At 40.7% G+C, this 267,798-nt stretch overlaps 2 protein-coding genes, 2 long non-coding RNA genes, 1 other non-coding gene and 1 pseudogene across 5 annotated transcripts; 2 read left to right on the forward strand and 4 right to left on the reverse strand.

Moving 5' to 3' along the window:
- Positions 1-1,629: 1,629 nt before the first annotated feature.
- Positions 1,630-7,566, reverse strand: LOC128568940 (uncharacterized). Its single transcript, XR_008375247.1, has 2 exons — positions 7,397-7,566; positions 1,630-3,787 (listed from the first exon to the last, which is right to left on the reverse strand). It is a non-coding gene; the product is annotated as an uncharacterized LOC128568940 (long non-coding RNA).
- Positions 7,567-15,479: 7,913 nt separating this feature from the next.
- On the reverse strand, positions 15,480-31,920 carry LOC128568939 (uncharacterized). The gene is made up of 3 exons (XR_008375246.1): positions 31,821-31,920; positions 24,136-24,211; positions 15,480-15,614 (listed from the first exon to the last, which is right to left on the reverse strand). It is a non-coding gene; the product is annotated as an uncharacterized LOC128568939 (long non-coding RNA).
- Positions 31,921-44,702: 12,782 nt separating this feature from the next.
- Positions 44,703-77,519, forward strand: G3BP1 (G3BP stress granule assembly factor 1). The gene is made up of 12 exons (XM_053566405.1): positions 44,703-44,855; positions 61,179-61,291; positions 65,079-65,160; positions 66,387-66,560; positions 69,395-69,485; positions 70,484-70,580; positions 71,592-71,793; positions 72,269-72,370; positions 72,929-73,040; positions 73,253-73,381; positions 73,766-73,875; positions 76,044-77,519. Exons 2-12 carry the CDS (start codon positions 61,197-61,199, stop codon positions 76,248-76,250), a joined length of 1,401 nt encoding a protein of 466 aa, XP_053422380.1. The 5' UTR covers positions 44,703-44,855; positions 61,179-61,196; the 3' UTR covers positions 76,251-77,519.
- On the reverse strand, positions 52,270-52,605 carry LOC128568659 (zinc finger protein 593-like; annotated as a pseudogene).
- A 16,913-nt stretch (positions 77,520-94,432) lies between the features above and the next one.
- Positions 94,433-207,553, reverse strand: GLRA1 (glycine receptor alpha 1). Its single transcript, XM_053566213.1, has 12 exons — positions 207,359-207,553; positions 206,915-207,274; positions 202,101-202,196; positions 199,127-199,238; positions 174,237-174,364; positions 168,874-168,941; positions 129,789-130,012; positions 126,871-126,953; positions 125,667-125,804; positions 115,415-115,629; positions 100,783-100,929; positions 94,433-94,855 (listed from the first exon to the last, which is right to left on the reverse strand). The coding sequence occupies exons 1-12, from the start codon at positions 207,501-207,503 to the stop codon at positions 94,565-94,567; spliced, it is 2,007 nt and encodes a 668-aa protein (XP_053422188.1). The 5' UTR covers positions 207,504-207,553; the 3' UTR covers positions 94,433-94,564.
- LOC128569348 (U6 spliceosomal RNA) lies at positions 110,988-111,094 on the forward strand. The gene has a single exon (XR_008375312.1). It is a non-coding gene; the product is annotated as a U6 spliceosomal RNA (small nuclear RNA).
- Positions 207,554-267,798: the final 60,245 nt, after the last annotated feature.

Here is a 267,798-nt window from a genome sequence, read left to right on the forward strand (position 1 = left end):
AGTAGCAAAGTGGAGTAGGACTCAGGCCCTCTGGCTTCTTAGCATTTCCTTTCCCATTTCAGGAGAAACAATCCTAGATGCAAGGTGTCAGCCTTGTCCAATGACTCAAGGATGGGAAAGATTTGCAAATACAGCCTCTGGTACAAAAAAATCCATCCTCAACCAACATCAAACACATATCTTAGGAGAAAGGGGCTACCAAGAAGCCTGACCATGACTCTTCCCAGATGGCTTTGCATCTTAGCGCAAAGGAATATATCAGCAAAGGAGGAGTCAGACACAGAGTCATACAAGGCAGATGCCAGTGGGATGAAGTGATCTTCCCAGGCCTCCTCACAACCCTGCACTGGGACATCTCTCCCACCGTGCCATGGTGCACTGAGCCTGACACATGGAGGCCATCGGAGGTCACTAGGGTTCAGTGTGACGCCGAGTCTCTGGAGACCAGAGATGTGATGCAGAGATGTGGAGTGGAGCAAACCCAGCTCTCCTGCTGTCTATGCCAGGCTGTTCTGAGCAGCAGGCCACGGCTCCTAACTCAAGGTCAGGAGAATCCTTCCTGCTCATCAAAGTCAGTTATATTGTGAAAAATGCCCATTACGCGTTTGTGCAGGGCATGGCTCCATCCAACATCTCTCCTGGGCCAGAGTCTATCATTCTTTCTCTCCTAGATTCTTGAAATTTGGGGGTCAGGCCTGTTGGCTTTTGCCTTATTGTATAGGTTAGAATTAACAAGAAACAGAAACTTTTACCAAAGATATTATGATTTGTTCTCTGTAGGGGGGAGGGGAAAGTGGTGTAGGGACTAAAAATTTGGAAAACAATACACATTTTACCTCCTTTTTGAAAGGTCTCAAGTACAGTATTAGCATATTGAAGGTTCTGAGAATTCCTATGACACACGATTTTGCTTGATTTTGATAGGTCTGGCATTTCCCAACTTTTTTTTGACTTTGGGACCTGTGTTTCACTAATTGCCTTCTGTGCAAAACAGTCTGGCAAGTGATGTCTCAGCCCCTTTGATGGATAAAGGATTCATTAATACACATAGGATAGACGACATGGCTGGAAAATCACCTTCCTGGCTCAGGTAGCCCATCTCTCTGGAAAAGTACTAAATTATCCCAAACCCTGTAAAAATCCATTTTAATAGCCCTAAGAAGCAACTGTGGAACTAATCTGAACCTGCCCAGTCTGGGGTGAGTTCCCAAGGGAGAGCTGGCTGGGAACCATAGCCTGGCACCAGACTTATTGTACCAGGAGCCCTGGCCAGCCAGCAGCCACCCAGTGTGTGTCTGCACTTGTTTTTCCTTCCTTTCCCTGCTCCTTTTAGAACACAGCTGAATGACTCCAGTCTCTCAGTCCTGCTCCCAGCCAGCAGTGGACCCCTCAAAGTATGGCCAACTCCTCTCCCACTGCCTTGATAAACAACCCCCTCCAAGCTGGGAACCACAGCACTGGGCTGTTTTTCTCCCTCGTGCACCCCAGGAAACCTCTCCTCTTTGCCTGGGCTTCCTTCCCAGGGTCTTGGTTGAAACTCATTTTAAACCCATCCTTAGCCCAGTTAGTCACCTGAAGAAAAAGAGACTCACAGAAGGCCCCAGATGAAAGACTCTTTAATCCCGTGTCTCTTTGAGTTTTGTTTTTAGCAGGAAAACTTTATTTTCTATATTTACGTAGAATGTACCAGTTAATAGAACAGATAAATAAGGACATTTTTGGCAGGCTTGTTTATTATAGCAAACCCTGGAAAGAAAACTAACTGTTCATCAGGAAACAGGTTTAATAAAATTATATTGAAATCATACAATGGAATACTATTCAGCCATCTAAAAGCATGAGGCACCTCCCTATAAAAATAGCAAAAGTTCTGAGAAAATTCTTATTTTATGGGGACAATATTTGGTTAACAATTCCATTTTAGGGCAAAGACCAAGATTACTACTTGTTTTGTTAAAATTTACCACCTCCCATTCAAATTTGTCGAATGTTTATTTGGGTCTTAAATATAGAAACCAAGCATCCAGGCTTGTCTAGAACTGAAGAGCTTCCTGAGATATAAGACTTTATGTGCTAAAACTGAGAAAGTCCTGAGCAAAGAGTTGGTCACCCATGCTTAACAGAAGTTAAGTTGGTAACCCATGCTTAACAGAAATCAACATATTGGGTGGTGCCTGTGGCTCAATGGAGTAAGGCATCAGCCCCATATGCCAGAGGTGGCAGGTTCAAACCCAGCCCTGGCCAAAAACTGCAAAAAAAAAAAAAAAAAGTCCCAGAAATCAACATATTATTTTAGAAAGAATAGGTAAATAATTACTAATTTTAGCCCATGTTAACAAGCCAGCATATTCACAAAATTGACATTGAACCAGTATTTATACTTTAAATAAAGGGCCAAAATTATATGGACTAATATATGAAACATGAAACCATCAAAATATAGTGAAAAGTACGGGGGTGGGGGTGGGGGAAGCAAGGTAAAGAACAGTGTGTTAAGTGTGCTCCCATTTTTAAATTTTTTTCTCTCTCTCATTTTTTCTTCCCCCAAAGGTCAGAGCAGGGGAGCAATGGAGATTTATCCACACAATTAAATGAAGTTTGCTATGGTGCATATTGCAAGGGTACATGTCAAATCTATTAAGTATGAGTATAAATGTCTTAACACAATAATTAAGTAAATGAAGTGAAGGCTATATTAACTAGTGTGATGTAAGCATTCCAAATCATGTTTAAAATCAGCACATTATACCCCATAAATGCACTAATGTATACATGATCTATGTGTTTATGACTCAATAAAAAAATTAAAAAAAAAAAGATTTACTATAATATGGCCTACCTTTTATACAATCTTAAAAATAAATCCTTAAATTACTACACTGTTCAACAATGAAAACTCTTTCGTCAAAGATCAGAAAAATGAAACAAAATTCCCTATGTTCAAACTTTTATTTCTGTTTATGAATACACCTAGTATGTGTCTGTTTATATATATAATATTTCTCTCTATTTATATGTGTATACACCTGAAAAAAAGCCCATCAAAATAAATCCTATTTCATTAGCCTACTTATAAATATTACTCTCTCCCTAAAAAATTTAACATTCTGCAGTCATACTGTTTAGACTATATGTATTTTAGACTCTAAAACAAGATAGCTTTTAAACAGTTCCTTAAATTGTTGCACTATTTTACAGCTTAAATTATGTTGTCAACAGTTAACAAAATAAAATAAAATTCCATAAAAATAAACAAATAAATGAAGTCTGCGACTTCTTGTCCATTTGTACGTGTACACCCCATCATAAGAAAATGGCTGTGCTATTTCTCACCAAATGTTGAGGATATGCCTGTGATGGTCTGACTTAAAATACAGACATATGTTTGGCATAAGAAAACTGATCCTCGTCACCCTGGAGAGGACACTTGAAAGAGGTAAAAAGCCATTCCCCAGAGCTCATGCTAGTTAAACAGGAGAGGCCTGCGTGATCACCAATCAGAAGAGGCAACCCAGATGTGTTCAGGTTCACTGGCAGAGGAAAAGCACAGACTGATGTCAGTTGGCCTCCAAAATAAAAGCTCACAAAGTAGATAGTCCAAACAGAAGGCGTGGGTCTGCCGGCTGCTTCCCACATGGGTAAGTATAGTCAGACACTCCTGTGTAAGGATGATAGGTGGTTCCGAGAGAAACAGCTCTTTTGATCTTGTCTTTCATTCACATAGATAATTCCTGAAAGATGCATCTGGAATTGGTAATAAGAACCTCTGAGGAGGAAGACCATGGATCTGAAATGAACAGAATATTTATTTCCTATTATACATTATTTTGAATTGGCAACATTTTCATGTTTATATATATAAACTCCTTTTTTGGAAAAATTTATGAAATATTTCAAGCATATAAAGCAAGTATAGTGATTACAAAATTAACATCTCCTGGCTTTGACAAATTTTGCCCCAGGTGGTTTAGACAACTCTGGTTCTGTCTCTGAAGAAACAACATACAGGGTTCAGCGCCCAAAGCACAGTGGTTACAAGACCAACCATATACACAGAGGCTGGCAGGTTCGAAATCGGGCCAGGCCAGCTAAACAACAATGAACAACTGCAAAAAAAAAAAAAAAAAGCCAGGCATTGTGGCAGGTGCCTGTAGTCCCATCTACCTGGGAGGCTGAGGCAAGAGAATTGCTTGAGCCCAAGAGTTTGAGGTTGCTGTGAGCTGTGATGCTACAGCACTCTACCCAGGGTGACAAAGTGAGTCTGTCTCAAAAAACAAAATAAAACAAAAAACAACATACAAGCCAGGCATGGTGGCTCAGACCTATAATCCTAGCATTCTGTGAGGCTGAGGTGGGTGGATTGCCTGAGCTGGAGTGAGATCGTCTCCACTAAAAATAGAAAAAACAGCTGGGCATTGTGGTAAGCGCCTATAGTCCCAGCTACTTAGGAGGCTATGGCAGGAGGATCGCTTGAGCCCAATAATTTGAGGTTGCTGTGAGCTATGATGCCACAGCACTCAACCCAGGGTGACAAAGTGAAACTCTGTCTCAAAAGAAAATAAAAATTATAAAAAAGGAACAAAATACACACACATATATAATTGAAACCCAGTCCTATTCCTCATTTTCTCTATGAAAGTAACCACCACCCTAAATTTGGGGTTTATCATTCCTGTACATGTTTATACTTTTAACATATAATATGCCCCCAAACAACATAGAGTAGATTTTATTTTTTTATTTTTAATCTTTTTTTTTATTATTGAGGAATCATTGAAGGTATAGAGTAGATTTTAATTCTGCCTGCTACCCTGTTTCCCCAAAAATAAGACAGTGTCTTATTTTAAGGTGTGCTCCCAAAGATGTGCTAGGTCTTATTTTCAGGGGACGCCTTATCTTTCGTGTAAGTAGGTCTTATTTTCAGAGGATGTCTTATTTTCGGGGAAACAGGGTACATTTGACTGATATATAAACATAGTGTAACACATATATATCACTGCTTTTATTTTTCTGGTCTCCTTGGAGAGACATTTAGTTTTTTTGTTTTGTTTTGTATGACTTTTTCTGATTTTTTTTCCCAATAAAAATTTTCTATTAAAAATTTTTCTGACTGGGTGGCGCCTGTGGCTCAAGGAGTAGGGCGCCGGTCCCATATGCCGGAGGTGGCGGGTTCAAACCTACCCCTGGCCAAAAAAAACCAAAAAAAGTAAAAATAAAAAAAATTAAAAAAAAATTTTTTCTGACTTTTTCTGATTTTTTTTCTATTAAAAAACAGTGGATACAAAAATAATCATCAACATTTGCTAAAACCATGAGGTGAAGAGCTGATGGGAAGTTTATACTAGATGGATTAGGCCGACAATATGTGAATCTACCCCTGAATCTCAGCATTATAAGGAGAGAGACGTATGTGCCACCTGATGACATAAGAGGGTGTCGTGGCACCACGTACGAAAGGCTGTCAACAAAAAATCAAAGGTAACTCTGATCAAGCCTAAACCTAACCACCATTTTACAGAAAATTCAGGAAACTGAGGACTGTATTGTAAGACTTTTTTTTGGAGACAGTCTCACTCTGTTGCCCAGTCTAGAGTATAGTGAGTGGTGTCATCATAGCTCACTGCAACCTCAAACAGCTGGGTTCAAGAGATCCTCCTGCCTCAGCCTCCCCCATAGCTGGGACTATGGGCACCTGCCACAATGCCAGGCTAACACTTTATCCCTAATAGAGACAAGATCTTGCTCTTGCTTAGGCTGATCTCTAACTCCTCACCTTAAGCAATCCTTTTGCCTCTGCCTCCTAGAGTTGTGGATTACAGGTGTAAACCACCACACCTGGCCATAAGAGACTCTTGTACAAAAAACCCAAGTTCCTTAGCAAATAATTTGCAAGGAAAAAAAAAAGGTAGGGATGCTACAGACTAAAAGACTTAAAAAACATACCAACCAAATGGAATGGACAGACTTTGTTTTTTTTTTTTTTGTAGAGACAGAGTCTCACTTTATGGCCCTCGGTAGAGTGCCGTGGCCTCACACAGCTCACAGCAACCTCCAACTCCTGGGCTTAAGTGATTCTCTTGCCTCAGCCTCCCGAGCAGCTGGGACTACAGGCGCCCGCCACAACGCCCGGCTATTTTTTGGTTGCAGTTTGGCCGGGGCCGGGTTTGAACCCGCCACCCTCGGTATATGGGGCCGGCGCCTTACCGACTGAGCCACAGGCGCCGCCCGGAATGGACAGACTTTGTTAAACGAAAGGTTAAAAAAAAAAAATTAAAAAGAGGAAATTTGAACACTGTATATTTTCTGATATTAAGAAATTCAAACAAAATTTTAAGTGTCATAAGGTTAGGTTTCAGTTTTTCAAAAAGTCCTTATCTTTTAGAAATATGATGATGAAATAATGTGGTTCCTGGTACGTGGTTCTGTTTCAGAACAATCCAGTGGGGAGCAGGCAGAGGAAGGTGCACAAAACAGGCTGTGAGTTTGGTAATTATTGAAGCTGGGTGATCAGTGTATGGCTTTCATGATACTATTCAGTTGCATTCATATATTTCTGAAAACTTCCATAATAAAACATTTAAATAAAATCCAACTAGTTAATTTTAACAAAGAAGAAAAGAAGTCTTCTGAGGAATGTGCTAGAGGGCTAGAGCCCCACCAATGGCTCCTCCCTTTTCCCTGAAGTCCTTCTATAGAACCCCAGGTGTCCATTGAACACAATTTAAAATCATTGAACTAGCCATGAATTAATAAATTCTTTCTTTCTCTCCTTCTTTCTCTCTTTCTCCTCCTCCTCCTTCTTTTTCTTTTTTTTGAGATAATCTCACTCTGTTGCCCTGGGTAGAGTGTCATGCCATCATAGCTCACAGCAACCTCAAACTCTTGGGCTCAAGCAATCCTCTTGCCTCAGCCTCCTGAGTAGGTGGGACCACAGGCGCCCACCACAACGCCTGGCTGTTTTTTCTATTTTTAGTAGAGACAGGAGTCTCACTCTTACTCAGGCTGGTCTTGAACTCTTGAACTCAGACAATCCACCCACCTTGGCCTCCCAGAGTGCTAGGATTACAGGTGTGAGCCACCTTGCATGGTCAACAATTTTTTTCTGTAAAGGGCAAGATAGTAAACATTCCAGGCTTTGTGGACTATATGGTTTTTGTTGCAACTACCCAACTCCATCATTACAGTGTGGAAGCAGCTACAGGTAGATGAATAGGGCTGTGTTTCAAAAACTTTATTTGCAAAGACAGATGGCAGTTGGATTTGGCACACAGGCTATAGTTTGCCAACCCTTGATCTAATCCAAGCCCTTCCTTTTACAGATGGGAAACCGATATGTAAAGGGTTAAAGTGGCTCAAAATCACACACACACACACACACACACACACGCACACTCACAGGACCTTGTGAAAGCAGCTACTGTAGATGCCAGGACCTGACTTTAGGCCTGTGATATCTTTGGTGTAAAGGGCAGATGAAGGTAAGGGAAACCAAGGCTTCTTTGATCAGTTAGGGTAAGGTGCCACTGTGTAAATCCAGTAAGCCCAATGTAACAGGAACTGTAACAAAAACAAAGGTTATTTAATTCTCTTACAGAAACAAAGAGATGGCCTAGGTCTGGAAATAGATGGCCGAGGTCTCATATTTAGAATCCATTATCTGCAGAGACCCAGGTACCATTTGCAGCCCACAACCTCTTCTCCCCTCTAGGTCACATCATGAACCACACAGTGCTGGAGCTCAGCCCCTGCATTCTTATTGCATGAAGAGGAAGAGGGCTTTCGAATTGTATCAGCTCATATTATTAATGAGCCTCTCTGGAATTCTCTTGCATCTCATTAGTCAGAACATAGTCACATGCCATTGTCAGGGGAAAAGGAACCTGGGAAACATCATCTTTATTTTAGGTTGTAATGTGCCCACCTATAAATTTGGTTACATTACTAAAGAAAAAGGAATAAAAGACTTTTGAAGTTACTTAGATGAATGTGAGCTGGTCATCTCCACCTGATAACACTTCTGGCCTGCAGTACTGAGTGACCATGACGAAGCAGCATGGACAGGTGGAACAAGCATCCCAGCTGTCCTCACTGCTCTACACAAACTCAGTCAAGTTCACCTTCCTGCTGTTTCGCTTTACTGGCTCACAATGAAAGAGCTTTACCCATTCACAGTGAAATACTGGGAGACCTGATACCTCATCTGAGTTCAGTTGTGGGGAATGGGCATCACCTGAGCTCAGAAAGAGACTTCATCAGGTGCTTACAGAAGGGTTGGAAGGGCTGTGGGAAGGGACTGAGGCTGGCTGGGCTTCCAGGAATGACGTTCAGAGCAGTGCAGGTGAACTGGCCACCAGGGGAGCAGCCACGTTGCTGCCATCAGAAAAACAGGATAGTAGGGGGTGGCAGCCGGACCACGAAGTCTGAGCACACTCTGCCACAGTTGTGATCCAAAGGATTGAGAAGCCATAGCCACAGCCACCTCTCTACATGTACAAAGGTACTAGACACAGGGACACTACTGCCAAGTAACCTGAAGTCTCCAGGCTAGGCTGGGACAGCCAAAATCTGCAGAACAGTGGCTCTTCATGATTTTCACCTTCCACCTAGCAGAAGCAAATCTAACTGACGAAACCTAATTTTCGGTGAGAACCTTAGCTACAAGGAAATCAGGTGAATGTAGGGTTTGGCTTTCCCACCTTGCACATGGGAAAGCACACAGGAAAGAGACTGATGCCAGTGAACTGTATGAGCCACTCTGTGGGAGATTAGCCTGAACAAATTAAGGCATGTTCTCAGACATTAGAATCAGTATGCTTGTCAGCTATTAAGTATTTCCCAGCCATATAAACAAGCAAGAAGGGACAAATGCTCTTAGAAGAATTCCAAAGAGTATATTTCAAATAATAGATGTAGATTCTTCCCCTCCTGGGAAGTGGAGTTTACCTCCCCAAGCACCCTTGGCTGCCCTTCTTCGTGACTTGCTTCCTGAGGATACGGCATGAAAGGGGAAAATGTTAACTTTATCTGGAGGAGCCCGGTAAACACAAGCTTCACAATCAGATCAAAGCTAACAATGACAGTGACAGGCTATGTTGATATCGCACCCTGAGTTGACGTGATAAAGACACTTTATCTGTTGTGTTCTTCCCCGACAGCAGTTGAGTAGTGTGAAAATCATCAAACCCAATTAGAGGGACAGTCTAGAAAATACATGCCCAGTATTCTTGAAAACTACCAAAGTCATTAAAAACAAAGAATGATGGATAAAATGTCAAAGATCAGAGGAAATTAAGAAGACCCGATGACTCAGTGTAATGTGGTACACTGGGTTGGATTCTCGAACAAAACGGGACATTCATGGGAAAACTGGTGAACTCTAAACAGCATTCGGAGTTCAGTTGATAACAATGCACCAAGGAGCTTTGGTACCAGGTACCAATTAGATCAGTTTTGACAAATATACCACAGTTTTGTAAGATATTAATATTAGAGGAAGCTGAGGAAACTCTCTGTATTACCCTTGCAATTGACTGTAAATCTAAAATTATTCCAAAATTTAAAGTTAATTTTTATAAAAAGGGGATAAATGTTGCTCTGAGATGGAAATGAAATTTGATGTAAAAATATGTTCATGAACTATTTAGTCAGTGAATGAAATAGGTTATAAAACATCAATATGAATGAAATAGTAGGTTAACCCTGATTATGTGCTTACCGCAAGCTAGACTCTGCTAAATGATTCAATTCTCAGAACACCCTATGATGTAAACGCTATTATCCTCAGCCTAAATATTTTCAATAATTTATAAATATATGAAGCTAGGATTGAACACACACAAGCTCCAGAGCCTGAGGTTTGAGATAGTACTAGATATCACCATTTATGCTTCCTTATACTGTATGTATTTATGTAAACCCCCAAAAGACATACTCCAAACGGAGAGGGTTTTCCTTGTTATATGGAGATTATGAGGAGAGAGGCTGTTATACAAATGAGATTTATTTTTTTACAATTATCCTCTATTGTTATAGTTAGATGTTTCCATTAATAATAACAACAAATGAGAGAATTGCACTTCTTACTTCTAAGCCCCATACAGTTTTAACTCTCTTGAATCCCAAGGCCCCTGACATCTCTGAAGATTTGGTCTGAGGAGAGGCAGAAGCCTGAGGTGGTGGCAAGAGGGTCACTTAGCCTGGAGGGGCAGTTTGAGCTTTTAGAGGCTCTAGGCCGCACTTCCAATCTTGGCAGTGTCCTTCCCCCTCCAGCCCTCCTTGCCATTTCAATGGCTTTTCTGGCCTCTCTAATTACTAGGAGCATAGAGAGAACCACAGCTAATGTTTAGGCAAAGAAGGAGTTGTGTACCCACAACTTTTACCAAATTGGACCTTGGAAGGAATAGTGACTAAGGAAAGCATAGGGCCCAGTCCTTTTACAAAGTGGCAAGATTCAGAGACACGTTCTTAAAAGCATAAAATAGAGAAGCTGCATTGAGTGAGCACCTGCCACGGGTTTTCTATGCACATTGCTCATAAGCTGGGTGCCATCCAGAGTCCCCAGAGAACAGAGCAGCCTGCTAGATTCCCTATATGTGATGACTTCGGGCTCTCTCAGCTCAGTCCAGCTCTCTCCAGTGAAAGCCCACAACTGCCTGGCCTTTTCCAGGTTTCTCGGCTTACACTATCAAAAATCCATCAACTGAGGGTTAGATCAGGTGGTCCTGGTAATTCATAACTCTGCCCCTGAAGAGTGGCTCTTGGAGGGAATTCAGGATATTCCTTGTGGGGTAGAACAAGGAGGGAGGATAAGGATGGGAAACCACCTGGGAAGAGTTACATTTCCACTAGTTAGGACAGACCTCGCCCATCTGAAGAACTGCCAAGCAGCTAAGGGTGGGTTCAACTTCAGAACTTCCCCTGGCAGAGCTGTCCAGAGAAAGAAGCTGAGGTGTGTAGGTGAGCAGCCAGGTCTCCTCCATTTCTGAGATCCTACAATGATGGTTAGAAGAGCCAAGCTGAGCTCCTTCCATGTGCCTGCATCATCTCACTTTGCTCTAAGAAGGTATTCTTCTCACTGCGCAGATGAGAAAAGTAAGCTCCTCGACATTGGAGCTACTTGCCCAAGTTCACACAGCTGGTACACTGTCTGCAAAGCCTGTGTTCTTATCCCAAGACAGCCTGCTTCTGGGTGTCTGGGGATCTATTACTCTCAAAGGATTAAGATCCTAAGCAGTCTATGAGAAACAGACCAATGGGAAATGGCACCCTTATTTCCCGAGGCTTTGATATTTTATTTCAAGACTCTAGTCTGTAGTCATGAGATTTGTCCCTAGGGACATAGAGACTTTCCCTCCCTTGGGAAGCAGATGAGAAAACTTGTCCACTTAAACTATATGGTCACAAACCCTAAAGACATAGGAATCTAAAAGCAGCTCTGATGGACACTCTTAAGAAATTACAGACTTGGGCTTTTTAAGAGACTCTCACTAATTAAAGGAGAATGCCATGGAGAAAGGGTGGTGACCTGAACAACTGTCCATCTCCCACACGGCACAATCCTTGAGGTTTCATTTTTACTTTTCATAGTCTGCCAGGGTTGAAAAGATCTAGATCTGAAGTTTTTCAAACTTCAAGTGATATAACTGTGAAACTTTGGGGTCAAACAAAACTATTTATGGAGTGCCATTATGAAGAATTAGGGGGGTGGCGCCTGTGGCTCAAGGAGTAGGGTGCTGGCCCCATATACCAGAGGTGGTGGGTTCAAACTCAGCCCTGGTCAAAAATGGAAAAAAAAAAAAAAATTAGGTACACGATGATCTTATTATATACAATACTCATGGGAGGTACTACAATATTATAATCTACACTTTCCAGATGAGGAAACAGTTGCAGAAAATAATTGGAAATTTTTCCAAGTTAACAGTTATTGATTTTGGAGGCGGGGGGGGGGAGTTTTATTCAGATCTGCTGAAGTCCAAAATGTGGCTTAATACTGGTGGGCTGCAGGAGGAAGCCCAGTAGATAAAATGATGAGCTGAGCTGTTTTGGTTTGTACTTGGGTGTGTTGGGTTGGAAGAATCCAGCCCATTGGTGGTTCAGCCCAGTGAGGTTCCCACAGGTGCCCTGTGTGGCCCCTGGGGAACCTCACTAACACCAGAACAGTTTAAAAAACAGGGAATAATTCAAATGTCCATCAACAGAGGACTGAATTACAACTTGCGGTATATCTAGATGATGGAATACTTACTACTCAATGATAAAAAGAAATGAACTACTGATACCTACAACATAGATAAATATCAAAAGAATTATGCGGAAATAAAAAATCCAGATGAAAATGAGTACACACTGTGATTGCATTTATATAAAATTCTAGAAAATGCAAACAAAGCAGATCAGTGGTTATCTGGGGATGGGGAGAGGAGACATTACCAAGGGGTGTGAGGAAACTTTTGAGATGATTAATATGGTCACTATCTTGATTGTGGTGATGTTTTCACAAGTGTGTGTGTGTAAATATATGCATTAAAAATTACATATTTAAGTATGTAGTTTACTGAATAAAATTCTACCTCAAAAAACCTGTTAAAAACTAAAACTCAAAAATCAAACAGGTTATCACATTCACCTCAGATGTGAAAGGTCCCCAGTTCAAAATTGGGTGGGAACACACACACCATCAAATTGGCTGGGCATGGTGGCTCACACTTATAATCCTAGCACTTTGGGAGGCCAAGGCAGGAGGATCGCTTGAGGCAAGAATTTAAGATCAACCTAGTCAGCATAACAAGACTTTGTCTCTATAAATATAACAGAAAAATTAGGCAGGTGTGAGTGGCACACACCTATAGTCCCACCTCCTCAGATGGCTGGGGTGGGAAGATGGCTTGAGCTTAGGAGTTTGAGGTTGCAGAGAGCTATGGTGATGCCACTGCACTCTTGCCTGGGGACACAAGACCCTGTCTCAAAAAATGTCACAAGTGGCTTCTCTCCAGTTGTGAGGTTAGTACAGAACAAGCCATGGTCCTGGCCACTATGGCCTGTTAGGCCAAGAAAGACAAAGTTGGTGGAAGCTTTGCGCCATCAAGCACGAAAACAATGGACAGCTGCTGGGAACCCCCCAGGGCTGGCTTCAGGCTGCTGTACTCGAATCCTTGACAGAAATATAAACCTGCTGAAAGGATTACAGCAGAGTGACAAGATAATCTATTCCTCTGGAAAATTAACTCAACCAATACCTATGAGCACCTACCATGAGTGAGGGTCTGTCCTAGTTCATACCTTACAGAGACGAAGTAAGGATGGAATGAGACAAATGCAGGGCATGACCCTTAATAAGCTCCCCCCAAATAGTAGCCACTACTCATCCACCAACTGTTTCCCAGGAGTTTGTTCTGTGTGCAGAGGGAATCGATGCTTGGCCTGATCTGGAGGATGGGAAAGATAAGTGGACAAAAAGCTTTGGCACAACATCGAAGCTTTCAAGACAAATGCTTTTGGGGTCCAAGAGAAGAAATGTATTACTTCCAGCTGTGGCAAGGTTTCCTTTTCTTACATGTGGTATGTAAGAGGGAAAGGATTTTGGACATGGAAAGAGGGCGGGCAGCAGGTGTCATTCACAGCAACATGAACAAAACAGGACACCTTGAGAGCAGACTGGCTGCAGTGAGAAGAGGGAGAGGCTGGGCAGGTAGGCAGGGACCAGGTACTCGAGGAAGCCCTGACTGACATGTAGACACATCTGCAGCTCACGCCCACCCCTGCACAAGTCTGAGCTCTGGTGTGTGATCTCGTTAGCTCCAGGACAGGCAGAAGGGCCGCAGCAGTTGTGGGAGCTTCCCCAACTCCTCTGGAGCCTCCAGGAACAGAACCAACAGAGAATAGTCAAAAGAAATAAACTCCTCTGATCACTTGCTCTAAGAAGCACCAGTGTTTCCTGGGTCAGCCAACCTGATCCAGGTGTCCTGGGGAAAATAAAAATGGAAAAAATCCTCATGTTTGTCCTGCCAGAGCCCACAGAAACTGCCAAACTTCTCTGGGGATGCACAAGTCCAAAAGACAGTGCCATCTGGTGGCTAAGAAGCCCATATACCTTGAGGGTTGGGAAAGAGTCCCTGTGCCCCCAGGGGACCATAAAGGCAGAAATGTCCCTGAGACTTAGATCTTTCATAACAGGACCAAAACTATACTAGCATACCAGTTTAGAGTTGAAATAGTCTTATTTCTGCCTAGTAAGTACCGTGAGGTGCAGGTCTTATGCATTGTGCAGACAAGGAAACTGCCTCTAGGAGAGATTAGGGACTGGTTCAAAGCTATGGCTGGCCAAGTGCTGAGCCAGGTTTTATCCCAGAGTCCAGCAGTGTTGGGTCTCCAGTAAGGGCCCCAAAAATGGTTAAAGCAGTGGTTTTCAACATGTCCCCAAGACCTTTCAGAAGGTACATGAGATAAAAGCAACTTCTGTAAGATGCCTTTTCCTTTCTCCTAGAAATTGCCTGGTGACATTTTCCAGAGTCTAAGTGACATGCAATGACCTCATTTAGTCCAAATGGCAAATGGAGTATGAACTTGGGTATTCCTGTGTTTTAAAAATTCCCATTTTAATTTCTATTAAAATTCTACTCCTATTCCTATTTTAATTTCTAATATAGCATAACCCACACAACTATATGGGTTAGATCTCAAATGCTGTTTGAGATCCTTAATAATTTTTAAGAGTACTTCAGTTTGAGAACTTCTTTGAAGAACTTTTTAAAAATTTTAAGTTACATAAATTAAAACATTCCCTTTGTTTTGACATAATGGAACTCTGTTAAGTACTAATTCTTAACCTGACTGGAACTCTACTTGTCATTTCTACAGATCTTTGACTTATGAAATATATAAAAATAAGTAGAAAACATTTTCTGAGTGATTTCTCACTGGTGAGCACTCCTCTAACTGGTTCATAAGCATTTAATCCCTACAATCACCATTTGCAGTAGATGCTGTTATCACAGTTAATACCTGTAGACACTGAGGGGCTAAGCAGCCCAGCTAGAGATGGGCGGAGTTTGCACTCTGTCCCAGGCAGTCTGACTCCAGACTCTTCCCACTATTCCAACTGTCTTAACATTTTTTTTTTTTTTAGAGACAGAGTCTCACTTTATTGCCCTTGGTAGAGTGCCATGGTGTCACAGCTCACAGCAACCTCCAAGTCCTGGGCTTAGGCAATTCTCTTCCCTTAGCCCCCTGAGTAGCTGGGACTACAGAAGCCCACCAGAACTCCTGGCTATTTTTTTGTTGCAGTTTGGCCGGGGCTGGGTTCGAACCTGCCACCCTTGGTATATAGGGCCAGCGCCCCACCCACTGAGCCACAGGCGCTGCCCATCTGTCTTAACATTTGATATACCTTACATGCAATTTACTTGACAGACAAAACTTCAAAATGAGGAGTCTAAGCAGGTGACATCAAGACCACACAAGATAACATCATCAACAAACAACAAAAGTAGCTTGACTTTATTGCAGGGAAACTAGGAAAGAGCAGGGCAGGTGAGGGTCTTTGCAGAAACGCCATGACTGAACAGGACTGCCAAGTCCCAGGTGGATCTGGAAGCCAGGAGAGGATCAGCCCCCTAGGAGAGAGGAAAAGTTAGCTGGAACAAAGGCGCCATCTGCTGTGAACACGGTGACACTGCAAAGCAGCAAATATGGGGGAGAGAAACCCAGGGTGTGGGAGGACTAGAACCCTAGTGTCCAACCCCACACACTGTTCCCACCAAGTCTGTTGCACCCATTAACCTGGCCAAGCTGATGCCCTCTTCGGGGAACTCACAGGGCTGCTGGGATACCCGGCCAGCAGTACTCCCCGTTCTGTTCCAGTTTATGCTCGGAAGGCAATGGACAAAATCAGGAGCAAACAAATCCTCCAACAATCAGACAATCAAGGTGACATCATAACCAATAAATGCTTTATGTCTGTGCTTCCCAAACCCGGCTCCAAATCCGTCACTGGGCAGCCTCTTAAAACAGACTTTAAAGAAGATGCTGCCTGAGTATACAGGGTAAAGTTCACTTGTTGGGTGATTCTTACCAACTACTCTGCACCTAAGTCTCAAGGAGCCTTTCCATACTACCTATTGTTACTGAAATACACATAGATAAGATTATAAGATATCTAGAATTTCCTTCAAAATTATCTGGTGGGGAAGTTGGGCATCAATGACAATGATGAGAGTCACCTGGTAATTCTTGTCTCTGGGTACTTGAGGATTCATTTTATATCTAAGTGTGAAACTTCCTATTACAAAAAAGCCAAAAAAAAAAAAAAAATACTATGAGTGGCTTGGAGCCTGTAGCTCAAATGGCTAAGGCAACAGCCATATACATCAGAACTGGCGGGTTCAAATCCAGCCCAGGCCTAACAAACAACAATGACAACTACAACCAAAAAACAGCCAGGCATAGTCCTGTAGTCCCTGCTACTTGGGAGGCTGAGGCAAGAAAATCGCTTAAGCCCAGGAGTTGGAGTTTGCTGTGAGCTGTGATGCCACAGCACTGTACCCAGGGCGACAGCTTAAGGCTCTGTCTCAAAAAAAAAAAACAAACAAACTACTATGAGAATTATTCAGCCATAGAAAGGAATAATGTACAGAGACATGCTACATCTTGAATGAATCTTGTAACCATGCTATGTCAAAGAAGCTAGACATAAAAAGGTCACATATTATATATTTCCTTTTATGTGAAATGTCCAAAATAGGCAAATCCACAGTGGCAAAATGCAGACTGGCGGCTTCAGGGGAGTGAGGAAGGAGTAATGGGGAGTGATTGTTTAATGGGTATAGGGTGTTTTTCTGGAAGGATGAAAAGGTTCTGATGCTGGAAAGAGGTGGTAGTCACACAAAGTATGAACACATTAAATACCACTGAATGGTTCACTTTAAAATGGTTAATTGTATGTCATGTGAATTTCACCTCCATTAAAAAAAAAACCTGTCATAGGCTCAGCACCTGTAGCTCAGCAGCTAGGACACCAGCCACATACACCAGAACTGGTAGGTTTGAACCCAGCCCGGGTCTGCCAAACAACAATGAATGACAACTGCAACCAAAAATAACTGGGTGTTGTAGTGGGTGCCTGTAGTCCCAGCTACTTGGGAGGCTGAGGCAAGAGCATTGCTTAAGCCCAAGAGTTTGAGGTTGCTGTGAGCTGTGATGCCACAGCACTGTACTGAGGGAACCACAGTGAGACTCTGTCTCAAAATAAATAAATTAATTTAAAAAAAACTTTTTTTTCCTTAAGACTAGTCAGGTGCAGTAGTGAGAAGGGAAAGAATAGAGAAAAGAGTTCAACCTATAACTGACTGAACAATCAAGTGAGATAACTACCTCTCCAGCCGACACGTGTTAACTATGAGAAAAATACACTTTAAACCACACATGGTTTACAACCAGCGAGTCCTACATTTTTAGTTAGAAGAATTCATGTGCCCAGGCCAACAGTTTCCAATCTAAGGTGTCTACATTGGGGCTCCCCTATGTATACAACCAGCTGGGGAAATGTCCTCTTCCTTCCCTCCATTCATTCTTGGCACAGGGCACTTTTATTGAATGCAATCTTATGTACAGACCCATATGTAACAGGGTCCTTTGAGAGTGGTGGAGGGTCCCAGAGCCTACACATTCACCCTCCCTACAAAACCTACACAATGGAGGAACAATGTAAGTACCCTGTTCCACATCAGGGTGCAAACTGCTAATTTTTTTTTTTTTTAAGACAGAATCTCACTCTGTTGCCCAGGCTAGAATGCCATGGTGTCAGCCTAGCTCACAGCAACCTCAAACTCCTGAGTTCAACCCACCTTGCTGTCTCAGCCTCTGGAGTAGCAAGGACTATGGGCACTTGCCACAACACCCGGAGAATTTTTCTACTTTTAGTAGAGATGGGGATCTCCTGCTCAGGCTAGTTTCGAACTCCTGAGCTCAAGCAATCCTACCTTAGCCTCCCAGAGTGCTAGGACAGGCATGAGCCACCATGCCCAGCCTGAAACTGCGAATGTTGTACTCCCTTAGGGAAAAATCCTTCATATTTAAAAGGATTGCACAGTAACTCCCACAGAGCAGGAAAACAGGGTGAAATTTTAACCTCATTTTGCAGATAGGAGAACCAAATCTAGTGCCCAAAGTCACAGGGTATAGAATGAAGTGAGGGCAGAGAGCTGGAACTGGAACCCAGAATCCTCATCATTCTTCCTGGGCTCATTCTGGAACATGAGTTGTATCCACAGATGGAAACCAGATGCATCTGACATCTTGTGACTTGTATGTGATGTCCCCATACACACAGAATACTGTGTATATGTTACCATGGCTCAGGCAACAAATATACACCTTTAGGAAGGGGGTTGTACTTATAGGGGATTGTCACAATCTGCTCATTGGTTGTAGCTTGCCTGTGCCTGGGGAGCTCTCCGTGGACCCATCTGCAGGGACAATGCCATCAGCAACAGAATTCCAAATCAAAATACCTGATATTCCCGTCCCTGCCACTCACCTGGGGGGTTTTGGTCAAGTCAATTCCCCTCTCCAGACCTCACTTTTCTCAATCACAGGGAGGGCACCAAGCCACATCAGGGATGTGGCAACCATCGTAATTCATGAGTCAAATGCACTACATGGACAGTGACAGCCAGGAGTGCTCTGTGGAGACTGTGCTAGATTGAAGAATAAAGTATGCCCTAGTTCCAGAGTGAGGAGTGCTGGCACGGTGCCACTTACGGCCTCCCTGGATTATATAAAATTGAAGGGAGTATCTAGTTCAGGTACTCTTTTACTTTTGCACCAGTCTGAGCAGAGGGCATACTCAGAAGTTGACAGAGTTTCAAGTAGAAAGAGGGACAGAGTCTGAGTTAACTCTGTTGGTCAGTGCACAGAAGGATGAGGCCAAGGACACAGTATCAAATATGATGAGAAAGTTAGTATCAATGGTACAGCCAGGTGAAGTGGCACACACCAACAGTCCCAGCAACTCAGGAGGCTGAGGCAGAAGGATTGCTTGAGCCTAGGAGTTCAAGCCTGTAGTACACTGTAATTGTGCCTGTGAACAGCTACTACCCTCCAGCCTTGGCAACACAGTGAGACCCCCATCTCTTAAAAAAAAAAAAAGAAAGAAAGAAATGAAAAAAATCCCACCAACAAAGGCACACTACTTAGGGTCTAAACTTGCTAATTATGAAATGCATCCCCCAAATCCTAAAGGGGACAACTTTAAAAAACAAAGGCACCAACAAAGGCACACTACTTAGGGTCTAAACTTGCTAACTATGAAATGCATCCCCTAAATCCTAAAGGGGACCCGGGGAAATATTACACAATGCTCTGTCTACTCGGGGGTGGGGGAGTTGGTGGTGGTGATTTACATTAGACAATAGTGAAATATTCGTGACCACTCTAAAGAAAGAAAGCGAACAGAGGGCTGAAAAGAACCTAGGACACCCTCCTGGCTTTACTCAAGCTCTCAAAGGCCAACATATTACCTCCAATGAAGCAGCAAGTCTGTTCAACAAGTGCTGGGGCCTCACCTACCTGCCCCCTTTGGTCCATCCTGCTGGCCAAGAGGCCAGGCCCTTGCTAATCGGGGCCAAGGTAGGAAACAGTCTTTCCTGTTTTCCTCAGGGTTGCCAGCAGAGTGTCCATGCTGTGCTCAGATTCAATAGAAACCTTCTTGTTGGGGAGATCAATGTCATACTTAACTCCTGCAGGAAGAGGAAACGGGGTGTGGGGAGAGGAAGTAGAGACCCTCCCAGTTACAGTGAGAAAGAGTTCACACTCCCAAATTATTATTCACAACTACCCTTCCCCTTTCCTCTAGACAAGAGATAGGCCAATTTTTTCTCTATAAAGGGCCAAAGAGTAAATGTTTTATCTATTATGTGCCACATATGACAATCTTTAACAAAATGTAAAAAAAAAAATTCTTAGCCACACAACCCATAGGCTGTGGGCTATATTTGGCCCATGGGCTGTAGTTTGCTGATCTCTACTCTATACTGAACTTTAAAAAAATTTTTTTAACTGCTAAAGTAATATAGACACACCATTTTTTTTTTTTAAGTAAACATTTCTGAATTCAACAGAAAGTATAAGGCCTCCTCCTGACCCTACCCTAGAGATCAATGTGAACAATATGGCATCTATCTTGTCTTTCTCTCAGATACACAAACGAAGAAGAATTCCTCCAAATGGGATCAAAGGGTATAAACAGGCCTTGCTAACATCTCACTTTTCAATGTCCTGGCTGTCTTCCCCCCTTAGCATACACAAATTGACTACAATCTCTTTGTAACAGCTAAGCAGTCTTCTGCGGTGTGGATGTACCATACATCCACTTAATTACTCAATTTCCGGTTGAGGGACACCGAGGATGCTTCCAATTTTTCACTATCATCACAATAATGCTATAGTAAACATACTTGAACATACCTTAGAAAACTTGTTAAACTTATTTCCATACCTTGAATTCATAGAATTGAAATTGTGGGTCAACAGATAGATACTTGGCACATTTTCAATGCTAACAGATACTGTAAAACAGTCCTCCTAAATGGTTGTGCCAATTTAAACCAACAAACAGCACATGGGAAGACCTAAAAAGAGTCTTACTATGATAAAAGAATGCAGAGAAGCTGGGTGTGTGGGTCACACCCTAATTTCTGCATTTTGGAAAGCTGAGGTAGGAAGATCGCTTGAGCCTAAGAGTTCTACACCAATCTGGGTAACCCAGCAAGACCCCATCTCTACAAATTTTTTTTAGAAAATTAGCTGGGCGAGCGGTGCCTGTGGCTCAGTGGGTAGGGCGCCAGCCCCATATACTGAGGGTAGAGGGTACCCGACCCCAGCCAAACTGCAACAAAAAAATAGTTGTGGAGGACACCTGTAGTCCCAGCTACTCAGGAGACTCAGGCAAGAGAATCGCCTAAGCCCAGGAGTTGGAGGTTGCTGTGAGCTGTGACGCCACAGCACTCTACCGAGGGCAATAAAGTGAGACTCTCTCTACAAAACAAAAAAAAAAGGTAATTTCCTAAATCAACCTTCCCAAAGCAAAAACCAAATTCACCCTTATTTTGGGCAATGCCTGTGGCTCAGTGAATAGGGCACCGGCCCCATATACCAAGGGTGGCAGGTTCAAACCCGGCCGCAACCAAACTGCAACAAAAAAATAGCCAGGTGTCATGGCAGGCACCTATGGTCTTAGCTATTCGGGAGGCTCAGGCAAGAGAACTGCCTAAACCCAAGAGATGGAGGATGCTGTGAGCTGTAACACCACGGCATTCTACCGAGGGTGACAAAGTGAGACTCTGTCTCTAAAAAAGAAAGAAAGAAACTTAGCTGGACATGAAGGTGTGGGTATCTGTAGTCACAGCTACTTGGTAGGCTGAGGCAACAGGATTGCTTGAGCCCAGGAGTTTGAGGTTGCAGTGAGTCATGATCACTTCAACCTGGGTAACAGAGCAAGACATTGTCTCACTCAAAAAAAAAAAAAAAGCCCTTTCTTTCTTTCTTTCTTTCTTTCAGAAAGCCCTTGACAGGCTCTGGAGTTAACCTCACCAGTGACTAGCTGGGTGTCAATAGGCTGGTCCTGCACATCACAGGCTTCGGCTTCCCTATTTGTATATAAAGGAGCCAGAGTTGGCCAGCCCCTGTGGTCTTTCCAGGTCAAGGACACCATTAGTCTGTGAGTCCTCAGGCCCAGCACGGCTCTTCTAGAGCTAACCAACTCAGAAAACCCTCCAGATCAGTGTGCCCTAAGAGGACCTTATGTGTGCCTCAAAAAATTTAAAGACCATTAATAAAATTATTTTTGTAAGAAGTTCAAAGCATAGTGTTTCTTTACTCTTTTTTTGATCGACATAATTTAAAGTGTACCACAGAAGTTTAACAATAGGTTCAAGTGTGCCATGAGATAAAAAAGGTTGAAAAACACTGTTCCAGACCCTTCTCAAGAGGCCACCCTTGGGGATAGTTGTGAAAGATGGGGAAAAATCTGCCAAAGCTCAGAGGCAGATCCTCCAGCATCAGTCGATGGGCCTTAAAAATCATATGGCACCAGGTTTAGTCATGATCTCTGCATCTGTACATACCGGATGCCTCGGGGAGGAAGAGTAAAATGTGTCCTTGGTGCACTCTGGATTTTTGTTTTTTGGTCAGAAGACTCTCCCTCTTCCTTGGAATAAACTTTTTGATACCACCATAAAGCTGGAAGAACTCTGAGATCAATTGTTGAACACAATGGATTTCAAACAGTATTCTGGGAAGCCCAGGTTCCCAGGCAAGTGTCCTTGAACCATCAAGAAGCAAGTCCGAAAGCCGGGTACAGTGGCTCACACCTGTAATCCCAGCACTCTGGGAGGCCCAGGCGGGTCGACTGCCCAAGCTCAGGAGTTAGAGATCAGCCTGAGCAAGAGTGTGACCCTGTAGGCTCAGAGCTCAAGCAGCCAGGGCGCCAGCCACCTACAACAGAGCTGGCAGGTTCGAATCCAGACCCGGCCCACCAAACAGCAATGACAACTGCAACCAAAAAATAGCCAGGTGTTGTGGCAGGCACCTGTAGTCCCAACTACTTGAGAGGCTGAGGAAAGAGAATTGCTTAAGCCCAAGAGTTTGAGGTTGCTATGAGCTGTGATGCCAGGGCACTCTTACCAGGAGTGACAAACTGAGACTCTGTCTCAAAAAAAAAAAAAAGGCTGGGCATTGTGACAGGTGCCTATAGTCCCAGCTACTAGGGAGGCTAAGGCAAGAGAACTGCTTTGAGCCCAAGAGTTTGAGGTTGCTGTGAGCTATGACACCAGAGCACTCTACCAAAGGTGACAGAGTGAGACTCTGTCTCAAAAGAAAAAAAAAAAAGAAGAGTGTAACCCTGTCTGTAAAAAAAAAAAAAAAATAGCTGGGTGTTGTGATAGGTGCCTGTAGTCCCAGCTACCAGGGAGGCTAAGGCAGGAGAATTGCTTTGAGCCCGAGTTTGAGGTTGCTATGAGCTATGATACCACAGCCCTCTACCAAGGGTGACAAAGTGAGACTCTGTCAAGCAAGTCTGCCTCATTTCATCCAGAGCATGCTTTGTGTTGAGGGGGGCTCCTGTGCAGTTTCATTTTTAATGCATCCACAGCAAAAGCTCATACAGACTGACATTCCGACAAGACAGCTGGGAAACCCAAGCACAAGGGAGAAGAGCTCACAGTCACTCTTGGAATAAACTTTGGCAAGTCAGCAGTCAGTTTCTTCAACTGTTTCAGATTCTTTCAGATTATGATCCCAGTTTATACGGCCAGAAGCCACTGACTTGCTAAGGGACTCTGGGTAAGTCACTTCCCTCTCTGGCACTAGCATCAGCATCTTCTTTCCACAGACGGAAAGTACAGTTCTGAGGACTGCTAATGAGATCACACCCATGTGGAAGCCATTAAAAAACTGGGTGTTGTTATTATCTAGGGTTTTAAAAAAGAAAATCTTAGGAGACTGACTAAGCCCAGCCACTATCAGAACTCTGATCATAACTCAGTCATTACCTCATGCAGTCCCAGGGCCAGATTCCAGCCCTCTTTGAGCGTCGGTTTTCCCAGCAGCGAAATGAGAGGGTAGATGAGAATATTGATTTTCTAAGTATGTCCAAAAGAAATTAATTTTTTTAACACTGTTACCACTTAAAAAAATACTTTAACAGAAAAATGACACTAAAACATGCCATACAGCAAAAGTTGTCACACTGGAGATCACAAACATATTTACTAGTACTGTCCAGGCTCCAGAGCTAGCTGTGGCAGTTCTAGTTAATTCAGCCAAATTCTAGCTCTGCCATTTACTGCCAAGGTGATCCTAGTCATGTTACTTAACCTCTCTGAATTTCAGTTACCTCCTGTTTAAAATGGAGATAGGAAGAAAAAGCTGTCTGAAACGGCTGTGGTGAGGATTATATTATGTGATCCACCTAATCCATTAAGAACATTATTTGGCACATGCTAAGTACTCAATATATTTTATTTTACTGTTACCATCAGCTTAAATTAAAGCCTTTCCAACTATGTCTGCATGCATTTGAACATGACATAAGTGTATCTGTCTCCCCATCCCCCTGCCTATTGCAGGCCACTAGCTCACCTCCCAGCTTGTTGAGGACCCGAGAGACAGCTTCTGCACAACCTTCACAGGTCATATCCACAGAGAACTCGTGCTTCTGAAACAGACAATGGGGTACCATGAGCCAAACCTCCCAGAGTGACCCACACAGTGTGCTAGGATGCAGGCCCACTCTGGCCAGCAGAGAGCAAAGACTGGGCAGGATCACTCATCAGGAACTTCTGAGCCCCAGCCTTTCAAGTGTGAGGTGGAATAACAAAGGATTTCTTTATCTCACAGGTTATATTCAATGAGGTCATCACTATAAATCCTTGTGCAGTGTCTAGTCCAGAAGCACCAGACAGCTAGCTTACAATGTTTTCTTTCCAGTCCTACCTTCAAAACAGTGATTGTTAAGGTATGGGCTTTGTCTCATGACCAACAATGACTCTAACATGGATGGGTCCTCAAACCTTGAGGACTGCTGAATTGGTGGGCCCATTTATGCATCAAAAAATTATTTTTTGGGGGGGCGCCTGTGGTTCAGTGAGTGGGAGCTAGCCTCATATGCTGAGGGTGGCGGGTTCAGGCCCAGCCCCGGCCAAACTGCAACCAAAAAATAGCCGGGCGTTGTGGCGGGCGCCTGTAGTCCCAGTAGCTCGGGAGGCTGAGGCAGGAGAATCGCAGAAGCCCAACAGTTAGAGGTTGCTGTGAGCCGTGTGACATCATGGCACTCTACCTGAGGGCGGTACAGTGAGACTCTGTTTCTACAAAAAAAAAAAAATAATAATAAAAAAATAAATAAATAAAATTATTTTTTGCCTTAGAGTGACCTGACAGCTTGCAAAAACTACAAGTTCTGTCAGCGGGTTTAGACATCTATTATGTCTAGTAAGCATCCCGGATGACTGCTCTCATCCAAGCCCCTCATTTGCAGAGGCAGCACCTGAGTCCGGGGAAGGGAAAGAATTTTCTTGGACTCCCCAATAGGTTGGAGGCTAGGCAGGAAAGGATCCCAGGTTCCTGGACTCTCATGTAGGCTCTGTATCCTATGTTCTCCAGGGTATCTAACAAAGCAAATGTCTAAAGGTAAGTTCCCAGAAGACAGGGTTTTGTTTAGTTCCCAAAACTTGGAACAGTACCTGGCACAGGGTAGGTACTTAACACATTTAGCTGAGTGAATGGATGATGGATATGACTGGTCAAAAACTTCTGGATCCTTTGCTTTTCTATCACACAAGTGCTTAAAGCAATACTCATTTATTCTAAAATCTCAGAAAATGAAAACATTTGGCATCAGGTAGCTCTGGCTTCAGATACCAACTCTGGCACCTGCCATGAGTAAGCTGCTTAACTCTTGTATGCCTTGGTTTTCACATCTGCAAAATGGGGTAGGAATGCCTCACCAGGGAAGTATATGGGATGAACACAGGATTCTAAGTGTAGCAGCCAGCATCCAAGATGGCCTCAATGACCTCTGCTTTGTAGTACATGCATTTATGTCCTTGAGTAGTTCCATTCTAAAATGACTCAGGGTTGGTTCATGTGTCCAATAGAGTATAGCTTGATGTGAAGCTATGTGACTTCCAAAGCTATCATAACATCCTTAAAGACACTGTGGCTTCTGCCTTGCTCTCTTTCTAGGATCACTCATTCTAGAGGAACCTAACTGCCAGGTCATTAAGATACTCAAGCATCTATAAGAAGTCCACATGTTGAGAAATTGAATCCTCTAGCTAGCAATCCTGTGAGTGAGGCATCTTGGAAGTGGGTTCAGTCCCCGTCAAGCCTTCAGATGACTATAATCCAGCCAACATCTTCACGGCAACTTTACAAGAGACTCTGAACCAGAACCACTCAACTAAGATGCTCCCAGATTCCTGACTCGCAGAACCTGTGTGAGTTAACATATGCACATTCGTTGTTTTAAACTACAAAATTTGGGAATATTTACTAAGGAACAATAGCTTTATTTTTCATGGAGCACTTCAAAATGTTTCAAGTCTAGTACATCAATTGAAGTTTGGGTGTAGCAATACATCTTACTGAAAGACCTGAGGCAAAATCTCTGCCCCAAAGGTCTCCAGTTTCCTTATCTATTCCAAAAGAGGTATAGATTACTATTAGCCAACTCAATTTTTCCAACTTTGGTGTGTGTAAGCATCACCTGAGCTTTCCAGGTACCTGCCTCAGCTGGCTCTGTGATCTAGAGCAGGCCCTATGACTCTCTATTTTCAACCTATTGGGGAAAGACAGGGAGGCAAAAATATACACTTGAGAAAAATGGGGGAAGTGGCTTCTCAAACTCTTTCCAAGTCTCTAAAACCCTCTGGGTCTGGATTATCATTGTGCTTTAGAGAGGAAACTGAGACCAAGAGTTTAGCAGTGTGGCTTTCCAGTGTTGGACCTTCATGGCTAGTAGACCACTACTTTTGTTGAGGCCTGATCTGCAAAACCTGCCTTAAAGAAAATGAGCAGTTTTTCTTTTCTTCTAGCTAAACACTTCTGCTTCTTTTTAGCTTGTTTCATGACTTTTCAAAAATAACGATTTCTGAAAAGGATTTGTAGTGGATATTACAAAATCTTGCTAACTTTAAAGTGTGGTCCTCAGACCAACAGTATCAGCATCACCTGAAAGCCCGCCAAATATGCAGAATCCCAGGTCTCACCCTAGACCTCCTGAATCAGAATCCCCACTTTAACAAGAACTCATGTCATTCCTGCACATATTACAGTTTGAAATGATGCTCCAGAACACAGATCTGCAAACTACAGCCTGCTTGCAAATTGATTTTCAAATAAAATTTTGTTGGAACACAGCCAACCTCACTTGTTTATTGTTACACTAGAACAACAGAGTTGAATAGTTGCAAAAGAGACCCTATGCTTCAGGAAGCCTAAAATAGTTACTATCTGGCCCTTTAAGGAAAAGTCAGCTGAGTCCTGCTTTAAGAGAATCAAACAGACCAGATTCATCAACAGTTTTCACCTGTATACTGAGGCAAAGCTTTGAAGATTTCCAAGATACACATAAGAATTAAATCTATTGAATGCTTACTATACGTCAAGTTCTCTTTATGCATTAAGTTAGTCCTTACTCATCCTGGAAAGGGAGCTATTCATCTTATTTTACTCAAAAGGAAAGTGAAGTTGCCACCACTGATCTGCTTACTTTCACGTGGTAAGTACTGAGGATGGGATGTCAACCCAGGCTTTCTTTACCCCCATGAAGTCTTGCTGGTTCTGGAATAGCAAGTGCACTGCCAGCCTCTGTAACTTTAACTTTCTGCAGAAATTCTGAGAGTGGCAGAAGGAGCCAACTGTGTTAAGGAGCACAATTTTTTGCTACCAGAGGACCTAAAGTCAAAAGAGATCTGAAACTTTCTGCTGCTGACTACAGCAAGGTCTTTCACCCCCCCAGAGTACAAAGGCCATAAGTCAGAAAGTGGCTTTTGGGTGGCAAACATTATAATTCAGTGCTCTCCTCTTCCAGCTCTGAATGGCAAAAATAAGTCTGAGGGTGATGGAAAAATCTGCTTAATGGACAGAATTATCTATTTTTTTTTTTATTGAATCATAACCGTATACATTGATATGATCATGGGGCATCATACATTTGCTTCATAGACCATTTGACACATTTTTATCACAATGGTTAACATAGCCTTTCCGGTGTTATCTCAGTTACTGTGCCAAAACATTTACATTCTACATTTACCAAGTTTCGCAAATACCCCTGTAAGATGCACCACAGGTATGATCCCACCGATCCCCCTCCCTCTACGGACCACCCTCCCCCTTCTCACTTCCCCCTATTGTTAGGGGGGGGAAAGCTTTCATGTGAGAGCCCCAAATTAGTTTCATAGTAGGGCTGAGTACATTGGGTACTTTTTCTTCCATTCTTGAGATACTTTACTAAGAAGAATATGTTCCAGCTCCATCCATGTAAACATGAAAGAGGTAAAGTCTCCATCTTTCTTTAAGGCTGCATAATATTCCATGGTGTACATCTACCATATTTTATTAATCCATTCGTGGATCGATGGGCACTTGGGCTTTTTCCATGACTTAGCAATTATGAATTGGGCTGCAATAAACATTCTGGTACAAATATCTTTGTTATGTTGTGATTTTTAGTCTTCTGGGTATATGCCCAGCAGAGGAATTACAGAATTGAATGGCAAATCTATTTTTAGATCTCTGAGTGTTCTCCATTTATCTTTCCAAAAGGAATGTATTAATTTGCATTCCCACCAGCAGTGCAGAAGTGTCCCCTTTTCTCCACATCCACGCCAACATCTCTGGTCTTGAGATTTTGTGATATAGGCTAGTCTCACTGGAGTTAGATGATATCTCAAAGTAGTTTTGATTTGCATTTCTCTGATGATTAAAGATGATGAGCATTTTTTCATATGTCTGAAGGCCGTGCGCCTGTCTTCTTCAGAGAAGTTTCTCTTCAAATCCCTTGCCCAGCCTGCGATGGGATCCCTTGTTTTTTTCTTGCTGATGCGTTTGAGTTCTCTGTGGATTCTGGTTATTAAACCTTTGTCAGAGATATACCCTGCAAATATCTTCTCCCATTCTGAGGGCTGTTTGTTTGCTTTATTTACAGTGTTCTTAGCTGTGCAGAAGCTTTTTAGTTTGATCAAGTCCCAGTAGTGTATTTTTGAAGCTGCTTCAATTGCCTGGGGGGTTCTCCTCATGAAATACTCACCCAGACCAATTTCTTCAAGGGTTTTCCCTGCATTCTCCTCTAGTATTTTTATAGTTTCATGTCTTAAGTTTAAATCTTTAATCCAATGAGAGTCTATCTTCGTTAATGGTGAAAGGTGTGGGTCCAATTTCAGTCTTCTGCAGGTTGCCAGCCAGTTCACCCAGCACCATTTGTTAAATAGGGAATCCTTTCCCCACTGAATGTTTTTAATTGGCTTGTCAAAAATCAAATAGCGGTAAGTAGCTGGATTCATCTCTTGGTTCTCTATTCTGTTCCAGATATCTACTTCTCTGTTTTTGTGCCAATACCATGCTGTTTTGATCACTATCGATTTGTAATAAAGTCTGAGGTCTGGTAGTCTGATTCCTCCTGTTTTGTTTTTATTTCTGAGTAATGACTTGGCTATTCGAGGTTTTTTCTGATTCCATATAAAATGAAGTATTGTTTTTTCAAGATCTTTAAAATATGACAGTGGAGCTTTAATAGGGAGTGCGTTGAAATTATATATTGTTTTGGGTAGTATGGACATTTTGATAATGTTGATTCTTCCCAGCCATGAGCATGGTATGTTTTTCCATTTGTTAACATTGAATTATCTATTTTTTACAGGAAAATCTGAAGACCAGCTCTACTATTAGATGCATGACTTTGGCAGTCCTAGGTCCTCAGGGGTCATAAGAACTTATGAAATGGGGTGACACCCAAAGCTCAGTGAGTAGGGCGCCAACCACATACACCCAGGCCGGTGGGTTTGAGCGCAGCCCCGGCCAGCTAAACATCAACTGCAACAACAAAAAATAGCCAGGGCATTGTGGCAGGCGCCTGTAGTCCCAGACACTTGGGAGGCTGAGGCACGAGAATCGCTTAAGCCCAAGAGTTTGAGGTTACTGTGAGCTGTGACGCCATAGCACTCTACCGAAGGCAACAGCTTGAGACTCTGTCTCAAAAAAACTTACAAAATGGGTCCTTTAAGAAGATTTTAAAAGTCAGGAAGCTGAACAATTCTATTCTTTAATGGAATATCAGAACTAGAAGAGTGACAATGGAGGAGGTCAATCTGCCTAGTCCCCTCTCAAAGAAGGAATTCTTTTTCAAATTCAGGGAAGTCCTTGAACACTCTAATGATTGGGACTTTACAAACATTTGAGAGCCTACTATGCACCAGGCATTAGCACTTTGCATGCATATCCCTGCTTAAGAGATTTTGAAACTGAAGTTTAGAGGTTAGCTTGCTCACTTATGGTAAAAGATTGTAAAGCAGCAGAGTTGGGATTAAACACGTCCTCCAAAACCTCAACTCTTAACCACTGAGGTCCTTGTTAAAATGGAATTGAAACCTGCCTGGCCGTTGTTCTACTCCACTTGTCCTAGGTCTACACAAAAGCTACCATTTCTTGGGGACCAGATTTGTCAGTGGTTATGCTACATATCTTACTAGCATTTTTTATTCCCACTTTACAGGTGATGAAATCAAGGCAGAGAGGTAAAAAATTTGCCTGAGGTCACCCAGTTGGGCAAAAAGGGCACAGATTTTCACAGAGGTTTCTGGAATTCCAAACCCTGTGTTCCTGAGCATTAGTCTGAGAAATCTCTCTGGTAACACACTCTTCTTCCTCTTCCAGTTTTGAGGCAGTTCCCTAATACCCTCCTCCTTCCCGGGGCAGTTCATCTCATACTATTCAAAGTACCTTCTTCATTCGATAATCTGCTCAAAAAAGTGTTTTCTTTGTCACAAACCCCAGAAGTGGTCACAGAGCAATCCTCAAGCTGGCCTTTTGTTTACTGCTACTCTCCCCACAAAAACCTGATAGCCTCCACTCAGGCGATTAATACTATCCTCTTGACATTGCCCCAGGTGGACTTGCTCGACTGGTAGGGCTGACTCCATCAGGTTCCCTGTCCATACTTTGTGTTGTCTGAGGATTTGTCTCATGGCACTTGGCAAGATCCAAGGGGAATGACACCTGAGATGTTTATGGTTCTGCCCAGAAGGCCTCAGGCTCACCTGTCAGCTCTCCAAAGACAGGCTGCTAAAACACAGAGCTTCTGAGGATTACCTCTGGGTACCCACTTGGCCCAGAGCCATCATAAACTAGGAGGAAAATGCTAAACACCACATGACACCAACCAGGATGCAGCAGGATCAGGGTTTCTTCCCAAGCTGGTGTGAATGCTTTTGTCAGGCACTTCCCATGTGGTCAAGCAATGTGAGGCTGGGGAGCTTGACGGTAAGGGGCTTAATCCTGGCTCTACCCAACTTTTAACACAACCTTCAATAAACTACTGGGCTTTCGTTTTGCTTTTTTTTGTTGTTGTTGTTTTTTTAATCTGCCAAAAGCCTTAATACTTTATCTAAAGAATGAGGCCATCAGCAACAACTGAGTGAGTGGCAAGCTAAGACCTATTCCCCAAACTCTGCCAGTGAGCAATGGTGTCTCTGGAGAGTCGCTGAACCTGATTGAGAAAATGACCCTCTCTAAACAATGTCGCCATGAGTTGACCTGAAAAGTAGGCCAAAGTAGGCAGGAGAAGGGAAGAAAAACATGAACCTCTGAAAACTTACCCTGTCCGTGGGGAAATAGCAGGGTCCACCCACTTGCCCAAAGCGACCCCGCTGCCCTCTTTCAGGCTAGCTCGGCGCACAGGGACTAGGCGCCCCAGTTCCAGCAGTTCCAGCTCGCCACCAATTCCTCCATCATCCTGGGCAACTCTGTCCCTTCCCTGGGTCTTAGTTTCCCTGTGTACATAGGGAAGGTTTCGGTCTGTAATTCCTGAAGGCTTTGCAGCTCTGGCGTTCTGAAAGCCAGGCTCCTAGATTAAACTCTTTCCGGATCCGATGTTTGGAGGGTCTCAAAAGTTGGGGGTTGGGTGAGGAGGAATAGGCAGAGGGACAACAGTAGCTCCGGCCGCGGCCTGAGCCCTATAAGAGCAACATCTGGCTAAACGACTGTGCCGGCTCGGAGCAAGACCAGGACCGCAGTTTTGCGCGCAGCAGGGCGGCGCGGCCACTTACCGGCATGTCTGGGACCGAGGAGGCGGTAGCGGCGGTGTTGGCAGCGGTGGCGGCGACTGCTACAACTCTCTCTCTGCGCTGGAGGCGTGCGCCGAGGCGCTTCCGGGAGTGCGCGCTGGAGGCCCCGCCCCCTCCGAACCACAAGGTGCGGCCAAGGCCAGCGCCCCGCCCCTTCCGGCCACGGTGCACGGAGGAGGTGAGACCTAGGCAGCAATCAGCTCCGTGAGCTCGTGGCCTGTTAAACGATAGCTACTCCGTGTGGGGTTTATGTTAGAAAATACAGGCAAGGACACTGCAGTGAACAGGACAGAGTCGGCCCGCCTTAAAGGACAATGTCATTTATTCACTCAGTCAATATCTGTAGAATGCCAGCCATGGACAGGCTCTGTGCTGAGCATCAAGACGCAGTGGTGAAAGAGACATCGCCTCGCAGGCCGTGCAGGAAGCAGGCAGTGACAGTGCAGTGTTAAAGGAGCTGTGTGATGGCAGCGGAGAAAGGGTCCCTGGCTCAAAGTGGAGGGCGGGAGAAGTCCTCAGAGGAGGCTTCTGTAGGAGTTAAGGGGGAAGAGCAAGCCCTCGTCTGATGAAAGAAGATGGACTGTTTGGGAGGGAGATAGGCAAGAAGGAACAGTGTCTCTGGCGCAGGACTCAGCGTGTACTGGAGTGGGGAGACCGAGTGGGCGTAGTTTGGAAGGCAGTGCCCTCAGACAGAGAGAAAGCAGGCACACAGGGATGGAGAAACAGTGCGACCAAGACACCAGCCCCCCAGCCATGAGTGGAAACAGATGGGTACAAGGTTGCTGTAGAACACTTAACAGAGAATTAGGCATGCCAAGACCTGGAACTTCAGACAGACAAATAGATGGACACCCACACTTGAAGCACCTAGGTGGTTATGTGTATTTTCTTCCAGGACCCTGCTACTCGAGGACTCAGTCTATAACAGTAGTTTCAAACATGTACAGAAATGCTTAGAGAGCTTGTTAAAAACTCATATTTCATCTTGATTCAGATTAAGAAAAAAACGCGTATTTCAGGACTGTAGTGTAGGAGGCCTCCCCTTGCATCATGCTCTCAAAAAAATAAAACATTTTTTTTTCACTGCACCATTATTTATGATAGCAAAAGACTGGACATTCCAAATGTCCGTCAAGTGGGACCAGTTAAATATGCCATGGTCTGACCACGAAACATTTTTAAGGCTCCCCTTAGATTTACCTCTTCTTAATTTCAAGATGCATGTTTTAGTCTCCTTCCTCTGGTTTCATGAACCACTGGCTGGGGACAGCTACAGTATTACTACATACGTGGAACCTTTGAGGAAATGTACTGATTATTGATTTATTGTCTCTCCGGTCCAATTCATCCTTTTTACCAGCTTTAAAAATGGATCTATACCCTTGAGATTTTTTTTTTTTCCTTTTGCCTACTGGCAGTATGTTAAGTTTTGGCTGTAAGGCTCTGGAAAGGCATGACCTGAGGAAAAGTTTTCTGGTTCCACCAGCCTCTTGCAGTATGTGTGGCCCAAGCTCAGCTTCTGAGGATGACTTCCCAGCTTCTTCTGTGTATAGGGACAGCATCATCTAGCAGTCAGCAGCTTTTCCCCAGGCCTGAGCCCCGTAGGGTGGTTTATACAGAGTGCCTCCAGTGAGATCCCGCTCTGTGAACAGCTTATCTTCAGCATCCTAGAACAAAGTTTTCCACCCTACGAGGTAGATTCCTAGCAAGTTCCACCAGCATCGCAAAACAGCCATTTCTCTGCTGTTCAGTGCACCACAGCTGAAGACTGCATCTCAGCTTGGGGATCAGGGTGCAGGGTTGTGGGTAGGGCTCTTTCTTGGGCTATCTTGGCCTTTTGGCAGTGATTGTTCCTCATATCTACTCTTTTTTTTTTTTTCTTTCTCTTCCTCCTCCTCCTTTTTTATATCTGCTATTTTTATATTCTTTTGAGTTCTCTTTACTTCTTACTAGTCAATCTCTACAGCCTCTTTATGTAATCTTTATACTTTCCTTGTTCAACTTACAGTGTGATTACTGACTGGACACAGACTGATACAAGGATTGACAACAAGCTGCCTACTGTTGTTTAAAGAGAAGGATAATAGATTTACCCTTGGCCTAAGTTCAAGGAATACAGATGGGAGAGATAATATGTTCAGGCTAGCACCAGTGGCTGGCTAACACAGCTCTGGATTAGGAGGTCTAATATGATAAATGGAAGAGGTATGGATATTAGAGCCTGTCTTAGTGTGCTCACGCTACAATAACAAAATTCCACAGTATAGGTGGCTTAAACCACAGAAATTTATATTCTCACATTTTTTTTTTTTTTTTTGCAGTTTTTGGCTGGGGCCAGGTTTGAACCTCCTTCTTCTAATCCTCCTTCTTCTCCTCCTCCTCCTTTTTTTTTCTTTTTTTGCAGTTTTTGGCCAGGGGCTGGATCTGAACCCCCCCCATCTCCGGTATATGGGGTCAGTGCCCTACTCCTTGAGCCACAGGCACCGCCCTATATTCTCACAATTCTGAAGGATAAGAGGTCCAATATTAAGGTGCAAGACCGTTTGGTTGTTGGCAAGGGCTCTCTTCCTGAGCTTACAGACAGCTGCCTTCTCTCCATGTCCTCACATCAGAGAGAGAGAGAGAGCTCTTGTTCCTATAGGGCAGTGGTTCTCAACCTGTGGGTCACAACCCACAGAAACTGTATTAAAGGGCCGCAGCATTAGGAAGGTTGAGAACCCCTGCTAGAGGGGCATTAGCTCTGACAGATTGGGGCTCTACCCCTATGACCTCGTTTAGCCTCTATCACTTCCTCATAGGCTCTATCTCTAATTACAGACATATAGAGAGGTTAGGGGATTAATACATTCATTTGTGGGGGCACAATTCAGTCCATAACAGAGCCATACAGTGCAGAGTTTGAATCTCAAGCCTATCATTTACCAGCTGTGTGACCTTCAGCAGGTTAATTTACTTCTCTAAGCCTCAATATCCTCACATATAAAATGGAGATAGTTAAGGTAACTATACAGTTTTTCTTATCAAAACCTTTTCAGAATGAAAGATAATGCTGTTAATGATTTTGCCAGGACAACAAGCAAACACCATGGCTATTCCAAGCAAACCAGGACACGATTCCCTCGAACAAACCTTCTTTGCAGTATTGTTGAAATAAATATGATAATGTACGCAAACAGCTTAGCACATCAGTTGGCATATGATAGGCATCAAAGAGCTCTCCTTCTAATTACCAGGGACTTTGCTGGTCTCCCTGGCACTGGGTTTTCCTCTACTGGCAAAATACTCAACCCCTTATTAATCCTTCTCCTTCTGCCCCTCTATTAGGAATTTCCTAAAGCTTAAAGGAAAGAAGGAAAGGGGGAGGGAACGGAAGGGAAGAGAGGAAGAAAGGAAAGATTGATCCTGGCAACCTTAGGTCCAGCTTAGCATCTTAGTAGTCCTGGGAACAACTGTGAACTGTACACTTGGGCTGACGAAAGCAAGATTGCTATGGTGGTAGGAGAGAGTGGGAATGAGAGAAGGAAATCCTTCCCAAGGTCAAAGACAGTAGTGTGCAGAGGAAACCACCCAAGGCAGGAGAGTGAATGGTTTCAAGAATTGGGGGTGGGGAGAGGTGGAGGTTAAGCAGAGAGAGAGAAACTTAATGAGAAGGTATTATACAGACCCATTAAAGATGGCAAATGATGGCTCAGTGCCTGTAGCTCAGTCATCAGGGTGCTGGCCACATACACTGGGGCTGGCAGGTTTGAACCCAGTTGGGCCTGCTAAACAACAAAAAAATTGCCAGGCGTTGTGGTGGGCACCTGTAGTCCCAGCTACTTGAGAGGCTGAGGCAAGAGAATCACTTAAGCCCAAGAGTTTGAGGTTGCTGTGAGCTGGGCACCCTGGCACTCTACTGAAGGTAACATAGTGAGACTCTAGCCTCCCCCCCAAAAAAGAAAGGCAAATGAGGAGCTATGAATGAGGAAAGGAAAATGTACTGGATTATAGTTTCTATATAAATATATTCATACATTCCATGTATTTACATAAAAAATAAGCCTCAAATTAGCTGCAGGCAATGTTGTATGTTATAAAAAGTTATCTTGGGGTCGGCTTGGGGTGGACGTGCGTCTTTGGCCAGCCCATCCAGCAAAAATCAGGAGAAATAAGTTGAAAATATAAAAGAATCCCGACTCTTCCATCTCGTGATGACGCGGCAAGAAGGCACTGTCTATGAAATGGCAAGGCCACCCTCAGTGACAAGGAATATGCCAGCACCCCAGTCGATGAAAGAATAAAGACAGAAAAGCATTTCAGAGGCTCCCGTTCAGAAGGAGAGGTAAAGGACAAAAATTCAGCAAGTAACCTGGTGGATTCGAGCCTAAGCCCAGGAGTTGGAGGTTGTTGTGAGCTGTGACACCACAGGACTCTACCGAGGGTGACGAAGTGAGACTGTGTCTCTTAAAAAAAAAAAAAAAGTTAAACGTAATCACCAATGTGATAGTATTAAGAAGCAGGGCTTGTAGGCGGTAAGTCATGAGGGTGAAGCCCTCATGAATGGGATGAGTGAACTCATAAAAGGGTGAAGGGAGTTTCCTAAGCCCTTTTGCCCTTGGTGCCAGGTGAGGACACAGTGATCAAGGTGCGCCTTGGCAGCAAAGGCCAGTCCCTTATCAGACACTGAACCTGCTAGTGCCTTGATCTTGGACTTAGCTTCCAGAAATTGAAATATAAATTTCTATTATTTATAAATTACCTATTTTATGGGATTTTGTTACAGCAACATGAATGGATCAAGGCACTGGACATGGTGGTTGTGGGGAAAAGTATGTCAGTAAATAATCACCAGCTCCTAAAGACTCCTGCTTAGAGAAGACTCATGTCACTTCTGATATTTCTATGGCTAACAGAGGGCGCATAGAGGGCCTGTCTTCAAAGAGAACAGGAAAGTGTAATGCCGGCCACACACAGGGGTTCAAGCCTATAATCCTGGCATTCTATAAGGCCAAGGTAGGAGGATCTCTGGAGCTCAGGAGTTCAAGACAAGCCTGAGCAACAGCAAGACTGAAAATAGAAAAAATCAGCCTGGTGTGGTGGCACATACAGTCCAGCTCCTTGAGAGGCTGGAGCTCAGGAGCTTGAGGCTGTAGTGAGTTATGATAATGCTTCTGTACTGCAGCCTGGGTGACTCAGAGCAGTATCCTGTCTCCAATCAATCAATCAATCAATCGATAAAAGTGTAATCCTGTCAGGTGCTAAGGAGAAACAAGACTCTTCAGACAAAGCCTGTACCTGGGTCTGCCACAGTCCCTAGCACACCTTAGTGGCCTCCCCACTCTGCAGCTGATCAGAGAACCTTTGTCATGCTGTCCCCTCCCTCCTTGTTCTCTGTCAGGCAGCTTGGGCTTCGGGATCTAAAGGTGTGTTTGATGAGACAATCCTGACAAACCCGTCTTCAATTCCTGGCTGTTTTTCAGGCAATTAATTGCTCTGGATCTGTTTCTTCCCCTATAAAATAAAGATAGTAATTAGACCTATTTTACAGTGCCCTTGTGACAATGCTTATAAAATATTTAGCTCAGTGACAGTAAGCACATAGAAACTACTCTTAGGGTATGACAAGTTACTTTTTAAATAACATATGAAAAGTTTCTTAATAAAAAAATTTAAAATAATACATAAAAAGTGAAAGTCTATTTAAAATCCTTAGATCACTGTTTTCCACAGAAGTAGCAATTGTCATCAGATTGCTGTATATACATTCAGACCTTTTTTATGCATTTACACACACTAAACATAATGTGTGTATATGGCTGTTAATATTTTTAAAGCATATCTGATATGCTATACATAATTTGCAAGATGCTTTTTTTGAAATTAGCAGTGGGCTCTGGTAATTTGTTATATATGATACTGTTACATATATTTAAAAAATGAGTGAATATATATAAACAGACATATATATGTATATATATGCACATACATAAACTAGCCCAATCTTTAAAATTGCTGCATTAAATTCTCTGGTACTGTAGTAAATGTAGCTATTCTCTAATAAACATTTATCAGCGGTTCTCAACCTGTCGCGACCCCTTTGTAACAATGAAAATACATCCTGCATATCAGATATTTACGTTACGATTCATAACAGCAGCAAAATTACAGTTATGAAGTAGCAACGAAAATAATTTTATGGTTGGGGGTCACCATAACATCAGGAACTGTATTAAAGGGTTGCAGCATTAGGAGGCATTAGGAAAGTTGACTACCACTGAGTTAGATTATTTTTCATTATAACCAATACTAAAGTGAGCATCTTTGCTCTCTCTATACATATGGGAGTGTTTCTTCAGAGTAAATACCAAAAAGGAGAATTGTTTTGCATCATAAGGTGTGTGGATTTTAAATTTTGCTAGATTCTCTCTTTTTGATAGCACAGTGATGCATAATAGCTTACTACATCCTTGAACTCCTGAGCTCAAGTACTACTCTTGCCTCAGCCTCCCAAGTAGCTGGGACAAGGGGCATGTGCTAGCCTCCCCTACTAATTTTTAAATTTTATTTTTTAAGAAATGGGGTTTTGCTACGTTATCCAGGATGTCTCAAACTCCTGGCCTCAAGAGATCTTCCTGTTTGAGCCTCCCAAGTTGCTGAGATTACATGTGTGAGCCATTGCACCTGGCTAGATGCTTTTAAATTGCCCTCAGGAAGTCCAATTTACAGTTCACTCGCCGTATATGAGAATAACTATTACCCCACAGCCTCGATGATATTTGGTACTAGCAAAGTGTCAATTTTCCCAATTTGATGACTGAAGAATTATTATTTAACTCCTTTTTGCCTTGGTTTCCACATCTGTTAAATGAGGTGTTTGATGATTAGGGAGCTATGCTTTCTTTCTTTCTGTCTCCTGGGCTAGAGTGCAGTCACTGCAATGTCAAACTCTTGGATTCCAGAGATCCTCCTGCTTCAGTCTCTTCAGGAGCTAGAACTACAGGTATGTGCCACTATATTGGCTAATTTGTCTGTTCTTTGTAGAGACAGGATCTCACTCTTCCTCAGGCTGACCTCAAGTGATCCTCCCATCTCAGCCTTCCAAACTACTCAAATTACAGGCATGAGCTGCCCTGCCTGACCTAGAGAGCTATTACGTTTTATTCTTGCTTTTTTCCTTATTTAGATCTGAGTTTCAAGTGATACAAACTTGATCGTGATGCTCAACTCTGCCACTTTCACACTATGTGATCTTGGGCCAGTCATTTAAACTTTCTTACATGGACCTTTTTTTTTTGCAGTTTTTGGCCCAGGTTGGCTTTGAACCTACTACCTCTGGTATATGGGACGAGTGCCCTACTCACTGAGCCACAGGCACCACCCATTTAAACTTTCTGAGGCATAGATAGTTTCTACATCTGTAAAACTTGAGTTAATACTTAACATAGTTTTTGTGAGAATGAATTGAAAATTTTGCCTAGCCGTGTGACTAGTACATACACATAATAGATGCCTGACACATGTTATTTGGACTTGAAATTTTGTTCCTCATCTAAACCATAGGAAGTGAGGACTCCTAAGGTCTGTATGTAGTACCAGAGTATGCTAGAAAGAGTCTTTTGCAAAGGTCTTTGACTGCAGATGACCAGGATTCGTCATGCATTCCAGAACTCTCCAACACTGCAAAATCTCTCCAGGCAATATTATCTGGTGTCATGCCTGAGGCAATAAAGAAAAAGTCCTAGTTTTTGAGAGGTTTCTGGGGAGACTATACTTGTTTTCTATACTCAGGGCTATATCCTCCTCCCCTGGCTGGTATTCCCCCCCTCCCCCTTTTTTCCCCACCACTATACTACCAAGGATTCCCTGGGTAGTATTGACAAATGGGTAAAAGAACCCGAACTTGAAGTTAGAGCCCTGCCTTCTAGCCCTAGCTGTGAGAGCTTGGGCAAGTTGCTTAACCTTCCCAAGCCTGTTTCTGTACATGTACAATGGGAAATAGACTTGCAAACACTAAATGAGACTATCTTGGCCAAGCTTAGTGGCTCATGCCTATAATCCTAGCACTCTGGGAGGCTAAGGTGGGTGTATTGCTTGAGCTCAGGAGTTCCGAAGCAAGAGTGAGGCCTTATCTCTACTAAAAATAGAAAAAACTGGGCGGCGCCTGTGGCTCAGTGAGTAGGGCACCGGCCCCATATGCCGAGGGTGGCGGGTTCAAACCCAGCCCCGGCCAAACTGCAACTAAAAAAAAAAATAGCCGGGCGTTGTGGCGGGCGCCTGTGGTCCCAGCTGCTCGGGAGGCTGAGGCAAGAGAATCGCGTAAGCCCAAGAGTTAGAGGTTGCTGTGAGCCGTGTGACGCCATGGCACTCTACCCGAGGGCAGTACAGTGAGACTCTGTCTCTACAAAAAAAAAAAAAAAAAAAAAAAAAAAATAGAAAAAACTAGCTGGGTGTGATGGCGGGCACCTGTAGTCCCAGCTATTTGGGAGGCTGAGGCAAGAGGATTGCTCAAGCCCAAGAGTTTGAGGTTGCTGTGAGCTGTAACACCACAGTACTCTACCCATGGCACAGAGAGAGACTCTGTCTCAAAAATAAAGTAAAATAAATGAGACCATCCTTACAAAGAATATTAGCAAGGTGCTTGGCTCATGGCCAGTGCTTCATAGAGTTTGAGGAGGTGGTATGTTTGCAGATAGTCAATGCTGAAGGAGGGAGGAATCCAACTAGGCACGTATTTCTAAGCCAGTAAAGGGTATCTTTAGGTCTTTGTATAGTAAGGAAAGAAAGGAAAAGAAGTTAATAATGTGGGGGAAGGGTTGATGTCTCATTTTTAAAACACTTCATATACCTTCCTATAAGAGGTAATGCAATATTACATCTTTTTTGTTTTAAAGATCAAAATTTCTTTATTGTAGTTCATATCATTATTAAAATCTATATGTAACAATTTTTTTGAAAATAATACAGGCGCATGTTTAAAAATAACCCACATAGAGTGGTGCCTATGGCTCAGTGAGTAGGGTGCCGGCCCCATATACCAAGGGTGGTGGGTTCAAACCCAGCCCTGGAAAAATTGCAACAAAAAAATAGCCGGGCATTATGGTGGGCGCCTGTAGTCCCAGCTGCTCGGGAGGCTGAGGCAAGAGAATCACGTAAGTCCAAGAGCTGGAGGTTGCTGTGAGCCGTGTGACTCTACTAAGGGCGGTAAAGTGAGACTCTGTCTCTACAAAAAAAAAAATCCCAAAAAACCCACATCGTGCCAAAGGGTACAGAAAGAAAACTAAGCTTTTTTCTTGTCCTGGCCAAAGTTCACCTCCCTGTTAGTAATCATTAACAGTTCCTTATGACTCCTTCCAGACATAATGTGTGCATGTACTGAAAAAAAAAGGAAAATAAATATGCACAGTATAATTATAGCGATACCTAAATATTAATAGATCTTTTTTACACAAATACCAGTGGACTTTTCACATTATTCTGTATTTTGCTTTCATCATTTATTGATATCTCAGCAACTTCTCTATAACTGTACAAGTAGACCTACTTCACTTTCTGTAAGATTGCATGTTGGTCTGCTTTAAGTGTACTGTATTGTAGTAATGTATCGAACTAGTCCCACATAGCCAGACACACTCTCTTTCCACTACAGATAATGCTGCAATGACTGTTATTATACTAGGTCTTTGTTCACAAAGCATTTAACAGTTAAAGATAGATACACGCATATTTTTAATCACCGTTCAAAAATGATTAACTATGTTTGAAAAAAAAAAAAAACAAAACAGTGAGGTATTCTTAGGATCATTCCTTACCTAGTATTTTCCATCACCTTTCCACTGCCCGCCACCAAACTGTATTTTCTGGGGTCTTGCCTACTTGCCTATCCTTCTTACTTCACTGTCAGAGCTTTGAGAAGAATTGGCAGAAAGAGAATGATGAGGTAGTGTACTGGAGGGATTTGCAGATTTTGCTTGGCAGTGCAGATAAAGAGTAGGAGAAGGCTGGAGATTCTTCCTTAGATGACTAGACCTGGGTTTGTCAGCCCCAGTACTACAGGCTTTTTGGCTGGATAATTTCATGTGTGTGTGTTTGTGTTTCTTCTGTGTATTCCTGGCCTGTACTCACTTGACGCCAGTAGCCCTTCCACCCAGTAGTGACAATGGTTTATTTCTCCTGGGGGCAAAATCCTTTCTGAACCACCACTCTATAGACAATTCATTAGTGGTAAAATAATCACCAAATATTTACTAAGTACCCAGCTTCTGGGTCCTGAAGGTTTATAATCTGCCTGAAGAAACCACAACAGGAGGAAGCCAATTTGCTGCCTTCTCTGGAAGACAGCCACAGCCACCAAAGGGGTCTTGCTGGCATTCTCCCTCTGGTAATAAATTCCTTTTTCCTGCTTCTCTTTCTTTCTCCCTCTCATTACAAAACACAAACTCTTTCCCAATCTACTGAATTCCCTAGGGGTAATATCTATTGTTTTAAATTTAGAACTTCCCTATGCACTTACATACTTGCTTTAATTTACAGAATTTGTATGTTTTGTTGAACATGATTTTTTTTTCTATTAATAATACAAATAACATCTGGAGACCAACCAATATCTGTATAGTCCTCACTGTTCAAGTGTTGCATAATATTCTGTATTTTAAAAGGTAAATTTTCAGCTTTCAGTCCAACATTGCTGCAGTGAACACCCTGATACAACCTTTGTAAACAAATGTGGCTAGCAACCAAGAAGTGGTATTGTTTTGGGGGATATGTACAATTTGATTAGGTACTGCCAGATTGCCTGGCAAAAAGAATTGTATCCTTTAAAATTCCCACCAATTGTTACTTAAGAGTAGCCCTGTTCCCAGCCACAGGTTACCAACTTGCTCTCATTAGTGTTTCAATTTGAAGAGTCCTTTTATAAAGTAAATGTCTTAGTCCACTCTTTAAAAAATCTCCCAGGGGGGCGGCGCCTGTGGCTCAGTTGGTAGGGCGCTGGCCCCATATACCGAGGGTGGCGGGTTCAAACCCGGTCCCAGCTGAACTGCAACCAAAAAATAGCTGGGCGTTGTGGCGGGCGCCTGTAGTCCCAGCTACTCGGGAGGCTGAGGCAAGAGAATCGCGTAAGCCCAGGAGTTGGAGGTTGCTGTGAGCTGTGTGATGCCATGGCACTCTACCGGAGGGCAATAAAGTGAGACTCTGTCTCTACAAAAAAAAAACAAAAAAACCTCCCAGGGGCTCTCCACTGCCCTCAGAATAAAATCCAAACCCTTTTGCTTGTTTCATAGATCTTGGAGGTTCCCTATTCCAGAAAACTTTCAGCGGCGTCTCTCCTCGGGGCTGAATTCCCCCCGGAGAACTCGAGGGCCTGTACCCTGGCTTTGGGAGCTCCCGCCCCAGCCCAGCGCCGCTGCCTTAAAACATGTGATAGCCAGCAGGGACAGCACGTCGGGAGCTCCACCAGTGTCCCTAATGAGCAGGTTGATGCGGGAGTGGGGTTTTGGGGGGACCACACGTAACATTCACGTCGGTCGTGGGCCTCCCCGAGCCCCAGTATGAGGCTAGGTTCCGCGTAGGGCGGCGAGCCTTGGTCCAGTCCTATCTTGGCCGGCCAGCTTTCTCTCTCCCACAACAGGGACGCTCCATGCGTTTTATTTCCAAAATTCTCCATCTGGTCACATGCCTGGAATGAGAACCACCCGGGGCGTGTCTGCCTAACTTGTTGGGACCAAAGCTATTCCGACTTAAGATGCTTACAGTGACCAACAGGGGCCCAGCAAAATACATACTAAACGACTCGGACCGAAGAAGGCTGGGGCTCTCGGAGCCCCCCGAAGTGTTTCGGATCTTTGGGACTTAGGCATAAGAGTTTGGCAAGTTACCATTTAAAGGCATAACGACGTGAAGAAATAAGCCTCCCACAACCACAGCAATTAGAAAACTGCTTGACAATGGTGGTAACGCCCAGAAAGGTGTAAACTTGATCGAGGTCCAAACTTGATCCGAGTGCGCAAAGCACCGCTCCTCTGCAACAACAAAAGCCTCGTTAAACATCCTGCAGCGGTACTTGCCAAAGGTGGACGGGGAGGAATGCAAGCTCTCAGCTCAGTAGTTTTAACACGTACGACCTTTCCATAGGACCTCGCGAACACTACGGGAGCTATTTCTTCTAACAGTGGCTCGCGATAGTGCTGAGTAACGGTTAAGAGCCAACAAGTGCCCTTAGGTTGTCCCGTAGAAATAAAAAAAAAAAAAGGAAAAAAAAAAAAAGGGACACTTTGCCACTTGGTTCCCCAGGCACGCAACTGTGCGGAAAAGGAGAGAGTAGTAACCTCAGGGGCCAGAGGCAACAAACGGAGGGGAAGAAAGGAAAGAGGACAGAAGCCCAAGCTCGCACAGGCTCATAACCGCCCCAAAAGGATCGGCGACCCTGGGGCTCCAGCTCTTTGGAGCAGTCCAACCCCCATGTCCATCAGCTCCTTCTGGCATTGAGATTGGCCGAGGGCTTCCTTGGGCTGCCGGGCGCCCAAGGAAGTAGGCACCTCCTACTTGCTTGGGGTTTACTTCCCCAAAGTACACGGGCCCCACCTTGTGGAGCAACCGCTCCTGCATAGAAAACGGATATCCGCCCAGGGGAAGACTTTTTAACGAATGAGGGCAGCTCCACAAATTTATTGGCTACAAAGGGTATCATTCAAAGAACTGCCCACCCTCCCCAGCACTATTCCTTTCCGTTATTGGTCATTCTTAGTGCCAATCTGTTACTAGGGAACCGACATTCTCACAGTCTAATAGGCATGAGTCAAAGCCAATCAAGAGCCACGCCTTTATCCTGGGTCAGTACCCAATTGCTGTTCGACGAGGCCAAAGGACGCAGTAGGGATTGGTCATCCGCTCGCCAGACCTGGCCGCAACAAGTTAGGCTGAATCGAGGTTATATAGACCGGTGGCGGAGCACGCGTGTGTGCGGACGCAGTTGTGTGAGGGGTTTCTGCCATTCTCAGTGCAGTGGAGCAAAGCTTGTTCCTCTCCCGTTCCGTCTTACAGGTACGCCTGGGTATGGGCGGGGCGGGCGGCGTGAGGACAGGACGAACTGTGGCGCTTGCGAGGGAGAGAAGTCAAGAGTGGCTGCGGCCGCGCCAGGAGCGTCCCCCAAACCCCACCCCAACCCAACGGCTGCAGGCTCGCGCGGTGGATGGACGGGCGCGCGGCGGCTCACCCCCTCACCCCCCCACCGGCTGGAGCGCGTGGTCGTGTTCTCCGCGTGCGCGTCCTGCATCCAACGGCCACGCGGGGCGGGAGCGAGCTGCGGCCGCCGCCCGGGCCCCAGGGCGATCTCGGGGGCCTAGGGGCCCCCCGGGCCGGCTGGCCAGCTATTCCCGCCTGCCCCCTTCCTCCCTGCCTCGCGCCTGCGGAGTCTTTCCTTCTTTAGCCGAGGGCTCTAGCGAGGTCCAGACTAGAAGGAGGCTTTTTAGGGTTGGGAGCAACACGAAAAGTACGGTAAGAGTCTCACCGGCCGGCAGAGCAGAAGCGCCGCTCCTTCGTTTACCGGGAGAGAAGAGGGAGCAGCGACTTCATGGATACTTAGAGATAATAATAACTAATACTCGTTCTAAGCTCTCATTGTGTGCTAGGCACTGTGCTGGGCAGCTTGTCTGCCCCTCGTTTAATTCGCACAACGACCTAACATGGTAGGTACGATTATTCCACAGCGGACTAAGCCACTGAGGTGGAGATGGTAAGGAGCAGGTATCAGACCTTCAAACTCCTACCCCCAAGCTTGTTTTATTTTTTGCTTTAGCGCCTTCTGCGGCTGCAGGGCACTTTTGCACCGAGAATGATTGTCCCTGGGGGTGGCATCTGCCTCCAAAGGCGAACTGCCGAGAAGATTGCAGCAGCGTTTGCACTTAGGCCAGTTACGGGCTTTCCAGGGACACGGGTTGGAAGTGGGAATATGACAAAGGGCTTTCTTCCTGCATGTATTCGTACCGATAGCGGATAGATGTGCTGCCGTAATAGCTTCGGGAAAAAGCAGAGAAAAACATGAGTAAAAGCAAATGAACACGGGCTATGCTGCTCAGGTTTGAAACTTAGCATGCTGATGGGAAATTCCCGCCAGCGGGAAGTTAGGCTGCAGTGCTAGACCTCAAATCTTTCTTCTTTTTTTAAATTTCACGCTTCAACACCATCTGTTGAAAAGGAGAGGCTTAGAAAAATAAAAATACGAGATTGTAATGGAAAGGATGGCGCCCATTTACAGTATAAATGTGACCTCTGTGGAGCTTACCCTGCTAGGTGAATTACTGGCGTTGGAGAGGTGTTGGAAAATACACTGTGGCAGATGCGATGTTGGATGTGGATGAAAGTCTACGTGCAGTTATTTTTTTAGCATTTGCGTTTCTAGGCTCCTCTGTATATGCAAAAACATAGATATCATTCTTCTGAGAACTTTTGAGTTTATACTTTTCTAGTAGTAGCTTAGTATTTTAGGTTAGTTTCCTTGGCTTAATGAAATTAACAGATTCAAATCATTAACTTGCCATCACAAATGGCTACTTGAGACAAAACTGCTTGAGACTAGCTCTTCTGAATTTTGAATGAATGGCTTTTGACTATTTTAAAGACATTTATTTTCCTGTATTGCATATTTCTGAACAGATGCTTTTTAGCATCGGTTAAGGGTTTTTTGCAGTCAGAAGGAGCACATAAAAAATTTTGAGAAAGTTTGATATTTGTGTTTCTGTTTTCCAAATACTTGTAGTTAAAGATAAAGGATTAAAATACTGTATGGACAAGTTTTTACCTTTGTTGGTGTTGCCATAAATAACAGCTTGTAATAAAACATTGTTTTGCTTAGAACTTGGCTTATGTAGCAATTCCAGTTATCTAAAATTAGCATTTTAACTTAAGATTTAATGATGAGTAATTTATCAAATGGTAAAGTACTGTAATGACCTGCATTTAAACTGCGAAGTCTGCATCTACCTAATTTTATTACTGCTTCAGGTAAAGTATGTGAGAATGAAATTACCTTATGTATTATAAAGGGAAAATTTGTTCGTTTCTACATTAGATGTTTAAAAACTTATTCTTACCGCAGGCAAATGGTAATCAGTTGGGCATAAATCTGAAAATTATGTGATTATTTCACAAATTGGTACCTTGACTAATAACTTGTGCATTCATTTATCAAGGACAAGTGAATTCAAGCAAATTGTGATACGGCTTGGCCCTCTTGTCTTCCCAATTAAGTTATAGATTACATTTGTTGCAGCTGAGTCCTTTTCTAAGTTTTTGTACCTCTCCTAACAGGTAGAAAAGTAGGTAGTTCTTTACTTCACACTCAGCTTGCTGTTCAGCTGATGTCCACTAAGGGAATGTTAGGAAATTTTGGTAATGTTTGGGACCTACTTTAGAGCATGTTTTTACTTGTTCTTGTGGAAAGGGCAGAGCGTAGCTTTTTTTTTTTTTTGGAGACAGAGCCTCAAGGTGTCACCCTGTGTAGAGTGCTGTGGCATCACAGCTCACAGCACCCTCCAACTCCTGGGCTCAAGCAAGTCTCCTGCCTCTGCCTCCCAAGTAGCTGGGACTACAGGTGCCCGCCACAACACCTGGCTATTTTTTGCTTGCAGTCATTGTTGCTGGTGGCCTGGGCTGGATTAGAACCTGTCAGCTCAGGTGTACGTGACTGGCGCCTTAGCCCCTTGAGCCACAGGTGCGAAGCCGGGCAGAGGATAGTTTTAAATTTTTAGAGTTTTATGAATTGTATATGCTCTTTAAGACAGATAGGGTGAATGCTAAAAGATTAATGTAAAGCCTAAATTTGTGACTAAAACCAATTTTTTTCTTTTTGTCAGTTTAATAATAAACTGCCCACTTGGTCTTAACATTTTTGCAAATTGCTTGGTTTTATAAGTGTTTCAGAATTCAGGTAGACATTGTATGTTCATTTGATTACATTGTGCTTGGACTGCCTAGGACAAACTATCTTGATTTAACAAGGGAGGTTAATGTACAAAGTAGGGTAGGTCAGAAAAAGAAAACCTGCGCTCCCCTTTAGTGGCAGCAGCTAATGGAAACAACCTTTGGTAGTGAATACTATCTTTCCAAGCGGGGAGTTAAATTTAGATTCTGCAACTGTAATCTCAGTTTGTAGTTGGTGATTACATTGTGGCGGGTCAGTGGATTCTTTTTTTTTTTTAAGTATCTCAAAAATCAGCTATTTTAAAGTTTTTTTTTTTTTTTTAAGTATTCTTGGACATCCAGTCCAGCTTAAGTTGGGAAGGCTGAATTGCAAGCCAGGTGATAGCGTTAAGAGCTAGGAATAATTCATACATGAAGAATAAGGGTCTGCTGTATAAGGCAGAAAGCAGTTTAAAAAAATTGTTCTCTTGGACTATGGCTTAGTTAATAAATAAGGATGACTTTAAATGATGGGTAATGTTAGCTTGTTGCGATGTTGCTTTTCTTTTTTAGTGTGTGTTATATTTTAGGTATTTAATAAAAAGTAAAGATTAAAGATGATTCAGAAAATAAATATAGCTTCCTGGATGATGCACACGTGTACTTTGTAGGGTTGTAATCTTTGACAGTTACTAACTTAAGTGACTATATAATAGCATCATTGTATTATTATATATAGATAGCCCTTTGTATATTTTAAAAGTGCTTTCACTTTTCTTAGATATATATTTTTACTAAAAGGAACTGGAGGTCCAAAACCCAAATAGTTTTCTAAACTAATTGGTGAAACATGTGGTACCTAAGGGGGTACTATAGCCAGCATTAAAAAAGATGTAGAGGAATTCTGAATCTAGAAATTGTGAATGTGGCACCTACCTGCCCTTCCAGGCTTCTCCCATGGTGTTCATACAAGCCTGTAGATGTGCTTGACTTATACCTATGTTCGTGGACCCTGTGTCCTTAGGGTTTTCTGGAATGTATCCACGTATGTCTTAGGGGATTCAGAGGACAGGAAATTCATAATTTAAAAAATTTTACATACGAATGGGCATTATTATTAACTATAACATTTTTTTGTTTTGATGAGAAAACAGATTTTTCCTTAATTACAAATCTAAAGGATGAGCTTTTAACTTTGGATGGGGGGATATGCTAAGAAAAATAGTTAAATTTTCCAGTCTGCCTTAAAGTCCAGCACACGTGCAAAGGGAGGGGAGGAATTAGGCTCTACTTTCAAGAGAGGGAGGAGAATCTGAATTTATGGATGTATATAGTATTAAAGTTAATGCTGATTAATTCTTTGGGGGACATACTTTGAATCCATGCAAGTAAAACTTTACCTCCTTAAATTTAGCATCTATTAGTGGTTTCTCGCCTGTAGTTGTTGTTCTTGTGGTATTCTAATGGTGATTTAATTTCCCTCATTCATTCTACAGTATTTTAAATTCTTTGTAAAGAAGATTTGTTTCTTCTCTCCCTCCTTTTTAAATTTATGTTAGCATGAACTCATGGGTATTAATTTTATTTTGGGGTTGTAATTCAGTATTAGCCTCAGCTTTGGCTCTTTTGTTGTTTTGACTATCTTTTTTTTTTGGTGAGGGCTGGGTTTGAACCCGTCACCTCTGGCATATGGGGCCGGCACCCTACTCCTTTGAGCCACAGGTGCTGCCCATCTAGCCTATTTCTTTTTGTCACCATTATACCCCAATTTTTTTTTTTTTTTTTTTTTTGAGACAGAGCCTCAAGCTGTCGTGTGGAGTGCTGTGACACCACAGCTCATAGTAACCTCCAACTCCTGGGCTCAAGCGAGTCTCCTGTCTCCACTGCCCAAGTAGCTGGGACTACAGGCACCTGCCACAACATCTGGCCATTTTTTGGTTGCAGCCGTCATTGTTGTTTTGGCGGGCTTGGGCTGGATTCGAACCCACCAGCTCAGGTGTATGTGGCTGGCTGGCATCTTAGCAGCTTGAGCATCAGGTGCCAAACCTGTAACCCCTATTTTTTATTGTTGGGGATTCATTGAGGGTACCAGAAACCAGGTTACATTGATTGCATTTGTTAGATAAAGTCCCTTTTATATACCCCAATTTTTTTTTTGTTATTTATTACCAGATTTTTTAGGCTCATCTTGCATTTTGCTAGTTCCAGGCCAAGAATCAACCATTTCTCTAAGGAGCTGTTAGAGTTTTGAAAGGAGATGACAGGTAGTAAATGTGAAGAGTCTGGGAAATACAAGTTGGGGGAAATTGTAACTAAATGTACCCTTATTTACAAAATATTTATTACAAAGTATTTACAAAATATTCTTGACGTGTTGGCCACCTCTAATGTTTTGTAATGAGTATTTTGTAAACAGAGGTATTTTTAGCTATAATTTCCCATTTTTCCCTATGTATGGGAACTTTTGGGACACCCTGTAGATTGATGGTCGGCCTAGTGATGGTTATTATTGCTGCTGTTCTAAGCCAGATGTTGGCTTCTGTATTAAAGTTTCTGTGGTTCTGGGAAAACATTTTTATTTTGGTTTCTCTTATATTAAAGGACCAAGTTTCAAATGTTTGAATGCATATCATAACTTTGGAACAAATTTTATTATTTTTTTGGAACAAATTTTATTAAAGTTTAATGCTCACATTGGTACACACAAACCTTTGCTGTTTTTTTCTCGGTGTTTTTGATAAATTTATTAAAATAGAGTAAAAAGACCACTTAAATACCATTGTACTCAGAATTGACAGTTAACAATTTGTGTTGCTTTTTGGAGTTTCAAGAAACCTCTCCACCATACAAGTTTCTGTCACCTCTCCTGAGACCTTTATTGTGTCTTTTGGGGCTGTTTTTTTTGATGGGATAAGAAAAAAAAATTTTTTTGAACAGCTTTATTGAGATGTAATTGACACAACAAACTGCATGCATTGAAGGCATGTATGTATATACCCAGGAAACCATCATCAGAATTAAAATACTGAACCTATGCATCACCCCACCTGCAAAGTTTTCTCATTCCTCTTTGAATTCTTTCTTTTCTTCCTGTTTCTTTTACACCCCCACGGAATTCCTGGTTTTTCTATCACTGTAGACTTGTTTGCATTTTCTAGAATTTTTATGTAAATTAGAATCATACATCTGTGTTCTTTTAATTGCTAAGTGCTAGTTTTATCAGGTAGGTCTATCACAGTTATCCATTTACTTGTTGGTGGACATTTGGTCTGTTTCTAGCTTTTTTCTGGTGATGGTAATTACAGCTTCGGAACTTTGTGTACAAGGTTTTGTATGGCTGTATGCCTTCATTTCTCTTGGGTGGATGCCTAAGAGTGGAATGTCCAGATCAGAAAACTGTCTGGCTGGTTTCCAAAGTGGTTGTACCATTTTAGTTTTCCATCAGCAATGTTTTAGAGTTCAGTTCCAGTACATGCTTTGGGCCAACAATGTGTATGGTCAGCCTTTTTAATTTGAGTCATTCCGACAGGTGTTTAGTGGTCCTAACTGGTTTTAATTTGGATTTCTATAACTAATGATTAGTGTTTTTCATTTGGCATTCATAGTAATTTCTTAAGTGTCATTAAATCTTCTGCTCATTTTTAATGGGATTGGTCATTCAATTCTGAGAGTTCTTTTCTGGACACAAGTATTTTAATCAGATAGATACATTGGAAATATTTACTACTAGTCTGTGGCTTATCTTTTCATTCTTTTAATAGTGTTGGAAAGCAGAAGATTTTAATTTTGATACAGTCTACATTATCAATTTGTTCTCTTCTATGTTGTCCTTTTGTTGTATCTGAAATCTTTGCTTAACCTAGTATCATGCATATTTTGCCTAGAAGTTTAATTTGGGGGTTGGGTGCAATGGCTCATGCCTGTAATTCTAGCACTCTGGGAGGCCAAGGCTCAGGAGTTGGAGACCAGACTGAGCAAGAGTGTGCAAGACCTCCATCTCTTAAAAATAGAAAAAAACTAACTGGATGTTGTAGTGGGTGCTTATAGTCCCAGCTACTTGGGAGGCTGAGGTGAGAGGATCACTAGAACCCAGAGACTGGTTGCTGTGAGCTAAGAGGATGCCATGGCCCTTTTCCTGGGGCAACTAAATGAGACTGTCTCCAAAAAAAAAAAAAAAAAAAAAAAAAAATTTTTTTTTTAGCTTCAGGTTTTACATTTTAGTTTGAATCATTTTAAGTTAGATTTTGTGTATGGTCTGAGGCATGAATTGAGGTTATTTTGCATATGGATATCTAATCGTTTCAATATATGTTGAAAAGAGCATCCTTTTTCCACTGAGTTGTCTTGTTAGAAATTGTCCATTTCTGTGTAGGTATGTTACTGAGCTCTATTCTGTTTCCTGTATCCATTTGTTTTTATGTACAGCCTATTTTTTTTTCTTTGTCCAGTTCCTTTATTGGGGGAAAGGCACCCAAAAGAGGCCATTCACTCCCCAAACCCAAAGGCTGAAAGAAATTGGCACACTTCCCTAGCCTAGTCCTTGCATCCCTGGGCCACATCAGGTAGATGTGTCCATCTCAGGGACATCAGTGGACACTTCGTTGGCACTGCAAGTCTCTTGGGGGGCACATAGGAACCCATAACCCACTGCCCTCTCTGCCTCTTCCTGACTGTAGGGCTTGATAATCAGCTGCTTCAGCCTTTTCTTTTGGTCTTTGGATCGGAAGTGGGTCTTCAGGTTGGCAGAATCGATGAACTACCTCGCACAGGGCAGACAGCGATGTAGGCTGCCCCCTGGAAGGTCAGGGTCGGGTTCAGCGCCCGGGTTGGACAGGGGCCCTATGGGACCCTGAGGCAGCAGCTTCAGGTGAGGCTTCCGCCTCTTCACCTTCATCTGGCGGGCTAAAGCGACCCATGGCCGCTAACAGCCAGGCCAAGGGCTGTCCAGCCTATTTTTAAAAATATATTTACATATTTAAGAACAATATGTCGTTTTGCTTCGTGTATAGTGAAAACAGTTTAGACATACATAAGGCTATCGCACAGTACATATTTGGCAATTGACTTTTCAATATGTGTATTATTTGACATCTGTTCTGTGCTCATTTTTTTGACAGTTGTGAACAGGATGACTATGTTTTGGTATGCCAGGGACAGTTTTGATTCACTTCAGTTAACATGGCATAATTATTAATATTACTGGTTTTCATTCTTAGGAGTTTATTCTAGCTATAGGAGTTTCTAGGATGGGCATAAACTACAGCTTGTTATCTATTTCCCATTCTATAGACATGTAGATTATTACTTACGTTTTACAGATAGAATGGCAGTTACTTGTTTTCGTCTAGTGCAAAATGAGTAATTTTCTCTTGTATATGTGCATAGAAGAGAATTGCTAGATTATTTATCAGAGCCTTTGGATTTTATTAGGTAAGTGCAAAATTGTTCTCCACTCATTGTGTTTGTACCAGTTGAGGCAGTTGAGCGTAGCTTTTCTCTATTGTTAGCAGTCTTGCAGGCTTTTTTTCCTACTTGATCATCAGTGGTTAGTATTTACTGAAATTTTAATACTGGGGCGGGGGGTTTCTGGTGTGAAGGTATAGGTTTTAACTTGCATTTTACTTGATACTGATTTTTATTTATTTAAAAAAATTTTTTTTTGCAGATTTTGGTCGGGGCTAGGTTTGAATCCTCCACCTCCGGTATATGGGGCTGGCGCCTCATTCCTTTGAGCCACAGGCACCTCCCTATTTTAAAATTTTTATTTTTTTAGTGACAGGATCTTGCTGTGTTGCTCAGGTTGGTCTCAGAATTCCTGGGCTTCAGTGATCCTCCTGTTTCAGCCTCCCGAGTAGCTGGAACACAGGTGTTCACTGCCATGCCCGTCTTACTAGGTTATTTAGTCTTTGTTTTTGTTTGTTGTCCATCTAATACTTTCCTGAGAATTGCCTGCTCCGTTTGCTTTCCCTGATTTTCTTCTTGACTTCTTATTTTAGTAATTTGTGTGCAGTTTTAAGTATAGTCTATGTAATATATTTTGTGGTGTATTTCTTATTTAAAACTGGCATTTACAGTGTGCTACTGATGTATTTTGCAACTTTTTTGTTATAGCTTTGCTATTAAAAATTCAGGTGGAATATGGTTGGCCTTCATGCTTCCCTGCCCATTTGTCTGTTAAAAATTGGAACTTAAATGTTCATGGTTATTTAGACTTAAAGTAGTCTTGTTTTTGTTTACTTCAACAAAATTATTTTTGGGAAGTTTTTTCCTTTCCAAAATACTTCTATTAAAAATTATAAACAATCCGGGCGGTGCCTGTGGCTCAGTCGGTAAGGCGCCGGCCCCATATACCGATGGTGGTGGGTTCAAACCCGGCCCCGGCTGAACTGCAACCAAAAAATAGCCGGGCATTGTGGTGGGCGCCTGTAGTCTCAGCTACTCGGGAGGCTGAGGCAAGAGAATCGCTTAAGCCCAGGAATTGGAGGTTGCTGTGAGCTGTGTGAGGCCATGGCACTCTACCGAGGGCCATAAAGTGAGACTCTGTCTCTACAAAAAAAAAAAAAAAAATTATAAACAATCCAAAAAAAAAAAAAAAAAAAAGAAAAAATCTACCACAGACTGCCTTTCTTTTTAAATATGATGTGGAACAGTTTGGTTTCTACCCTACTGCAAGGTGGTTCAGCCTGGTTAAAAAACAGGCTGTTGGAACTGGGTCCTGCTGAGGAAGTGGGGTTCAGCTCAAGGGAGGAGGCCAGCTGAATGGTCTTCCTCTTCCTCCTTCAGGGTGCAAGAGACAGAGCACGGGTTTCCATAGTGACCTGGCGCACAATCAAGGCTTCCTGTTACAGGTCTAGGCTTTATTTTCCCGAAGAACCCAGTGGTCACAAGGGGAATAGGGACTGGAGGGAAAGTCAGTGGAGATGTGTTAGTGGGAAATTAGACTCCAGTTTCATTAAGCCATCTGGAACAGATAAATTAATTCAGAAAGACTTCGCTTAGCGTAAGGCTATGGTAACCAGACGCGCACATGCAAGACAGTTTGTGGAACTCTGAAACAAGAGAAAAGGAGGCCATTGTCACTGCTTAGAGCCCTCACCAAAATATACACATGGTGTTGTATTTAGGAATACAGCTTATTGAGGCTGACATGAGGAAGGATTCTGTCTATAAAGATTTTAGGACTCCAAAATGATTTCCATGATGTGATCTAGTTCTTTCTACTCCCAGGATGCTGGAGCACAGGAGAGGTTGTCAGGAGACTCCAGTGGGCCTGGTGCAGGCTCCTTTTCCATTGCAAATGTATCAGAGTCTAAAAAGATGCCATCAAGAGCAGAGTCTTCAAAGTATCAGGAATTCACAGCTTCAAAGAAGAGTCTTACCATCTTGGGGTGACACTTCATTCTGGTGGCCCAGGGGAGCCACCGGATTTTCAGGAGGCTAGATCTCATCCATGGAAGTCTCCAGCTCCCTGAGAGTGGCTGACAGGGAAAAATCTTCCTCAAATGGAAAGAGGGGTTTAGAGAGCAGGAGCCAAGTGAAGTGTGGCTTGAAGCTGCTGGAGGGTGTTGTGGATGAGTACATGCCTGTGGAGGCTGGGTACTCAGGGGACTTGCTGCACTGGACTTCATCTAGGTCAGTGGTTCTCAACCTTCCTACACTTGATCTTAGCCAAAAGGCCGAGAAGTGATGGTTGTCAACCTTCCTAATGCTGTGACCCTTTAATACAGTTCCTCATGTTGTGGTGACCCCCAACCATAAATTATTTTCATTGCTACAGGTCATAACAGTGGCAAAATTACAGTTATGAAGTAGCAATGAAAATAATTTTATGGTTGGGGGGTCACCACAACATGAGGAACTGTATAAAAGGGTCATGGCATTAGGAAGGTTGAGAACCACTGATCTAGGAAGATGGGGAGCAGGGCTTGCTGGGAGTTCTGAAGGCCTGCTGTACTTCAGTCCCACTTATCTTCCTCTTGCAAATCTGAGTTTTTCTTCAAGCCTCCCACCAATATGTCCTCAGCTGCCAGGTTCTCACCTGCTACCTCCCAAAATGCCTATGGGGAATTTTAGAGTGGCTATGCAATCTAGAAACTTGGGACCAAGTGGAAAACTTGAAAATTAATTTAGTACGTTGATCTTTGAACAATACAGGTTTGAATTGCTCAGGTAAAGTTTATTTTTTTATTAAATCATAAACACATAGATCATGTATATATATATTTTTTTGAGACAGTCTCACTTTGTCACCCTTGGTAGAGCGCTCTGGTGTCACAGGTCACAGCAACCTCAAATTCTTGGGCTTAAGCGATTCTCTTGCCTCAGCCTTCCTAGTAGCTGGGACTACAGGTGCCTGCCAAAACGCCTGGGTATTTTTTTCTTATAGTTGTCATTGTTACTTGGCAGGCCCAGGCAGAGTTCGAACTCACCAGCTCCAGTATATGTGCCTGGGGCCCTAGCTGCTGAGCTACAGGCACCGAGCCTAAGGTAAATTTATTATGCAGTGTATTTTCAATAACTATATTGGACAATTTTTTGGATATTTGCAATCATTTGAAAAAACTCACAGATGAACGTTGTAGCCTGGAAATATACCAAAAAGGTTAAGAAAAAGGTACATGACAGATGCATAAAATATATGTAGATGCTAGTCTGTTTTATCATTTATTACATAAAATATAAAATGCACAAACCTATTAAATTATACAAAGTTAAAATTTATCAAAACGTACACACACTTAAAGACTACAGGGCACCATTTGCAGTTGAGAGGAATATAAGTAAACCTAAAGATGCAGTATTAAATCATAACAGCATAAAATTAATACATACTGTTCTAAGTGTCATAGCCACCTCCTGTTAAAGTGAGCTCAGATTTCTGAATGAGAAGTTCATCTCTCCAATAAATTGGAAACTACAGTAAAAAGTGATCTCTTTTGACTTGGGTTGTTTAATTAAAGAGACAGTTTCCTAGGCTAGAGTACTATGGCTTCATCCTAGCTTACAGCAAACTCTTGAACTCAAATGATTGTCTTGCCCTGGTATTTTTCTTTGTGTTTAGTGCAAGGTATGGGCCTTATTGTAAACCTTGAATGACAAGATGGGACCCACATGAAGTGTCACTAGTCATGCTGGACGTGCTCCCAAGAGTCAGAGAAGAGTTACATCTTTTTTTTTTTTTTTTTTTTTCTTCAGACGGTCTCTCTCTGGGTGAGGCTGGTCTCGAACCTGTGAGCTCAGGCAAGCCACTGCACCAGCCCAAGAGTTACAAAGAAAAAGTTGAATTGCTTGATATGTGCTGTAGATTGAGGTTGCCTGCCATTCCAGATAGAGAATTTATCCTGTAAACAGATGACATAATTGTATTGATCAGTAGGATATAGTATTGTAATTGTTTTTCTTATAATTTTGTTTTCTCTAGCTTTATTGTGACTTGTCCTATCCAAAAGGATTATTTTTGTCGAAAGCAAAAGAATGAAGGAGTGATCTCCAAGTTAGAATTATTTGGAATGGGGCGCTGGCCTCATATGCTGGAGGTGGTGGGTTCAAACCCACCCCCTGCCAGACTGCGGGGGTGGGGGGGGGAAACAATTATTTGGAATATTTAGTAGACTTGCTTTGTCTTAGGAAAGTGGCACCTATTAGGACATCCTCTGTACCAGCATAGGGGAGGGAGGTGGGTTACTATTGAAAGATGAAATAACAAAACCAGTTGGTTTCCTGTTCATTGCTGATTTTGATACATGCTTCATAGCCATGTACCGTTATATCAGGAGCAGCCAGAGTCCATAGTTGTAGAAATTTGCAAAATCATTTTAGGAAGGGTATGGGAGTGTTTGTAAATGAGGGAGAATCTTAGACCTTTTAGAATGAATTTTCATTGATACTACATGTATTTTATAAAACATTTGCCAAAGTGGATCAGTAACTAGCAAAAAGCTGTCTTTTCTGTTATGAATCCATTTAAATTTGCTTAAATAAATTATTTTATTGATTAGTTTTTTTTTTAATTTTGTAGATAAGGTCTTGTTCTCTGACCTGGGCTTACATACTCACTGTAACCTGGGTTCTAGTGAGAACCCAGGTCCTCTGAGAATCCTGAGTAGCTGGGACTACAAGCACGTGTCACACCTGGCTGGCCATCGATCTGTGTATCTATCAATCATAGAGAAGAGCCACTTGCTCCTGGCCTGTGTCTGCTTTCTTAATCTAATTACTGGAAATCCTGATAATTTGGTTTTGATAGATAGTTGAAGAGAAATCCATTTTGCTTATATAAAATTCCGGTTCCTCTTGAGAAGTTTGAATAAAATTTTGAGTCTATTATGTGTCAGATGTTACTAATTTAGGGGGTAAAAAGTTGAGTAAGACATGGTCTGTGCTCTTAAACTCTTTAGGAAAAAGCTTGTATTCTTTTTTCAGTATGTTTTATCTGTTCATGATTAATGTAGAATTAATGAAGTTTATTTATTTATTTTTGAGATAGAGTCTTTCACTCTTACCCTGGGTAGAGTGCTGTGGTATCATAGCTCACAGCAACTTCAAACTCTTAGGCTTAACCAGTTCTCTTGCCTCAGCCTCCCAACACCTGGCCCTAGAATTCATTAAGTGTTTGTCAAAGTTAACGATTCAAATTTTGTTTAAGTATTGAAGCAATATATTTTCCTTTTACTAAAATGCAATGCCTATTACTATTAAATACTGTTTCCCTCAAGCTCTTGGTTAGATCAATATATTTATTACTGAAGAGCTTGAAGGAGAGAATAGAAGCTAGCTGGCAAGTATATTGCACTAATAGTTGAATAGTGTAAATGAAAGGCTTCGAGGCTATTTGAGGTAAACCTGATGTTAGTTAAAACTTGCAACTTTAGTATAAGAGCATTGACAATTTGGTTTGAAGATAAACTACATTATTTCTGAATTTGGACAGTTTCAACCCAAGATAAAGTAACATCTCTTTGGAAAACTAAAAGCCAGTTGAAACTCTGATTTGCAAATAATGTAAACTAAAGTGTTAAACTAATGAAGAAAAAGTGATTGGAAAGTTAGTAAAGGAATACTGCTCATCTCTTTGACATGTTTCACCTTCTTAGGCTTTATCAAGAGGACACAAAATAAAATGTTGATGATGGTGTAATCAAATGAGTAATGTACTTGAAAAAATACTTTGCATTTGAATTATCTAAGGTCATCTCAAAGAAGGGAAGCTCTAGAGATACAGTTTTAAAATTTTCTTGCCTTTGTTATATAACTTAGAGGATTTTCATCATTTTGCAGAGGGAGATTAAATGTTGAGCAGTAGTCTACTATTTGATAAAATATTAGTATCAAGGGTGCAATTAGCTTGATGAATTCATAATGTTTGTTGGCATGGTATGTGGAAGAATAGCAGATAATACGGAAGAGAAGCAAGTATTAACAAGTGTACAAAGTTAGGAATTGACCTGTACTATTTTTTTCCTCTGATTTCTTTCTTTTTTTTTTGAATCAGAGTGTCACTGTGTTGCCCTCAGTAGAAAGCTGTGGCATCATAGCTCACAGCAACCTCAAACTCTTGAGCTTTAAGCGATTCTCTTGCCTGAGCCTCCCAAGTAGCTGGGACTACAGCTGCCTGCTATAACGCTTGGCTATTTTTTGTTGTTGTTGTTGTCATTGTTTGGCAGGCCTGGGTCGGGTTTGAACCCGCCAGCCCCAGTGTATGTGGCGGGTGCCCTAGTCTCTGAGCTACAGGCACCAAGCCAGTCTTCTGATTTATCTGTCCTGTCATGAAGTCTCCCTTTAATTTGCTTTTAACATTGTGAATATATTGTGTACTTTTTGGTTAAGACAGGGTGCAAAACTTTGTTCAGTCAGCCTCTTTATGTAAGGAAATATCTAAGTACAACCTAATGAAATGAGAATATTAGTTTCACTTGTGTCTGAGGAATTGGGAGATCTGTGTTCCATTTCTGAAACTAGTATGATCTGGAGGAGTGCTGTGTAATCACAGTGGATTTTTTCCTTTTTTCTGAGGTTGGGTCATGTGCTAGTGGTTTTCAAATAGAGTAGCTAAGTTCTTTTTTAAGAGGGGAAAATTACACAGGAATGCTAATATATAAAAAGGTAGAGTTACTCTGGCTCAAGTGAAGTATAATAGGAAATCTCAAAACTTGAAAACTAAGGCAGCCAAGAACTTCTATTGTTTAGCTATATTATCTTTAAATTCTGAAGGACCTAGTAGCAGTAAGAACTTTAGAAATCTTACTTTGGACCAAGAGCCAGGGGGAAAAATACTGCAATTTTTCTTATTGCTTCAGATTAGTCTACTTTAAATATGGTCTAAGGCATAAGATTCAATTTTTGTTATTGATCCCCTCATAATAATGCCCAAAGGCATACTATCCTGGTATGATTGGGAAGCTGTTTAATTGATCTAGTATCTATAATTTGGGGGAGAGTGATGAAGAGCCCTTGAACTTAGATTTTGGTGAAACAATTCCTAAATAAGGTGAGCAGGTATATATTTGAGAATAGTGCAGAAATGAACTAGATGAGTGTAAACATCTTCCCTGCTTGTTTAGAAATTGATTAAAAGGAACTCATTTTGCCAATCCTGTAAACTAAAAATAAAAACCATCTCCTTTTATACCGTAATTAAGTCTGTACATACATGTATGTCCCTCTGTTTGCCTCTATGTTTAATTTTAGGATGGTTTTCTAAGTCCCCCATAAATAAAAGTTGGGTAATCTTATTTTGGATTTTTAAGGTTTTTTTTTTTTTTTGGTAATAGCTGACAGTCCCTGAGGACTTAACCATTGTACGTGCTTTTCTTTATGCTAAAATGTGTTAATTTTAAATGGAGATAATTTTGAATATAAACATCTTGTTTGTTAACTTCTCTTTTTGTTTGGAGATTATTTTTGTTCCATTCTAGAATTAACTAATAAGAATATTTAGAACTTTTAGTTTTGTAGTTTGTTTTTTAAGGCTATTGTACTTACTTATTTAATAGATGGACTAGAATATGTGATAGGTTGTCTTTGGGTGTCAAAGGTGTATTGTCTTTGAATCTAATGTCACATATAAGAATGTAATTTGACAACTGAAAAGTTGCAAGTTTTAACATCAGGTTTACCTCAAATTACAATTATTAACTGTGTTTAATAATTTAAGAAAATTACGGTAGGATACATGCTTGGAAGTACTTATCTTTGAGGTTTTTATTTCAGTTGTAAGAAAATTAAATATTGGGGATAATGATGAATTCTTCACAGTGAGTTTTCTTTGTATATTTATATAATTGCAATAAATTTGAATTTGTAAAATCGCAACCAGTCTGTGTGTTGTTTGTTCTTATGTTTGTTCCTTTTTTTAAAACCAAGAGTTGCTGAAGTCATCTCGTCTTTGAGTTGGTTTTTTTAGCTAAATGATTCAGTCTCTTCTCCTTTGATATTTCAGGTTGGATATATTTGACTTTATTTTTCCAGGTTGAATTGACCAAAGCAATGGTGATGGAGAAGCCTAGTCCCCTGCTGGTCGGGCGGGAGTTTGTGAGACAGTATTACACACTGCTGAACCAGGCCCCAGACATGCTACATAGGTGAGACATGTCTCTTAAGTTATCTAATGCTGTTTTTTAGTATGTGGGTACTTTCTCTGAGAGTCTCCATTTATCATGTGCTCTGTAGGGTTGTTATATAATTGTTCTTTGCACATAAATACCAATAAATAATGGCTATTAAAATTATGTAAGAATTTTAGGCGGGATGCAGTGGCTCATGCCTGTAATTCTAGCACTCTGCAAGGCTGAGGTGGGTGGATTGCTTGAGTTCAGGTGTTTGAGACCAGCCTGAGCAAGAGCTGTCTCTACCCTGTGTCTACTAAAAAAAATAGGAAAAAAAAAAAAAAACAGCCTGGCATTGTGATAGTCACCAGTCTATCTTAGGAGGCTCAGGCAAGAGTATCACTTGAGCCCAAGAGACTGAGGTTGCTGTGAGCTATGATGCCATGACATTACCCAGGACACAGAGTATAACTCTGTGTCGCCCCTCGCCCCTGAAAGAATTTTAAAGAGAATATGTATTATTTTAAAGGTTAGACTAAAGTTACCTAACTTAACACATTATCAGAAAATAGTAACTGAAAATATTAAGTTTTATCATATATTGTTTACTGAGAATGTATTGAAAAAGACTCACGACTTTTCCTATAGTAACATACTTTTGTGTTGATGTGCTTTTACTTCTTTTTTTTTTTTGTAGAGACAGAGTCTCACTTTATGGCCCTCGGTAGAGTGCCGTGGCCTCACACTGCTCACAGCAACCTCCAACTCCTGGGCTTAAGCGATTCTCTTGCCTCAGCCTCCCGAGTAGCTGGGACTACAGGCACCCGCCACAAAGCCCGGCTATGTTTTGGTTGCAGTTTGGCTGGGGCCGGGCTTGAACCCGCCACCCTCGGCATATGGGGCTGGCGCCCTACCGACTGAGCCACAGGCGCCGCCCTGTGTTGATGTGCTTTTAAAAACTGGGGTACTTTTTTCTTTCTTTTTTTTTTTTTTTTTTTTTGAGGAAGAGTCTCACTGTGTCACCCTGGGTAGAGTGCCGTGGCATCGTTGTAGCTCACGATGTAGACTGCATCGTTGTAGCAATCTCAGTCTCTTGGGCTGAGGGATCCTCTTTCCTCAGCCTCCAGAGTAGCTGGGACTGTAGGTGCCGGGTCTTATTGCCTGACTAGTTTTTCTATTTTTAGTGGAGATGGGCGGGGAGGGATCTCATTCTTGCTCAGGCTGGTCTTGAACTCCTAAGCTTAGGTGATCTACCCACCTGGACCTTCTAGAGTGCTGGGATTACAGGTGTGAGCCACCATATGCCTGTAACGAGGTGTAATACAGTCTAGGCTATATTTTTAGTAGAAATGATGCATGCTTACTGACAGAACAAAGAAGTGTTAAACAGTCTATGGAAATATGAATACCACACTTAACAATTTTTCTATGTATATGCAAACATGTTTTAATACACTTTTAACTTTTTTACTTGATAATCTGGGGTCATCTTTCAGGGTATGTATGTATCACATTAATTTCAGTGGTCATAAAGTATTCTGTTTTAGAGAGATGTAGCTTTTTTTTTTTTTTTTGGAGACAGTGTCACTATGTTGCCCTCGGTAGAGTGCTGTCACAGCTCACAGCAACCTCAAACTTCTTGGCTAAGCAATTCTCTTGCCTCACCCTCCCAAGTGGCTGGGACTACACGCACCACCACAATGCCTGGCTATTTTTTTTTTTTTTAGTTGTCGTTTAGCTGGCCAAGGCTGGTTTCGAACCTGCCATCCTCAGTGCATGTGGCTGGTGCCGTAACCACTGTGGTACGGATGCCGAGAAGATGTAGCATATTTTTCTTTTTTTTTTTTTTTTTTTGAGACAGAGTCTCACTATGTCACCGTGGGTAGAGTGACATGGCATCACACCTCACAGCAACCTCAAACTCTTGGGATTAAGCAATTCTCTTGCCTCAGCCTCCAAGTAGTTGGGACTACAAGTGCCCACCACAGTGCCTGGCTATTTTTTGGTTGTAGTTGTCACTGTTGCTTGGCAGGCCCAGGTTGGATTTGAACCTGCCAGCTCTGGTGTAGGTTGCTGGCACCCTAGTCACTGAGCTTCCGGTGCCAAGCCCATGTTTTTATTTTCTAATGATGGATATGTAGATTGCTTTTACTATTTTTTTATAAATAAATTCGCATCATATAAAACTTTATTAATGTTGAGTTACTAGAATAATTATTTCATAAATGTTTCAAAATGTATATTTGGACCAATTTTTTCCTTTGTCTTTGGATTAACTTGCATATTGGATGCCATGACATTATCAAGTGTAAAGGAAAATTTACAAATTTGTTTTCAGTACAGGATTTGGCATTACCTTTTTTTTTTTTTTTTTTTTTTAAGAAGACTTCACAGTTTCCAAAATGCTTTTACCCATTTCTTCTTGGCTAAAACCTTTTAGTAAGGCATTATAGGAACATTAACTTTATTTTACAGATGAAGAAACTCAGGGGTTAAAACTTTGCTAGAGCTCATTTACATGACTATTAAGGGATAGAACAAGTCTCCAAACTGTTTTTTATCCCCCCTCTTTTTTTTGTAGTGTTTCAGAATTTTATTCTGTGTTTTTACAAGTTGAATTTGAATTTAAAGTTTAAAAGGAGCAGGAGTTGAAAGAAACTAACCAAATGCATTAAGATAATTTCTTGTCAGTTTATTTATTACTATTATTTTTTCAAGAGATAGTCTTATTTTATTGTCCTCGGTAAAGTGCCGTGGCGTCACACAGCTCACAGCAACCTCCAAATCCTGGGCTTAGGCGATTCTCTTGCCTCAGTCTCCAGAGTAGCTGGGACTAGGCGCCCACCACAATGACTGGCTATTTTTGTTGTTGTTGCAGTTTGGCAGGGGCCGGGTTCAAACCCACCACCCTTGGGCCCTACCCACAGAGCCACAGGTGCCGCCTGTGATTTTTAAGGCATCTTTTTGCTTACATATTTTCTCTCTTAGGTGCATCTTAGGTATAATGAAAAGTGGCTTAGCCAGTAGTGAACTGATTCTCTGGCTGGTGTGCATCCTTTTAAAAACTTTAAAAGTAGAAAGGCCATTTTGGGGATCCTTGTGGGGCCAGATCTTTACCCTTTTGGTGGGGTGAGGGCTATAAAATAACATGTATAGGCTTGTTTGTGAAAAAAATGTTTATCTGGAAGACAAATGTCAAGAAATCCCCATAGTGGTTACCCAAAGATGGAGCATTTTGGCACATTTGTGTTGTTTTTCTTGATGGAGTATTTAACCGTTTTAATGAAAATACAGTAATTGAAGATATAGAGGAATATGAGCTATAGAGAATTGAAGTTCGAAGTTTGTACCTCATTGACAGAAATTGTTAAACTACTTCTAAACCAGTAGCATGAGTTACGGGTTGTTTAATGGGAACTGCTTGCAGGTACTCTGATATCTAAAAGGATTCTCCCAGTCTGTGGAGAATACAGCTGTCCTAATTTCCTGACTAAACTGCCTGTTTTCTTCCTCAGTAAAAACAAGAGTTTTTGTGTAGTTTTAAGTGAACTTCTAATATGAACTACAAGATCTTCCCCACCATGGTCATCCTACTTCAAAGCCTGGAATTTGTGATTTGTTGAAAGTGTTCTGCCTCATTGACCCAACTTTACTCAGCAACTGTTGATGGAGTGGCGTGTAGGGAATGGATAGATGATGAAAAAATGTGGTCTCACCTTCAAGAGTCTGCCAGTAAGGCAGATAAGTACCAAATGTGAAAAGTAAATACCTGGTCTTTTAATATACTTGAAGATGCCAAGTTAATTGCCTTTCTGTTGTACAGATTTTATGGAAAGAACTCTTCCTATGTTCATGGGGGATTGGATTCAAATGGAAAGCCAGCAGATGCAGTCTATGGGCAGAAAGTAAGCATGCATGATTTATTTTGGCTGTTAAGCAGATAGAAAATAACCCATAAATTTGAGGTGGATACATGCTTAATAGATTGTTAATAGTCCAATTTCTCAACTTCTTAGAAGTCAAAGCTAGTATATAATTATTATTTGGTTAATATATTTGAAATGCTTATGCAATATTTGTCATTTTGTATGATACCCTGTTTCCCTGAAAATAAGACATCCTCCGAAAATAAGACCCACTTACAGGAACGATAGGATGTCCCCTGAAAATAAGACCTAGTGCATCTTTGGGAGCACACCTTAAAATAAGACACTGTGTATAATTATTATTTGGTTAATATATTTGAAATGCTTCTGCAACATTACATTCGTCATTTTGTATGATACATTGTGAAGTTTTAGTATGCTGAAAAATAATAGGCTTTAGTATTGAAATTATCTTTATTTTAAACTTCTAAAATAAAGAGATTGGGTGTCATGGCTCACACCTGTAATTCTAGCATTCTGGGAGGTCTAGGCGGGTGAATCACCTGAGCTCAAGAGTTCGAGACCAGCAAGAGTAAGACCCCTATCTCTACTAACACTGGAAAAACTAGCTGGGTGTTGTGGTGGGCACCGCTAGTCACAGCTGCTTAGGAGGATGAGGCAAGAGTATCACTTGAACCCAAAGAGACTGAGGTTGCTGTGAGCTATGGTGACGCCATGGAACTCAACCCAGGGTGACAGAGTAAGACTGTCTTAAAAAAAATAAAATAGGCTCAGTGCCTGTGGCTCAAGTGGCTAAGGTGCCAGCCACATACACCTGAGCTGGCGGGTTTGAACCCAGGCCAGGCCCGCCAAACAACAATGATGGCTGCAACCAAAAAACAGCCGGGCGTTGTGGCGGGCGCCTGTAGTCCCAGCTACTTGGGAGGCTGAGGCAGGAGAATCGTTTAAGCCTAGGAGTTCGAGATTGCTGTGAGCTATGATGCCACAGAACTCTACCCAGGGTGACAGCTTGAGGCTCTGTCTCAAAAAAATAAAAAAATAAAATAAAAAAGTACTAGTTCTGGGCAGTTACTTAAAGAGACTGCAAGTGTGGTTACTAGGGATAGCGTAAGAGGACAAAATAAGAGTACATATTTTGTATTTTAAACATGTAGGTTCTCTTCACCTGTGCTGTGTTGGAAGGTTTCTTTTTAAATTGGAGATTTGTAAATTTTAAGTCGTCAACTCTTGCCTTGGTATCTTAGGAAATCCATAGGAAAGTGATGTCACAAAACTTTACCAACTGCCACACCAAGATTCGACATGTTGATGCTCATGCCACTTTGAATGATGGTGTAGTGGTCCAAGTGATGGGGCTTCTCTCTAATAACAACCAGGCTTTGAGGAGATTCATGCAGACATTTGTCCTTGCTCCTGAGGTATGTATAGGAATGATTGATTTTTAGTTCTGTATTGATCATACATGTGTATATATACACACACATATATATTTGTGTAAGGTAGTGCATATCTTAAAGCTTTTTTTGAAATTTCAAACTTATAGAAAAGTTGCAAGAATAGTGCAGTAGTTTCTGTTTACCCACAACTGTCAACTCTTGCACCTAATTATCATTTTTCTCTTTCAAATAATTTGAAAATAAGTTGGAAACATCATGTCCAGTTAATTCTCAAATACTTCAATAGGCATTTCCAAGAATAAGGAATTTTCTTCTATTACTACTGTATAGTTATCAAATTCAGGAGTACTGATGCAAAATAATTTAATTTATGAACCTACTGCTCATAATGTACTGTATAGTAGTTTTTTTCTGGTCCCAAGATTCATTTCACAATTAGACATTGCATTTAGTTAGCATGTCTCTCTAACCTTTTACTTTTTTTTTTTCTTTCTAGCCTCCTTTAATTTACAATGATCCTCAATATTTTGTTTTTCATGGCATTGACATTTTTGAGGAGCACAGTCAGGTTATTATGTAAAGTGTTCCATACATGTGTATCTTTCAGTGCCTTACATTAAGAGAGATACATGATGTCATTTAGGCCTATTAGTGATGTTAACTTTGATTGCTTAAAGTGATACTCACCAGGTTTTGCCCTGTAAAGTTAAATTGCTTTCTTCAAAGATGATGGGAGATAATTTGAGACTATGCAGATATACTGATCAGTGTCTAAGTTTTATGCATTAGCTTTAGCATTCATTGTTGATTGTTTGCCTGAATCAACTGCTGTAACTGCTGCTTTGAGGGTTGTAAATGGAGATTATCTAATCCCATTGTTCTGTTTAATGGGAACTACTGATAGGTATTCTCAGATGTAAAAGGATTAATTGGCATTCTACTTTAAAGAAAATTTCTCTAACCTTTTGTAGATTGTTGATATATTTAGTTGGTTATACTCTAATAATAACTCCAATATGTGAAATGTCCCACATCTGGTCAGTGTGAACACCTTCAAGCTGCCTTTTGTATTCCCTTGTAGGGGGTACTTTATAACTTTGTGCCAGAAGATGTTCCAGGCTTCATTTTGTACTGTCCTGTCCCTCAATTCTGGCATAAGCAGGAGGCCTGGTTCTTTTTCATCATCATCATCATTATTATTATTATTATTATTATTATTTTTGCAGTTTTTGGCTGAGGCTGGGTTTGAACCCACCACCTCCCACGAATGGGGCCGGTGCCCTACCCCTTTGAGCCACAGGTGCCACCCTTTTTCATTATTCTTATCATGGAAGGATCATACATTTATGTTGAATATATTTGTGCCTTCTTCCAGATTGGTTCAGACTGAGCAAGGTCAGGAAGCCTATCTCCTTAAGCACATAGGAGTGATTCATTGAGAAGTTGCTGAATAATAGATTGTTTTGTCTTGCATTAATCTTAAAATAATTTTCTATTTAGGGTAGTAGACCTAAAGCCCTTTTTATTGTTTGAATATGAAATAACTTTCTATTTGAAAAATTACCTGAAGTCATTGTAGTGATGAAGGGTTAAAGTGTAAAGACTTGACAGATCCCTATAATCCCAGCAACTTAAGTGATGAGATCCCATCCCAGGAGGATTGCTTGAGGCCAGGAGTTCCGACACTATCCTGGACAACATAGTGGGGACCTTACCCTGTTTCCAGGGAAGAAAAAAAACAAAACTGAGCATGGTGTTATGTGCCTGTGGACCCATCTATTTGAGAGGCTGAGTACAGAAGATTTGCTTGAGCCCAGAATTCAGGGCTGCAGTGAGCAGTGATTGTGACATTGCATTTGATCCTGAGCAGCACAGACCCTGTCTCTTAAAACAGCACAAAAAGCCCCAAAAAAACAAAAGCAAAAAAAGAGTGGGGGGAGGGGGAAGACTTGATAGACTTCTGAATATGCAAAGAATCCCCTGAAATGTGATTGTCGATTATAAGTTTAATTATAGTTCTTTTTTCTTTAATATAAATTGTCTTATTTATTACAGAAAGAATTGAGATACTTGTTGATATCCCTCTTTATTGATAAGAAACAGCTTTAGAAATTTTTTTTTTTTTAATTTTTGGCCAGGACTGGCTTTGAACCCGTCACCTGTGGTATATGGGGCCGGCGCCCTACTCCTTTGAGCCACAGGTGCCGCACTGCTTTACAAATTTAATAACTAGGAAATGACATAGTTGGATTTAGACTATTATGTGTTATACCTAGTGTGAACAAGCTTTTCTAGCTACACTATCTTTGAGTACTTGTATTTATATTTTTGGGTACACATTTAGTGAACTTTAAATATCAGCTGAAGCTGGGAGTGGAATTGCCTCTTGATGAATTTTGAAGTTTTGAGGTGGGTATGGCATCTTACATTGTCAGTTTTTGTTCTTTTTTTAAGAAAACATTTCCTGTCTTTCAGAGCATTTTGTCAATTTTTGGATAACCATTTCATGGTGGTGATAAATGCTTTGAGTGAACAAAATGTGTATGTTTGAGTGTAGCTTTTTGACAACCATATTGTAGAGTAGGGCTTTCAGTTTTGATACTGTTGTGTTTCGGATAGACTAGTTCTTTGTAGAGGGACTTTTTCTTTTGCATTACAGGGTATTAAGCAGCATCGTTACTCTTGGTTGTTGTCATAGCATTCCCCGTTGTGAAAACTGAAGTATTTCCAGTCTTTGCCAAATGTCTCTTGATGGCAGACTCACCCCCAGCTGAGAACTATTGGTGTAGAGTAATTCTGTTTTTGTTTTTTTTTAAATCTGTGGAATAAATGAAAACTTTTTGTTGGCATTGCAGGGCTCTGTTGCAAATAAGTTCTATGTTCACAATGATATCTTCAGATACCAAGATGAGGTCTTTGGTGGCTTTGTCACTGAGCCTCAGGAGGGTAAGTTGTGAAACACTATAAGTTGACTTTTCTGAATTTTCCTAATGGCATCAGACTGACCTTTGGCTTTCTTGAATATTTTATTTTAATCTGCGTTCATTAATAAATAATTGTCAAGGCATATGAAGGGTCTGGGATTTTACTGTACTTGAAGCTAAACAAGTTAACTTCATGGATGTTAATAGAAGACATACGACTCCTAGGTCAGAAGTGGACGGCAACAATAGCATTTTTGCCACAGTTCCCACAGGATACTATGGAGGGACAGATGATTAATTGTACTGCTAAAGATTATGTCAAACATGTGGAACACTTGAGTTTAGGGAACCCAGATCTTTTATGATGGGCACTAAATTTGCCTACCCTTTGCTCTGGAGAGAGACCACCTTTTCCAAAGCTGTTTGCTATGCAGATGTTCTTGAAAGATAGTTTGGAAGGAAGGGTCGATATGAAAGATGGTGCAGTAACAGAGACCTATGGAAAATTTTCTCCAAACTGTTAAGATTTGAGTGTTTGTATCTGGCTGAAACTATTCCAAGCACTTTATATTTATTGTGTAATACATACCCTTATAGATAGGTACTTCGTATTGTCTCCCATTTAATATATTACAGCACTGAGGTGCAATAATTAGCCCAAAGTAATATAGTTAGTAAAATGAGAGGGCTTGCATTAGATTACTGCCTAATGTAAAGTAATTTGGCTAGTGTTATGTAGCTAGCAAGGTGATAGTGCCTGCATTAGATTATTGGAAACATGGCCCTCAGACACCATGCTGTCAACCAAAGTGCTGTAGTAACCTTGGTTTTATCCTTAAAGTCTATGCCATGATTTTGTGAAATTGTCCTGCATTCTTTACTTTTATATATATGTATTTATGTATATATATGTATTTTTCCTACTTTGTTGTCCTTTTGATCATAGCAAACAATGTAAAAATGAATATATTTATGAATTCAGTAAGCACAAAAAAATTTAAATAGCTTTTTCTCATTTAGAATCTGAGGAAGAAGTAGAGGAACCTGAAGAAAGACAGCAGACACCTGAGGTGGTTCCTGATGATTCTGGAACTTTCTATGATCAGACTGTTGTCAGGTAAGGAAAATTTTATTCCTATAGTTAGCGTTGCCTAAGAACTTGCATTGTCTAATCTCCCGTTTCCTTTGTTGGAGTGCAGTCTTATATTCTCAGAATTATTTCACAAAATAAATAGTGATAATTTCTCAGAAAAAATGTTTTTGACAACTTTGCCTAAGCAAAAATACATAACTTGGTAATAGATTGCACTGTGAGGACTATTTAAATACTATCAAGCCTGCAGTTGAAGTCTACAGTAAGTGCTATGTATACACATGATTGTATAACAGATCTCTAGAACTTTTCATCTTACAAAACAACTTTGTTTCCCTGCTCCCTTAGCTTTTATATAAGAGAGGTTTTAGTGATGTGTGCCAAGTGAATTGTAAAAGTTGTGGGAGGCCAAGTGAATGAGAAACCAAAGTTTGGTTCATTTTGATCTTTGCCTGTCAGAATTTATCAAATGAAAAGATTCCAATTAAGTCTTTGTGATTTTTTTTTTTCCTTTATTTATTTTATTTTATTTTTTTAATGAGATAGAGTCTCACTCTGTTGCCCTGGGTAGAGTGCCGTGATGCGTTACAGCTCACAGCAACCTCAAACTCAGGGCTCAAGTGATCCTCTTTCCTCAGCCTTAGCAGTAGTTGGGACTTCAGACGCCTGCCACAATGCCCCACTAGTTTTTCTGTTTTTAGTAGAGATCAGTTTTTCCTTTTGCTCAGGTTAGTCTTGAACTCCTGAATTCAAGCAGTCTCCCTACCCCAGCTTCCCAGAGTGCTAGGATCGGACTGAGTTTTTAAATTGCTTTTTTAAACTCAGATGTATAATATTGTAGATCAGCGGTTCTCAACCTGTGGGTCGCAACCCCTTTTAAACAATGAAAATACATTGTGGGATTAGGAAGGTTGAGAACCACTGTTTCATATGTTTTTTTGAGTGCTCAGGTTTCTGGTTAATTAATAAATGACTGGAAGTTACTTGCTGAATGAATGGAGACAAAGTGATATTTCTCAAATTTTCCTGTGAAAGTAATGACATGGAAGAACATTTAGAGGAGCCAGTTGTTGAACCAGAACCTGATCCTGAACCAGAACCAGAGCAAGAACCTGTATCTGAAATCCAAGAGGAAAAGTCTGAGCCAGTGTTAGAAGAAACTGCTCCTGAGGATACCCAGAAGAGTTCTTCTCCAGCACCTGCAGACGTATCTCAGACAGTCCAGGAAGACTTGAGGGTATAGAATGTGTCTTCATTTTTATTTTGTTTTTCATTTATTTTTTCAAATCTCTCTTCTCCTTTTTATTGTTCAGTGTACTTTAGTAGATACATTTTCATATTTTGGTGATTTGGGGGACATTTCTTACATATTGAGCATGCCTTAAATAAGAGGTAAGATGCAAATTGCATTATAACATCAAAAATAATCACCCTCTTCTCCCAAATTATCTTGATATCTTTCAGGCCAGAAATTTCAGGTGCTGTTGTATTATCATAACAGCAACCTCTCTTCTTTTTTAATATTTTATGTTTTACATTATAAATTGTTATATGCTTATTATAAAAATGTATAACACTTTTAGAAAATAATAGAGCAGGGTAGAATTATGACACTATGAGGCATATGTAATGTGTAGGAAATCAAGAGTTGGTAGCTTTTATACTGTTTTGATATATGGTATAATCATGTAATGTTGGTTGTGTTCCCATAGACCTTTTCTTGGGCGTCTGTGACCAGTAAGAACCTTCCACCTAGTGGAGCTGTTCCCGTTACTGGAATACCACCTCATGTTGTTAAAGTACCAGCTTCACAGGTAAGGTTCTAATAAAATGTGTATATTAGGCAAGTTTACTTGCATTTTAGTAATAAGATTCAAAAGAGGCTTAGAGAATGTGGAAACTGATAACACAGGGCAGAAGAGAAGGGTGTAAAGTGATTTTAAATGATTTTTTTAAGGAAATTGTTATTTTTCTATTTTTTTTTTTTTTTTTTTTTGAAATAATTTCACTTTGTTGCCTTGGGTAGAGTGGTGTTAACTTAGCTCACTGTGACCTCAACTTTTGGGCTGAAGTGATCCTCTTATCTCAGCCTCCCGATTAGCTGGAGCTACAGGTGCCCACCACCAGGTCCAGCTATTATTTTTTCTAATTTTAGTTAAAGATGGGTCTCATTCTTTTTCAGGCTGGTCTTGAACTCCTGAGCTCAAGCAATCCACCTGCCTTGGCCTCCCAGAGGGCAGGGATTATAGGCATGAGCAACCATGCCCTGCATCATTTTCTCATTTAAAGTTTATTTTTAGCTAATAAACTTCATAGGAGAAAAAGTAAGCCTGCTGTGTTTTTATGTAAGCATTATCTTATAAATCTTTCAGCCTCGTCCAGAGTCTAAGCCTGAAACTCAGATTCCACCACAGAGACCTCAAAGGGATCAAAGAGTGCGAGAACAGCGGATAAATATTCCTCCCCAGAGAGGCCCCAGACCAAGTAAGAACTCAGAAGGGTGATTGCTCTGATTTGGGGGATTCTGAAGTAGGAGCTTATTTGAGGGGGAATGGTTTATATTTGTGTACTTTAAAAGAAAAAAGTTATTGATCGAATCACCTCTGTTTAGAGGGAAAACTATTGAAGGTGAGTCATTAGTCACTTAGTTATCTCCATTGTCTTGTTTTTCACTGCTGTTTTGTTTCCTTTTAAAGTTCGTGAGGCTGGTGAGCAAGGTGATGTTGAACCCCGAAGAATTGTGAGACACCCTGACAGTCACCAGCTCTTCATTGGCAATCTGCCTCATGAGGTGGACAAATCCGAGCTTAAAGATTTCTTTCAAAGTAGGTTTTGAATTTTGAACACTAATTTCATCTAGCTGGGCAGTGTGTAATAGCAATAGAAGATGAGCCACATATGTAATCTTACTTTCTGTAATACAGTAAGAAGAAACTGGAGAGTTTACTTTTAATAATATTTTGTTTAACCCAGTGTAGCTGAAGCATTGTTGTCAACATGTACGAATATTATAAGAGATTTTACATTTTTTATATTGTCTTTAAATTCCAGTGAGTATTTTACATTTACATGTGCAGCACATTTTAGTTCAGAGTAGCTACATTTCAAGTGCTCAATAGTCATGTAAAATGTATTTATTTTACAGCGTACATTTAATTTTTAAAGGAAATAGTCCTAAATAGTTACCTGGGGATCTGTTTTACTTGCAGATTATGGGAATGTGGTGGAGCTGCGCATCAACAGTGGTGGGAAATTACCCAATTTTGGTTTTGTTGTGTTTGATGATTCTGAGCCTGTTCAGAAGGTCCTTAGCAACAGGGTAAGCAGTATTTCATCTTGTTCTTTTTTCATAGCATATCTTGGTTCTTTGAATATCTATGTATTCATCCTTAGACTTGTGTCTCCGCTGTGTGAGACTTGGGTCTCCACTGTGTGATGTGAAATTTATTCCAACATATATGGGTAATTTATTTTATCATGTTCAACATTATTAAAGACCTGCCTGGAGATTTAGAACAAACCTGATTTTTGAACAAGTGGATGATGAAAATGAAATAACAGTGATAAGCACACTGAGGCTTATGTAAATTCCTTTCCTTATTGGTGGCTTCTGGAATAAAGGAGATGAAATACAGTGTTACTTTTACCTAAGATAAGAGACAGTTTGCTCAAGGTAGTTTTGGTATACAGCTGTTACCAGAGTATAACTATTAAGCACTTCTCCTTAAATTATAAAAGTTGTCTGTGTTTAGAAGGTAAATTATATAGTTGATCCTATTTGGAATCATCTTTGCTAATAGTATTCTTGCCATGTACATTCTAAAATAGATTTGCAGAATAGAAGTCTTATTGTGAAGCTCTATAGAAAGAACCTTCAGTTCCCCTGTACCTGTCATTAGCAAAAAAATATGTTTTGTAATAGAGAAGAACAAGGATATAAGTAATACAAATTTATTGAGATGGGTATGAGATCTTTAAAAGCTATGCTTTTTTGAGGTGAAATTCACTTAATGTATCCACTACAAAATTGAGAAATGTGAGAACAGTGGTTTATCCTACTAAGAACACTAAATTCTGAACCCAGAAATGTCCAGTAGATTTTGTAGGTAAATCCATCATTCAGCATGTATTAGGTCTAGTGGCCATTGTTCATTTCACTATATTGATAGAAGCTGTACTTTTTTCAATAATTTGTTTAGTACAGAAATAGCTTATATAGACTGATTACCATATTGTAGGGTAGCACAGTGGGTCAGAGCTACTTCATAGTTTCATGGCCTCAGTTTATATTTCTCTGCCATTACTCAGTGTGGTAACCTGTATGGCAAGTTCTTTAACCTCTCCCATCCCTTAGTTTGCTAGTTTCTAAGTAGTTATCCTGGCAACCTTCAGGATTGTTGCCTAGATTGAATGCACTGATAAATTTGAATAGAATCCTTCCCTGCATAAAAAATATTTACAAACTTAAATTGCCAATGAAGAGCACAAATTGAATTTGTTGGAATGTTTGATAACCCTGTTAACTACTTTGGCTCTGTTAGAAAAAGAACTTTTAAGAGTTAGTGTGGATGTATCCTTTTTTTCTCTAAAATTCATTTTCTTATCAATATTTTTCAAAATTCTTACAAGGTGAATAGTATTGTGCTATATAGGTCAAATTAATGATATTTTTATTTAGATGTGTGTACTTTACATAAGTACATACAGTACCATCTTACCACATTATGTGATGATGTTTTATTCTAAGCCTCCAAGTCCATGGAAAAGGTGGTGATTCTTATTCTATTTCCATAATTTTATGAAAAAATAAAATTTGCTTCAATGAATACAGTGAGTTGTGCTGTTTTTATCTTTTTATTTTTATTTTCTTTTATTATGCTGTTTAAATTGGCCTTTTATTGAACTTGTTTTGGCCAGCATACCTAACCACCTCTGTGTATTTGTTAATAGGAGGTTATGTGTTCTGACTTCCTAGCAAAAACAAAACTGAGAACTTGCTGATTTATAATCTGTGCTTTCTTTTTCTTATTTATTTTTTAAATTTCAGATTAATATGAGGGTACAAATGCTGTTTCTGTCTCTCTCTCTCTCTTTTTTTTTTTTTTTTTTGAGACAGAGTCTCAAGCTCTTGCCCTGGGGAGAGTGCTGTGGTGTCACAGCTCACAGCAACCTCAAACTCGTGGGCTTAAGTGATTCTCTTGACTCAGCTTCCTAAGTAGCTGGGACTACAGGTGCCTGCCACAACACCCAGCTATTTTTTTGTTGTTGCAGTTGTCATTATTGTTTTAGCTGGTCCGGGCCAGGTTTGAACCCACCAGCTTCGGTATATGCGGTGGCGTCCTACCCACTGAGCTGTGGATGCTGGCCACAAATGCTGTTTCTTTATGATAGCTTTGTATTATCTTTGATCACAGCCCATCAGCATTTAGTAAGTCTTGGTCACCTTTATTTTTACATTTTTATATTTACATTTTTTATATTTTACAGCCCATCATGTTCAGAGGTGAAGTCCGCCTGAATGTGGAAGAGAAGAAGACTCGAGCTGCCAGGGAAGGGGACCGTCGAGATAACCGCCTTCGGGGACCTGGAGGCCCTCGAGGTGGGCTGGGTGGAGGCATGAGAGGCCCTCCTCGTGGAGGCATGGTGCAGAAACCAGGATTTGGAGTGGGAAGGGGGATTGCTCCAAGGCAGTGAATTGTTCTTCACTGATCTTCACACAGCCGTTCACACCCTAACTCCTACAGAATGGTGAATTTCTTCAACCAGCCTTTGCTATCTTGGGAGTATGATCCTAGTCTGTTATAAACTGCTTACTTTTGTACCATTTTACTTCTTGTGTTAATGGTGTGTGCTCCTTATCCCTTCCCTCTCCTGACCTTGAGTCCTTCACTTTCAATTTTGTGGAATGGTATTTTAGGAGTAACGAATTTTTAAAGAAGAAAAACAGACTGAATTTCCTTGCTTTGCATACACAGACTGGATTTTTTTTTAACAGCCATTTCCCCAAAGGAATGTGTGTCTCGCTTATTACTGACATTTGGTGTTTCGTTCATTGGAATATTTCTTACTTATTTTCTACATGTTTCAAAAGCCTGTGAGAAATACAGGATTTGATAAACATTTTAAAGGCAGGAAAAGCCCAAATTGTTTCTTCTAGTATGAGAGTCATAACTACCTTCTGGTGTGGAGAAATTGCCATTGGAAAATTTAACAATTTTGATTCTCACTGGTGTGGTTAAAAACTGAATAAAAGGTGTTAATAGAGTTTTTCTTTTGCTATTTGATCACAAAACAATTCTCAAACCTGTTTTTGCCATTAAAATTTAAATTGTGAGATAGGTTTTAAATGTCTAGACTGCAACTGATACGCTTTTCTTGAACTGTTAGATTTTTTTGAAGAGTTTTTTCATGTTAAATTTGTATTTGTAAAAAAAAAAAACAACAAAAAAACAACAACAAAAAAAACAAACAAAAAATCCCCCAAACAGAAATAACAAAAAACCAGAGCAAAACTGTTGTGCCTTCTATTTATCTTTGATTACAGTCTTGGCAGTTGTTTAAAGAAAACAAAGTATGTGGGGAATGTAGAATCCCTCTTTCCGTCACCTTGTATATCTTGTTTTAACATTGTTATGCCTTATTCTAAGATTGAGTCTCAAACTGGAATGCCTTTAAAGACAGATGTTTCTATAGTGGTCCTTTGACCTAAATAGTTCAGCATTTGTATTAAGTTTTATTTTGGTATCTAAGCAGATTCCTAATCATAGCCCGTAAGAAGGAATGTGACATTAATACTGGACTTTGCTGATGTGCTCAAGTGTCTGCAGTTTCTTTAAATCATAGCCATATGGTAAATTTTCTATTTTGTTACGGTTCTCTCTCTCTCTTTTTTTGATGGGCATGCAGTGGGTGTTTCTTGGAAATGGCCAATTTTTATTAAAATATTTCTGGAAGAAAATTTAATCTGGCAATATAGACTAATACTCGTTTTACATAGTATGTTATTTTTTGAGTGCTGTGTGTGAGGTGGGTGAAGGTTTTGCTTACACGTGTGAAGCAAGCCTTTGTGTGATACCTTGTCACTACTACCTGAAGGTCAACCAGTTTGTCAAATTTAACTTAATTTATTTTCCTAACAGTGTTCATCTTTCAAACTGTATATGAATAGGAATAGGAATGTTACATTTTGCCTTTATTGAGAAATTCTAGGTTGCTGTGAAGGGGTTAGTTAAAACTAAAATGAAGTTTGATGTTACCAGTTTGGTCCTAGTACCTCAAATACTTGAAAATTGGCAGCATCTCTTTTAAAGAAAGAAACTTAAGTAATTGAATCACATATCTGTTTTTTGGGTCAATTTAAATAACTGTTTGGCCCAGACCAGTGATAATTAGAAGAAATTCAGTTGTAGCTTATATTAAGCTTGTGAGGGGTACAAAAAAATAAAAAAGTTAGCCTCAGTTACTTTTGAAAAACATTTTAAGTTGTAGTGACTTTAAGCTCATTAAATTGTGGACAACCTAGACATTATTTTTCACAAGTGAATCCTAAATCATACATTTCTAAACTAGACTCTTAACTCAAAGGCTGAAGTGCACTACTAACTAGGTGCAGTGATCCTCAGCTTGGCATTATTATCACATCCTACTGGACATTTGTAAATGGGTGAGATTTGGAGGGGCTGCAGAAGGAGAATCCTCATCTGGCATTTATCTCCTGTTTACACAGGGAGATACCTAATGTGCTATAAAAATGAAGGTACCCCATTGAGAACACTGATAATCCCTATTCCTGTGGGTACAGCTGTGAGATGAAGAGAACCAGGATGAATATTTATCTTGAAATTCAGCCTCAGATAAATATAATTAGGAAATGGGAATCTATTTCAGGAATTAAAGTAACATCTACTCTAATAATTTTGCTTTCTATTATTTGTACCGTGTGTGTGTGTGTATGTGTGTGTGTGTGTGTGTGTGTGTGTGTCTTGTGGGCATATATGCGTTTAAAGTGTAGAGGGTAGCAATATATGTTAGATGCTGCTTGTGACTTGCTGCAGGGAATTACTGCATAGTCCTAGAAAACAGAAACCTTCCTTTAATATCACGTACTTAGGAATGGGATGGTTGTGGGGCAGTTTTGAATAGCATTGGATCTGATAGATAGGATTTAGCATCAGTGTCAGCACTGTTAAGAATCTTGATATAATTGTTTACATTATTGCATATAAACAGCTTAGAGTTACATTCACACAACTGGGAAGTGAAAGTAAGATAGGACAGAGTTTTCTATAGGCTCATTATATTCAAAATTTTCAAATTTTAAAGTATAATTTTTTTGTAGAAATGGACCAGTGAAAAGTGTGCTACTGAGGTTTAAACCCTTGACCCATGAATATTTTATCTGGATGAGATTTTGGTTCAGAGAGTCTCAGTCTTTAAAGATGTTTTGAGGCCAGATGTGGTGGCTCACGACTGTAATCCCAGCACTTGGGAGGCCAAGGCAGGTGGATTGCCTAAGCTCAGGACTTCTAGACGAGCCTGAGCAAAAGTGAGACCCTGTCTTTAAAAAAAAAAAAAAAAGTAGCCGGATGTTGTGGGTGCCTGTAGTCCCAGCTGCTGGGGAGGCTGAGACAAGAGAATTGCTTGAGCTCAAAGAGTTTGAGGTTGCTGTGAGCTGTGGTGTCGCAGCACTCTATTGTAGGCGACAAAGTGAGACTGTCAAAAAAAAAAAAAAAACAGTGAAAACAAATAGATCGTGGGCCTTATGGAAATATTTTTGTTTTCTTGTGTATTTCAGTGTTCTCAATTTTCTCAGCTATTACTGGTTAGCAGTGAAGTGGTTAATCTAAAAATAATTTGATTTCAGATGAGTAGGTTACTATTACAGCATTAGTTGAATTGCACTTTAGTTTAAGTTAGAAAACTTAATTTTTATATCTACTCCAGGAAGGATGACTCCCAAATAATGCAAGAGGAAGAAATGGCATCAGAGAAGTTAAATGACTAGGTCTCTGAGTCATGTGGCAAGGAGCAGATTGGCTTTGTAAACTGATGGTTTTTCTCTAGAACCATAATGCTTGTTTATATTTCATGACATATATCATAATGAAATTACTACTATAGAGAGACCTGAGTCTGAAAGACATTCAGAACAAGTTTAGCATCACTGTTGGTAGTTTCCTTTAGGGCAAAGTAGATAAAGTTGTTTTTTTGTAGGTGTCCTTTTGATTTATAGGTTTAATATGGTAACACAATAATAGTGATTTGTTCTTAAATTTTTTTTTTCTCATCTGGTTTGACAATACATTGAGTACAAACCTGAAATCTGGATGTAGATAATATTTTTATTAAAGCACCATCCAGGTGAGTTTACAGAAATTGTATTTTGTACTTATAATTGCCACCCCCGATATTTTCCTATATTCCTCTATATGAAAACCCTTGTAGAATTTAGTGAGTTATTGGAAAATGTGGCACTTTATAGAAAGCAGTTTATTAGAATGTAAATGGAGATCTTTCTATGAAGTTTAGATTTGTAGGCCACTGTTTATGCTGAGAGATCATTATTTCTTGTAAGCAAATGGCTGCATTTGTCAAATCTACTGATACATTAGTCTCTTACAATTTTCTTTTGGTGTTACTTAAAAGAATCTCTGCAGGAGCATACTGATGAGATAACTGTATTTGAATATTAGGTTTTAGCTTACTACCTAATGTACCAGAAGTACACAGTGGACAATTAAAGGTAGAGAGCCCTCCATATGTTTTAGAAACTTAGCACTGTTTAATGTGACAAACTAATAAACCATGTAGCATTAGATGATAACTAAGAATTTCTGGTTTTAAGGTGGTAATGCCTTTTTGGGTTCAATTTGTTTACTGTGATATTCTGGGCACCATAGGTGGACATGTCAACTCTTAATATATTAGTGAAGGAGAAAAAGTGGCATAAGTGAGCTAAAACTTCTATTTACATTTTTATTGGTGGATATATATCTAGCTCAGGATAATACTGAAGTTGGATGGCCTTGCTCATGCTTTCGTGTAATAGTCTAAAATCAAGGGCTCGAATGAGCAAGAAGGAAGTTTAGAGGTCATCTAAATGCCCTAACTAGTTTTGGTTTTGATTATGCTTATGTACAGGCTTAGAATGCAGGTGGTTCGATTTTTATTTATATGACTTATTTTGAAAGCTTTGGACAGTCTCCCCTCCTCTCCATTTTCACTTCATTAGCTTTTTTTAGCTCTCAGTAAGAGGAAAATAATACTGGAAATCAGTTCCACAATTACTTTCATAAACCATGTAACTTGGTCAGTTACAGAAATCCATAGTACTTTGAAATGAGGCTAGTGTCCCAGATTCATAAAGGGATGTTCATACAGTGTGTCTTGCAGTTTTTGAAGAGTAAATTAGGGGTGTTTACCAAAAATCAGCTTGATTTACTTAAATACTTTTTCAGGAGTCCACTTTGGGAAATTTTCCTACAATTTGGGTGATATAAGGAAGATTATATCCTATTTAACCTGAATAGAAATAGTTTTTACTCTGAATTTAAAACCACTTTAGTTACTCATTCTCTCCAAGCTTTGAGGTCATCTGTTCAACTTTGAACTTTTAAAATTTTGTTTTAAACATTGTATATACACTGATTCGATCCTTTTAAATTAAGACTTTATATCAAGAAGCTGTTATAAAGTAGGAGAGAAGAGGACTTCCTTCTTTGACACATTTGGTGTACATTTAAGTAGCTTGTAGAAGACATCATTTAAAAAATTTGTATTTTCAACCTCTTGGTCAGTTTGCTTGGATGTTAGATTTTGAAGAAGGATGAGGTACAGGTAATAGAATAGGAATCATTTGTGATAAGGATGAAAAAGAATTATAATTTTGAATGAGAAACATCAATATTTTGTAAATTTTCTTCCCTTTCTCATTACCACCACAAGACTAGGAGAAACTTGTAGAATTCTTTGAGTCATAGAATGTTAGAATTCTTTCTTTTGGAAAGGACTAAGAAGTGATTTGTACAACACTTTCATTTTATAAAAGATTGGAAAATTGATGACTACAGAGTTCCATATTGACTTGTATATGGAGACCCTTCAGGGATTATCAGTTTAGGTTTACTGTAGGAAAGCCAGAGCAGTTAAAGTTGATCAGGATCTGGGGAGAAAAGGGAATGTACACCCTTCTATGTTTATTACCCTGTTGCTTGTATAGTTCGGTTTTCACAGCCTGGTCTTCTCTATTTTCTTAGAATTGTTTTAATGCCCAGCTCTCAGAGGCTGTTGTTCAAGGACATTAACTTGTGCTCCCCTCAGGGATGGGTTTACTACTAGCTGTCAGAAAGCTATTGGGTATCCTAATGTGTTAATAGCTGAAACTCAGCTGTAATTATTTCATTAATACTTCAGCATTTTGCATTCTGTACACTGTGGTGCTTTTCCCACCTTGTATTGTTATAAATGTAAGCTCCTAGGGGGCAGCTGTTTGTCTTAGGCACGTACTCTGTTTAGTGCCTGCATTGCCATGTATGTATCAGGATCCTGATATTCTTTTTCAGCTGTTTCTCCCATTCTTCACGGAAGTGATAGTCCAGCCTTGCTAAACTGCTTGTGGTGTCCGGATAAGCCAGGCATTGCCAATTCCATGGCTTTAAGTAAGTGCCTTCTCTGTTCCCTGAAGACAAACTTGCATTCTAACCCTCCCTCCCCACCCATCAATCTTCTTGCCGTGTAAGTCAAGTTCAAGAACTGTTGTTTTCCCCTAAGGAAAGATTTGCAACAAGAATGGGGATTCCTTTTTTGTGGCTGATGTGTCCAGAATTTGAAGTGAGGAACAAATTAATTTTCACCTACTTTTTAAATTGTCTCTCCTGTTTGAGGTATCTCAGCCTTTTTTTAGACTGTGTTCCTACAGCATTTTATGTCTTTCTAAAGTTCACAGCTTACCTTTCAACCTAGAATGACGTTACCTGTCTTAGTACCTTATTAGACTGCAAGCTCTTAGCGAACATAGACTGGAGGATTAATTCCTGTATTCCACCGGAAGGTACGGTGACATGCTGAGTCCCTGAATGATAACTTCCTGTGTTGAATAGCTTTACATATTTCTCTGTTTTCATTCTCACGGGGAGGTGTGTCTGGAGATAGGCCTTACTTCAATACGTTTTAGGCACTATTATAACATTTCAGTTGAGATTGTGGGCTTAGGACGAGAAAGCTATTTCTTTCTGATTATGCCTAGTACATGTCAGGCACTTTGTTTCTACGCAAAAGAGTTTTTGTTTGACGTTCATTTCTATGCACAGACTTATTCTTCATTGCTCATTTAGTTTGTGATATCTCCCATGCTTTAAGTCCAAGTCTTCTAATTCCTCTTTTTGTTACTCCCCACATCTAGTCTCCTGCTGAAGTCTTGTCCTGTCAGTTCTACCTCAACAGTCTTTCACATCTTTCTTACCTATTTTCAGTAGTCTCTCAGCTGCATTTTGCCTCTTACTACTCCAGCCTACTTTATACACAACGTTAGATTCATCTTACAAAAACAGCTCTGACCATGTATCCCATGTATGTGTTCTATCTCCCCAGCTAGACTGTAAGCTCCTTATGGGCAGGATCTGTGTCTGAGTCATCTTTGTATCTCTCATAGCACCAACCAATAAATATTTCTTGAATGAATAAAAGAAATTTCATTTCTCAAATTAAAGGCTTGTCTAAAGTGAGATGTTTTCCAGGTTATGCATAGATTTCTCCCTAGAGTAATTGGAAGACTTCAGAAGTTCTCTTGCATATAAAATTGCTTAAATAGTAAAAATTGATTTAACCACAGAAAATTTCAGAAAACTTTAATTTCCATTGGAATCAGCATGGATATGTGTATATGGATGGTTCAATAAATATACTTTTATATACATGTATCACAGAAATTGTACATTCCATCTTCAAACTGCAGAAATAGATTTTTTACAAGCCAAAAAATAACTGCCATAACTTTTATGACTTCATGCAAAAAAGGGAAGACTAAGTGGCAAAAGGGAAATTGATTGTTCAAGGTTGAGTGTCCAGTAAGAAGTAAAAATGTTACATTAAGGAAGCGATTGCTTAACACGCTGCTTAAGGTGGTAGCCAAACAAATCCTTAACTGCAGCATTAAGGCCATACCAAGTTTATACATATATACAAAGAAATTTCCATATAAAAGACATACTATCACTTTTTTCTGGGAAAGGATGAGGAGCTTTGTGAGTAATTTTGACCAAATTTTTCAGGCCTGTTGACTAAACTATTCTATGCTGCTGCTTAGAAATCTGGCAAGCTGTTGGAATTGGTATGTTGGCTTATGACTTCTGGTCTCTCAGAGTTCCAATCATTTTAAACCTCACAGGGTTAGAACACTTTGTAGCTCACACTGCCCAACCAGGCATATTTTTAAAATCTGTCCAAAGTATTTGGAATCACAGAATTATAACTTACAGTTGTCTTACCTGTAAAAGACTCCACAGTCATGCAGGCATTGTGACCTGAAGAGTTACATAGTGCCCTTACATTCTTTGGGGTTAAAATTACTGAATAGGGTAGTAATGAACCAAAGTATAAGGTTTCAGGAAACACCCCTAGTTATCAAAAGTTAATGTCTAGTTTTTACCTCTTATGTGTCATGACACATTTGACAGCTACCTTTTTGGAATAAAGGAAACAGAATTATTTGGAGAAGAATAACAATTTGTGACCTGCCTTTCTGCCTAAAGGTCAAATCAGGGAACTTTTAAGACAAATAGTACATTCTTGTGCAAATATCCAGATGGGTGTGAAATGGGGAAAACATGAAGGACAATCCTTTGGAAGATGACTTCAGTTAATGCGGAAGTCATTTGCTTTGGCGAGGTTTGGGTGACACTGGTTCTGTTGACAGAAACTGGCCCATCTTAAATTAGTGAATGAATCGTGAGTCAAGATGAAAAATGGGAAGTTACTAAGTTTTAAGATAAATTGTATAAACAAAATAATCCTTTTCCCTTGACTTTGAGCATTTTACAGTCATATATCATTTGGTTTTAAATCAATCTAATAACTTTTCTATTAATGTCTTAGCAGTGAATTGGTACATTTCTAAATAGTACTGTTCATTCCCAATTTTATGGGCCAGTTTCCAAGTATGTATGGCTCTAGCATGTTCGTTCAAACAGCTATGGCTTCAAGGTAATTCATTCTCCCATAGATTCCCTGGGCCAAACCTGAGAATTAAGGTTGCTGGAAATGGCCTGTCCTGGATGAGAGGACCACATAATTTGTGATTTGGAAGCTCCACAGTATATTTGGAACACTTTGGAGCAGTCACTGCTTATTCCAATCATGCACCAACCACTTCACTACTTGTGAAGAGTGACACTGCTAGGTGTTTGCATGGGAGAACTTTGCCTCAATTCTGGGTAGTGATTTTAACAACAGGTCTGTTGTGATGCTGATCCAGACAATGAGACTAAAATACCCATTGACAGTCATGGAAAGGGCTTACAGTGTGCTCCCTTAAAATAGCTAAAGACATTATATCTAGTTTTTCAAACTTATTTGTAGATCCCTGCTGTGTTTTGCACTAACCTTTGGTTTGATGTTCAAAGCAAACATTTTATCTATGTCCAAATAGACTAAGCAGGAGGGACTCCATTGAGATTTAATTTGCTTATCTCATTTCAACTATTAGTGCTGAAAATGTTATAATGGCTTAAGTATTAGAAGAGCGAACCACTAAAAATATGAAATAGTATGAATTTAAAATGCTCTGAAATGCCTTCTGGGACCCTCCAATTTTTATCTTCTTCCATACCTTTCAGGCTACATGTTGAGCGTGGTATGCTTTTAAATGAGGTAGAAATATATCTAATGTGGAAAAGGTTTAGTTTAGCAAACTGCTTATTTGATATGTAAGCACCACTTTTAAAAAAGATTTGGGGCACTCTTTCATTTACTAGGGTAGGTTTACTGTCTTTCCCTAAAATATTTCTGAAGAATTAAGTTACCTTTCTTAAGGTGAAAGAAACTACCTTTTATAAACTTCACTAGCACTTACTTATTTTTTCTATTCATACTTGTCTTTCCCCACCCCATTTTTCTTTGTGGACCTGATTTTGTACTTTGAATAGGGATGCTCCCTGGGTTGGGAGAGGTAATTTCAGATGCTGCTGAGGGTAAAAAAGGATAGACATATTGTCCTCCAGGTCTGCTCTGTTTATAATTTCGGTTAGATCAATAAAAGGTAATATATTTGGAGCACAAGCTCCCCTTTAAAAATACCTTCATTATACTAAGGTATAATGGCTTGATTAAAAAAGTAACTAGGAGAAACTTTTTCAGAATCAGTATAGAATAGGGAGCTCGGAGTAGAACCATGACTTTTCCATACTGCTCTATCTCCTTTCTAGGGCCTGCCTATACTTAACGGGTTGAATTGATGCCCTTAAGATTTGAATTTCTAGTGGATACCAGGTATACTTCTGAGATAAAGGAAAAGATAACTTCCCCAAGATAAATACAGGAAAATCTAAGCTGGGCAGGAAGTGTCAGCTAATGGAAAGGAGATAGAATGAGCTGTTGTGTTCATGAAGGAACTATTGGGTTGCCTTTGAGAACCACTAAAAGATGGATTGCAAATCTTTCCAAGCATGTCTCCCATTCATTACCCTTCACCTCGTGTGGATAATCACTATGCCTTGCATGTATGTGCCCTTTATTTGTTGAACTTCTATATTTTTGCTCATATTCTATCTGTTTGGAATTCCTTGAACTCTTCTGTTAAATCTCAACTGTTTAAGTTACTCTGATGACCTTGAAACATCATTTTCATGTTTATTTTCTGGCTTCTCTATGGCATCCTCTTTCCTCTTGTTACATCGTGCATTCCATATTAGTAATTATGTTGGTGCTTCTATTATCCCTGCTTATATTGTAGGAAAAGGGGCTATGTTTTATTCTCTTTATCTGCTTTCATGGTACACCTGTCTCTCAAGATAGATTTAATAAACGGGGGGAAAGAAGGCAGGTCTGGAGGTTAAAAATATGATGGAAAAACTATGATAGTATATATATATATGTGATACATTATTATATAAACTATATTCTGGTCCTAGCTATGACACTAACTTTTGAGATCTCTTCCCTGAGTCCAGTCTGACTCATACACATTGAAAGCCTAAGCTACTGTCTAAAGGCTAAGGAGACATTGTGAAAAACCATTCACTGAACCAGACTTGGGGTCCCTACATGGGGTCCACTCAAGGGTGCTATTTTATTCACCAATATTTAGAGCTGCACAGCAGGGTGCTGTGCTGACATTCCTGACATCATTGCTGTAGCTCATGGTCATGTCATGTCAAAGGCCAAGCTCTGGATGCAGCTAAAGAGACACAGGTAAGGCCAAGAGTGTTCTGCGAAACAGTAGAGAAGGCCTTATCCTATGAACTAGTCTGGCTGATTTGTACACTTCAAGTTACCTAAAGGATAATTAGGAATGAAACACAGAAACATCTACTTCATTTTTAGTGTTTGTTCACATAATTTTTTGTAATTCCCTTTTCCTGCTTCCTTTTGCAGGCTTAGCTGGGAGTAAAGAGCCATTAGAAGCCCCTCCTTTACTAGACCATTGGTCAGTGGTATATCAGTGAAAGAGGAGATCCTTTTGCCTGAACACCTGCTTAGATGAAGTGGTTTGGTAACCACTAGGCGTTAATACTGTTGACTTTTTTGTGAAGGTGGGTGAGACATAATTACATAAATCCAAATAGTAAATTGCTACTATGGAAAATAATCTTGTTTAGAATTGGAGCTCAAATGTCTTACCCTCCAAGATACGTTGGATTGTCTTAGATTCTGTTGATATAAAGCATACGTATATCCCTTTGGAAAGGACAAGAAGTGATTTCTGATTGTTAGAGCTGTGGGAGTGCAGAAACAATTTCAGAAATATTTCCAAAGTGAGGTTTTATCGGGATGGAATGGGCTGGCCCAACTCTAACCATACATGCTATATAGTTTTTTTTTTTTTATTAGCATAGTTTAGCTAATGGTACAAATGTAGAAAAATCCCCCAGTGGTCTAGAGTGGTTCTACTTTTTCTGCTAGAATTGCACCTAGAGTAACATGGACACACCAGGGGAAACAGTCTTAAACTTACTAGAAGTTTCTTGTTATGATTAAATCGTGGGGAAAAACAGGCAGAGAGGGAACTTGGAGTCACTACTGTTACTTCCCAAGGGATACTTAACCATTTCTGTCCTGATATGTTTCTCTTTGATCCTTCTAGAAGCTTTGTCAGAGAGAATTCAAACAACTGCCATGGGAAATGGGTTACAGCCTTCACAGGACATAAATGCTAAAAACCAGAGTGGAATGTTGTCCTGATGTGTGATGGGATTCTCAGGTGAGAAGCAAGTTTTAGAGCCAAGTCATGAGTGCTGTTAAAAGACCTCAACTTTTGTGGAAAAGGGTATTAAGATTGTGACCTTGAAGACCAAGACTCAATCCTCTTTTCTTTTTTCAATCCTCTTTTTTTAATCTCTCACTACCAGTCCATTGGAAGGCCTGGGTTGGGTGCCAATTCTGACACTACAATGGAGAAATGGCAAAACTTTGACCATACACTCTATATATACCTTCTTTTCTTCAACCCATCATAACATCCAAAATTTGCTTTTGAAAAATCTCCTTGAACTTACCCTTTTTATAGAGGAGTAAGCAGACCAAGAAAGTGAACTGCTTACCTGTATTTTCAGGGGAGCCTGAGGTCATGCCAGAACAAGGTTTCACCTCTCACTGACCTCCATCTACTTCAGGGGGCAGGTGTGTTTATGTAGGATACTGGGTTTCTAGAACTTATAAGAAAGTTGAATCTGAAGAATAGCCAGGACAAAGCAGGGAATTGTGGAACTAGGCAGAGGTAGAAATGGGAGACCCATTATGTTTGGAATTTGTGCAGCCAGCACATGACTTTCAACCCCAGATGACTTAGCCAGTACTGCTCTGGTTAATGGCCTTATGTAAAATACAATTTTAATCAGTAGGCTCTCTGAAGGGTATATCTTTGGCTTGCCATTCTGTACATTCTGACTTTTTGACCCAGTGTTTCAATGGAAATCTTCCAGAGCAGTGAAATACCAAAATTCATGGGCAAGAGGAAGATTAGAAATTGGAGCCTTTAAAGCAAGCGAGACAGGAGCTACTATGTCCATTTTAGTTTTCTCCTGCCTCCTTCAGAAATAAATCATCATCTTCTGGCAGAGTTGTGTTTCATAAAATAAGATGCACAAGCTGATGAAACAGGAGATGCCAACAGAGACAGGGAGGCAGTAGGCAGAGTAGGGCGAGAGCAGAGGAGAAGTAATGGTTTGGATATCAGCTGAAGAAGCCTTAATGATCCTAAAAATTATTGGCCAATAATTTCTACTTTGGACTCATGTTGCTGTTTCAAAGAATGATAAAGCACCTTAATTATTGCTTTAAATAACTGTGCAGCTCCATCAAAACAGCATGAAATAGCACCCATGTATGAGCAAACCTATCGCCTGCCATTTCTGTTACTGCACCTTGAGGAATCCTTAGGGAGTAACAGGATGATGATTTGGTACAGCGATCATCTTGTATGGGCCTTCTCAATTGTAGGCTACTCAGGCCTGGGTGAAATGTTTGCAGGGGACCCTTGTCCTTGACATTCCGGGATCCTCAGCTAAGACAGGAAGAAGTCATTGTGTTCATTCTCTTAATATTGGGCTCAGGTGGAAAGGGCTCATTTTAGAAGTTTTTAAAAGTTCTTTGTTTCTACAGGGATTTTTTTCCTATCCCAGGATCTACAGGCTACTGTGAGACCAAAGTCTTGCCAATATGTATTAATTTCCTTACGCTGATACAAGGTAGCAAGCCAGCTCTGTTAAAACAAGGTATATTTCTTCTCCCTTTGGTCAGGATAAGTACTTGTTTCTGGATTCATAGAACTGCAGGAGAATAGGCAAGTTCTTAATTCAAATTTCTGGGGTTGATTTCTGAGAGAAGGGGCATAGTAGAGGAAGAGAAGCTACATTATATTTTAAGAACGTGCTTGCTGCTTGGTTGTTCAGAGATGTTTTGGTCTGGTTTGTTCATGAAGTAAAGATGCCATGCATGAAGGAGTAGCGTTCCATTCACCCTTACCCACCCTTCAGAATGGGAGCCACTCAGCCAGTCAGGAAACACAGCCAGAGAAAACCCATTCTTGCTGCCTCTTGAGAGTCGGGGGTGGGTGGGTACAATGAGCAGAAGGGGCTCACTGGATAAATAGGATACTGTTTCCAGAGCAGTATTCATATAACTCGAAGGGGAACTCTCCAGTGGTATTCCTACCGCTTACACAGATTGTACCACTACAAAGCACATGCTTGCCAGTTTTTTCTACCAAGGTGGCAGTTACTGTAGACACAGTGATAATTCCCTTCAGTGTTGCAATTAACTAGGGAATCTAATTTTCACAAAAGCCTATTAGTCAGTGATGGTATACCAGTAGCTAAGACACCAGCCTACTCTGTAGTCTTAATATGGAGTCTCACAAAATACCATCTTTTTTTTTATGATTATTTATTTTTTAGATACAGAGTCTCACTTTATTGCCCTCAGTAGAGTACTGTGGTGTCACAGCTCACAGCAACCTCCAGCTCTTGGGCTTAGGCGATTTTCTTGCCTCAGCCTCCCAAGTAGCTGGGACTACAGGCGCCCACCACAACGCCTGGCTATTTTTTGTTGCAGTTTGGGTGGGGCCCGGGGCTGGGTTCAAACCTGCCACCCTCGGTATATGGGGCCGGCACCCTACTCACAGGCTCTGCCCTCTTTTTTATGATGTTTATAAAGATGCATACTTTGAAGGAAAGGAACCATATGTAATTTATTCTCGCCACTATGGGGGAAAAATCTATGAAAAATATTGGCTTTGAGAGGGATTCATTCCTTATTTATTGACAATTTAGAAGAAGAAAGAATTTGGGTCAAGTGATGGACCCTCTTGTCTTTCTAGACTCAAACTGAAAATAGTTAAATTCAAGCTATTGGACATGCATACCTACATACGCACATTTTTCTTTCTGTTCAAGACTACTTGCTTACTCTTGTACTTGTTCACTCTCAGTAATCTTAGCCAAGAATGGATTCTCCTATGTTTGAAAGGATTAGTGGGTGGCAGAGCTGAGCCATTTATTTGGCTGTTCTTGAAACAAATGAGATCCATTGTAAACTAACAGGTGAGTCATTGGCAGTACTATCTGTGTGCTTAATGGATACCTCCTAAATTTGGCTCCTGAGATTAGATGAGTTTTTGGAAATGGGTAAAATCATCACTCTTCTGTCCCAGTATACATTTCTCTCACCATGCATAATTACCAGTCTGTACATGGAAGGGGTTCAAAGATCAGTGAATCATTCCTTACACTGAGTCAGTTTTTTTTTGCACCGTACCACTTGGCATCTGTAATCCCAAAGCATAATATTCTCTATGCTCAAACTGAAGAGGAAATTAGGCGCGTATTACCATGTTCTTTGGAGCCACCTAAAAAAAGTTGGTTTAAATTATATGATTTGATTTTTCTATGAAGATGAAATTCACGTAGTTTATTGCTAAATCCTTACTAGATGATAATGCTTTCCCCTTGTGCATGCTTCTCCATTCCTAATTCATCATGTATTTATCACATAATGAGTGGTGTGCAAAGGAAAAATGAATTTGCAAATCTTCCAAAGAAGAAAGCCAACAAGAATTGTGTGGTCCAATGTATTTGTGCACATGTATTGACACAACTGCTCAGGAGGGTTCAGAAATCAAAGTGACATTAAAGGTTTGATTGTGTAAGCTTCCTATAGAGCAGTTTAAGCAAAGATTTCACAGAGCAGTTACAGCTAAGAGGAAGTTTAGCTACTGTACCCATTCTGTATTTAGAGAAACTAAAATGTAGTCATTTATCTAAGGTCACTCAGCCTATTAGTGATAGTACTAAAATTCAGGTTCTTTTTACTGGTGTAATGCCTCCACTGAATTGACTTTCCATGAGGGACACTGAGTTTGAAATAGTCTGAGAGATTTCAGTAACTGTCCCCTTTTATATTTCAAAGAGATGATTCCATTGTTTATGGATACTGTCAACTTAACCTGGCAGCTCCCAGGGGGCCCACAAATTAAATACAGTGGCATGTGCCAGAAGTTCAGGATCCAGCAGAGGTTGGACAAATAGCCCAGTAATTTCTTTGTCTCAGAGGGATTCCATATACTTTGCATAAGAAGGCCAGTTGGGGGCGGCGCCTGTGGCTCAGTCGGTGGGGCGCCGGCCCCATATACCGAGGGTGGCGGGTTCAAGCCCTGCCCCAGCCAAACTGCAACCAAAGAATGGCCGGGCGTTGTGGCGGGCGCCTGTGGTCCCAGCTGCTCAGGAGGCTGAGGCGGGAGAATCGCTTGGGCCCAGGAGTTGGAGGTTGCTGTGAGCTGTGTGAGGCCACGGCACTCTACCGAGGGCCATAAAGTGAGACTCTGTCTCTACAAAAAAAAAAAAAAAAAAAAAGAAAAAAAAAGAAAAAAGAAAATAAAAAAGAAGGACAGTTTGGAATCTGCAGATTTTTGTTTGAGTGAAGGCAAAATGTCTTCAAACAATTGGTGGTATCTTTAGTTTTTGATGGAGGCTTAACATCTTTGTTACGTGATTCATATAGACTTTAGACATTCTGAATTTAGTCCAGTAATGAGTAAAAGGGCTGCTTTAATTTTTTTATTAAAAAATGATTTTTCCCTAAATAAAGTGAATAAAGTGCTAGTGGAAAAGACTAATAGCATTTCCAAAGACTCCTAGACCACTTGAGAAGTGAGGGTTTTCTCTCCTTTAAATAAAGTGAACATAGTGCTAGTGAAATGTGCTAGTAGTGGTTCAAAGACGGATGTTCTAGTCTTGAACTGTAGTAGTTCAACTCTTTAACTTTTCCTCTTTTGGACATGTTTGTGCGTTTATGGGAAAAGGATGGTTTTAGGTGAGAGACTCCTACCCACTTGGCTCTCATCTCCCAAGATTTCTTAGAAAAAAGAATTCCAGGTTCTATGTGTAATTCACATCATCCGAGGCTGGAATGCAGGTTAGCTTTTTGGTCAATACAGGACAAGAGAAGGGAAGGCAGTGATTCATTGACCTTGGACCTGGATGTAAACACCTTTATCATTAAAGCTTCAAAGCCAAAGCCTTTTTTATATGCATAATGTATTTTCTTTACCTGAATCACTCTCTAGATTTTTGTCTTGGCCCTGCTCCCCCACCCCCTTACCCCCCATTCTTAGCCCTGCATAGGCATTAGCTATTTTGCCACTGGAATGGGAGAAAATGCTTTAGGCAGGAGGTAGGGCTTGTACTGCCTATCTCTTAATACCACTCCTCCTTCATCTCTCCTCAAGTTAGGGATACTCTAAAGACAAAGGTGAAACCCCAGGCCTCTGTATAAACTGATGGTCGACTTTCCCTCCCCATTCTATCTACATCTTTCAGCCAAAACAGGGAGGATGCTGCAGACAGTGGTGCCGTTATTTTAGGCATAGTGGTTGACGGAGAGGGAACAGAGGCCTACTGACTTTACTTCACAGACCTCTCACCTGTGAATATCCATTTCCTTCAGCAGGACTCCCTCCTGAAACGCAATTCATTTCTTATTCCCTCTCCTTTTTTTCTGCAGTGCCCTACCATCTCAGGACAATTCTGGTACTTCAGAGTTAGAAGGAAAAAGAAATATTTGTCTGATTTTCCAGAATGTTAAACAAAGCACCTAAAAGGGGGAGGGGGAGACTTATAAAAATATAATGGGGTCATCCCCCAAACTTCCCACATTATAATTTATGAAATGTCAAAATATAATGAATAGACTTTCCAAATATTATCATCTCTCTCCACCCATATACACCCAATCTGCAGCAGCCTCAGTACTGCCCTTTCACCTCTTAAAACGGCTTTGCAGTATTTCATCCCACTGACCCCACCTTCCCAAACAGGCACCCACTTGTAATTCCAAAGAGAGTCTCCAAAAAAATAGACATCTGAAAAAACTACATCTGTTTACACTCAGTCTATCTGCATATTATTTCTGAAGATTATTATTATTTTAACTGTAAAAAAGATTGCATATTGGCAATATAATGAGAAAACTGTGGCGGCCATTTCTGGCTGGTGTGGCGCGTGGGGAAGATAGAAGCACAGAAGCAACAGGGCTCAGAGGAGGGACATGAGGATTGAGCCGGGGTTGCCTTGTTTCTCAATCCTTGGACTTCTGAAATGTCCCATCTCTTTATTCACTTCGCCTTTTCCCATTTCCACTGTCTAGCCACATGCCACACAGCTTTCTGGAAGCAGAGGCGGAATGGCTTTGTGGCATGTGTCCACTTTGGCCAGTTTGAAGATGGGTATGGCATTGAAGGGTTGAGATGTGGTACACACGCCAGATCAAGCTTATTTGTGACTGTTTCCACTCTGGGAATAATTGTCCATCACTTTCTGTGACTTTAAAAATTTAAGCAGTTACTAGGCTGATAGGTTAAGAAACAAATCTTTTGTTCTTGTGGGTGTGCATTAATATTAAGCATGAATATATATCATATATTACATTGCTTTCCTTCTGCTCTGGGGCAGACTGCACTCTCCTTCCAAACAGGAAAACTACACAGCCCATGGACTGAATGTTTTGAAAGCTGTTATTCCCCCACTCCCACCCCCTACCCTCACCCCATCCCTTCTTCCCAGCCTTCAGTTTCTGTATTAGAAAAGTCCCTTCTGTCCCCCCTCCCACCAGCCCACCCGAGGTTAAGTAGATAGCGCCACGTTCTAAGATTCATGCATCACTGCATTTTGCTATTGCACATATTGCAGAGAAAGAGTTGTGTGTGCCCCTCCCGCTCTTCCCCTTCCCTTCCCTTGGTCTCTCAGATTTCTGTGCTATTCCCATGCTGCTGTCTCCCAGCCTTCCCCCACACTCCAGACCCTTCACTGGTTGTGGACATCTTCTCTACGGACAATCTTATATATGATCCAGTAGAACATGTTGAAGATGAGGAAGGCCATGGGGAAGCCAATGCGGGATATTTTGTCAATCTTCTTGGCCCTCTGTATGAAGAGTTTTCGCATTTCCTCTGGGGACTTAGATGGTGCAGGAGGGGGGTTGGTAGTGGTGGTGTTGTTGGTACCCTTGACTGAGATGCCATCCTTGGCCTGCAGACAGGCTGGGCCCATCCCATAGGCTGAGAAGTTGAAGCGGCCCTCTCCAGCCTCATCTTCCTGGAATAGATTCAACATGGGGCTCTACTTAAAATAAGACAGGGGCTGGGCACCCTCCCTGCAAGGCACTCCCCTGGGGGCCAGGCCATGCCCATTTGGTTCTTCCTGTCTCTCAGACTATGTACCATTCCAAGTTTCTGAAGGCTTTATGGCTGGCTGGGGAGTTATGCCTTATAGAGGGGTGCCAACTGCGTGCCCAAACAGATGCAAACCAGGGGATAGGAAGGTGGTTTAGGGTTTGGAGACCTGTGCTTAAATCTCCACTCAGTCGCTTGCTGGCTGTATGACCCCGGGCAAGTCACTTCCTTTTGTGAATCCCAGGTTTTTTATTTTCTTTTTTTCTCTGTAAGTAAGGGATAAGATTTACCCACTTCACTATCTCACAAGGTTCTTTTGACCGTTGGAAGTTGTAATTGAGTAGATGCTTACTGTTATACTGGATTTTGGTTAGAAATTCAGAGGACAATTTGGAGAGATCCCCTGCTTTGCCTCTGTTGCCTCTTTGCCCTCCTCCCTCCCTCTGCCTTCCCAGTTAGTAACTCCCAGGGGAAATGGCCATAGAAGCTCTGGGTTGCACCTTCGTTTCACGAGGTGGGGAAGCTTCTTTACCTCTGTGCTCTCAGTGACCTGAGACCTGGATTTTTGTTAAGTTTTCATTCAAGGCCCTGCATTTGGCTTGAACTTACCTTTCTAGGCTTTCATCCACCATATATCATACTTTGCACCTTTACCAGCTTTGTTGCACTTTTTTTGGTACATTCACACCTCCGTGCCTTAGGCTCACTACCAAAATGCCTGTTGTCCTTGTCTGACTTGTGGAGGCACTAAGGTCTGCTTTTGTCCTGTTTGGCATTGTTATCTTTCCATGCCAACTCTGAGGTGGCATTGAGAGTCCTGTGTTTTGGTATTAGCTGAGCTGTTGATTCGGTGTGTGACTCTGAGAAGTTTTTTTTTTGCAGTTTTTGGCCAGGGCTGGGTTTGAACCTGCCACCTCCAGCATGTGGGACTTACATGTGCCCTACTCCTTTGAGCCACAGGCACTGCCCACTCTGGGAAGTTTTTTCAGCTCACATTTCCCTCCTATGTAGTGAGCTTTTGGGATAAGAACCCTATCTTCTGCTTGTTTCTGTGCAGGACACTAAAGGTAGTGTCCTGCACCCTGAGTGCACCCTGAGCTTCCTAAAGGTAGGCTAAGTTGTCCCTGCTGTTTGCTCCTGAAGTTCTCTATACACTTCTCCCTCTTGTTAAAGAAAGCTTTTATCACATGGTGTACTGTAATTCCATGAATAGTGTCTTTTTCTCTTCTATTATGAAAGTAGAGGGAAAATCTGTCATGTTCTCTGTATCCTCAACATTGAACAAATGAACATAGAACCTTGCACGAGAGCTTAAAACCAATACGTGTGGAGTAAATAAATGTGCACTTGTGTATCTTCACCAGGCAGGCTCAGTCATGCCCCCAACCCTTTGGTTTGTTTAAATAGGGTTTGAGATACACAATAAATGCTCAAGAACTCTTTGGCAAATGAATGAATCTCAGTAAATATTTTTCTATGAGTAGGACAACAAGTAGTAGGGTTATGTTGGGGCTGAAGAAGGGAGTTGAGGGATAGTCAGCCAAATTACTGGACCTAGTACCTGCAAGGGAGTCTGAAGCCAACTCTATTGTATTTGAATATAAATCTGCCCTTGCTAGAGGTTTGGGTGCTTGACCGTGCGTGTGTGTGTGTGTGTGTGTGTGTGTGTTTAAACTGGGCCAGTTGTCTGAGAGGGAGCATTAAATTAACTTTCTATGTAGTTTTGGATGAGTTATTCTCTGCTTTCCCCTAAAGATGGGAGTAGAAAGAGTGGAAATGTGGACTGAAGGCCTGCTCTAGCTAGAATATTGTCAGTTTTATGATACATTGTTTTTATGATATATTGTGTCCTCAAGAACTATTAAAAAAAGTTTGCTATTCCCGTCTATTCCCATTGTAACCAGTAGGTGGCAGGAAACACATGCTTAACTGCATCTGCAGCTGCTTGGGAATGTGGAGCAGGGGAAATGTGCTAGTAAACTTGGGGACCAGGGAAATTGCCAGCACTATGCCTGTTGAGGCTGGGGCTCACAGATATGGTTTCCTAATAATTTGCCTAATGAGGTCGGCCAGAGAATTCGAGGTCCAGATGCTTTTTTTCCCAACAAATGAGGTAACATGGAAAGATGGTGGGAATTGGGGAGCCTGACCAAGATAATAGGCTCTGAGAAATTCAGGCATGTAGCTAGTTGCTCTCCACTCACCATCTGGGGCTTAAAATCCCCTCAGAAAACTTCTGCTAATGGGAGGTTTCTGCCGCCCAAACTTGTACACATTGTGTACGAGCTGTATCCAGAGTGACTTAACTCCAAAGGAAGCTTATCTTTATGATAAGCCTAATTCTTCATCCTTGTGGTTTCTGACATTTGGGCTAAGTTCAGAGCCCTAACATTAATTCAAACACACACAAGGGGGTGAGCAGGAGAAATATGTGATAAAATGAGCTGAGGCTGAAAAATATCTGGTTAGAAGGGACAGTGGTAAATTGAAAAAATGCATTCCCCACCTAAAGGCAATTACAGTGCACCAATACCAGTGTGTGCCAGATGCTGTGATTTTCTGAGTGAAGCCAAAGTGTGGCTTTTAAATACACCTTAGTCCAGATTTTACGAACACTGCTGGCCAAATTAAAGACAACTGCACACCAAATTTGGCCTTCGGGCTACTCATTTTTGACCTCCAGCGTGGGATATAGCCTTCCTTCTTATTTAAGGTTTAATAAATGCAAGCCTATTTTTATCTGCTTCAGGATGGAAACATCGACTAACAAATAAAAAAAACTCATGGTTTATGGCTAATGTTTTGAGAAGAGCTGTAGGTCATTGAGCACTTCTCTTGCCTTTGCCATCAGCACCTTGTGATCCTGGTGTTCTTCCGTCTCCCTCCTCAGTTGTGTGGGAGGAGTAGATGGGATGAGCTCGGAGATGTCTGCCAGGAGGGAACTAAACAGGACAATCTGATCAAATCTGGATAGTGGGCTTACTCACACTTTAGCTGACCGGGCAGAACGCTTTTGTTTTCCTCTGGGGCTGTGATTTTCACATGGTGTGCCACAGAACACTGGTGTGCCACACACGAGAGGATCTTAGGTGCGACGCGAAAAATTTTAAAGATCACTAAATTATTTTTGAAAGATCAAACACAATAAGTATATATATATTATGTTTTTAAACTCTTTTTTTGGTCAACATAATTTAAGTGTGCCCTGGAAGTTTAACTATAGAGTTCAAGAGTGCCATAAAATAAAAAAGGTTGAAAAACCCTGCTCTAGGGTGTAAAACTGGTAGGTGTTGGCGGAGGGTAGAGGCAGCTGTGGAAGTCCGATAGGCCCACTATACTATGTACCTGCAGGGAGCTTCTTTCACACTTTAGTCTATGTGAATAGATATCCTGGAGTTGTGCAGTGCCCAATCTAAAGGCCTGGCACTGTTCAAATATTTTGGACATAATCTTCGCAAATAAGTGTTTCCAACAAATGTCTCTAGCAGAGGGAAATTAAAAATGCTGCTAGTCTACTGGGGAGAGGGGGAAGGAAAAATAAAAATAAATCTCAGAGATAGCTGTGTTTGGTCAGTCTTACTTAGATATTTTTTAAGAGCCAGAGACTAGGTATTCAGTGGATAGTATGGGGTAGCTAAAAGGGGTCTTATAAGACGGGCCAGGCTGGCTGCACTCAAGACAATTTCCTCTTCCAATGCAGATTTAGAAGAATGGTGATATCTTAATTCCTATGGACATCTTCTGTCTTAGAATGTCGGCTTCCTCTATGTGGGAAGCTGCTGGCTGCTAATTGAATTAGATTGCTGATGTTTAAGAAACGCACTGATGGAAATCCACGTATGTGTAATAATTTTAACCCTTGGCACTTGTGTAGCAGGAAAAAACTGGAAGCTACTTTGGCATCCCCTGATTTAATCCTCGTCACAGTCACCCATTATGTACATTTAGTTCATTTTAAAGATGGGGAAATTGGTCCTGGGAAGAGGGTAGCTTGAAGTCATACACCAAAGAGAGCTAAAGAGGCAGAGTCTTTGGTCACACACACACTGTAGCTGGGTGGACAGCTATTTTATTTTATTGACCTTTATTTCTTAATAGATAGCTGTGCTAAATAGGTCAATCTATAGCTTGTAGGACCTGGTTTGCCCTGCAGGTGTGTGCTATGACTTGACAGGTCATAGTCTATGGCCTTATCTGGCCCTAATCTGTCACTGCAAAGACTTCAGGGCAGGCTCTCTGATTGCAAGGCCTCTTTATTGATTAGTTTATTTCCCTCCTTTTTAATTTGTTTAACAAATCATTCACTGTATTTCAGGCATTGTCTTAGACACGCAGGGATATAGCTCTGAACAAAAATTCAGATGGTCTCTGTCTTGAGCTTATAATTCAGTGGAAGAGATGAGCATTGACATCATCGAATGTATAATTATAAATCAAGATACATTTATAGATGATTAGAAATTGAATCCAATTAAGACATAGCCTTTGCTAGCACACAAAGCACCTTTGTGCAAATTAGAAAAAAGGTGTCTCATTCCCTGGGCATATGAATTGGAATTCCATCCCTCGTGGCTGATACAGTCTTAAGCCAGGACATAACTTTGAGAAGAGGGCCTCCTTGTCTAGGGCCCATGTAGGATACAACCTGCACCACCATACTGGAAGCCTCGTATAAAAGCTTAATAAGGAAACTAGAACTTCACGAGGGTGTCTCAGGGAAAGATGCTTCAGCTGAGAAATGAAAACATGAGTGGGCTAGTACTAAACACAGTGCACTGGAAAAGCAATCCAGGGAAAGAAAACAAGTCCCAGGAGTATGAGGAACTAAGAAAAAAGTGTGGTTGGTGTTCAGAAAGCAGAGGGGAAAGTAATGTGGAAATGAAGCTGGAGAGGAAAGCAGGCTCTGATCCCCAGGAGGAAGGTCTTCTGGGGACGTAGTGAGGAACCATGGTGTGGAGCACTTTGCTTCAACAGGCTGCACACTCCCCATGGCAGAGTTAACAGAGGCTGGTGACTTCAGGGATGCCCTGACAAAGTTCCTTTATTTAATCCCTCATAAGCTGAGAGAACCCAGCCTGGGGGAGGATATTGCTTGTTTCGTCTTTCATGCAAGCAGGAAGCAAAGTCCTGCAACCTGGATGTTCTACTTTAGGGTCACACCTTTTGTGGTTCAATTCCCTTCTGAAACCAGGTCCATTGAACTAATGTACTTGCAGAGAAAAACATTGGTATTTCTCAGCCTGCCATCTTTTGAGTTTATGGCTAGTTATTTTCTTAACCCAATCAGTATTACATTCACCATTAGTCTCTAGTTCAGTGGTTCTCAACCTTCCTAATGCTGCGACCCTTTAATACAGTCTCTCATGTTGTGGTGACCTCCACATGAGGAGCGGTGTCTCGGTTCCTAAGACCATCAGAAATATGTGTTTTCCGATGATCTTAGGTGACCCCTGTGAAAGGGGAAAGGGTCATTCGACCTCCAAAGGGGTCATGACCCACAGGTTGAGAACCGCTGCTCTAGGTGAAACCTGATGATTTTGGTGGTGTTTCTGTACAGTTGGAAGAATGATTGCCTATAGACCATTGGTTCTCAACCTGTGGGTCATGACCCTCAGGAACTGTATTAAAGGGCTGAGGCATTAGGAAGGTTGAGAACCATTGCTATAGACCTAACTGGGACATTATTTATGGGAGGGAAAGCTAAGACTTCCAGAACTCTTGTCTGACTTACCCACTGTGAAGGCTGGTCCAGTGAAAAACCAGTCTTATCTTACTGGTAAGGTAAGACTGCCTAGAATTCGTCCGTTTACCACCAGCTGTCACTCTTCAGGCAGTGACCCAAAGGCCTACCTTGTGATGTCTCCGCTTCCTCCTGAACCGGAGCAGCTCTTTGTGTTGCCGAGACACGAAGTTGACAGCAGCATATTCTAGCAGGGCTGAGAACACGAAGAGCAGGCAAACTGCCATCCAAATGTCAATGGCTTTCACATAGGACACCTGGAGTGGGGGGGGTGGGGTGGGAGAAAACACAGGGAAGTGAGAGCAGAGGAGGTAAAATACTGAGCACGGTGGAATGCTTTCTGCTCTTCAGTAACTGCTCACATCACCCACCACTGTCTGCTTCTCAGCTGGGATGTTTGGGTAGAAGATGCAAAGGAAAACGAGAAATGCATCCAACAGACTGGACAGAATATTGGGGAATATAGAAAATGTTACCTAGAATACTAAGGAGAGGTGGAATTTAGCCTTATCATTTAGGGGAATTGCTGTGCTGAGTTTAAGGATAACAGAAATAGAATATTGTACCAGGTATTAAAAGTGAATGGAGGATATCAGCAAAAATGACAGCGTTAAGGACCTCTAAAAATTCTCTCCTTCACAGAATCAGTGAGAGCACTGGCAAAAATTCAATCAACTTTTTCAGAACTCTGCTAATTACCGGAGGCCTGTAGCAATCTGAGCATTTATTCAAGAAAAGCAGCTGAATCTCTGTGAACAGCAAGCATTGTTTAAAACAGTTTTATTCAGCTACAGTTCAGTTGCCATACAATGTATACATTTTAAAGTGTTTAGTTCATATTTACAGATATGTGCAAATCATCACTAGTAATTTTAGAACATTTTCTTCAAAAATAAATCTGGTACCTTTTAGCTATTGCTGCTTTATTCTTGCGACCATAAGCTACTACTAATCTACATTTCCCATGAATGGAATCATGCAATACGTGGCCTTTTATAATTGGCTTCTTTCACTTAGCATAACGTTTTCCAGGTTCATACATACTGTAGTGTGCTATCAGTATTTCATTCTTTTTTATGGCTGAATACTATTCTATTTATGGGTATAAAACATTTTGTTCATCCATTTATCAATTAATGAATATTTAAATTTTTTATTTTTGGCATTAAAAATGCTGCTGTGAACATTATATGTAATATACACACACACACACACACACACACACACACACACACACACCCCTAAACTTGCCATATTCCTATCCTAACTTCCCCATCTCCGTGGTAGCCTTAAAAACCGATGGCCTCCAAGCACAGTGAAAACCAGCTGTCTGGCAGCCACTCAAAGGGGCAGGATGGAATTGGAGTTTCTTCAGAGCTCCATTCCCAGAGAATTATCATTTGGTCTATCTCACATTTTGGTCAAAGGCCCCTGCTCACAAGGCTATCTTTATTCCCCTTGATTTGGAGCTGGCTCAGTGTGAACAGCCTTTCCCTCTGGGGGCATTTGTCGAAAACAATCAATGGAAATTGCTGCCAGAGGCAGTTGGGGCAAAACAATAGATTAATCAAAGAGCTTGAAAGGAAAAACTGGATAATGAGATGTCCGTGATTTGGAAAGCTTTGATATATCCTTGGGAATCAATGTGTAGGTTTAGGGCTGTGTGCATACTCAGGGAAGATCTGAGAAGGCCCCGAAACTTTTACCTTTGGTTAACTTCCGATGCTCTGAGCAGGTAGGAAGGCAAAGTTGTAAATTACCTGGCTAATTGTGCTCTCTCTCTTTCTCGTACATACACACATACATGGAGCCTCTTGGCAAAGACTGGGAGATTTATCTTTGTCTAATTTTTAGCTAACTATCAAGCATACTGAACAGAGACTTCAGTATTCACACATAACAAGGAATATACACTTTACATAATTAGTTCAGAAAAGTTAACCAAGCAACAATAACAGCGAATCTTGAGGAAGAGGAAGAATCTGATTTCTCAAGTTGCCACATTGTATTATAGTAATCATTTTTTTTTGCCACATTGTATTATAACATCTGATTTTCAGCAAAAAAATTATAAGTCATTCAAAGAAATTGGAAAGTATGGCCCATACATCAGAAAAAAGCAGTCAAAAGAATCTGAGGACATCCTCGAGAAAACCCTGAGGTTGGACTTGAAGTACTTTTTATTCTTTTGAGATGGGGTCTCAGTCTTGCCCCAGCTAGAGTGCAGTGGTGTCATCATAGCTCATTGTAACCTCAAATTCTTGAGCTTAAATCAGCCTCCTGCCTCAGTCCCTGAGTATTTGGGATTACAGGCATGTACTACCATGGCCTGCTAATTCAAATTGTTTTTTGTAGAGTTGAGGTCTTTATATATTGCTTGGGCAGGTCTTGAACTCCTAGCCTCAAGGGATCCTTATTTTAAATATGTGGAAAGAACTAAAAAAAGATGTCTAAATAGTTATAGGCAAATATGGGAACATTGTCTCCCTAAATAGAGCAATTAATAAAGGGAAACTATAAAAGAAAAAAGCCAACTAGAAATAGAAAATGAACCAAATAGAACCTAATTGTAAATACGTACTTGATAAGTAAAATAATTGAAATGAAAACTTCACTAGAGGAGACCAATAGCAGATTTGAGCAGGCAGAAAACTCAAAGAAAAAAGCAGGACATTTGAGATTATATTGCTTTAGGAACATAATGAAGAAAAAGAATCAGAGCCTCAGAGCCCTTTGGGAAACTATGAAATGCACCGCATAATGTTTAATACGAGTCTTCAAAGGAGACAGAGGCAGAAGGAATATTTGAGGAAATAATGGCTGAAAACATCCAAAATTTGATTTTAAAAACTCTACCAATCTACACATCTAAGAAGATTAATGAATCCTGCTTGGAAACATCGTAATCAAACTATCAGAAGATGAAGGCAGAATCTTGAAAGCGAAAGAGAAGTGATTAAGCAGATTCAAAGATTCTTGCTAAAATTAATAGCTGTATTCTCAGAAACCATGGGGTGAAGAAGGCAGCGAAGTGCTGAAGGGAAAAGATTGTCACTTTTATCAAGAGTTCTATATCCAGTAAAATTATCCTTTAAAAATTATTAGCCGGGCATGGTGGTACACATCTGTAGTCCCAGCTACAAGAATTTGAGGCTGCAATGAGCCTGGGTGACAAAGGCAGACCCTTTCTCTATTAAAAAAACCGAACAATCCTTCAAAAACGAAGCAGATAAAAGCTGAGAGACTTCTCCACTAGCAGACTTTCTTTACAAGAAATACCAAAAGGAGTTCCTCAGGCTGAAATGAAAGGATACCAGTAAAGGTCTCATAGGTAAATATGCAATACCAATGTGTTGTTTTGGTTTATGACTATTTTATCCCTGATTTCGAAGACAACTGAAGAAAGCAATGATTTTAAAGTTGTATTGATGCCCATGTCATGAATAAATATGTAATTCATATGACAATAACAGTGCAAAGAAAGAGGGAGGGAATAGAGCTCTATAGGATCAAAGTTTTTTGTGTTCTTTTTTTTTTTTTTTTTGCGACAGAGTCTCACTGTTGTCACCCTCGGTAGAGTCCTGTGGCATCACAGCTCACAGCAACTTCAAATTCTTGGGCTTAAGCATTTCTCTTGCCTTAGCCTTCCAAGTAGCTAGGACTACAGGCACTGGCCACAACGCCTGGCTATTTTTTTTTTTTTTTGTAATTGTCGTTTGGCAGGCCCAGGCTGGGTTCGAACTCACCAGCTCTGGTGTATGTGGCTGGCACCCTAGCCGTTGAGCTACAAGTGCCAAGCCCAAAGTTTTTTGTGTTCTATTTGTTATGGAATCAATGTGTATCCCCAGATTTAAACGTTGAAGCCTTAATCTTCAATGTGACTATATTTGGAGATAGAGTCTATGTAAAAGTAATAAAAGTTAAGTGAAGTCATGGGAGGGGGGGGTGTTCCTAATTTGGTACACAAAGACATTAGGAAGATTCACTATAACTCTCTCCCCACCATGTGAGGATAAAGCGAGGATGTGGCCATGGGTAACAGGGATAGAGAGTCCTCACCAGCCAGTTGCCACCTTGATCGTGGACTTCCCAGCCTCCAGAACTATGAGAAATAAATTTCTGTTGTTTAAGTCACCAAATCTGTGGTATTTTGTTAAGGCAGCCCAAGTAGACTAAGACAGTATTGTAATGAAATTGGTATTAATCTGAATTAGATTATTTTAAAATAAGGCGTTAATTGTAATCCCCAGAACAATCAAATAACTAAAAAAAACAGTAAAAGGAATGACAAGGGAATTAAGATGGTAGTAGAAAATATATATATTTAACATAAAAGAAGGAAAAATGGAAGAAGTGAAACATAAAAAGGACAAATAGCAAATGGTAGATGGAAATTGTACCAAATCACACATTTTATCACATTCACTAAATTAAATAAAAATGGACCAAACAATCCAATCAGAAGTTAAAGACTGTCACACTGGAGTAAAAAAATAAAATCTTAATGCTGTCTGCAAGAGACACTCTGAATAAATAAATAGGACAAAAGTAAAAGAAAGGAAAAATATATGTCATGCAAATAGTAACCAAAAATGATTTAGAGGTGGTTATACCAATGACAGGGGAAAAAAAGTCTTTAAGAAAAAAAAATTATTACTACAAAAAGGCATTTTATCAAAATAAGAATCAATCCATTAAGAAATAATGACACTTATAAATATCTATGGTTCTCACACTGGAACCTCAAAATAGATGAAGCAAAACTGTCCAGATTGAAGGAAGAAACAGACTATTCAACAATAATATGGAGGACGTCAATACCCTGCTTTCAATAATGAACAGAACAATTAGAAAATCACCAATATTGATGTAAGCATTACAAATCATATATAAAATCAGCACATTGTACCCCATAAAAGCATTATAGAATACATGAAAAAAAAGTCTTCTGCAATGTCTTCCAAGAATATTTTATTAACCAATATTTGCATAAAAATACAATAATTTTCTCATAAAAAAATGACCAAATAAATAAATAAATGAATAACACTCTCAACCAACTAGACTTAAAAACATCTATAGAATACTCCACCCAACAAAAGAATACATATTCTTTCCAAGTGCACATGGGGTATTCTCCAGGATATACTATAATATACTATAAATAAAACAAATCTCAATAAACTTAAAATGATTGAAGTCATATAAAGTTTGTTTTCTCACCTCAGCAAAATACTAAAAATCAATAAGGAAATTTGAAAAACTCATAAAAATGAAGAAATTAAAAATATATTCTTGTTATGGTATGGTGGCTCACACCTGTAATCTGAGCACTCTAGGAAGGTAAGGCTGGAGGATTGCTTGAGCTCAGGATTTTGAGAACAGCCTGAGCAAGAGCGAGACCCCATGTTTACTAAAAAATAGAATAATTAGTCAGGTGTTGTTGTGGGTGACTGTAGTACCAGTTACATGGGAGGCTAAGGTAGGAGAATTGCTTGAACCCAGGAGTTTGAGGTTGCAGTGCTAGGCTGAATGCCATAGCATTCTACCTTGGACAACAGAGTGAGACTGTCTCCCCGAAAAAACCCAATTCCTAAATAACCAATGGATCAAAGAAGAAATAAAAGGTCAGAAAATACTGTAAGATGAATAAAAACAAAAAGACAATGTATCAAAACTTAAGAGAAACAGCTAAAAAAAAGTCTTAGAGGGGGATGTATAGTCATAAATGCCTATATTTAATAAAAATAATGAAAGATCCCAAATCAGTAACCTTACTTTCTTTTTTAAGAAACTGAAAGAAGAGCAAACTAAACCCAAAGCAAGCAGAAGAAAGAAAATAATAAAGATTAGAATGGAAATATAGGAAATAGAGAGTAGAAAAAACAAAAGTCAATTCTTTGAAAATATGAGCCAAATTGAAAAACTTTTAGTTAAACTGACCAAGAAAAAATGAGGAAATTTTTAAGGAATGAAATAAGGTGGTTTACTATTGATGGATAGAAATAAAATGGATTATAAAAATAAAATGGATTATAGAAATCCATTGAAATAAATAAAATGGATTATAAGGGAATACTATGAACAACTGTATGCAACAAATTAGATATGTTTCTAGACTGGCACTGACTCAAGAGGAAATAGACACTTGGAAATCTTGCAAAACTAAATTTCTTATATGAGAGAGAAATAAAAACTTTCTCAGGCAAGCAGGCAAGCAAACACTGAAGGAATTTATTAAGACCAGACTTGCACTGCAGGAAGTACTCAGATCTTCATTGTACACAGATGAGCACAGAAGACATCTACTGGTGTAAAACATCCAGATTGCTAAAGTTCAGGGAGCACATGCCATAATGGCTCAAGAGGTTAAAACAAAAAATAAAGTTCTATGCAACAGGATGAATAGAAATCTACCCCACTTATCAATTCTTTTAATAAGTGTAAATGGCTTGATCCTCACTGAATAGACATAGGCTGGCTGAATGGATTAAAAAAGTACAAGCCAAGATCTGCTCAAGCTAAGATCTGCTGTCTCCAGGAAACATGTGTAACCCATAATGACTCATTCAGACTCAAGGTTAAGGGATGGAAAATAATATTTCATGTAAATGGGAACCAAAAATAGTAGTGTAGACATGTATCAGATAATATAGACTTCAACATAAGTAAAGAAAGATAAAAATGGTCATTATGTAATGGTGAAGGGAACAGTTCAACCAGAAGATGCAACAATCATAAATATTTATGCACCTTAGGCCAAGTGGGATGGCTCACGCCTGTTATCTTAGCACTCTGGGAGGCCAAGGCAGGAGGATCCCTTGAGTTCAGAAGTTTGAGACAAGCAACAATGAAACCTTATCTCTACTGAAAAATGGAAAAATTAGTTGAGTTATGATGTGCACCTGTAGTCCCAACTACTTGGGACGCTGAGGCAGGAGGATTGCTTGAGCCCAGGAGTTGCTGTGAGCAAGAATAAGACTTGCTCTAGCTTGGGTAACAGAGTGAGTCTCTGTCTCAAAAACAAACAAACCAACCTGATTCACCCCTCTTCCCCACCCCACCCCCCAAAAAAACCCGTGCACCTAACACAGGTGTGCCCAGATTCATAAAGCAAATTCTGTTTGATCTAAACAAATTGATAAACAGCATCATTGTTACAGCCAGGGACTTCAGTACACAACTGATAGAAAGGGACAGATTCTCCACTCAGAAAATCAACAATGGACTTAAACAGGACTCTAGAACAAATAGGCCTAACAGACATTTATAGAACATTGTACCCCCAAACTACTGAATGTATGTTCTTCTTATCAACTCATGGAAGTATTCTCTAAGATTGATCACATCCTAGGCCACAAAACATGTCTCAACAAATTGAAAAAAATAGAAATCATACCGTATATCCACCCAGACCACAGTGGAATAAAATTAGAAATCAATTCAAACAGAAACACTTGACTCTACACAAAGTCATGGAAATTAATCTACTGCTTTAGTAATATGATTTTTGGGTCAAGGAGGAAATTAAGTTGGAAAGCAAAAGATTCTTGGAACTAAATGACAAAGGGGAAACAAGTTACCAACATCTTTGGGGTATTGCAAAAGCAGTCCTAGAGGAAAATTTATAGGCTTAAATGCCTATGTCCACAAGAAAGAAAGCACAAATCAACCATCTAAGGAATCATCTCAAGGAATTGGTGTAGGAAGAGGAAGCCAATCCCCAAACCAGCAGGAGAAAAGAAATAATTAATGTCAGAGCATAACTTAATGAAATCAATTCCAAAAGAACTATACAGAAGATTAATAAAAGTTGGTTCTTTATAAAGATAAGCAAAATTGACAATCTTATTGCTAGATTAACTAGAAAAGAAATTGAGCTTCTAATAAGCTCAATCAGAAATAAAAGGGAGATATTAAAACTTATACCATGGAAATACAGAACATCATTTCTGAATACTATAAAATCTCTCTGCACATAAATTTGATGACATTGAAGAAATAGACACATTCTTGGAAATATACCACTTCCATAGGCCCAATTAGGAAGAAATAGGATGCCTGAACAGACCAGTATCAAGCAATGAAATGGAAGCAGCAATAAAAATCTTTTAATAAAAAAGTCTCCGACCAGATGGTTTCATGGCTGAATTTTACCAGACCTTCAAAGGAGAACTGGTATGTACTCTGCAGAAATTATTTCATAACATCAAGAAGGAAGGAATCCTCCTTAACTTAATTTACTTTATGAAGCCGATATCAAAGCTAGGAAAGGACACAACAATAAAGAAAACGACAGACCAACATCCCTTATGAATATAGATGCAAGAATTCTCAATAAAATCCTAGCAAACCATATTCCATGCACAAATAAATAATCCACCATGACCAGCTGGCTTCTTTCCAAAGATGGCAAGGATGGTTCAACATATGCACATTTTTTTTTTCTTATTTTTGAGACAAAATTTCACTCTTGTCATCCTGGGTAGAGTGCTGTGGCATCATAGCTCACAGCAACCTGAAACTTGTGGGCTTGCGCAATCCTTTTACCTCAGGCTCCTGAGTAGCTGGGACTACAGGCACCTGCTACATCAGCTGGCTAGTTTTTCCAGTTTTAGTAGAGATAGGGTTTTGCTCTTGCTCAGGCTTGTCTTGAACTCCTGAGCTCAAGCGATCCACCCACTTCAGCCTTCCAGAGTGCTAGGATTACAGGCATGAACCACCATGCCCAGCCAACATATGCAAATCTATAAATGTGACTCACCATCTAAATAGAGCAAAAACAATGACCATATGATCCTCCCATTTGATGCAGGAAAAGGATTTGATAAAATTCAGATCCTTTCATGATAAGAACCTTAACACAGTAAAAATAGATGAAACTTATCTCAAAATTATAGAAGCCGTATAAGACAAACCCACTACCAACATCATACTGAATGGGGAAAAATTGAAAGCATTCCTACTTAGAACTGGAACCAGACATGGTTGCCCACTGTTACTACTTCTGTTCAACATAGTCCTGAAGTCCCGGTCAGAAGAGGGAAGAGAAGGAAATCAAGGGGATTCAAATGGGGCAAGAGGGGTATACCTATACTTCTTTTCTGATGATATGATTATATTTAGAAACTCCCAAAGATTCTGCCAGGAGACTCCAGAAACTGATAAATAAATTCAGCAAATCTCTCTCTCTCTCTCTCTCTTTTTTTTTTTTTTTTTTGAGACAGAGCCTCAAGCTGTCCCTCTGGGTAGAGTACCGTGACATCACAGCTCACAGCAACCTCCAACTCCTGGGCTCAAGCGATTCTTCTGCCTCTGCCTCCCAAGTAGCTGGGACTACAGGTGCCTGCCACGACGCCTGGCTATTTTTTGGTTGCAGCTGTCATTGTTGTTTGTAGGGCCTGGGCTGGATTCAAACCTGCCAGCTCAGGTGTATGTGCCAATTTAGTAAAATCTTAGGTTACAAAATCAACGTTCATAGGTGGTACAGAGGAGTAGGGCGCTGGCCCCATATACTGGAGGTGAGAGGTTCAAACCTGGCCCTGGCCAAAAACTACAAAAAAAAAAAAAAAAAATCAACGTACACAAATCAGTAGTATTCTCACACTGACAATCAAATCAGAGACTAAATACTTTTCACAATAGTAGCAAAGAAAATAAAATACCTAGGAATATATTTAACCAAGGAGGTGAAAGACCTCTAGAGAGACAACTACAAAACACTGAGGAAGGAAATTGCAGAGGATCCAGTGGGTGTAAAGGAATGGAAAAATATATCATGCTCATGGATCTGCAGAATCAACTTTGTTAAAATGTCTATACTACCCCAAGTTATTTACAGATTCAATGCAATCCCCATTAAAATACCAACATCATTTTTTGCAGATCTAGAAAAAATAATTTTCTGCTTTGTATGGAACCAGAAGAGACCTCATATAGCCAAAACAACATTAAGTAAAAGAATAAATCAGGAGGCGTCAAATTTATCAGACTTCAAGCTATACTACAAATTCAGAATACATACAAAATGATGACAGCGAAAGAAATAATAAATGGCAAAAGATTTGAATAGAAATTTAACAAAAGATATAGAAATGGCCAATAAACACATGAAAAGATGCTCCACATTATTATTCATTAGGAAAATGCAAATCAAAATAACAATGAGCTACCACTTCACACCCTGTAATAAAAAAACCCAACAAGGTAATAGTATTTGTGAGGATGTGGAGACATCAGAACATTAGTGGGATTATAATATCATATAGCCAGCTAGGAAAATAGTTTGGCACTTCCTCAAAAAGTTAAGCATGTAGTGCTTGCTTCGGCAGCACGTATACTAAAATTGGAATGATACAGAGAAGATTAGCATGGCCCCTGCGCAAGGATTACACACAAATTTGTGAAGCGTTCCATATTTCCGAAGCTAATAAAATTCTCTTTCCAAAAAAAAAAAAAGTTAAGCAAATACTTAACATCTGATACAACAATTTCACTTCTGGCATAAAGAACTGAAAGCATATTAATATGTCCACACCAAAATTTGTACACAGATATTCATAAAGTCATTATTAATAATAGCCAGAAGTGGAAATAGCGCAAATGTCCAGCTGCTAAAAGGATATAGCTATACAATGAAATATCCATAAAAAGGAATTTAATACCGATGCATTCTACAATGTCGATGAACCCTGAAAACATGCTAAGTGAAAGAGGCCAGTCACATATGGCCACATTTTATTACTCTGCTTATATGAGACAGAGATATAAAGTGTCAATTTATGGTTGCTAGAGGCTGGTGGGAGCAGGGAATAAGACATGACTATTGACGAGTATGGGGTTTCTTTTGGGGGTGGTGAATATGTTCTGGAATTAGATACTATCTGTAGATAGTTGTACAGATAGGGTTGCACTACTTTGGGAATAAACTAAAACCAGTGAATTTTATGCTTTAAAAAATGAATGAATAAAAATGTGATTGGAGAAAAATGTAAAGTTGAATGTTCATAACAAATGGAGGCAAATATTGAGTCTAGTGTTAACCAGGAGTGGAGCAGAATATTGAGTTTAACATGAAAAGAAGAAAGCAGAATCTAATGTCTGCTATAACAACTGAACACAGCAGAATGTGTTGTCAGGTATAATAGCCATCAGAGAATTTGGATTCAAGCATTTATAGTGAATGTAGCAGGACTCAGGGTCTAGTGTTAATGGTGCAAACCACACATTGTTGGATTTTGTTGCAAGGGTGAATAGAGAGTGTGGTGTCTACTGCTGATGGCAAATGAAACAATGTTCTGCCTCCCATTAAAAGTTAATGAAATAATATTATGAAAACAAAAAACAGTGGGGAGACTGTTCTAGAGTAAAAGAGACAAAGTAGAGCAACCATTTGCAATATGACCCTTGATTGGGTCTCTCATCATATCTACTCTGACCACTGGGAAAATTTCAGCAAAGGTTCTATATTAGGTGATATTGAATTCATTCAATACATGGTAGTAATTATTGAATTAATGTTTATTTTCAAAGATGTAATCACGTAATTGTGATCTTTCTTCCTTATTTTGAGGTGATTTGTCCTGTCTGTTTAGCCTTCAAACGATTCACCAAAAATACCTGCCTATTTGTCTATCTATCTATCTAATAAGAGAATGTAAATGTGGTAAAATGGTAGTTGGTGAATCTAGATGAATGATAGTAGGGTGTTGATTGTATATCTTTCAACACAACGTTAAGTATTTCATTAATTGGAAATGGTGCAGAATGTTGTGTTTGGCATACAGCTGAAGGAAGCAGCGTATGGTGTCTGGCATTAATAGTAAAGCAGAATGTTGTGTTTACTGTTGAGGGAATAAGACAGAATGTGATTCAGACGATAATCGTGAATGTAATAGGAAGCAGTGTTTAGCATTAAAAGAAAGTAGAATGAAGCATCAAACATTAACAGCAGTGGGAACAGAATGTCACACCTCAGCTAGGGGTGAGTGAGAGAGTATGTGATGTCTGGCATTAGTAGTAAATAAAACGGAACATTATATCTGGTGTTACAAGTGAATTAAGCACAACATAGGGTCTCGGGTTAACAGTGAAAGGACAGAATGTTACTTTGATTGTAACAATAACTAGAGGAGAAATAGGGCTGGTGTTAGTAGTGAATGAAGTGGAATGTTGTGTCTGGTTGTCAGAGATGAATGGAACATTATGTTGTGTCCAGCATAAAGGTGGATAGAACAGAATGTGTTTCTGACATCAGTAGTTAGTAGAACAAAACGCTGTGTCTAGTGTTAATAGGGAAGGAAACAAAATATGTTATTTAGTTAATAGTAAATGTGGTGTTTTTAACATTAGAAATGTAAGAGTCAAGATCAAGGTCCATCCAAAGGGTCAACATCGCAGGCCTGAGGCTGCTATTTTAAGAAAGGCTTGCTTACAAGGTTAGCCCTTGGCCTCTGGGAACCTGGATTTTGAGTGTTCCTACTTGTGCTAACTAGTAAGGAAGGCTCACTGTGCCTAGGCTGCTTGTATGTACAATCTTCTGAACATGTGCTTTCTGTCTGGGAATTTGGAATTTTGACACATGCTAGGCAGAGAGTGCCTATGTGATCATCTTCCTGTTAGAATTTTGGGTGCTGCGTCCCCAGTGAGTCTCTAAACAGCCTCTCTCTTTCTGCCTGTCTGGGCATCAGAGACACACACACAAGTGTGTCTGCATTTTTGTTGCTTGAGTAAGAATGTGGTCTGTGTGAGCACTCATGGGAAAGGGAGGATAAGGAAGCCTGTGCATGGAACCCTTCAGTCTCTGCCTATGTTCTTTTTCTTCTCTTCCTCCTTCTCCTCCCCCTCCTTCTCCCTCTCTTCTTTAATTTTCTTTTTTTTTCTTTTGGACAGGGTCTTACTCTATTGCCTAGGCTAGAGTATCATGGTGTCAGCCTAGCCTAGCTCACAGCAACCTCAAACTTCTGGGCTCAAGCAAATCTCCTGCCTCAGCCTCCCAAGCAGCAGGGACTACAGGTACCTGGATAATTTTTCTGTGATTTGCAGGGACAGGGTCCTTCTACCTTCATTTCCCAAAGTGCTAGGATTATAGATGTGAGCCACTAGGTCCAGCCTATGTTATTTTCCCCTTATGATCTAGCTATATATTTTCAATATGTTGCTGTAATAAATCTTAGTTGTGCAACTACAGTGTGTCCCAAAAGTTACTCCTATAGTCACTAAACATATGGAAAATGGGAAATGGTACCTAAATGTACTTCTCTTTATAAAATATTCTTATTTGCAAAATATTATCAAAATTTTCTCTACATGTTGACCATCTCTTCATAAAATTTTGTAATGAACGTTTTATGAATAAAGGTACATTTGGCTACAATTTCCCATTTTCTTATCTTTCTTTTTCTTTCCTATTTATTTATTTATTTAATTATTATTATTATTTTTTTTTTTTGGCCGGGGCTGGGTCTGAACCTGCCACCTCTGGCATATGGGACCGGCGCCCTACTCCTTGAGCCACAGGTGCCGCCCGATTTAATTAATTTTTTTAAGATAGAGTCTCGCCATGTTGCCCTCGGTAGAGTGCCATGATGTCACAGCTTACAGCAACCTCAAACTCTTGGGCTTAAGTGATTCTCCCAAGTAGCTGAGACTACAGGTGCCTGCCCCAACCCCTGGCTATTTTTTGGTTGCAGTTGTCATTGTTGTTTATCAGGCCGGGCTTGAACCCACCAGTCTCAGTGTATGTGGCTGGGACCCTCCTCACTGAGCTACGGGTGCTGAGCCTTTCTTTCTTTCTTTTTTTTTTTTTTAAGGTAGAGTCTTACTATGTCACCCTGGGGTTGAGTGCTGTGACATTGTTATAGCTCACGGCAACCTCATACTTAGGCTCAAGTGACCATCATGCCTCAGCCTCCCTAGTAGCTGAGACTATAGGTATCTGCCATAATACCTGGCTAATTTTTTTATATTTAATAGAGACTGAGTCTCACTCTTGCTCAGGCTGGTCGCAAACTCCCAAACTCAAGCAATCCAACTTCCTCGGCCTCCCAGAGTGCTAGGATTACAGGTGTGAGCCATTGCACCTGGCCCATTTTCCATATGTATGGAGACTTTAGGGAGGACTTTTGGGATACCCTGTGTATGCTGAATCCTATGAGTCTTGTCCAACCTCTGAATGTGGCGGCAGTCTTGGAGATCCCTGACCAAGTGTTTACCACTGATAGTGAAAGGAGAAGAATGTTGTACTTTGCTGAAAAAGCAAATGGAGAATGCAAAGTTAAGTGTTGACGGTAAATGGAGCAGAATGTTTGTCTAATGTTGGTAGAGAAAGGACCAATGGCCAACATTCTAGCAGAAGGTTTGATGGATCAGAATGCATACAAAGTATAGTACAGTGTTTTTCAACCTTTTTTATCTCATGGCACACTTAAAACTATTGTTAAACTTCCATGGTACACTTAAATTATGTTGATCAAAAAAAGAGTAAAAAAAGAAAAAAGAATATATTTACTGTGCTTTAAACTTCTTTTGAAAATAATTTAATGAATGGTCTTTAAAAATTTTTGTGGCCTCCCTAAGATCCTCTCACAGCACACCAGTGTGTCATGGCACACGGGTTGAAAATCACTGGTATAGCAGATAAATAAATAGTTCCTGATGTTCCTCATGTCTCAGGAAGGGTAAAGAAGTAAGCTCTCACCTTATCTTCCCACTGTTCTTTGCTCTTGGACAGTGGAGACTTACCTTGGGCAGAGATGCTCGGGAGCCAGAGCTCTGGGTTGTCATGGTGAGCACAGTGGTGATGCCCAGGCCCACACGGGCTGGTGCAGCATCCATGTTGATCCAGAAGGAGATCCATGAGAGGATGACGATGAGCAGGCTGGGAATATACATCTGGATCAGGTAGTAGCCCATCTGCCGCTCCAGGTGGAACCGGGCCTCAATGCAGGTGAATTTACCTGCAAGAAATTATAGTGAGAGGCCAATGTTGCCCGGTGGGTAGGAGCAAGGGCTTTTGGGTCAGGACAATCTCAGCTGGAGTCCTGGTTCGACCTCATACTAGCTGTGTTTAGGCAAGCCTGTGAATCGTTCTGTGTCTCAGGTTCCTCATGTAAACTGGGATATAATAACAATAATATCTACCTCTCATGGTTACCTCTATGGATACTGTGAGGATAAAATTAGATGATGTTTATGAAGAACTTAGCACAGTCCTCACACATCATACATTCCCAGATGCCATCATTATCATCATCACTTTTGCTGCTAAAAATGGGCCTGGAGCCCCAAACATGACTTGGTCCTATACAAGACCTTCCTCTTACAAGACCTTTCATTCTTCCTTCCCTCTTCGTATAAGGTAGTTCCCACTCTTCAGTCTGCCCTTGGCTGTAAAGCTCTAACCCATCTCTCCATGCCCTTTCCCTTCTTTCTCCACCCTCATTATGGTTCCCTATATTCTATACCTTGCTTTGAGCATTCCCCACATTTTTACCCTTCTGAGCTTTGAACTTTGCTCTTTCCTTTCCCTGGAATGCCCTTGCTCTTTTTCACAAGCAGCCTAGGAAACACTCTTTCTCCTCCATAGCAGTGTAAATGTGAAGTCCGCCCTAGGCAGGTGCTTCTTTCTTTTTCCTGTGTTCCCTTAGCCCTGTCCACACCATCATCAGAGTGGGCACATTGTGCTCTCTGCTCTTCCACTCTCAATGGGCAGTTTGTCTTCTCCCCATCTGTGTATCCCTGGAACTGGGATAGGACCAGTCCCACAGTGTGGGTCTCAGTTCCTGTCCACTGAAGCAGAGTAACTGGGGTATTTCGTAGAGCTCTCTGAATTATAAGCTCCATGTAGCCGGGGCCTTGTTAGTCTTTTCTCCTTGTATCCACAGGAGCCAGCACAGAGCTCATATCTCATCTAAATGAAGACGCTGAAGAGCAAATGGGATAATGAAGAGAAAATGCTGTATACGTTTACATTGTTTCTGTATCGTGGCTATTATGAATAATACTGCAATGGATGTGGGAGTGCAGATATATCTTTGAAGTTCCAATTTCATTTTTTTTGGATATATGTCCAGACGTGGGATTGCTGATCATAATGTAGTTCTCAGTGGATATATAAATGAAGAAAATGGAATATACCTCAGCCTTAAAAAAAAAAAAAAAAAAGGAAATCCTGCCATTTGTGACAAAACGGATGAACCTGGAAGACAATTTTACTCCTGCAGGAGAGAAACAAGCCAGAAAAATAAAAACACTGCATTATTTCATTTACAAGTGAAATCCAGAATTATCAAACTCAGAGAAGCAAAAAATAGAATGGTGGTTGCCAGGGGATGGGGTGGTGGTGGTGGTGGAGAAATGGGGAGATGTTGATCAAAGGGTACAAAGTTTCTGTCACACAAGATGAATAAGTTCTGGAGATGTTTGTACAGAAGTGTGACTAGAGTCAACAGTACTATACTGTATACTTGAAATTTGCTAAGTAGATAGATCTTTAATGTTATCATCAGACATATATACATACAATGGTAATGTATACATTGGTAAATGCATACGATGGTAAATGTATATGTGAGGTGATGATATGTTAATTAGCTTGATTGTGGTAATCATTTCACATATGCTATATGTATGCAAAAAATCAAGTTGTATACCTTCAGTGTACTCATTTTTGTCAATTATATCTCAAGAAAGCTGAAAAAATGCTGCATAAATAGTAACGGGCTATGGCATGTGAGGGCCAGTTGTGATGATTTGATTCCTGGGGAATCATTGTTCTCATAACTGTTAATGGGAATACCACTACCACTGTGAGTCTCAGCTTGCCCAGGGATGAAGAGAGTATGTTTAAGGCTCTGAGACATCTCTGAGGTGACAACTGTCCCAGACCAGATCCCAGCCCGCTGGCCCTATCCCTGGGGACCAGAGCCCGATCGTTTCTCTCAATCCCCATCCTTTCTTTCTTCCTCTCCTTGGCCTGTTACCAGCCCACTGCACACCTTCCAGCTGGCAAACCAACTGACTGACTTCTTTCCACAGTGCCTGCATGGGCATGCAAAGCCAGTTTCGATCCAACCCAGTGTATTCTTACATACAGTTTTCCAAAAAAGGCCATGCTATGCCTAGGGGTGAGCTAAACAGTTGTGGTTTCTCTGCCCTCTTGTAGCTCACAGGCTAGTAGACTTTCCCCAACTATTTACTAACTTTAAGTGGCACCTCTCCCCTCCCCCTTGTTGAGCTCCAAGGTAAGTAGTCTCTATACTTTTGGCCCATCAGAAATGCCAGCTCTTCTGTTACGGAGATTGCTAGGTGTCTTCCCAAAGTCAGTTCTTCCCTTCTGCTACCTGGAACGAAGACTGTTTACCAGCTTCCCTTGTGATTATGTATGACCTAAGGTTAAGTTACTCATTCCAGGATTCATAAGAAGAAAATGTCAGAGTTGGTTTTTGGTTTCAAAACCTTTTCTTTTGGGGGCGGAGACAAGACGGCTGACTGAAGCCAGCTTTCCACAGAGGCTCCCGTCCAGAAGGAGAGTTAAAGGACAGAAATTTAGCAAGTAACCGGGTGGATTTGAGCTGCACCAAGGGAGAAGGTTGAAGAACGCACATCAACCACACTGAGGCGAGCTGCGACCCCAAAGATACAAACAAAAGGTACAAAATCCATCACCAAGTGGATGGGAGTCCCCTCCCCCATGAGAATGCCTCGGAGTGCCCCACAAACAAACGATCAGAGTTCAAAGGTTCTCCCACTACACTCCACGGGAGAGACCCTCTAAAAACTGGACCTACCAAAAAAAAAAAAAACAAAAAACTGGACCTACCTCCCCTACTAGGGTGCCCCGGTGTTCTCTGCCAGGCATAAAACTGTATAAAACTGTATATATTCTCTACCTGCAACTCCAAGTTCCCAGCACTCCCCTCCACTCTCACTCTGGAGGCCTGTCGCCCAGGAGTCCAGATTTTTGGGTGATTTCTCAAGGGGTGTGAACAGTGTCTAAACTGCAGCTGATCAGCGCTGATTCTGGGGGCACGGGAGTGAGGAGAGGACGGTCGACTGAGAGGAACTACACCGGAGCGGCAGTGCCCCAAGGCACAGAACAGCAGACGTTTTTTAGCAACAATAGGGCTCACTCCCAGATATTCTGAAGCCACAGCCCCTGTCTCTCTGGGAAACCAGAGGAGGCCGGGCATATACTCAGGTGGCAACCACCATGGAACAGATCTGGGACGGAAATGCAGGCCCCGTGAGTAAAGGGTTTGCCTGAGGCAGTTCTGGCCTGGGTGGAGTGCAGGGACTAGAAACGTACTTGCAGACCTGGGAAGTTCCCAGGGTGGGGCTGACCCAGAGGACCGCTTTACTGAGCCTAAGAGGCACCTGGCCCTTAGGGGATCATCAGCCTATAGACAAAGGAAGACAGGAGGCTAGAACTGACAGGTAACCAAATACAAACCTGCAGGGGCAAAGACAGGGCCTCATGTGCAGGCTCTGGGAATTCAAAACAGCTTCTATTCTGCAGGGGAATTTAGCAGGGACAGAAACAAATTCCTGCAAAGTTGTTCTGTTCTGTCAGTAACATCAATCAGGGGTGGGGCTGGAACTGAGTGAACACCCCCCAGCCTCCATCAAGTGCCCGAGGTTGTCAGGCCTCACCTCCCCCTGCTAAATAGAGGCAGAGTGCAGTGGCCTGGCTGAGCAGAAATAGATTTCCTTGTGGTTCAGGAAGATGCAAACCCCTGGAGTATCTATTCACTGCAGGCCCTGGGTCAAAGCCCTGTGGGACTATCAGTGACTGGGTGTGACAGAGGTGCAAGGTGGGGAAGGAGGCATCAACCTTCCCAGACTGATCTATTTGCTGGTGGCTCCACCTGACCCCACGCAGCACTGGAGCAAGCCATATCAGAGTAGTCACCAGACCCCTGTGATCCAGTTGCCAGAGACCTTTTAAACTCTCCCACCTGAGACAGGTGCTGACTGAGACAGTCGATTTGGACCTTTTGAACTGAGCCAATCGCTGAGGACTATTCAGGTGGTGCCCTGGGTGTGTGGTTGTAGGAAGGTTTGATTTTCCTTTTGCAATTGTTGACTGTGGGGAGTGGGGTAACTTAATTGCTGGTATTTCTCCACAGCTGAGACTTCAACCCAGAGTAACTGTTTCACTAGGGTCGAACGGAAACCAGCTGAAAACAAGACAGAACCCCTTAGCCCCACCACACCAAACAGGGCCCTAGTTTCTCAGGTCATAGCACTGTACGGATCCTCGATAAAGCTCCAGGGGAAAAATCAAACGGTGTAAAACAATCATGGGGCAGAATCAGCGGAAAAACTCTGGTAACATGAATAACCAGAATAGATCAACCCCCCCAAGGAATGATATGGCAGATGTAACTGAAGATCCCATTCATAAACAGCTGGCCGAGATGTCAGAAATCGAATTCAGAATTTGGATTGCAAACAAGATTAATAAAATGGAGGAAAATTTGGAATTAGAAATTTGAGCAGCAATTCAAAAGTCAGAATTAGAAATTCGAGGAGAAATTCAAAAGTTGTCTCAAGAATTGAACAAATTTAAAGACAAAAGCACCAAAGATTTTGACACACTGAAGCTAGAATTTGCAGCCCTCAGACATCTGAAAAATACAGTAGAATCCCTCAGTTACAGAGTGGAGCAAGCAGAAGAAAGGATTTCTGACATTGAAGACAAAGCCTTTGAATGCTCCCAAACTCTCAAAGAGGAAGAGAAATGGAGAGCAAAAACAGATCATTCTCTCAGAGAGCTCTGGGATAATTCGAAGAAGGCTAATATCCACCTCATTGGAATCCCTGAAAGTGATGAAGTGGTTTCGCTGGGCACAGAGGAACTTCTCCATGAAATTATGAAAGAGAATTTTCCAGACATGCCAAGAGATTCTGAAATTCAGATAGCAGACAGTTTCAGAACCCCAGCACGACTCAATCAGATAAAGACATCCCCCAGGCATATCATAATTAACTTCACTAAAGTTAATATGAAGGAGAAAATTCTGAAAGCAGCCAGATGTAAGAAATCCAATAGCTACAAGGGGAAGAATATTAGAATGACTGTAGATCTCTCTGCTGAAACTTTTCAAGCCAGAAGAGGGTGGTCATCGACTTTTAATCTCCTAAAGCAAAATAACTTTCAACCCCGGATCCTGTATCCAGCTAAACTGAGTTTCATTTATGATGGAGAAATTAAATACTTTAATGACATTCATATGTTGAAGAAATTTGCCGTAACCAAACCAGTTCTTGAGGATATTCTCAGACCTGTCCTCCATAATGGCCAGCCCAATCCTCTACCACAAAAGTAAACTTACTCAGAAACTTTTGATCAAAATCCAACTTCCACTGTGGCGAAAGGATTAAAAATGTCCACTGGACTTTCGAAAAACTCGATACCCAAAATTTTACCAGACTTATCAATATTCTCAATTAATGTGAATGGCTTAAACTGTCCTCTAAAGAGGTACAGGTTAGTTGCCTGGATACAAAACTCAGGCCAGATATTTGCTGCATACAAGAGTCACATCTTACCTTAAAAGACAAATATAGACTCGGGGTGAAAGGATAGTCATCCATAATTCAGGCAAATGGTAATCAGAAAAAAGCAGGTGTTGCAATTTTATTTGCAGATACAATAGGCTTTAAACCAACAAAAGTAAGGAAGGATAAGAATGGTCACTTCATATTTGTTAAGGGTAATACTCAATATGATGAGATCTCAATTATTAATATCTATGGACCCAACAAGAATGCACCTCAATTTATAAGAGAAACTCTAACAGACATGAGCAACTGGATTTCCTCCAGCTCCATAATAGTTGGAGATTTCAACACTCCTTTGGCAGTGTTGGATGGATCCTCCAATAAGAAGCTGAGTAAAGAAATTTTGGATGGAAGTGGAAGACATTATTCTTAGTAAAACATCACAAGAATGGAGAAGGATGAATCCTATGTACTCAATTTTGATATGAGGACAATTAATGACAATTAAGGTTATGGGGGGAAGCAGAAAGAGGGACAGAGGGAGGGGGTGGGGCCTTGGTGTGTGTCACACTTTATGGGGGCAAGACATGATTGCAAGAGGGACTTTACCTAACAATTGCAATCAGTGTAACCTGGCTTATTGTACCCTCAATGAATCCCCAACAATAAAAAAAAAAGAAAAAAAGAAATTTTAGATTTAAACCTAACCATCCAACATTTGGATTTAGCAGACATCTAGAGAACATTTCATCCCAACAAAACTGAATACACATACTTCTCATAAGCCCATGGAACATACTCCAAAATCGATCACATCTTAGGTCACATGTCTAACCTCAGTAAATTTAAAGGAATAGAAATTATTTCTTGAATCTTCTCGACCACCATGGAATAAAAGTTGAGCTCAGTAACAGCAGGAATCTGCATACTCATACAAAAACATGGAAGTTAAATAACCTTATGCTGAATGATAGCTGGGTCAGAGATGAGATTAAGAAGGAAATTGCCAAATTTCTGGAACAAAACAATAATGAAGACACGAATTATGAGAACCACTGGGATACTGCAAAGGCAGTCCTAAGAGGGAAATTTATAGCACTGCCAGCCTTCCTCAAGGGAATAGAAAGAGAGGAAGTTAACAACTTAATGGGACATCTCAAGCAACTGGAAAATGAAGAACATTCCAACCCCAAACCCAGTAGAAGAAAAGAAATAACCAAAATTAGAGCAGAATTAAATGAAATTGAAAACAAAAGAATAATACAACAGATCAATAAATCAAAAAGCTGTTTTTTTGAAAAGGTCAATAAAATAGATAAACCTCTGGCCAACCTAATCAGAAAAAAAAAGAGTAAAATCTCTAATCTCATCAATCAGAAACAACAAAGATGAAATAACAACAGACTCCTCAGAAATTAAAAAAATCCTTAATAAATATTACAAGAAAATTTATTTGCAGAAATATGAAAATCTGAAGGAAATTGACCAATACTTGGAATCATATCACCTTCCAGGACAGCTAGAATCAAGTGGAAATGTTGAACAGTCCCATATCAAGTTCTGAAATAGCATCAACCATACAAAACCTCCCTAAAAAGAAAAGCCCGGGACTAGATGGCTTCATGTCAGAATTCTACCAAACCTTTAGAGAGGAATTAGTACCTATATTACTCAATCTGTTCCAAAATTTAGAAAAAGAAGGAAGACTACCCAACACGTTCTATGAAGCAAACATTACCATGATCCCCAAACCAGGAAAAGACCCAACAAGAAAAGAAAATTATAGACCAATATCACTAATGAATATAGATGCAAAAATAGTCAACAAGATCCTAACAAACAGAATCCAGCAACACATCAAACAAATTATACATCATGACCAAGTTAGTTTTATCCCAGGGTCTCAAGGCTGGTTCAATATCCGTAAATCTATAAGTATAATTCAGCACATAAACAAATTAAAAAACAAAGACCATATGATTCTCTCAATTGATGCAGAAAAAGCTTTTGATAATATACAGCATCCCTTCATGATCAGAACACTTAAGAAAATTGGTATAGCAGGGACAGTTCTTAAACTGATAGAGGCCATCTACAGCAAACCCACAGCCAATATCATATTGAATGGAGTTAAATTGAAATCATTTCCACTCAGATCAGGAACCAGACAAGGCTGTCCATTGTCTCCACTGCTCTTTAACATTGTAATGGAAGTTTTAGCCACTGCAATTAGGGAAGAAAAGGCAATCGAGATTATCCATATAGGGTCAGAAGAGATCAAACTTTCGCTCTTCACAGATGATATGATTGTTTATCTGGAAAACACCAGGGATTCTACTACAAAACTCTTAGAAGTGATCAAGGAATACAGCAGCATCTCAGGTTACAAAATCAACATTCACAAATTGGTAGCCTTTATATATACCAACAATAGTCAAGCTAAAAAAACAGTTAAGGACTCTATTCCATTCACAGTAGTGCCAAAGAAGATGAAATATTTGGAAGTTTATCTAACAAAGGACGTGGAAAATCTCTATAAAGAGAACTATGAAACTGTAAGAAAAGAAGTAGCTGAAAATGTTAACAAATGGAAAAACATACCATATTCAGGGCTGGGAAGAATCAACATTGTTAAAATGTCCATACTACTCAAAGCAATATCAATTTCAATGCAATCCCTATTAAAGGTCCACTGTCATACTTTAAAGATCTTGAAAAAATAATATTTGGTTTTATATGGAATCAGAAAAACCTCAAATAACCAGGCTATTACTCAGAAATAGAAACAAAGCAGGAGGAATCACTCTTCTAGACCTCAGACTATACTACAAATGGATAGTGATAAAAACAGCATGGTACTGGCACAAAAACAGAGAAGTAGATGTCTTGAACAGAGTAGAGAACCAAGAGATGAATCCAGCTACTTACCATTATTTGATCTTTGACAAGCCAATTAAAAACATTCAGTGGGGAAAAGATTCCCTATTTAACAAATGGTGCTGGGTGAACTGGCTGGCAACCCGTAGAAGAATGAAACTGGACCCACACCTTTCACCATTGACCAAGATAGACTCTCACTGGATTCAAGATTTAAACTTAGGACATGAAACTATAAAAATACTGGAAGAGAGTGCAGGGAAAACCCTTGAAGAAATTGGGCTGGGCGAGTATTTTATGAGGAGGACCCCCCGAGCAATTGAAGCAGCTTCAAAAATACACTACTGAGACCTGATCAAACTAAAATCTTTTGCACAGCCAAGAACACAGTAAGTAAAGCAAGCAAACAGCCATCAGAATGGGAGAAGATATTTGCAGGTTATGTCTCCGACAAAGGTTTAATAACCAGAATCCACAGAGAACTCAAACAACTTAGCAAGAAAAGAAGAAGTGATCCCATCACAGGCTGGGCAAGGGACTTGAAGAGAAACTTCTCTAAAGAAGACAGGCACACGGCCTACAGACATGAAAAAATGCTCATCATCTTTACTCATCAGAGAAATGCAAATCAAAACTACTTTGAGATATCATCGAACTCCAGTAAGATTAGCCTGTATCACAAAATCCCAAGATCAAAGATGTTGGCGTGGATTTGGAGAAAAGGGAACACTTCTAGACTGCTGGTGGGAATGCAAATTAATACATTCCTTTTGGAAAGATGTTTGGAGGACACTTAGAGATCTAAAAATAGATCTGCCATTCAATCCTATAATTCCTCTACTAGGCATATACCCAGAAGACCAAAAATCACATTATAAGAAAGATATTCGTCCCAGAATGTTTATTGCAGCCCAATTCATAATTGCTAAGTTATGGAAGAAGCCCAAGTGCCCATTGATCCACGAATGGATTAATAAATTGTGGTATATGTACACCATGGAATACTATGCAGCTTTAAAGAAAGATGGAGACTTTACCGCTTTCATGTTTACATGGATGGAGCTGGAACATACTCTTCTTAGTAAAGTATCTCAAGAATGGAAGAAAAATTATCCAATGTACTCATCCCTACTATGAAAGTAATTTATGGCTTTCACATGAAAGCTATAACCCAGTTATAACCTAAGAAAAGGGGGAAGGGGGAAAGGGAGGGGAGGGAGGGGGAAGTGGGCAGAGGGAGGGGGATTGGTGGGATTACAACTGTAGTGCATCTTACAAGAGTATATGTGAAACTTAGTAAATTTAGAATGTAAATGTCCTAACATAATAACTAAGAAAATGCCAGGAAGGCTATGTTAACCAGTGTAATGAAAATGTCTCAAATGGTCTATAAAACCAGTGTATGGTGCCCCATGATTGCATTAATGTACACAGCTATGAATTAATAATAAAAAAAATACTGTTTCTTTTAATCACTAGGCAATGAATACAGAGCTGTGCCCATCATGGGTACTTCATAACATCTGTTGCATCAGTGATTGAATGAGTGTTTGAAATGACTTCTGAGCGTGGTTGCGGGGTGGGATGTGAAAAGGTGGCCCCTTGCACCTACCTGTGTTGTAATGCTTGGTACAGTATCTCAAGTCCTTCTCTTCCTTCAGGATAAACTGAGGCAGAGTTAGTCCATCTGCCACCTGCACAGCTCCCTGCTCCTGCCACTCAAAGATGAGGTCGTTCATGGTATATCCAACTGGGATGGGATCAGAAGAAGGAGTTACCATCCAGAAGCACGCGTTTGAAGCATGCCAGGTTTGGTTAGGATGAGAGGCTGAGAGAGGTGTCAGACACTCAATGGAACTCATGAGACACTATTACTTTTCCTTCCTCACAGAGGAGGTTAAAACTGGCTTAACTGTTTATTCTGCAGCACTTCTGCATCCTGCCTTAGCCTGTCCTGTCATCCCCACTCTTGCCCCCATGGTGAAATGCAGTTGACATCTCTGTATTTTTACCAGAATATCATCCTTTCCAGCCTCCTTTTTTCTTCACACAAAATTTCTACCACTCTATCATGTGCTGTCTTAGTGGGACTAACTGTAGGGGTTGGGTGACTCAAGCTGGGCCAGTGGGATTCTCTGCCTCAGGACTTTGGCTCTTGGGTGAAGTAACAAGAGGTTTAGAATTGGTGGGTACTGATTCCCCTCACAAGTGGGGCTCCAAGGAAATGGTCCATTAGTTCCTGCCACCTGGATGCTCTGCCCTGGTTCCTGTCCTTTTAAGTTAGATTGATTTCTGTGTTTGTAATCAAGTAAGTCAGCCATCCCTTCTGTTAAAATCTTGGTTCTCCATGAAGCCTTTTCCAGTGCCTTCTCTCCTTCCGCACTAGAAGAAATCAGACCTTTTCCATGAGGCCACAGCATGTTGGACTTCTGACAACTGTTTACTACTTGCTGTCCTTTGTTAATTTGTATAGTCATCTTTCTCCCCTGCTAGAGTGAATATCCTGGGAGTTCAAGGACCACAACTTGCTCCAGCTATTTCTCCTCCACTCCTCGTGAGCGCATTCACAGGGCACTTGAAACATGCCTCTTTGGAGAATGCTACTGGCTCCACAGCTTGGGCTTTAGTCAGACAATGTAAGGAAAATTATATTTCTGATCCATTGTCTGAGAGCAAAGCTCTTCATCTAGTATTTTGCGTTATTACAGTAATCTCCTGGGGCCCAGCACTTAGGAGCAGCTGTGTGGGAATTTCTGTCTGTTTTGTGGGTATATTGGATCTTGATTCTTTCTAGAGGACTCATGCAAGGGCCTTACAGCTTTCCAGTTGCATGATGCATGTCTGGACGTCCATGGGGAAATTCTTCAAGTCCATCGGGCAGGCCAGTGTCAGGGTGATTCTGAGAAGAGAAGAGAGTTGAATGATACTGGATCCATAAATCAGGGAGGCAGTGATTCAGAAAAGCACTTGCTCAGGATAAGGAAAGGAAGTCCAGGAATTAGTATTTATTGAGTGACTATGTGTTTATTTCTAAGCTTCTGATACAGAAATGGAGGCTCAGAGAGGTAAAATAGGTTGACTAAATTCACACAGAGTCAGTGAAATTTCTCCGGAGGCTACTTGGTTTTGAGATACCTGTCTTTAGCAAGCTCCCTGGAGGCCAGGAGCTGCCCACTCCCTCCTTTTCTGAATAGCTCTAAGATAGGGACAGAGCTCAACTTTTAAGTTGAGTAGCACCAGACCCCAGGTGCCTCCAGGTGTACTTGTAGTACGTGCTGCAAGTGATTCTTGGCTGCCTCTCTTCACACACTGGGCTCATTGAAAGTTATTTCAAAGAGGCCTCTGCCTTAAGGGTATCAAAACACAACTGACTCACACCAGTGGATTCATGCTGGGGTCAGCTGGAAAGTGTTGGGCTAGCTGTTTATTTTGGTTTTTCAATCCTTTCAGAGGCTGCAGACTCAGAACCAGAGGGAGTCCCTTCAACACAATCTGAGGCCTGCAGCTCAGGCTGGGATACAAGACTTCAGCTTGAAAGGCTTAGCCAACATCCTGGCACCTGCTGCAAGGAACAGAGAAGAAAGGCTCTCGAGAGCCCAAAGGAGCCTTAGGTCATCAAGCCAACTCCCTCATGTGACAGGTGAGAAGACCAGAGTGCAGAAAGGGATAGGCTGAGAGTCACCTAAGGTTACACAGCAAGCTGATGGCTCAGCCAGGATTCAAAACCATGTCTCCTGACCATTGGATTCTGAGTCCTAGTGGGGTTGGCTCATGTGTTTGCTGGCAGGCTTCCCAGCACTGCTGTCCTGAAAAGTCAACACCCTAAGATACCTCATTGTGGTGCGCTAGTGGAACTTGACTGCTAGCACCTCAGCTGTACATGGCAAGGCCCTCAGCCCTGTGTGCCTCCCCACACCCCCAGCATACACCCCCAGCTCTGGATGTGGGCCCCTTTAAACATAAGGTAGAACCAAGAAGGGAGAAAGAGAAAGGACAGGGAGAGGAAAAAGAGAGAGAAAAAGGGGGTAAAGGAGGACAGGGAAAGGAAAGGCAGTTAAATTTCTGAAGATAAAAGCTCAAAGTGGGGCAGCTGTCACCCTGGGTTAAATTGCTTTAGTTAAATGACCTTGGAAATGTCACTTTCTGCTGATTTGTCCTTCTGTCATGATGCACTGGAACTTAGCATCTGGAAGTTAAGAAACTAGCTTGACAGCAGCAAAATCCAAGCAGGGTGACCCTCCCCCTGCCCCAGACAGGGCCTGGATGGCTGTTTCCTAAGCCCCTCACTCTTCCAGGCTGGATCTGTGCTGGGGGTGCGGGGGTAGACACCAGGGTGAGGAAGGCCATCTGAGTCTCTGGTTCCTCTGAGCCTGCCCTGTGGTGGTGAGTTTCCTGAGCTTCCTCCCTGACTCAGCTTCTCTCTGGAGAGACTCTGAGTTCAGTCATACCTGATAGTTAGGGCCTATAAAGCCTACCCCAGAAGCCTGGACTCCTTGGAGGGGATTCAGTTAGGACTAATGCTCTTTTAAACACCTTGAAATAAAAACATTTTCATTTATTCATTAAATAGTTGAGTGCCTCTTTCATTTATTTATTTTGAGACAGAGTCTCACTTCGTTGCCCCTAGTAGAGTGCCCTGGCCTAATAGCTCACAGCAACCTCTAACTCCTGGGCTCAAGCAATTCTCTTGCCTCAGCCTCCTATAGGCACCTGCCACAATGCCTGGTTATTTTTAGAGAGGGGGGTCTCACTCTAATTCAAGCTGGTCTCAAACTCATGAACTCAGGCAATAGCCCACCTCAGTCTCCCAAAGTGCTGGGATTACAGGTTGAGCCACCGCGCCTGGCCACAGTGCCTCTTGAATGCCATGCACTGTTCTAGACTTTGAGAGAGCATTGGATCTACACTAATACAGATTAGAATCTAGGTTCTGCTACTAACTGTGGGAACTTGGCCAAGTTACTTAAATTTGCAGATCTTCACTTGTCTAATCTACAAAGTGGGCATAAAAAACCTACTTTGTGGGGTTGTTAGGAGGATAAGATATAATAGAGGAAAAGTACCAGTAGAGTGAGTAAATTTTCCCTAAGTGTAGCTTTTTATTATTACATGGGTAAGGTCGTTTCTTCACCTCTTAGGCATTGGTCATTTTCCCCATGCCTGTTTTGGGGAAAAGATTTGGGAATAGGTGGGAGGGGTTGCAGGAGACTCCAAAAGCTTTGCTCCTAACCAGTTTTTGAAGGATAACCTACACTTGGGAGGGCATCCAACCTCCTAGACTCAGTGCAGGGTTTGAGGGATAGAAAGAATTTGCAGTAGCCCTGACGTACACTGTGAGCAGTGCCCATCTACCTGGCAGGCCCATTTACTTTGGAATCGCTATGATTTTCCAGGTTTTGTGCCTTTGCTGCTGCTATTGATCATCATGTTTGAATATTCTTTCCTGTCTTGTTTTATGGAAATGTTGGGTAACTAGTACCCCATCATCTCCAGGATGCCTGCCCTAGTTTCCTTGGTTGTAATAAACCACTCGCTCCTAGGACTGACTCCCCATGGTATTTTATTCTTACTTGCTGAGTATAAGTTGTTGAGCTAACTCTGGCTATTCTGCAAAGGCCTTGAGTTGCCAGGACCCTCTTACCTCTGTCAGGGCTTCTCTTCAGTGTCTGCTCCCAGAAGGCCGTGGGCAAGGTACCTTCTGAAGAGGGAGCAGGTGGACCTGTACAGAACTCACCTGATGCTGTAGAGGACATTCCCATTCCGGGAGATTCTCAGCAATTTGTTGTCTGTGGTGATCTCATGGAAGTGGGCCCCCTTCTCATTGGCGAAGAATAGGTCAGGTTTCCAGATGGAATCCAACATGGATGGGTCCAGGTCCAGAGAGTCATCAGGGTATTCATTATAGGCCAGACGGGGGTCATTCCACTGCTGCCTCAGGAAGATGTTGACCCTATAGTCCTACAGCCAGGGGACAGTGCAGCATTAGACATTATGCCAACTTTTAGAGAAGCCAGGTGCTTTTGGCCAGTGCTCTCTTAAACTTTTTCTGGAAGATGTTATTGGCGTTTACTTGCATCTTATGTGGGGGTGAAATGTAAAGTCTGTGCATCGGGTGAAATCAATGGGAGTGATAATTACCCCTTAAAATCCTCTAAATGCCTCATTAAATATATTCAACCCTAAACTGAGATTATTTAAATGTTATTTTTTTGAAAAAAATTTAAAATAAAATTTGAAGACTGATGTACTAAATACCTGTTTTATAATCTTATTAATATTTTATCATGTGTGCTGCATTTTTTTAGGTAAGAAAAATAGTACATTACAGATAAAGTTGAAATCCCCCTTTCACCATCAATCCCAATAGTACAGAAATTCTTTGGCACAGTAAGATTGGAGAGTCACTGGTATAGACAGACTGAAGGAATGAAAGGAAGGATGAAAGCTGATGTCTGAGCATTCAAATTCTTTGATCTAAAAAACAACAATTGATTCCTAAGCAGTGAAGGAAGGATAGGTGAAAGAATTCTATAGTGTTCCAGCTGGTCCTAGGGTGCATACAACTCTCTTTTAATATTAGCATTCTATAACTTACTATGACGTGTTGATTTGTTTGGAAAGGTTTAATAGATATCATTAAATAGGAGTCCACATGTTACTAGCTTCTAAACATAGTGCTAAGTTAATGTTTCTCTGATAGAATTGCAGTGCATTAATCCACCCAGGAGAGGGAAAAACAATTCACAGGTCAAATCAGTTAGGGAAATGTTAGAGATGAAGGGCAGCAGGTTTTTAAATTGCAGGACTTCTCAGAGACCTTGATATGCTAATGAGTGTGCGTCTCCAATAAGGAAATAGAATATGCAACATTTCCCTCATTTATTTTGGCCATGGAACTCTTTTTTTTTTTTTTTTTGCAGTTTTTGGCCGGGGCTGGGTTTGAACCTGCCACCTCTGGCATATGGGGCCAGCGCCCTACTCCTTTGAGCCACAGGTGCCACCCTGGCCATAGAACTCCTATTTTGTGCATGATGTTCATCTTCTACATAATATAGGCTAGGAATTGTTGTCCTAGTCAAACTCCATCCCCATTCCCTATTTCTTCCCCCAGATATCCAGATGGAAGAATTGAGACTGGCCCGGAGCGACTAAAAATGCAGGGGCAAGGCTAATTCTGGAATCCAAGTGTTTCAACTCCTAGCTGAGGATTTGTTCAACTTCCCCTGCTGATCCTAGAGGAACTGAAAGAGTCCTTTTATCATAGTTTCCCTTCACAACGTGAGAAGCAATTATGGTCTGGGTAGGTCTCCATGGGAGAAAACTGGGTAATGCAGTTAAGAAATATTTCCATTAAGCAAAATTTCTTATGTTGTTAGCAAGGCATTGTAAACTTGGGGTCCATGAATACGACAACACTGCAAGTAGAATTTGTGTTTCCGAAGGAGGAGGGCATAGCTTGCTGTTGGATTTCCAAAAAGGTTTATAGTTCGTCAAGAGATTAATAATTTTAGCTTAAGGCCAACTTTGAATGCTTTCTTTTAAGGAATAATTTCTGTACTTGAAGGCCTGCTCTTGGAAAAATGAGGTCATGCTAGATTTTATTTTAGGGTGCTGCTTCTAAATTCTCATCGGTATCGATCTGTCATCAGATGGGATGAACTAAAACAAACCTTCCTCCACACTTTCACCCTTACCCCTCCCCAAATCCTCCTACAGCACATGCCTCATTCTGTTTGCCTACAAAAATATTAATAGCTTTATAAAATGTTTCAAGGTATTTTATAGGATTGTTCTATAGTTTAATTGCAGCATCTTCTTCTGGCCCCATAGAAAGTGACATTTGGTCCCATAAACTATTATCTGTGGTGGAGGGAGATTTCAGGCCAGGCCTGGATGTTGGATCTTTGTCCTGCCAATGGTAATGGGGAACTCCAAATCCAGCCCCATCTGATTGTGGGTTTGGAAAGAGCCTCCTTTCTCCCTTGGATTTTATGTGAACTACATATGTGTGTGTGTGTGTGTGTGTGTGTGTATGTGTTATGATGAGACACTGGGCAGGTCACATCAGAGTGAACAGACTTTGAATGGTTGGGCAGAAAAAGCCTTTGATCCCCAGGCCACAGCTGCACTTTTGATATTCTCGTCAGTGACATGTCAAATCCACTTAAATGGCTGGAAAGAAGAAAAGAAAGTGGCATTTCTTAAAATGGTCTGTTAGGCAGCAGACACCATTCTAGATACTGTCACGTACATTTAATCCTTGTCCTCTGCAAGCTGGACATCCAGACTCCTATAGTAAGGGTAAGGAAACAGGTTTGAAATGGTTGAGAAATGTGTCCAAGGCACAGTGCTAGTGAGTGGCAGAGGTGGGTTTGAAATCAAGCATCAGCCTAAGCCTTTATTGAGCACTTACGCTTAATAGACTCAATAACTCAATAACTTGTGAGTTATAGCACATGAGTTGATGTTTCTGGTCAATTCTGTGCCAAGGGATACTCTCTTTCAACCTTATTGCCTGGCAGATTCTGCCTGCTCAGCTCATGCCTCATCTCTTGCAGGGGCCTTAATGCTACCAGACTTTCCTGACTTTTCCTTTCTGATCTCCTCATAAGACCAAATCACCAGAAACATTTAATTGCCTTCATCCCAGGGATGCAAGGTTGGTTCAACATATGCAAATCTATAAATGTGATTCACCATATAAACAGAAGCAAACACAAAGACCATATGACATCTCAATAGACACAGAAAAAGCATTTGACAGAATTCAGCACCCTTTCCTGATAAGAATTCTTTTTTTTTTGGCCGGGCTGGGTTTGAACCCGCCACCTCCGGCATATGGGACCGACGCCCTACTCCTTGAGCCACAGGCGCCGCCCATTACAATAGGCATAGATGGAACATACCTCCAAATAATAAAAGCCATATATGACAAACCCACAACCAACATTATACTGAATAGAGAAAAATTGAAAGCATTCCTGCTTAGATCTGGAAATATACAAGGTTTTCCTCTGTTACCACTTTTATTCAACATAATGATGGAAGTCCTAGTCAGGGCAATCAGATAAGAGAAGGAAATCAGATGTATCCAAACGGGGACAGAAGACATCAAACTATCACTCCTTGATGACAATATGAACTTATATCTGAAAAACTCCAGAGATTCTGCCAGAAACTCCAGGAATTGATAAACAAATTCAATCTCAGAGTATCAGGATACAAAATCAATGTACACAAATCAATAGCAATCTTATTAATAAGATTAGACTTAAAATTAATTAAACCATTTTCAAAGATGAAGATGGTTAAGCTTTACTCAACTCTTCCTTTCTTCTGAAGTAACTGTTAATGAACAGGGACTCAAAATATAAACTTTTCATTGATTTTAGCACTTCTTTAAAGAATTTATTTTGTTACTTGTTTCCATGTGGTATATGGTGGAGTTTTCCCCTAATGTACATATTCACACAACAAAAGGTTTGGCAAACTTTTTAAATGGCTACAGAAATACTAGTTGGCAAGTCAGACAAACCACATTTTAGTCATTATAAAAACAAGTAGCATTTTTATACACCTAAAACAGTAAAGCTGAGAATCTAGTCAAAGGCTCAATACTTTTCACAATAGCAACAAAGAAAATAAAATACCTATGAATATATTTAACCAGGGAGGTAAAACACCTCTACAGGGAGAACTGAAAAACAGAGGAAGGAAATTGCAGAGGATGCAGATGTAAACAAATGGAAAAATATATCATGCTCATGGATTGGCAGATTCAACACTGTTTGTTTTTTTTTTTTTGTTGTTGTTTGTTTGTTTTTTGAGACAGAGTCTTACTTTGTTGCCCTCAGTAGAGTGCCATGGCATCATGGCTCACAGCAACCTCACACTCTTGGGATCAATTGATTCTCTTGCTTCAGCCTCCCAAGTAGCTGGGACTACAGGTGCCTGCCACAATGGGGGTCTTGCTGTTGCTCAGGCTGGTCTGGAACCTGGGAGCTCAGGCAATCCACCCACCTGGGCCTCCCAAAGTACTGGGATTACAGGTGTAAGCCACCGCACCCAGCCAGAATCAACATTGTTAAAATGTCTGTACTACCCAAAGTGATCTACAGATTCAATGCAATCCCATTAAAATACCAACATAAGTTTTCACAGATCTGGAAAAAAATAATGCCACACTTCATGTGGAACCAGAAAAGAGGCCAAATAACCAAAGTAATCTTAAGCAAAAAAGGACTAATTGGGAGGCATCACTTTACCAGATTTCAAGCTATACTACAAGGCTATGATAACCAAAACAGCATGGTATTAGCATAAGAACAGAGACATAGACCAATGTATCAGAACTGAAAACCTAGATATTAAACTATCCTTATATTGCCACCTGATCTTTGATGAGGCAGACAAAAACACATACTGGGGAAAAGAATCCCTATTCAACAAATGGTGCTGGGAAAATGCCAGCCACATGCAGAAGACTGAAACAGGATCCACACCTCTCACCACTCACAAAAATTAATTCAGGATAAATAACAGATTTTAATCTAAGACATGAAACTGTAAGCATTTTAGAAGAAAAATGTTGGAAAAACTCTTATAGACATCAGCTTAGGCAAAGAATTTATTAAGAAGATCCTAAGGCAATAACAGTAACAATGAAAGTTGGGACCTGATTAAATTAAAAAGCTTCTGCATAGGCAAGGAACTAATCAACAGAGTGAATAGACAACCTACAGGATGGGAGAAAATATTTACTTGCTATGCATTGTTAAAGGGCTGAGAACCAGAATCTATGAAGAACTCAAGAAAATCAGCAAGAAAAAAATCAACCTCATAAAAATGTGGCAAAGGACATGAACAGTGGTTTTTGAAAGAAGATAGACTAATGGCCAATAAACATATGAAAAAAATGCTCAATGTCTCTAATCATCTTTAATTATCAGGAAAATGCAAATCAAAACCACAATGAAATATCACCTAACTCTAGTGAGAATGGCTTTTACCAAAAAATTCCTAAACAACAGATGCTTGCATAGATGCAGAGAGAAAGGAATCCTTTTATACTGTTGGTAGAACTGGAAACTAGTACAACCTCTATGGAAAGTCAGATGGAAATACCTCAAAGAACCAAATGTATACCTACCATTTTATCAAGCAGTTCCACTCTTGGGTATTTACCCAAAGGAAATAAAAAATTTTATCATTTTATCAAAAAGTCACTTGCACTTGAATATCTATTGCAGCACAATTCATAATCGCAAAGATGTGGAACTAACCTAAGTGCCATCAATATATGAGTGGATTAATAAAATGTGGTATATGTATACCAGGGAATACTACTTAGCCATAAAGAATGGTGAACTAGGCTCAGTGCCTGTAGTTCAGCAGCTAGGGTGCCAGCCACATACACTGAAGCTGGTGGGTTCAAATCTAGCCCGGGCCTGCTAAACAAAAATAACAACTACAATCAAAAAATAGCTGGGCATCATGGTGGGTGCCTGTAGTACCAGCTACTTGGGAGGCTGAGGCAAGATAATTGCTTGAGCCCAGGACTTTGAGGTTGCTGTGAGGTATGACACCACGGCATTCTACCCAGGGCAAAAGCTTGAGATTGTCTCCCCAAAAAAAAAAAAAAAAAAAAAAATGGTGAACTAATACTTGTAATAACCTGGATGAAACTGGAAATCATTCTTCTAAGTGAAGATTTGCAAGAATGAAAAAACAAACACCATGTGTACTCGTTATTATACTGGCACTATTTGATCAACACTCATATACACATTTGGTAGTAAAACTCAATGGGAAGCAAGTGGAAGGGGGTGGGTAAATTTATACCCAACAGATACAATGCACCCTCTCCTGGACACACTTCTAATTGTGACTCAAACTGTACAAAAGCAATTCATGTAACTAAAACATTCATAGCCCCATAATATTCTGAAATTAAATAAAAACATTTGATGGAGCACTTCTTTGCTGTGTATGTCTTATCTCCTCAACTTGATTGGCAGCAAATTGCAGGGATGAATCAGATTTCCACTGTTTCATCCCACGGAGCTACCCAGTACATAGGAGGAGGAGCAAGAAAAATCAGAAGAAGTTGAAGCAAAATGGGCTTCATCAGTTCATAGCTGGAGAGGGTGAAACCCAGAGGGGAAGGCATTTTCTAAGGTCGCACAGCAATTTGGAAAAGAACTTGAGATTAAACCCTGCTTCTGCTTTTTTGCGCCTCACTGTCGAAAGAAGTTAGGCTGCATAGTCTTTAAGAACCCTTCCAAATCTAACAGCTAATTGTTTTTAGTTTTATTTTGTCAACAACACTTAAATGAACATCTGCTAAGTGTCGGGTACTGTTCTGGAGACTGAAAAACCTGCTGAGACTAAGGTAGATATATTTTCCAGCTGCTCTGATGGTGTCTGAAAGAAAAAAGAAAGGAAAGATATTTATTCAGTTATACTGAGGCAAGGGCTCTGACAGGGTGCTAGGGAAATGTAGAAGACAGCTTCCTATCTTGGTGAGTGGTGATCAGGAAGCTTCCCGGAGGAAGTGATATTTAAACTAAGATCAAATGTGCTTGAACCAAAGAGGAAAACCGTTTTGGGCAGTTGAAGTGCATATGTGGAGCCTTGGAGACAAAGCAAAATGTGGCACTTTTTTTTTTTTTAAAGAATAGCAAGTAAGGAATAAGGAGAGAAGTGGGAGGAATCACACAGGGTCTTGCAAGCTGACTGAGGAATTTGTCCTTGATCCTGATAGTAACATGGAACCTTTGAAGAATTTTAAGTAGAGATGGACATTATTACATTTGGATTTGATTACTGATAATTTAAAATATTTTTGTTTTTTTCTTATTGTATAAGTCACACAGTAAATAGTACATCATCTAAAAGAAGAAAAATAAAACTCATAGGGTCTTAACATGAAATGACCCATGAAAAGGTAGTGCAAGAGACAGGATGTATCTCTGTATCCTCAGACCGTGTGGCTCCTTCTACCTGCAGCTCCTGCCCTCAGCAGCTGCTATGCGAACGAGTCATGGCCATTGATTTTCTCCCTGCAAGTTGGCAAACGTTGGTGGGAAATGCAGCTCAGAAGAGATCAATGTAATTGGTGTAATAGGCTGAAAGCTAATGCTGTTTTGCTTATTTAGCCCTATACTTACTTTGGTTGATGTTTGACATGCTGAGGTTGATGTTCAAGTGCAGAGCCTGGAGGAGCAACATTTGAATTCTCAAACTAGTACCTCAGGATCCACCTCTGGTAGTTGGTTTCTGTGTCTTAAACTCTCAAGGGTGGCCTATACCCTTGAAGCAGGAGGGATTTCCAGAGCTCTAGTTCAATAGTCTTCAGCTTAAACTCAGCCATCTTGCCTCTGAGATTCCCTGATGATCTGATTTCTGGTAACTGGGCAATTAGCTGCCTTGCTTGTAAGATCAAGGTGGAGCATTAGTTCATTCATTCATATATTCCAACTTTTATTGAGGGATTTCTGTGTGCCACCTGTAGGTGGATCTGTCCCCCACTTTTTGTCATATTTTAGATTCTAACCTAACTCCTCTGAACTCCATATTGTGAAATAGGAAGCATGAAATGTTTTAGCCAGAAAATATTACGAGTTTGTGAGGGTGCGTTTGTGGAAAACGTTGTGGAGGGCAAGAGGTGTGCCCATTGCAGTCAGATTTAAGAGACATCATATCAAGAGGTGGGCAAACCTGATCCTCAGACCTTTTTAAAACTCAGCACTTCAGCTCTCAAAGAGATGTCTTGTCTCCAAACTCAATCCAACTAAATTTTATTAGGCTAATTTGGAGTACAGTGAAGGTAGAAGCACAAGGTCTTGGTTTCTGCTCTCACAGAGCTCAAATTACTGGCAGGCAAGATATAATATGGACACACATATCTTCTATACAAAAAAAAAATTTTTTTTTAAGACAGAGTCTCACTCTGTGGCCCTCGGTAGAGTGCCATGGTGTCATCACAGCTAACAGCAACCTTAATCTCCAGCTCTTGAGCTCAAGCGATCCTCTTGTCTCAGCCTCCTGAGTAGCTGGGACTGCAGACACCCACTACAATGCCTTGTTTTTCTATTTTTACTAGAGATAGGGTCTTGCTTTTTTTATTTTTTTTGCTCGGGCTGGTCTGAGTTTAAACAATCCCCCTTCAACCTCCCAAAGTGCTAGGGTTATAAGCATGAGCCCCTGTGTTTGGCTTACTATACAAAATTGAAAATGAAGAAGGCCAAGGGACTGCTAAGAGATTGCTGTTGGATATTGCTCTCAAGTGACAGGCTTGGATCTGGAGAATTAGGATATGCATAGTTGGAGGCGAAAGGAATCTCAAGTTGAAGGAATAAGCACAAGCAAAGGTGTGTAGGCAGGGGCTTTCAAATGGTTCAGTTTAGTTCAACCATTAGTAGCGTAGTAATAACAATTCCCCTTTATTGAGGTCCAGCAATAGAGTAGGCATTATGTCTGAGCAGACCACACACATCAACTTATTTGTTTTTAAAACAATTCTATGATACAGATAGGTATCTTCAACCTAATTTTGTAGATGAAGAAAGTGCAGGGAAATTAAGTACTTTGTCCAAATTCACACAATAAACAATGCGGCTAGAGTTTAAACCTGTTTTTTCAGATTATATGAAGTTTATGCTCTCAACCACTCTGCTGTGATAAGACTGTGAAACGGATTTATTTGAGAATGTGAAATGAATTTATTTGAGGAAGTGGATATTCTTAACTGCCAAACCAAGGTGTGGGGATTTTATTCTGTAGCCAGTCTGGCACCACTGAAGACCAGCAGTGTAGCAATATCACAGTTTGACTTCAGGGTATTAGACCTGTTTGAGGCTATGATAATAGTCCAGTTGAGGGTAGGGAGGATCTAAACTATCCTAAAGATAATAGGAATGGAGTCAGTAGGTGAGAGAATCACAGTTCTTTTCTCCTCCTCCTCGTCTTCCTCCTCTTTCCTCTTCCTCTTCTTCTTTCTTCTTCTTCCTCTCCCTCCTCCTCCTCTTTTTCCTCTTCTTCCTCTTCCTCCTCCTCTTTGTCTTTCTCTTCTTCTTCTTCTTCATATTCTTCTCCTCCTCTTCCTCCTCCTCCTCATTATCTACACTGTTTAGATCATCAAACAATACAGCTAGAAAGAGCCTCGGAGATGTCTATCTCAATTCCTTCATTGTACGGGTGGCCCAGAGAGGGAAAAGGATCAGGGCCAAGAAGAGAAGAACCAAGTAGAAAAAAATAAATAAATAAAAAAGAACAAAGTTGAATCTGCCATTAGGCAGTCTCAGCTTCCCTGGAGAAGCTGTAACATGGGCTTCGATCTGACAGGGTTTGGGTAAGATGCACGGGAACTGGAAGTGTCTGTTAAAAACCAAAGGCCTGGGGGCCCATTCAGAGTTGGGGGTGAGTTGGTTTATGAATGCTGCTTCCTTATCCCCACTCTTTCTTTTTTTTTTTTTTTGAAACGGAGTCTTACTGTGTCACCCTCGGTAGAGTGCTGTGGCCTCACTGCTCACAGCAACCTCAAACTCTTGGGCTTAAGCAATTCTCTTGCCTCAGCCTCCCACTTAGCTATCCCCACTCTTTCTCAAGTATTTTTCCAGACATCTGAGAAATGAGAGAGTCATAGATGTTTCCTGCAAATGTAAGAAGAGTCTTCTTAAAGTCCTTTGAAAGTGTGGACCTGGCTCAGTTGACACATGTCATGTTTACTAAACCCTAAGTGCCAGGAACTGTGCTAAATGCTTCATATGAAACTTCTCATTAAATTCCCACTGCAACACCATTTTACATATTAACTCAGGCCTGGATGTTAAGTACTTTGCCTAAAATTAGTGGCAGAGCTGAGACTTTACTCTAGGACTGTTTGACTCCAAAAATCCTGTGCTTTTCAGCAGCATATTGTATTGGCACCTTTTATTAATAATGTCACATTTATTTGCTTTTCACTTTCATATTAGATTTTTTTCCATGAGATTTGGTATGATAGAGAAAATGCTTAGTCCCACTGGACAGATGTGGAAAGTCAAGCCCTAAAATCTTAGGTTCCCACCACTAGTTACTGGTATGTCCAGAATTGATAATAAAAATGCAAATAATACTAATATATTGGGACTGTACCACATGTAAGAACCTATGCTAAGAGCTTTATGTGTGTTATTTTATTTTCACAATAGCACTGTGATGTAAATTCTATTACTGTTCCAAATTTATAGTTAGGGAAATTAAGGTACAGAGAGGTTAAATTAACATTTCTGGTAGCACACAGCTAGTAAGTAGCAAAGCTGAGATTTGAACCCACAGTGTTAATGTCAGAACCCAAGCACTCAACCAGTAGACTATATTACCCATGGTCTTTCAGTTGTGCTGAGTGAGCTTCATGACACCTCAATGCCACCAGTTACTACCTATGTAGTACCAGCACCAGGCTGCTGTTACGTACCTGTGTATTTGTAAGTGCCCATAACTAGCAGGAGGTGTTAAAAAGGGCAAAGAACATAAAGCTTCTTTCCCAGGTTTAACAGTTTATTGGTGCCTTGTTCTTGACTTGGCTTGTGGATTTGACCCATTTATGCTCTCCACTCAAGTCTCCCCAGATTCCTGCCTGTTGCCTGCTTGGCCCCTGCTGACTGCTTTTGCCTTGACCCTCTCCTAAGTCACCTCCATGTAATATCATTGGATATTACACCATCAGAACTACATTTGTTGTAAAGGTAGATGGTTTAGGCCAATGGAACTGAGCATCTTTGTCTTTAGGGGATCACTAAAGCACAGCATGAGTTTAATAATTACATAAAAATGCTAATAACAGCTACTTTTATTGGGTGTGTAACATTTGCTAGAACTTTATATGTATTGTATCTCTAAATTTTTCATCAACCTAGCATACTGGGTATTATTATACTCATTTTATTGGAGAGGAAACTGAAATTCAGAGAGGTTAAACAGAAGTTAAGTGTCCTGCCCAAGGTCACATAGCTAGTAGGTGCTATAGCAGGGATATAAATCTAGAACTGGTTCCACGCTCTTTTACAATTGCATGTTATCTCTTTATGTCTCTTAAAAAATTATTTTTAAATTAAGCTTCATCTATTTTATATTTATTTATTTTAAATTTTGGATTAATATAAGGGTACATATGATTGGGTTACATTGTTTGCATTTGTCAGGTAATGTCCAACTTATAGTTCAGTCCTTCACTGAGGAGGTGTGCCATATACCCCTACATTGTACCCATCAGTGGGAGCTTACTGAGCCCCCTCTTCTTTACCTTCCTCCCTCCATCTTGAGTTTAATTGTGGTTTTCTTTCATGTGGGCTTGTAGTTGTTCATCTACTAGTTTCAAATTAGTATTGAGTACATTGGATACTTGCTTTCCATTTTTTAAACTTAATTTTCTTAAATCTATACTGTATACATTTATGGGGTACAATGTGATGATTTGATATACACTGTTGAATGCTGAAATCAAACTAATTAACATAACCACCACCTCACTTATTTTTTGTGGTAAGACATTTGTAATATACTCTTAGTTGTTTTGAAATGTATCCTTGCATTGTGGATGTTAGGTGAGATCCCACCAAATACCCTCCCTCCACTCGCCCTCCCCACTCCCCTTCCCTTTCCCTTCTTTCTTTCTGGACTATATTTGTGTTTTATAATTCATATGAATGTGTAAGTGTTTATATGTTGGTTTCATAATAGTATTGAGTACATTGGATACTTCCCCCCCATTTTTGAGATATTATATGTATACCATGGAATACTATGCAGCAATAAAAAAGACGGAGACTTTACATTTTTTAAGTTTACCTGGATGGAGCTGGAACATATTTTTCTTAGTAAAGTGTCTCAAGAATGCTTTTCTATTCTTGAGATACTTTACTAAAGAGAATGTTCTTCAACTTTACCTAGGTAAATAAAAAAGATGTGAAGTCTCTCTCTTTTCTTATGGCTGAATAGTATTCCATGGTATACATATACCACAGTTTATTAATCCATCCGTGGGTTGAGGGGAACTTGGGTTGTTTCTACATCTTTGTAATAGTGAATTGAGGAACTATGAACATTTGAGTGCAAATGTCCTTATGGTAAAATGAATATTTTTCTTCTGGGTAGATACCTAGTAATGAGATTATGGGATCAAATGAAAGGTCTACTTTTAGCTCTTTGAGGATTCTTCATACTTCTTTTCAACAAGGCTGTACTAGTTTGCAACCCCATTGATAGAGTATGAGTGTTCCCTTTTCTCTGTACCCGTGCCAGCATCTGTAGCTTTGGTACTTTGTGATGTGGGCTATTCTCATTTGGTTATGTGATATCTCAAGGTGGTTTTGATTTGCATTTCCCTGATGACTAGAATGAGGAACATTTTTACATATGTTTGTTACCCATTCATCTGTCTTCTGGAGAGAATGTTCTATTCAAGTCTCTTGCCCAGTGTTTAATTGGGTTGTTTGTTCTTTTCTTGTTGATTTGCTTGAGTTCTTTTTTGATTCTAGTTATTAGCTCTTTGTCAGTTCATAACATGTGAATATCATCTACTTTGTTTTAAATCATCTATTTAAAATATTTATTTTTAAATATTTAAAAATTAAATATTTGGAGGGCAGAGGCAAGATAGCTGACTGGAGCCAGCTTTCCACAGAGGCTCCTGTCCAGAAGGAGAGTTAAAGGACAGAAATTTAGCAAGTAAGCTGATAGTTTGGAGCTGAGCCAAGAGAGAAGGTTGAAGAACGCACATCAACCCTGCTGAGGTAAGCTGTGACCCCAAGGAAACAAACAATAGGTACAAAATCCATTGCCAAGTGGATGGTAGTCCCCTCCCCCATGAGAACAGCTCGCAGCATACTCCATTAAAACAAGAGAGCAGAGTTCAGATCCCTTCCTATTTTATCCCACGGGAGAGACCCTCTAAAAACCAGAACTCCTTCCCTAGGGAGGACTTACGAATATGCCATGGCACTTTCCTGCCAGGCAAAAAACTGTATGTATTCTCTACCTGCAATTCTGAATTCCCATTACTCCCCTCCACTCTCACCCCAAGGTATGGAGGCCTGTCCCCCATGGAGTACAGATTCTTGGGCCTTTTCTTGAGGGGTGTGGGCAGGGCGTGGGCTGTTGATAGTCTGTGATGATTCTGCAGCATGGGAGTAAGAAGAAGACAGTTAACTGAGGCTTAGGGAACCTTATGGGAGAGGGAAAGGCAGTGTCTCACAGCACAGAGCAGTAGCAGCAATGGGAACAATAGGGCTCACATCCCTGGGGATATTTTGAAGAGACACTCCCTGCCTCTCTGGGCAACCAGAGGAAGCCAGGCATCTTCTCCAGTGGCAGCCACTGGAAGAATGGTTCTGGGATGGAAACGCAGGCCCCATGAGTAAAGGGTATGCCTGAGGCGGTACCGGCCTGGGCAGGGTGCAATGGGGACATGTGCAGAGAAGGCATAAGCCTAAGGAGGGGCTGAGCAGAAGGACTGCTTTAGTGAGCCTAAGATGCACCTGGCCCTCAGGGGATCATAGCTGAGACAAAGGCAGGGAAGAGACCGAAAGCTGAGTGTGAGCTTTAACCATGTGTGCCCCAAAACAAACTGCAGCTGAGACAGATACGCCAGCTCTGGGCAGCGGCACAGACCGAGGCTGAGTTGCAGTTTCTGTGAACTCAAACAGCGTCTGATCTGCAGGGGAATATAGCCACAACAGGAACAAATTCTGTGAAATTGTTCTGTTCTGTCAGCAACATCAATCAGGGCCAGGGCTGGAACTGAGTGAACTGCCCCAGCCTCCATTAAGCACCTGAGGTTGTCAGGCCTCAGCTTCTCCTGCCAGATGGTGGCAGAGTGTGGAGGCCTGGCCGAGGAGACATAGATCTTCCTGTGACTCAGGCAGGCACAAACCCCAGAGCATCGGCTCATTGGAGGGAACTGGGTCACAGCCCTGCAGGGTTACCAGTGACTGGGTGTGACAGAGGTGCAAGGTGGGGAAGGAGGCATCAATCTTCCCAGACTAATTCATTTGCTGGGTGGGTCCTTCTGACCTCACGGAGCACTGGAACGAGTCATACTTGAGCTTCCAGCAGACCCCTGCTATCTCATTGCCGGAGACCTTTTGAATTCTCCCACCTGAGACCAGTGCTGACTGGGACAATTGATTTGGACCTCTTGAACTGGGCCAATCACCTGAGGACTATCCAAAGTGGTACCCTGGGTGTGTGGTTGTGGGAAGGTTTGATTTTCCTTTTCCAGTTGTTGCCTGTGGGGGGCAGGTTGACTTAATTGCTGGTATTTCTCCATAGCTGAGTCTTCAACCCAGAGTACCTGATTCTCTAGGGTAGGACAGAGACCAGCTGAAAATGAGACAGAGCCACTTAGCCCCACCACACCAAGCAGGTCCCCAGTTTCTCAAGCCATAGCACTGTATGGGTCCTTTGCAAAGCTTTAGGGGAAAAGGTACAGACACCAGTCCCAACTCTTGGGCAAAGGGCTGGTTAATCACTACTCCAGGAGCCCCCAACCCAACTTCACCTTATCTGCTCATCTAGCCAAATGGTGTAAAATAATCATGGGGCAAATCAGCAGAAAAACTCCAGTAACATGAATAACCAGAGTAGATCAACTCCCCCAAGGGATGACATGGAGGACACAACTAAAGATCCCATTTGTAAACAGATGGCTGAGATGTCAGAAATTGAATTCAGAGTTTGGATTGCAAATAAGATTAATACAATGGAGGTAAAGTTGGAATTAGAAATTCAAGGAGCATTTCAACAGTTGTCTCAAGAATTCAATGAATTTGAAGACAAAATCACCATGACACATTGAGACACGAATTTGCAGCCCTCAAAGATACTACTGAGGGATTACAGTAGAATCCCTCAGTAACAGAATGGAACAGGCAGAAACAGGGTTTCTGACATTGAAGACAAAGCTTTTGAATTCTCCCAAGCACTCAAAGAGGAAGAGAAAAGGAGAGCAAAAATGGATCATTCTCAGAGAGCTCTGGGATAATTAGAAGAAAACTAATATTTGCCTTATAGGAATTCCTGAAGGTGACAAGGTGGCTTCAAAAGACACAGAGGCTCTTCTTCATGAGATAATGAATGAGAAATTTCCAGATATGCCAAGAGATTCTGAAATTCAGATAGCAGACCGTTTCAGAATCTCAGCATGACTCGACCTGAATAAGACATCTACTAGACACATTATAATTAACTTCACCAAAGTTAAAATGAAGGAGAAAATTCTGCAAGCAACCAGATGGAAGAAAACCATAACCTAGAAGGGGAAGAATATTAGAATGACTACAGATCTCTCTGCTGAAAACTTTCAAGCTAGAAGAGGGTGGTCATCAACTTTTAATCTCCTGAAACAACATAACTTTCAACCCAGGATCCTGTATCCAGTGAGATTGAGTTTCATTTATGATGGAGAAATTAAATACTTTAATGACATTCCCATGCTGAAAAAATTTGCTATAACTAAACCAGCTCTCCAGGATATTCTCAGACCTATCCTCCGTAAATACCAGTGCAATCCTCCACCACAAAAGTAAACTCACTCAGAAATTTTTGATCAAATTCCTACTTCCACAGTGGTGAAAGGATTAAAAATGTCTACTGGACTTTTGAAAAACTGGATACCCAAAATTCTATCAGGCTTATCAATAGTTACAATTAATGTGAATGGCTTAAATTGTCCTCTAAAGTGGCACACGTTGGCTGACTGGATACAAAAACTCAGGCCAGATATCAACTGGGTACAACAATGTCATCTTACCTTAAAAGATAAATATAGACTCAGGGTAAAGGGATGGTCATCTATATTTCAGGCAAATAGAAATCAGAGAAAAGCAGGTTTTGCAATTTTATTTGCAGATACCACAGGCTTTACCCAACAAAAGTAAGGAAAGATAAGGATGGTCACTTCATATTTGTTAAGGGTAACACTCAACATCATGAGATTTCAATTATTAACATTTATGCACCCAACCAAAATTTGCCTCAAATTATAAGAGAGACTCTAACACATATGAGCAACTTGATTTCCTCCAGCATCACAATAGTTGGAGATTTTAACACCCTTTTGGCAGTGTTGGATAGATCCTCCAAAAAGAAGCTAAGCAAAGAAATTTTAGACTTAAACTTAACCATTCAATAGTTGGATTTAACAGATATCTATAGAACATTTCATTCTGATAAAACTGAATACACATTCTTCTCATCAGCACGTGGAACATATTCCAAAATTGATCACATCCTAGGTTACAAGTCTAACCTCAGCAAATTTTAAAGAATAGAAATTATTCCTTGCATCTTCTCAGACCATAATGGAATAAAAGTTGAACTCAATAACAAAAGGAATATGCATACTCATACAAAAACATGGAAATTAAATAACCTTATGCTGAAGAATAGCTGGGTCATAGACGAGATTAAGAAGGAAATTACAACATTTTTGGAAGAAAATGACAATGAAGACACAAATTATCAGAACCTCTGGGATACCGCAACAGCAGTCCTAAGAGGGAAATTTATAGCATCGCAAGCCTTCCTCAAGAGAATGGAAAGAGAGGAAGTTAAGAACTTAATGAGACATTTCAAGCAACTGGAAAAGGAAGAACATTCCAATCCCAAACCCAGCAGAAGAAAAGAAATAACCAAAATTAGACTAGAATTAAATGAAATTGAAAACAAAAGGATTATACAACAGATCAATAAATCAAAAAGTTGGTTTTTTTTGAAAAGGTCGGTAACATAGATAAACCTTTGGCTAACCTAACCAGGAAAAAAAGAGTAAAATATCTAATTTCATCAATCAGAAATGACAAAGACAAAATAACAAGAGACTCCTCAGAAATTCAAAAAATCCTTAATGAATATTAGAAGAAACTCTATTCTCAGAAATACAAAAATCTGAAGGAAATAGACCAATACTTCGAAGCATGCCACCTTCCTAGACTTAGCCAGGATGAAGTGAAAATGTTGAACAGGCCTATATTAAGTTCTGAAATAGCATTAACTATACAAAATCTCTCTAAAAATAAAAGCCCAGGACCAGATGACTTTACATCAGAATTCTACCAAACCTTTAAAGAGGAACTAGTACCTTTATTACTCAACCTTTGTCAAAATATAGAAAAAGAAGGAATACTACCCAACACATTCTATGAAGCAAACATCACCTTGATTCCCCAAACCAGGAAAAGACCCAACAAGAAAAGAAAATTATAGACCAATATCACTAATGAATATTGATGCAAAAATATTCAACAAGATCCTAACAAACAGAATCTAGCAAAACATCAAACAAATTATACACCACGACCAAGTGGGTTTTATCCCAGGGTCTCAAAGCTGATTTAATATATGTAAACCTATAAATATAATTCACCACATAAACAAATTAAAAAACAAAGACCATATGATTCTCTCAAATGATGCAGAAAAAGCTTTTGATAAGATCCAGCATCTTTCTTGATCAGAACACTTAATAAAATGGGTATAGAAGGGCCATTTCTTAGACTGATAGAGGCCATCTACAGCAAACCCACAGCCAATGTCATATTGAATGGAGTTAAATTGAAATCATTTCCACTCATGACAACCAAGCAAGGTTGCCCATTGTCTCCATTGCTCTTTAACATTGTAATGGAAGTCTTAGCCATTGCAATTAGCAAGAAAAGGTGATCAACGTTATCCACATAGGGTCAGAAGAGATCAAACTTTCACACTTCGCAGATGATATGATTGTATATCTAGAAAACACTAGGGATTCTACTACAAAACTCTTAGAAGTAATCAAGGAATACAGCAGCTCCTCAGGTTACAAAATCAACACTCATAAATCTTATGTCAACAACAGTAATGCTGAAAAAACAGTCAAGGACTCTATTCCATTAACAGTAGAGCCAAAGAAAATGAAATATTTGGGAGTTTACCTAACAAAGGATGTGAAAGATCTCTATAAAGAGAACTATGAAACTGTAAGAAAAGAAATAGCTGAAGATGTTAACAAATGGAAAAACATACCATGCTCATGGCTGGGAAGAATCAACATTGTTAAAATGTCCATACTAAAAGAAATATACAATTTTAATGCAATCTCTATTAAAGCTCTGCTGTCATACTTTAAAGATCTCGAAAAAATAATACTTCATTTTATATGGAATCAGAAAAAAAACTCAAAGAGCCAAGACATTACTCAGAAATAAAAACAAAGCAGGAGGAATCACGCTACAAGACCTCAGACTATACTATAAATCCATAGTGATCGAAACAGCATGGTACTGGCACAAAAAGAGAGAGGTAGATCTATGGAACAGAATAGAGAACCAAGAGATGAACCCAGCTACTTACTGTTACTTGATCTTTGACAAGCCAATTAAAAATATTCAGTGGGGAAAAGATTCCCTATTTAACAAATGGTCCTGGGTGAACTGGCTGGTGACCTCTAGAAGACTGAAACTGGACCCACACCTTTCACCATTAACTAGACAGACTCTCACTAGATTAAAGATTTAAACTTAAGACATTAAACTATAAAAATATTAGAAGAAAGTGCAGGGCAAACTCTTAAAGCATTTGGCCTGGGTGAATATTTTATGAGGAGGATCCCCTGGGCAATTGAAGCAACACCAAAAATACATTACTGGGAACTGATCAATCTAAAAAGCTTCTGCACAGCCAAGAACATAGTAAGTAAAGGAAGCAGACAGCCTTCAGAATGGGAGAAGATATTTGCAGGGTATACCTCCAAAGGTTTAATAACCAGAATCCACAGAGAACTCAAACAACTTAGCAAGAAAAGAACAAGTTATCCCATCTCAGGGTGGGCAAGGGACTTGAAGAGAAACTTCTCTGAAGAAGACAGGTACACGGCCTATAGACATATGAAAAAATGCTCATCATCCTTAATCATCAGAGAAATGCAAATCAAAACTACTTTGAGATATCATCTAACTCCAGTAAGATTAGCCCATATCACAAAATCCCAAAACCAGAGATGTTGGCATGGATGTGGAGAAAAGGGAACACTTCTACACTGCTGGTAGGAATGCAAACTAATACGTTCCTTTTGGAAAGATGTTTGGAGCACACTTAAGGATCTAAAAATAGACCTGCCATTCGATCTTAAAATTCCTCTATTAGGTATACGTCCAGAAGACCAAAAATCACATTATAACAAAGATATTTGTACCAGAATGTTTATTGTAGCCCAATTCATAATTGCTAAGTCATGGAAAAAGCCCAAGTGCTCACCGATCCACGGATGGATTAATGAATTGTGGTACATGTACACCATGGAATATTATGCAGCCTTAAGGAAAGATGGAGACTTTACCTCCATCTTTATGAGAGCTATAACTCAATTATAGCCCAAGAATATGGGGAAAGGGGATAGAGAGGGGAGGGGAGAGGGAATATGGGTGGAAGGAGAGTTATTGGTGGGACCACACCTATGGTGCATCTTACAAGGGTACATGTGAAATTTACTAAATGTAGAATACAAATGACTTAACACAATAACTGAGAAAATTCTGTGAAGGCTATGTTAACCCGTTTTATGAAAATATTTTAAATTGTATATAAAACCAGCACATTGTACCCCATGCTTGCATTAATGTACACAGCTATGATTTAATAAAAAAATTAAGTATTTATTTAAAATGTTATTAAATATCTTAAGTCTTTTAAATTTTTATTAAATATTAAATATAGCATTTAAACCACCTATTGGGTAGTTGAGGGAAATGTGGTAGTTATAGCATATGTACCCTACTGAGCTCATGGGACAGGTTGGCTCATAAATATCCTTATATTCAATATCAGGTTGAGAATTTTAGATTCGGATATTAAAAAGAGAGGTGGTTGCCAAAGGGTACAAAATGAAGGGTGGATGTTAATCTAGAAGGAAGAAAGCAGACGGAGTTGTCATTATAGGGCACAGTGGTGAGACATGCCACTAACAACCTCAGAGACATGGAAAATAAAGTCACTCTCTGTGAGTTAAACTAACAACAGAGATGAATATGCAACTGAGAGACTTGGTTAGGTCCAGCATCCATCTCAACTAGCCATGTGCAATCCCAATGATTTAGGATAATTTAATGGGGGAGAACCCTAATTTATAGTATGGTTTATAAACACATGCGGGACATTCATTCTGTAGTATTGGAAAAGGTGGTCCAAATAAGCAAGAGTTTGGCAGTTGGTAACCTAGCATCACCTGGGGGATAGTGTCACTAAGGCGGAACAACTTTCTTGTCACTGGAGAGAGGGTTTCTGTGTGTTGGGACAAGGATGGAGTCTTAGACCTTTCTCTGGCCTGGATGAAATTCCGGTTAGTCTCAAAACTACTTTTGCCTGGCTTTCCTGGTATTAGGATATTGGCAAGGAAGCATTTCACAAGCATATCTATTATTAGAATGGAAGGCTCCATTGTAAGTTGAAATAACTTGGCAGACTGATTTCCCCACTTTAGTCTTTTGTGGGAGTGATTGTAAGGAATCTCTCTCCCTGAATTTGATCTAATAGAGAGTCACACTCTGGGCTGCCAAATTCACGGTTTTGATACCTCCTTTAGTGGCGTGTTGGGAGAGAATCATCTAGCAGATGATATCAAAGCCACTTTTAGTCCCATGTTTGTCTGTAACAGACTCTTATGGCAATTCTGAGGGCTCGCTCTCAGGCTCTCTTAGTCTTCACTTTACCAAGGCTTTGTCCAGTCTGCAATTGTTTTGGGCTGGATGACATTTAGTAGCTTTTTTCTTGGCTCCCTCAAATTCAACAGTACAAAAAGTGACCTAGCACAAGCTGTGTAGAATTACAGAAAATGTAACAGGAAAAGCAAAAACAGCAAAAGATCTCATCCACAATAACAACCAACCCTACAAAATATCCAGGAATAAACCTAACAAGAAATGTGTGAGTAATGTATATTAAAAAAAAAACTTTTCTAAAAGCCATAAAGGAATAACTATATAAATAGAGAGATATACTATATTGATGACATATTGTAAAGGTATCATTTATTCTAAAATTAATCTATAAACTCAATGTAATTCTAATCTAAATCTCAGGCAACCTTTTTTTTTTTTTTTCCAAGATGAGTTTTTGCTATATTGCCCAGGTTGGTCTTGAACTTCTGAGCTCAAGGGATTCTCCCACTTCAGCCTCCTGAGTAGCTGGGATTATAGGTATGTGCCACAGAACCCAGTTTAGTGGGGGGTGGGGTGGAGATTTCTATAGATCTCAACAAGCTGATTCTAGCATTCATGTGGAAGAGAACATGGGGTGGAAAGGCCAAGAATACCTTGCTAAAGAAGAACAACAGGGGGCATTAGAAATATAATATTAAGTCAGAGTAATTAAAGCAGTGTTGTATGTATAGGAACAGAAACAGACAAAATAATGGAGCAATAAACTAAATCTAGAAACTAGAAATGTGTACAGGGGAATATTTATTTATTTATTTATTAGACAGAATCTCACTATATCACCCTCGGTAGACTGCTGTGGTGTCACAGCTCACAGCAACCTCCAACTCCTGGGCTTAGGTGATTCTCTTGCCTCAGCCTCCCAAGTAGCTGGACTACAGGTGCCTGCCGCAACACTGGGCTATTTTTTTGTTGTAGTTGTCATTGTTGTTTAGCAGGCCTAGGCTGCGTTTGAACCCCACCAGCCCCTGTGTATGTGGTCAGCGCCCTAACCACTAAGCTACGGGCTCCAAGCTGTGTACAGGGGAATTTTTTTTATGAGAAAGATATATTTCAAATCAGTGGAGAAATAGTGGCTATATAAAAAAATGGTGTGGAATAATTTCTACCTAATTGGAGAAAAATAGAATAAACTACCACCAAATATTTTTTAGACGATTAAAGTACAAATGGATTAAGGAGGTACATATATAAAAAGAATCCTATAATATTATTCAAAGTGCCCAGTAAACATGTCCAGAGATGCTCAAAATCAGTAGGAATCTGGGGTGCAAATTGAAAATGACCATGAGGTACCCTTTTGAAAGTCTCATTTGATGAAAATAAAAAAGCTATATTCTGGGAGCCCGAGACAGGTGGATTGCCTGAGCTCAGGAGTTCAAGACCAGCCTGAGCAAGAGTGAGAACCCATCTCTAAAAATCACCGGGCATTGTGGTAGGTGTCTGTAGTCCAGCTACTTGGGAGCTGAGGCAAGAGAATCACTTGAGCCCAAGAGTATGAGGTTGCTATGAACTGTGGCACCATGTCACTCTACCAAGGGCAACACAGTGAGAATGTCTCAAAAAAAAAAAAAAATGTTAAAAAAGCTTGGTAATAGTTTGGGTTGGCAAGGATGAGAAGAAATGAACATTAGCAATAGTGCCTGTCAAAATATTTTTTAAAAAGTAAATATTCTTTGATAAAACAATTCCACTTTTTGGTTATATCCAAAGGAAATGCACAAAAAGTTTTGCACAAGAATGTTCATCATGGACTTGATTGTCCTAGTGTAAGCCTGGATAAACCTAAAAGTGCATCAGGAGAAAAGTGGTAAAATATTGTGACATTGTGTCCAAACTGGGAAGCTATAAAGTCTGGAAACAGTTTCATTTTGTCATATATTTGATGTAACATTAATAAACAATTTACATATTCTCTCATGCATCCAAATTTTAGAATGTGTAGAGAGTTAAAAAGAATGAGGTGGGACTGAAGGTGGTGGCTCATGCCTGTAATTCCAGTGCTTTGGGAGGCTTGGGGCAGGAGAATTGCTTAAGGCTGAGAGTTTGAGGTTACAGGGAGCTATGATTAATCACTGCTCTCCAGCCTGAGAAATAGAGTGAAACTCTGTCTCTAAAAATAAAAATAAAAGAGATGACGTAGGCCTGTATGTAGTGATGTGGAGAGAGACACCAAGCCATGGTGGGAGTAAAAAAATTAAATTGTATTGTACAATCCTACCTATAGAAAGAAATGTATGTGTTCCTAAATGTATGTATAGTCAAGGAAAGGAGACTAGTGGGGTGTACATGAAATTTTATTTATAATGGTTAACTCAAGATAGGACAGTGGGAATTGGAGGGGAGGGTAAAGCAGGGGCATTCTTAATTCTTATTTTCTCTTTTCTTTCCTATTGGACTAATTACAAAAACTTGTTTTTACATATTAGTCATGTACTTAAAAAACTGTCCCAGGGTGTTGTTCTCCAGCAACAATACTGGAGTCAGTATTGTGACACGGCTACAGAAATGAAAAGGACATCAAGGTGAAATACTAAGAAGTGGATTTGGAGGCCCTGAGGAGTTCCCCAAGGGTTCCCTGGGGGAGACAGAGATTAAAAGAGAGGCCAGGAGAGTGAGCTTCCTGACTCCCTCTCCACTGCAGCCAGAATGCCCCATTTAAAAAAATCTGTTAACATGCTGTAGAAAATTTCACTTAGAAATGAACTGTGGAGGGATGGCTACTATTATAAACAGTGCTTTGAAATTCACTAACCCAGAATAAGGATGGTGATGGGCCCCACTTCACTCTGCTCTGAAGACTCCTGAGGGCGCCAGGCTTTACTTCTTGGCCTTTCATCTTGAGAAGGAAATCAGTGCATTTGCTGCACTTGGAAAAGAGTACCCTACTGGTGACGGGACTGAAAAGTAGAGAGAATGGCTAAAGAGGCCAGGCTTGGGGGCCAGGAAAGCTGGCCTCAGTCAGGAGAAGGGCTGTCAGATGAGTACATTGGTTCTGTGTGGCACTAGGGTCAGGACTAAAGCCCTGGGTGAAAGGAGATTTCAGAGTTGCCCAGAGATGAAATGGGCTGCATCGGGAGCTAGTGGGTTCCCCATCACTGGAGGTAAGTGGAAAGTACTTGGCTATGATGTTTGTGGCAGGGATTCTGACAATAGACGGACGTTTGACTAGAGAACCTCCAAGGTTAATTCTTTCCACTACTGACTAGCTGCTGTGAGTCAGGCAATGTGTTGGGTACAGGAAATATAGAGGCGATTGAGAGAGGTGAGCTCCCTACTCTCAATACAAAAGCAAACAAGGCAACAAACAAGAAAACTTATATTTCAGATGTTGCTCCAAGGATAATAGGACATGGTGATGTAATAGAGCGTAAATGACTGAAGCGGGGACTTTTTAGGTAGGGGAATGTGGAAGGAGCCCCTGAAGAAGTGTCTGAGCAGAGACATGAGACATGTAAAGATCTTTCTAGGCAGACAGAACAGGATATTGTAAGAACATCAGGAAATTGCTGCAGAATCAGAAGCAGGAGTATTGTGTGATCTTATCTGGAATTTCAAATGATCCCTCTAGCAACAGTTGGAACTGGTAGGACCATGAGGAGGGCGGGATGGAGACCAGTCAGGAGGCTGGTCTTTGTCAAGAAGAGGAGATATGATGCCAGTTTTAACTAGGAGTTGACAGTAGAATTTCAGGAAAAGTGGATGGATTTAAGTTCTATTTCTATAATTAGAAATACCTGCTTTATCTAATCAATTGATTCCAGCATAAGTTAGCTTTGATTAATGACTAAGTAGTAAATGACTGCTTTCTAGCCAGTGTGTTAATATTTGTGGTTGAACATAAGGGGCTTTTAATCTCCTTGTATGGCAATTGTTTTCTTATATCTTGAGGTCTTGTTCGCCATTTGTTACTGTGGGAAAACCTAGCCTAATATGACTAAAACAGAACTCTATCCTTAATGCCATAGTCAATGTAGGAAGGACTTAATTAATAACTGAAGGGATGGATGCCCAAGGTCTTCTTGTGACATAGGTTCTGATAGAATTGCACAAATCCTGCTGAGATTCTCACTAACCAAACCATGGCACGGAAGACCAGATGCAGCTGTGTCCTCACATGGGCACAGGATCCCCGTGTGTCTGGTAGTTTTCTCTTCCCTCATGCTTGGCAAATGGGCTGAGCCCAAGAACAAAGCTCTGGAAGTCAGCATTCTAGAGGTCAGGCTGTGCCACTTACTGACTGAGAAAGACCAGGGGAATCAACCTCTCTGAGCCTCAGTGTCCTTATCTGTAAAATAGGATTGTCGTACGTAAAATAATTCTCATAGTTCACTACCCACGACTACCTGGCTTTTAGAAGAGTGCTCAGTATATGATCAACACCAGTATCAATACCTCACTTTTTTTTTTTTTTTTCAGAGCAGATTTATTTTCATGACATCTGTGTTTCAATCTATTTTTTGTTTTCTCCATGCCCCTGAAATTGAATTCTCTAATTTCCTATATGTTCCCTTCCTTTCCCCATCCCCCATTGCCAAATCACTGGAGGCTGTTCTCTTTTCTTACTTGACTTTCCTCTTCTTGGCACTGTTGAACACCCACCAGCATTTTGTAATCCCTTCATCCCATGAAACTGTTCTCTTCTGGGAGGTTTCAGCAAGGAGAGTACTGTGATCAGATTGCCGCTTTAGAAAAAGCACTCAAATTCACACAATAGCACGTTCACAGTGTCTGTCACACAGTATGTGTTCAGGTAAGTGTTAACTAATACTACTATTGGTTGTTATGATTTCTGCGTCCCACGGTATCCTGTGTATACACCTCTGTAATTGCACTCATCAGGCTGTGGTATTATCTTTGATTTCCTCATCCAGTAGACTCACTAAGCATAGCACAGACATACTACTCACTGATGTCTGGTTTCTGTTTACTTCTGGAAACATGGGAGGATTATGTTTCTCTTGAAACAGGGCTGTGTGGACTTCCTTTGGGCAGTGAAATGTGAGCAGAAGTGGTATATGTCATTCTTGGGTGAAATGTGTTTACTTGCCCGTTATTGCAGACTGGATATGTCCCCTCCCAAATTGATATGGTGAAGCCATAACCCCCAGTGTGACTGTATTTGGAGATAGAGTCTTTAAGGATGTGATAAAGATTAAGTGAGGTCTTAAGGATGGGAGTGTAATCCAATAGGATTGATGTCCTTATAAGGAGAAGAAGAGGTCTCTCTCTTTCTGTCTGTGTGCACAGTAAAGAAATCAGCTGTCTACAAGGCAGGAAAAAGTCTCTCACCAGAGACCAACTCTGATGGTGCCTTGATCTTGGGCTTCTAGCCTCCAGAACTGTGACAAAAATAAATTTCTGTTATTTAAGCTACCCAGTGTGTGGTATTTTGTTATGGAAGGCTGAACTAGTAGGCCACTGTTCAACCCTTTAGTGTGCTCTTTCCTTGCATGGCAAATGTGAAGTCATGTGTCGATATGGAAATGCAATGCTGAGCCACTACTGAGAGGACAGTAGGCCTGGAGAGCCCTGGGTCTGCAGAGTTTAGGTAAGTGATAAATGAATCTATGTTATTTGAAAACACTGAGATTTGGGGGGCTATTTGCTACTGTGAGAAAGCCTAGCCTAATATGACCAAAACAGAACTCTGTCCCTAATGGCAAATTCAGCATGTATAGGACCGTAATGAATAACTGAAGTAGAAAGAATAAATGAAAAGAGAGAACCACAAAACAAAACAAAACAAAACAACCCAAAAAACTAGGAAAGCACCTTCTTATTTTTATATTTTGAAGTCTTTGGCTGATTAGTAGTTAGTAATCTGACATTTCTGTCTCATTCACAAAAGACCTGCATACTTGTTACTTTGTGTGGTCCTACACACCTTTTGTAGGACCAAGTACTTAGAGGGATCTGAGTCTCAGAGGTGTTACATGGCAGCAGAGCTAGAACTCAAACCCCATCTTTTGACCCCTGGTTCAGAGTTCTTTCTGTTGCCCTGAATGTCTACAGTTAAGGCAAAACTTACAGACTATGGTTACATTGACCGTCATCAATTAGCAAAGCCCTGACCACAGTGTGCCTGTCTCCGTGCTATGCTAACCTGACCCATGGCAAGAGATACTGTAGCACATGTCCTAAAAATGGAAATACTAGGATTCATGCCCAGAGGATGTCTACACACTCTCTCTGTCTGTCACATGTGTTTACATATAATTCCACCTGAATTCCAGCTTTCCATACCCCTATATATATGCACTTGCACACATGCCTGCACACATGTATACACATACTCATTCTCACGTAAACATTTAAATATTTTTCACACATCCACATGTACTCACACACATTCACTTGCATATACACACATGTAAATATGCTGACTCAAATGCTGATACATAGTTAAATATGTCTTTATATATTCATAAATATCCGCATGCCAATACTGAATGAAAATAATATACTTCATGTACATTCACTCCTTTTAAACAGTTTATTTAAATAAAAATGAATGTTTTGTCACCCAGGCTGGATTGATCATAACTCATTGCAGCCTTGAGCTCCTGGGCTCAGGCTATCTGTCCATCTCAGCCTGAGTAGCTAGGACTCCAGATACATATCCCCGTGACTAGCTAATTAAAAAAAAATGTGTAGAGATGGTGTTTCACTATGTTTCCCAGGCTGCTCTCCAACTCCTGCCCTGAACAATCCTTCCACCAAGGCTCCCCAAATTCTGGGATCATAGGTGAGAGCCACTGTGCCCACCCTACATTCACTGTCAAGTATTTTCATGTATCCAGACACACACAAACTCACAGATACATGCACATTCACACTTAACATTTTCACATGCACATATATAAACACAGAAATACACATTGCTTATATTCATCCATTCCTATTCATGATCATACACATTTCTTTTTGAGGTTACATGTCCAAATTATATTGAAACTAGCATATATGTATCCACATGCCTATGTGGACACATGCACTGACACACCACACAGACACACAGATGCTGGAGTGCACACACCATGCACACTTATTAGCACACACGTCCCGATAAGCTGGGTGGTTTCCTCTGGATTCTAGCCCTACATCTTTCTCTTGTAGACTGCCAGAGGGGCTGCTCTAGAACAGGAACTTCTTTTCTCTTCTTCATTCATTCCTGTTTCAACTTCTACCTTCTGCTGGCTGCACAGACTCAAAGAGAATCTCTGGAAAAGTCAGATGGAAGACAGGCAATCTCAGCCCTCCTCCCTTGGGAAAGAGTAGAGACCTCTGTAGCTTTGCTGGCAGCCTCTCTCTTCAGGTCTATTAGCTCCAGTGAATAAAGCCAGGCCCTGGGAGACAGACAGTTAGGCCTGGGAATTCCAGCTGTTTATAGAGGGGCAGTGCACGCCTGCTGTTTCTAGAGAACAAACACAGCCGGGAAGGTTTCTGACACCAGGACTATGTCCATATTACCTTGGACCCCTGGAGTACAGCCAGCTTTTTGTGTGGTTTGAGAAGTAGAGCCCCAGGCTGGAAGTCAGAGAGCCTGGGCTGGTTGTGCCACTAATTATCTGTATGTGTCCATGGGCAAGTGCAATCCTCTCTCAGGCCTCCCTATCTTTATGTGTTCAATAATGTTCCTTTTCATCTCTAATTGCCTATGATGAAAGGAGTCAAGCAAGGACTGGGTAATCCCAAACATTTAGGAGTTAATTATTTATATTTGGCCCAGGAGAACATGTGCTGAGTTCAAATTTTATCTCTGTCACTTATTAGCTTTGTGTCCTTAGGAAAATAACCTAGCCTTTCTGATCCTAACCCTCATCCATAAACTGAGGATAATCTTTCCCACTTATAGGGGGTCATTGTGGGGTTCTCTGATACATACACACTCTCTGCACACTGTCTGGCACATAGAGGCATATTGTGTTCTTTAAGAAGAAGTTGTCATTATTACTGAGTCCAGTTTTGCTGCTAAGGACATTTGAGTGACTAGGAAGGAGGTTTGAATAGGAAGGTGGTCCAAAGGGTTTGGTGCATGGGACAGGGGAGAAAGAAGCGGAAGGGGAAGGAACCTTTGACTACGGCCAAGAGTGTTGGACTTGGTTTCTGCCACATCCAGTTCATGCCGTGTGACCTTGCTCAAGTGACTCTACCAATCTAGTCATCATATTTCCTCCCTGAACCAGTGAAGCCTGGACTGGACAATTCCTTCAGTTTTCTTCTAGGTCTGAGACTTTAAATTTTCTTTTTTTCTAAATTATCTGCAAAGTAAATTATATACACAGATAATTGAGAAGTCAATGAAAAAAATCACAGTAGAGGAAGTCCTCACTGAACGTCAGTGGGTTCTTGTTGATGGAGAGTTTAAGTGAAACAAAGTAGAGCAGATTCCTGAATCCCATCAATTTGTTTGGCATTCTTTCATTGTAATGTTGATAAGAAAAATATTGCTTATGTTATAGTCACTTTGCTTAAAGTCACAGGTTCCAAGCAGCTACAGAAGATGTAAAGGGGGGGTTTACTGTGCTGTCCAATATGCGAGCTGCAAAATGACAGCCCCTGCCCTCCTTTGGAGTGACTTTAATAACCAGGTAGAAAACTATGCCATCTGTAAACCACTCCTCAGGAACCACATCATAGCTGATCTTTCATTTCTTGTGTGAAGATTATCTATTTCAAGCCCAGGGGCCCATCTCCTCTGGGCTCCTCTCGTTGGTTCCCCCATTAACATTCCTCAGTATTTTCTCCTGAGGTGTGCTGAGCTGGCATGATACTGGGCTGAATTCTGCGTTTGATAACAAGTCAGTTGTTGCTTATGTGTGCTCTATACCTCCCCAGGCCCCTAATTGCTTGAGTCTTGGCTCTTTGCAGTTATGGCAGTGTGGCATGGAACAGATACTTGCGTATGGGTTACAAGAATCGGGGCTTAATCCCAGCATGTCACTAATTAGCTCCATTATGAGATCTGTCCACATTTCAGCTTCCTCAGCTGTACAATTGGGAATATACCGTGTGACATCTCTGCATTACAGAGTGGTTGTAAACCATGTGTTTGGTGAAGGAATTGAATGAGACAGTGAATGTGCAAGTGTGCATAAAATTGCAAGTGGCATTAAATAATAGCTGACATTCAAGGCGTGTGTGCTGTGTGTCAGATGCTGTGCTTAGTACTGTCCCTGCTTTACCATTCACTGCGTGTGTGCCGTGTGTCAGATGCTGTGCTGAGTACCATCGCTGCTTTACCATTCACTGCATGTGTGCTGTGTGTCAGACGCTGTGCTTAGTACCGTCCCTGCTTTACCATTCACTGCATGTGTGCTGTGTGTCAGATGCTGAGTACCGTCCCTGCTTTACCATTCACTGCATGTGTGCTGTGTGTCAGATGCTGTGCTTACTACCATCGCTGCTTTACCATTCACTGCGTGTGTGCTGTGTGTCAGACGCTGTGCTTAGTACCATCGCTGCTTTACCATTCACTGCGTGTGTGCCATGTGTCAGACGCTGTGCTTAGTACCATCGCTGCTTTACCATTCACTGTGTGTGTGCCGTGTGTCAGACGCTGTGCTGAGTACCATCCATGCTTTACCATTCACTGCGTGTGTGCTGTGTGTCAGATGCTGTGCTGAGTACCGTCCCTGCTTTACCATTCACTGCGTGTGTGCCGTGTGTCAGATGCTGTGCTGAGTACCGTCCCTGCTTTACCATTCACTGCGTGTGTGCTGTGTGTCAGATGCTGTGCTTAGTACCTTCTATGCTTTTAAGCTTCACAATGGGCCACAAGGTGAATGTTGTTGTTTTCCTACTTTACAGATGAGGAAGACATTTTAAGTCACCTTGTCCAAGATCATAGAGCTTGCCCTCAAGTTTTGTTTGGATGTTGAAGACTCTATTATACTTACTCTGCTACATTGTCTTTGTAGAAAACAAAATGCAGGAGAAGTGATATCTGGATATGCAGAGGACACAATTTGGGGAGAGGGGGAAGCAAGGCTCAGAGAAGTCTGTGGATTGCTGAGGATCATACAGCAAATTGATGGGAGTGTTGGGGCTTCAGTGCCTGGAGTCTCCATTTTGTTTACAATCACTGAAAGTGTTGAGTGAATGTTTATAAACATTTACTGTGATAAATACTGTGATAAACATTTTCCTGCATATACCACACATAATATCAGTGACGTCAGTATGTTAATCACTATTAGGATTTTACAGATGAGGAAAGTGAGGCCTACAGATGTGAAGGAAATAAGCTCTTCATAGATAGTAAATCGGTTTGGTCTAGGTGACTCTGGAGCCTGGATTTTAACCATCACAAAAAATAATGCTGTGTCTTTTTATTTATTTGTGTAAAATTTTTTTTTTTAGTAGGCCAAGTAACAGCTTCCCTGCAACTGGGCACCGTGAATCTGGGGAGATAAGACTCCAGGCATCTCTGGGTGGTGGGATCTGCCTATAATCATCCCTTTGAAGATACAGGGAGTCAACGAGAGACTTCTGGACCCCAAGAGGAGGACAAAAAACAGGGGAAACTGACAAGTGGTCGTGTATGTTTGATCGGTCTAATCCCGCTGGCAGCCGTAAGTGCAGTAGCAGTGAGACTGCAAACTGGAAAGGCCTTACCTGTGAACTGTTCTGGTGTTTTTGGACTTGGCACTCAGTTGAACTGCCTTGGGGAGAGCTTGAGCAGCAGTGCGGAGAACTTTGGGCATTGTCTAGGGCCCCAGAATGAGCTGCTGAGCCAGACGGAGCTAATAGTGTTTGGCTGTGGGCTGCAGGGAGCCATTGTGAGAGAACTGCCCTAGCAAGCTCCGTTCAGGGTTGTAGAGCAAGGACAGGGCTGGAGCTGGTAACCTAGTGACTAAACAGCCTAGAGGAGGGGACTGAGCCACCTTACAGCCTTAACCGTCGGGGGCAGAGTGAGACTCATTTTGGCACACTGGGTAAGTGGATAGCCACTTCAGCAGTGATGCCAGTGAGAAGCACTTCCCTGGGAAAGCTTCTGCTTCGCCAAGTTAGAAGTTTAAAGTGCCTTTTAAGAGGGCTGAAGAGAGATTTAGGGTGTGGGGTTTGAGAAATCAGTGGAGGCCTCCAGTCATATCAGCATTGTGATTAACATCTCATACCCCAGAAGACAACCTGTTGCCCAGACAATATTCAAGAAGATATATATATATACTGCTTTTTGCTGTTGTTGTTTGTTTTTTGTTTATTTTATTTTGTTGTTGTTTTGTTTTTTAATTTCAACCTTTTCTGTACAGATTTTTTCTTTTCTTTTTTTCTTTCTCCATTTTTCTATTTTAAATACAACTTCTTATTGCTGCCTTTTTCAATAATTACAACTTCATTTTTGCTAGTGTTTCTACCCCTATTATTTACTTTTTCACCCAATTTTATACCGTAAAGTTTTCTGTTTGCTTGTTTTGGTTTGATTTATAGCATTTTTGTCTTTCCTCTCTACTTGGTGGAGGTGGGGTACTGTGTCCGATCACATTAGCAAAGAGCTGCTGACCTCAAGGGAACCACCCAACTGGGCACCCCCAAAGGTTGGGGTTTTTTAAAAATTGTGTCAAAGTACCCTGCTGTACACCTATATTGCTCTGTCTCCCTCTTTCTGTGCCTTTCTTCTTTTTGTCAATGTTTCCTTTTACCCACCCCTCTTTTTTCTCTTTTTCTTTTTGTTCTTTATTTCTTTTTCTTTCTTCTATCCTTTCTTGCTCTTCAACCTTCTCATCCTTCTGGTCCTGTACCAAAAGGACTCATCAAAACCTTAGTCCACAGGCATGGGAACTTAAAGAACAAGAGGAAGTGAAAGGAAAATTAGGGCAAGGAAACAGATAAAAGAAATCACTCATAAGGAAGAATCAGCAGAAAACTCCAGGCAACATGAAGAGCCAGTCCAGAGCAACCCCTCCAAGGGACCATGAGGTAGCTACTGCAGAGGATTCTACCTATAAAGAAATGTTAGGAATGAGAGAAAAGGAATTTAGAATATACATGATGAAAACAATAAAGGAAATGATGGAAACAATGAAGGAAACTGGTACTAAAGTGGAAAATAACCTAAAGGAAATCCAAAAACAGAATCAAGTAAGAGATGAATGATATGAAGAATATAGAAAGGATATAGTAGAGCTGAGGGAACTGAAGCAGTCAATTAGGGAACTTAAAGATGCAATGGAAAGTATCAGCAACAGGTCAGACCATGCAGAAGAAAGAATTTTCGAGGTAGAGGACAAAGTTCTTGAGATAACTCAGATAGTTAAAGAGGCAGAAAAAAAGAGTGAGAAAGCAGAATGTTTACTGTCAGAATTATGGGACTTTATGAAACATTTCAACATATGAGTTATAGGAATCCCAGAAGGGAAAGAAGAATGCCCCAGAGGAATGGAAGCCATACTAGAGAATATTATAAATGAAAATTTCTCCAATATCACCAAAGATTCTGACACACTGCTTTCAGAGGGATATTGGACCCCAGGTCTAAACAAGCTTCTACAAAACACATAGGGATGAACCTGTTCAAAGCCAAGACAAAAGAAAAGATTCTTCAAGCTGCCAGGAATAAGCGCCAGTTGACCTATAGGGGCAAATACATCAGAGTGACTGCAGACTTCTCTAATGAAACTTTCCAAGCAAGAAGATAATGGTCATCTACCTTTAATATACTTAAATAGAACAATTTCCAGTTCAGAATTCTGTACCCTGCAGAACCTAACCTCCACACTGACACAAAAGATAAAACTAAGCAATGGACTCTCACAAAATAAGATGAATAGAATACTACCACACTTATCAATTATCTCAATAAATGTTAATGGCTTGAATTCCCCACTGAAGAGAAATAGATTGCCTGTCTGCAAGAAACACACCTGGCTTCAAAAGACAAATTAAACTCCGAGTCAAGGATTGGAAGACAATTGTTCAGGCAAATGGAATTCAGAAGAAAAGAGAAGTTGCAATCTTATTTTCAGATACATATGGATTTAAAGCAACTAAAGTCAAAAAAGTCAAAGATGGTCACTTTATATTGGTCAAGGGAAAAATACAACAAGAAGAAATTTCCATTCTAAATATTTATACACCCAATTTAAATGCTCTCAGATTCTTGAAACAGACCTTGCTCAGTCTGAGCAATATGATATCCGATAATACCATAGTAACAGTGGACTTTACACTCCTCTTACAGAGCTGGACAAATCCTCTAAACAGAAATTAAATAAAGATATAAGAAATTTAAATGAGACCCTAGAATAACTGTGCTTGATAGACGCATATTGAACACTCCATTCCAAAGATAAAGAATATACATTCTTCTCATCACCCCATGGAACATTCTCCAAAATTGATCATATCCTGGGACACAAAACAAATACCAACAGAATCAAAAGAATTGAAATTTTACCTTGTATCTTCTCAGACCATAAGGCAGTAAAGGTGGAACTCAACTCTAACAAAAATGTTCAACGCCACACAAAGGCATGGAAATTAAACAACCTTCTGTTGAATAACAGATGGGTGCAGGAAGAAATAAGACAGGAAATCATTAACTTCCTTGAGCATAACAACAATGAAGACACAAGCTACCAAAACCCATGGGATACTGCAAAAACAGTTTTAAGAGGAAAATTTATCACTTTAGATGCCTGCATTCGAAAAACAGAAAGAGAACGCATCAACAAACTTACAAGCCTTCTTATGGAATTGGAAAAAGAAGAACAATCTAAACCTAAACTCAGTAGAAGAAAAGAAATATCCAAAATCAAATCAGAGATAAATGAAATGGAAAACAAAAGAATCATTCAGAACCATTGGCCAGACTAATGAGAAATAGAAAAGTAAAATCTCTAGTAACCTCAATCAGAAATGATAAAGGGGAAATAACAACTAATCCCACAGAGATACAAGAGATCATCTATGAATAATACCAGAAACTCTATGCACAGAAATTTGACAATGTGAAGGAAATGGATCAATATTTGGAATCACACTCTCTTTCTAGACTTAGCCAGGAAGAAATAGAGCTCCTGAACAGACCAATTTCAAGCACTGAGATTAAAGAAACAATAGAAAATCTTCCAACCAAAAAATGCCCTGGTCCAGATGGCTTCACACCAGAATTCTATCAAACCTTCAAGGAAGAGATTATTCCTATACTGCAGAAATTATTCCAAAAAATCAAGGAAGTAGGAATCTTCCCCAACATGTTCTATGAAGCAAACATAACCCTGATACCAAAACCAGGAAAAGACCCAATCGAACAGGAGAATTTCAGACCAATTTCACTCATGAATATAGATGCAAAAATTCTCAACAAAATCCTAGCCAATAGATTACAGCTTATCATCAAAAAAGTCATACATTATGATCAAGTAGGTTTCATCCCAGGGATGCAAGGCTGGTTTAACATATGCAAGTCCATAAATGTTATCCACCATATTAACAGAAGTAAAAATAAAGATCATATGTTCCTCTCAATAGATGCAAAAAAAGCATTTGATAAAATCCAGCATCCTTTTCTAATGAGAACACTGAAGAGTATAGGCATAGGTGGCACATTTCTAAAACTGATTGAAGCTATCTATGACAAACCCACAGCTAATATTTTACTGAATGGAGTAAAACTGAAAGCTTTTCCTCTTAGAACTGGAACTAGACAAGGTTGTCCTCTGTCACCTTTACTATTCAACATAGTGCTGGAAGTTCTAGCCAATACAATTAGGCAAGACAAGGAAATAAAGGGAATCCAAATGGGAGGAGAGGAGGTTAAACTCTCCCTCTTTGCTGATGACATGATCTTATACTTAGAGAATCCTAACGACTCAACCACAAGACTCCTAGAAGTCATCAAAATATACAGTAATGTTTCAGGATATAAAATCAATGTCCACAAGTCAATAGCCCTTGTATACGCCAATAACAGTCAAGATGAGAAGCTAATTAAGGACACAACTCCCTTCAGCATAGTTTCAAAGAAAATGAAATACCTAGGAATATACCTAATGAAGGAAGTGAAGGACCTCTATAAAGAAAACTATGAAATCCTCAGAAAGGAAATAGCAGAGGATATTAACAAATGGAAGAAGATACCATGCTCATGGATTGGAAAATCAACATTGTTAAAATAATGTCTATACTTCCCAAAGCAATCTACCTATTCAGTGCCATTCCTATTAAAATACCAACATCAGGGCGGCACCTGTGGCTCAGTCGGTAGGGCACTGGCCCCATATACCGAGGGTGGCGGGTTCAGACCCGGCCGTGGCCAAACTGCAACCAAAAGGTGGCCGGGTGTTGTGGCGGGCGCCTGTGGTCCCAGCTACTGTGGAGGCTGAGGCATGAGAATTGCTTAAGCCCAGGAGTTGGAGGTTGCTGTGAGCTGTGTGAGGCCATGGCACTCTACCGAGGGCCATAAAGTGAGACTCTGTCTCTACAAAAAAAAAATACCAACATCGTACTTTCAAGATTAGGAAAAAATGATTCTGTGTTTTGCATGGAACCAGAAAAAAATCCATATAGCTAAAGCAGTTCTTAGTAATAAAAATAAGTCGGGGGCATCACCATACCAGATTTTAGGCTGTACTACAAAGCCATAGTGGTCAAGACAGCATGGTACTGGCACAAAAATAGAGACATAGACACTTGGGATCGAATAGAAAACCAGGAAATTAAACTAACATCTTACAACCACCTAATCTTCAGTAAACCAAACAAGAATATACCTTGGTGGAAAGACTCTCTATTCAATAAATGGTGTTGGGAGAACTGGATATCCACATGTAAAAGACTGAAACTGGACCCATATCTTTCCCCACTCACAAAAATTGATTCAAGATGGATAAAGGACTTAAATTTAAGGCATGAAACAATAAAAGTCCTCAAAGAAAGCATAGGAAAAACAGTGGAAGGTATTGGCCTGGGGAAAGACTTCATGAAGAAGACTGCCATGGCAATTGCAACAACAACAAAAATAAACAAATGGGACTTCATTAAACTGATAAGCTTCTGTACAGCTAAGGAGACAACAACCAAAGCAAATAGACTACCTACACAATGGGAAAGGATATTTGCACATTTTGAATCAGACAAAAGCTTGATAACTAGGATCTATAGAGAACTCAAATTAATCCACATGAAAAAAGCCAACAATCCTATATATCAATGGGCAAGAGACATAAATAGAACTTTCTCTAAAGATGACAGACGAATGGCTAACAAACATATGAGAAAATGTTCATCATCTCTATATATTAGAGAAATGCAAATCAAAACAACTGAGATATCATCTAACCCCAGCGAGAATGGCCCACATCACAAAATCTCAAAACTGCAGATGCTGGCGTGGATGTGGAGAGAAGGGAACACTTTTACACTGCTGGTGGGACTGCAAACTAGTACAACCTTTCTGGAAGGAAGTACCTCAAAGCACTCAAGCTAGACTTCCCATTTGATCCTGACTCCCATTACTGGGCATCTACCCAGAAGGGAAAAAATCCTTTTATCATAAGGACACTTGTACTAGACTGTTTATTGCAGCTCAATTTACAATCGCCAAAATGTGGAAACAGCCTAAATGCCCACCAACCCAGGAATGCCCAATATTTTGTCACCAAAGCTTTTGTTACATGTCCTCTGCTCATAATTTCTTTGTTTTTCTCTCTCTCTAAAACACTTTTCTTTTTCCTCCCCGACGGACCATACCATTTCTCTCCTCCTCCTCAGGAAACCTTTCCACATTTCATTCATTTATACATTATTCTTAGTAAAGCATTACAAGAATGGAAAAGCATGAATCCTATGTACTCAATTTTGATATGAGGACAATTAATGACAATTAAGGTCATGGTGGGGGTGGGTGAAGGGGAGAGCAGAGAGAGAAAGAAGGAGGGACGAGTGGGGAAAAAAAGAGCAGAGATAGGGAAGGAGGGAAGGGGGCGGGGCCTTGGTGTGTGTCACACCTTCTCGGGCAAGACACGATTGCAAGAGGGACTTTACCTAAAAAATGCCATCAGTGTAACCTGGTTTATTGTACCCTCAATGAATCCCCAACAATAAAAAAAAAAATAAATAAATAAATAAAAATTTTTTTTTTAGGAATTTGTATAGAGGAAGTAGATTTCTGTTGGGAATCTCTGTTTCACTATAGGGAAACAGATGTATATATTTTTGTGTATTTAAGTGTGTGTGTTAGGAGGAGTGCAGATATGTGCACCTGTCCTCAAACAACCATGTCGTTTACATAACCAGGTGGTCTAGTTCCTGACTTGGTCTGATAATTGTTTCTCACTTAGGAAGAAAATGGAAATATCAATATTCACTGCACAATTAATTTTTTCATTAAAAAAGGGCTGAGAAAAATTTTAAAGTATGATTCCACTTATTTGTAATTACTAATCTAATATCCACTCTTTGTAGAAATAAGAAAAATATAGAAATACTGAAAAAAATTACTTGTAAGTTTATAATCCAGAAGGTAATCAGTATTAACATTGTGGTGTTTTCTTCTTCTACTTTTTTTCTAGTGTAACTAATTTAATTTAAACTTTTTTATCATGGAAAGTTTTCAATACATTCAAAAGTAGAGAAAATTTTACAATTAACTCACTATAAATTGAGCTTTTATTATCTAGCAGTCTTCTGCCATTCTTTAGTTAAAATCTTTTTTTAAGAAATGAGGTCTTGCTATGTTGACCAGGTTGGATTCAAACTCCTGGGCTCAAGTGATCCTCCTGCCTCAGTCTTCCAAGTAGTTGGGACTACAGGAACATGCCGCTGCAACCAGCTAGTACGGCTGAATATTAAACTATAAGCAGTTCTTCACATTTTCTTTTAATCTAAAAATTTGGCCTGTTGTATAATTTTGTTTTTGTAATCCTGGGTGTTTGACATGTGCTAGCCCTGTCAGCTCTTTGGCCATTTTCAGATGTTATGTTTTTATCCTAAACATTGAATTGGACAGTAATAACATTAAAGCCCACTGGATACCTGAAAAAACACTTAATTCACTCACTCCTTGGGTAAGAGGATAAACATTTCAGGGAGAGAGATACGCCCAGCAGGAGATAACAGCTTGTGTTTTGACTTACTCACCATGGTTGTCTCAGCAATGGAACCAAAGCTGTTGATGAAAATGTTGCAGCTCACGTTCACTGGGGGACCTGCCAATCAAGAGAAATTTCTGCTTAGCTCAGTAGCTATGGAGAAACTCACAGGATAGAACCCATTCCGGGAATACTGATTTCAGGGATGGACCCCCTTGATGTAAGACACCCCTGCTTGCCCTCCACTCCGTTCCGAGGTACCTGAGATTCTTAGTCACCATTTAACATCTCTATGCCAGATTTCCTGGTCCCCAAGTGAGCACCAGCTACAGAACACCAGAGGCTGAGCTGAGATGTACTTTCATTAACAGAGGATGATTCATCATCCTACCATATGTTTGAAATCTTTTCCCCAAACTCCATCGGCTGCCTTCTAATTTGTGGCTGAGATGTATTTATGCTGACAACATTTGGAGGCCATCTTGGGATTCACAAAGAACAGCAAGTTCCTTGCCTTGAACTTATGAACCAAGAAAGATTGGCTGAAAGGCACTGATGGGAATTACCAGCTGAGGAATCCAGAGGGAACTTCAAGTGAAGTTCACAAATCTCTGTTAAATATTTTTCGGGCAAGTTTTTTGACTCTTAGTGCAAAAGATAGCAAGGACATAGAAATATTATAGGAAGGAAATATTCACTGATTTGTTATTCCATTTCTCTCTAGTTGGAGCCTAGTGTCTTCATTTTATACTGTTAATTATTGCAGTTACCATTTGCTAAGCATTATGGGGTTTGTTGCTGTGTTGAGAATGGTACTAACATCTCATTTCATCCTCTGAGCAACTGCATTAGAAGGTATGCTTTTATCTCCATTTTATAGAGGAGGAAACAGAGGCTCAGAGAAGTTATTTGTCCATGGCCACACAGCTATGAATGGTTTGAGTTCAGATTTGTCTGACTCCAAAGGTGGTTATCTTAATGGCTATACTGTAGGAAAGAGGTTTGGAGGAAGGAAAGGGCATGCTCAAGGTCACACAATCAGTGGCAGAATCCAGAACTTAAGCACTGGGATTCCACAGCAACTGAAAGAGGGCTAGCATAAAATAAGCATAAAGGAGTGTGAGACCATGGCTAAGAGTGATACAAGCAGTAAGAGTCCATGTAGAGAGAGAGGTTCTTGAGAATGATACAGGAAAGACCTTATGCAGATGATGACCTTGAAGGTGGATAAGATACTGATAAAAGGTCATAACCCTCACGTGAAGATTGTAATTTGCAATCTGTGAATTTTTGTAGATCTGCTTTCTTTTTCCACAAGGTACTGAGATAGGCAGGGCAGAGTGATTGTTCCTACTTAACAGAGAGTGTTAGTAATTCACCTAGGCTCATTTAACTATCAAATGGTGAAGCCACGACTTGAACCAACAACATTTTCTGAGTGTAGAAAGAAGAAAGTGGATATTCTTGTGTCCTCTGGACCCCCTTCTTTCTTTCCCTCTTGAAAATGTAGCTCAAGCATTTCACTCAAAATTAGCTAGGTTTTTTTCTTTTTTAGAACTCTTGGTATATAGGAGGGGACTCAGTCTTGGTATGAAAAATCCAAGTTTTTTGTCCATGGCGGTATAAGGACTTCTTTAGACACAATTCTAGCACTCAATGGCTATTTGACCTCAGGAATGTCACTTCCTTTTCCTGGGTCTCAATTTCCCCATCAGTCTAACAGGAGAGTAGCTCTTGAACTAGGTAGTCATTCTCAGCTTCAGTGGCTGGAGTTCCTTTATGAAAGCTATCCATCTGAATTTCAGGGTCATAGGATTTCAGGGCTGGAAGATTTCATAAAGATCACCTCTTCAATTGCTTTTCAAACTAATCTGCAGATGGAGTTATCTTCAGTATCACCTGGGAACTTGTTAAGCTGCAGATTCCTCAGCCTAACCCCACATTCAGTGAACCCAAATCTCTGGCGGGTGAGCCCAAAGCCTGTTGTTTAATGCACTATTCTCATGCACAACTGGGTTTGGGGACCACTGCTACAGACCACCTGCCCATTCAGGGCTGAGTGCCTGAGCACCTCCAGCAGTGGGAAACTCATTTCATCTTGAGCAGCCCTTTCCATAGTTGAGAAAGTAGCTCTGTCTGTTAAAAAAATTCCATAGTAGCTCTGTCTGTTAAAAAATTTTTTCCTTCTGCTGAGCAGAAATTTGTCTCTCTGTCACTTCCACCTAAACAAAGGCCCATTCTGTTTTTTTCTCCCTCATTTAAACTCAGACCCAGACTTTTCTTTTCATTTAGCCTTATACCATAAGATGCCCCAAGGCCTGTGCCTTGAAATGATGTGCACAGGGTTCCTTCCCATGCCCTGCAAAATGTCTGGTGCTGTGACTCTCATATAAATTAGATTCTGATTTATGGGTGTGAGAAGATGCCAGCTGAAAGGACCCTATGGGGAAGTGCGGTTCACTGAAACAAATCTGAAAGTAAATTATCCTCAAGAAAATTACCATCTGGCTGCCTTTGGTAGCAGGATAATGTATATGTTTCATTAAATATTAAAGTTTAATTTTGGTTTTGTGTATGTGCTTGAATTGGGCTGTGCCCTAGATCCTAGGAGCCATTATAATACACACAGTTTTAAGAAAGACACAGAAGATCCGAGCTGATAGCCCTACTGGATCATTTAACAGATGTGAAACAAAGGCCCAGACACAGTAAGTGATTTATCACACATATTGGGTAAGTAGAGGGAGGACTTGAGGTCAGTTTTGGTGCTCTTTGCTTCCACATTGGACCACTGTGCTCTGCAGAGAGTGCCGCAGAGTGCCTGCTACCCGTTTTCAGGAGGGTCAGGAATAGGGAATGTTTCTCATGCTTAAGGAAGCTGCTGAGTGGGGGTTTTCAAACAATGCAGGCCTGGGGTGGGAGCAGGGCCTAATCTGCATGGCTGTTTTAGGAGCTCTGTGGTTTGCATGTGCTTTTGGGATCTTATTTGTGCCTGGATGGAAGTGAAAAAGGCATCTTGGGGCTGTGGGGCCATTGGTCCCTACTGGGCAACTTTTCATTCTCACTACCCTCCCAGATCCTGCACCTCACTCAGAGTCAGGAGGGAGTCAAAGGGGTTAGAGACAGTGCAGACTTGGGAGAGGCCCAAGAGAAGATCATCTAGTTCTGTAGATTTGAGTAAGGTTCTCAGAGTAAAAAGTGGAAGGGCCGCTGATTCAGTGGTCAAGGTGAGATTTTATTTCTTAAAAATGTCTGCTCCTAAGTAAGTAAATAACTAAATGAACAAACAAATAAATAAATCACTAGCATTAGGCAAATAATTGAGCTACAGTAGCTGGGTTAAAGTCATTGGTCTTAATAGCATGATTTTGGAAATTGCTCTAAACCCCAGCATATTTACTGGTCCATTCATTCATTTATTTGTTTATGAAAGATTGAGCACTTTCTATGTGCCAAGTGCAGTGGTATGCTCCAAGGGTAACTAACACTGGATGCATCACATTCCCACCTTTCTCAGGAGAGCTCGGCCACTGCACCTCTCTTCAGGATGGAGTTCTAAGAGATCCCACCAGGGGCATGGTGAACTGGAATTCCTCAAATCTGGTGGGGCAAAGGAAGTTACCTGGCAGCTGGGTCATAAGAAGTTCTTAGATGTATTTGATTTGGCCAACAATGTTTTTAAAAGATGTGATTCAGGTGTTGCTTTGGAAGATTTTGCATGAAACCTCAGATTTAAGTCTTATCTTGGAAGGTCTGGCTGTCTGTGTAGGGTCTACACCCCTACCTGGTCATCATCAGCAGGAACTGAGAAGTGGCTGCCCCTAGACAAGTCCTGTGTCTGGTGGTTTTATTTTTTATCACTTCCTGCTTTTTCCATGTACCACAACTGCCTGGCCCCTCTGGGCATTTGAGATCGTGATCCTGGTGAAGGGCTTGGGCAGAGTGCTAGTGTGCTCTGACAGTGACTTTGGTCCTTGGGGGAACCAAGGTCATGCTAATGATGTGGGGAGATATGGCTTTCAGAGCAAGGTGCAAAGGGGAGTGAAGGAGCCTTGAGGAAAATAAGGGTTGAAAGTGGGCCCTAGCACAGACCTCAGTGTGTCTCTTGGCCCATCCTCTATCTACAGAACTTTGCAGAGTGAGCACTTTGAGAAGATGACTTGAAAGCAGGGGGCAAAGTGAGAAATATTAGGAAGCTGTTACCAGCTGCCATATGCCTTGTTTGGTATTAGACTCGAGCCAAAAGGAAGCGGTGAAGAAGGGCATCTGAAATCAAGAATTGATTAGGAGGCTGGCTGAAGGTCCTTGGAATAAGATTTTTGCAGGAGTGCTGGAGGAAGGTCAGAGTACACAGGCTCGTAAGGAGATCTTAAGATTCTGCTCAGCACCTTGAGGTGGTTACACCCTTTCAAGGCATCAGTGAACAGAGGGAACTGGTTTCTTCTTGTTATAGACATTAAGATCCTGGAGGACTATGAGAGCTAGAAGAATCTTCTCAGATCACCTGGACTAGGGTTTGTATATTGGCAACCCACAGGACATATCTGGGTCATCAGCATGGTTTAGGAATTGGGAATTTTCACATAGATCTTGATTTCTGGCTCTTGTTACAATACTTAATGATATGGCACATTCCTATAGGGAAACTACAGGGGCTAAGGAGAGGCTTCTCCCTTTAGAGAAGCCTGTACCTCTATTTCTCCATAGTCTCTACCACTCTCTATTGCCTTACTATTAGCTCATTTCACTCATTTAAGTTACTTACCTAACTCTTGTAGGCATTTGAAATTGTGACTCTGGTTTAGACTAGAAATTTTCAAAATAGTTTGTTAATCCATGGGGAACTTTCAGCAGATGACTTTTAGCTGGAAGCCCCTTATATGAAAGAAAGAAAAGCCGAGCTGCTTGGGAAGAAGCAGGGGTAGGGCGGCTCATAACACCCTCTGCTTCTCTCTTTTGGGGCACCTAGTAGAAGCCCTAAAGCTCCAGGAAGCTTATGTTTGAAAACTGCAAATGTAGCAAAGCCCACCACTGCAGAGATGAGGAAACTTAGGCCCAGAGGAAGAGAGAGGCATATTCAAACTCAGAGAGTACAGTTGTGCCTCAGCCAAAACCTGAACCCATTTCTGCACATTCCACGTTCATCCTTTTCCCATTACACCAGAGGTAGAAAATAGGTTTTAATTCATTTACTGACTCCTGGCAACAAGAGTTACTGTTAAGTTGGATCCTCTGAAGCTCTGTTTGGACTTGATAGGAGAGTAGACTAATTGATTAACAATGTCTGCTGTGAGTAGAGGAAAGTCATGGGATTTATACCAGGCATTGACCATCTGCATACAATAATGTGTTCTTGCCTTTCTAATCTGGGAAAGCACTTCCCCTGTGGATATGGAAATAATGTTTTTTTACCTTTAAAATTGGGCCTGATCCTGGCATCATATCCAGAGGTTCTCCCCATTAGCTTATCCAGGAAATCCGAGGGTGACATCGGCTTGGGTGCAGAGCGGGCAGCTTCAGCCTCCTTAGAAGCAGCAAGGCTAAGAAGGGAGAGAAGAAAGCAAAGGGTTATTCATAGCCCTTTCTCATGCTTGTCCAGATCCCAGCCTTGTCCAACCCTTGTAGAACCACTAGGGCATTCTGAGCCTGTGAAACAGGTAATATGGGTCTTTAATGAGGTAAGGCCCAGACTAAATTGTTTACCCAGCCCAAATATCAGCCCTGAGGGATCCTGGTGGCCAGCCAGGTGTCTGAGTGATGCTGAGAAGCTACTGACTCTTTTAAGGCTTCAACTCTGGGAATTTGAAGAATCACACTTGGCTGCTGGGTCTCCCTGGTAGCTCTTCAGGGATCTCTAGCCCTATGTTTTGGGTCCCTGCACCCTGAGAGGTCCATAGAATAGCATAGCCAGAAAGGACTTTGAAAAACAATTAATCTAGTTTTTTCTCAAGGTTTCTCTTCGGGATCAGAGTCAGTAATTTAAAAAAATGTTGCCCAAGTCTAGAACAAAAATTTATTTAGCCATCCTTACTCTACCAGTAGTACTTATAGGACTACTATCTTATGAAACATACACTTTAGGAAACAGTTGGGAAAACTGGGGCCCAGCGAGGGGAAGGGACTGACTTAGGTCCCAGAGTAGATCAGTGGTAGCCTGTCTCGTGGTATCAAGAGCTGCAGGATTTGAAACCAAATTACTAAGGATGCGCCACACTGTTTCTGTTACCTCTACACCCACTCCCACTCAACAAAGTAATTTTAGGTCCTTGTTCCCAACACAGTATGAATTACTAGTGTCTGAAAACAATGACTCTCCTGCCAGCAAACTCTCCAAGTTGTACAGATCTCAGTATGAGTCAATTTTGGAGACTCAAGAAGAGCTGTGCAGGATAGCTATCTGCACCTGGACCTCTGTAAGAGCTGCGCATGATCAGCTATTGGCACCCGGACCTCCATAAGAGCTGTGCACAATCAGCGATCAGCACCTGGACCTCCATAAGAGCTGCGCCGTGATCAGCGATGTGCCCCTGCCCAGACCCTGGTAAGAGCTGTGCCTGCTGGGCCTCTGCACACCTGGACCAGGAACTCTGGGAGCTGTGCAACCCCACGTCCTCCTTTCTGTACCCTCCCTGCCTCTACAACGGTCTGCTCATCTGGCCTGGGACTCTGGTAGCCGTGTGCCCTTGGAGACTTCCCTGCCTCTGCGCAGAGCCCTTCTCCTGGCCAGAGACTGCTGGAGCCTTGGGCTCTCTAAGCCAAAGTCACTGGACACCAGGCACTCCCAGAACCATGTGCACCACCCCCCACCCTGTTACTGGATCTGGGTTTGTCACACTCCGGAGCTGCTCCCACAACCAGAACTCCCTGGCTGGGGCAGGCCCAGAGGAGCTACACAGGGTCACTTCCTACAAAGATCCAGCAACAATAGAGTGATCCCGCTGGAGTCTAATCTTGGAGAGGCACCTCCCCAACTCTGAGGATAGCTAGAGGCAACGGTGAAAAAACAATCATGAGGCGAAAGCAATGGATAAACTCTGGAAATATGAATAATCAGAGTAGATCAACTGCCCCAAGGATCAATGGGGCAGACACAGCACAAGATCCCATGCACAAAGAAATAGCTGAGATGCCAGAAATCGAATTCAGAATCTGGATAGCAAATAAGATCGAACTGGAATTCCAAGCAGTAACCGAAAAGATATCTCAAGAATTCAACAAATTCAAAGACCAAAAGACTAAAGATTTTGACACATTGAGACAAGAAGTTGCAGCCCTCAAAGATCTGAGAAACACAGTAGAATCCCTCAATAACAGAATAGAGCAAGCAGAAGGAAGGATTTCTGACATTGAAGACAAAGCTTTTGAAGGCTCCCAAACTCTCAAAGAGGAAGAGAAATGGAGGGCAAAAGCAGATCACTCTCAGAGACCTCTGGGATAATTTGAAGAAAACCAATATTCATCTTATAGGGATCCCCGAAAGAGATGAAGTGGCTTCACACGGCACAGAGTCCCTTCTCCATGAGATTATAAAGGACAACTTTCCAGACATGGAAGAGATTCTGAAATTCAGTTAGCAGACAGTTTTAGAACTCCAGCATGACTCAACCCAAATAAGACATCCCCCAGACACATCATAATCAATTTCACTAAAGTCAGTATGAAGGAGAAAATTCTGAAAGCAGCCAGACAAAAGAAAACCATCACCTACAAGGGAAAGAATATTAGAATAACTGCAGATCTCTCTCCTGAAAACTTTCAAGCTAGAAGAGGATGGTCATTGACTTTTAACCTCCTAAAACAAAATAACTTTCAACCCAGGATCCTGTATCCAGCTAAACTGAGTTTCATTTATGACGGCAAAATCAAATACTTTAACGACATTCACATGTTGAAGAAATTTGCCATAACTAAACCAGCTCTCTAGGATATTATCAAACCTATCCTCCATAAAGACCAGCATAATCGGGCAGCACCTGTGGCTCAGTCAGTAAGGCGCCGGCTCCATATACCAAGGGTGGTGGGTTCAGACCCAGCCCCGGCCAAACTGCAACCAAAAAATAGCCGGGCGTTGTGGCGGGCGCCTGTAGTCCCAGCTGCTCGGGAGGCTGAGGCAAGAGAATCGCTTGAGCCCAGGAGTTGGAGGTTGCCGTGAGCTGTGTGAGGCCATGGCACTCTACCGAGGGCCATAAAGTGAGACTCTGTCTCTACAGAAAAAAAAAAAAAAGACCAGCATAATCCCCCACCACAAAAGTAAACATACCCAGAAAATTTTGATCAAATTCCAACTTCCACAGTCGCGAAAGGATTAAAAATGTCCACCGGACCCTCAAAAGCCTTATCAATATTCTCAATTAATGTGAATGGTTTCAATTGTCCTCCAAAGTAGCACAGGTTGGCTGACTGGATACAAAAACTCAAGCCTGATATCTGTTGTATACAAGAATCTCATCTTACATTAAAAGACAAATATAGACTCAATGTGAAGGGATGATCATCTATACTCCAGGCAAATGGAAAGCAGAAAAAATTGCAATGCAATTTTGCAATCCTATTTGCAGATGCAATAGGCTTTAAACCAACCAAAATAAGGAAGGAGAAGGATGGACACTTCATATTTGTTAAAGGCAATACCCAATATGATGAGATTTCAATTATTAATATTTATGCACCCAACCAGAAGGCACCTCAATTTATAAGAGAAACTCTAACAGACATGAGCACTTGATTTACTCCAGTTCCATAGTAGTTGGAGATTTTAACACCCCTCTAGCAGGGCTGAATAAATCCTCCAAAAAGAAACTAAGCAAAGAAATTTCAGATTTAAACTTAACCATTCAACATCTGGACATCTACAGAACATTTCATCCCAACAAAACTGAATACACATTCTTCTCATCAGCCCACAGAACATACTCCAAAATCGACCACATCCTAGGCCACAAATCCAACATCAGCAAATTAAAAAAAAAAAAAGAAATTATTCCTTGCATCTTCGCAGACAATCATGGAATAAAAGTTGAACTCAATAACAACAGGAATCTGCATACCCATACAAAAACATGGACACTAAATAACCTTATGCTGAAGGATAGATGGGTTATAGACGAGGTTAAGAAGGAAATCACCATATTTTTGGAACAAAACAACAATGAAGACACAAATTATCAGAACCTCTGGGATACTGCAAAGGCAGTCCTAAGAGGGACATTTATAGCACTGCAAGCCTTCCTCAAGAAAAGAAAAAGAGAGGAAATTAATAACTTAATGGGACATCTCAAGCAACTGGAGAAGGAAGAACATTCCAACCCCAAACTCAGCAGAAGAAAAGAAATAACTTAAATCAGAGCAGAATTAAATGAAATTGAAAACAAAAGAAGTATAGATTAATAAATCCAAAAGTTGGTTTTTTGAAAAGATCAATAAAATAGATAATCTTTTGGCCAACCTACCCAGGAAAAAAAGAGTAAAATCTCTAATCTCATGAATCAGAAATGACAAAGATGAAATAACAACAGACCCCTCAGAAATTCAAAAAATCCTTAATGAATATTACAAGAAACTCTACTCTCAGAAGTATGAAAATCTGAAAGAAATCGACCAATACCTGGAAGTACGCCACCTACCAAGACTTAGCCAGAACGAAGTGGAAATGTTGAATAGGCCTATATCAAGTTCTGAAATAGCATCAACTATACAAAATCTCTCCAAAAAGAAAAGCCCAGGACCAGATAGCTTCTTTAAAGAAGAACTAGTACCTATTACTAAACCTCTTCCAAAATATAGAAAAAGAAGGAATACTACCCAACACATTCTATGAAGCTAACATCACCTTAATCCCCAAACCAGGGAAAGACCCAACAAGAAAAGAAAATTATAGACCAATATCACTAATGAATATTGATGCTAAAATACTCAATAAGATCCTAACAAACAGAATCCAACAATACATCAAAAAAATTATACACCACGACCAAGTGGGATTTATCCCAGGGTCTCAAGGGTGGTTCAACATACATAAATCTATAAATGTAAGTCAGCATATAAACAAACTAAAAAATAAAGACCATATGATTCTCTTAATTGATGCAGAAAAAGCTTTTGATAATATCCAGCATCCCTTCATGATCAGAACACTTAAGAAAATCAGTATAGAAGGGACATTTCTTAACCTAATAGAGGCCATCTACAGCAAACCCACAGCCAATATCATATTGAATGGAGTTAAATTGGAATCATTTCCACTCAGATCAGGAACCTGACAAGATTGCCCATTGTCTCCATTGCTCTTTAACATTGTAATGGAAGTTTTAGCCACTGCAATTAGGGAAGAAAAGGCAATAAAGGATATCCACATAGGGTCAGAAGAGATCAAACTTTCACTCTTTGCAGATGATATGATTGTATATCTGGAAAACACTAGGGATTCTACTACAAAACTTTTAGTAGTGATCAAGGATACAGCAATATCTCAGGCTACAAAATCAACACCCATAAATCCGTAGCCTTTATATACACTGACAATAACCAAGTCGAAAAAACAGTCAAGGACTCTATTCCTTTCACAGTAGTGCCAAAGAAGATGAAATATTTGGGAGTCTACCTAACAAAGGACGTGAAAGATCTCTACAAAGAGAACTATGAAACTTTAAGAAAAGAAATAGCTGAGGATGTTAACAAATGGAAAAACATACCATGCTCATGGCTGGGAAGAATCAACATTGTTAAAATGTCTATACTACCCAAAGCAATATATAATTTTAATGCAATTCCTATTAAAGCTCCATTGTCATATTTTAAATACCTTGATAAAATAATACTTCATTTTATATGGAATCAGAAAAAACCTCGAATAGGTGCTGGGTGAACTGGCTGGTGATCTGTAAAAGACTGAAACTGGACCCACACCTTTCACCATTAACTAAGATAGACTCCCACTGGATAAAAGATTTAAACTTAAGACACGAAACTATAAAAATACTTGAAGAAAGTGCAGGGAAAACTCTTGAAGGAATCGGCCTGTGTGAATACTTTATGAGGAGGACTCCCCAGGCAACTGAAGCAGTATCAAAAATACACTACTGGGACCTGATCAAACTAAAAAACTTCTGCACAGCCAAGAACACAGTAAGTAAAGCAAGCAGACAGCCCTCAGAATGGGAGAAAATATTTGCAAGTTATACCTCTGATAAAGGTTTAATAACCTGAATCCACAGAGAACTCAAACATATTGGCAAGAAAAGAACAAGTGAACCCATCTCAGGGTGGGCAAGGGACTTGAAGAGAAACTTCTGTAAAGAAGACAGATGCACGATCTACAAACACATGAAATAACGCTCATCATCCTTAATCATCAGAGAAATGCAAATCAAAACTACTCTGAGATATCATCTAACCCCAGTAAGAGTAGCCCACATAACAAAATCCCAAAACCAGAGATGTTGGTGTGGATGTGGAGAAAAGGGCACACTTCTACACTGCTGGTGGGAATGTACACTAATATGTTCCTTTTGGAAGGATGTTTGGAGAAACTTAGAGATCTTAAAATAGACCTGCCATTCGATCCTATAATTCCTTTACTAGGTTTATACCCAGAAGACCAAAAGTCACAATATAACAAAGACATCTGTACCAGAATGTTTATTGCAGCCCAGTTCATAATTGCTAAGTCATGGAAGAAGCCCAAGTGCCCATCGACCCACGAATGGACTAGCAAATTGTGGTATGTGTATACCATGGAATATTATGCAGCCTTAAAGAAAGATGGAGACTTTACCTCTTTCATGTTTACATGGATGGAGCTGGAACATATTCTTCTTAGGAAAGTATCTCAGGAATGGAAGAAAAAGTATCCAATGTACTCAGCCCTACTATGAATCTAATTTATAGCTTTCACAAGAAGGCTATAACCCAAGTATAGCACAAGACTATGGGGAAAGGGCCAAGGAAGGGAAAGGGAGGGGAGAGGTTAGGGTAGAGGGAGGGTAATGGATGGGGCCACACTTACCGTGCATCTTAGAATGGGTACAGGTGAAACTTACTAAATGCAGAATACAAATGTCTACATACAATAACTAAGAAAATGCCCTGAAGGCTACGTTGAACAGTTTGATGAGATTATTTCAGATTGTATATGAAACCAGTACCCCTTGATTGCACTAATGTACATAGCTATGATTTAACAATAATAAAAAAAAAAAGATTGGAGACTCAAGGGCTGCAGAACACTCATTTGGGTTGCTTTGGACAACTGAGATGTTCTAGTCCTGACATTATATACAGGAGGTAGCAGGGAGCTATGTGTAAAGCTGTTGCAGACTCGTGGGGCTGGTATGTGGAGAAAATGCACAGGTAGAGCTGGGTGTGTGTGTCAGAGAGAGATGAAAACCTCTGTCATCTGGCCAAGCAGGACCTGTGTTCCCAAGGACTGTCTTCAACTTTTCTTGTTCTTCCTCTGGGATATTCTTTTCTCAACAGTTGTAACTGTTTAACATAATGAATGACTCTCAGATCTACATCTCCACTCTAGCCTTTCTCTTAAAGCCCCTCTTCTCATCTGCAAACACCTTCAGGGTATGTCTATCTCAATGTCCTGCTTTTGCCTATAGTCCGTCTCCTAAACTGAATGTCACAGCTTCCTTTCCCAACTTGCTCCTCTAGTTTGCAGTTTCCCCAGGCAACACCAATATATTCCCCTCTCTGGGATTAGAAAACTCAGAGCCAACTTGTCTCCTTGCCCTGCCTCCTCTGACTCACTAGGTCGTGTCTAGGCATGGGCCATAATACCTTGTAATATAGTTATTTGTGTTTATGTTTAAAGAGCAGGAATCACAGGGTGTTTGATTTGTTGTCTGTTTGTTCTTTTATTTCACCACACATCTACCACAGTGTCTCAAATTTAAGTGGTGTTCAGTAATTGCACAGTGAATGAATGAATAATATACTACTTTAATCAAATATCCTGGCTAGTAGGAAGTATTCAGAAATATTTATACATGCATTAATAATGTTCAAATAATTAGGCTGTTATGCACAGTAATGAAAAATACTGAAGGCAATCTGAAATTCTTCCAAAGATTCAGAGGGTGTTCTGGAGTTAGTTAGACACTCTTGCTTAGTAATCTGAGGATCCCTTACTCATACCTTGAAGAACTAGTTTTGATGGACAGATGCATTTTATTGCTTCTTTGTGTATGACTGTGGGTGTGGGTGAGTTTGTGTGAAGTGGATGTTTGTTATGTATACAAATGGATGGATGTGTATGGATATTTATGAGGATTAGGGTGTGCATGGGGTGTTTGTGGATGCATTGTGGATTGTGTTACATAGGTTTGTATGTGAAAAATGTTAATACTAGTGTTTATATGATAGTATATTGATACGTGTGGCATTTAGTGTGGACATTGCTATGTGTATGTGTGGTAAATGTATGCATGGGGTATGTGTGTAGGATGCAAATGTGTAAAATGCCTTTGTAAATATATGTCTATAATGTGTACATTGCAAGTGTTTGCTTTTTTCTTTTCAAATACTTTGGTAAAGTTTATCGTGAATTAACAGTTACAACAAAGAGATACATAAAATATTTCCATGATAACACTGCAGTTTTTTTTTTTTTAAAACTATTTAGTGTCAAATTTGAGCCTGAGGATAGGAAGTCCATGGGATGTGAAAGTGTGTTAAATTTTTTACTTTTCAGGGGGAGACTAGATACCAGAAATACCAGGTGTCCCCAATGTTACCATACATAGAGAAAATGGGAAACTGTAGCTAAATGTACTTTTATTTATAAAGTATTTGTTACAAAATTTTACAAAGAGGTAGGCAGCATGCAGAGAATATTTTGTAAATATTTTGTAAGATTTTGTAATGATTATTTTGTAAATGAAGTTACATTTAGCGACAATTTCCTATTTTGCCTATGTATGGTGAAATTTGGATACCCTGTATATTTAATGACCCCGTAGACACCCGTAGAGTTCTTTTACCTACCAAGACTTACTGAAGAAGGAAATCACAGAGTATGTAAACAAATGGAAAAACATATCCTGTTCATGATTGGCAGAATTAACATCACTGAAATGTTTATACTACCCAAAGTGATCTACAGATTCAATGCAATCTCATTAAAATACCAACATAATTTTTCACAGATCTGGAAAAAATAATTTTATGCCTCATACAGAATCAGAAGACAGTCCAAATAGGCAAAGCGATCATAAGCAAAAAGGACAAGTTGGGAAGCATCACTTTACCAGACATCGAGCTGTAATACAATATAGTAACCACAACATCACTGTACGGGCATGAGAACAGAGACATAGACCAATGGATCAGGACCGAAAACCCAGATACAAAACCATCCTCATACTGCCATCTGACATTTGATGAAGCAGACAAAAAACATACACTGGGGAAAAGAATCCCCATTCAACAAATGGTGCTGGGAAAATTGGACAGCCGCATGTAGAAGACTGAACCAGGATCCTCACTTCTCACCACTCAAAAATTAATTCACAATGGATAATAGACTTAAACTTAAGGCTTGAAGCTAGAAGAATTCTAGAAGAAAATGATGGAAAAACTGTTACAGACATTGGCCTAGGCAAAGACGTTATGAAGAACACCCCAAAGGCAATCACAGAAACAACAAAAATTAACAAATGGAACATGGTTAAATTTAAAAGCTTCTCATAGCCAAGAAAACAATAAACAGAGGGAATAGAGAACCTATAGAATGGGAGAAAGTAGTCTTGGCACCTGTAGCTCAGTGATTAGGGCACCAGCCACATACACTGGGGCTGGTGAGTTCGAACCAGGCCCAGGCCTGCTGAACAACAGTGACAATTGCAACAACAAAAAAATAGCTGTGGTAGGCGCTTGTAGTCCCAGCTACTCAGGAGGCTGAGGCAAGAGAATTGCTTAAGCCCAAGGTTGCTGTGAGCTATGATGTCACAGCACTCTGCCAGGGGTAACATAATGAGACTCTGTCTCAAAAAAAAAAAAAAAAAAAAGAATAAAAAAGAAGAATGGGAGAAAATAATTGCTTGCTATGCATCTGATAAAAGACTGAGAACAAGAATCTATAAAGAACTCAAGAAAATCAGCAAGAAAAAATGAAACAAATCCATAAAAATGTGAGCAAAAGACATGAACAATAGTTTTCAAAAGAAGATAGACTAATGGCTGATAAACATATGAAAAAATGCTTAATGTCGGAGGGTGGAGCAAGATGGCAGCCGAGTAACAGCTTCCTTGCATCTGGGCACCGTGAGTCTGGGGAGATAGGACTCCAGGCATCTCTGGCTGGTGGGATCTGCCTATCATCACCCCTGAGAGGATACAGGGAGTCAGCGAGAGACTTCTGGACCCCAAGAGGAGGACTAAAACAGTGGAAAACCGGCAAGTGGTCGCATGTGTTCAATCCGCCTAAACCCGCCCGCAACTGTAAGTTCAGTAGCAGCGAGACTGCAAACCAGAAAGGCCTTACCTGTGAACTGTTTTGGTGTCTTTGGACTTGGCACTCAGCTGAACTGCCTTGGGGAGAGCCTGAGCGGGAGTGCGGAGAACTTTGGCCTTTGTCTAGGGCCCCAGTCTGAGCCGCTGAGCCAGACAGAGCTAATAGAGTTTGGCTCTGGGTCACAGGCAGACATTGTGAGCGATCTGCCCTGGCAAGCTCCGCCCTCAGGGTCGCAGAGCTGGAATTGGGTGGGAGCTGGTAACCCAGCGACCAAGTAGCCTAAGGGCGGGGTCTGAGCCGCCTTGCAGCCCTAACCCTCGGGGGCAGAGGGAGACCAGTTTTGACACACAGGGTAAGTGGATAGCCACTTCAGCAGTGATTCCAGCAACAAGCACTTCCCTGAGAAAGCTTCTGCTCAGTAAGTGAACAAGTTCAAAGTGCCTTTTAAGTGGGCTGAAGAGAGATTTAGGGTGTCTACCTGCTGGGGTTCGAGAAACTAGCAGCCTCCAGTCGTATCAGAACTGTGATTAACATCTCATACCCCAGATCTCCACGTGTTGCCCAGACAATATTCAATTCCATATACATACTGCATTGTTTTTGGTTGCGTGTGTGTTTTTTTTTGTTTGTTTGTTTGGTTTTTTTTTTTTTGGTTTGGTTGTTTTTTTTGTTTATTTTGACGTTCTAGATTGTTGTTTTGTTTTTTAAGTTCAACCTTTTCCATACAGATCCTTTTTCTTTCTCAATTTTTCTAGTTTAATTATAATTTCCCATTGCTGCCTATTTCAATAATCAGAACTTCATTTTTGTTAGTGTTTCTACCACTATTATTTGGTTTTTCCAGCCAATTTTATCCCGTAAGGTTTTCTGTTTGCTTGTTTTGGTTTGATTTATAGCATTTTTGTCTTTCCTCTCTACTTGGTGGAGGTGGGGTACTGTGTCTGATCAGGTTAGCAAAGAGCTGCTGACCTCAAGGGAACCACCCCACTTGGCACCCCCAGAAGGTGTTTTTTTTTTTTTTAAGGTTGTATCAAAGTACCCTACTGTACACCTATATTGCTCTGTCTCCCTCTTTCTGTGCCTCTCTTCTTTTTGTCAATATTCCTTTCACCCAACCACTCTCCTTTCTCTATTTTTCTTTTTTTTCATTTTTTTTTTTTTTCTTCTTATCACTCGGTCCTCATTTCTTTCATCGCTTTTTTGCTCTTAAACCTTCTCACCCTTCTGGTCCTGTAACCCTTAGTCCACAGGCACAAGAACTTAAAGAGCAAGAGGAATTGAAAGGAAAATTAGGGCAAGTAAACAGATAAAAGAAATCACCCATGAGGAAGAATCAGCAGAAAACTCCAGGCAACATGAAGAACCAGTCCAGAGCTACCCCGCCAAGGGACCATAAGGTAGCTACTGCAGAGGATTCCACCTATACAGAAATGTTAGGAATGACAGAAAGGGAATTTAGAATACACATGTTGAAAACAATGAAGGAAATGATGGAAACAATGAAGGAAACTGTTAATAAAGTGGAAAATAACCAAAAGGAAATTCAAAAACAGAATCAAATAAGAGATGAACGATATGAAGAATATAAAAAGGATATAGCAGAGCTGAAGGAAATGAAACAGTCAATCAGGGAACTTAAAGATGCAATGGAAAGTATCAGCAACAGGTTAGACCATGCAGAAGAAAGAATTTCAGAGGTAGAAGACAAAGTTTTTGAGATAACTCAGATAGTAAAAGAGGCAGAAAAGAAGAGAGAGAAAGCAGAACGTTCACTGTCAGAATTATGGGACTTTATGAAGCGTTCCAACATACGAGTTATAGGAATTCCAGAAGGGGAAGAAGAATGCCCCAGAGGAATGGAAGCCATACTAGAGAATATTATAAAAGAAAATTTCCCAAATATCACCAAAGATTCTGACACACTGCTTTCAGAGGGATATCGGACCCCAGGTCGCCTCAACTCTAACCGAGCTTCTCCAAGACACATTGTGATGAACCTGTCCAAAGTCAAGACAAAAGAAAAGATTCTGCAAGCTGCCAGGAGTAAGCGCCAGTTGACCTACAGGGGCAAATCCATCAGATTGACCGCAGACTTCTCTAATGAAACTTTCCAAGCAAGAAGACAATGGTCATCTACCTTTAATCTACTTAAACAGAACAATTTTCAGCCCAGAATTCTGTACCCTGCTAAGCTAAGCTTCAAAATTGACGGAGAAATCAAATCATTTACGGATATACAAACATTGAGGAAATTCGCCACAACAAGACCAGCTCTACAGGAAATACTTCAACCTGTTCTGCACACTGACCACCACAATGGATCAGCAGCAAAGTAAGAACTCAGAAATTAAAGGACAGAACCTAACCTCCACACTGATGCAAAAGATAAAACTAAGCAATGGACTCTCACAAAATAAGACGAATAGAATACTACCACACTTGTCAATTATCTCAATAAATGTTAATGGCTTGAATTCCCCACTGAAGAGACATAGATTGGTTGACTGGATTAAAAAACACAAGCCATCCATTTGCTGTCTGCAAGAAACACACCTGGCTTCAAAAGACAAATTAAAGCTCCGAGTCAAGGGTTGGAAGACAATTTTTCAGGCAAATGGAATTCAGAAGAAAAGAGGAGTTGCAATCTTATTTTCAGACACATGTGGATTTAAAGCAACTAAAGTCAAAAAAGACAAAGATGGTCACTTTATATTGGTCAAGGGAAAAATACAACAAGAAGACATTTCAATTCTAAATATTTATGCACCCAATTTAAATGCTCCCAGATTCTTGAAGCAGACCTTACTCAGTCTGAGCAATATGATATCTGATAATACCATCATAACAGGGGACTTTAACACTCCTCTTACAGAGCTCGACAGATCCTCTAAACAGAAATTAAACAAGGATATAAGAGACTTAAATGAGACTCTAGAACAACTGTGCTTGATAGACGCATATAGAACACTCCACCCCAAAGATAAAGAATATACATTCTTCTCATCACCCCATGGAACATTCTCCAAAATTGATCATATCCTGGGACACAAAACAAACATCAACAGAATCAAAAGAATTGAAATTTTACCTTGTATCTTCTCAGACCATAAGGCACTAAAGGTGGAACTCAACTCTAACAAAAATGCTCGACCCCACCCAAAGGCATGGAAACTAAACAATCTTCTGTTGAATAACAGATGGGTGCAGGAAGAAATAAAACAGGAAATCATTAACTTCCTTGAGCATAACAACAATGAAGACACAAGCTTCCAAAACCTGTGGGATACTGCAAAAGCAGTTTTGAGAGGAAAATTCATCGCTTTAGATGCCTACATTCGAAAAACTGAAAGAGAGCACATCAACAATCTCACAAGAGATCTTATGGAATTGGAAAAAGAAGAACAATCTAAGCCTAAACTCAGTAGAAGAAAAGAAATATCCAAAATCAAATCAGAGATCAATGAAATTGAAAACAAAAGAATCATTCAGAAAATTAATGAAACAAGGAGTTGGTTTTTTGAAAAAATAAATAAAATAGATAAACCATTGGCCAGACTAACGAGGAATAGAAAAGTAAAATCTCTAGTAACCTCAATCAGAAATGATAAAGGGGAAATAACAACTGATCCCACAGAGATACAAGAGATCATCTCTGAATACTACCAGAAACTCTATGCCCAGAAATTTGACAATGTGAAAGAAATGGATCAATATTTGGAATCACACCCTCTCCCTAGACTCAGCCAGGAAGAAATAGAGCTCCTGAACAGACCAATTTCAAGCACTGAGATCAAAGAAACAATAAAAAAGCTTCCAACCAAAAAATGCCCTGGTCCAGATGGCTTCTCTCCAGAATTCTATCAAACCTTCAAGGAAGAGCTTATTCCTGTACTGCAGAAATTATTCCAGAAAATTGAGGAAGAAGGAATCTTCCCCAACACATTCTATGAAGCAAACATCACCCTGATACCAAAACCAGGAAAAGACCCAAACAAAAAGGAGAATTTCAGACCAATCTCACTCATGAACATAGACGCAAAAATTCTCAACAAAATCCTAGCCAATAGATTACAGCTTATCATCAAAAAAGTCATTCATCATGATCAAGTAGGCTTCATCCCAGGGATGCAAGGCTGGTTTAACATACGCAAGTCTATAAACGTTATCCACCATATTAACAGAGGCAAAAATAAAGATCACATGATCCTCTCAATAGATGCAGAAAAAGCATTTGATAAAATCCAGCATCCTTTTCTAATTAGAACTCTGAAGAGTATAGGCATAGGTGGCACATTTCTAAAACTGATTGAAGCTATCTATGACAAACCCACAGCCAATATTTTACTGAATGGAGTAAAACTGAAAGCTTTTCCTCTTAGAACTGGAACCAGACAAGGTTGTCCTCTGTCACCTTTACTATTCAACATAGTGCTGGAAGTTCTAGCCAATACAATTAGGCAAGACAAGGAAATAAAGGGAATCCAAATGGGAGCAGAGGAGGTCAAACTCTCCCTCTTTGCTGACGACATGATCTTATACTTAGAGAACCCCAAAGACTCAACCACAAGACTCCTAGAAGTCATCAAAAAATACAGTCATGTTTCAGGATATAAAATCAATGTCCACAAGTCAGTAGCCTTTGTGTACACCAATAACAGTCAAGATGAGAAGCTAATTAAGGACACAACTCCCTTCACCATAGTCTCAAACAAAATCAAATACCTAGGAATATACCTAACGAAGGAGGTGAAGGACCTGTATAAAGAAAACTATGAACTCCTCAGAAAGGAAATAGCAGAGGATATTAACAAATGGAAGAACATACCATGCTCATGGATGGGAAGAATCAACATTGTTAAAATGTCCATACTTCCCAAAGCAATCTACCTATTCAATGCCATTCCTATCAAAATACCAACATCATACTTTCAAGATTTGGAAAAAATGATTCTGCGTTTTGTATGGAACTGGAAAAAACCCCGTATAGCTAAGGCAGTTCTCTGTAATAAAAATAAAGCTGGGGGCATCAGCATACCAGATTTTAGTCTGTACTACAAAGCCATAGTGCTCAAGACAGCATGGTACTGGCACAAAAACAGAGACATAGACACTTGGAATCGAATGGAAAACCAAGAAATGAAACTAACATCTTACAACCACCTAATCTTTGATAAACCAAACAAGAACATACCTTGGGGGAAAGACTCCCTATTCAATAAATGGTGTTGGGAGAACTGGATGTCTACATGTAAAAGACTGAAACTGGACCCACACCTTTCCCCACTCACAAAAATTGATTCAAGATGGATAAAGGACTTAAACTTAAGGCATGAAACAATAAAAACCCTCCAAGAAAGCATAGGAAAAACACTGGAAGATATTGGCCTGGGGAAAGACTTCATGAAGAAGACTGCCATGGCAATTGCAACAACAACAAAAATAAACAAATGGGACTTCATTAAACTGAAAAGCTTCTGTACAGCTAAGGAGACAATAACCAAAGCAAAGAGACAACCTACACAATGGGAAAGGATATTTGCATATTTTCAATCAGACAAAAGCTTGATAACTAGGATCTATAGAGAACTCAAATTAATCCACATGAAAAAAGCCAACAATCCCTTATATCAATGGGCAAGAGACATGAATAGAACTTTCTCTAAAGACGACAGACGAATGGCTAACAAACACATGAAAAAATGTTCATCATCTCTATATATTAGAGAAATGCAAATCAAAACAACCCTGAGATATCATCTAACCCCAGTGAGAATGGCCCACATCACAAAATCTCAAAACTGCAGATGCTGGCGTGGATGTGGAGAGAAGGGAACACTTTTACACTGCTGGTGGGACTGCAAACTAGTACAACCTTTCTGGAAGGAAGTATGGAGAATCCTCAAAGCACTCAAGCTAGACCTCCCATTTGATCCTGCAATCCCATTACTGGGCATCTACCCAGAAGGAAAGAAATCCTTTTATCATAAGGACACTTGTACTAGACTGTTTATTGCAGCTCAATTTACAGTCGCCAAAATGTGGAAACAGCCTAAATGCCCACCAACCCAGGAATGGATTAACAAGCTGTGGTATATGTATACCATGGAATACTATTCAGCCATTAAAAAAAATGGAGACTTTACATCCTTCGTATTAACCTGGATGGACGTGGAAGATATTATTCTTAGTAAAGCATCACAAGAATGGAGAAGCATGAATCCTATGTACTCAATTTTGATATGAGGACAATTAATGACAATTATGGTTATGGGGGGGGAACAGAAAGAGGGAAGGAGGGAGGTGGGCGGGGCCTTGGTGTGTGTCACACTTTATGGGGGCAAGACATGATTGTAAGAGGGACTTTACCTAACAATTGCAATCAGTGTAACCTGGCTTATTGTACCCTCAATGAATCCCCAACAATAAAAAAAAAAAAAAAAAAAAAAAAAAGAAAAAATGCTTAATGTCTTTAATCATCAGGGAAATGCAAATCAAAACCATAATGAGGTATCACCTAACTCCAGTGAGAAGGCTTTTATCAAAAAATCCCTGAACAACAGATGCTGGCATGGATGTGGAAAGAAAGGAAGTCTTTTATACTGTTGGTGGAAGTGCAAACGAGTACCACCTCTGTGAAAAGTCATATGGAGGTACCTCAAAGAACCAAAGAAGACCTGACGTTTTATCTAGAAATCCCACTATTGGGTATTTGCTCATAGGAAAAAAAAAAAGGACATTTAATCGAAAAGACATGTGCACTGGAATGTTTATTGCAGCACATTTCACAATTGCAAAGATATGGAACTAATATAAGTGCTCATCACTACATGAGTGGATTAATAAAATGTGGTATATACATGCCATGGAACACTAGTCAGTCATAAACCAAGGGTGAACTATAACCTTTGCAGCAACCTGAGCCACCTGAATGGATATGGAGACCATTCTTCTAAGTGAAGATTTGCAAGAATGGAATAAAAATACACCACATGCATTCACTATTAAACTGGAACTAATTCATCAACTCCTATGTGCATGTTTGGTCATAAAACTCAATGGAAAGCAACCAGGTCGGAGGGGGGAGGTAGGAAGGGGAAAATTTACACCTAACAGGTACAATGCACCCTCTCCTGGAGAGAGGCACACTTTTAGATGTGTGACTCAAACTGCACAAAAGCAATTCATGTAACCAAAACATTTGTATCCCCATAATATCCAGAAATAAAAAATAAGAAAAAATAAAGGGTTAGAAGAAGCAGTATTTAGTTCATTTAGAGATATTATAACTGTTGAGATATCTAAAGCAATCATAACTTACATTTCAGTTTGTTTCACTTTTTTTGGTTTATTTTTGATTCTTTCCTGCCTTTAAGAAAATGATGTATGTGTTTGTTTTTGAAATGTACTGTGATAGATAATGTATTATGGAACACTGTACAGAAGAGGGAAAAGAACAGATGATTTGAAATTAGTCCTGTTACAGTCATTTATTAACTTTGTCACCTTGGCAAAAGTACTTAACATCTCTGACCTTTAATTTCCTCATCTATCAGATGAATTTTGCAAAAGGAATAACTGAGATAGCTCAGGTAATGATACATGTTTATGGGACACAGCAGGAATGGAATACATTGTTTTCCTTTTGCCGTGTGTGTGTGTGTGTGTGTGTGTGTGTGTGTGTGTGTGTGTACAGGTCAGAGACAATTTGGGGACTGCTTCTTGTCTCACACTGCTTTCAGTTGTACCATAGACCTGAAATGGACAGAAAGTCTCCCCAGATGCTTTCCATGGCCTATAGTTAGTACCAGCCCCAGGCTTTTCTCCATTCAACACCAGACTCATGGCTGCTGTGTGGCTCTGGTATGAGCAAAGGTGACCACAGGCACGCAACTGGTGATTTACGACTTTTCTGCTGCTATAATTCACTTCTAGAACCTCCAGGAGTGGCAGTTATGAAGCTTTCATAAGCTCCTGTGCTCTCTCAAGCCCCTCCTCTGATAATAAGATTTGAGAACATAGTATTCCCTCCCAGCAGTTACTACAGCACAAGCAATCTCTTGGCCCTTAGGCTTCTTTCATAAGCTTGAATCCTATTAGATGGTACAGTGGGAGAATGAATTCATGGAAATTATCCGGTACCATTTGGTACATGCCATTTAATACTCAAATCCCTCACAAAGCTAAAGAGCCCTGTGGTCATTCTAGAATACAGGTCTGCAGCAAGGAATTTGCAGTCTGGTTACCTGGCTCACTTAAAACCCAGGCACTGAGCTGAACCAGAAGGAATGAAGACTGGGGGAGGAGGTGGTTAAGTAACTGGCCCCAGGTCACACAAAACTTTAATGAGGGAGGGGATTAGAACTCCAATGTTCAAGTGTTAACACATCTAAATTCTGCAACATATGGTAAAGCCTTTTGTACAATGTGAGGAGCATACACATGATAGTTGCTATTATTACTATTTGTTTTGAAGCTTATTATATCCTGTTATAGCCAAGAAAATCAAAATATGCATGCAGCTTCCAACAGGTTGATATAAACAGTCCTTAATTTACCACACTTAAAAATGGAGGAGAAATATAATAGTACCTCTGTAAGTTGATCACCCAGAGGACCGAAACAAACTGGTCAACATACAGAGGTGGTCAACATAAGGAATTAGGCCTACTGAACTGATATGTATATGTGGTATATGTCTGGTCTATGAAAATTAGGTCAACGTAAGGAAGTGATCAATGTAGGGAGGTGGTCAGCTACGGAGGTTCTATTGCAGTTGTGAATTACCAAAGGATCCTCTGTTTTCTCAAATGATTCATAGTAGAATTTTTTGAAATTTGGAGATTCTACAGCCCAGCTTTCAGTATCATTTATCAGTAACTTCCTAAGTATCACTTTTAAAATTTTTCTGTTTGTAGACTACCTTTACTATTATTCACTCATTTTTTTCATTAAATTATCTACTTCTTTTAAACTTTAGTTTATTTAACAGGAAACTATGTTTTACCACTCACAAATGGAAAACTAGTATTATTTGCCACCATAAAAGATAACCATAATGGTGAATGCAATGAAAACAAAACAAAGAAGAGATTAAAATTCTAGTTGTCTAATCTAAGAATATGAGGAAGTGGGAGAGGGAGCAGAGGGAGAGGGGAGGGGGGCAGAGGGAGGGTGATTGGTGGGATTACCCCTCGGTGCATCTTACAAGGGTACATGTGAAACTTAGCAAATGTAGAATATAAATGTCTTAACACAATAACTAAGAAAATGTCAGGAAGGCTATGTTAACCAGTGTGATGAAAATGTGTCAAACGGTCTATAAAACCAGTGTATGGTGCCCCATGATCGCATTAATGTTCACAGCTATGATTTAATAAAAAAAAAAAAAATTCTAGTTGTCTGCTACTGCTGATTGATGCTCGGAGCCTGAAGCCTGCAGCCTGCCCTAAGTAACAAAGGAAGATCAGCAAGTGTTGGGAAGGCCTTAGAGATGTACTAACACCTAACTGATGGAGACTGTTTCCTTGAGATAATGAGAAGGATTAGAAGAGAATTGGTTCAGTAATAATTCAAGGTTATTGTGTGTGAGTCACTTAAAATCAGCTCCCATCCCTCAGTGCCCTAGTCCAAAAGTTCACTAATTCTTTTCCAAATACAAAAGCTCCATTTTAATGCCAAAGTAGCCATGCCTCCTCCCCGCTTGATAATCCGTGTTCATTTCTGTCTATATTTAGACAGTTCAATTTGCACAGGATTATTCCAAGCTCCCCCCTCCCACCACAGTGACTCTGAAGCTCTGTGCATGTGTGTGGAGTAAATATGCATCCAGGAGCTCCAGGCACATCTTTGGAACCACTAGACTTCTCTGTCTAGCAAGGCTTGACTTACAGACTGTGAGCTACTGGACAGGGAAGCTGGAAAGGAATCTGAGAAATGAAACTCAATTATTTGGATTTTCTGACTTTATGAGAGTATTTGGAAATGATGCAATTTTTTTCAGGGATTACTAAAATGTAGTGGGTGAAACAGATTCAGTTTAGACAGATTTGATTAATAGTAATTTTCAGACAGAAGAGTGAGGCCTTCTGAGACCAAGTTTTCTATCTGTCACTGAAGAGGCTCATGGCCATAGATGCACTGGCTGGACGGAGCACGAAACTATATCACCTTCTAATCATAAGATTTGTCACACCAAGAGACTTTGGTAACTTAAGGGATCTCACTTGTGACTCCTAATGAGAGAGGTCATGGAAAAGTCCAAGCATAGAGTTCAACAGAGGGTGGGAAGAGGGGTAATGCCATTGAGGCTGTGTGACTTTCGGTGAGTCACTTATTTCCTTGGCTTCCAGTTTCCCAAGAGATAAAATGAAGGAATTAGTATAATCTCTAAAAGTCCTTCCACCCCTAAGCCATCATTTTATGAGTCCATAATACGCCTTCCTTTTTTTCTTCTTTTTCATATTTCTGGTCTGGGAGTCTGAATTTGTTTAGACTCCTTTGGGGAGTAGGAATGCTTTTGTGTCTTAGTTCTTCCTTATCCAGTCTCAAGATTTTTCTCTAATAGGCCAACTTGTTTCTCAAGAATTTGCTGGAAGAAAGGCCTGATCAATGCTCAGATTCTCATTCTCCAGTTGCAACATCAATTGGAAATAGGAAATCAATATAGAGCTGTCCATCTGAATTTAAAGCTAAGGTTGGCAATAAGACTGGGGAGAAACAATTTCAATAACCTCTTCCATGGTATCATGCCTGCTAGAACTACTCTGGGTTAGCAGAGGGGGTCCCCTTCCACAGAGTCCATTTCCCAGACAAGTCCAGGTGGTCAGGACAGGAAAAGGGGGAGGAAGAAGGAGAGGGAATAAGAGGCTGAGGATGACCAAGGAGGGGCTCAGAGGGCTGGAGGTGCAGACTGAGAAGGAAAGGGAGGTGAGGTGGGAGAGGATGAGGAAAGGTGGAGGTGTCTGCAGACTGGTCAGTGCTGTAATGGAGAAATTCAGCGAGCATGGAGGATGAGCACCCAACTGCACTTGGTGAAAGGGTGAGGTGTTTCTAAGGGGATTTGTGGAGAAATGACTTTTATAAGGTGGGATATAGAGTAGGCCTGGAAAAAAGGTGTGGGGAAAAGTATTTTTGTTAGAAGAAACAGCATGTATAAAGTCTAAGAATGGCTGGATGCAGTGACTCATGCTTGTAACCCTAGCACACTGGGAGGCCAAGGTGAAAGGATCACTTGGACCCAGGAGTTTGAGACCAATCTGAGCAAAGCAAAACCTCATCTCTACTGAAAATAGCAAAACTACCTGGGTGTTGTGGTGGGTGCTGCTAGTCCCAGCTACTTGGGAGGCTGAGGCAGGAGGATTGCTTGAGCTCAGGAATTTGAGGTTTCTGTAAGGAATGTTGGGGCCACTGAACCCTAGCCTGGGTAACAGAGCAAGACTCTGTCTTCAAAAAAAAAAAAAAAGAAATGTGTAGAAGGGAGAGAGACCTTGGAGAACTGAAAGAAGTTTAGTTTGTGTATGAGAGAGAACAAGTGAGTGAGAAGAGACACTAAGAAATGAGGATAGAATGCTTGAGCCCACAGGGTTGGGAGTGGCAAAAATTGGACCCCTTGCTTTATGTCCTTATGTTGGGTCTGAAGGTTAAGAGAAGATTATCCTTCCTCAATCTCTTTACAGCAAAAATAATCTATCTGGTTTCTCAGCTATTTTGGGGTTAAATTAAATTATGACCTGGCCAAGCTTGAGAAATGGGTCCTCCAAAGATACCTTCGAGTGGTGGATATCTTTGGCTTCCAGCCAACTTGTCCCCTGACTTGGGCCAGAATATCTGCTTGCCTTGGGAGGGAGGTATTCCAGTGACCTAGTATTTCTTCTGTGTAGAAAGTACCTGGTAAACTAATTGTAGGTTGTCTGAACATTTTCTCAATGCTGTGCAATAGGAAAAAGAACATTAAGATGGGGGCGGGAAACCTGGGGGGTAGTCTCTAACCTTCTGTGTGATCTTTGGCTAATTCCTTTTCCTAGATCATCCTCAGTTTCTTCATGTGGGGAATAGCAATGTCAGATCAGGTCAGGAACAGTAAACTGTTGTGCCTTGGATGGTAATGCCCTTTGATGTGGTGGCTGCTCAGAGAAGGGTGCTGGGGCCTCAAGCAGGAGGAAAGAGTAGCAAGGGTGGATTATCAGCCTCTGCCAGGACAGCACACTGTGGAGTGATGGCTTTTATGGTTTCTAGGCCCTCTTGCTCTAAACTCTTATGGCCTATGCTATTTATTAAGGACTCACTGTATGCACAAGGCAGTATGGAAGAGATGCAGATAAATATGTCACTGCCTGCTAGAAAAAGCCCTCCATGTGGGTAGGGCTGGCATGTAGCAGCAATCAATAGCCATTTGTTGATGAAGGGCCCTTGCCCACTAGTTGTTTACTGTCCAGTGGATAGACTAGATTGGGTACTTTAGCAGTTATAATAAGAGGTTGCCATCCAGCTTAGGGGGTACAAGTGACTAGCACAGAGCAAGGCAGTGTCAGGGGTGGGGTGGGGATTAATCAGAGAATTTTTCTGAGTTTTATTAATTTTAGCCTCTGTCACTGTTTAAGTTGTGTATTTTGGGCGGCGCCTGTGGCTCAGTGAGTAGGGCGCCGGCCCCATATGCTGAGGGTGGCGGGTTCAAACCCAGCCCCGGATGAACTGCAACAAAAAAATAGCCGGGCGTTGTGGCGGGTGCCTGTAGTCCCAGCTACTCGGGAGGCTGAGGCAAGAGAATCGCTTAAGCCCAGGAGTTGGAGGTTGCTGTGAGCTGTGTGATGCCATGGCACTCTACCGAGGGTGATAAAGTGAGACTCTGTCTCTACAAAAAAAAAAAAAAAAAAAAAGTTGTGTATTTTGAGGAGAAAGCTTTTTACTGTTCCATCACTTGTGGGGTGTCCTTGGGGAAGGAATGGAGGCTTGTGAGAGGGCTTGACATCTTGGGCTCCTGGGAAGAGAAGGGCCCCAGCTGGGCTTGCATTTGGTCTATGGACTGGACCAGTTTCCTGTCCCCGGCTCTGACCCAGGGGACTAGGGGGTTGTCATGTTGCATGGGCTCTGTTAGTCACCCTCAGTTTTGCATGGGTTGGATCATCAGGTCAGCAGCATCTGGCTTTACTCGGCCAGCTGTGCAATTTTGATCTTATTTGATTGCAGTAAGGGGCTTAGGCTGGCCAGGAAGGCCTGACATTTTATTACTCTCACTTCATGATCTGCTAAGCACCCCAGGAGCAGAATGGCGCAGTTGGCATGCCACAAGCCCAATTCACCCCAGAGTCTTAGGGAACACGACACACTTCCTTTCCCCTTCCTGTCCCACCTCCCACAGCTATGTTCACCTCCTCAAAGGAACCCTTATCTGGGGAAGAAGCACGTGTATTGGAGCATGATTTTCTTCTGCCAGTGAGATAAAATCCAGGATTTTCAGAGCTGTTAGGAACTTTGAAATTTTATCCAGTTCTGCCCCTGCCCCTGAGAAAGTCCGATTCTCCAAGGATCCCTTATGCTTTTTATCATTGATTCCAGTGTGTTCCTCTGGCTAGCCTTCCATCTACTAACTCTCCTGCTTTATTTTATGTATCCCCAAGAAGCAGGGGCAGCAGTAGGTGAATGAGGTGCTTAGCAAAATTTAAGGAGGCATTCACTCCCGGGGTCATCTAAGTGTAAGCCCTGCACTTGCAGGGACTGAGTATGCCTCAGTTTCCTCACACTGGTCCTGATGCTGCTACAACACCCTAAATGTGCAGCCTAGTCTGTCTAGGGTAGGATTTCCTGTAGAATGTCAAATGTATTCACCTGAAGTGGAGTTTTTTACCTCTCATAGATCCTGTTTTATTTCCCAGAGGGGTCATTTTTGTCTTTCTTGTTTGGTGGCAAGGAACAACATGAGTGGAGCACCTGCTGTCCCTAATGTGGACTCTGAATTGCACATTACATATTTTATCACATTTTATCCTCCAAACAGCATGAGAGGTAGGAATGTCTGTCCCCATTTTACAAATAAAAAATTGAGGCTCAAGGAACATGTGACTTGATCTAACTCTAACATTTCACACCATAATTGCTTAATCTATGTTGATGTTTCTTTCTCACTCATCTCCCTTCTAACTCCATATGCGTGTGTCAAGGCTAGAGTCCTGGCAGCCCTCGATCTTTTCTGGTGTAAGTTCAACTTTTAGCTCTATAATCTCTTTTCCTTCAGAAGTGGAGCAATCAAGGTGTAAGTTCAACTTTTAGCTCTATAATCTCTTTTCCTTCAGAAGTGGAGCAATCAAGGTGTTAAGTAGAAAAGGCCCTGAAAGTATGATTTTCACAACACAGTTTTCATGAAGTACAGAGTATGGCACATGCTCAGGGCTCAATAAATATTTGTTAAATGAATGATATACACCTGGAATTCCAGAGGAAGCTTAATTTAGCTGTGCAGCCACTTGGCATCAGTGATGTGATTTGGTTGGCATTAAATCCCTAAACTCTGTCCCTGATATCCTTAGTCAGCCTCTGGGGAAAATGGTTGATGTCCGCTGGGAAAACCCAAGGCAGAAAAATAGCAGAGGAAGTCATCCTTTTTTCTTTTAGGAGTGTTCACAATCTTTCCTCAGAATGACTTGGACCACAGGTCCAGGCCAAACCTATGTCTGTGCATAAAGCCCACATTCCTACTTCCATCTCACTTTGTCCTGACTGTGCCTGTATGTCTCACTTTGGGAAATTTCCTGGTGCTTCTGACCTTCAGTGTCATTCTTGCAGCTGGTCCCATGGCAAAAGAACTCTTGGCTCAAGCCCGTGGGCATCAAGTGGCCCCTAGATTAGTTACAATGTAAGGAATTCTTCAGAGGCTTGAGTGCCGAAGAACAGGTCTATGGGATTTACTCTGGCTGAGTAAAAGCTCTTAGCAGGCCCTGCATAATCGGCATGCATCCAACGAGCTGGACAAGAGAGCAAACGGCTCTCATTACCTTCAATGCAGCTTTCTTTTTCATCAGATAAATCTCACTGGAGAAAGGTGTCTTTGCTCAGGGCTTCGGGACAAAAAGTTTTGGGAAAAAGAATTGCATCGATCAGTAGAGATTGGTCATTTGAAGTTACAAAGGCCTGGTAGTATAAATTTTGGGGAGAAATAATAATAGGATATAAACGGATGAAGACATGATATTTGCTAATGATAGTAATAGCTACCACTCCCTGAGTATTTACTATGGGCTGAATATATATGCTACCGTATTTAATCTTCTCAACAATTCCATGTTTAATCTTTCTGCACCTCAGTGTCCTCATCTTTGAAATGGGAACCATAAGAGAATCTATTCAATAGAATGGGTACAGAGAACAAATAAATTAAAGCACTTAGAACTGAGGCTGCCACTCAGCTATAAAGAATAGCTGTTGTTCGTTGGATTTTACTCATTCCTATGCCATCTTATTTGTTTAAAAAAAGTTTTAGGTGCTTTTCAAAGCAACCCATTTTTACAGTTGAGGAAGCTGATACTTCCATTTTTCAGGAAGTTAGCCCAGGTCATACAGTTTGTAAAAGGCCAGCCTGTGAGTCAACTTGTCTCTATACCACACTGTTAACCACCACACTGTACTGACTCTTCCAAGTGATAGTGACTTTCAAATTCCCTCTGGGGACCTTTCTTTGTTCATGATATCAATGTTTGCATAACTCTGGAATTATAAGTGAGAATTTTGAAGCTCTGGGAGTTGGAAAATATGGGTTGTGAACACTGTAATTGTCACTTGCACTCGTATACAACCTCCAAATCCATCACTGCATTTGAATTTCATACCATCCCCATGACAGCATCTCCATGTACAGGTGATGACATAGAGCAGTGGTTCTCAACCTTCCTGTAATACAGTTTCTGTGGGTCGTGAACCACAGGTTGAGAACCGCTGACGTAGAGGCTCCATTGCAAGGGTAAGAGGCCTTAGAGCTATAATGTAACCAGGGCTTTCCAGATTTGGTCTGGAATATCTGCTGGACTATTTGACCATTCCCTAAAGACAGTAAAGGGATTGATGAAACCTTGGCTGTTTATTAAATTGTCTCCAAAACAATTTCTCTGTGGTCAACTTGCCCTTCATTTTGCTCTTTTCTGTCTCATTTCACTCATCTTGAAAATACTACCTGCTTTTACTAATTGTAGGTGTTATCAGAATGACAAAGGTCTCTGTTCTTTTACAGTTGCCGTGGTAATAAACTTTTTCTTAAGTTAGTCAATCTTTTTTTTTCACCTATTATGTAGTTTGAGGTAATGACCACTTCATTTGAGATAGCATTAATTTATTATTTCATTTATTTACTCACTTATCCAAAATAATTATGGAATGTCTATTGTGTATCAGTGATTGTACTAGGTGTTAGAGCAGGATATAAATGATAGAATAATAACAGCTAGCCTTTATTGAGTGGTTATAAAGTACTGTACCAGGCATTCCTCTAAGAGCTTTATTTGCAATATTTACTCCTCAAATAAATCTTTGAGTTTGATACAATTAGCCCTCTTTTACTGATGAGAAAGGTGAGACTTGTGGAAATTAAATAACTTATGCAGATTCACCCGACCTGACAGACTTCTCTCTTAACTGTGTCAATGATGCGTATGTAGTAGCTCATGCTTTCCAGGGCCTTTCAAACTGGTAGAAGGAAAGTTGTGTGAGAACAAATACATGCTTAAATATCTGGGCCTTTCCCTCTCAAATCAATACTAGTTCAAACTTACAGTGGAATAAAAGCTAAATTACAATCAATCCATAGGAAATGCATCTATGAAACCATGCCATTTATCACAGAGAATACAGAGGTTTTCATAGCTGTGGAACTCATATGCATGTGGTCTTCAAGCATGAAAAATGCTGTGACTTAAAGGAGGGTTTGCAGAAAATAAACAGCCCTCACCAGGCACCAAGGAAGAAATGATCTTACCTTGTAGAAAGAGCAATTTTGATTAAAACCTGAAGCTGCTTTAATAAACTGAGTGGTCTTTAGAAAGGGAGCATAACTGTGAGTTGATAGGGTTTAATTGAAGTGGGTATTTGTATGAAAATACAGAGTTTTAGGGAAGCTCCAGGGCTCTAATAATGCTCTCTAAATAGCCCTGGTTGATATTCAAATCAACCCTACAGCTATGCTCCGTGGGGTGGAACTTCTTTGTTTCACTCAGCAGGTTCCAAAGTCTTGGCAAGGGGTAGGTAGAAGAGTCATAGAACACGGGACCTGGGCTCTTGTGTGTTAGGGAAAAGGACAAATTTGTTGACCATCTGCTATAAATCAATAAAATGGCAAAGTCAATCCCTGCAAAGTCAGTAGGGATTAGAGAACTCCATTCTCTAGAAGAGACTGACTCAGAGGTTAACTAAAAATAGCAATGGTTACCAATTATCAAACACATTCTAAGTGCCATGCAAAGAGCCAAGAACTTTTCTACTCTGTACAAGCTTTCTAATCATCTCAACAATTTTATGAATCATCAAACATTTTCTTTTCTATTTTTCAGATGGGGAAACTGAGACTTGGGAAGGTTGACTGACTTAATCAAGGTGACTTTTTGGCAGAGTTGGTATATGAAACTAATTGAGGTGGAATTTTGGCATAAGCTCTGGAGCAGCTGTTGAAATCTGTTAAAACAGCTTACTTAACTCAAATGTGCATTGTTCTGAGTTACTGCTCCTCTGTGGGTTAGTATAAGCTTCTACAAGAAACATCCTATATCCAGGATAAAGGATCTCAAGGGTCCTTGCTAAACCCTTCTTTTCATCTTGGAGATTCTTTCTTGTCTACCCTGCACCTCCAGCATCCTTTACCAGGGTCACCTCTTGTAGTGCACAGGGGGACGGACAAAATGGGAGCCTGAGTCCAGCTGCCTCCTGCTTGTTGAATATCTCTGAAACAAAGAGTAACAACTTAGGGAATGGGACAAGCTGTATATGCGGAGTCAGAAATCCTGGGTTTGACTTTTACCTGTTGTGATTCTTGCTCATAGAACCCCGGACAAGTCCTTTACTGTATATAAGCACCAACTTTCTCATCCATTGGGTATAGATACCTCTGGTCCTAACTTTTTAATTACTACAGTATTTGAAATTATGTCGAAGAAAGCATAAGATACTACACAAAGAAAATTCATTTTTTTTTTTTTGCTGAAATAGGGTGTACTCCAGGGTGTACCCTAGCATCAGATTCAGGCTCTGACATTTACTAGCCATGTAGCTGAGTTATTTATCCTGTTTCAATCTTTGTTTCTGCATCTGTAAAATGGGAAAACTGTAGTTGTTGCTAATAGGGTTATAGTAAAGAATAATATTCTTGTACAGTGCTTATTTGGCTCCCTGGCACATTATGAATGTTCAAAACAATGAAATGTTAATTTATTCAAAGAGAGTTGGCTGATTGAGGCACTGAGAGGGAGAGGAATATACAAAATTCTAGAAGCTTCCTTTCTTTTGCACTGGAATCTACACGGGCCACCCACTCTGCCACCTAGAAGGGTACCACAGAACTCTCAGGTAGTTGCTCTGCTGTCCTTTTAGTAACTTATCTGTTAAGTAGTAAATTAATAGCATTACTTTGGTATTTCAATCAATAGGATTAAGATGATCTGCTGGTAACAGAGTAGTAATTGCTGCTGCACAGATGGAAACTGTCCAGTGGTAAAAACGGTACTTCCCAAGCTGGCTGGTTGCCCTTGGACCAGATTCTTTCAACCCTTTCCAAAAAATAACATTTTCCTCTGATAATTAAAACAATAAATGTACATTGGAAAAATACAATGAGATTCAAAGAAAAAAAAATAAAACCCACCTAGAAATGTCATTATCTAGGTATCTACTGTTAACATATTGGTAAATTTCTTCTAGGTTTTTTTTTTTCTCTGTAGATTATAATCATTTTTGTTTCCTGCTTTTTGTTGTTTAACTGAGGATTCTAAATGAGCATTTCCTCTTATTAGAAACACAATTTTAAATGACTGCCTATGCCAGGGTATGGCTGTATTAGGATTCCTTTAGCCCCCCCCCCCAACCATTGACAGGCATTGGTATTATTATCGGTTTGTAGCTATTACAAATTATACTGTGAAAACCCCCCTTGGTCATAAACCTCTGCTCATGTCTAGATGCAAAATTGCTGAGTCAAAGAGTAGAACTGTTTCTGAGGTAGAAAGGATCTACCTGTGTAAAGGAGCTACCTCCTGGGTGGCGCCTGTGGCTCAGTCGGTAAGGCGCCGGCCCCATATACCGAGGGTGACGGGTTCAAACCCAGCCCCGGCCAAACTGCAACCGAAAAATAGCCGGGTGTTGTGGCGGGCACCTGTAGTCCCAGCTACTCGGGAGGCTGAGGCAAGAGAATCGCTTAAGCCTGGGAGTTGGAGGTTGCTGTGAGCTGTGTGAGGCCACGGCACTCTACCGAGGGCCATAAAGTGAGACTCTGTCTCTACAAAAAAAAAAAAAAAAAAAGGAGCTACCTCCTTACCCCTAAGGACAGAAATGTTAATTCTCCACGAGACAGAGTCTGCTAGGCCAAGGGCTGAAGGCAATGGTGAGTACATAAAAGTTAAAAGGAGAAGCGACAACTTCTACCATTTTTGCTTTTCCTTCGTTGACTCATACAGCCCATGAAACTGTAGACATAGGAATGTGCTGGAGGAGACCAGGTACCTCTTAGTGACAGATTGTTCAGAAGCCCAACATTGCTCAGTGTATGGCATTTCCTTTGCTGTTAAATTGCCCTGCATCTGTCTTTTGCCTGTTATCCCTTAAAAGTACTTTCTTGCTGTAAGCATTTCCTAAATGCTTGAAATGGGGGTTAGGACATGGTGGATGCAGATTAGATTTTACCATTTATTAGCTGTGTGATCTTGGGCACATTACTTAACTTCTTCAAATATGTTTATTTATAGGTTAAATAAGGGTAACAATAGAGCTGCTTTCTAGAATCATTGGGTTGAATGAGAAAATACATATTAAGTGTGGACTGTAGTGCCAGGCATGTAGAAACCACTTAGTCATTATTGCAAATAAAAATTAAAGTTTCTGTTTATAAGGTTTAAATGTTCTTCACTAAAATTTGATGCCAGCCTAGGTTAGACCTAATAATTCTGAAGAACTTATGAAAAATCTAAAGGCTGAAAGAGGCTGGAATGCAGGAAATATTGAGTGTGAACGGCACTTCAAATCTTGGCTAATTTATTATATTCAGTTGTAGGCCCTGCATTTTAAGAGGGACATTATTAACAGGCTGGGGCAGGTCCAGCAAGGAACAACTGGGCTGGTAAACAAACTTGAAATTGACCTGTAAGGAATAATTACAGACTCTGCGGGTGTTTGGCTCAGAGAAGTCTTAGGTAGAAGGGTTCAGCCTTTTGGGCTAGGTGGGGAAGAGGGACTCAAATTGTTAAATAATGTTTTTGAGTATTTACTAATTTCTAGGCACTGAGCCACGCCCTTTGCAAATATTGTTTATTTTCTCTCCTCCAAAACATTTTTATGAGGTATGCGTTTGTGTTTCTATTGCATAGATGCATGGAGGCGGAAGTGACTTGGTTGACAGTTACATGGCTAATAGGTGGCAGCGTAGGCATGGAAACAGATCTTTCTAATTCCATAGTTCGGGTGCCTTCTACAGCCCAATGACTTGTTCCAAGTTACCAGGGAAGGCAGGTAGAACTTTCAAAGAGGGAGGCAGCTGCCTGATGCACATGAGGAAAGAACATTTTGACCTTTAGAGCCACTCAACAAAGGATGCCTAAGTGGATGGTCAGTTTCTTTTCACCGAAGTATTCAAATAGAGGCTGAACTTTTACTCCGTAGCTTGCTATAAAGATGACAGCTGGGAAATGGGTAGGAATTGTGACTGTACTACTTGTCTATTCTTGAAAGGAGCATAAACTCTTTGAGCCTCAGTTTCTTCCTCCGTAGACTGGGAATATTGTCTAATTTTAGAAATGTTGGGAAGAGTTAAAAAAAACAGATGAGTTGCTTATCCAAGAAATTGGTATACAAAAATTGCTCTTTGTATATTAAGTGAACAATATCTATGATCTATTTTCATCTGTGGCTCTTATTTATATGGTGACATTATCTACTCACTTCTTCATTGCGATCATTTTAGATTTGGAGAGGTCACTTCCAGAGTGAGTATTCTACCTTGCTTCTGCATGGACAGGGACATTATGGTTGCTGTCTCTTCAGGCAAAGAACAGGTTGGGCTTTAAAACAGGGGCAGTGAAACAATAGGAAGGATTTTTGACTGAATTGTTAAGTAATACCACAGATATTATTAGGAGAGAGATTACAACCATGTCTCCCTATTGTTCAAATATCAGAGCCCTCTATGTGCCCACTGCTGTGCCATGAAGATTAAGGGATGTGTTCAGTCAATTAGAGGCACTGTCTTTGTCTTTGAGACTCTCAAGGCCGCGGATGGCTCAGACAACTGTGAAAACATTAGCTGATAGGACTCAGGGTCACTCTGTGTTAAATCTTTTGGTTGATTTATAGCCTCAGTCAATTACAGAAAGGATGCTTAAAGGCAGGGGGCTAGAGAAGATGACCTTAGAAAATCTTCTACTGGCCTGGGATTTTTCTCCTTTTAATGGTCCCAGTATTCTTTCTACTATGCACAACATGGTAATGTGGCAGTTGTGGGTACCTTCTCTAGTCATTTCCCCAGGACATCCTCAGAGCCTGGTCATTAGTCATAAGTGAACAATACTAATCATTGTTGTCCATGGTCAGGCCCAGAAGAGGAGGAGGCGGCAAAGGAGTAGGACAAGTACAGGGGCAGGAAAGGGGGTAAGGACTTTTCCGGCAGCCCTCCTTCCTGTATTTTCAGAAAAAGGCAGCATCTTGACTCCTCCCAGGGCTTCATTCAGATCCCTGATCTGCAGACATCTGCCCAGGCTTCTACCAACATCTGCCCCGGATCCCACGAGTGGGAAACAGGGAGTGGGCTGCCTGAGGAGAAACTTTAAATCTTGGGATCTTTGACATTAGGATTCTTCTCTTTTTCCTCTTTCAACAAGATAATAATATCCCAGTTGTTTTGGAAAAAAAATCTTCCTTCCTTTTCCTCTTGTTTTCTCCTCCTTTCATCATTCCTCTTAGCCTTTGCTTCTTCCCTCCTGCATTCGTTTCCCTTCTGGTTCTGCTTCCTTTTCCTTCATTTGTTTCTAATCCTGGAATGATAGACTTTAGAGAGAACTTAAAAGTTCTGCTCATCTGCTTTATAGGTAAGAAGATTGTGGTCCAGATTGCAAAGGAGACTCACATAGTGAGTTCTTGGCTGAAGTCAAAGTGGATCTGAGTTGAGTGCTTTTCTTTATTACTCTGCTCATCTCCCCCTTTCTCTTTCTTTCTTTTTTTTTTTTTATGTTTTGCACTTGTTTTATTGTGCATTCTTTACATACACTTGAAATCATGTAATGTAAAATTTAGGGGTCTGCGTCTTTTAACTTAATATTATAGCTATCTTTAAGAAGATCCACTGAACTATTTTCCTACTTTTGGACACATAGGTTCTTTTTTAATATTTTAAAAATACATGAAGGTATCGGTGCATAAATCTTTTCCTGCATTTAGTGTATATTTAAATACACATTCTTACCAGATTCTCCAGCACTAAAATGATCACATGGGTTCCCTTCAGCATCTGGGTTTAGTAACACCATTTCAAATGGGATATCTTCCACTTGAGATTTTTCCTTGTCATCTTCGCATGTATACTTGTCTGCATAAAACACATGCCACGTTTGTGGAGAAGGAATCTGGGACACTGTCAGATTATGTTCAGTCTGGTTCATGGTCATTGTCAGCTGAGCTTTGGATAATTTTTCACTACAGCTATGAGCATGGCTGCTTTCCTGAAGCTTTAGCCATTCCTGGGCTTGGAACAGGTAGAGTTTAGCTTCCTTTCCAATAGCCACTGCTATGTTGTTGATTCTGACACAGAGAAGAGCATGGTCACCTGGCTGACAGGGAGTGAGCAAACGTGCTTTGAGGGTAGGATCTTGAAAGACGCAGCAGACCAGTCATTTGTATATTTGTTTGCCGTGGAACTCGAAGTGACCGATGCTCTGGCCCTGACCGTCTCGGGCCGCGGCGCTGCTGAAGCTGCCCCGAAGGGTCTTAGCCTGGCAGCCCTGCGGCCACCAGCAGCACGCGAGAGCCACAGCCAGCAGCCTCAGCCCCCCCATCCCCACCGCCCGCTCAGGGCGTCCACCGGGTCAGGTCCCTAACCGCCGGCACAATGGGCCCTCACGTCAGCAGCTCCCCTTTCTCTTTCTTTCTTTTTTTTTTTTTAAATTTCTATTTTATTTCTTGTCCCGTATTCTTTCTTATTTTCTTTTGTCTCTTCACAGACCCCATGGTAATAGATAGAAAAGCAATCAGGACTTCGGGCAGCAGAACTGAGGGGCAAGTGTGTTGTCAAGTGTACCCTGCCTCCTTTTCCTCACTGGGAAAGACTGTGATCTGGGGTGAGCCATTCAGCTTTCTTCTGCAGAGACTCTGTCTACTCCCTCCACCTATCCCACCACATCTCTGAAAGAGTTTGTATGCTATCTTTCTTCATATGAAGACTTCTACTTGGATTGGCAAAGGGACCTAAAGGGGTCCCGGGTTGGTAAGATCATTGCCTTAGTCTTTTCATCCACCAAATGGAGATGATGATAACATGGAGCACTTTCTTCATAGGGTTGCTGTAAAGATGAAATAGTTAAGACTTTTAGGGCTTGTAGAAAATTTCGTGGCATATAGTAGTTTCTTACATGTTATTTGCTATTTTTATTTTCATTGTTATTATTTTTTACTTGCTAAAATTATTAGATATAAGTATTATTTAGAGAAATTTTTGTCTGTAAGGGGAAGGATTGAGAGTCACAGATATCATTCTAACATAAAAAGAGAATAGAAAACTATGAATCTCTCTCAAATGGATACTTATGGGCAAATGAGACAATGGATGACCTGCTCTCAGCTGTTCTCTGCCTGCTGAATGAGCCCATTTTTTGCCCAATGTGCTATCTTTCCTCCAACTATTTGAATTCAGTTTGCAGCCATGGCCATGACTCACCCTGAGAAGCTATTGGAACTTAAAGGTAAAGCTAAGCCTTGCTCAGATCTGACCCTGTTTCTGTAATTTTCATTTTCTTCAATGATAGAGTCTAAGATAGATAGTATAGTAAACCAAAATCACTTGCATGTCATATCATGAGTCTTGCCCAATTTATGTATCATTATTTAGTTCATTTTAAATTTGATTTCTTATCTTAAATATCATCAATATTATAATGGAATTGGTAAATTCTGGTCCTCTGTAAAATAAAATTCATAATGACTAAAATAAAAGAAAGTTACCCTGTATCATTGTAGTATATTTCACACACTACTAGTGAAACCCTAGATTTTAGAGAAAGAGCCCATAGTGATAGGCTATGTGTGTTCTCAGGCGTTGTCTATGCGTGTTCTCAGGCGTTGTCTATGCTGGACATTAATTTACTGTTGACTTTGTACAGATTCCTTCCCTCTGACCTTAGTTCCTTCCTGAGAACTAACAGAATTGGGCCAGATGATTCTTTCTATTCTAACTTTTTTCTTGTTGTTAGCAGGAGGATTTTATAAAATTGTACACTGGTAGGGCTCAAGTTGCTCTGATGAGAATATGTCCCATCTATCACTTTTTTCTGAAAACTCAAATCTATAACAAAACTCTAGCTTTCCATTTTCCAATGACATTTTGCTTCTAACACGGTGACTTCAGTGGGGAAAGCAACTTCCATTTGCTCAAGAAATTCCTTTAAATACTCCAAATGGTTTCAGCTTCTAGTCTGGTTTTTACTTAGAGAAAACACAATCAAGTCAGCATTGGGTTGGAGCTCTCCAAATGTCTTTTTTCCCTACCTGGTGCAGGTTGTCTTGCAGTAAGTTAGGTTTCAAGTTTGATTGTATGCTCATGCTCTCTGACATCTTTTTCTTTTAAATGTATTTTTTAGCTTTCAAAAGTAATGTATATTTTTGAAAAACATTCAAGCGTTACAGAAATATTTAATGCAAGAAATAAAAGTCCTCCATCATCTCATTCTCAAGGGATAATAACTATGAACAGTTTGGGGCCCATTTTTCTAGACATTTTTTCCCCATATGAGAACACTAATACATATAAAAAATAAAAAATGGGACCCTATTATATAGATTGTTTTGCTACTTTGCTACTGTCTCCCCTTCCTTTTAATCATTCATCCTGGCAATTTTTTTACTCTTCTGCATGGAATGAGGTCGTCTGTTGATGGCACTTACTGGCCATCTGATTTTGGATGAATCATTGCTCCTCTCAGGGTTTTGTTTCCTCACCTGTAAAATGAACAGTCTTTTCCAGCCTGCTCGTCTCCTATGGTAGAAAGCTCAGGGAGATATTGGGTATGTATAAAAGTGTAGGCACGCTGGGGATGGACTCTCGTGAATTATTATTTGTCCTGTTATCCTGTTTTTTTTTTTTATTGTTGTTTTTGTTTGTTTTGTTTGGCTTATTGCACTTACCAGGCCCTAGAGTCTTAAAATTCCCCAGTTTTTCTGTTTGTATATGTCTCTAGAAGTTTAGCTTCGTGAGAGCAGAGAATGGAATTCTTCATCAATATATCTATCCCCAGAACTTAGAACAATTTCCGCAAATGGTAGGAATTAATAAATATTTTGTGGATGATGAAAGCATCTCCACTGGGAGATAATAAGGCAGAGCAGACTGGGCTGAGCCTAGTTCATAGGGTGGGCAGCTGGCCCAACCAGTGTCCTTGAGGGCAACATCCATCAGCTTGCCTATTCTATTCTGCAAGCCTTTGTCCTTTGCCTGTATCACTGTCTTGGCACTCTTTGCCACCTGATAAATTAGTCATTCTTTATGGCCCAGTTTTATTATCCTGAATTCTGGGAAATTATCTTCAACTTTAAACTGTCTCTATCTTCAGAAAAAGTTAGTCAGACTTTTATGCTCCAACAACACTTTGTGCTTATCCCACCTTACTTATAGTAAAAGTGGTTTTCTTGCCTCGTACAATTGCTATGTGGCATATGTACTGCTAACACTCCCCAGGCCTTCTCCCATTTAGTATGTATGGTGACCTGTCAAAAAGGGATAATTAACATTCCATGTCACAGATGAGAAAAACCAAGGCTTAGGAATCTTAAAAACAATCTTGCTTCAAAGCATATACCTAGCAAATGGTATAATCACAATTCTAAAATTTATCAGATTTATTTTTAAGCTGTAGTTTTAAATTGCTAGACCCTTGATAATCGAATTTAATAATTAAGAATTATGCAGCAACATCTTGGGGTCTAGTCTCAAGTTAGGCATGAAAAAAACTGCATGGGGAGGAAAATCTTGCTCTAATCTCTGGGCTGTCCAATTCTAAGGCAGCATGGAACAGTCATCTTTTACTGAGCCTTCTCACCCCCTTTTTCAGGGTTTTTATTTCCAAGAAATATTCAGTGATTTCCTTCAAGTCCCTTATTTCTGGGTATGATGCAATCATTTTTCTTGACTTCTGTTAAGAGTTTTTCTTTTCTAGTAGATGTTTTAGGTCACATTGAGAACACTACCTCCCTTGAAGCCCATGATTTCTTTTTTTTTTTTTAATTAATTAATTAATTTTTTTATTTTTATTTATTTTTATTAAACCATAGCTGTGTACATTAGTATGATCGTGGGGCACCATACACTTGGTTCATAGATCGTTTGACACATTTTCATCACATTAGTTAACATAGCTTTTGTAGCATTTTCTTAGTTATTTTGCTAAGACCTTTACATTCCACATTTACTAGGATTCACATATACCCTTGTAAGATGCACCACAGGTGTAATCCCATTAATCCCCCTCCTTCCCCCTTCCTCCCCCCTCCCTCCCCTCCCTTTCCCCTTTCTCCCTATTCTTAGGTTATAACTGGGTTATAGCTTTCATGTGAAGGTCTTTTTATTAAAATTATTTTGGAAGGTTTGCTTTGCCCCATGAAAGGAGCTTCTCTGCAGGCCTGTGTCATGATGGGAAGCATGTTCAATGCTTTATCTTTAATGGCTCATATGCTCTGCGAGTCCCAGACTTTGGACATGCCCTGCCAGATGACAACAAGGATAAGGCAGAACACTAACTCACTGCAGCAGCTACGGAGCCAGGGCTGAGCTGCCATATCTAGCTCATACTCTCACTGTGACTCACTGCTTGGAGGAAACAGGGTCACGGTGAGACACAGCAGTGCTTTGGGGTTGATGGGCTGGAATCTTTTGGGTCCTGGGCTTCTGCAAAAACAATAGATTCAACAAACACTGACTGTTATTCATGAACCACTGGGATGAAACTATCTCTGGGGGGGAAGTGGAGCAAGTTGGAAACACTGGGAAGCACCAGGAGATGGATGCCATATCTTCTCTTTCATCTTTCATGTGCACCAAGAAATTCATTAATTTCTAGCCTTTGAGGGTCTTATAATCCAGCAGGAAAGTTAGAAAACCCCCCAAATGCAGTAGGACACTTTGAGCAAACTGAATGCTAAGGGTAGTGCCTACATTTCTAAGGGGATTTAGAAGGAGAGTCTGTCCCCAATGGGGAGTGGGACAGTGACAATCCAGGGATGCCTCATGGAGGAAGTGGCACTGGAGATGGGCCTTGAGGAATGGATAAGATCTCAGAGAGGTGGAGAGGAAATTACCATTCACTAAGGCAGAGATTTTCTACTGGTGTGCTGTGAGAGAATTTTATGTGTGCTTTGAAAAATTTTAAAAGATCATTGATTACATTATTTTCAAAAGAAGTTCAAAGCACAGTAAGTATAGTCTTATATTCTTTGTTTTATTCTTTTTTTGATGAATGTAATTTAAGTGTGCTGCAGAAGTTTTAACTACACGGTCAGGCATGCCATGAGATAAAAAAGGTTGAAAATCACTGCTCAGAAAAAAGTGTTTGGAATGAGACTTCATGTACCTTTCCATGAAGTTGTTATGAATAGATTTAAGATGAAGAATTGGAGGCTCAGAAAGGTTGAGTGAGCTACCAAGGCATAGCTAGGGTGTGACAGAAGCAGGATTCAAACTCAGATTTGTAGGAATCAGAGCTGGCTGGTGTGCTTTTCAGGGCAGAAATGAAGGGAAGAGTTTTTCCAGATTTGTGGAGCAGATGGGGAGCAGCTTGAGTTAACTTGCAGAGATGAGACTTATGGCCATATTATTATGAACAATGAGAAATACCTTTTGGACTGGAATTTCGTTTGTGTGAAGTAAAGGAGATGAACAGAGGTTTGGGCTGTATGTGGCAAGCAGAGAGTTTTGTGCCCTACTCAAACCTGGTGTTCTCAAGAGAAAGGGAGCATGACTGCAGAAATGAGTGAGATAGGTCTGTATGCACGTTGACGACGGATTGCTGAGTGATAAATGGGGAGCTGCGGAACGTGGTGTTTAGAATAATCCCACTTGTGTAAAACAGAAGCAGCTTACTACAGTAGCATAGCAGGTCAAGGGTCTCTGAAGCCAGGCTGCTTGGATTCCAACCCACCACTGCCACTTCCAAGCTGGATGACCCTAGGAAAATTATTTTTCCTCATTTGTCACCTCATCTGTACAATGGGATGAATAATAGCATATGCTTTATAGGATTGTTCTGAGGATGACATGAATTAATACATACTCAGTTCTTGGAAAGGTGTCAGGCATATGGTAACCACTCATGTTTTTTGTTGTTATTATGTGATTAAAATCATTTGGAAGAATGACAATCAAACTGTTAAGTAACTTGTCCTAGGAGCAAGATGTCTGTGTATTTTAGTTTTAAACGTATCTCCTTATGTTGTTTAATATTTTAGAAGAAACAAATATTTATAATGTAAAAAGCAAACCAAAAGAAAACAAAACAACAAACCAGCAGATATATTTCAAAATTTGGTATCAGGAACCTTTATTTCTATTGTATTCTTTTACCTACTAGCAATAGGCCTGCTAGGGACACACTGGGAGATGTTCCTGGTGTCATTTGGAAGGCTGTTGGAAACAGGTGTCTGAGACCACATTGTCTGGGCTTTCCACAGGCCACATCAGGAGTGACCTGCTGGTTAGAAAGGAAGGTGGGTATAGTCATTGCTTCAGCTCCCCAGACTGACCCCCTCAACCCTCAATGGACTGGGTATGGTTTCCTGGTCTAGAGATGTTCTGCGGAGCCCATTGGGTCTACTTTGAGAGCTGCAAATCTGGGGCTCTGACGTGAGACCTTCAGTGCTGGCGGCTGGGCACCCTTCAAATGGAAGCTAAGGGAGACTGGGACACTCAATCTTGTGTGCTTCAGGGTTAGAGAGTGTGGCTACAAAAGGTCTTTGGTCTGAGTACAAGGGAACAACATTTTAAAAACTTCTGTTCCTGGGCCAGAGATTGTGCTGCTCTTCTTCCTGACCTCACAACTCAGTCAGAAATTCTTTGTTGTAGTCCTGGATAGCTCTTTTAATTGAATGATTTTGGTCATGCTCAAGGCAGGTGGGGCAAAGAAGGAAGGATGATCTGTGGCAAATCATCCTCAACAGAGCTGTAACCATTCACCTTTATGATGGGGGTGGAAGTTAGTGCAATTTCCTCCTGTGCAAAGAATGGAGATGGAAAGTTTTATCTATTTATAGATGTATGCTAACTTATTACTATCCAGAGCCACCTGCAAGAGATTAGCTCTTGATTATCTGGAGAGGTGAAGTCATTTCTTTTATCTCCCTCATCCAGTTTGGTCTCCTCCCTCCTCCTCCCTGGGGCAAAAATGGCAGCATAATGGTGAAAGGAATGTTTTCTTTAGTCACACGCAACTTTGAATCCTGGATCTGCCTCTCACTAGTTGCCTTACTTTGGGGCAAGTTACATAACTTCTTTATGCCTCAGTTTTGTCACCTACTAATTGAGGATATAATAGTACTTACTACATCTTAGGAATTTTGTGAGCATTATGAGATGAGGCATATGTGAGCCTTATATTTTGCATTTAATAAACATTTTCAATAACTGCTGTGATTATTATGAATGAGTTGTTGCAGTCAAGGCTGAGATGGGATGTCATGAGAGGAGGCAGAAGACCTGCCTGGAGTATCTGTTAACCTAGAAGGTGCACTTGCACTGGGCACCAGCAATTCCACTTCTTTTTCTTGGTTGTGTTTTTAAAAATGTAGGTACATTATTAAATGATTAATAATGATTAAGTGATTAATAATGATTAAGTGATTATTGCAGCACTGACTGCAGTGGAAAAATTAGAAAATAGTGTTAAGTGTCCATCAAGAGGAGACAGCTAGAAAACAATGGCTACTAAGTGTTAGAAAAAAGCCCTTGGCTAGAAAACAATCCATGACATAAAATATTTTGCAGTGCTTAGAAGAATGAGGTAGGACTGTATGTCTCAACAGTAAGGCTTCCCAAGACAGGCTGTTCACATCCTATATGAACAAAACAAATTATAAAATTATATGGGTAATATGATTCCATGAAGTAATAGTATGTGAATTTTAATAGTTACCTACATGCAAATGCATGTATGTATGTGTATATGTGTGTATGTATACATATATATAAGTGTATATATGATTACTATAGTAATCAAGAAGGATGAGAGCTGGAAGGTACCTGGAGGTCATTATCAAAGGGGATTTGGGGCTTGAGTCTAGTACTAGAATTTATTAAAGAGAAAATATGCATATATTGTACAATTAAAAATGATCAAGGACAGAGAAATAAATGCCTATCTAGTTAAGAGTGAGAAGAATATGGCCTGATGAGTAATTCCCAGCTTTTCTTTTCTAGGCTCCTTTTTCCCCTTGTGGCCCACCAGAAGGGGACAGCTATTAGCCTGATACCTGCACTAGCTAACTGGGGCTTTAACAGAAATGAAAATGTATATATATTTATATATACAGGGTGGCCATAAAGTTTGTGTGCAATTTAAAATAGTGTGCAATTTAAAATTGCACACGAACTTTATGGCCACCGTGTGTGTGTGCGCGTGTGTGTGTATGGAGAGAGAGAGAGGGAACATGATTGAGAGACTACCAAAAAAAGTATACACATTTTAAGAAAGGAATAAACTGTATTAAAATTGTAATACTCAATGTATACTAACAACAAAAGATGAATGTAAGTCCCATTGAATAATAATTGCAAAAGTCAAACGTGACTTGAGGATACTTGAATATTTCCCTTTCTTAAAAAGTGTATACATATTTTTAGTACCCTCTGTGTGTATTTATGTATATATCAGTGTTGTGAGCTTGGAGCAAGGAGATCTGTATTTGAACCCAGGCTTTACTTTGAGATTGACATCATGGTTACTTACTGCTACCAAAAGGCTTTTCCTCTCCAAGTCTCAGTTTGTCAGCTGTAAAATGGGGATAGTAACCATTGTCCTGTATCTAAGTTTTTCAGGTGACTGGGCAGGTCGTATGAGATTGTGGATATGAAACACTGTAAACTGTGAAGTACTCTTGTAAGAGAGTACTGCAAATCTGCTTGGCAACTGGGGTTGCAGTGGCCTTGCCGCATTCCTCTGGAGCTGGGGAGTGTTGCAGAACTGAGTACACAGCAGCAAACACGCAGCTCTCAAAAGGCTGAAGATCATAGCAGTTACTTTATTTGGTGTATGAAGTGCAACACGCTTCATGGAAAGGCTGATGGGTGAAAGGGATATAGAAGAAGGAGGGACATGCTTCTGAGGTCAGACAGATGGTAGAATGGGGCAGCAGTTTTTGAATATCTGGGAGTCCTAAGCAAGCCTCTAGTTATGCAAGGTTGATGATAGGTACAGGAAGACTGGTGAGATTATCTTTCAAGGAAGAAACCACAGATTCTCTCCATCTAACTATCTTGATTTACCTCCTTTATCAGTCTGAACAGATGCTCATTGCTGTGTCCCTGGGGGCCAGGATTGAAGCCCCATTCCTTGAGTGCCCCCACCCTTTATTCAGCACCACACAGCCAGATTTCCCAGCTGTGTGAACGAGAGCTTTTGGTACACTAGGACTTTAGGGAGCAGGCCACCAGTTTGGGGATTAGGATGGCTCCCTGAGGAATCTTCTTGCAGTGAAAGTGTGGTAACATTTATGAGGGGGGACAGAATGTGAGAGGATTGCAGGAAGGAAAGTGCAGTGGCAGAGTTGGGGCATCTGAACTTTATGGATGGGGAATGTGTAGACTACGTGCACCTTTGGGAACTCTAACTCACTCTATAACCTTAAGGAAGTTGTTTATCCTCTTCACATCTGTAAAATAAAAGGGTTGATCCATGTCAGGTGTTCTCAATCAGAATGATTTAGAGCCTTTCTAATCAAACTCTTGGCCTCAGGAAGCACTGGCATCAGAATCACTGTTAGAAATGCAGACTCTCGGGGCGGTGCCTGTGGCTCAGTCGGTAGGGCGCCGGCCCCATATGCCGAGGGTGGCGGGTTTGAACCCGGCCCCGGCCAAACTGCAACCAAAAAATAGCCGGGTGTTGTGGCGGGCGCCTGTAGTTCCAGCTACTCGGGAGGCTGAGGCAAGAGAATCGCTTGGGCCCAGGAGTTGGAGGTTGCTGTGAGCTGTGTGAGGCCACGGCACTCTACCGAGGGCCATAAAGTGGGACTCTGTCTCTACAAAAAAAAACAAAAAGAAAGAAATGCAGACTCTCAGGCCTGTCCCAGACCTCCTGAATCAGAACCTGCATCTTAATGAGATCTTGGGCCATTCCTCTGTACACTGAAGATTGAAGGGCATTGGCTCAGAGGGTGTTGTTAACGTGACAGTTTTCAGGGTCCCTATCCTGAGAGATTCTATTTCAGTGGTCTGGCATGATGTTGGAAATCTGTATTTTATTTAATTTGAAAACCACTTTACTGAGGTATGGTCGACATAAAATACCTGTACGTATTGAATGTGTACAACTTGATGAGTTTGGAGATAAATGTGCACTCATGAAACCACCAACACAATCTATGTCATCACCCCCAAAAGTTTCTTCTGGCCCTCTTTATTGCTATTGTTATTTAAGAATAATGATATTTATTGTTTTTATTTTAATAAGATTATTCAATATAAGATCTACCCATTTAGCAAAATTTTGGAAATCTGTCTTTTTGACAAGCTGCCTCGTAGCTGGGTTTGAGAACTGTTGAATTCTAGAACTGCTAAGTGTCCTTGTCCCAAGATTCCATGATTCTGTTGATACTTAAGACACTAGGAAGGAAGTGTGTGATTCTCTGGGGCAAACTGGTTGAGGATGTATTTGCAAGGAAGAAAGCTAAACCTTGTTCTCTAGGTGCCTGTGGGTTGCCCAGAATATGAGGCAAGAGCGAGCACTGCCCAGGGGCTGCTGCCCATTTCACGGCTGGGATTAATGATTGTCGTCAGCTCCCTGTTAAGACGGTAAACTAATTTAGCAACGGACACTGAAAAACCACTGAATTCAAAGGCAGAGAGTGGTAATCTAATTGCACTGAATTAGCCCCTGGAGACTATGGACAATATCAACTTCAGAAAACCACAAAGGGATCCTTTATAAGGAGTTTCAAAAGCTCTGAGGCCTCAGCACCCCTCATAAGAGCTTGCATTACAAAGCACAGGCACTATGTGGATAAGCCCCTCTCCCTAGCATCTCAGGGCATTGTTCCCTTCTGATGTGCTTGCTGAGTGAATTTGCTAGTTGGCTCTATGGTGTTTTCAGTTATGTGTTAGGCTTAACAGGGAGTTCGTCCAGAGCAGACGGCTGAGTTCAAGGCTGAGCAACCATCAGTCTGTACACACCATCCATGTCTGTGGCCTTGCCTGTGGACAAGGGCATTTTCTAGTGGGTCCTTTTGTTTTATTCTGTGGCCCTTCTCATTTCTTAAAACCAGGCTGTTACATAACTAAGGCGATCTCCTCTTATTTTTTTTGTCCCATAGTGTGTATATGTGTTCATTGCCCAGTTTGTTTGTTATCCAATCTATTTTTTAAGAAAGTAAAGATCACAGTGAGTTGTGTTTATGGCAGAGAGCTTACAAAGATCAGACAGTAATTTGGGAATCAGGAAAGGAGAGAATATAGAATTGTGAAGGTTCGTCTCTGAATTGCATTTCATTTACTGTTCTGCAGCAAATGAAAAACCTCAATGTACAGAATAAGGTTACATTTGTTCTACACCCCCACACCCAGGGGAGCTTGATTTTCAGTCTCTGCTTGCACCTCCACTGACATGGACCATCACTACCACTGAAGAAGCCCTTTGCACCATTTGACAGAGCTTCCAGAAGGTTCTAATTTGCATTGAATAAAAATCTGTGTGGCATTAAAAAAAAAATCTGCCAATTACTCTGATTTTTTTCTTGAAGCTATACACAGAATAAATCAAATCTAATATTTCCCAATATGGGGTCCCTGGGCACATCAGAGGTTCATGAAATAGTAATGAGGACTCAGAATCCATTTTAAACATTTCAAAGATTCTAACAAATTGCATATTTACTTCTGACAAGGCTCTATGGACTAACTAAAAAGCATCACTTGTCTTTATTTTTGTTTTTTCTTAGGACAACTCAATGTGGCAACATTGCTTATCTCCTGATATTCAATATTTGGGGCAATTATGTATGCCTTTGATTAATAAAGATGGGGAAAATAAGTTGATGATGGGGTTTGGTAACCAGATTTTTTTAAACATAGAATTTATGAGGAAAAAAGGCCAAATAGAATCACTGATGAAAAGAATAGAAATATTTGGTCTTTCTCATGCCATTTTTCAAGTCTACAAGGATGGTAATCAGGCATCCTGTTTCCTCATCATAAGAATTGAGGAAATTGACATATTTATAGAATCTGTCAATAATTGTGTCCAGGTTGGGATAACTTTCTAAAGAGAAAAGTTGCTTAGGGAGTTCCTCAATTCTTTCAGGCCTTCGAACCTGAATATACATGTGTCTTAAGGTGGCTATTTCTTGTGATAGTTGAAATATGCTGCAATAGCTGTAAGCAAACTATGCTATCATGGAAGATATTGGGAAAAGACAACCCTGAGCTGGCAGAGCTGAAAATGATTTTAGAGTGATTGTTCGAACCCCTTCACCTTATAGCTGGAGAAAGTGAGGGCCTGAAAGGTCACAGAACCCTTTCAAGGTCACATCACTAGCTAAATTTTGGATCCCAGGTCTTCTGCCCTTTGGACCAAGGCCACTTTGTCTAAAGCATGCTTTAAAACCTGCAGAATAGCATCAAGATGGTCAGGCAGGGAGACAATGCCTTCCATCCTAAAAATCATGCTGGCTTCTGTCAGCTGATGAAGGACATAAAGTTAACAACACCTACATAAATGTGATATTGTCACAGGATGTGCACACAGGCTGCCTGGAGGGGAGCTATGTCAGCCCTCTGAAGGAAAAAATGATTTTTATTGTACCTTTAAAGGGAGTAGTGTCTCCCTTTTCTGCAAGGACAGGGGCTGTGGCATCCGTCCTGCAGAATGCTTAGTTTTGGACTGAACACACATGCAAATGATATATAAGTTCCTGGTGAAGAAGTGGACAGTGTCGCTAGTGAAGCTAATGCATCCTGAGCATATATAGACCCATGTATTTGGTTCAGATCTTATGACAGGTTAGAAAGAACTTAGAAGAGTTGGATTCAGTCATTTGAGTTGATTGAAAGAGACTTGCCACAGCCATACTGTGGGATGGCAGCAGAGCTGACTGTAGGAGCAGGGTTCTCAAATCATAGCCAACGTCTCTTTTCACATGGTCGCAACCTATTTCATAAGCTGATCTCAAATATAAATTTCCTGAGTATCCTCTGATAGGTCATTTCCAGTTTTGCAAATATGCAGAAGTTATGTGCTGATTCATAATTCCATTTATCAGCCTAGGGTCTCTGTTCCAACCGTCCCTAAGGAACAAAAACATGATGCTTTCTTTTATCTCTTGTAAGGTTCCTAAGCCTCCAAAGGGGGTAGACTGATTGACATTTTGGTCAGTCCTAATGCAAAATTTCCCATGGGGATTTTTTTTTTCATAGCAAAAATCCTTGGCCCATTTTAGAAGCTCCTAGACACTTTCTACAGGTCCCAAAATGCAGCAGGTAAGATGTGAGGCAGAATACAGCTATGCCACTGGGTGGAAAAGATCAAGGTGGCCACCTGCCTCTCTTGACAAGCGTGGAGACCAGGAAACCAGAGGGGCCACCTCAAAGAAAACCTTATCTACCTTTTAACTGGATGGTTTCTCAGGACAGAGATACAGAACAATGTATTTGCCAGGTTTCTTTGATCCTGGTGTGGATAGAAATATCTTCCCTTCAAGGTTTTGATGACCTTTCTTAGCAATGAAGTGGCAAATTCAGTAAAAATTTCGGTAAAAGGAAGCATCTGCTCAGATGAGAGATGGAAGTGGCACATAAGAAAACTGGTCACTTTTTGGGAAAACTTGCACGGATTAGACCTGGTTTATCTTATCTCCCTGCTTTTATTCCCTTCTCAAGCACAAGCTAAGTTACTTTTTTATTTTACTGGGGGTACATTGTGTGTTTTATTATGGGCATTTTCTCAAGGAAGCTAGACTTTTCTCCTCATTATAATTAGTACATCAAAGCAGCTGATTAAAAATTTGGCCATTCTGTACCATGATTTGAAAGTTTGGGCAATTTTGTTTCTGTCTCCCACCCCCAGACAGATATGTGGTAATACATAGAAATATTCTTTGATTGTCATGATGGCAGGGAGGGAGTGTTGCTAGTATCAGGGATGCTGCTAAGTATCTTACAAAGCACAGGGCAGGCCCCATCACAAAGAATTATTCAATTCAAAATGTCAGCAGTGTGGAGGGTAAGGAACATGGTTATATACATGGGGTCTTGTTTGAGTTACTCAGAAGGCAAAAGAATTTAGGGGTCATACTGGGATTATCCCAGCCAGAAGCCTCGATGAGGTCTCTGGAAATCAAAGCCAAGTTCCTTTGGCTTAAAAGCTTTGAAAGAAATTTGCTTTTACCATTAAAAACAACAACAACAGCAACAAAACCTGTGCCTATTTTATACAGGTTTGGTTCTAAGGCCCCATCCCCAATTGAAAATAAGACGACAAAATTTAGGTATAAGTACTACAATGTCACTGATGGAATTTTAGAACCTCAGGCTTTTAAACTACCAGAGTAGGAACTTCAGCCAATTCACCTCCTGTTACTCATAGGGGTGAGCAGTGCATTGCTTTTTGTCTCCTGGGATCTCATGTCTCTGTTTGCAAGGCCTCAATTTCTCCTGTGTATTGGCACCGTGTGGATTTCTGCTCACTCACTTTGCTTGTTTTGTTTGTTGTGCTGTTGCTATTGCCATTTTGCTGGTTGTATGCTGATGCAGCAGCACGTCTGTTATGGAGAACATTTCCTAGTCCCCAGATTTTCACAACAAGGTGAGCAGCTGGCATCATTTAATCTAAGGAGTACCTGGGTGTCTGAGATGATTGGATTGGCTCTTTCCCACACAGTGCCTGTCCCTTGAGGGAGAAAGGGTTATTCATATGGAACCTCTTAGGGAGCTGCCAGCCTCCATTTACCCCCACATACATTCTAACAAGACCCCAGATTTTAATGCTTCTGTATTTTCACCTAAAATTAAAAAGAGAGAGAGTTAGAAATGAAAATACCAATTGAATAAAGACAATCTACTCACTTTACCTCCTTGTGACTTTTACCCCCCATCTCTCTGAAAAATTGTTGAGGGTATTTCCTGAGTTATTACTTGTATTATTATTTTACCTTTCAAAAATGAAAAATTTGCTCCTCAAATGAAGTAACCATTTCTGTATTTTGAAAGTGCTATGGTACCACTGCCTGTCCAGCTCCCCATGGTCATGTCTCTTCTTTCCTTATAAACACATGGGATTATCCCCCACATCCATTGGAGCTCATGTGCGCCTTCACATATGTAGGAGAAAGAGATGTAGAGAGATGTTTCCTGATAGGCCACCGCCAGTTTACTTGGAGAATTAGCATAGTGGATTCATACCCTTATCAAAATGAGTACAATGCAGACCTTTTAGACTGTCTCCCTTTTGTGAAAGACAATGTCTGTGAGAGGAAAATCAAGCATTGCATGCTGTTCATCAAGAAGAAAGGAGCAGGGGGCAGGGAGGGGGGAGAATGATGTGCTTGGTCCTATTAATTTGTTCTTTAATCTCTCTGGTTCAGTTCTGTCTCCTGTAAGCCAGAGAATCAATTTGCATACAAATGTTACCAAATACTCCACAACTACAGTAGTCTAGACTTCTACTAGGTATGTAAGGGAGAAGGGACCTGGTATTATTAATATGATACTTTCTGCCTGTTCGCCCATGAAGTAGCAACATTTTGCCACATTTCACAAGGCCCTGGATGGTTTTACTTTCTTTTAATTCTTTATAACTCCTTATTTACATTCTGAGCTGTGGTCAGGAGTGTGGCCTATCAAAGAATTATTTGAACTGGAGATTAGAAACATTAGCATTGGGTATCACAGATAAAAGGGAGGGAAGGTCTTGTCTTTTCTCAAGAGAAAAACATGAAGAGAGGCTGACATTTAGAAACTTATGTTCAAAGGGGAAGTATCATTCATTTAATAAACCAGCCAATGGGTTAGTCAAACCAGCCATCCACATGTCCATATGCAGTGCACTAAAACAAGAATTATTTGCTATTTTATTATGGGAGAGGATAACACTTGGTGGTCACTTAGTTTTAAAAATGAGCTGAAGTGGGTTTTCCAGTGACTATTAAGCCAATACCACGGTAAAACATGAGAAACAGGTATCTAAAATGAGGAAGATTAATGATCCCTGCAGGTCATGGAAGAAGAAGAATTTTTTTCAATTCATATAAATGAAATTTATCATAACCATCATTGAAGATGGCATGAAGATTCACCCATTTACAAAAGGAATATCTATTTCAATGCTTCTTGAAGAGGTGATTTTTCACTTTTCACTTATACTAACAGGAGAATGCCAATCCTGTAGGCACAATATTTTAGCCTGGGAGACAATGGAAGGGAGAACTCAGCTATTGAGTCAGTTATAGGAAATAATTAAGAAACAAAACAAACAAAAAATTGCCCATCACTTCGGGATCTGCAGCTAAAAAGGTAGAGTTAGGAAAGGTGAGTGGGGGAAAGGGAAAGAGTCAAAGTTTCAAAAGGGAAGTGTTTCCCAGTATCTGTCGCTAAATAGATCTGCTCTGCACTGAAGTTCAGGGCTTTACAAACTGAGGTCATAACACTATTGTTTCCAAGCACTAAGCCTTGGAAAAAGAAAAAAAAAAAAAAAAAAAAAAACAGAAAAGGAGAGAAAATGCAATGTTCTGGGTCCAGCGAGTTCGAGTGCAACCTTCCCCGTCACCGCTAGTTGTCACTTGGCTCCCAGACGCGGGAGCTGAGATTTTCGGCACTGCGGTTAAAGAGAATGCAGCCCTAATTAAACTGAGTAACTCGTAAAGCTTCCCCTTAAAGTCCTCAGACCAGTAAGAGTCAATATGCAGGGGGTCGGTGACCAGTGGTGAGGGGTGAAGCAAGCGGAAGGACAAACAAACCGCCAGAAACAGGCCACCAGCTGCCAGAACAGCGACTGTCTCAGACCTCCACGCACCAGCCAGACACCCTGCGGGCGGAGGGATGGGGGTGGAGGAAGGGGGATGGAGGATGGAAGGACCCGATTGCAGCGGCATACAACATTCCTCTCCCCCCAAATGGTGGGCCCGCGGACAGAGTCAGCCTCTGTACTCCTGCCCCGCCTTGGCCATCAGAGCGACGTGGTCAGTAGAAAATTGCATACCTGAATAATACAATGGTCTCCCAAAGGTAGAGTCGAAGAGTATTGAAGCTGTACATTTTTCAGGTCCTTGTGCTTTGTAGTCCACGAGTTATTGGGGCAAAAATGTTTCAAATTGACACTTACAAAACCAGAGGGCGCTTTTGAAAAAATAATCCAGATGTTGAGGGGAGGCGGGGAACAGGGGCGCAGAGAGCCCCAGGGGAAATTGGAGCGAGGCGGCTGTAGATACCACGGACAGCGGTGGCTGCGATGCGTTTCAGCACCACGGAGAGCGTCCAGCCTTGCTTTTCAGGAGCGCAAGAGTACTGCTGTTTTTTAAACTCCAACGTGTCTGGTGGCTCCCTGCGGCGCTGGGGAGGCACGTTTGGGGGTGGGTATATTTCCTTTTTTTTTTTTTTACCCTTGTTTTTCTGTTTAAACGGCCAGCTTCATGCAAGAAAAATAAAATCTTCCGTAGAGATCAGAGCTCTGGCCTCAGACCGTTAGATTGGGCGAGCATCTTGGGTAGAGAGAACAGGGCTTTACGGCTCTGGGCCGGCCTGAGGGGGATAGGGGAGAGGGGAAAGCGGTCGACGGCGCTGCCTTCAGTAAATCTCAGAGAATGTGCCAGGCTGGCGCATCGTGATCCAGTCCCGGAATCTCGTTCCCCTGCCTCCGTTCTGGTCTGCTGTCGCCTTGTGATTCCTGTTCCCCGCCGAATAAGTTATGATCGTCGCAAGAAAGGTGTCCCATTGCTCGGGGCGGAAGGCATAAGACAGCCCAGGGCAAGTTTCAGGGGCTGCCGGGGTCCATGGCTACCCAGCGGGGCTCAGGAGCCCAAAGCTTCAGGTGCATGTCGGTGTTCTGAGCTCTCCCACCGTCCTTTGGTCAGGACTCCCTCAGATCTTCAGACTTTCTTACTGCATTAATTTAACAAACTGGTGGCATGGGGGATGGGGACGATAGCTGAGGGAGGGGGATGAGAGGAATAAAAGGGGAGAAAAAACTCCTTAGTATCTTCAAACCCTCCCACTCGAGGTGCTCATTGGCCCAGAGCTATGAAAACCAGATCTTCTCCCGTATTTGGCCAATAGCAATTTGGACTCTGGGTTGAATTTAACCCCTAGAGTGCTGGATGAGCACCTCGTCTCCCTCCACCGAACCCCAGCTTCTTTGCTGTGAGTAGTGGAACAAGGGAGGTTATGGAGTTAATTTCTTCAGGTCTTTCAAAATATTGCCTTGATTTTTTAAAGAATGTAGTTGTATGTGCATAAAACATCCCGGGTCCTGGTTCAGACGTGCTTCTGAGCTCCATTTATCATTTTAAAAGGGAATTGTTGAACCAAATCTCCATTTTTTTTTTTTAAGAAGAGCTCTGAAGTTATAATATTTGGTTCTGGAAAGGAGAGGTTTTCAAAAAGAAGTCTAGTGAACAAAGGAAGACCCCTCCAGGGTCACTGCAGCAGGGAATGCAGGAGAAATTTCCTTGAGCAGTTTTCTGGGTTAAGAGGGAGCTGTCCTAGCTGGCCCCTTTTTGGGGAAAAAGAAAGATCCTTTCTTCCAACTGTACAAAAGGCAGTTTTATTCACCTTCTATAAGCTGGGGAAACTGAGCACGATAGACCCTGTGTCTTGCTCCAAATTCCTAACAGAGATAAGTTGTATGCACAGGTATCCAGCACTCCTTACTTCCATCCCATTTTTTCCCCTGCCTGTTTCCCCACCTTATTTGAGTCTTAAATCCAGCTATATGTATCACTCTAGAGCCCATCTGGGGAAGTGGAGTTAATCAGATTTTCTCTGAGCTATCATACTTTAGCAAATGAATAGACTCTGAAGGATTTTCTGGCTGATTTGAACTCACTGGGACTCCCTCCCCTCTACTGACAGAGGACAACCCTTCCCAATTCCGTAACCTTAGGAACGCCTTTCAAGTGTTTGGAGACTGGTTCTATCTAAAATAGTTCTCAAGAGCTCAGTTCTCTTGCTAAGTCCAGGCCTCCTCAAGAACAAAGAAATCTGGAGAGCTTTGTTTACCGAACTCCAACCAGTGGGAGTTCCTCTGGCCTCCCCTGCACTGTAAGGGCACACCCCACACTATTCATTCTTTTTTTTTTTCCTTTTTGCAGTTTTGGCCAGGGCTGGATTTGAACCCGCCACCTCTGGCACATGGAGCCGGCGCCCTACTCCTTTGAGCCACAGGTGCCACCCCACTATTACTTCTTTTATTGGCTCCTACATCCCAGAATTTCCATGATGTTCTCGAGGGTGACCAAAAAGGACATTTTTCTTTGAGGGTGGGTAGTAATATGAATCAGATATAACCATGTTATGGATGTATTTTTATATATGTAATCAAGAGCTAACCTTTCCATGCATAGTCACATACTCTCATTTACTTTTCATAGTCACACCTTGAGGTACATTTTATCTTTGAGCGTGTGTTTGTGTGTACATTTGTAAGTATGCTTTGGCAGAACCAGCATGGATGGTATCGTGAATGTAAATTTATTTGTGATTTATGTCCTGCTTCATTCTGAAGTGAATTTGAAGTGCATATGCATATTTATACATTTGTGTTTGCAAATGGGTCTCTCTCTCCATATAAGCACATATATGTCTACGCCAGTGTGTGTCATTGTGGTGCCTCAATAGGTACTGAAACAAGCTGTGAGCTAGAAATTTTGTCCCTGTCCCTCATCTGGCCAGGAAGCACCTTCACAGTCGGATGTGGATGCAGTGTGGATAAGTTTCTTCTTTTTCTTTTTCAAGAGATGATCTCTGTGTGTGTGTTGCTGTTTGTGTGAATGGTTGCAAGTCTGTGGCCTGGGGGAGATGAGCATAATTATTATTTGGGGGACACCTGTTTTCTAACAGGCTTATTAGAAACCATCCCTCCCCCCAGAACAGGCAGTTATTTCAGTGGGAGAATCCCTTATGGTGGTTAATCTATACTTTTTCTATACTTTTTACTTCACACCTCACATGTTTAAGCCTAATACAGATCTTTCTGTTCTTTTGTAGATCACTATTGAAAACAAGCAACTACAGGTTTGGAAGTCAGGATTTATGTCCTTATTTTATGTTTGTTTCATAAAGGCTGGACGCATTGAATAAATGACTGAACCTCTCTGGGCCTAAGTCAAATGGGAGTGATAATGCCACTCTTCTCACTGCAAGAAAAGACATAGAATAAATGGTATTAGGACTAATGTGATTCTAACTCATCAACTCATGCCATGAAAAAAAACCTTCATAGAATGGAATGAATTGGCTTTAGTCAATGGTCCCTTTCTTTGGTAAGTGTTCTATATAACTTGATTCCAAGTATAATTGGACACATGTTGAAATTAATTTTATTATTAGAAAAGACTTATTCTTCTATTCACTCAAGAAATATTTCTCGTGTGTTTATGGTGTGCCAGGTACTATTCTAGGTGCTTAGGGATATATCAGGGGACAAAATAGGTTAAGATCCCTATTCTAATAGAGTGTATCTTTTAGGAAAGGGAGACAGAAGGTAACCAAGGTAATATACCATGGATTATACAGTTATGAGTATTAAAAAGAAAAACAGGCAGAGAGTGACATGGAGGTGCTACTTTATGTAAGGTGGTCAGATCAGGAAATGTTTCTCCTAAAAAGAAGACATTTGAGCTGATGATTGAAGAAAGTGAAGGATCCTTAGGGAGAGAATAAGAGGTTTCCAGGTGGTGGTAAAAGAAAATGCAAAAGTCTTGAGAGGGGAGTATGCTTGGAATGTTCTAGAAACAGTATGAAGGCCAGTGTGCCTGGACAGAGTGAGTGCAGGGGATAGAGACAGGAGACTAGATGAGAGATGTAGTTGGGATTAGACCATGCACGGCCCTCAAGACATAGTGAGGACTTTGGATTTCCTGTAAGACAGGAAGCCATTGGAGGGCTTTAAATGGAGAAGTAATAAGATCTGACTCAACATTTTAACAAGTTTTGTCTGGCTTTCATATTCAAAAAAATAATGTAGGGGAGGGGACAAAATGAAAGCAGGAAGACTAGTTAGGAGGTCCTAAAAGAATACATGTGAGAATGTCTCAGACATGGTCTTGTTCAATCCTTTGTTTACAGAAAAGGAAAATTTTATGCAGAGAAATCAATTGACTTATCCCTTAGACTAGTAGCACAGCTGGGAAAAGAACACAGGAACTCTAATCATAGATGAAGGCTCTTCCAGTATATTTTGCCCCATGTAAGACAAAGGATGTCCAGAAAGAAGGTCAAGGAAATCTACAACTGAAGAGATTTTACCTGTCTTATTACTAATGTTATATATATGAGTATATATGATACTCATATATACTCATATATACATAGTGTCTAGCACATAAGAGGTACTCTGTAAATGTTTTGTGCAAGGATGATGAATGAGAGAATAAATGAAAGAAGCAAAAAAAAAAAAAAAGATTCAGGCAGAGGGCCTGAAGAGAGGTAAAGGAGAGGAAGGAATAGTGTAAGGAATAGTTTTAATCAGGTGAGATTACATTGTTTGGAGCCAGTTAATATAATTAACTTAATGCCAAACCTCTATCTATAATGACATTCACAGAAGAGAGTGCTGTATATTTCAACACTGCTTTGACAGGCTTCAATGATACTTTGTAAAGAGAGATGAATATTTGGAGCAACCAAGCAGCTTGCCTAATTGTGCTGAAGTATTATGATGAATATGGGTCTGAAAATGGGACAGGGAAAGAGCTTTTCCTCCAAGGAACTAGAGGCTTCCTGCCAGCCTTTCCTAATCCAACCTGGAGAATGCTTTTGTTATTTATTTATTTATTTATTTAACTAAGGCAAAGGAATAGTCTGTTCTTTGTGCTTTAAAGAAGGGACCTCAGAACTATTTGAGAAATGTCAGTGGCACCAGAGGAATTTTTAGTTGTAAAGAGTAGATGAATAAAATACTAAGAGACCTTTCCTCCTGCTTTAGTGATTAATTACCCAGGAATGTGGAATGACTAGCTTAAGGTTATCACTATGAGACTGAATCTAGGGCTCAGGTCATGGCTCCCTAATGTTTTTCTCTGAGACCTAAGGTAGAAGGAGAACAGGTAAGATCTGAGAGGAAGAAATGCCTCATATCAGAGCTGATCTGCCTAGAGACTATGCCTTTTTTTTTTTTTTTTTTTACTTTCTTTTCATTCTGTTTGTGACTGTTACTGCATGCTTATTCAGTCAATTCCTTTTACTGGGTCTCTCATCTTCTACTGCCCCCACAAGGGCTTTTGGGATTAAGAAAGCTTAGCAGAAGATACACTTTTTTCTGTGTTCATTCATTCACTTAAAAGTTTCATTCATTTACTTAGAAAAGTATTTATAGATCAAACACTGGCTGTGTGTCTGACAGTATGTTAAGCTTTTACATACCTGACAAAAGATTTGTTCATTCGGTTTTGACAAATATCTGTTAATTACTTTCTACGTGTAGGAACCATGGAAAACAGTAGCACAAGTAAAACATAATCAGTGTGGCTTGAAGGGAGGACGTGGTGAAAGAGATTCTTGTACTGCATATTTAAAAAGCATTTACAATTAAAGTACCTATAAATACATAAATTTTGATGTTATTTACAAAATGGACACTACTCTACCAGCATTCTAGAAGACTGCCTCAGATCTCCTCCCAGACGTTATCAACCAAAGATATCTATTATTCTGATTTCTATTACTTTGCTTGCTTTTGACTAAATGAAACTGTCTTTAGAGGAATTGAACTGTAACTTTCCTTTTCTTGAAATGTCTTTTTTCAGGGTTTAGTATTAAGATTAATGGTGGCATCATCAAGTTTTAGATTTTTTTTTATTTTCTATTTTTTATAAACATCCATACAAGATTGGTATTATTTATTTTTAAATGTTTGGGAGTGTTTGCTGGGCCATCTGGGCCTGGTAGTTTTTCAGTGGAATGCCTTATTTGTAGGTTCAATTTATTTAATAGATACAGGATTCTTCAGATTGTATTTCTTCTTGTATTGATTTTAGTATGTTGTCTTCTCAAGGCATATGTCCATTGTATTTAAAGTTTTACTTGCGTTTGTATAAATTGTTTATAATCTTTTTATTTTATTAGTCTATAAAATCTATAGTGATGTATTCTTTTTTATTTGTCATGTTGACAATGTGTTCTGCCTCTTTTTAATTGATTATTATTTCTAGGACTTTAGTCATTGTATTGGTCACTTCAAGTAACTGTCAAAATTTTTTTCTATGTAATAAATTTATTTTCTATTTCATTTATTTTTGCTCTCAATTTATAAAATTTTGGGGTGTAATTTGCTTGTTTTTTTTTTTTCAGTTTCTTGAGATGGATCTTTAGATAATTGATTTTCAATCTTTCTTATTTTACCTAATAAATGTAATCAATGTAACCTGATTTCTTGTACCCTCAATAAATCTCCAACAATAAAATAAAAAAATTAAAAAAAGTGTATATATACACGCACACAACATGTCCCCCCAAATACCCCTAAAGTTGATGTTCTAGGGAAAATAGGAAATTGTAGCTAAATATAACTTTATTTGCAAAATATTCATTATAAAATTTTTACAAAATATTCTCTATGTATTGGCCACCTCTTTGTAACATTTTGTAATGAATACTTTGTAAATAATGGTACATTTAGCTATAGTTTCCTTTTTTCCCTATGCATGGAGACTTTGGGGGTCATTTTTGGGACACCTTGTATGTGCATGTATAAAACTTTATGTTTTCTTCTAAGCTTTGTCTTAGCTGCATTATACAGGTTGTGACAAGTTAGCTTTTCAATATTCAATTCAAAATATTTTCTAGTATGCACTATTTTATTTTTTTAATGCTTCGAGTTATTTAGAAGTGTACTGTTTAATAATATTATTCCATTGTTTTCTGCCTTCCATCATATTTTTGAAAAGTCATCAGTAATTCTTATTGTTGCTTCTTTAAGGTAATTGTTCACACCCCGACCTGTTCCCACTCCTACCTTCCCCTCTGCTCTTTGTGGGTGGGTTTTAAGATTTTTTTTTCCTCTCTGGTTTTTATCACTTTTATATAATGTATGTAAGGTTTGGTTTTCTTTATGAATATTCTGCTGGGCTCCTAGAGCTTTTTTGAATTTGTGTCTTGATGTATTTCATCAATAGTTAGCATTTAAAAAAATAGCACTTTTTTATTGCTTTTCCTTCATTCTGTCTTATCCATCTGGAACCCTGATTATACATATGATAGACTTTTTCATGAAATCTCATGTGCTCTAAAGCCCTTTTCTGCATAGTCTATTCTCTTTTTTCCCCTCTGCACTAACCTGTGTCTTCTCTACCCTTTTCACTAATCTTCTCTTCTGCTGTGTATTTAATCTGGTTTTAAACTTATTTACTGTATTAATTTCAATTGTCTTAATTTTCAGCTCTAGCATTACTGCTGCTGCCACTGCCCCTCCTCTCCTCCTCCTCCTCCTTCCTTTCAAAAATAGAATCCATTTCTGTGTTGATATTCTTCATCTTTTTACCTGTGTTCTGGAATGAATTAATGTTGATTATTTTAAAGTTCCTGCCTAATAATTGTAAATTCTGGGCCTAAAATTGGCCTAAAATTCTAAAATTGGTATGTTTTTATTACCTGATTTTTTTTTCACTTTAGATTTTGGTCATATGCATCTGTTTATCAGCAGGTTTGGTATTTTTGGACTGAATACATTAAATTGTATGTAAAAATTATAGTAGCACTGAATCATGTTATCTTCTGGAAGGGCAGATGGACTATGGATAGATTATCTTGATCCAGTCATGGATTGAGATGATTTGGGGTTGTGTTTCAGGCTTTGGGAGGGTGTCTATTTCTGATTTACCTTTTTTATCCTGGGCATATCTCATCAGAGTTTCAATTGAAAGCAGTTCTCAGCCTTTCTCTTTTGTGGGCACTGAACTCCAATTTTTGTTTCCCCTACTTTGCATGACTGTAAAAATCATTGTTAAGCTTTTTGACACTTTGCAGTTGGTTTTTCGAAAAATGAACTTTGTAATGAAGCCTTCCTTGGCCATCCTCTCTGAAGTAATCCCCCATTACTATCATTCATTCATTTTGTATTATCTTTAGATTTACAGAAAAGTTTACATATACCCTTCATCCAGTTTTTTCTAATGTTAACATTTTACATAATATGGTACATCATCAACCTAAAAAAAACCCAAAAACAATATTGGTATGTAACTATTGACTAAATAATAGATGGGATTTCTCCAGTTTTTCCTTATTTTTTTTTTTTTTTTTTACTGTCCCAGGATCCAATCCAGGGTACCACGTTACATTTAGTCATTACATGTCTCTAGTTTTCTATGAAAGCTACTGCTTTCTGTTTTGCCTTTTTTGCTTTGCAGTGAGATCAGAAAGTGTTCTGAGTGGAGAAAGAACCAATTTAGAATCCATCTGAATGTAGTTTCTTTCTTTCTTTTTTTTTTTTTTCTGGCTCTTCTTCTTCTTCTTTTTTTTTTTTTGAGACAGAGTCTCAAACTGTTGCCCTGGGTGGAGTGCTGTGGCATCACAGCTCACAGCAACCTCAAACTCTTGGGCTTAAGCGATTCTCTGGCCTCAGCCTCCCAAGTACTAGGACTACAGGCACCGGCCACAGCGTCTGCCTATTTTTTGGTTGTGGTTGTCATTGTTGCCTGGCAGGTCTAGGCTGGATTTGAACCGCCAGCTCCGGTGTACGTGGCTGGTGCCCTAGCCGCTGAGCTACAGGCACCAAACCTTCTTTTTTTTTTTTTTAGACAGAGTCTTAAGGTGTCATCCTGGGTAGAGTGCTGTAGCATCACAGCTCACAGCAACCTCAAACTCTTGGGCTTGAGTGATTCTCTTGCCTCAGCTTCCCAAGTAGCTGGGACTACAGGCATCCGCCATAATGCCTGGCTAGTTTTTGGTTGCAGTTGTCATTGTTGCTTAGCAGACCCAGGCTGGGTTCAAACCCGCCACCCTAGGTGTATGTGGCCGGCGCCCTTGCTGACTGAGCTATGGGTGCCGCCTCTTTTTTTTTTTAATCTAGTTGTTAAGGTTGTTCTCAGGAAGCATGTTCGTCACATACAGACTACTTCTTCATAGGCAGGAGGCAATGGGAGACCACTGAAGGGTTCTTACCATTACTCTGCACTACTCTCCTTAAATAAGCTCCCCTTACCTGGCTCACTTTACTATCTCTTATTATGCTTTCTTCTGGGATCAGCTATTACTTTTCTGCTTATTTTCTTCTACCAAGCATTTTTTTCTTTTTTCACTGTCATTTCTAATTTTAAGTCCAAACCATACATAGTCATCCTTCACACACAGCCAGAATAATCTTTTTAAATTAAATTTTAATATTTGCATTGCATTTCCTTTGCACTTAGAATGAAATACAATTACTGACATGGACTTATATGATTAGCCCTGACCACCTCTTTCACTACACTAACTGCCATTCTTCCCTTCTCTTATCAAGCTATAGACTTTCATTCACTCTTATTTTGAATCCAGATATTCACTTAGTTGGTTCTTCTTATCATTCAGGTCCCAGTTAAAATGTTCTCTCCTCAATAAAATCTTCTTTGGCTATCCTCTCTGAAGTACTTTACCCCACTTATTATCATTCTTTCTGTTTAATTTTTCATCATAACAGTTATCCATATCTATATTTTTGTTCATTTATGTTTTTATTTTAGAAAATAAGCAGCATAATGATAAGGACTTATTCTTCCCAAGTGTATGCTAGTGTCTGTGTTAGTTCTTAGCACATACGAAACCTTCAATGAATGAAATCCTAAATAAAATAGATTTATTTACTATGTGACTTGCACTGGGTTTCATGCTTCTGATACGCTCTCTCATTAAATTATCAGAGTAATTCTACAGAGTAGAGTCTATTATTGTCCCCATTTACAGAGGAATAATGATTATGGTGAGAGGGAGATCATATGTCTTGTTTAATTATAGCAAGGAACTAGTGGTATTAGAATTGAACCCCAAGCCTTCATTTTTAACCCCTAATGTCATTTTTTTTTTTTTTTTTTTTTTTTGTAGAGACAGAGTCTCACTGTTCCGCCCTCGGTACAGCCGTGGCGTCACACGGCTCACAGCAACCTCTAACTCTTGGGCTTACGCGATTCTCTTGCCTCAGCCTCCCGAGCAGCTGGGACTACAGGCGCCTGCCACAACGCCCGGCTATTTTTTTGTTGCAGTTTGGGCAGGGCTGGGTTTAAACCCACCACCTTCAGCATATGGGGCCGGCACCCTACTCACTGAGCCACAAAAACTTCTGATCTGCATCATATATTTTAGGTTATTTGTTATAATCGATTAGGTTTTTTTTTTTTTTTAAAGACAGGGTCTCACTCTGGAACCCAGGCTGGAGTATAGAGGCATGATCCAGAATGGAATATAATGGCATGATCCATTCTATAATGGAATGGATTCAGAATCCATTCAGAATCCATTCTATAACCCAGAATGGAGTATAGTGGCAAGATCATAGCTCACTGTGGCCTCAATCTCCTGGGCTCAAAAGATCCTCCTGCCTCAACTTCTTATGTAGGTGGGACAATAAGTATGCACCACTCTGCTTGGCTAATTTTTTGAAATTTTTTTTTGTAGAAATGTTGTCTTGCTATTTGGCCAGGCTGGTCTCAAATTCCTGGCTTCAAGTGCTTTGGGCCTTGGGCCATCTTGCCTTGGGCCTCCCAAAATGCTGGGATTATAGGCATGAATGACTGTGCCCCACCTGACAAGGTTTTCTATTCATTTTACATAGGACAAATCCTCTCAATTAAAAAAATACTTTCCTTGGTGACACAAATATGACCTTATTATGGATTTCTGTTTTGAGTTTCCATCCTAAAAGTTTTGAAAATCGACATTTCTTCCTCCCCCCGCCGCCGCCGGCTCAGCATCCATTTGTCATTTCTTTGATAACAGCACCTAGATTTTCCTTGAAGACTACTCCTCCGTCACCGTCTGTCAGTCTAGGTGGTGTGGGGAGGCTTAGCCCAATATCCATATGTGGGAAGGCCTGACACAGGACTGCTCAATCCATAGATCAATATACCTCATTCCATGAACAGGGACTTGGGAGTCAGGAGTAAACGTGTCACCTGAAGCTATCCAATCACAGTTAATTCTAAGTCTTTTACTAGAAAGCGGCTCACTTTATTATTTTTTTCTTAAAGACTTAACACTTTAAGGATGTAAATAGCAAAGCTGACTACCCGCATACCCGTACCCTCACCAAAAACAAAACCAAAAGGATAAAAGCCAATTCTGAGGAAATTTTCAGAGGCAGATTCTTAATGATATTGTTTGAATACCTGCATCCAACCAGCCTCAAACCACGATATCTCCTCTGGCCCTTTTGGTTTAAAGGACCAATTATTTTGTGCTTAAGCCAGTTTTAGTTGAATTTTTCTCTCCCTTACACCTAAAAGAGCTCAGATTCGTACAGTGCTTCATAAATGGCTGTTGAAGGCTGATTGGTGGGCATGCAACTTGTACCTAACCAAGAGTGTATCTGTGCAGCCTGATAAGAGGATGTCTTGTATGACCTTGACCAAAATCTCACTATGCACATCCCTCAGCTCTCTGCATTGGGCTCTTGAGTCTGTCTCTTGTTTCTCAGGTGGTGGTAATAATGAGCCAGCTGGAGGAGTTGTTGATGTTTGGATATCAATTAGTAAAGCTCTGACTGCAGGAAAGCCTCTCCTAAGTGTCTTAATCTCTCAGTAGGCCTTCCCCTCTAAAGGCTTAGGTGGCTGGTAATATGTCTGAGCCGTTGATCCTTTCTTTGATCATGTCTTACAGGATTATTCTGTAATGAGATGGTGCTGAGGAGCTGGGGTTATTATTTGGTTGTTTTGGCTCACACTTAGGCCATGTTGCCTGGCTTTGGCATTTGTTTTTCTTCTCCCTCTGCTTGTGCGTGAATGGAAACATCTCAAGGGGGCTCCCTCCAAAGCCTGTGTCTTCTGATTCTCTAGCTCTCACCAAATTGTGCAAGTGTCAGGGTAATCTTCAAATCTAGGAAAATAGGTTTCAACAATTCCCTGTACACCTGAAGGCAATTCCCTCTCATTGTTATCTTTTTCAAAACTCTTGCACCTGACCTGTGTGGCCACTCAGGGATAGTCAGGGCAGGTGTTGTTAAGTTCCATTTTACAGGTGAAGAAAACAAGGTCCAGAGAGATAGAACAACAGTGTAGCACATCTGTTCCGAGGTCAGTACTGTCATTATTACGCCACCTCATAACCCTATGATCACCAGTTCTTTGCAGCAACAAATGGCCAGAAACGCTCCTCATTCTTCAAAACGAGGCTCTACCAGCACCTCTTCTGTGTCATCTTCACTTATTCCCCAGCTGAGAAAGAACTCTCCTGTGAACTTGCACAGCGCCCTTTCAGGTATCCTTACAGTGTCATGATTTCCTACTTTGTCATAAATTATCTGTGCATATTTTTATCTTTTCTACTGGAGTTTAAGCTCCATAGTCCCCTAAGCACATAGATGGCAGAATGTTGATCTCTTGTAGGTGTTCAGATACACCTACCACAGGTAAATCATAATTGCTTATAGAGATTATGAACAAGTAAATAAATGCCTGTATTTCCTCTCTGTTTTCTGTTTGGGGTGAGTAGGGCTAATATATTTCAAGGGGCCAGAATTGCTGTTTCCAAAGCACCCAGAGGGATGAGGGCAGATATTTCAGGAAGACTTATTTTAGCGAATATAGGATTTCCTGACATCAAAGCTGTCGAAAGCTGAAGGGGGATATTTTCTAAGATAGTGAAGGTCTGTGTAGTAAAAGTATGAAAGCAGGTATTGGGTGATACGCTGACAAGGAGAATGAAGAGAAAATTCAAGTATCTAAGAGGCTCTCTTCTTACCCACACAGTAGTATTTAATAGAATTGAATTGAATACTCTTAAATACTCATTTGATAAACATGTAGGCAGTGGTGTGCCTATAGGACTAAGAATGTGGGCCCTGAAATTCAAACTCCAGATTTCCTACTTGCCAATATGTGATCTTGGCAAAGTTAGTTAAATGTATGAACTTTAGTTTCCTTATCTGTAAAATGATGGCAGTAGTAATTCCCACCTCATCAGGATGTTATGAAGTTACCCACAAAAACCACATAGTACCATGTCTGGCACAGAGGAGGTACCCAATTATTATTATTACTACCTCACTTCTCCTTTCCACCATGATCCCTAGCCTGTGTGTGTGTCCCGCACTTCCCTGAAGCTGCCTCAATTCTCTCTCCTCCACCCCCCGTAGTATCTCAGGCTTTAGGCAGAAGAGGTTGAGCAGGTCCCTCAGAGACTCAGAACTTATGCCTCTGAGCTGATAGTTGACAGCTGACTGTGAGACTGGTGATCTGAGCCTTTGAGGCCTCCAGCCACTTTCCAAAGCCAACAATGCAAGATAAAAACGCAGTATCATTTCTCCAATCTCTTCTGGGATCCTGGATGCCGGCACTCATTAAAGGCAGTTTTTCTTTTAGATTTCAGAAACTGTTTTAAAAGCTCACAATCTAATATTGGGTTCCCAAAAGGCTTACGACAGTTTCTTCAGTTTTCCCCCAAATCCCTGACCTGAATTTCCAGTGGTTGGGTTATTAGTGCATCAACAAAACATATGCCCCGGGACTAGAAAATCAATTCTTGTCCTTCAGTCATTTAGAGAATGGCAAAGAAAGATCTCAAGTCCCGAGCCCACCCCTTGGTTGAGAGCAAAGCAGAAGAATTCTCTGTCTTATAAGGTATGAAATTTAATAATGATGGAACAAAATTTTCTTAAAAATGCTTATGTAAATCTTCTTTTATATAAGCTCCTTGATAAGAAATGATCACACATGGTACGTACTTAATACACAAATGTTTTACCTACTCAATATCACCTCCATTTTATAGATGAAGAATGAGGCAGTGTTGTCATTTCTGCTTTACACGTAAAAAACACAGAGGGGCAGTAACTCTCCCTTACCCAACTGGGAAGGGGTAGGCTTGAGATTCTAACACAGATCTACCTGATGCTAAAGCTTAGATCATTTATGCATGCTGGCTTCTGTTAGGAGAGCTACAGGAGAAGATTATAATAAATTTAACAAGTTAACAAAGTACAGTTGTAGACAGTGTCACACATGGTAGCAAGCTAATGTATCCACCTTTGTATTTAGCATTCAGGGCAACCCTGACAAGTCAGTCAGTGTTCACATCTCTCACTTATAGATAGGGACACTGACTCCAAGAGGTTAAGGAGTTTGCCCAAGGTAGAAAACTAGCCCAAGAAAGCAAAGTTAGGGTGGAACACTGCTTCTTAAACCACCGGGTGATGTTTCACCACATCACAGTTGTAGCTGTACAAGAAATAAATTTTAAAAATCAGCACCTGTGGCTCAGTCAGTAAGGCGCCGGCCCCATATACCGAGGGTGGCGGGTTCAAGCCCGGCCCCGGCCAAACTGCAACCAAAAAATGGCCGGGCGTTGTGGCGGGCGCCTGTAGTCCCAGCTACTTGGGAGGCTGAGGCAAGAGAATCGCTTGGGCCCAGGAGTTGGAGGTTGCTGTGAGCTCCAGTGTGAGGCCATGGCACTCTACCGAGGGCCATAAAGTGAGACTCTGTCTCTACAAAAAAAAAAAAAAAAATCATTCTTGAAATATGCCGTCTTTAAATTTTTTCGAAGTACTTTCAGTAATTTTCTTGGAGCTTTCCAATGATCTAACAAGCTTGAAAGGGAAGGCTTTGGTACCCTATTTTAGAAATGACAGACCTGAGGCTACATGTTTGCCTAGCATCAAACAATGGACAAGTGAGTAAGATGGGCTGGAGCCAGCTCTTCCCACTTACGTGAAGCTCAGCTGTGGTTCTCTTCCATTTCATTTTTTGTCCTGCCTTACCTTCCCAATTCCTGAGTCATTAAATATTTTTGACCCTCAGGGTCTCCAATCTGATACTTTCTTGAGTCTCCCTTTCCCAGCAATTCATTTAGTCAAGATATTGTATGCCAGGCCCCACAGTAGTTCTTGAACCAGTTATTCTACCTTGCCCTTCACTTGCACCCACCTCCCCTCTCACACAGATGCCTGTCCTACCTCGTAGCTCATAAACCAATTGTTGTTTATAGATGTTTATCACAACCCAAGGTATTACACTTAGTGGGAAAAGGTACATGACACGTTCTTAGAGACAAGAAGAAATCTTTGTATTACGATCAAGAGATCTTTGGAGACAGATAGTTCAAGTGTCAGCTCTGTGACTTTGGCAATTTAATTAACTCTTTGGCTTTTATCTCCTAATCTGTTAAGTGCACCCAATTTATAGGGTTATTGTGAAGATCAAAGGAAATAATTAATATAAACTATTTAGCATGTGCTCCTTAATTATTGGGAAGATAAGATTTACGTAAACACAATAATTATAATACAAAACAGCCCCTCTGCTTTAATGATTGCAGCGTCTCCAGTGCCTATCTCAGCGCCTGGCATACAGCTGAGGTTCCAGGTCTACAGCTACAGATGCCGTATGTTAAAGGCATTTCTTGCTCCAGGCATGTGCTAAGGGTTTAGCCTGAGCTGTGTTATTTAATCCTACTTGGGGGGTGAGGGGAGGGGATAGGTTTAGTAAAACCTTCAGGTTTCACCAGAGCACATGGTGGAGAGCAGTGGGGCAGCAAACTGAAGAGGGAAATGAACAGCAAACCTCCGAAAGTGCTGAAGAGCTGTGTAAGAAAGTTGAAGGTAAGGTAGGCAAAGTATTAGAGATTAACACAGGTTTAGCCAGCTTCCATGCTCAGAAAGCATTTGCTGTGACATGGCCAAGGTAAATTTGTATTTACTTATTTTTTATGAAACACTCTTCCATGCCAGAGCAGGAAGCTGTGAATTTCAGATAGGTGGTGGGCAAGGTCAGAGGAGGTCATTTTGGGCAGTGGGAGTTTGGGGGTCATCTCGCATAGGCAATGAAACTCAGGTGTTTTATCTTTCTCTCTCTTTTTGCAGTTTTTGGCTGGGGCTGGGTTTGAACATGCCACCTATGGTATATCCCTACTCCTTTGAGCCACAGGCACCACCCAAGTGTCTTATCTCTTTCTCAGGAGATTGAGAGCATGGAATGAAGTAAGACGAACCCTCTGTAAGCCTCAAATCCCTGTGTATATGGGAGGGTGTGTGTGTGACTATTACTAAGGAGATAAAGGATAGGCCTTGTTTCTCAGATGGTTCTGGAAGGGGCCAGCCCTCTTACCTCTATGGGAGATCCTTGAAGAGGCAAGGGGCCCTTTCTACAGCTGCATTGCAGACACACTGCTGTATGCTGTTATTGCACCGACCAATTGTGAGGTTATCGAGTTATTGAACACTCTGGGAGCACCGCAGGTGGGAAGCAGCTCCCGCAAACTGCATTTGCTTCTCTGTGATTACATTTCAGTCTATAAAGGAAGAACAGTCCCCATATTTATGTATGGGTTTCCAAATCAAAGTGAGGGCAAGCAGTTGAGTGTATAATGCTCTCTTCTTTCTTTTAAAAAATGGTATGATTCCCATTCTTATACCAGTCTTTGTGGTATAATATAGTCTCTTACCGGGGGAGCTGGCCCTGAATTTGAAGTCTGTGTGGGAATCCAGAGCAGCATAATAGGGTCCAGCATTGAGAACACTTGATTTGGAGTCAGAGTTCCTCATTACACAGTTACCCAAAGACCATACAATTAATTCCCCATGTCAAAGCTCTTACTCGAGTTTTGGCTAGAATCAGTGTGGACAATACTAGTCTCTCATGATGACTGGAGAAACATTTTCATTATACTGTTGGTTAAGAAAACAGAACAATCATCAAGACTTAAACTATGTAGTTTAGTAGATCAAGATATTTCAAAGTCACAAATGCATGAGGGTAAATGCAAAGTGTGTCCTCAGTGGTAAAAAAGTAAAAAACCAGCAGTCATAATTATTCTTTCTATCCCCATGGACCTTCTGTAGATACCCTGGACCACATATTTTTATTACCCTAATGTAGAAGAGTCTAGGAAGATAACTGAGCATCCATTAACTTGGAGAACATTTGAGAAAACGAGAGGGTTGGATATCAAGTCCATGGATGGTATTCTAGGCCGTTCACAATTTAGAAGTCACCTCTCTTTTTAGTCTCATTGGCCTATTCACCCTTTTATTCAGTCAGGCTGGAATACCATTCCTGAATTGAAATCTTACATATTATTTAAAGTCCTTGAAAGGCCACTTCCCCTCTAAAGGTTTTCTTATCTTCCATCCAGATATTTCTCTCCTGCTTGGACAATCCTGTGGTACTTTGCATGTATTACAGAAATTCCCCGAGTGTGGGCCTCATGGGTCTGGTGACCTGGAAGATGGTTTTACATAGACAAAGACTTGGCCTTGCATAGAATTGAATTGCATGGTGAGAAAGTTATTCCCTTGTCAGTACTTCTGACTCCATCAAGAGGAAGGTCTAAAGTTGATTCAGTATGATTTTAATACCTTTGTGCCACATGCCAGTTACTTTAAAGAAAAAAAAATAAAAGCAGAGGGCAGAGCAGACCTCAGGCCCAATCACTTGGCAGATGATTGCAGGTAGCTAGAATTTAATAGCATTCATCTAATTGTATTTTTTATTTTTGTTCTATTTTATCATTTGAGTATTTAAAAAGAAACTCATTTAAATCAAAAAGTGAGTCAGTGGGGGGAAAATGTTAAATGATAGAAGTTTCCTGCAGATATGACCAGCATTATGAAAGCTGTCCTGCAGTGATTGAAATTTAAGGGAAACCAGTTCTCTAGGAGTGAGTGGTTGTGCTTCCTTTTCTTCAAGTCTGTGAGGGCAAGGGCTAGATAGTGATCTCAGATATTCTAGATCAGGAGTTGGCAAATTATCATCCATATGCCAAATCTGGCCTGCTACTTGTTTTTTGTGTGTACTACCAGCTAAGAATGATTCTTATTTCAAATGGTTGAAAAAATTCAAAAGACTAATATTTTGTGAAACATGAAAATGAAAACTCAAATTGCAGTGTCTATAAACAAAGTTCTGTTGAACATAGCCATGCCCACTTGTTTACATATCATCTGTGGTTGCTTTCGTGTCACAAAGGGAGAGACGAGAAGTTTTGATAGAGACAGCATGGTTTGCAAAACTCAAAATATTTACTATCTGGCCCTTTATAGAAACATTTTCTAAGCCCACCAGGCTTAGAGTCAGGAGGCCTGAGGATGATCCCTGGCCCTTCCACATAGTCAGTGGGTGACTTCAGGAAAATCAGGGCTCTCTCCAAGCTTCAATTTTCCATCTACAAAATGCAATTCATAATAGGACCTATTTCACAGGGCTGCTGTGAGGACTCAGTACACGTAAATCCACTTCATAAACATGACAGTATTATGAAAATGAGGCTTTTGTTTCCTTCAGTAGTTTTAATTTTTGTTTTGGAAAAGACACTCAAGTACTCATGTGTGCTGCCCTCACCTCTTCACATTTTCTAATGAAATCTTGAGAGTTCTTTTCTATTTTTAAGCCAAACAGAGATTATTCTCTACTTTTTATTTTCCTGCTTCTAACATTTATTATCTATATTCTACTGTTTTAGTTCTTTTTTTCCCCCTTACTAATAATGAAGAACCAGCCTCCCCCACCCCCTAACTTCCTCTTGAACTTCCTCATATTGGCCTTTGTGGTCAATTCTACCTCAAGCCCAGGATTCTTCCTCAAAACAAAATTGTACATAAGGAAATACTATCAGATTAGAACCCGTGAAATGATTTCTATTCAGTATTGTCTTAGATCTGCTGTATATTTTAAGGGCATACTTAAGTTCTTTTTGCCTTTTTCAAATAGAATTGACTCCAATTAGGCAGGGATATTTGCATAACATTTCAAGTGTATAAATAAGAGATAGTCCTTGGATCAAAGATGCTGAAGGAAGTTATTTGGCATTTATTGAGTGTTTCTTATGTGCTGGGCTGAAGTATTTCCTACTCATTGTCTTACTGAATTCTCTCAGTATTATTAAGAGGGAGATCAAGCTGTCCCCACTTAATAGACTGGGAAGCTGAGGCTGAGAGTTGAAGCCACTGGCCCCAGATCTCCCAGCAGGAAAGTGAGGGTGCTGAGATTGGTCTCCATGTGTGGCTATACTAGAGCTGGTGGATATAACTGTAGGAAACAAGGCTTCATCCACCTGGAAGCTCTCCCTGACCTCTTATTAGCACTCTCAGTGTCACGTGGCTCTCCTGCCCCAGTACTTGTGACACTACATGGTGCTCTGTAGTCTTCCACATCCTCACCTATACTCTAAACCTTAGGAAGGCAGGGACCTTGTCTTTTCTGTTCATTGCTGAATGATCATACCTGGCACAGGACTGGCGCAAAGAGGACACCTGCAAATATTTATTAAATGGATCAGTGAATAAATGAGTAAAATGAGCATTTATATGGCTCAAAGCATTCACATAGAACCCAATGGAAAGGAAAATATTATACTTCTCACCAGCCAGAAATTCCTCTGCTGCCAAGGAAGCCTTGGGAAAAGAAAGGAATAAGGAAGTAGGAGAGCCTCAGTATTCATTTCAGTTGGAAAAACAAGGCAACAAGATATATTATTTAATTTGAGAAAGGAGGAGGGAAAAAAGTTGCATGCCATGTTTTTGTTTCCAGTTAACCCAGCATTTCTCCAATTTTAATCTATTGTGTCTCTATGATTGTTGCCGTATCCATGAATCATTTATAATATGATTTGCTTAATATTTTTCTTAAAATAGCCCACTTTAAAAATATGCATATATTTATTTTAAAAAGAATATTTATAGCACTACAATAAGTGGGAAGCCATTATCATTTGCTTAAAAATGTAGGTGATGGGAAAATAAGTATAACAAAAATAGAAAAGTAATTATATTCTAGTAGGTAATGTTGCCTGCTAAAGGACTGGAGCTGGAGCCTGTTTTTTATTTTTTATTTTTTTAATTTCTAAAAGATGATTAAGAAGTGGTCGAACCATGTTAAAGACATGCTAGTACTAAACTGAGGCTTTTTCCTTCATTAAGAAGGGAAAAGAAGAATAAGAAGAATTTAAAGAGAATTGGAAAGTAAATAACTTCCCGGCAAAATGACTCCACGTGATTTAATGTTGTGTCTGTGTCTCGCCTGAAACTATTTCCTGTTCCGTGTGAAGTCAGTGTTAATGTCAACTGGAAAATGCTGATTCAGAGGCAGGAGGCCTTCTCTCTCCTTGGGTGTAATATCTTAGCCGATTTTGCTAAAAAGCTAGCTTCCTCCTATAAAAACCAGAATGGGCTGTTTCTTCCTGTCTCCACTCCTAGCTCTGTTCCCAAGGGAGGGGAGAGGACAGAAGACAAGCTGCCAGTGGTCAGTGGCCTTCCGTGTGGCACCACCTCTGCTCTGAGTGTTAAGGGGCTCTCCCTTAGGCCAAGCTGGAGTGGGTAGAGGTGAGCGGCCAGCCCAGGAAAGAGCAGCTCAGTCAAGGGGGCCTGGGAACCTCTGCAAACAGAGCAAGTCTACTTGGTGTCACCTCCTCAGCCCAGAACATTTTGTTCTACTGAAATCTCTCTGTCCTGCCCCAATTCACTCACTGCGAAAACCAACATAATTTATCTTCTGGAGGGAAGGGTACAGACTTCAGCTTGGCTTTTTTTTGGCTCAAGCAACAGCTCAGCCTAAGTCACTGGAAGGAAAAGGTGAAAAAAAAGAAGCCCAGAGCAGGTTGCCAAATTGCAAGTTTGGAAGTAAAAATCAATGTGGGCATGATCTCAAAAGTTGGGGAGAAGATGGTCTCAATGTTCTTGAGGGGCAGGAAATATTTCCACACCAATGTTTTCTTTGCCCTGTTTCTGTTGAGATCACAGACTTTTTTTTTTCTTTTGAGTCTTAGGATCAGGATATCTTGTTGTTTTGGATACCTCCTTATAAGGAAGGGAGAGAGCTGAAATTTGCTGAGCACCTATGTGCCTGGGAGAGTGTAGGGCACAGCCTATTGCTAGCTCATCCTTACAAATAACACAAAAAGGTAAGACAAGGGTCAGTGGTGTTTTATAGATCAGGAAATCTCCTCCAAGGTCACCACCTCTAAACAGAACCAGGACTGGGCTTCGCTATCCTGATTCTAAAACCTATGCCGTGTGTACAGCTACCCTCTAAGAATTGTGGGAATAGGACCAGACATGGGAAAGGAATTTTGAAATCTCTGTTTAATGTTTTGTCCATAGAGGATCTGCTACCAAATCCAACAGATTCAGCCTCCACTTGGCTCCTTGTCCTATGGAGACAACCTAGTCCGCTGATAAGGACATTTGTTCATGGACTCTCACTGAAGTAAGAGCTGCTTCTCCATTCTTCTTTCCTCAAGGATAGCTTCACTTTTCATGGACATCTCAGCAAAGACCCTTAGAATGAGGTCACCACTTTCAGCTTTCATAACAAAGGGAACCCAGGAAACTGGGCATTTAAGAATCTCATTTTGTGTAGATGAAGATGTTTGTTTTCCTTTCAAACCAATAAACCCTAACAGATTTATTCCATTATTTTCCTGCTTCCAGGATATTTAAAAAGTATTTTCCTGGCCAAGGAAAGCTATTCATTACTGAGCATAAGGGAGGATTCCAAGGCCATGCAGGAGCTAAAGGCCTGTGTTAGCTCAGGCCAAAAGTGCTCATTCCCTTGGATGGGCAAACAGCTTGGCTAAGACACCAAGAAATCACAGCCTTCTCCTTAAGGCTCTGTGCAGATGGTGGCACCCAGCTTTCTGCATGTGCTGTGTTTATCTACAGAGGTGTTGGATGTGCTAGGGCAGAAGCCAGATGGCTGGGATTTCCCAGGTTGCCTGTCCAGTGAGTTGTAGTCCCCCTGTCAGGGGCTTCTGGGTGCTGCAGAAGATGTTTCTGGTGAAGAGAGGCTAAAGAGGGAAGAGCTAGGTTTGGTTCTTTGTGCTAATTTATTGTGTTACCTTTAGTTAAGACCTTCTCTCTAGGCCTTCATTTTATTTTCCGTAAGATGGGGATGATAGTACTAGCCCTTCCAGACCCTACAGTCCTTCACTTGCCCCCTTCACACATGCACTCACAGACACAGACTATTTCCATCCTTCCTTGAATACTTGCAATGTCCAACTCTGGGCTAATACAGCAGACAGTGCCTTCCACTAGGTAAAGAGCATTTTCTCTCCTGGGATTGCCAGCTCCTCTGCCCTGGGACCTGAGTGTTGGTTTCAGCTTCAAGGTTGCTCTCTGATCTCCTCCCTTGTAAGGGCCCATGGTAGTTGTTTGATATTAAACATTGAGAACAGAGCTTGGCGTACAGTTAGAGTACAATAAAAACTATTCTTGCCATCATTGTTTTCATGTTTTTATTATTGTTAGTATAGGCTGCAGTTTATGTAGAGAAGGGATTTTTTTTTAAATTAATTTTTTTTTATTAAATCATATAAATGCATAGATCATGTATACATTAATGCATTTAAGGGGTACAGTGTGCTGATTTCATATAGAATTAGGAATGCTTACATCACACTGGTTAATATATACCTCATCTCGTTTACTTAATTATTATGTTAAGACATTTATACTCTATACTCAATAGATCCAACATGTACCCTTGCATTATGCACCATAGGTGTAATCCCACCATTCACCCTCCCTCCATCTGACCTTCCCCCTCCCCTTCCATCTCTCCTCCTCCCTCCTTCATCTTGGGCCATAGTTGTGATCTATTCTTCATATGAAAATGCAAGTGATTGTAAATTGGTTTCATAATAGTACTGAGTACACTGGATATTTTTTCTTCCATTCTTGAGATACTTTACTAAGTAGGATATGTTCCAGCTCCATCAATGTAAATGTAAAAGAGGTAAAGTCTCCATCTTTTTTTTTTTTTAAGAGACAGAGTTTCTCTGTCTGGGAGACCTTGTCACCCTCGGTAGAGTGCTATGGCGTCACAGCTCACAGCAACCTCCAGCTCTTGGGCTTAGGCGAGTCTCTTGCCTCAGCCTCCTGAGTAGGAGGGACTACAGGTGCCTGCCACAATGCCTGGCTATTGTTTTGTTGCAATTTTGCCGGGGCCAGGTTTGAACCCATCACCCTTGGTATATTGGGCCGGCGCCCTGCTCACTGAGCCACAGGAGCTTCCAAGTCTCCATCTTTTTTAAGTCTGCATAATATTCCATGGTAAACATATACCACAAGTTATTAATCCATTCATGGGTCAATGGGCACTTGGGCTTCTTCCGTGACTTGGCTATTATGAATTGAGCTGCAATGAGCAATCTGGTGCAAATATTTTTGTTATGAAGTGAGTTTTGGTCTTTTGGGTATAGACCTAGTAGAGGAATTGCAGGATCAAATGGCAGAGCTACATTTAGATCCTTGAGTATTCTCCATATTTCTTTCCAAAGGGACATACTACACTCCCACCAGCAGTGCAGAAGTGTCCCATTCATGCCAAAATCTGTAGTTTTGGGATTTTGTTATGTGAGCCACTCTTACGGGAGTTAAACAATATCTCAAAGTGGTTTTAATTTGCATTTCTCTGATGATTAAAAGATGATGAGCATTTTTTTCATGTGTCTGTAGGCCATGCGCCTATAATCTTCAGAAAAGCTTCTGTTCAAGTCCCTTGCCCACAATGAAATGGGATTACTTGTTCTTTTCTTATTAATAAGTCTGAGTACTCTGTGGATTCTGGTTATCAAACCTTTGTCAGTAGCATAACCTGCAAATATCCTCTCCCATTCTGAGGGCTGTCTGCTTGCTTTACCTACCATGTTCTTGGCTGTGCAGAAGCTTTTTAGTTTGATCAGATCCCTGGAATGTATTTTTGGTGTTGCTTCAATTGCCTGGGGGTCCTCCTCATAAAGTATTCTCCCAGGCCAATTTCTTCAAGTGTTTCTCCTACACTCTCTCCAAGAATTTTTGTAGTTTCATGACTTAAGTTTATATATATATATTTTTTTTTTTTTTTTTTTTTTTTTTTGCGGGGCTAGGTTTGAACCTGCCACCTCCAGCATATGGGACCGGTGCCCTACTCCTTGAGCCACAGGCGCCGCCCATTAAGTTTATATATTTTATCCAGTGAGAGTCAATTTTTGTTAATAGTGAAAGGTGTGGGTCTGGTTTCAGTGTTCTACAAGTCGCCAGCCAATTCTCCCAGCACTGTTACCCAAAGCAATGTACAAATTTAATGAAATCCTATCAAAGCACCACTATCATGCTTTAAAGATCTGGAAAAAATAGTACTTCATTTTATATGGAACCAGAAAAAACCTCAAATAGCGAAGACATTACTCAGAAATAAAAAAAAAAATTAGGAGGAAGAACTCTACCAGACTTCAAACAATACTATAAATCTATAGTGATCAAAACAGCATGGTATTGGCACAAAAATAGAGAGGTAGATGTATGGAACAGTATTGAGAACCAAGAGATGAACCCAGACACTTATTGTCATTTGATCTTTGATAAGGCCATTAAAAATATAAATTGGCGGAAAGATTCCCTATTTAACAAATGGTACTGGGAGAATTGGCTAGAGAAAGGATTTCAAGTGGTGAGCAGAGAAGGAAGAATCAGGCAAGACTTCCTGAAGGAGAGGGGCTTTCACTGGCTCCTAGAGCAGTGGTTCTCAACTTGGGGGTCATGACCCCTTTGGGGGTCAACCAACCCTTTCACAGGGGTTGTCTAAATACATCCTGCGTATCAGGTGTTTACATTATGATTCATAACAGTAGCAAAATTATAGTTATGAAGTAGCAATGAAAATAATTTTATGGTTGGGGGTCACCACAACATGAGGAACTGTATTAAAGGGTCACGGCTTTAGGAAGGTTGAGAACCACCGTCCTAAAGTCTGGCTAGATTGAAATTCTAGACCAAAGGGAAGGGTGTAAACAAATGACAAAAACTGAAAATGCTGGCAGTTTTGGAGAGAGAGAAAATGCTCTAGGGAGAAATCTAGCTTTGAAATGTTGAGATAACAAGTGTTTCTTTTCTTTTGGTTTCACATCTGTGTGTGGAGCTGCTGTGGTCTGAATATACCCTTCCAAAATTCCTATGTTCAACCCTAATCCTTAACATGATAGTATTAAGAGGTGGGGGACTTTTGAGGAGTGATTAAGCCATGAGGGCTCTGCTTTCATGTGCAGGATTAGTGCCCCTATAAAAGAGACGGATGGGAGTCTGTATGCCTTTTCTACCATGTGAAGACACAGCCAGAATACAGCATCTTTGAAGCAGAGAATGAGCCCTCAGCAGACATCGAATCTGCTGGTGCCTTGATCTTGAACTTTCCAGCCTACAGAATGTTAGCAATAAATTTCTGTTATTTATAAATTGCCCAGTCTAAAGTATTTTGTGATAGCAGCCCAAAGGGATTAATACAGGTGCCTTTTTGTTTTACTCAGTTGGAGCCAAGTTCTTCCTGACCACATTTGAGGAGAAATTTGGAGGAGCGAGAGAGCAAAAGCTTTGAACTCAGACAGACCTGAGTTTGAATCCTGGCTTTTTTTTTTTTTTTTTTTTTCCTCATAGGCATAGGGCCTTTGAGCAAATTATTTAACTTCCTTGAATCTGTTTGCTCACTTGTAGGGATGTTGAGAGAATTACTTAAACGAAGATATCTTTCTCTTAGCTGGATGTGGTGGTTCTTGCTGCAATCCTAGCACTCTGGGAGTCCAAGGCAGGTGGATGACTTGAGCTCAGGAGTTTGAGACCCCCCCTGAGCAAGAGCAAGACCCTGTCTCTACTAAAAGTAGAAAAAATTAGCTGGGTGTTGGGTGGTCACCTGTAGTCCAGGCTACTCGGGAGGCGGAGGCAAGAGGATGGCATGAATACAAAAGTTTGAGGTTGCTGTGAGCTGTGATGATGCCACAGCACTCAACCCCAGGGTGGCAGTGTAAGCCTCTGTCTCCAAAAAAAAAAAAAAAAACTTCTTCGCCACCTTCTTCTTTCTCATTCCTACCTTTCTCCATTTACCATCTGGTGAAGGAATCTCTCAGGCTGTTCTTGCAGCTGCCACCCAGGAGCACAGCTGGTTGCCAACTCTGGCCAGGTGCCAAGGAGATGGTGTCAGGGGGGAAAGTTGTAGGTGCCATTGGAGCAAGGAGAATTTTATAGAATTAGAAAAGTTCTGTCTTAAGTAGCTCTTTAGTATGGGTCACAAGCAGGCAGACATGTGAGAGTTTTATTTTGCTATGCTTTTGTTGTTTTGGAGAATTTTTGATAAGTGACAGTTTGAGCAGGTTAGCACCATTGCCAGCTGTCCACTTCATTATAAATGTATGTAAACTGTCTCCTCCTCCTCCTAACATTTAAACTTGTGCACGGTGATCTATTTTACCCTTCTTGGAGATAAGAAAGCTGAGGTTGAGAGAGTAGAGGCGACTTGCCTAAGGTCATGCCGTGGCTGGATTAGACAGTTGGATTGCAAACCTTAGCTCTTCCTGGCACAGGGAATTGTGTCTAAAGCAGTGGGATAGGGGTTGGGGATGTGATGCTTTGCAGGAAAAGGGGAATTTGTCTTATAGGCAAGTCCCATTTTTCCTAGATTATTTTGACTGTTTAGTTCAGAATGAGAGTTCCTTTCTTGGATCATGTTTATAGCATCTAGCGGATTGGATGTTTCTCGCCATCCTTATAAGCTTCATGAAAATGATAAAAAACAAATCACAAGCTCTGAATTTTCCTGAGAAACTGTGGCTTTGGCTGCCTTGCCTCCTTGAAGGCCCCTCCTGAGGGCAAGTTTTTAAGCATGATGAATTACTGTGGTCAGCCATGGCAGCATGCTGTGCCCAGGGGAGCTGAGCTCTCAGCTCCTTGGCCAGCCTGCATCTCTCCAGCAGGCCAGCCTGCTGCATGCACCCCCTGCGTACATGCTGCCACTGCTGCGGCACTCCCTCTGTTCCAGCAGAGGCATCACAAATCATGAAGAGGGACATGTCCACTCCCTGGCTTGGCAGAGCAGAGAGCAGAGATGGGTGCTGCAGAATTAGGAGGAATTTCTTCTGGTTGCCTGGAGCTTGAATGATCTCCACTGCACTTGGTTGTTAGGTTTTGCATTGTTTCCTATAGGACGAACTCACTTGGGGGCTGAGGCACTAGTCCTTCTGTCCCATAGACACAGCCAACAATTTGCTATTCTTTAGGTATTTCACAGTAAGCATTTCCTGAGCCTCTAATCTTATGCTGTATGCTATGGGGGTTACAGAATTAGAAGGCACATCTCTGCCTTCCATACTTACATTCTAGTTGAAGTGCATAGAGAAAAGTTAAATAATGTTATAAACTTATGAGAGAAATGTTGCCCGGTAGTAAATTCATCCACACAACAAATATTTATTGACTGCCTACTATAAAATGTATGTCAGGATTAGTTTATCATGATTAAGGTACACTGGTCAGTGAGCTCAAGGGGTCGGGAAAAAGGAAAAATCTCGTTGGGGTACAAAGTTTAATCCTACAAGCCGCTAATGTTTGTTTATCACCTGTATGATTATAATATTAGACATGTAGGAAATTAGTATTAGTTCGTGAAGAAGGAACAGTCATCATCCCACCTTACAGAGGGGCACAAGGCACAGAGAGTCCACAAATCCCCCTCCTCTAGGGCCACTAGTGGATAAGTGGCAGAGCTGTGAAGGAAACCCGTATCTATGTGACGCCAAGGCATCAACCTCTAAAGACTTGGCTTTTCTGGTGGCACTGAGCCAGAATTTGAAGGATAGGAAGAGTCAAGGAGGAAAAATTCTCATAGATTAAATATCAGAAGTTTGAACTTTCCTAAATGTTTTAAGCTCCCCTCCCATTAAAAAGATAAAACTGGTGCCAGTCTAATCTTCTCAATGCCTGTGGGTCTTCTAGCCTTCCCTGTTGTTGAAAGCAAGTACGCTAACTGCTCCATTATAAAACACAGCAACAAGCAGGAAGTGTCCACCCTCCCAAGTGCGTCTTCTCTGTCTGCTGTGTCGTGGCCCTTGGGCTGCCTGCCTTCCCTCATTATTATCTGCATAATTTGATGCAAGCTTTTTGACTTTACTTGATTTTTTTATAATTGGGGAAGATAATAGTAACTACCTTTGAGGGTGTTGTGAGGATTAAGTAGTATTAAATGCTATCTTTAATACTAAAGATAGTATTAAATGCACTGTTCCTAGAACAGAGTAAGTATTCCAACAAGTGAGCTTCGTTTAATTATTACTCTGTACATTGTATTTTGCTTATATCTTGACCCTCTTGTTAGATTCTAATTTCCCTAGGTACTTTTTCACCTTATGGACATGAATATAAATCCTGAAATACAAAGGATGAGACACAGCGGTGGAATGTCTAAGGGTTCTGTTTCTTGTTCACACTGGGTGATGCTGAGCAGGAAGGCATTCAGTTGACTGTTAGCTTCTCATGCTTCAGGTGGTTGTTTTCATTCACTTGTTCACTTTTTACTCTTACCCAACCTATTATCCATCAATCATTAGCTCGTGTAATAGTGCCAAGAGTTTAAAAAATGGAGAGGTTTAAAAGTACCCCAAATATAGAGAAAATGGTATGATACTCTTTGCTCAGTTTTAGCAACTACCCTGTTTCCCTGAAAACAAGACAGTGTCTTATTTTAAGGTGTGCTCCCAAAGATGTGCTAGGTCTTATTTTCAGGGGACATCTTATCTTTCCTGTAAATAGGTCTTATTTTCGGAGGATGTCTTATTTTCGGGGAAACAGGGTATCAACACTTTGCTAATCTTGTTTTAACTATCCCTATAACTTTTTAAAAATGGGAATGTTTTATTGCTTATTTATTTCAACATATTAAGGGGCAAAAACTGTTTTTGTTACGTGATGGCTTTTATAATGCTTAAGTCAGGACTATAAATGTGTCCATCACCTGAATAGTGTTATGTAGGGATCCCCTCCCTTGATTTCCAACCATTTTCACTTCTTTCTGTGCCATGTGTGGCCATCAGTTAGTTCTAAATTGTTAGAGAGTACATATGCTATTTATTTTTCCATTCTTAAGATACTTCACTGAGATAAGTCTCCAGTTTCATATACATTTCTGCAAAAGACATTAATTTTTGTAACTAAGTAGTACTCCATGGTAGATAATATACACCACATTTTGTTAATCCATTCATGAATTGATAGGCACAATTGGGTTGATTCCACATCTTTGCAATTGTGAATTGTGTTGCAATAAACATTTGAGTGCTGGTGTCTTTTGGATAAAATTACTTCTTTTCCTTTAGGTAGATACTTCTTTTCCAGTGGCATTATTGGATCAAATGGTAGTTCTACTTTTATATTTCTCTGAGGAACCAAAATGGAGTGTTTTAAATTAAATGACACAATCACGTCATCCTCTTACCTGTAAATACTTCACATCTGGCTTTAATTGATAAGGGCTTAAAAATTATTATGCCTCGCAACAGTTACAATAACTCTTTAATATCATCTGTTACCAGTCATATTTCCATTTCCCAGATTGACTAAAACATTGCCTTTTAATAGTTGATTCATTAAAATCAAGATTGGAACAAGGTTTACACATTGTATTTGGTAATTAATGTCTCTTAAGTCTCCTTTATTTTCTATTCATGTCTCCTTTTCTCCACCTTTTATATTAATACCATTGACTTGTTAGAGAAATTGGGTCTTTTGTGGATTATGGATTTAGTTGGTTACTTCTTTCTAGTGTTAAGTTGTTCTTTTATCCCAACTATTTCCTGTAAAGTGGTAGCAAGTCTAGAGTGTGATGATATTCAGGCTCTATTTTTTCAGCCAGATGACTTTGTAAGTATGGTTGAGTATGATATAGGTCCTTTTCTACCACATTCTGGGAATACAATGTCAAGTTGTCCCAATTTCCATGATGTCAACCTGGTCCCACCATGACAAAATTCTTCATCGAGATTTTACCTAATGAGTTTAGCATCCCAAGATCATCCTATCTAGATCCATCTTTTCATTAGTGGTTACAAAATGGTGATTTTTTTCTAATTCTTTTATTCCTTTCAGGCCTTCCCCCTGCTGTTATCCCTAGGCCATTCTAAAAATTCTCCTTCTATTTCAATCTTTTTCTTTTTAATAGTATCCAAGGACCTTCAAATGTGTAGGAGTTACTGGATTTTGTTTGTAGATTAGAGCAGGTCTGGCCACATAAAAATCAAAGGGGATTTTGGGCTGGGCATAGTGGCTCACACCTCTAATCCTAACACTCTGGGAGGCCAAGGTGGGTGGATTGCCTGAGCTCCTGGGTCCAGACCCGCCTGAGCAAGGGCGAGACCTCCTCTGAAAAAGTAGCTGGGCATTGTGGTGGGTGCCTATCGTCCCAGCTACTTGGGAGGCTGAGGCAAGGGAATCTCTTGAGCCCAAGTTTGAGGTTGCTGTGAGCTATGACTCTATAGCAATCTACTGAAGGCAACAAAGTAAGACTCTGTCTCAAAAAAAAAAAATCAAAGGGGATTTTTATAAAAATACACATCTCAGCATTCCATTCCTACGAATTCTGACTCAAGAGGTCTGGATAAAGATCAAGAAGAGTTCTTTGTTTTTTAAAATCAAATTGCTGAAATTCAGCCAGTTAAAAGGGGGGATTCTTAAATGCATTACCACTATACACTACAAGGAATGAAGTTTGCCACCATTTGTGCACGTCCTTTCTGGATGGTACGCCTCGCTGTGTACAGCAGAGGTGACAGAAGCTGAAATGAATTGGGAATGTTCCATGGACATTGTGGCCCCCATGCTGTTCCTCACTTGAAATTTGTGGCTGCACTTTTCTTTGCTAATCTGGGTCTCCCTCATTGTGTGAACCTCAGAAGCTTCAAATTGTGTTAATATATGATTCTTTTGTGCCTCTCCTTAGATCAAATTACTATGAACTGTTGGGACTTGAGCATGATGAGAGAGGATTTTCCAGGATTATGCTTAACATGTGACGTTTAATTATCACTCCCCAGGGAGGCGGGCAGAGGTTATCCAGGTAGGGAGTCAGTAGGGATGCATAGGATTTCCAGAGAAGGGTGGCAAGGGGCTCAATTTTAGTCGCCCTGTCTAAGCTTTATTGTCATCCTGTTAAAAAGCAAATCCTGGGATCCCATCCCTGACAATATGTTTTAGAAAATCTGGGTGGAACCCAGGAGTTAGCATTTTAAACAAGCTCCCAGATGATTTTGATGTCTATGGCCCTTGGACCATAGATGGAAAGTCAGTGTAATGGGGCCTCAAAAACCTTTGTGGACTGGAGAGTCCAAGATATCTGACTGCAGAGAGAAGTGCAGAGAGGGTACTGACTGGAGTTAGGAGATTTTGTTCTCCCCAGCTCTGTCAGTGACCCTGATGTATGCCTGGTGAGCTCCGATCCTCCAGAAGCCTTACTTTCTTCCTATGTAAAGGGGTTGGATTAGATCTGTGATTTATTTATTTGTAGAGCACTAGACTGTTCTTATAATCTCGCTCTTTAAAAGGGTTTAGTAAGGGCTGTTCTGGTGGAATCTGGGGCATAAAGTTAGCCACTCAGCATATCTGCTTGCTTCTCTCATCAGACTTTGGGACTTCTGCCTCCCAGTACCACATGCAGCCCTGGGCTTTGTAGAACTAGTTTGAAAACCACTGTGCTGAGTGATGGCTGAAGTTTCTTCCCACTCTAATGTTCAGTGATTCTGGGTTTGCTCCTTCTATGTATAAACACAGACTCAAATTCCAGGCAGCTCTCTTTCTATACAATTGAGAGTGAGAATGTCCTAGAATACCTCATCTGTTCCCCAAGCCTCCAACAGAAAGCCAACACAAATGCATGTCTGCTGCTAGTGTTGGTTGGGAGGGTGGGTGGGGCAGAGCTTTCTGAATTCCTACTTTGAAAAACACGTGGCACTGGCTGTCATGGAGTAAGGTAGGCACGACTCCTTTGAGGAATTTACCATTTATTTGAACAGCTTCTGACATATGAAAAATGAACTGATGAACAACATGAAGTAAGTAGTGCAAAATTGATGCCATAAATAGAAGAGAGTTTTGAGGGATATACTGATAAAGACTGAAAAATGGATTAGGTTTAATCACTGTTTATAAAAAGAAATATATGCATAGGCATGTATAGTTTATTAGAATACATGCATACTAGGTCTATTACAGACATATAATTTAAATTAGTTCAAGAGGATCACTACTGGGCCACATAACAGGGAATTTCAGGCATCATCCAGCTTCAGGAATGGCTGGATCCAGAAGCTCATACAATATCATTAGGGCTCTCATTCTATTTGTTTTACTTTTTTCTCTATCTTGCCTTTATGCTAAGAAAGTATATCTCTATAAAGTTGAAGCAGCATAAGTCCCTAATAATTCTTGGCCAATTATAGTCTTTTCAACTTGAAATCCCAGAGGAAGAGCAGGGTCCTTTCTGTTATAATTCTGAGATATTAAGTTTTAGAGAAGATTTGGGCTCACGCTGGGCCATAAGCTCTCCTCTGACCCATTCTTTGTGCATAGGGAGAGGAAGGACTCTGTGCAACTAGCTGGAATCATGAGGCAGTATTAGTGGGGTCAAAGCCCCATAATGGCCCTGCCACAGCTCTTTAGGTGGAGTATTTTTTTTTTTTTTGTCTTAGAAGTATGATGCAGGCATGCAAATTCAATATCTTTCCATTCAAAATATGGAAATGAAGAGCGAAAACATTGGCAACCTAACACCAAGGTGGTACACACATATGCATATACCCACAACACACACACAGAGGCTTGTGTGCATGTGCAGGAAGGTGTTTAAACGACTCTAAGTGAAAAAAGTAGAAAACAGTTTATATAATAGCCCATTAAAAATTTTAAAGTGTCTGTATTCTATTTGTATCCACATAAATATACATGTTGAAAGCATAATGGCAATACGAACATCATTCCTTGTCACTCAGTACCATCCTACCTACCCTTTCCAGGCCTGTGTTGTGTTTTATGGAAGTAGAATAATTTGGCTGACACCTGGGCTTGTTCAGGAGAGCTGAGCAGCATTGATGAGCCAGCACTGGGTTTGACTCTCCTGCTCACTTGTGTTTTAGGTCAGAGGGCATCTAGCATCTCCCTTTTGGGTCATTTCCAAAGCAACTCAACCACTCGGGTCCCAGACAAGCTTGGGGAGTTAAGTGGGACCTTTATACAAGAATATATCGACTACTTCTGAAATAGGTATGTCAAGGCCCAGGCATTTAAATATAGCCTTTGCCTCAGCAGCCTTGTGCATAGCTGGCATTTTGGGGGTCAAGGCAGAAAAGATCAGGGACACGTAGAACCTGCAGGAGTTGGTTGGTGAAAAGTAGGTTGTTCCCAAGCTAAGGTTTGGATTTGGGCTTGATAGTAATTTAGGGTGACTTCAGAGGAATTGCATGCATACCAAGGCTGCATTTGTGTCACCTCTCCTACAGAATTGTTGCAGGTGAAACTGTCACAGATAAAATGCAGAGGGGAAGCACAGCACAGGCTGGGATGGCTGCCCTTTGCTTTGGCTCCTTTCTGACTGCACACCACAGAGTCCTTGCTGACGGTGCTGTGGCTCCCGTGGAAGACCTCTCTGACACTGTCAGCCTAGTGGAGGGCACAGTTAGGGAGACTGCCACTTCATTTCTGGGGGAAGATGGAATAGACTGAATAAGACATCCCACTCAAGACACAGAGTGAGGCATTCAGAGAGGCGAAGTGGGGGTGCAACCCCCTCATCTCAAAGCAGCACCTTCCAAACTAAAGAGAAAAAGCAATAATAACAGGTGGCAGCGGTTTCCTTTCTTCCTTTCAAGGAAATTGTACTTGAGTAGCAAAGTGTGGGATTGTTGGTGTGGGCCCTGCACATCAGACTGCCTGGGTTTGGCTCCTGCTCTGTTTCTTGCTGACTGGGTGGCTTTGGACAAGTTAATCTTTCTAACCCTCAGTTTCCTTGTCTATAAGATGGGAATCAAACAAACAGCTACCTCAAAGGCTCATTGCAAATATTAAATAAAATGATTTACATAAAATTATTTACATAGTGCCTGACAGTACGTGCTTGACAAATGTTAGCTGATGCTGTTAATAGATATGCGAGAGTCACAGACTTGTCTCAACTGAAACAGAAGTAAGAGTCCTGCCTTGTCCTGTACTCTTGTCTGTCTCTGCCACTTTGTCAAAGTGTTAAGGCTCTAAGGAACGTAGTTTGAAAGTCACTTTGTGTTTTATATTATGTATTATGTATAGTTACACACAGGAGTAAGAACATGCGTCTCAGCATGTCGTAGGAGAAAGTACACCTAAGCGTATTCTAGTCTGGATTCTGCCCTAAAGTCACTTTGAGACTTTGAATTACTTCACTTCTCTGGATCTCAGGTTATTTGAAAAATAGACTCTGAGATGGCTGGTCTTCAGACAGTTCCCTGGTGTACGCAGGTTTCAGAGAGGCACTGGTGATAGGGGGGATGGTGTGGGACAGGGGGGAGAATGGAGCTACACTAATTATAACTATCTTTGCTAGTTGCTTTCTAAGGATTCTTTCAACTCTAACACTGTAGAATGTAAGACTAAAAAATCTAAGGGGGCAATTCTGCCTTATCACAGCATAATTATCATGCTCATAATCTCACTTTAAAGATGAGAAAAGTCAGACTCAAAAGGCTCAAGCAAGGAGGCTGAAGACCAGCGGCTGGTGCTAAGGCTCAGCATGTGTCCTGGGTTCTCTGTCTCCTATTCTGGTGCTCATTTTACTTCATTGCTCTGCCTTCTATAACTCCTCATTTTATAAGATGGGGCTGCCGCAGACTGAGTAAACTCAGTGTTCCTGACAAGCCACCCATCTTAAAATATCGCCATCTCACTGTGCTCACGTCTTAGACACATTTGTCATGAAAGAAGGTCAGATTGACATCCAGCCTTCATTTGACCTTTAAATTACATCCCTCTTATCAGCTGTGGCTGATCAGTTTCTCTTTTTGAGAGCAGGCGGGTCGACATGAGCTTGATTGGTTTTCTCTGCAGGGAAGTAGATTGGCCCTTTCCAACGCTCTGACCTGCAGAGGACATTTTAGCTATGACAGCCTTAGTCCAAGATCAGCATGGCAGGATGAGGGGCCTTGTGTGCCTGGATCTGGGGTAAGGAGAAAATAACCACTGAGAACTCAGAGGACTAGTCTTTGGGATCCTGGACAAATCCTTTGGCCTTTCCTGTCCCAGGATCCTAGGATATTTGTGACAATCAAATGAAAAGTTAGAGAAGTAGAAACGTGGCAGCCCAGTATGAACTGAGGCAGGAAGTGTGGACTTGGCAGAAATTGTATTGTGATTAAAAAAGTATGAGCTTTGGATCTAGCAGACATATATTTAAATCTCAGCCCTGGTACTTACAGGAGAGAAAGTGTTAAAGTAGTCATGAAACCTTAGGCAGGTCACTAAACTCCTCTGCACTTTAGTTTCTTCATCTGGCAAAAGGAAATAAGGACAAACTTGCAGGGTACATCACCTTCCCTGATGCCTATCTTATAGTTGATACTCAAATGGTAGTTTTTGTCATTAATGTGAAAATATTCTATAAGACAAAGGCCTAAGGACTTATGAGGAGGAGTGATTATATTATTAGTTAATGGGATGATCTATTCCTGATCAATTAAGTTATTTTAGAAAGAAAAAGAATTTATTTATTTATTTAGTTTTTATTAAATCATAGCTGTGTATATATTAATGCAATCATGGGGCACCATACACTGGTTTTATAGACTGTTTGACACATTTTCATCACACTGGTTAACATAGCCTTCCTGGCATTTTCTTAGTTACTGTGTTAAGACATTTATATTCTACATTTACTAAGTTTCACATGTACCCTTGTAAGATGCACTGCAGGTGTAATCCCACCAACCACCCTCCGCCCATCCTCCCCCTTTCTTCCCCTTCCTCTCCTCCTTCCCCCTATTCTTAGGTTATAACTGGGTTATAGCTTTCATATGAAAGCCATGAATTAGTTTCATAGTAGGGCTGAGTACATTGGGTACTTTTTCTTCCATTCCTGAGATACTTTACTAAGAAGAATATGTTCCAGCTCCATCCATGTAAACATGAAAGAGGTAAAGTCTCCATCTTTCTTTAAGGCGGCATAATATTCCATGGTGTACATACACCACAATTTATTAATCCATTTGTGGATCGATGGGCTCTTGGGCTTTTTCCTTGACTTAGCAATTATGAATCGGGCAGCAATAAACATTCTGGTACAAATATCTTAATTATAATGTGATTTTTGGTCTTCTGGGTATATACCTAGTAGAGGAATTATAGGATTGAATGGCAGATCTATTTTTAGATCTCTAAGTATTCTCCAAACATCTTTCCAAAAGGAATGTATTAATTTGCATTCCCACCAGTGGTGTAGAAGTGTTCCCTTTTTTCCACATCTACGCCAACATCTCTGGTCTTGGGATTTTGTGATATGGGCTAATCTTACTGGAGTTAGATGATATCTGAAAGTAGTTGTGATTTGCATTTCTCTGATGATTAAGGATGATGAGCATTTTTTCATATGTCTGTAGGCTGTGCGCCTGTCTTCTTCAGAGAAGTTTCTCTTCAAGTCCCTTGCCCACCCTGAGATGTGATCACTTGTTCTTTTCTTGCTAAGTTGTTTGAGTTCTGTGTGGATTCTGGTTATTAAACCCTTGTCGGAAACATAACCTGCAAATATCTTCTCCCATTCTGAGGGCTGTTTGCTTGCTTTACTTACTGTGCTCTTAGCTGTGCAGAAGCTTTTTAGTTTGATCAGGTCTCAGTAGTGTATTTTTGAAGCTGCTTCAATTGCCTGGGGGTCCTCCTCATAAAATACTCACCCAGACCAATTTCTTCAAGGGTCTTCCCTGTACTCTTTTCTAGTATTTTATTTATTTTTTATTGTTAAATCATAGCTATGTACCTTAGTGCAATCAAGGGGTACAATGTGCTGGTTTCATATACAATCTGAAATAATCTCATCAAACTGTTCAACGTAGCCTTCATGGCATTTTAGTAGTTATTGTATGTAGACATTTGTATTATGCATTTAATTTTGCCTGTACCCATTCTAAGATGCACTGTAGGTGTGGCCCTACCTATTACCTTCCCTCTTCTAGTATTTTTATAGTTTCATGTTTTAAGTTTAAATCTTTAATCCAGTGAGAGTCTATCTTAGTTATGATGAAAGGTGTGGGTCCAGTTTCAGTTTTCTACAGGTTGCCAGCCAGTTCACCCAGCACCATTTGTTAAATAGGGAATCTTTTCCCAACTGAATATTTTTAATTGGCTTGTCAAAGATCAAATAATGGTAAGTAGCTGGGTTCATCTTTTGGTTCTCTATTCTGTTCCATACATCTACCTCTCTGTTTTTGTGCCAGTACCATGCTGTTTTCATCACTATCAATTTATAGTACAGTCTGAGGTCCTCTCAGCTGACTGTCCTCTCCTCAGTCCTGTGCCACAGAATCAGCACTGACCAACTGCAGTCCAGGCGCTATCCACACCCCTCGAGAAATCACCCAAGAATCTAGACTCCTGGGGGACAGGCCTCCAGACCTCAGAGTGAGAGTGGAGGGGAGACCTGGGAGATCAGAATTGCACGTAGAGAATATATACAGTTTTATACAGTTTTATGCCTGGCCGGAGAATGCCATGGCACCCTATTAGAGGAAGTAGGTCCAGTTTTTAGAGGTTCTCTCCTGAGTAGTATAGTGGGAGGATCTTTGAACTCTGCTCATTTGTTTGTGGGGCACTCCGAGCCATTCTCAAGGGGGTGGGGACTCCCGTCTGCTTGGTGATGGATTTTGTACCTTTTGTTTGTATCCTTGGGGTTGCAGGTCACTTCAGCAGGGTTGATGTGCATTCTTCAACCTTCTTTCTTGGTGCAGCTCTAATCCACCAGGTTACTTGCTAAATTTTTGTCCTTTAACTCTCCTTCTGGATGGGAGCCTCTGTGGAAAGCTGGCTTCAGTCAGCCATTTTGTCTCCACCCCCTCAAGAAAAAGGATTTAGTATGAAACAGAACACTGGCCTTTTCCTTAGTGGTTTTGTCTGATGGGGTCTGTTTAATTGCACCCTGCTGAGAACCAACTGATTGTTGAACAGTGCAGCTGAGTCACACGCTGGCTAAGAAGGTCATGTGTGAAAAAGATCTAGAGAGGTCTGAGCTCTTTTGGCAGCCAGCCCATCATGAGCCAAGATGTGACCTGGCTTTCAGTGCAGATAATATGCTCTTGGGGTGCATTAACAGAAGTAGAAAGCCTAGAATAAAGGAGGAGATGGCCTTACATATCCTCTTTGGGCTGGGATACACTTAGGAATCTGGTTTCCGTTTGCTAAGAGTCTGTCTCATTGTCAAACCTGAGTGTGTCCTGAGAAAGATGAGTAATAAGATAGGAAGGGTCTGGAGAACTTGTGAGATGGAGAAGAAGAAAAAGGATGGGAAGTTTCCGGGAGGTGAGAAATATCAGGATGGTCAGTGACTTTCAACCTCTGAAGGGCTGCCAGGAGAAGAGGGAGATGTTTGGGTCTGGTGTCCCCTTGCTTTTGGACAAAGTCACAAGGAGGTATGTTCTTGCTCAATTTAAGAAGATCCCAAAGTAATTGTGTAAGGTAGTGAATCCTCTAACAACAGAGATATTCAAATAGAAACCAGCTTAAGTGAGCAATTTGGTGGATGGGCTGTGAGAACAAGATTTGACATTAGATTTGGGTTGAAATCCTGGCTTTTCCATCTACTAGCTATGTGAGCAAGGACAGAGACCTCTCTGGGTGTACCTTCCTTAGTGATAAAATGGAGATGGAGCTTACACTACTGGATTGGGAGGATTAAATGAGATAAATATGTAAAACTCTTAACAGTTGTTGTTACTGTTATTTTGTTTACTTATCAAGGATGAGCACACCAGGGTTTCCCTCCCACTGCATGTTTCTGGGATGCTAGAAATAAACAAGAGGCCACTGCTTTTTTCCTTTATTAGCCTCCTTTGTTCTTCACTTTGAACCAATTGCTGTTTCATTGCATTTTGTTGATAATATAATTCTAGAGAAAGCTGGCCTGGCGTGATTGTTTTTAGTGTTTCTTCCTCATTAATTTAGATCTTCTTCCTCAGCTGATGAACATTTTTGCTTAGCAGACGTTCATTAATTCTCCCCTCCCCCACTCATTCCAGCAACGTAATTTAAACAACATTAATCTGTTATTTAGTGAGAAAATGGAGTTTTATTATGAGAAATACTCAGGTTGAGAGTTCATTTTTTTCTTAACATTTTTTTGAGATCCTAATTTAATGATGAATTACTATCATTTGTGTTAGATGAAGGTTTAAGATGAGAGAGGATAATAGATGAGGCTTATGAAATTTTAGAGCCAAACTCTCTTCTGCCCCCACCCCCTCCCCCCTTTCTTATAGGTAAGGACTCAGATCTCAGAGAGGTTGAGAAGGGATCTAGGTCGCTGAAGAGCAGTCAATGGCAGGGCTGCGGGGCTGTGAATCTCTTCTTGCTGTACCAAGCTGCCTTTTGTTAGCTGTGGTTGCAGCCGTTTTGAAGTCTTTTTCCCCACTGTCTAGTCTGAGTGTGGCAAGATTTTCGACTGTACTGAAACTCAACTTTTTGATCTGTAAACTGCCCGTGTAGTAGTAGTAGTAGTTCTAATAAGTATTAGACATAGGATAATGTAAGTAAGACAATTACAAAATCGCTGACTCCTGGTAGTATAGTAAGACTGTTGAATTAAGGTTGTTACTATTAATAGTCATTCTTGACCTTGTGCTTCCTGTGTGCCCAGCCTTGGTCTGAGCCTCAGACCACTCTTTGAGGGAGGTGTTGTGCTGTATGTCTTTACTTTTATGAGAACTTTGGGACTTTAGTTATTTTCCCGTTTCTACTTTTATTTTCCAAGCCTCATCCGTTTCCTACAGGGATTAAAATGGAAAGTTCTTGGGGATCTATTTTGGAACAGCAGAGAGGCAGTTCCTGGGGAGATGCCTCCCATTCCACAGTCAGGGGTAGGGATGCTTTGCCATACAGGGTGGGGCCTTGCAGCTGTGGGAAGCAAAGGAACGCATGGTGAATCACTGGGGTATGGGAGAGGAATTTAATCATCATACCTTATACCACTCGTTCTCAATCGGGGACAATGTTGTTCTCTGCGGGGGACATTTGACAATATCTGAAGACATTTTTGGTTGTCATAGCTGGAGGGCATGGCTGAGTGTGTGTTTAGTGGGTAGAGACCAGGGGTGCTGCTACACACCCTGCAGTACACAGGACAGCCCCCCACAACAAAGAAATATCTGACCAAAAATATCAAGAGTGCGGATGTTGGGATACCCTGCTTTACACCTGTCCTGTAATTTCATCTTCACAACAAAGTACAAAGTGGTAGAAAGGGAGCTGATATCTAATAAAGGCGATAGGGCCTCTTTTGTGTTGAGCATTGCAGTGGGCTAAAGTTGAGAAACCAGATTTTAACCTGCATGATAATGTGATCAATTAGTAGGGGAGTCTTGGATAACTTATTGAAAAATGATTCTGAGGCTCAGCAGGAAAGATGATTGCAATCAATTAGCTCCCAGGGCTGCCAATGTCAAGCTGTGTGACACTGGGCAATCACTTAACCTCTCTGTGCCACACAGTATTTTTTACATCTGCAAAATACTAATGACAGTAGTATTTATGTCAGGTTGCCACGAGGATTAATTAATCTAAAGGGTTTAGGACAGTGCCTGGAGTACAGTTAGTTACCATCATCATCATCTTCATTATTAGGGACCTAACAACCTTGCCACCTATTTACCATCCTTTTTTTTGGTTCAAATTATATATCTAAGTAGCTAAGACGTGTAATGTACCCCATTTTTTGGATGAGAAAATTGTGTTTCATGTTGGTTAAGAGAACAGAATGTTGCACTAGTGGGTGGACTTTTATAGGGTGCCATCCTAATTCATGGAGTGTTTTTCTCAACCAGCTTCATGCCTTGCCTAACTCTGAAATGTGTGTACACATCCTCCAGGGCTGGTCTTTATTGCACATTTGTATTGTTCAGGTTTGTCTTGAGCTGTGTTCTTGTTGTTAGGCAATAAAGGGCACTTTGGCATTTACTGATGGTGACTTGCCCATGAGGCTTTCAGGGAAAGAAAAAAAAAAATAACAACAAGAGATGGACTGCCCGAGACCAGAGGTCACAAATAGGCAGTGCACATATAGCATATTTTGTCTGCCTCTCACAATTCAAGTTTGAATTTGTGGTTAACATTTAAAAATCAAAAGACAGCATATAAAAATGTAAAGTTCCAGTGTTTTTGAAAATGTTACTATCTGTTTGCAGTGGGCCCACATTACTGCATGGCAGAAATTGGCTGGGGTAGCCACTCTCCTCCCTTCAGATGCCAAACTTGCCGGCATGTCCCATTCCCACCCTGCCTCTCCGCATTCTCAGCACTGAGACTAAGTGGAAGCCACCATCTGCTCGCTCACTCTGGGCCTGCTTTTCTTGTTCCCATGGCCTGCCTGCCCTGCAGGCACTGAAGTTTGCTGCTTCTTGCACAGAGCTGACTATGCTAACCCTTTGCATGTAAAGCAGTTACACAAATGCTGACTTTTTGCTACCTGTGGGGAAGTCAGGGCAGAGATTATTGTGCTCACTTTCCAGAAGAGGACATAGGAGCTCAAAGTTAATTATCTTGCCTGGAATAAAATAGTGATTTTAGTGCTGAGGTGGGAGTAGTGTGATAGATCTTCAAATTTTGGGTTTGGTTTCAAACAGACTATAAGAATTTAGAAACATTCTGGTTTTTTTTTTTTTTTTCCAGGACCTTCTGAACTCACAAGTGTAAAAGGAAAAGCCTATACTTTCAAGATTTTATGAATTTCTATGATTTTTAAAAAATTGAGAGACCCTAACATATAGTTGTCAACTTCATTGCCAGTTTTTATTTTTAGTAGGTAAGAATATTAAAAACAAAGATCAAAAGCCAGCTGTCACTATGCTTTTATAAAATAAAGGATATAACTATAAAGGAAGAACTAAATGTCATAATATAGTATGGTCTTTCTCAGAAAAGCTGTGTGTATATTTATATGCATATATATAAATATTATTAAACATTTGTAATTTTTTTTTATTTCACCATTTCATATTCAGGAAGTAGTATTTAGGGAGTCAAAAGGTTGGGAGGTCTTTAAGGGTTATTTCCAGCTTACTCATTCTGGATATTTTTTTCCAAAGTTATAACGAGAGCCAGTGTTCTGACCTGGTCCCTGAATAGTTGTCAGACCAACAGGGGATATCATGTGTAGATCATGTGGGCACCTGGCTCTCTGGTCTCCATTCTGCTCTGGTTTTCAGAGCCTCTGAAAAAAAATTATTTGATCTTTTTGAAAAAAATTATTCAAGTGTTAGAAGTTAATTCCTAGCTACAAATGGAGCGTCCACCAAGGAGAAGCCATGGCAATAGCACTTCATGGAGGTGACACAAAAGAAATTGGACATACAGGGCCTCCCTGACCCTAGAATGCACCAACACTTAGAAAACAGTCTTGGAGAACTGGATAAAAAAATACAAAATACACTGGAGGTCAGAAAACAAATGGTTGAGTTTCCATGTTGCTAGGGATTTACTATATAACCTTGGACAAGCTACCTCTGCTCTGTGCCTGAATTTCCTTCTCTCTAATAGAAAGGGATGTGATTGGCTGATATTCACATTCCCTCTTAGTTCTGACACACTATGATTCAACCTAATTTAATTCATAAAATCAAAACGTAAGTGGGGAAGGTCCTGAAAGGTCATCTAGTGGGAGCACATTTTTGTCACCTGCTCTATTCAATCAAATGCAAATGAAAACTACTCAGCCATGAGTTTCTAGGAGCACCAGATTGTCCCTTCCATTCCAAAGAGCTGGTGTGTTGTTCTGAGAGAGGCAGGGCAGCTGATCTGTGGAAGAACTCTGCTGTTTTGCTGGGTTAGGAGACGGCTTCATTGTTTCCTCTGAGTACAACCTTGATCCTTCCCTGGGCTGCTAGGCTCTCAGGATGAGGGAGGGATCTTCTACTGCATTTGTTGTGACTGCAGTCCATCTTTTCATTTTATTTTCAGCGAGAAGCAAATTATGACAACCTCTGTAGACTTATTTCCCTGCTGAAATTTTTCCTTTGGAATGTCTGGTGGGGAGGGCGTGAGGGAGACTTAGGTCCTTAGAAGATCAAGGTTGAGGGATACACAGAAACAATCCACTTTGGGTCCCCCTCTGAAGCTTACTTTCCTATCAAATGTTTACCCAGCCTTTGCTTGAGTACTTACCGTGACGGGGTCCTCACTACCTAAGGGAAGCACTGTAAACTTTGGCATCACTCTGAGTGAACATTTTACTGAGTTGAAATCTCCTCTGTGTGCTTTTAACTCATTGTTTCTGGCTCTGCCCCCTGAAGCCACTCAGAAGAAATCTGTTACCTTCTCAATTTTCAGGTATATCCTACATCTTTTCTCTCTGCTAAGCATTTTTTCACCCTCAGCCATTTCTCTTATGATATAATTTCTAGACCTCTTGTCATCCCAGTTATTCTCCTTGGGACTCAATTTACTTTATTGACTCATTTACTTATTCAGAAAATACTTTATTGCCTACTATGTGCAAAGCATCATGCTGAGTGATGATGATGGAGGGGCGAGCAAGCCCTGGTTCCTGGCCTCTGGGCTATGG

This window comes from Nycticebus coucang, chromosome 17 (assembly GCF_027406575.1).
Source record: "Nycticebus coucang isolate mNycCou1 chromosome 17, mNycCou1.pri, whole genome shotgun sequence".
NCBI lineage: Eukaryota > Metazoa > Chordata > Mammalia > Primates > Lorisidae > Nycticebus > Nycticebus coucang.

Bases quoted from the DNA above. Each gene is read 5' to 3' on its own strand.
- GLRA1 (XM_053566213.1), bottom strand. From the start codon at position 207,503: ATGGGGGGGCTGAGGCTGCTGGCTGTGGCTCTCGCGTGCTGCTGGTGG. The intron at 168,942-174,236 runs GTAAAAAAACAT...CTTGATTGGCAG, and splicing joins GATCAGGCCCAATTTTAAAG to GTCCCCCAGTGAACGTGAGC. The intron at 100,930-115,414 runs GTAAGTCTCCAC...CCCCCACTCCAG, and splicing joins CCCGAGCATCTCTGCCCAAG to GTGTCCTATGTGAAAGCCAT.
- G3BP1 (XM_053566405.1), top strand. From the start codon at position 61,197: ATGGTGATGGAGAAGCCTAGTCCCCTGCTGGTCGGGCGGGAGTTTGTG. The intron at 65,161-66,386 runs GTAAGCATGCAT...TTGGTATCTTAG, and splicing joins ATGCAGTCTATGGGCAGAAA to GAAATCCATAGGAAAGTGAT. The intron at 73,382-73,765 runs GTAGGTTTTGAA...TTTTACTTGCAG, and splicing joins GCTTAAAGATTTCTTTCAAA to ATTATGGGAATGTGGTGGAG.